At 45.9% G+C, this 288,358-nt stretch overlaps 1 protein-coding gene across 4 annotated transcripts; it reads right to left on the reverse strand.

The window, feature by feature from the left end:
- Window positions 1-36,832: 36,832 nt before the first annotated feature.
- On the reverse strand, window positions 36,833-226,323 carry MED13L (mediator complex subunit 13L). 4 transcript variants are annotated; one of them, XM_080941131.1, is made up of 31 exons: window positions 226,113-226,323; window positions 191,122-191,359; window positions 125,176-125,260; window positions 115,833-115,916; window positions 81,019-81,164; window positions 78,840-79,034; window positions 78,417-78,605; window positions 75,703-75,865; window positions 73,556-73,660; window positions 70,307-71,038; window positions 69,255-69,480; window positions 68,301-68,406; window positions 67,815-67,939; window positions 65,320-65,419; window positions 61,962-62,179; window positions 61,502-61,707; window positions 57,849-58,798; window positions 55,757-55,936; window positions 55,175-55,398; window positions 53,470-53,662; window positions 52,304-52,721; window positions 51,488-51,707; window positions 50,329-50,517; window positions 49,644-49,867; window positions 49,388-49,530; window positions 46,888-47,046; window positions 45,614-45,790; window positions 44,187-44,344; window positions 42,617-42,778; window positions 41,088-41,200; window positions 36,833-39,610 (listed from the first exon to the last, which is right to left on the reverse strand). In XM_080941131.1, the coding sequence occupies exons 1-31, from the start codon at window positions 226,182-226,184 to the stop codon at window positions 39,478-39,480; spliced, it is 6,633 nt and encodes a 2,210-aa protein (XP_080797257.1). In that variant the 5' UTR covers window positions 226,185-226,323; the 3' UTR covers window positions 36,833-39,477. The 4 variants fall into 4 exon arrangements, with proteins under 4 accessions (XP_080797257.1, XP_080797255.1, XP_080797256.1 ...); XM_080941129.1 differs by having other exon boundaries at window positions 49,388-49,557; XM_080941130.1 differs by having other exon boundaries at window positions 61,962-62,182.
- Window positions 226,324-288,358: the final 62,035 nt, after the last annotated feature.

Here is a 288,358-nt window from a genome sequence, read left to right on the forward strand (position 1 = left end):
CATGCACCCAGCATGGATGATTCTCCCCCCGGCTGTGTAGATGGATCCAAGCTCTTCCAGTTTCCCTAGCCTATAGGCTCTAGCCACAAGCTGGGCCCCAAGGCCACGTGAAGTTAGGGCAGAGTTAGACACCATCAGCTACGTGAATGGCTGGTTACTGCAGTGAGGGTCCTATGACCCTTCCCACACACTCCTGCTATTTGGGAATGTCAACCAGGCCAGCTGTTAGGCCCTTTGGCAAGCAGGCACAGGTGAACCGAAGACGGTGGCAGTTTGGTTCTGAGGGCAGTCCTGTATGACAGCAAGTGCTTCCAGGTGCGTGGGTGTCAGGCTAGAGGGCAGGGCAGGGCAGTGGTGCTGCTCATCGAACATGCGCAAAGACCCAGGTTCGAATCCCAGACCTGTAGTCAAGTAATTAATTAAATCAGTAAATAAAGGTGTGCTGCAAGAGGTTCGGTAGAACTCAGAACACCCCTGAGCCCAAGGGAGTCCTCACTTAGCCCGCTTCCCACCAAAAATCTACTTAAAATCTACTTAAGACCAAGCTTGAGTCACTGAGGGACATTCAGGAAAACAAATAGGTAACATTTTCTGCAACATAAACAATGTGGTTCAGGTGGCTCCAGCCTATATTTAAATATCAAATTCAAATTCCACGGTTTATTCCCAAATAGAATTATATTTTAAATGTTTATCGACAGTTCCAGTAACCATGGTCCCAATGGAGCTGGAGATGTCCAGATTGAAATTAATTCGTTTTACACTATGAATATCTCGGGGCTGAGGAGATGGCTCCGTGCCTGTAAGTGTACCACTGGGGAGTCAGAGACAGGCAGGTCTCTGGAGCTCACTGGCCTGACAGCCTCCCCTAGTCAGTGAGCCCCAGATCAGTGAGAGACTTCTGTTGCCCTCTGGCTTCCATGGGTACCAGACAACGCGTGTGCACCAGGACATGCACACACAGGCACACACATCCATACACTTGATTTTTAAAGTTTAGGTTTTTTTTTTGTTTTTTTGTTTTTTTTTTTTTGTTTTGTTTTTTTTTTTTTTTTTTTACTTTTTAAATCCGGGCACAGTGGCATGAACCTGGGATGCTTCCCTGGGAGGAAGGGTTCCGAGGATCCTGGGGGTGGCTGGCCATCCATTCTAACTGAATCAGTGTGCTCTAGATTCTGTGGGAGATCCTGCCTTAAAACACCGGGGTGGGTACACAGAGATAGTCCCACCACATGGGCGGCTGAGAGAGGAGAAACAGGAATGTAAGGACACCACTGGCAACAGAAGGAGGCACCCACGTCGCCCTGCGGCCTCCACATACAGAGGTGTACATGTGTCATACGGGCATGTGCACGAAATCAAATGATTAAATGAGAAGATTCCATTCTTTGAGGACCCAGGTTTTCTGTTTGGCTTGAAGCATCACTTCCAGTGACATGAATAGCAAGTGGTGGCCAGGGCAGCTAGGACAGGTGACTGGACATTGATTGTCCCTTCAGTGTGTTCCCACAATGCCCTGCCTTGTTCCCACCCGAGAATCCTCCATTCCTCTCAACCTTCCCATTCGTGCTTGACCAGCAGCTGTGTACACTTCCTCCAGGCAGCTGCCTTGTTTTGCTGTTTCTTCCAAGAAACAACAACCTGCCCCTCTCTGCATTTTAACACTCAGCCTTGGGGGCGTGGCTTGGATGTTAGCCTGGCAGGGGTTAACTGTATTTGTGTTTAGACAGTAAGCTTTGCGGGCATGGAAACTTCATCTGCATGCCCAGAAGCCAGCACAGAGTGTTGAAGAGGCATGGATAAAAGATAGTGTCTTCATTAGGATTTCTGTGATTGCTATACAACACTATGGTGGAAAATCAACTATGGGAGGAAAAGGTTTATTCAGCTCACACTTCCATATCCTCGCTTGTCACCAAAGGAAATCGGGACAGGAACTCAAGCAGGACAGGAACCTGGAGGCAGGAGCTGATGCAAAGGCCATGGAGGGGTGCTGCTTACTGGCTTGCTCTCCATGCCTTGCTCAGCCTGCTTTCTTACAGAACCCAGGACAGCAGCCCAGGGATGGCTCCGCCCACAGTGGGCGGGGCCCCTCCCATCAATCACTAGTTGAGAAAATGCCTCTTAAAAGGGTTTTCCCTCCCAGGACCTGCCATATTATGGGTCTTCACACAATTGTACCATAGAAGAGACAAAGGGATTCCCTGCCTCCCCCATAACAAAGATGGCAGCATTTCTCACTAACTCCTGGACTCAACCTCGGAGCCCTTACCACAGGCTTCTCAATCACACAGTCAGACAGGATGGGATGAAGAGCCATGACCCTAAAGATGTCTGTCCCAAGAGAGGCATGTTCTCAGGTTCCAGGGCACAGGTAGACAGCCCCCTCTACCTTCCTGTGCCTCAGTTTCCCCATATAAAAAGAACTGGCAAGCCCTGGGGCTGTTGTGAAGACAGGCTGAGAGGTAAGAACTGGGATCATCTTGTACCCTCTACAGACAAATTATATGATTATTGTGGCCAGGGTCATCAACGTCACCACATCTCTGCCCTTCTGTGCAATTACTCCTGCTAATGGAGCCCTGTTTCTCTTCAGAGAGTGGAGAGCCGCCTCTGCCCCCAAGCATCCCCAGCTTGGTATCTCAGCAGCCCACAGACCTTGCCTCCCTTGAACTCGAATGAAGCCCGAGTTTCAAGAGAGCAGTTACGGGTCCATTTCCTTCGGTTATCTGCAAAAGGTTAAGTGCCTTGGCCCTCAGCCCCAGATGCCACCCGGCCCAGCCCATTGGTCTCCATTATGAAGGAGGCAGGAGCTGGATCTGTGGGTGCGTTCTCTGGCCCTGGCCTTCCAGCTAATAGGACAAAAAAAAATAAAAATAAAAAAATAAAGCTCTCTCCAGGCAGAACCAACCAATTTAAATGGCACTTATGGCTCCTGCCCCTGAAACATGGGCTTCTGGGTATTGTAAAGAGTTGAGGCAATAAAATCTATTAGACTCCCTTTGTCCTGTCTTGTCATGAACTTCTAAGAAAAAGGGCTCTAAGAGGATCAGTGCCCAGAAACCCTTCGTAATTGTGGCTTCTGCGAGGAGAATGGGCACCATTACCAAGGCAACCAGCCCATCCTTCTGGTTAAGAACAGAAGGAGTTTAGTCAAAAGGAGGCTGTTGTGAGCCTGCATTGCGCAGTAATCAGAGTCACCAACATTTTAAAAGGCTCTTGTGTAAAAACAGGAGGATGGCAGGGGAGGGTCGGAGAAGAGGAGGGAAAAAATAATTTCCTCTCATTTCCTGCCTGAGGCATTGATTGCGGCCTGGAGGTAAGAGGGTGGGTCGGCCCCTTGCACCTGGGGCCACACAGGGGCAGCTCAGTGGGTGCTGTGCCCCAGTGCTGCTGATTTTGGTTCCCCTCCAAGCCCACATCGGTAGGACGGGTCTCCGGAAAGAGTGGAAAAGGTCTCGGTAAGAGTCAAAGTCTTGTAGGTCAGCTCGGAGCCTCTTCCATAGCCTGTTCACTGACTATTACAGCACAACCTTCCTTAAGGAGTGCTCACCCTCCCTCAAATGGCTGGGCCTCCTTACTGACTTTGTGACCAAAGACATTTGGCTCATCAGAGACCCCTGTGCTGGCTGGTTTTGTGTCAACTTGACACAGGCTAGGATTGTCAATAAGGAGGGAGCCTCAGTTGAGAAAATGCCTCCTTAAAAACCAGCTGCGGGCAAGCCTGTAGACCAGCAGTTCACTAGCACTTCCTAGCACTGAGACTCTTTAATATAGTTCATGCTGTGGTGACCTCCAACCATAAAATGATTCCATTGCTACTCCATAACTGCAATTTTGCTACTGTTATGAACCTTAAAGTAAATATTGGTTATGCAACCCCTGTGAGAAAGGATGGTTGCCCCCTCACACACACACACCTGCATGTGCATGCAAAGAGCTCTCAACCCACAGGTTGAGAAACGTGGCTATAGATAACTTTTCTTAACTAGCTATCAATGGGGGAGGACCCCGCCCATTGTGGGTGGAGCCATCCCTGGGCTGGTGGTCCTGGATTCTGTAAGAAAGCAGGCTGAGCAAGCCATGGGAAGCAAGCCAGTATGCAGCACCCCTCCATGGCCTCTGCATCAGCTCCTGCCTCTGGGTTCCTGCCCTGCTTGAGTTCCTGTCCTGACTTTCTTCAGTGATGAACAGCAATGTGGAAATATAAGTCAGATAAACCCTTTGCTCGGGCTGGGGTGGGAGACAGCTCGATGGGAAGACCCAAGTTCTGCCACCCAAAGTAGCAAAAAGCAAGAAAAAAAAGTGCTAGTTATGGTGGTGCATGCCTTTAGTCCTAGCACTCTGGAGGCAGGGGCAGGTGGATCTCTTTGAGTTAATGGTCCTGCCCCCGCCCCACCCCCACACACAAAGAAGCACAGTACACACCTGTAATGCCAGCTCTGAGGAGGAAGAATTCTTGGGGGACACCACACACATGCACACAAGCACACATTAACCAATTAGTTTATAAACTAACGGGAGGCATTGGCTACGAGTAAGAAACTGTCAGCAATACACAGTAAATAAATAAACCAGGAGGGCTTGAGCTTTTCTTCTGCCCTGCACTGTAGGCTGCCTTATTTCAATATCCGGTGGAGAGGTTGTTAACTTGACACCTGACTGTGCACATACAGGGCAGATGTCATAAATGGGTGGGAGAGCCCAAGTACCTGCCCCCTGGCACCTCTCCCTGCCGGATGGTCATGCAGCTCAGATGCACCCTCCCCTAATAAACTCAACCCAGAGTTCCCCAGAAGACGCCATTCCAAGGGCTTGCACTTTCATGACAGAATTTGCCACTGAGCGTCATCGGGATCTGGGTTTGCTCAGGAAATTGGTTCTTTGGAGGATAGCACTGACCTCCAGAGGACTCAGCTCTTTGCCTGCCCATGTTTTCTTGTAATTCTGCATGTATGTTTGCAAAGGCATGAAGAGAGGCAGGGGGAAAACTCAGTTATCACAACGTTCACATGTGCAAAGCCTGAGGCTGTGGCTGTGATGAGACAGTATGAGCAAAGCATTGTCTGGAGGAAAGGGTTAATTTCACTCACACTTCCATATCACTGTTCATCAGCAAAGGAAGTCAGGGCAGGAACTCACACAGGGCAGGAACCCGGAGGCAGGAGCTGATGCAGAGGCCATGGAGGGGTGCTGCTTGCTGGCTTGCTCCCATGGCTTGATCAGCTTGCTTGCTTATAGAACCTAGGAGCACCAGCCCAAGAATGACTCCACCCACAATGGGCTAGCCCTACCCACAGTAGGCTGGGCTCTCCCCATCAATCACCAATCAAGAATATGCCCTACAGGCTTGGCTTGCCTACAGCCTAATATAGAGGCATTTTCTCAAAGTTACCTCCTCTCCGATGATTTTAGCTTGTGTCAAGTTGACAGAAAACTATCCAGCACCCAGGATCCCATAGACTGGTGTGGTACACGGGCCCAACCTCCCACCATGTGACAGGTTGAGGTAGGAGAAATAGAAGCTGAAGGTCATCCTCATCTACACAGTGATCTCAGGGCTAGCCTGGGCTATATGCGATCTGCATTGAGAGGGACAAAGAAGGAGAAGGGAAATGGAGGGAGAATTAAAAACAGAAGGAAGACAGCAGATCTGATGAAGGGGGATGGAAATTCTGTTACTGAGACCCTCTAAGGACAACAGCATCCTGTGATTCCTTACACATCAGGCCTGTAGGCAAAAGCGGTTGTCGTTTAAAGCCACTATCTTATTAACAGAAAAAATGGAAATGAACCACTTGGTGCTGGGAAGATGGCTCCGTGGATGGACTTTGTCAGAGGAGCATGAGGACCTGAGTTCTGATCCCCAGAACCTACATAAACCAGATTGAGTCTCTCCTCTGTAACCCCAGTGCTCCTGTGGCCAGATGGAAAAAGCCCAAGAGTCCTCCAAAGCTCCCAGGCCAGCAGCCAACAAAGACCTGGTCTCCAACAAGGTGGAAGGCTTTGTGCTTGCTAGACAAGACTTTGCCAACTGAGTGCTCTCCCTTATCCACTAGAGACATTTATTATTATCATCATCATCATAAATGAGGGAAACCCACTAGAGACATTTATTATTATTATTATTATTATTATTATTATTATTATTATTATTATTATTATCATAAATGAGGGAAATACACTAGAGACATTTTATTTTTATATTATTATTATTATTATTATTATTATCATAAATGAGGGAAATACACTAGAGACATTTTATTTTTATATTATTGTTATTATTATTATTATTATTATTATTATTATTATTATTATTATTATTATTATTATTATTATAAACAAAGGAGATGCTGTTAGGATCTAACAAATAGAGACCAGAAATGTTGCTTGCTATTGTCTAAAACACACAGCACGGTGTCCACAGGGATTCGGCAGCCAACCTTCTTGCTAACCCAGACTCCTCCAGCCTCATCAGAGGCCAGGGTGTCCCCCTAAACTGTAGAGTCTTCAGAGTCCACTACACCCCACCCTTCTTGCTGGTCAGGTTTGGAAATGGGCAATCCTGATCCTTTGTTGACACCCACAGTTCACAAGAGGGGAAAAAAGAAATCAAAACAAAACCATCCAAGTCAAGTGCCAGGAGACATAATAATAATCATAATAATAATGATAATAATAATAATGATAATAATAATAATAATAAAAGCGTCCTTCTGATGTTTTTCTAAGCTTTTCATCCCCTTTTCAAAAAAGGCAGGGAAGAGGGTCAAGTGGCTACCGAGGAAATGAAAGCAGACATTCAGAAGGGCAGAGGCCCGAATCCACGGGAAATCAAAACAAGCTCTCAGCGCGTGGAATTACAGCTGCAATCGAGTAATGAAAGAGTTATTAGCTTAATGTGATTCCATCAAGTACCGAAAAGCGGGAAGGGACGGGAGAGAGAAAATGGCCATGAGGGGGGAGGAGGGGCATGTGTTGGGGGGAAACATGAAAGAAGAAGAGAGAGAGGGATGGCAAAATTAAGATGCATCTTTAATTGTGTTTGCTGTGGGGGTGGTGAGGTGAAGGTCGGCCTTCCTCGGTGGGTGTTTTGGACCCAGTGGCCTGACCTTCACGGGTCCTTGAACAGCCAGCAAGCAACAGAATCGTTGCCTTACACTTTTCATGTCTAGGTAAGGGAGGACAGACTTGAAATGAGATGAATAGTCAAGCACGTGGTGTATTATATGGACAAAGATAAAGCCAGGAGGAGAACTAGAAGGGTTAGGGACAGGATGGCGTGGGCGTGGCAAGGGGACGTGTTATACGACAGTTTGATCGAGGACCAGGAGGGGCTGTCGTGAGCACCTGGGGAGGTGCCTTTCAAACCGAAGTGGTCCACAGGTCCTGTGCCTCAAGGTATTCCTGAGAGACCAGTGAGGAGACTGAGGCTGGGCAGGGGAGATGGTGAGACAGACCCTGTGGGGACTCAAAAGGATCAGAAGGGGCTTCAAGTGAGAGGGGAATCTTAGGAGAGCTGTGGACAGAGAAGCAAGGCAGGGTGGGGCTGGTTGATGGGTGGACAAGAGAGGGGCTTGAAGCTTTGAGTAGGGTGAGACAGGAGGGCAAGGTATGTCAAAATCTAAACCAAGGGAGCTCCCCAGTGCCTGAGAACTGCAGCCTACGCACTGTCCAGACCCAGAGTGGCCAGATGCCTTCCCCCGGTGGAGGCTGGATTTTGTTATGTCTTAGTGCTTTCTATTTTTTATTTTGAGACAGGATCTCACGTAACCCAAGATGATCTTCAACTTCCTATCCTCCTGCCTCTACTTTCTGGTGGTGAGGTGTTATGGTTTGTATATGCTCAGCCCAGGGAGTGGCACTATTAGGAGGTGTGGCCCTATTGAAGTAGGTGTGTCACTGTGGGCGTGATATTTAAGACCCTCATCCTAGCTACCTGAAAGCCAGTCTTCCACTAGCAGCCTTCAGATGACAATGTAGAACTCTCAGCTCCTCCTGTATCATATCTTCTGGATGCTGCAGTGTTCCTGCCTTGATGATAATGGACTGAACCTGTGAGCCAGCCCCAAGTAAACGTTGTCCTTATAAGAGTTGTCTTGGTCATGGTGTCTGTTCACAGCAGTAACCCCTAACTAAGACATGGGGTGTACACTACTAAGCCTGCTTTACGCTCAGCTGGACCGAGCCCACAGCTTCCCTCACTCGATCCCTTGATAAACCCATTATGTCCCCAACCCCAAATGTAAGTTTTGCTGTTCAGAGTTGGCAAGGCCAGTAGGTCATGGCAGTGCCATTAAGATGACAGGGGGTTACACACAGTGCCCAATGAAGGAAGCCTGCTTACCCACAGAGCCACACCTAGAAGCCTCAGGCTGGCTGGAGGCAGAGGAAGACATACCCAAGTGCCCAGCAAAGGTGAACAAGGCTGCAGCTGGTTTGCTTGTTCACTTTGCAGGCCTGGGGGAGTTGTGCATTGGGTTTCACACACTGTGGAAACATTCTCTCAGTAAACTCTGTCCCCTGGACAACCTTTGGCTTTTTGCTTTACGACAGGGCCTCACTAAGTTGCCCAGCCAGGCCTTGAATTTGTGTCCCTCCTTCCTCAGCCTCTCCGGGAGCCAGGATAACAGGCCTGGGCCACGTTGCCAGGTGGAGGATGTCTATTTTAAATGGCTGTCGCAGGAGCACGGGTGGTCACCCAGTCCCAGTGGTTGAGGGTGGGGATGGTGGCTGAGGCTTCAGCTCTGGTTGTTTTGCATAGGAAAATGCCCCAGAACTCACCTCCTTTACTATCTCTGGAAATCCATGGCCTCTGAAGACGCCCCTTACCCATTCATTAATGGAAACGTCCCAGATGTCAACTCTCAAAAATCTGAAAGTGCAGTTGATCCCCAAGACCCAGACTCAAAGACCAGTTTATGCAGAACAGGAGACCAGACCCCCACTCTCCAGCCATCATGGGGCAGCTGCACGGAGCTGTCCAGCCCCATGCCCCCACTGGGCTGACACCGGGCCTCCATCGAAGCCTAGCTTTTTCCCTTCCCGGTCTCCTGAGCATAGCTCAGCTCTCCATATAAACACCCTGCCAAGCAAGCTCCAGAGCTGGCCTCTTCCAGGAAACCAGGCGAGGTAACCTGGAGAGAGGTGTGAGCCTTAACCCACACAGAAGAGACAAAGAGGGGACCCCAGCCTTAACCTGCCTCCGGGGGCTCCTCCCTGGCTACAGAGCTGGATCTCTTTCTCTCCCTCCATCTTGTCTCTTGTGAAATATAATGTAAGCAGGAAAAAAAAAAAAAAAAGAACAAATCACCATGTTTTGGACACTAAACTTTGGCATGGCAAATAGCCAGGACAAGAAAGGGCATAGACAACTCCCCAGCGTGCCCCACCCCAGGGCTCTGAACACCCGGGAACTGTTGCTTTTAGCTAGCATTTTATCTGAATTGCAACCCTGACTTAGTTTGGCCTGTTTCTGGATTTTACATACATTTTCTCTAAACTATACATAATATCTGCCTTATCTTAAGCATTAAATATGACAAGGAGGGAGTGTATGTTATGTACATGTGAGATTTATCCAAGTTGTAACTATAGAAAGTTCATTTTTCATTGCTGTATTGTATTCCACAACATTCCACATTTCAATGGATGATTTGAGTCAACAGACATCCTACAGTGGATGTCTCTAAAGGGGCAACAAGTGCTTGAAACCATGCCCACTGGCATGGTTACAATGAAAACACCAAACAGCACACTAATTGGTAAAATTGGGCACAAATGTGTTTCTCGATCACAGGGCTCAGCAGGAACCAGTAACTAGGGGCAGCATCAATGGTGTTCACCCAAACCAAAGGAAGCCCGGGGCAGTGGCCATTGTACGGGGGACACCAGGCCAGTTGCTCTAACCCACCTCTGGCTCCAGCACCTTGTCCTGCTCGACTTTCTCGGCTAAATCACTGAAGCCATGTGCAGTTGCCCAGCGTCTTCCAGGCTGCTGAGCACGAACTCGGGGTCTGTAGGAGGGTATGCTCTCTGCACCAGGGCTTCCCTTCAGATCCTGAGACCCAGCAGGCTTGGAGCACCCCACCTCTTTAACGGATTGCCCAAGTCAAGGTTTGCTCTATCTACTGGTTTTGATGGACGCTGAGTGGCTTTCAAATGATGAAAACAGCGAAGCTGCTCCAAGAAAGACACCAAACCCATGTGCTGAAACCTTCTGGACTCCAACCTATGGTCAAGGTGTCTCTAGATTGTTTCTTCTTCTCCTCCTGCTCCTTCTGCTCCTCTTCCTCCTCCTCCATCATCTCCTCCACCTCCTCCTCCCCCTCCATTTCCCTCTCCTTCCTACCCCTTACCTCCTTCCCTCTCCGCCTCCCCTCCTCCTTCTTTCTCCTTCCTCCTCCTCCAAGTCAAGGCAGCCCAGACGGGCACGAATTCACTCCCACACTATCTCTTCTGTACTTTTCTTTGTCTGAGATGGTTGGACAGGACTCCTTCAGCCACTGTTGGTATCTTTCAGCCAGCAACATCGGGATCCTTGCAGTTAAAGGCTCCCGGGGTCTGCTGTGCTCTCTGTTGCTCTTGGGAGAAAATGTTCACAGCACCTGGTCCTCTGCCAGCAGCTGCCACATGTAATGGGAGACCCCCAGCTTCTCCGCTCAGATCATCAAAGATGATGTGGCCCTGCGCTGAGCTGACCTGACCCTACCACACCACCTCCCACCCCACCCCCCAGACACTTGTGTTTCTGAGTGGTTTGAATGCTTTTCCGGCACACCTTCTTTCTTCCCCCCCTCAAACAAAGTTGAAATAAAGCTGCCAAAGGGGGTCCTGGGAAAGATCATTGTCTCTTGGTTCTCAGAAGAACTCAGCACCTTTTCCGAAACATATGCATGGTGCCAGGCAGATGCTAGGAGACAGCTGTGTAGACTATGCTTACAGGCAGAAGTGTTTGGAGAAACCAAGGCTAGCTCCTGGTGAGTTTTGTTTTCTTCTCCCCCCTCCCACCTTTTTTAGGTTTTTTTTTTTTTTTTTTTAATTAAATTTTAGACTTACTTATTTGCGGGCAGGAGGAATGTGGAGGATGTGCGAGGACCCTTGTGGAAGTCAGTTCTCTCCTTCCATCGTGTGGGCCCCAGGGATGAACACAGGTCCTCAGGCTTGGCACCAAGCACCTTGGCCTGCAGTGCCATCTCGCCAGCCCCTTCTTTGGAATTTCCGGTTCCCCGTGATAAATAGATCTAACTCTGTCATCAGAAAAACAAACTGAAGGGCATCTTGTTATTCCTCAACCTCACCCTAGAAGCCTCTGTCCAGTTTCTGGATCTCCATAAGAGCTTGCTGGAGGCTTTGCGAGGCCAGGCGCTGTTTGTGGCAACAAACTGTATGAAGGAGGGGCTGGAGAGGAGCTGAGCTCAGACCTCAAGAGTAGGGGTGTGGCTCTGCCCAACTCCCAGGAACCCCTGCAGCTCAGCTCCCTAACCCGAGTGTCTGGTAGTCCCAGGACTTGGAAGGAGAACAGATACAGACCCACTAGAATGGGTTAAATTGGAAATCTAACAAGTGTCGACAAGAACACAGAACAACTAAAACTCTCCTCCACCGTTGGTGGGTAAAGAAAGGAGCATCCGCTTGGAGAATTTCGGGCTGTTCCAAATGACTGCCGCAGGGCACCACAGCACTCCACTCAGGATGGTGTCCTGTCCACAGCCACTGAACAATTTGTGCCACTTGGCCAAAAGGCACAGATGAAGTCCTTCTTGCCCTAGCAAAGGTTAAGTTCCAGGGGCATCACAAGGACACAAAGCTACAGCTGTACCAAGAAGTCCCTGTTGAATGAGCTGGAGTTTTCTCTGGGAAACAAACACCATGGCTAGGAATCGTCCTAAATGCCTCACGCCACCAGGCCAGCTGTGTGGACTATCAGACTGGAAGGGGAACCCGGAAGAGAGGCCAAAGCAGCCACAGAGCGTCTGCCAGTGGGCACACCAGAGCTTCCTTCTGCTTGTCTCCCAACAGAACGGCCAAACATTGTTCAGCTCAGGAGACTGGATGTCTCAGCTGTCCCAATCCACTGATGGGAGGAAAGACTCCTGAGCTGCTGCTCTTCCATCTCTGAGAGAATCCTGAAGAAGCAGGTTCTAGCACCAGTGAGGGACCAACTCACCAGCAAGGGTGAGGGCAAGCAGGCAGAGAGCAAAAGCCTCCTTCTTCCAAATCCTTTTACAGGAGCTGTCACCAGAAGGTGCCTTCCCACCTCAAATGATCTGATCAAGAAAATCCTTCACAGGCAAGCCCAGAGGCTGGGGTTTTAATTGATTCCGGATGTTGTTGAGTTGATGATCAAGCCAGGCACACATGGGTGGGGGGGAAGACAGCTTGTGTCTCTTTTTCCATCATGTGGGTCTGGGGTCATCAGTCTTGGCCACAAGTACCTTTACCTGCTGATCCATCTCTCTGGACCACTGTTGTCTGGTTTTGAGCATTGTGTATGCCTGATGGTGCGGTACAGGACCTTTTGTATATAGCTCCTCTCACCCAGCACTGACTTTCGGACGTGTCTGTTTTACGGGTCAGGTAACTTGCTCTCTGCAGCTGAGTAGTGTCAGGACATCACACACAGCCACCTCTTCATCCTTTGTTGCTGAAAACTTGAATTGTGTCTGGTTCGTAGTTCTTACTGGGAATAAAAACCGAGGCTAAAATCCTTGTAGGCGGTTTAATCGTGACTGCATGTCATTCCTCTTGGGTCAGAGCTGCAATGGAAATGGGTGGCCATGAAGTTGAAGGTCTCCCTGTGCTTTTCAGTACTGAGCATGCTCCTTTACTCCGGTAAGAGAGCAGAGGTCTAGCTGCCTATACTTGCCAGCATTTGATGCTAGATTCGTCAATTTACCTGCTCCAGTGGCTGTAAAATGTTGCCTCCCAGTGAGCTTTGCTGTTGACGGTGGTGGTGGTGGTGGTGGTGTGTGTGTGTGTGTGTGTGTGTGTGTGCGTGCGTGCATGTGCACACGTACTCTCATGTGTGTATGTGGGTAGGTGCATAGACCAGAGGCCACATCAAGTGTCTTTCTCAAACACTATCCATCTTACCTTTTGAGGCAATGCCTCTCACTAAACCTAGAGCCCACATATGCAGCTAAGCTGACAGATCAGTGAGCCCCAGGGCTTCATTTGTCTCCATTATCCCCAGCATTGAGATTACAGGCATATCTTATCACACTTACTTTTAAACATGGGTTCTAGGGTTCAAATTCAGGTCCTCAGACTTGTATAACAAACCCTTTACCCACTAATCTGTCCTCCAACCCTCAGTCTGGCTGTAATTTGTATTTCCTTGTGGCTATCCAGGGTAAGCGCCTTTCCACAAACTTACAGATCACTCATGGAACTTTCTTTTTAAAAAAAATATTGACTTGTGAATGCTTTTTATATATTATGGCTACAACTCAAGGCATACAGGCATTGAGAGTTCTTCTCATCTCTGGGCCATGTTTTTCTTTTCTTGAAGAAGTCTTTGGGGGGAACAGACACCTTTAATCTTGATGAAGTTGGGTCTACTTCATTTTGGGATGCTGTGTGTATTTTAAGCAGGCTGTTTTCATTGTTCTAGGTTGTTCACAAGAACTAGATGGTAAGACCATTGTTTGTAGGTGCCATACACTGTGATCTCCAGACACAGAGAAATCAAGCTGGTTCTGGGCTGGAAATGTTTCTCCCAAAGATGGATAGTTTTATAGTGCTGGAAGGTGCTGTCCAGGCTGCTGAGGAGAAATGCTAGCATCAATCTTTACCCCGTGAGCTACAGCAATGACAGTGCTTACATGATATGGCCACTGGAATAACGTCATGAATGTTTTGGGAATAACCACCCACTTTCTGATGGGATTTTAGGTTCGCTCCATAGGACAGAACTCATGTCTGGTACTGTAAACCCAGCCCAAGAGCCTGTGTCTAGCAGGGCCATTGTCAGTATTAGTTATTTTGCTACTGCTGTGATGACCATGGCCAAGGTAACTTACAGAAGGTTTATCTGGGCTCTTGGTACCTGGGGAATGAACATCCGTCACCCTTACGGGAAAGTAACAATGTGAGAGTTCGCATCCGGAACCACAGGCATGAAGCAGAGAGAGAGGGGGAAAGTTTAAATGTTTAATCTTTAAGACCTTGAAGCCCATTTGCCACAAGGACACAAACCCTGGGCTACACCCCACCCCACCCCCAAAAAAAAACAGTGCCACCAACTTAGAACTGAGCGTTCAAATGCCAGGACCGTGGATGAGTATCTCATTTGAACCTGCACACAGGTCCTAGCATGGAACCTGTGATGATTATTTTGTTTAATGGGTACAGTATCGAGGTAGCTTCTGAACACCAATCTTCAGAAGCGCAGTGTTTAACACTCGTCAAAGAAATTTCTTTTTGTAGAAGACGCAATCAGCCACAACTGGCCGCAGAGACCCACAACTGGCCAGAGTTCTGAGGAGGAGCTATGGCGGTCATCCATTGGTGAGGCCTGCGTTGCGCAACCCCTCCCCACATGGCTCAGTGCCGAGGAAAGAGGGGACAGAAGGATTGTGATGAGCCGGAGGCTGGGGATACAAGACAGTGAAATACTATTTTCTAGATGTTCCAGAGCGGTTGTCGCACTGGTGAGCTCACAGCAATTGTGGCTGCCAGCACAGAATTTCCTGGAAGATCAGGCTGGAACATCCCAGCTCACTGGGGAGGAGCTCGTGGGGCCCCACTCCCTAGCAGAGGACCTCTGGCTTCAGGGAGGTGGTGGAAAAAACATCAGTTTTCTTCAGGGAAGTGGTCCCAGGTAGGTTGCCCCTGCTGGTGACCCCACCTCCACTGGACAGAGTGAGCTATGAAAAGAGGAGATCAAGTTGCTGGGAGGGGACATGGCAGGAAGCAGGAGGTGTTTGAGGTGGCTGTGGTGACAGGCATAATCAAAATACAATGCCCACATGCCCGCATCTCTTACAAACGAGCAACTATATACAGTAAAGAAAGAAAGAATATCTGTGTGAGAAACATCTGATCTGTTGTCAACAAACAAGTCTCCTTACACTTAAGTTTTCCATGATACCCTCCAGCAGTTTTTTCTACAAGCTGCGTGGTGTAGGTTTGTGGTCCCACTCAGGATCTCTCCTGTAAGGCGGGGTGGAGTGGTCGTATGGTCAGACACTGGGTCACTTAGTGCCGTGGGCTGAGAGGACCTCCCCTCCCACGGAGGACGCCAGGCTTGTTGACTGCACATGGGTGAGTCTATTTCCAGACTCTGGATCCTGTTCCGTGGATCCGTTTCCTCTGAAGATCATATTCTTGCTTACTTCTCCTTTCCCTGTTGCTTGCATTCCCCTCACATGCCCCCTTGAGGAGCAGCCCCAGCTGAGCTCTGTCTTCAGAGACACAGAACAGAGATGGCACAGAATGGAACTGTAGGTTCAAGGAGTGAGGCTCATTGTGAGGAAGGACAGAGAGGAGGGGAAGAGGGGACAGTGGGGGCACGTGATTAAAGTCCATTGTACATGCTATAAAATGGTGAAGATAAAAAAAGTTCTAACTTTGACCAGAGTGAGAGCAAACTAGCAAACTGAGGATACTAACTAGCAAACTGGAGATACTAACTAGTAAACTGGGATACTAACTAGCAAACTGAGGATACTAACTAGCAAACTGGAGATACTAACTAGTAAACTGGGATACTAACTAGCAAACTGAGGATACTAACTAGCAAACTGGAGATACTAACTAGTAAACTGGGATACTAACTAGCAAACTGAGGATACTAACTAGCAAACTGGAGATACTAACTAGCAAACTGAGGATACTAACTAGCAAACCGGGATAATAACTAGTAAACTGGGATACTAACTAGCAAACTGAGGATACTAACTAGCAAACTGGGATACTAACTAGCAAACTGGGAGTGCTAACTAGTTCAGAGCTGTCTTATTAGGGTTACTACTGATGAGATGAAACACCCTGACCAAAGCAATCTTGGGAAGAGATGGGTTTCCAGCTTAAGCTTCCACATCACCATGTTCATCACTGAAGGGAGTCAGGACAGGAACTCAAGCAGGGAGGAACCTAGAAGCAGGAGCTGATGCAGATGCCATGGAGGGATGTTGCTTACTGGCTTGCTCCCCATTGCTTGCTCTTATAGATCTCATTCTGCTTTCTTATAGAACCTAGGACCAGGGATGGCACCACCCACAGTGGCTGGGCCCTCTCCCATCAATCACTAATTAAGAAAATGCCCTATAACTGGATCTTATGGAGACATTTTCTCAAGTGAGGTTCCCTTCTCTCAGATGACTTTAGCTTGTGTCAAGTTGACATAAAACACTGAACACAGAAACCTCCATAATCTTGGTTGTGAATTTGACTAGCGTCACCTCTTGAAGGTAAGCCACCACTTTCCTCACTGGGTTATCTGAGGCAGAAAGAGTCCCACTGTGAACAGCTTCGCCTTTTGCCTGCTCACTCTCCTCATCTTACCAGCCAGTTCATCTAACCTTCCACAGCTGCTGCATTCCTTCACTGATGTCAGGACCCAGTTCTTCAGCTTCCAACAAGAAGGCAGCAGCTCACCGGGAATGCTCCAGAGTGGGACAGCCGAGACATCGACCTCCTGGACAGAACGGCTAGAGGGTCTCTGTCCCTTCAGGGTGAGGGCAGCCACGGTTCAACTACCTGGACTGCGTTACATACATGGTTTGTGCAATGGTTTGCGTTAGAAAGGTCCCGGAGGTGCATATATTTGAGTGCTTTGTTATCATGGAGTAATGTTACTTGAGAGGGATTAGAAGGTGTGGCTTTGCTGGAGGAAGTGTGTCACTGGGACTAGCTTCGGACTTTCAGATGTTCAAGCCATCCCCAGTGTCTCTCTTTCCCGGCTGCCTGTGGATTAGAATGGAGAACTCTCAGCTTCATCTCCAACACCATGTCTGCCTGCTCCCTGCCATGAAAGGGACTAGACTCTGAAACCATAAGCCAGGCTCAATTAAATGCTTTCTTTTCTTTAAGAGTTGCTGAGAATACCAACTAAGACACACTCTAGAACATCCATCCTTTTAAGAAACTTGCTCTGTGGTTTCTGTCCCTCTGGTGAGCTCTGAACTATTCAACCTCATCAGAATGAAGGTGAACTCTCTCCTCAGAGAAGAACCATCCCCAGGGTGGGCAGGAACAAAGGGTGGCACTTTTATTTTATTGAAATGCAGAAACCCACATTTGTTTTGCAGAATGACTAAACCCTTGCCTGGGGGGTCTGATGGGTGGCAGTGGACAGTCTGCCATTATCCAGCTCTGCCTGGCCAGACGTGGTGCTGCATATCTACAACCCAGCACTCAGGATGTAACCTGAGCTAAAGGCTAGCCTGGGCTACACCAAGACTCTGTCTCAAAACAAATAGATAATTATGTAAACAAAACAAAACACTTTTTCCTTAATGTGTGGGTTGGGGGACCAAGGAACTCACTGATTTCCAGTGTTGACTTTTCCAGGCAAAGCTAGGAGAATTCAGGATTCAAATCTATCATCTCTAGCTACCCTCTGCTGTCTCCTTGTAAGGCCTCTAAGAACAGTGTGCTTAAATTAGTAGTGATTTCTCAAATTAATCTATTACAAAAATACTGAGACCAGCTAGTACTACAATCTCAGGGCCAAGGAGATAGAGGAAGGAGAAGAAGAAGTTGAAATACAGCCTTGGTTATATAGAGAATCGGAGGCTAGCCTGGGCTAAAGGGGTGGTGGAAGAAGAGGAGAGAGATGAGAAGGGGGAATGAATGGAAGAGAGGAGAAGGGAGAAACAAAAACAGAAAGAACATGCCAGGACTCTAACAGCCTTTGGAGTCGCTATATGGAGCAGACACTACGAGGCTCACTTCACCAAGGAAGGAAACCGAGGCTCACACTAGTTAAATGACTTTGACCGGGGACACACAGCACTGAGGAGCAAAGCGACACTTGAAGCCTGGCTTGGCCGCCCAGCCATGCCCACTCCCAAGGAGCCTGGCACTTGCCCAGCTGGGTCCTCACACCGTGTGGATTCTCAGTTCCCATTTCCACTCCCAAGGGCCTCTGCGGTGGTTCTTCCCTCTGGTGAGGGGAGCCGAGCTGGAGCACAGCGCTGGGGCTGACAGTGGGGATGCCTGGGCTGTGTTGCAGTTTGAGCAGCTTCCAGCAAACAGTCCCAGGCTGCTAGTGTGAAATCCATCATCCTCGAAAAATACAGAGAAGTGACTAAGGTTGTCAGCGCCCTTCAAATCGAAGCAGGGTCAGGCCTTCCAGGGCCTGAACCCAGTTCTTCTATGGCCACGGTCCCTGTTTAGCCAGGAGATGAGGCAGGGGCGGCACGGTCCATCTCTCAGAGAGAAGACCACCATGGAAGCACCCAGTTGGAGGAGAGAGCAGCAATAGAGGCATCCTTGCCACTAGCTGGATCTCCCCGGCAACCCAGACCCATACCGTGGAAAGAATGCACACTCTCCAGCCGTGGAGTCCAGGAGTACGGACAAGAGAGAGCCAGGTGGCCAGACTCCCTTCAAAGATGCCAAGTCTCCATGGGGCAGCAGCAGGGAACATTAGAGTGCCCCATGGTACCCACAGGCGTTGGCCCTCCACATAGTACAGGTCCAAGTCTATTACCATCCAAATGGAACCTGCATGTGGCTTTCTGAGTTCTTAACTCCCGTCCGTGGCTGCCGCAACGGAGAGGAACATGGTCTGTGTACAGTGTGCTCGAAGATTTTTTTTCCCATTAATTAATTTATTCACTTTACATCACAGTATCAGCCCCCTCCTCCTCTAAGCCCCCTCTTCACAGAGCTCCTCCCCCTTACTCCCTCCCCTCCTCCTCCTCTGAGAAAGGGGAGAGCCCCCCCAGGTATCCCCCCACCCTGGCACACCAAGTCACTGCAAGACTAGGTACATCCTCTCCCACTGAGGTAAGACAAGGCTAGGGGAATGGGAGCCACAGGCAGGTAAGAGATTCAGGAACAGCCCCCATTCCAGTTGCTGGAAGGCCTGCAAGGAGACCACCAAGCTGCACATCTACGTGGCGGGGGGAGGGGGGCCTCTAGGTCCAGCCCACACTTGCTCTTTGGTTGGAGGTTCAGTCTCTGGGGGGCCTGCAAGGATCCCGATTAGTTGACTCTGTTGGTTTTCCTGTGGAGTTCTTATTCTCTCTATATACTCAGTCCTTCCCCCAGCTCTTCCACAAGGCTCCCCGGACTCCATCTAATGCTTGTTTGCCTGTGGGTCTCTGCACCCGTCAGGGGACAGCTATGCTGGGCTCCTGTCTGCAAGCATACCAGTATCATTAATAGTGCCAGGGATTAGTTCTTGCCTGTGGGATGGGTCTCCATGGGGGCTAGCCAGTAGTAGTTTTTAACTTTCTATTTCTAACCCACAGTTCTTGCACCTACAGACACAGAAACCATAAATGCAGAGGACTGGCGCTCCAACCCCTTACTGCAATGGTTACTGTCCACGCCAGCCCTAGCTGTGGAGTTAATAGCGAGCAAATGGGCATTCGTTCCCTCAGAAGCTGGTGTGGGACACAGCCAGGGCTGGGTGCAGGGTTGACGACTCCCGTGGGTGGTAAATAACAGGTGACATTAGTGGCAATGGGCATACACAGGTGTCAGGCTGTCCCGAGAGATCTCATGTGTCCCCACACCTATGCGAGAGAGGCGCAGCTGCCCAGAAGCCTCGGGAGCTCCAGGGAGTGTGCAAGTTTCTGACGTTTACTATTCGGCCTTTGTTTCCCCATCTGCAAAAGTGAAGCCAGGCCAAGTCTGACACCTACATAGTTAGATCGCAGGTGATGTTTTCCTTCTAGAAGAATCTGTGGATCTGGGGCTCCCTGGGGCAACATCTTCCAGATAGTGATGTCATTCCACGACCTCCGCCATCTCCTTCAGGATGTTTCTGTAGTCGGTACCTTCCTGGACAGTAACTCCAGTTCCAGCAGATCTGATGCCCTTCTCTGATGTCCTAGGACACCAGGTTACACACACGAAACCCAGAAACACATTCCAGCAGAATGTTTCGACATGTAAAATGAGAGAAATATGAATCTCTGAATAAATAATAAAATACATCTGCGTGCAGTCTGAATTAAGAATGAATTACGGAGCCAGTTCTGTCACTGCTAGAATACTAGGAACTCGGTGTCACAGGGCAGAGCAACACAGCAAGAACCTGTCCCACAGGAAGCCCGCTGCTGACCCAATATCCCATGCAAGGCACAGCTGTGTTTTTGAAGACAAGTCCCATTTACACACACACACACACACACACACACACACACATACACACACACATACACACACACATACACACACATACACACACACACATACATACACACATACATACACACACACACACACACACACACACACACACACACGCGCGCGCTCGCGCGCGCGCGGTATTGAAAAGAAGCCAGGGAGTGTGCAGCATGAATTAGCTAGTGAGTATCCAGAAGGTGGGAGGCCATAAAAGGTGAGCCCAACCAGAGGTCCCCTGGGTGCTCAGAGACACACAGCATCTCCCCGTGCAAGCACAGGACACTGGGAGAAGGAATGGGAATGACGCAGGAGTCCAGACCTGAACGGAGACGGTTTGCGGAGGGTGAGAGAGAGAAAGAGGGTCTGCCTTCCAGAAACAAGACTAGTTACGGACCCTCCCTCCACAGCCTCGGTTTACAAAGTCCCCAGGGGACAGTGACGGACTGAGACTGGTAAAGCACTGCCCACAGGCAGCCTTGGCGCTAGCAAGGAAACACTATCAGGGCTTGTGTCTCCACAAGCAGATACAGCTGTGAGCTGTCAATCAAAACTAGTAATACAGTCAGAACAGCGTCATCCTATTACTTGGGACAGAGGCAGGAGGATCTACAGAGGTTTTAGGCCAACCTGAGCTCCAGAGTAGGTTCCAGGCTAACCAGGACTATCAGTGAGACCCTGTCTCTAAAGTAATTGAACAAACAGTAATACAAACCCAGACTGTGTTCGGCCTTGGCTTGGTCACAGTCAGACAGTGTGACCCTGGTAAAGTTTCGTTCCCTCTCATGGCATCAGCTCCTCCACCCTGCCTCTTGCTTGCTGAGTGTTATGTGGCCTCTCTGATCCTCTCAAAAGTCATTTCTGTAGCAGGTCCTTGGGGACGCATACCAGGGTCCTTACAACACCAATAAAGCAGAGGAGGGCCTTGCACACCACACTGGCCCCAGTTGGTCTCACCTGGGCTGCCTCAGCCTGCCCCTCTCATCACCATCCCGAGCTCCAGCTGCCCAGGTGACACCAGAGCTCCTCACCAGAATACGGCGCTACCCGGTCTATAGTGACATCTGCTGGCCATATGTGGAAGGGCATGAGCTAGGAGTCCGGGGTGGGACTCACAGACTTCAGGTTGCATTGCCCCTAAGAATTCCGGGTTATTGTGCAGGCACATAGGAGCTAAGAGCCCAGAATCAGAAGGAAGAAGGATATTCACAAGGAAATAAGCTGAGAAACTGGAGGACAGTGGACACCTACGGAGAGACTAGAAGAGAAAGATGCCTTCCGTGGTGACTGCTACCATGGAAACTGGCTCAGAGGGAGTGGGATCCGCACCCCCTCTTCAGCTCCAGTGAGGTGCTGAAAAATCTAGAAGTTACAGAGCCCATTTAGTGCCTGGTGCCTGCCATTAGTGTCCAAGAATCCATTATTTAGTAAAAACCATGCTGGGCCTGTGACCCTGTGACCCATGTTAGCAAGAGACAAAGTGCTGGGGTGCTCTGATCCTTTGATGCGGATCCGAGAAGGTCCTTCTCCCTAGAGTTCAGACTCACATCACTGCCTAAGACCTACACAGAGGGATGAGTCTCCTAATGGGGGAAATTTGGGACCAGCACAGGAAGTAACCAAACATTGCAAAGCAGAAAAATGGAAGTTCAGCCCTGACTCAGGAAGGTCAAGTTGGGGGGGAGGGAATGGGTCACTCAGAGTTGATTAGAGATGAGGATAGGGAGAGACACTGGAGAGGAGAGGGAAGGGGAGAAGAGGGAACGGAAGGGAGGAAGAGAGGTAGGGGCCAGAGAAGGGTATGAAAGGAGGAAAAGACAGTTTCTTGTAGCCCAGGCTAGCCTGGGACTCTCCTATGGTTTGTATATGCTCAGCCTAGAGAGTGGTACTCTTAGAAGGTGTGGCCCTGTTGAAGTGGGTGTGGCCTGTTGGAGTAGGTATGGCCTTGTTAAAGTAAGCATGACCCTGTTGGAGTGGGTGTGTCACTGTGGGTTTGGGCTTTAAGACCCTCCTCCTAGCTGCCTGGAAGCCAATTTTCCACTAGCAGCCTTCAGATGAGGATGTAGAACTCTCAGCTCCTCCTGCACCATGCCTGCCTGGATGCTGCTATGTTTTCACCTTGATGATAATGGACTCTGAACCTGTAAACCAGCCCCAATCAAATGTTGTTCTTATAAGAGCTGCCTTGGTCATGGTGTCTGCTCACAGTAGTAAAACCCTAAGACAGACTGCAAACTTGCAATGTAGTAGAGAATGGCCTTAAATGTCTGACCTTGAGTCACACAGGCCTTCACCAGTGAGCATGTGACAGTATCTCGGGGTTTGCTGTGTGTGGCCTCAGTGGGAGCTGCCGGGTGGACGATGGCAGACCCACTTCTTGTGAGATGTGTTAGGATTTATGTCACCGGGGAGATACGCAGATTATATGGGGATGGGTACACACCTGTCAGAACCCCACAGATGTTGGTAAGGTTGTGGAGCCACGGAGATACTTGACCATTTCGGGTAGTTTCTAAATGGCACAGCCTCTTTGAGAGACGCCTGGGTGGTTTCTGTAAAGCTCAGCGAAGCCCTCCCATACAGCCTGCCATGTACTACCTCTGCTATTTGACCAGATTAAATACTTCCCAGGACTCAGCTAGTACAGGCTTGCCCAGCACTGGAGGCAGAGGCAAGAGTGGGAGGATTTCACGGTCACCCTTGCATATCTATACGGGGAGCTGGAGACGAGCCTGGGAGACACGAGATTCTGTGTCATAAACAAGCAAGTAGCTCCACGTTTAAATTTATACTGGGGGGGGGGACACATGCTTCTGCACTCATGTGGGGGGTCAGAGGGCAACTTTTGGAACTCAGCTCCTTCCTTCCTTTATATGGGTTCCTGGATCAAACTCATGTCGTCAGGCTTAAATGCAATCGCCCTTGCTCTGGGCCGTTTTGCCAGCCCGTAAATATAGAAGAGCTTATATTTGTGTCCACTGCATTAAAAGCCTTCATGTGGATGCTTATAACAGCTTTATTCATAACTGGCAAACGCCTAAAACAAAGTGTTCTCTAGGAAGTAAGCCTTCCAATAAGCAGGACAATCTAGCAGGGGCTGTCGTCACTCAGGACTAAGAAGAAAGGAGCTGCTGGGGTCTGAAAAGCTGCGCACAAGCATGTGAAGCCACTGAGGAAGGCTGTACCGCCACACAGTTCCAACTCTTGAATGTTCTAGAACAGGCAGATGCATGAAAAGGAAAGACCCCTGCGTGGTGGTCTTGGTTGTGAACGGGATCTCGGCTCACACAGAGACACGTGGCTGGGCGCACCCGTGAGGGAGTTTTTAACTTAGATAAACTGAGGAAGGAAAAACTACCCTAAGTGGACAGCATCGTCCCTGAGGATGGGGCCCTGAACGGGATAGGAAAGGAAAAGCGAGCGGCGCACAGGTGTCCCTCTCTCTGCTTCCTGACAGTGGATGCCCAGCGACCCGCCGTCTCACACTCTTGTTACCCTGGCTTCTCCCCCATGATGAGCTGTTCCCTCAAACTGTGAGCCAACACAAGCCTTTCCCACAGCGGGAAGGCCCGGTGTGTGGACTTGTCAGGAAGGGCTTGTCACTGGTGACCGACCCCAGGTCAGTGGCTAGTGTCGGCAGAGGCACGGTGTTGGTGGGAAATCTCTCATTTTCTTATGAACCTTCAAGTTCTGTTTTTAAAAATCCAAAACCACACACACACACACACACACACACAAATAGGTGATGGGCTAGATTTGGTCCCATAGAGATATGACTTACTCTCCCCCCCACACACACAACACACACACATGTGCGCATGCCTGCATGTGCCGTGTGGGTTCTGATTGCCTCACAAACATACTGGGCTCCATGGTTCAATCTTCTGATTCTCAGAGCATCCTCGTGCTGATGGGCAGGAAACTCTCAGCCCTGACACCCATCAGCCTATCCCCAAATCAGGTTGACAGCCCATGGGGAGGCTCTCTGGATCTAAGCATGACCTTTTGCCCCCACTCCTTGTCTCTGTTCACCACTGGCTGCTTAGCCCAAGGAAAACAATGCCACCCATCTGCCGGTTTAATGGGTTCCAGCCGAGGCTGAGACCTGGGCCACACCCACTCACGTTAGGTCCACCAATTGATAGGAAAGGCAAAGAACTTGGGAGTAGAGAGTCCAGGGGTGGAGAACCGCCTGGCAGCCATGTTCCCAGAATCCTCTGCTCTTTATTCGGCCCTCAGCAGTCAGTGCCTTGGTAACGGGTGAGGCTGACTGTGCAGCCCCAGGGCTGTGATTATATTTTCCGAGTCCTGAGAAGGCCCCGGTTGTCTCTAATTGTGGCTTCTCGGCATGTCCATTAGATCTCGGCTGTTAATTATCTGTCCCCATCTTTCTCTTTTCTTCGTTACTTTTTCAGTGTGTTTCAGCTCTCAATTACCCAGAGAGGCATGTTAAAATACCCCACTGTAATTGTGGGTTTGGGTATGTGTTAAGTGCATACAAGTTTAAAATTATTCTAGCTCCCCTGTGAATTGAATCTTTTAACATTGTGGTATGCGCCTCTTTCTTTCTAAAAGTACCATTTGCTTTAAAGTCTCTCTCCCACCCCATCCCCACCCCACCCCATAATAATATAGTCATCTGTACTTTTAGTTTTTGCCTGGAGTGGGGGGGGGCTGTGTTCGAGGGTGCACGCATGATCTTGTGTGAATGTATTCCTGTGTGTGTGTGCTCATACCTATGGTGTGTGTATGAGAGCTCGTGTGAAAATGTGTTCCTGTGTGTGTGTGTGTGTGTGTGTGTGCACATGCGTGTGCATGTCACATGTTACACTGTCATGTGGGTTCTGTAGTCACTTGTTTCTCTGAGGACCGATGTACATCTCAAGCCCAAAGATTCATATCTTTCATTAACTACAAAAAAATACCCTGCTTAGTGTCTCCAACCAAGGACCTAGCCCATTCCTGATAAAATGCCTACTGTGCGCCTGCTGTCCCTCCCAAAGCTCTCTTAGCCTTTCTGCATGTCTCCTGTCTCCTGGGTAGCATTCTGGGACCTTCTCACATCTGCCTTGTAGTTCAACACCTCTGGCTATCTTGGTCACTCCAAAGTCACAGTTGTTACCACATTTACTACTAACTCTTGTTTTATGTCTGAATGGTCTATTACATTTATTATCACGTGTGTGCTGGGGTTATATGTGCCATGATGCCATTGTGAGGTCAGAGGACAACCTCCAGGAACTGGCTCTCTTCTTCTACCAAGCAAACTCCAGGAACCGGATGTGGCCAAATGCAACAGAGGAGCCCGTGTGGGTTGGGGGTTGGGTGGAGATTATCAGCCAAAGAGAAAACTTATGGCAGCTTTAAACACTGCTCAGTGTGTTTCTGGTTATTACATCCACGAAAGTAAAGCTCATCGTGGTGCCTACGGCCGATGCTTTTTCACCCAGTGGCTTGGTCACATCCTCCCATACCTATTTATCCAGAGACCCTTCTTCCACTCTATCCACTGCGTGCTGATGAACTTCTCAGAGCGCATTTCAAGCACATCGCAGCCCTTTGATTTATAGACAGGATACCTGGGAGTTAATTGGGAATCGCCTCCTGGGTGGACCCACACTAAGTGATTGACAGTTGGTTGGGTGAGGCCACTCCACCAGTACATCCCAGATAGGTTTAGCAACAAATTGTCCCTCCTACTGATGACATTGCAAAAACGGTCCCTGCTAGCTCCAGGCTTCAATCCCCTAAACATGCTAGAACATTCCTTTTGTTTCTCTTGGCTGTAGCAGCTGTTAACAGTTTTGACTTTTATTATCCTTCCGGTCTGTATTGGACACTGCAACAGACTGAATGGGATCCACCCAGATGTCTAAGAAATAAAAAGGATGGTGATGAGGGGCAGAGGGATAGCAGAGCCTGCCTCTGGTCCACATGTGGATGCTTACAGAGTGTGCAGAAAATGTCCACCATGGCTTTCTTCCCTATGTCTACAGACTGAAGCCTGCTCCCCTACAAGGACTGCTCCTACCTAGATTAGCTAAGCCTGATTCCTGATTCAGCTGTCTGCAATAACCCCGCCCCCTTGTTCAGCTGTACGCAATGACTCCGCCTCCCTGTTCAATTCCATATGATAAAAACCCGGCTCTCCCACAGTGCTGCAACTTTTTTCTCGGTCCTTTCTTTATTTCCCTCACCACCCTGAGTCAGGTCCATCACCGGAGCCACATAGGACACCACAACCCTTCAATACAAAATTCCTTGTAGGGGGCCAGGGCCTCTAAGTGAGTGCCCAGGACTCTGTCCCTGTAGTATATATCCCGGGATTGATATCTGGAAAGTGGGTCTGCTACAATGATCAGCTAGTTTAGCTAGTGTCTTACCTGCACCCCCCTTTACTACGAAAGGACATCAGCAGAAGCAACCTCGAGACCTTGACCGGAGCAGCAACACCACCATCTTCTCCCAGCGTCGCACGTGGTTTCGGTGTCTTAGGGGACAGACCAAGGGCGCAGGCAAGAGGAATAACCAGAAGCAGCAGTTGAAAGGAACCGAGTCCGTTTTCTCCATGACCGAGATGAGCAAAGAAAGCTCAGGGTCTGGCCAGTGGTCACATGCCTGGGACAGTCGTGTGCTGAGCAGTGGCATTTACAAAGCTTCCCGAGGAGAGCTCACACCCTAACAGGGAGAGAACCATCTTGTGACGTGTCTCTCTCTTTATTGTGGGCAGCAGCACAATACAGCACACTTGTGGCTGGTAAAGGACAACTTGCAGGAGTCTCTTCTCTCCTTCCCCCACAGGGCTCCCAGGGATGGAACGCAGCTCATCGGGCTTGGCTGCAAGGACTTTATCCACTGAGCCATCTCGCCAGCCTAGGAGAGGGTCATTTCCACTTGTGCCCACAAGTGTCTAGACTTCAACACAGGGAAGCTGCTTTCTTGTTTGCAAACTGTATTTTATCCTCACAGCAAATTAGTGATGTCCCCTTTAAATATGGGGGACCTGGTCTGCTTCAGAGAAACACAGCGGTGAACACTGTTAACTACGTGCAGCCTGTGTCCCCCAAAGCATCCACATTCTGGGACCACATATACTTACTGCTCCTGACACACTACTTGGTTCCCAGCGCTATGACTGACTTCTGAGACAGCAGGGAAGGTCTTTGTAGGCAGAAACTAAATTACTTATGAGTCCCCAGATGGCACTGCCACACACGTGGAGGGTGTACACATGACAAGATTAATAAACTCATGAATAAGAGTACGGGGGCAGAGCAAGGCATGGTGGCACACGCCTTTAATCTCAGTACTCAGGAGGCAGAGGCAGGAGGATCTCTGTGAGTTTCAGATCAGCCTGGTCTACAGAGTGAGTCCAGGTCAGCCAGGTCTCTGTTACACAGAGAAACCCTGTCTCAAAACAAACAATACACAATAAAGTAAGTACCAGGGCAGATGCCAACTATAACATGAAAGGTTGAAATAGGTTTGTTTCAATTAGACTTTTTAATGTTAATGTATCTAAAAATGGGACAGGAAGCTTACACAAAACCCACACATCTGAAATTCAAGCTCCTGGGGCATTCTGGGTATTTGTTCCCTGCACCTGGCAACCTGAGGGAGAGGCTTCCATGGAATAGACAAGAAGTGTGTGTGAGGAGACAGAGAGGCAGACAACAGCCCAGAGAGTGGTCTGCTGAGGAGATGGGCTGGAAAGGTGGGATCTTGCCTGTGGTCCTGAAGGGTCTGATGCAGAAGACTCAATGAAGGTTAACCCCTCTGTCACTGACCTCATGAAAGAGAGCCAGGAAGAACAATATGAAAGTGAGGCTTGGGGAGCGAGGAGAAAGAGGGGAGAGGGAAGGACGGCATCTGTGCCAGCACATACTGGCACACGCCTGCAATCATACACAGGCACACGATACATACACTTCCAGAAATCATTAAGATGGTAAGCCTCACATGCTGTGTGCTTTTACCAGAAGCAAAAGCGAGCTTTAGGACACTGGAGAGATGACTCGGTCCATAAGGTACCTGCCACACAAACATGGGGACCTCAGTGTGATTACTGGGCTGTGGTTTTACCCGCATAACCCCAGAATTAGGGGAGCAGAGAAAAGCAGAATTCTGAGTTTATCAGTCAGCTAGCCTCGCTTACTTAAGTGAGCTTCAGGCCAAAATGAGAGACTGTCTCCTAAAACAAGCTGATGACCTCTAGGATGACCCTGAGGTTGACTCTGGACCCGTGTGTACCCACACATACACACATAATTGAAATTTTGAAGCATGTTCACTTTCAATGTGGAGTTCCCTGTGCTTTGATACATACAGCCCAGTGCCAACCAGACAGGAGGATTATCTGTGTGTCCCCTCATACTCACTTGTGTGGACGCAATTTTAACAGTGCCTGAATTACACTTCAGTCAAACAGAGAGCCTACTCTCTCTGCCTAGTTCAGCCCAAGCCTGCAATTTCTATGACCACCAAGTATTGCTGGCACTCCTTCTTACTGCGTGCCTTAGCACAGGCCTTTTCCAAGGCAGCTAGTGGTAGGTGGCAGGTCACCACAGGAAGGATTTCTGTTTCTGCTTCCTAAATTCTGAGCAGACTGCCAGGTATTAAAACAGCAGTAGAAACCTTCAACCCCCCCCCCCACCACACATACGTACAGCCCCCCTCACCCTCCACCTCTACACCACCAGCCTGCTTACTAAGTCTACTGTAGGCCATAGACTTACCAAGCCAGGTTGCTCTTCCAAGCTACCCATTCAGGAGTCTGTCCCTCTGTCCATCCAAGCCAGAGCTCCCCTGGTGGCTTTCTGCCAGTCTTAGTTTCCAAGACTTTACCCATGAAGATTTGGTGGTGAAGGCTGCCATCTGGTGGACAGTCTGGGGAAGTGCCTGCTTTCTCCAGGTAGATTCTATTCATTTCGAAGTATACGGGAAGAAAGTCAATCGGGGAGGGAGAAGGGGGGTGTGGGAAGATGGAGGGGAGGGTCAGAAAACGCCATCTTAACCAACAGATCAAGGTGACTGTCACCCACGGCAATTCAGGTACACCATCCACCACGCTGGCACTTCGAGAACGGTCACGCCATTTTTGCACAAGATTTGCTCTGAAATGCAGTCTAACCACAAGAAAACATCAGGCAGCCAACGCAAATGGAGGGAACAAATCACACACAACTGGCTGGGACTAAGGACAAGAAACAAAGATAAGGCTGAGAAAGGAGACAAGAGTGTGGGTCACATGGTGTTCTGAACTGGATCCGGGTCATAGGAAACGCCAGGAGCTTTGGGGAACTCCAAGCAATGTAAAAGATGGGTTAGCCCCTGAGCAGGGTTAACACTGGGGTAGGGTGAGAACATGTTACTTGTGTGGCTTTTCTGTAAATCTACAACTCTTTTAGAAGAAATAAGGTTTTTAAATACTTGCATGCTTTCTCCCACCATTGTGAACGCCGGGGACACAGCTGCCACCCCTACAGGTCTGAGTTCCAGGTGAGGGCACACAGACCAAGCCAAGAAGCTGCATCTGCACTGGGTGAAGTGGCTGTGACGTAGAATTAGGGGGAGACATGAATAGGGAGGCTGAAGAATCACAGCCCCGAAGCAGAGATAAAGATGCACCCGGACTCAAGGAGAGAGACAAGAATATGTGTCTGGGCCCAGGGATGGCTCAGTGGTTAGGAGACGATTCTGCTCTTACGGAGGACAAGAGTTCAGTTCCCAGCTCCCATGTGGGCAGTTCATATCGGCTGTAACTCCAGCGCCAAGGCATTCGATGCCTCAGTGGGTAGCAAGCAGGATGGAAAGGTGGACTGGCAGCTTGGGAAGGGCTCTGGCTCCTCCAGCCCTGTTCTCTTTTCTGATGACCCCACCTCCCCCTCTTCACAGGTGAGAAGGGCCACAACTCTGGTGATCAGTGCCAGGATGGGCCAGGGGTCCACTCCTAGAGAATCCAGACAGAAGGGTGCCACCTAATGTCACCTGTGCTCTCCAGAGGCCCGGAAGGTCAAGGTTTGACTTTAGTCCAAGATGTTCAAGCAGGAAGAACTTTCTAGATGTGAGCCAACTTCAAGATGGAGGAGTTAGGTGCTCCCTAGACACAAGAGGGGCAGGTCCAAGAGCCTCCACGGATTGTCTCTCCTCCACCTGGTCAGGAACGTGACAGTTGCTGTCCATGGAGACCTCTGGGACAGGTCACATGGGTGCAGGTGCCACACAGAGGCCCAAGGAGGATAAGCAAAAGCAGAATCATACCCAGAAGACAACTGACCATCAGGGCTCCGCGGCCAGGAACCTGAAACCTCAAGAGGCAATAGGGAAGGAGAAGCCATTACAAGATTTAGGGAGTGGGAGGGAGCCAGGGCAGTGTCCTGATGCCTGGAGGAACACCTTGCTGTCTAGGAGACCCACTACCTTGAGGTTCAAAAGGCCTAGTTGCAGCCAGTTTGTGGGAAGCTGAGGCTATCCCCAGAGCAAGGTAAGAGGTCAGGGAATGGCAGCTGCTGGGCTTGTTGCTGAAGTCTTGAGTACTGAATACATGTCCTCCTGCAGGGTCTAGCCTTCTCCCATTACAGGCATACCAACAATAGGAAAGATCAAGCCTCTTCTCTCCAAAGCCTGCCAGTCCCGCAGAAATGCTTGCCAGTGAGGTTACCTCCATGGACTCCAGGGTACAGAAACCAAGTTGCAAGTTCCTGCAGGGGCTGCATGACCATACCAGAGTCCCAGGACAGGGACTTTGCAGGCCCAGGTAGATCCAGAAGGATCCAGGTTCAAGACAGAGGCAAGATCTTGGGACACTTCAGAAGAGCCACAAGTCAAAGCTGCAACATTGCGCCTGTAACCTGCTTCCTGCTTCCCACAGCATCTTACAAGCCCTGGGGACAGGAACCTACTGTGCAGAAGCTTCTCTTGGGAGCAAGGCTAAGGATGGACCAGCTAACTCAGAGCCAAGGGATCTGCAGGTGTTCTCTCACACTGGGGTGGGACAGAGGACCTGTCAGGGTCTTTCCATTCACCCCCCTCCTCGAAGCCAGTCTCCTCATGGTGCAGATTGGTGCCATCGGCCATTCACCATCCTGGGTCCTTACCCCATCCATATCAAGGGAGCTGCTCTCCTCTGCCCCGAGTACTTGTGGGCAATTCCTTCACATGACAATGGAGCCATCAGCCAGAGCTCTGGTCCTCTTCTCCCGGGGTCGTTCCTTTCTCATGCTCACCCACTCCCTAATCTGATCTGCTCAAGACCTTCCTTAATCACACTGAAGAGCCAGGCCACCCAGCTTCTCGTGCCCTTGTCTTCTGGCAACCTGCCGTCTGTGGTTCCACCCACTCTGGGGCTTAGCCTCTGTGCCCACCCTGTCCTCTGAAGCCAAAGCTCAGCCAGCACCAACATTTCCTTGTCTCTAGCCACATACATCTTCGACACCTGTACCCAACCAGCTGAGTCCATCTCTACACTGTTGGTGCCACCATGGTGGCCCTAAGGCTTGCCCTGCCTGGCCTGCAATGTGCTGGAGCTTCTCCAATGGAACCCTCCTCTCATCATTTTTCTCCCAGAGTCACACACTTGGGAAGCTTGTCCCTTGCTTACACAAACCACTTGCTCCTTCAGCTCCATCCCACCTTACTGGCCATCTGAACTGGATATTGGTAGCCCCTTCTGGCCTCCATGTGCTGTGCTCCTGACCTAGAAGGGACCCTGCACCCCACTTCTGACAACTGCTTACTAAGGTTCTGCAGATGTGAAAACCTCACACCAACAGAAGGCTTTTTCCATATGGTGTGCCAGCCACATCTGCTGTTACAATGGGACTACATGATCTCACCTCCTAAACTCTCAGGGCTGAAGCCACATTAGGCTTAGGGTAGGGTGTGGCTATTTCTGCAACATCCCAGTGGCTGGCCAGAGGCCCAATGATCTTCTGAATGTAGCAGGATATGGGGATGAGGAAGGTGACAGGGGGCTGAGCTTCAGATACCACACTTGCAGAGTATGGACAAGGTTTGAAGGGAAGGTGGGCTCAGGGCTGTCTGGACCTACTGCAGGACTCTGGCAGGAACTGTTCTTAGATAGTGCAGCTACAGACCTGGGAGTCCCTGGGAGGATGCATCCCGGGGTGAAGACATGTCCCTCCACCCTCCCCAGTTCACGTGACCATGGAGATTTTATGTGGTAGGGTCCCTGTACTGCCCACCTACCTAAAGAGTTCTAGAAGTTTCTCAAGGTGGGAGTCACCTGTGGGGAGACGAGAGAGGGGATGAGCATTTACTACAGATTCTCAGGCCTCCCCCCACTGTTTGAGTGCAAGTCTGGGGGGGTAGTCTCTGTGACCCCCCTGTGGTCAGCCCCAGGAGATCAAGGAGTGACTTTGCCAGGGGCGCGGAGTGAAGGATGACTGACAGATGAGAAGCTTCAGGAGATGGGAAGAGGTGAGTGGGTAAGGCCAGATAGATAGGGACACCACCCAATTAGACTGCTGGTCACAGCGAGTCCCTGCCTCAAGGGTGGGGTCAGAACAGGAACTGGCATATGAACTGGGTGAGAAGAAATGCCTGCAACTGGCATGGAGTCTCCACGTGACACCTCCTTTCTGCCTTCCTTTGGGGCGGCCTGCAAGCCAGTGTAGGTCCAAGGAAAAGGGTAATGGCAGAGCCCAGCCCTCACTAGCACATCCCTAGGCACAACAGTGTTTGAGCTCCCACCCATTAGATCCCAGGGTTGGGGAACAGAGCTTGGACCAGCGGAGGAACATGGATTTTTTTCAGAATGCTCACACAGGAAGGGAAGCCGGCAGGCACACATATTGATGAACCAAATGAGCACGGCCATAACAATCCTGTTCAACAGAAGCATTAAAAAATAAAATCCAGGGATGGAGAGATGGCTCAGTGGTTAGGAGCACTGACTGCTCTTCCAGAGGTCCTGAGTTCAATTCCCAGCAACCACATGGTGGCTCACAACCATCTGTAATGGGATCCAATGCCCTCTTCTGGTGTGTCTGGAGACGGCGATAGTGCACTCCTGTGCATAAAACAGATGCATAAATAAAGCTAAAATCCAGTGAGCTGCACAGTGCAACACATGAGACAACACAGAGCCCAGAGGCCGTATATAGAGTTGTCACAGCAGAATGTCGTGTCTTCTAAGTCAAGGCTGAGAGGGCCCACAGTCACCAAGGCATTCTGCAGAACAAAGGGCCCTTGTGCAGTTATAACGGACAGACACATCATTAAACCTGCACGCACCAATAAGCAAGCGCAAAGAAGGCGGCAGAGATGGGGTCACAGTGGGAGATGCCTCCTACCGTCAGCTGCCTGAGGGAGCTGGATGTCTACGGCTCTGCCCCAGGACGCACTGGCCCAGAGTGGGTATTGAGTCTTTTGAAATGGGCATACAACCAACGACTACTTAGTTATACTTTAAATTAAAAAAAGAAAAACAATATAACATGTGTGTCATCTCCCACTCCCAGCCCCAACTGACCCAAATCGGCAGCCATACCTAAGATGGTTAAGGGGGCAGAGCCCTTTGACTGCAAAAGGAAGAATCCTAGTAAAATGTTGCTGAGCTTTTCACTGACTCCATGTTGGAAGAGAAAAACGTCTGGCTTCACTGGGTAAAATAAAAAATATATTGTTAAATGGAACAAGTCCTCAACTATTCCTCTACTTTTTAAAGGTGGCTTCTTGAAACTGTAGAGTCGTATGGGACATGCATCACATCTCTTCTGACAACTGTCCCCAAATAAGGACATGGCAAGCCTGAGAGAGAATGCTTGTAAAAACCCAGGGTGGTGAGAGGACACCCCAGCGGGACAGGCTTTCTGGTTTAAAGCTGAAGAGAACTTTCTGTAGTAAAGGTTATCAAATGAGGAGCCTGACTGGCAAGATCAACTCAAACAAGGGTCTAATTTTCACCTCTTACTTTTAACACCTCTGGGGATCCAACTCAAAGAAGGTCATGTGCAGGGTCTCCTGGAAAGCTCACAGTACTGAATTTAGTTGGAAGAGCCCTCCCTGAAGCCTAGGGCTACAGATTCCTGTATATCAAGTTCGGCAATAAATTAAGCACGAAATTAAGATTCAAGACCCGAGAGACAAAACTCTCAAGGATGAAGCTGGGGAGGAAAGCAGGACAGAAGCCGAGACAGTGTAGAGAAGCCATGTGTCTCAGCACTGAAGAACCCATTGTATCAGACAATGAACTGCTAGAAGAAAAAAAAAAAAATCAACGATAAAGGGAAAATTCATGTCAGATTAAGTGTGGGTAAGTGTGCCCTCCACCAAAAGGAGCAGGCTCAAAAAGACACAGGACAAACCCACCCCCTCATAAATCCTAAGTAAAACCGACGAAACAGAAAACACACAAAGAAATCTCCTTTTCCCAGTCACTGCTAATCTGAGGTGCTATGAGGTCTATGTTGTTCCCAATGCTCAAATATTTGGTGGCACTTAAATCTCAGCTCAGTTTGGTCCAGGCCCAGGGAAAAGGCAGCCTCTCCTGTCATGGCCGGACAGTCACAAGTTGCTGCTGCAGGCAAGGAACCTGTCTCTCTATACTTGATGAGATGCAAGGATCATGACGTGGCAGGCCAGATACAGTGTACCTATCTGTCTCAAACACGTGGACACCACCTCCACAGTCAGGCCTTGTACCCAAGAGGGCCAGACAGAACATTAATACAGTCAATGCACCAAAGAGCCCTGGGTGAACAAAGTCAGGGGACTTGGAATAAGGAAACTAGACGCTTTTACATCAAACTGTTACCATGCCTTTGCCCAGGTGGCCAGAGCAGGCCTGTACTCTTCTAGTCTTAGTGTGGTGTGGCTAATGTTCCCGAGTGTCATCTGGGTTCTTGGAACAGCTATATCAATGGTAGGGCCAGGAGGGCATAAAAGCAGCGTGGTAGCCAATCAGCTGAGAGACTGGTCACTTTAGATGCTCAGAAGCTCACGTTGGTATTGGTTCTAAAGCAGGAAAAGTTAGCCAATCACAAGGACCTAGTGTGCTTTTCTCTTTCCTTTTATCTAAGGATATGAGGCCATTGAGGGTATCTGGGATTCCTGTTACCTAGTAACCGCAGGTGTCTGCATCTGGAACCCAATCCCTGAGTAATGTACAAACCATCAGGTAGTTCTCCTTCTCCTCCTCTAGCACTCCTTATGTCTGACTTTGTAGCCAGCCGCTGAGTATGCATCTCTATCATTAGTATAATTAGTAACAAGAAATAGTAACTAGTAGTGACTTTCTGTAGAGTAGGTGTAAACGATCCTCACAACACCAGGAGCACAAGGTGACATTGGAAATCACACCTTGGTAGGACTCCAGTGTGGAGAATCAAGCTACTTCTCACAGTGACTAGTGTCATGGCTGCAGTAGGCTGAGCTCAGTACGCAGCTTGTTTCGGTAGCTGGTCTTCTGAGCCATTTCAATCCTTTTACTGAGGAGAAGCAGTTCCCGGTGGGGGGGGGGGGGTCATACTTTTTGATACCAAATGGCATGAAATCCCTTTTGTGATGTCCTGAAGGAGGGAACATAAAACCATTCAGCCTCACAGGAGGAGTGGAAAGGCTCTGGGGATCAGAAACTGGCTGGAGAAGGCTGGCTCCCCGTGTCAATGCCTTCAACAAACCCTTCCACCGCCTGGGGTTGAGCCAGGAGCTACATGAAGTCCTGTTTCCCATAGGAGTAAGGTGGGCAGTGATGGAATCCCGTGGGTACTGGTTGAATGTGTGAGCTGAGGAAGGTGTACATGAATGCCTGAGAACCCACCCAGTTCTGTTTAGCGTGCTGGTAGTGGAGTTCAGAGATGGGGAGGAGCTGGTACCACAGAAACACGACAGCAACCACGCTGAGCAGAACTCTGGCCGTGATTCCCTCTGCCTGCCTTTTAGGCACAGCAGCGTTCTGCTCTGCAGAGCTCCTCTCGTGGGCCAACCCAGCAAATGTATGTCTAAATTCAGAGACACTGAGAGTAGAGTTCGAAGCTAAGGGAGGGCAATGAAAGAGCAAATCCCTTCAAATTATCCTGATTTTTACTGTAAAAGTTCCCAAGTCTCAAGGCGTGCCCATTTTGAGTAAAGTTTCAAATGGGACAGGAGAGTGAACCAAAGACTCTTCAGAGTGAGCGGGTTCTCTACTGGAGAAAAACAAAAGTCATCACAGTGGTTGGTGTGCTCAGCAGGACTTGCTTGTGTGTGGCGTGACAGATGGCAAGCTATTGTCACTGGCCTGTATGTCAGGAGAGCAAGAGGGAGAATGCAGGTCACATCTACCCTGTTCCAGAAAGCTAAGGACCCAAACACTAGAGCATCTGGGTCGGTCTCAGCTGGTGGCATCTGGAACCTGATCTGGGAACAAGGTACCACTGGTTAGGGACAGCTGCTGGGGTGGTGGGTAATACAGCCCCAAGTGCACTTCATCGGCCAGCTCTTCAGTCTATGACACAGGCGCATACACCAGAGCAGTGTGATCTTAGTACCAAGACAGGGTGGGAGGGAAAAAAGCCACTCAAGGTTTCAGTAATTCAATAATTTATTCCTCTAAAAAAGTGTGTAAAAGTATATAGCTCTCATCCACAAGGTATATATGAATGACATTTAAAATGGAGGCCTTTGTCATTGTTCTCTTTATCAAAGTCTTTAGTGTACTGAACCAGCACTGTGCTGTAGTTCTTATATGGACGTCACAGAGTTTCATATTCTCTCCAATTGTCTGCTCTATATAAAAGAAGCTCACTGCAAAATGCTTGAAGGAAAAAGGAAACAAAAAAAGAAAATCAGAACATCCCAGAAATGTACAGCTTTCCATTTAAAAAGGCTCTGAGAGACACACACAGGCATGCCGGACAAGCCCTCCCGCCTCCCCTCCCTCCGCCCTTTTCAAACCATGGTAGGAGTTCTGATTTCTGCAGAGTTTTCAAAATTAAAAATAAAAAAAAAAAATAAAATAACTTCTCACTCTGTAGCAAATCCAGGGCTTGTACATTTCAGATTAATTCTGTAAAAAACTCACAAGTAAAATAATGCATATTTAAGGGAAATATTATACAGATTTTTTCACACAGAAGTACATAAGATTTTTTAAATCTATTGCCATTCATTTATTTTTGCACAAAAACGTATAAATATGTCACCAGCTTTTCTTAACTTAAAAAACTTAAATAAAAGACACCAGATGAAAACTACCCTTTGCTGCCTTCTTTTAAAACTTTTTATAGCTTTTTTTTTTTTTTTGTGGTTTTTTTTTTTTTTTTGTGTGTGTGTTTTTTTTTTTTCCTTTTTTCTTTTTCTGCGTAGAGATGGGTTTCTAGGGAAGAAAAGCCCCTGCAGTAAAAACAGCCTGCTTATAAAAGAGAGAGAGAGAGAGAGAGAGAGAGAGAGAGAGAGAGAGAGAGAGAGATATGGATCTTGATTCAAAGTTCTGGTGAACTGAGAAGAAGCAATCCCAAGTGGTAAAGATTGCAAATGTCTAGTTTACAGCCCGTCCTCCGGGGTGACTTTATACAAGTTTACATCTCCATCATCTTACGTTCTTCAAAAGGCCTTGAGGGTTTCCTCTCTGATAAGAAAAAATAGCACTGCGATATTTTAGGTCAACTTTACACTGTACACGTTAGATACAAATGGTTTGATATATCAGGTTTTCTTAAGCTATACATTGGAAAGCCTCCCCCCCGTTGGTGAGACAGAGAAGAATCCCCATTTACAAGTTATTTCTCTGCTTTCACATTCCCACCACATGTTAATACAATGTTTTAAACGTTAGATTATCTCAAGAAAAATACTTTTACAAAATCATATCAATTATTACACTTTTCCTTCTCTTTGTTAATAACCAGGACATGGAAGTCTCTCGGAAGAACTTAGTTTGCAGGACTCTCCCACGGGAGCCAGGCTCAGTGCCGGGCCTGTCAGGAGGCTCCGGGAAGTCAGTCCACACCCACCACCCACAGAAACATACAACATAAGGGCTACAAACAGGGTTTCAAAGTCAACCCTAAGGTCTGGGACAGGGAGTCAAAAATACTTGAATCAGCTGTTAATGCTTTAAAAAGGTTTGTTTGTTTGTTAAAGTCCCACACAGAGGCTCAGCTTCAAGTACTGATTTAACGGTTGAGTTGTATTATTTCTTTGAAACAATATTCCTATGGTCCAGAAAAAATTCACTGTGTTTGTAACTGGTTTTGTGAGCAAACACTTAGGGTTGTGATATGTACTCGAGTCCCTTTTGATCTAATAAAAGGAGAGACCTGGCTTTCTGTAAGAATTCTCTAGAAAAGGTATTTCCATGTGACTGTATAGAGAAGTAATTAAGGTCCTTGCCTCCAGCTCGGGGCTGAGCCTGACCACCTTTGTATACACTGTGACCCACACGAGATGTGGCCACACACACTGTTTCCCAGAGTCCACTGCTGAGTGGTTATTACTGTATTACTTTTCAGGCATGCTCTCCCCATTTGTTCTCACTCCTTTTCTGGCTTCTAGGACAGAGGTATGTACTCAGAGAATCCTATGGTGGGTCTCAGTGGGTTTCAGCTACTGTACCTGGTCCTCAAGATTAGAAAAAACAAAGTCGCAAAAAACTTAAAACAAAACTAAAAATAAATAAAAAGAATGCAGCTGTCTCCAGACCTCCTGTGTCTACACAGGGGTGCCATCAACCAAAGCCGTCCTGACAGGCTGGGGAGGCGGAGGCCCCAGCACTAGATCCTGCACTGCAGCTGGCTCCTAGTTGTGACACATCCCAGGTTATGAAGTACGGTGACCCACAGGCATCCACCATTGGCTAGAGAATTACATCCAGAGGGCTGGACAGCCTGGTACTAAACAGAGGCTGAGAGCGGGCTCTTGTGCAAAAGGATGGTGTCTCTTCTCTTTCCTTCTTAGGCCACCAACAGCCGCCACTTCCTGGGGACAGCAGGCTGCACACATCACACATTGCTCAAGTCACTCTTATGGAAATTTGCAGGTCCTCATGAGACACGTCAAGGAGTCACTGTGGCAATGAACACTTCAGAATGAGCATGTGCCTGCTCAGAAGGCTTCACAGTGCAGGGCTGTAGGGAGTGCTCTGAAAAGGGCCTGGCATTTGCAGAGTGGAGCAGGATCCCCGGCCAAGGCTGCAGGAGGAGCTGAGGCAGAGGGACAAGCGCTTCCCGGTTAGAGCATGTTCATGACGGCATTGTACAACTGCGTGAGCACCACAAAGTGGACGGGAAGGCAGGAAGTGCGGTCCTGGGTGGCCGGATTGCACGTGAGCCAGGACAGGGCGTTGTACTGCTCCAGCACAAACCTGCCAGGGAGAGCACAGAGGTCAGCTTCTGGGCCACAGGCTTGGGGTGTGAGGTCATGCAGCCCGCCTTGCACCTCTTCACACCAGCACGCCCACCTCAAGGCCCCCAGGATCATGAACCCACTGAGTGGAAACTATTTCATGTTGGTCAGATGCCAAAATGAATACTGACCATACTGAGTTGTTCAGAATGCACCAAATATTTTACCAACACTTGGCCTTCCAAGTTTTTCAGTGTCGCTCTGTTGTGGTCACTGGAGAACAATGGGTGAACAGGGCCATGCTACCCGTCCCAGGTTAGCCTGAAACTCTCGACCACAGCCTTAGCTGCTTGCCTAGGCACCGAGGTGCTGGGTGTGCACTTGCTGTGCTTAAGTTGCTACAGGCCTTTGTTCTGTGTCCCATCAGATGTTGATGAGGCATCTGTACAGCTCCCATTTCCAAAGCAGTACATCAGAGACTACTCAGAAAAGCTTATTTCTTAAGGCATCTGACAGTTTTTGTTTGCTTGTTGTTTTGTTTTTAAGATCCATTTTTGGATCCAGGGAGATGGCTTAATCAGTGACACAAAGGTTGAGTGTGTGCCCCAGAGCCCATGTAAAGCACTGTGCAGTAGTGCACAACTACAATCCACTGCCAGGGTGGAGGGAAGGGGAGAGGAGGTGGGCACAGGTCCATCTCAGGAGCTCACTGGACAGACTGCCCATCCAGCTGCTGAGTGAAAGACCCTGTCTCAGCGAGCGAGTGAGGGAGACACTGACTGACCTCTGGCATGCACACACATACACACCCACAGGCACACACATACACACCCACAGGCACATACATGCACATCCACAGGCACACACATGCACACCCACAGGCACATACATGCACATCCACAGGCACACACATGCACACCCACAGGCACATACATGCCCATCCACAGACAGCATCTCCTGAGCTCAGGCAGGATTCTGAACTTGAACTCAGTAAGTAGCTAAGGGTGACTTTGAACTCCTGGTTCTTTTGCCTTCTCTTTCAAGTTCTGGGATTATAGGCATGCACCATTATACCAGACCAAGAGGACAAAATTGTATGCTCTCCTGAAAACAGTGAGAGAAAATCCATGCTTTGGGATGCATAACAGAATTTATACTGATGCTAATCACATATACCTATCTGAGGCAGGGGAAGGTTAAAATCTGTTTTCAATGCAGAGCCATTCCCAGGCACTATTCTCTAACCATCCTTCCGCCAAGGGTTGACACCTGCATCACCTCTTTGGAATAGGAAATGAACTGTCCCTGCACTTACTGCCTAGTGAACTAGTACACACGCCGCACATCCCAGCAAAAGTGGGAGGAGTGGACGCCACTGCTCTGCACAAGCAGCAGTGTGTGTGAGCACCACCCTGTACCAGCACTTTACTCCACAGGGCAAGGAGGAAGGAGCATCACTCAGGAAGGACAGCAGTGTTGCCTTGATGAGAAACTACCTTAGAACGTCAGATGTGGTCTTGGAGTCCAGAGGGTGTGGAGCCCGCTGAGAGTTCCTGGTGGGAAGGAGCTCGTCTGTCTGTGCTACAGAGATGTGGTGGTGGAGTGAAGCCTGGGGAAAACACAGAGTTTTTGTTTCCAGCTGCAAAGCAATGAGCGAGGCTCCAGCTCCTCCGCTGTGCAGAGCCAGGCTGCTGTGTGCCCACATTTCAAATGCTCAGTCACCTCCTGGGACATGGTACCATGTCCTAGAGTTAAGCTCAAAGCCAGATTCAGGGGCCTCTTTCTGGTCTAACCCACTTCATTTAGCTTCCTGAGAAACAGAATTCACTGGTGTGTGCACACTGAACAGCACACATGTGAGGGTCCCTGACCTCCTGGGCCATCTCACCAGCACATCTTACTTCTTTAACGCAAAAGTCAAGCACACAGAACAGCTATTCCTATGTAACACTGTGTGCCCTGACACCAAAGCTGGGACAGTGGCCACTATCTGTCACTCTGTTTTTAGTATTTCAACCTTTGGAATATGTTAAAACAAACCAAATACCATAGCATCTGCCTTGTAAATTTAGGACGTAACGATTACAGATGAGAACCTTAGGAACAGAGTCACACACTGAAAATGTGTGATTCCTTTGTATCAACTAATCAACTATGGCCAAGCTTCACTGATGATCTCAAAACTTTTCTTCCTTCCTCCACGTACATGCCAAGCTGGTGTGAAGGTCACAGAGGACTGAGTGTCAGGGCTCTGTGGTCTGGATGTGGCTGCTTTGTACTGTGGGGCTTCTCAACCCTTCTTTCTCCCCTTCAGATTCTCACAAACTGCTTGATCCAGAGGTTCAATTACAGGTGCACCTCCAGGGTGGGCAGGCAAGCATTCCACACAAAGGCAGGGCACATCAGTCAGAGCAGAGCAGAAGGCCCTGGTGGTTAAAAGACCCTAACCCCTGCGAGAGGGACATTCATTTCCTTTATGCTCAGTCACAGGGGAGCTCAGGGCTTTTATCACTCAGTTCGCTCCCTTACCAAGAGTCCTTCCCACGGCTCTGCCACCATGGTGCACTGTCAAACTTGTGTCTCTGCTATCCGAGGATCCTTTACACTCTGCATATGTGGGCCTTGTTTAATGCCTTAAGATCTGATGGCTAGAAGCCATGCAAGAAGGAAAACACATACATGTGAAAGGCTTGATGACCCGTCTCTGTGGAGGACAGTGCCAGGCGCAGCCAGGCAGGACTGCTGTAGCTTACTACCAGCCGCCTGTACTGAGCGGGGCAGTCAGCTGAGCCACAGGAACTCCCCACTTACATCAGGACCCTGATGGCCTCCCAAGGTTAATGTGGACTCGCTTAACAGCAAGTTTGGGTCCCTCTTCTGAACTCCACTCTCCTGTAACTAAAACCTCCTCAGACTATAAGTGAGAAAGGAATAAAAAGAGCCTGTGGCAGCTAACAGGAGATTTCTAGCTCTGACCAAATGAAAACACAAGACAGTGTTAAACTCTGGAGCACATCAAACCAACCTTCAAGAAGAGTGGGCACTGGTTCCGGGCCTGGGGGCATGATGACCAAAACCACTGGGGGAGGTTCTCAGCTTTGGCAGTTGATACAAAATACCCAAGGGCCAATGGCTGCTGCTTGAGCTCCTCTGGAGCCTCCCGAGACAGAAGCCGTTCTCCCTGGCTCTGAAAAACAAGGCCCAAAGCACAGTGAGCATCACCAGGAGCTACCCGCAGCTTTCATCCTGACCATGCATACTTCTTAGCGTTTTCTCTTTCTGAAGTGTTTACCTCTAGTTACATCATTACACAGCGCCACGCAGTCAATGTGGCAGCAAAGGCTTTCTCTTTGTTTTACAGCAGGCCTCAAGTCGGCTGGCCTTCAGGTCTGATCCTTCTACCTTAACCTCCTTACCTCCTGAGTGTGAGGGTTGTGGTATACATATATTTGTGTACATGGTCTACTGTGTCCTAACTTTGCTTTTGTCCTTTGGCCAGAATAATTTCACTTTTTCCCCCTCTGTCCAGAATCAGAGTTGATAGGATTTGATGTAGTAAATTAATAAGGATCACTTTCTTGTTCTAAAAAGGAGGCATTAAAAACCTGATTACTTACTATTACTTGTACTAAAGGCACGTTGTCCCTCCAGCTGCTCCATAAGTAGAATGGCTTACTCTAACCCTTCCTTCTCCTCATCACCCTAAGTGACAGCCGCACTGGCAGCCGTCCCCTCCACAAGTCAGTGCACTCAGGGCGGATGACACTTGCTCAGGGTGAGACACCACACAGCAACTCCTCAGTGATTTATCCCTTTCCAGAATCTTAATCACAGGTACAATATAGCTGTGAGGCCTGAGTCACTGGCTGGGACAAAGCTGACATGAGTTATAGGGCAGCCTTTGTCTTTAACCCTTCCATTAATCCAAGGCATTTAAAGACAGGGCTGGCACTGGGCTCTGGCTCCTTCAATGGCCTGTAGCAGTGACCCGGACGCATCTGAAAACTGCACCTGGTGGCTCTTGATACCCCTGCAGGCTGACATCGGCATGATCAGCATTGTAAATGAGAGTGTGTGAACACAGGCTGAAGACCAGCCACACAAAGCAGGAACTTCCTCAGCACCAGCCACTGCACATGTGAGCCATAGGTCTCCCCCACATCCCACCAGCCTCACAATTAAAAGTCGCCATCTGGGAAAATGTCTAAGAAAAAGACTAAGAAAAAAAATGTCTTAGCATTTTAGCTCAGGGGGGGGGGGAAAGCCTTCAAATCCTCTGGGGAGGCCAGGATGAGGAGCATGCCCCTGCAGCTTCTCAACCCTCTAACCTCCCCTGCCTTCCAACACAAAGCAGCAGGCAGGAGCACCACCAAAAGCCTTGCACACAGGAGGACTAACTTCCTAATAAATGGAGCACTAGGAATGCCTGAATGTTTCTTTCCAAATCCCTGCTCTCCAAGATAGGTTGGAGAGCAGTTCCCGAGACCTAGACCTCTAGGGAGAGAGTCTCGTGCAGTCAAAGTATGGTTGGCGGGGAGGACGGTTTTCCTTTGGGTTGTGGTTGTTCTCAGCAACCTCCTCCCAACAGTCCTTACCCGACTGTGCTGGAAGTGAGAGCCCACACCAATTCCAGAGGGAGAGCCCGGGGAGGGAACTGGAGAGGAGTTGGGAGAGGAATGGAGGTTCCCGGTCATGAGGATGCCAATGTCATTGTCCATGTCGTCTGGGAATGGAAGGTCTACAAACATGTCATCTAGAGGGAAGCACAGCAAAGTTAAAAAGTAATCACGCTCCACATTGTCATCCCATGTACTGTTAAGCTTCAACTGCCATAGGCATGCTGTGGGTACCTAACAGGTGCCTACTATACGCAAGTGCTAAAAACTGCCATCGGTTTTCTCTCCAGTGACCTTGTAACCAAGTAAACATACAGTGGAGAAATGGCAGTAATGAAAGAAAGCCCCAGATTCCTGTCACCTCCAAAGGCAGAGAAAAAGGTGAGCGGCAGCTCAGCTGTTACAAGGCCAGTGCTGCACTGTCCAGCAGCAGACCGGGCCACACCGTCGGTCCCGACAGGGCTGGAAGGCTGATGTCGGGAACAGGGAGAAGTCTGCCCTGCGTGGGAGAAGCCCACTTCATAGCAGATCAAAAGCAATGCTCCCTTTCACACTGCAGAAGGGCAGACTCGCAGGAAATTTGGAAAGAAAAACTGTGAAGGTAAAGCTATCAAAAACCCAGTTAGCATGTACAGTAGCCACAAGCTCATCTGTCCCCACATGACTGGAACTGTAGTAGGGCTGTGCCACAGGCACATTCTGGAATTCTTTCCCCTCCTCGCGTGGTAGGCGTAAAGACTGGTAGATGTTAAAAGTTCAACAACAGCACACACAAATGCATTTTATGGTCTATGACTCTTTCTGCAATCCTATAAAATTATTTAAACAATTCCATTAAGAATAATCAGATATGGAACTGCTCTCCAGCAAACTGCATTGAGCCAGTAGGTGGCATCTTCCCATGACCACACCACTGAGGTCAACACAGGGCAGGTGGAGGATATCAGCAAACAGCTGCTGTCCTGTCTCTGATAGACAGTGGGCTACATTAATTGCCCATGTTTAACTGCCAACTTAACCGAGTTAGTAAGCAACAGAGTGGAGCAGGCTGGTGTGTGTCCAGTGAGCATTAGTAAAAGCTTACTGAGGGAGGTCTACCCTGCAAACAGCTGTGCCAGCTGTGGGCAGAGGCCAAGGTGCAGACGGTGGGAAAGGAGAATGCACAGCTCGGGCGCCCTGCTCCCCGAAGCCTCATAGGCTACCGAGCACTGCCACAGATCCTTTGATGTAGTCTGAAGCCAGAGGTGACAATGCAGCTCCTTCCTCCCCATGGTTCCTATGATACTGCTAAGAGACATACACAAACCACACACACACACACACACACACACACACACACACACACACACACACACACGACCACCACCCCACACTCCATTCTACCTCCTATCCTGCCTTCCACTCACCGTTGTTGGGACTAAACCCATCTTCATTGGGGTAGTTGGCTGGAGCCACTTGAATGGTTGATGACGTCGGGAACACCAAGATGTGGGTGCAGGAGGCGTCCTGAGGCGTGTTCAGTTGGGAAGACTGCATGTTCAATGCGGTGCTTCGGCCAAACACAGAGCCCATTGTGACAGCATCTAAAAAAGCAGAGCTTCGTCAAGAGGCCTCTGTGCTGTTGGCTCCAGTAGGTGTCACATGATATAAACACCTCAAGGGGCCGGGCCCAGCTGCTTAAATGTCTTTAAAGAACCCAACCGAGAGCACCAGTGACAATTGCCTGACCCTTACTTCACATTGCAACTGTGAAGATAAACCTGGACAAAGTCAGCACACTTTCTGTAAGTGGCTTACCCACTAAGTGACCTAGAACCCCCTTACACCTCATGTTTTCCATCTGTGCTCATGATTTATAAACAATCTACTCTGAGTGACAGCAGCCCATGCTCTACTTAACCCTACTCAGTGCTTGTCAGATGCTGTCCTGTGCTAAGCTCCAGGCTCGAACCTCACAGGCTCAGCACACCCACCCTGAGGTAGCAGCAAGTGTCTCTACTTTACAAATGAGGGTAGAAGCCTCTAAAAGGCGTGCTGGCAATCAAGGTGATCTGAGGTCTAAGGAGCAGATAGTGCAGCACTGTCCTTCCTGCTCTGAAGCCTGTCCTTACACACTCTCCTGACTTCACACAGGAAGGGAATCGACAGGGTTCAAAACCACATTGTATTTGAAATGTGAACAGATCCTAACAGTAGAGCAGCTTAGTAGCAGTCAGAGTGGCCCTGCTGCAGCTTCTGCAGTCACAAAGCTTCTGCAGCCCAAGTCCCAACAGCCCCCAGAGCTCACTCATGTCTGGTTCTATGCTAAATGCTCTTCTCTTTGCTCCACTTCTCAACAACAGCAGAGACCAAAACCCTTCCCGAGGTGCCACACTGGTATCTAGAGGTTTTCTGGAGGGTGAGCTCCTATGACAATGAGAGACTAGGGTTAGACACATGGCAGCCATGGCTTTCTTAGCATTCACCTGTACCCAGGACTTCATCTTCCTCCCAGGCTGTGGTCAACAAAGACAGTTAAATCCTCCCCTGGGAAGATATCAGATGGTCTCTTTTTCTAGGTCAAAACATAAGCTTCTGTAGAAACACAATACTTACATCTTGTATTTATCCATGGATGGAAGTTTGAATGTACTGGGCTTATAAAATACCTAATTAATGTAACTGACAAGAGACAATTTACCTGGCATCACTACAAAGGACCCCTGGGGCTCCATGGCAACCAGGCAGGCACTAAGGATAGAAGGAGAGTCTGCAGCAGAGATCCCACACATGCGGCACACATCCTTGAGCTGTTTGCTGATTGTCTGCAGTGAACATTCTCCAAGGAGGATACTCCAATCTAAAGTCAGACATCACAAACAGTGTTACAAGTTTACACGGTGCCTCACACATCTGTCAGTTTTGCTTGGAAATGTAACTGTTGTGACCCAGTCCTAAAGGAAATAGAGTTTTCTGTTTAGCCCCTGCTATATATCCTATATCTCACTGCATTGACACAGAAACAAAAGCCTGCTCTTCCGGAGGCGGCCATCCTGCCTACAGTACCTGCAACAGACCCTGGCAGATCCAGGTTCTAGAATCCTTTCAGTGCTGAGGTCTGTCTTGGCTGGGCTACCCTGGGCTAGCTATTTTCCCCAGGGTCTAATTTTTCACTTCCCTCTGACACTGTTCACTGTGTCTAAGAGAAGCACTGGATTTAAGCAATACTGATGGGTCAGTGGCACTGTGTCTAAGTGTCAAGTCCTAGTATAAGCTTGTCCTCTGATGTCACATCACACCTACCAAGCACACAGTGCTCAGCTGCAGGCTTTCCTAGTCACACAGTTCTTCCCAGGGCAAGGACAGGGCAGTGTACTTATATTTCTAATGGTAGTCATTGTAGAATGGGAGAGGAAAAAGTGGCTGAGAACAGGAAGAAAACATCTTCAAATGGCAGAAGACAGGTGTGAGCACCATAGCAGTAACAAGGCCAAGCTCGTCCAGGCAAACAGTGGCAGCTAATCAGCAGACAGGAGGGCTGCCCAGAAGCTGGGGGCCTCTCCATGACCTCACTCAGCCCATGGCTCCACAGGAGCCCCAGGTCAGCTGGAAGGTGCACACGTGCTTCCGCCGTCTGTTTGGTTCCTTCAGCCAGTCAGGCTTTCTCTCCCCTTAAGGGGCAAGAAAAGAGAGTTCACCCCTTCCCACAATCTTACAAGGAGGAGGCCTTAATCATTTTCTAAAGTGCCAAGTGACAGACAACACGTTCACCGTGCTTCTTGTCTATTATTCCCCCACTGTCCCAAGGGTTATTTATGAATAGCTGAAAGCCTTTAAGAGGGAAGACTGACTGAAACGCAGAGTGAGGAGGAAGAGAGCCAATCTGACAGAAGTGATGGGAGGAACCCTGACGTGTCAGCCTCCAGGCTACTGATAAAGACTCATTATTAGTGCAGTGCTGTTTAAAACATAAAAGGTCCCATTTTCTCCCAGTCCACATCAGGTGTGACTAGAAGAAATGCCCTCTGTCTGGCAAACACTGCAGTGTGCACACATGGCTCTAAGTCTGAAACTCGAGTACAGATCTGTCCTACCAGTAGCAGCTTGCATGTGGGCTCTGCCTCTCTCAATGGTTTAATTCCAGGGATTCCAGTGCCCGGCTTGCACTTCCTGTAGTCAAACAGCACACTCACTCTAACACAGGCGCCAGAATGAACTACAGTCTGCTGCCTGTGTCAGTCACACAGACACAACCATTCATTAGTTCTTCTGCTTGTTCTGACTTCACACGGGAAGAACTCAACAAGTTCAAACTGAGCAACTGCTCTGTAAGAGAAAACTGTACTCTCGGGCCTCAGCAAGGACACTGTCCACTCTGTGATGTATGCCTTCTTTCTCGTTAATGCTTCTATTGAACTTATAATATTTGATTATCCCCCCAACCCTTCCACATACATCTCCTTACTGTCTTTCACTCAGTCTTTTTCCTCTTAGTTGCTCCATGCGCCTGTGTACACTATGTACATATGTAATCCTAAATCCAATGTGCTCGGTCTAGATGTTACGCATGTGTTACTCAAGTGTAGTGGACAGTCAATTGCTACACTCTTATCCCTTAGTCGCCTGTGGTCCTGTGCACGTGGATGTTAACATGTCTACTGCCCAAGCCATGTCCAGGCAGTCATGGTGGTGAGACTGTAACCTATATGACGATTCCTGCACCTAAGGTTCAGGGAACCCTGTGAACCCTGTGGAAGGTAGGTAGGAAGACTGCAGGAGCCGGAGGATCAGCGGGTGTGCTGTGAGACCTCAGGGAACCTGCTGAAGATCTGACCCAGGCCGTCATGCTTACACAGCAAGCACTTACACACCCAGCCATCTCTCCAGCCTTGGATGCTGTTCTTCCATAGGACTTTGACAATCACAATCTCTGATAGATGTTGTCTTAATCCTAACTTTTTTACTGCCTTAATATGTAACGTTATAAAATCTAACTATCACTTTATACTAATGAAACATGCTTTCCATTTTCCATTTACAATTGTTTGTTTAAGTGACTGGGGAAGGGTGGAACCACAGAGTTTTTAAACTTCTGGTTTATCCCCTCACATGTATGACAGTCACGGTCCTGAGTTTTGGCCTTCAGGGCAACTTTCGAGTCCTTGCTCCGCTCAGTCTCCTCTGCTCCTACGTCTGCTCACCTTTCAGCTCCCCGTGGCCGAGCCGCCCCAAGCGGCCAATGACGACTCTCCAGGGCAGAGATGTCATCTGGACAATCCCCAGGCACCATTCCCATAGCTTCTGAAGCCCAATCTTACGTGCAGACACTTTGCTCTTCCGTGACCTGACAGAGAGAGGAACAGAAAGAGTCCTACCCAAGTCAGTGGTCACATGGCAGGGCACACATTTCTAAGCCCAAATTTAACAGAAGCCAACCCAATCAGCAAGGGATCTCACCTGCTTGGTAAAGCAATGTTTACAACACAGGTCTCCAGTAACTCCCCATGCAGGTCAGTGCAGGATGCCAAGAGCCAGCGCTGGTCATGAGACAGACAATAGCCCACAAAGAGCACATTGTATTTCTGGCTCGCCTCACCAAAGGTCTCTCCGGGCTCTGTCTGCTTGTCTTTGATTGGGGCCAATATAAAGGGAGGGGAATAAAGCTGGATTGGACAGGGCCGCTGAAATAAGAATCAAGTTTATTATCAGCACAAGGCCAACTGAAACAGCATTACAATAACCCAGAGCAGCAGCAAGGGAAGAAAACGGGGAGTGATGACAACAGACTGTCTCACCACCTCCTCTCCAAGACTAAACACTCAGCTAGCAATGAAGACACAGTGAAGTAGGCTTTAAAATGCATCAACTATGGGGCCCTGTGGCTTAGTTGTTTAAAACACCTGTCTAGTAAATGATATAAGCCATCAATGTTTGATTAAAAGAAACTACTGTATTAGAAAGTAAAAAAGAACAGAAACCGAGGCCACAATAATGTCCATTATGTGCAGCCTCAGGAGGATCTGGAGTCACAGGCAGCAAACTTGAGACTGGCAAGGTACAGAGACATAGCTTTAGGATGACAGGCAGGAGAGGTGCCCTGGTTTACACTGTGGCAGAAAATGACTCTCTTTCCAAAACTCACCTCTGGGTTCTTGAGGGTCATCTCAATGCTGGCTGCGGGCCCAAAGCCCGTGAGGGATTTGATGTGGATCTGTGTAGGCAGAGGCCGCCTGCACTGGCAGTACACTGAAAACGCCATGGACTTCAAGTATTGAATATAGAAAACATGTTCATCCTTCATTGTCTGCAGCATGTACTGGCAAGGCACAATCTACAAGACACAAGTGGAAGTCAGCTCAAAACCTTACAAGCCAGACAGCTGGAAAATGAGAAGGCACGGGCTTACGGCTACAGTGGAAAGAAGGAACCTTAACTCCATAATGTAAGTGTCAAATATGACTACACCCTAATTTCTCTCAGTGACATAAAAGCTGTTTGTCAAATGTCCATGAGAAGAGTAGTACAGGCATGTCAGTCTCCTTGAGGACGGGACAATCCCATCCCACGGGCCTCCTACTTTAAAGCTTGCATCTTAGGGCATGCCCATTTGTACATTTGACACAGCACGCTACAGTTCACTGTAACTTCAATCCTTCACTCTACAGCACAGCTCTCAATAAAGCGATGAGGAGCCATCACCACTGTACGGAACAGTTAACTGTACTTCATTTTAAATCTAGTGCAAGTGCAGGGGAATAGGTGTGATCACACCCTGCTCAGGAAGCAACGGTGAGCATTTTGGAAAATGACATTTCCATGTCTACATTTGAGAATCCACTTTTAAAGATTGGACTGAAGAACAATGCACCAGTATGCTAGGCTTCTTTTACACCAGTGGGAAAAGTGAGCACACACCAAATGTAGACCTGCATGAGCATGGCCAACATATAATGTCCACTGTGCTATCTGGAGCAGGCCCAGTCTCAGCACTGCAGAGGTTGGGCCATCAGAAGCTGGAGGCCAGCCTCAGTACCACAGTGGGACCCTCAGGACAACAGAGCCTTCTTATGACAAGTCGCCCAGGAAAAATGTTCCCATGTTAACCAGAAAATGAGAACCCTGACCTTGCAAAGAGACAAGTGTAGAAATGCACTAGGATGGAAATGATGGCTGGATCTGAACTAGAGCCCTGAAGGAGACTGCTCTATGCAGGCTCACAGATCTGCAGCTCAAAGGACTCAGAAGCCCATCTCACAGAAGCAGAAAGCAGCAGAAAGTAAAGCAAGCTAGTCAACAGCAACCTGGAGAATGAACGAGCTTCTCATGTGCTCGGGTAAGTGATCCAGCATCTCCGTGTAGCAGCGCATCAAGCTCAACAGCCAGAAGTTTCCAGAGCTGGAGTCCTCCTCTGCAGTGTATGTGAAGGGGTCCACCATGTAAATGACAACGGCTGGAGGGTAGGCATGACTGTCTGCAGAGTCGGGCTCCGTGGGGATTCCTATTCTCTCCCTCTCTGTGACACTGGAGAGAGAATCAGGTGTGAGGCTCTCACGGCAAAGACAAACTCTATGGAACAAATCAATCACAGAGCCCGCTGAGCCCCCAGGCAATGACCCAGTGCATCAGCACATGCCACACACCAGGACCAACGTTTAAAGATGAGACAGGAAACAGACAGCAGTACAGAAGCCAAAAGCTGCTATGTGATACCCACAACTCTGGGGTCTCGGATTTCAAACTGTCAGGTGAAGGACTCTGGCTAGTAGGGCCTATGCATATATCCCCAAGTTCCAAACTCTGCAAACATGTCTAGTCCTGAGTGTGTTAGAACAGGACACTCGTATCCATGTTAGTCTGAACCATATTTTTCTGATCTCTTTATTCTCTGTTAACAGTGCACACAAAGGTTTTAAACACTACTACTTAATGAACCCAGTAATGAGCATGCTGACTACTGGTTCCATCTCTAGTGCACGCTTAGAGCAGCACTTGTCAGTTCGTATTGGCAAGAATGGAAGAAGCGTTCGACTAGGCTCTGAGAGAAAGTGTGTGTGTGAGGTGGGGTGAAGGGTTGCGACCAAGATGAAAGTTCACTTGGTTGTAAGACACAAACACACCTGTCTTGTCCATCCTGTGAGGGCTGGGTGCAGCTCTGCCCAGGCTCAGTGTCTCCGCAAGCCACATTCCCTGGGGTTCGATCAGTGGAGCTGCCCCCAGCACTGGCGTTCTGCCCTCCAACACCACCACTGAATCCTGAAGAAGAGGTAGTGTTCATCTGAGTGATGCCTGGGGCAGAGGCAGCTGAGGAGCCTGGCGGCCCAGAGGAGGCAGATGAACTACTTGCTGCAGGGTTTGCAGAGCTGCTGGAGGTCGGGTTGAATGCACTGCCAGCCAGAGGTGCTCCTGAGCCTGAATTTGAAGGTAAAGTCCCAGCATTCCCAGGCGTGGTTTGTCCCTGTGCTTCTGCTGGTGGGCTCTGGTGCTTAGGTGGCATCAGCAGGCCACTGTCGAGCTGCAGAGTGGCTAAATAAGGTGCTGAAGAAAGACAAAAATGACCTTAGTGTCGCTAGCAGTCATCTTGGATACTGCCATCACATATGAATATAAACTCCTATGCAAATGGCTGAATGCACACAAAACAATTTGTCGATTCTACACTTGGTTTTACAGCCAGAGACAGAAAAGAAATTGTTCCTAACAAGTCTCCTTTTCTGATGTCACTGAGAAATGGACCCTTTAGCTGTGTATATGCAGCTTTGCAAGCTCTCAAAGTTTTCTTCAAGCTTAAGCAGCTAATGTCAAGAAACGCTGCTGTTTTCAAAATGGCTGTCAGCACATATAATTCCAATGAGCAAACTTGTAAGAACATACATCACATAAAAATCAGGATTTAGCCAGGCATGGTGGTAGACACCTCAGTGCCAACACTTAGAAAGCAGAGGCAGGTCTACCCACATAGTAAGTTCCAGGTCAGCTACAATAAAAATAAATAAATAAATAAAATAAAAGGAGGAGGAGAAAGAAAGAGGTAGGAGGAAGAAGGAGAGAGAAGGGAGGAGAAGGAAGAGGAGGAAGAAAAGAGCAGGAGGAAAAGGAGGAGGAAGGGAGGAAGAGTAGAAGAAAGAGGAAGAAGAGGAGGAGGAAAAAGAGGAAGAGGAACCCTCCCAGAATACAAACAGCAAAGGTGGGAGACAAAGAACCGTAATGCTGCAACTGCCAGGGAGGGAAAAGACTTTGCCACTGTACTTCACCAACTCTCCAATCCCATCATTTTCCCGGTTACCTAGGTGATGGCGGCAAACTTGAGCATAAAGTTTGAGTCTGGAATGATTGTCACTCTCCTCATTGCTCCATGGCTGGTTAAACCACTCGCTCACAAGCTCCTCAGTCAGCTTCTGCGCCACACTCTTGCCCACACGCATGATCCCGTCACGGAGCACTTTGCAGATGGGCTTGTGCTGTCCCAGCCGACACATCTGACAACACATGAGAGGGTCACTGACAGCAGCCACCCTCCACAGAAGCATGCAAGCACACTGGCATCAGCAACTGGCCTTCCCTGGCAGACACTGAGTCCCTGAAACTGCTCTGTCCTTCCAACCCTGGGTGTGGTCCTCTAAAGAGGCAGTGTGCTGACCACTCTCTAAGAGTCAGAAGCTACTAGCATACTCACAGGAGAGTGGGCAGAGAGTTCATGAAATCAGCTCTAACAAGGGGACTTTCTGCCTGGCCAGGAAGGGACTATATTCCCCTTACTGTAGCTGCAGAGGGGGCAGCTCCCTGTGTTGCTTAACTTTGGTCAACCTGACACAAACCTAGACTAATCTGGTAAGTGGGGATCTCAATAAAGGAATACCTCCATCAGATTGGCCTGAGGGGCATTTTCCAGATTAATGATGGATGCATGAGGGCACAACCCACTTCAGGGAATGCATAAAAAGACAACTGAACAAGACAGAGAAAGCAAGCCAGCAAGCAGTGTTCTCCCATGGCCTCTGCTTCAGTTCTTGCTTCCAGCTTCCTGTCCGACTTCCCTCCACCATGGGCTGTAACCTGTAAGCTGAAACCTTTCCTCTTCTTCATAGTGTTGTTCTTTACCAGTGTGTCTTACCACAGCCACAGAAAACCCAATACTCCCAGGGGACAGTCATGAGCAGGAGACTACTGCCTGCAGCTCCTTCAGAGCAGGGATGGTATACCTAAACAGACCCAGCAAGCCACAAAACCTTAGATCAGGCCAGTGGTTCATTCAGAAGGGAGACAAGTTGTCTTTGATAGCTAATTGTGACTTAACAGTGTCTTGTACCCACAGAGCAGACAATGGTCAGAAGTGACAGCATCCAAAGGTTCACTTTGTGCTGAACACATGCCACTCACTGTCAGCATCCCCTCACCTCCTTCTTCAGCCAGAGGGTGAGCTCTGTCCTAGAGGACAGTTGATACGCCGCTAGGTCTTATTTTCAAACGCTTCTGCGGCACTCACAGGAGCTAGCCAGCATCCGAAATGCTTTAGCAAATACCCGTTTTGTTTCATGCTGTCAGCACTCTGGTACTAATTTACACGAGCCAGGCCTTGGCACTTCAGCACAAGACATCAAGGAGTCAGGCCTGTCACAACTGAAGGGGCTTATTCACTAAAGATGCAAAACCACCTTCCTGCTTTTCATATCAGTATGGCTACCAGATTTCTAATCTACCAGATTTTAGTATTAAGATGAACTTAGTGTTATGTTAAAGCACAACAGAGCATAACCCATTAAATTTATCCTCCAATTCTGACATTTTCAAGGTAAATGTTTCTAGTACACTTTCTGGATCTCTTATAGTCAAAATGGAAACACGAAGTTCATGTGCCTCCTAGGTCTACAGGCCCATGATTCATCCTTATTTACAACAAATTCTCTTTCAGATGGAGCTCCAGGTTCGTTCCTCCAGTTACAGTCAGATGCAGGCCCCATGGAGCAGAAGGAGCCGCACAACATGCTCACCTCATACACAGCACTCAAGTCCCTGAAGAAAGTTTTGGCTCCTTCGAGCAAGGCCTCATTTTCTGGACACACCACAATATAAGCAACATCACGGTGGCCCCCATAGGGCTCCAAGAGCAGCCTCTCCCAGAAGGGCAAGGAGAAGGGTGAGATGGTCAAGAACTCCTTGTCGTAGCCCACCAGCAGAGTAGGGATGGGCAGGGGCTCAGGAGACTCTTCTGAACCTGGAAGACAGTGCTGTTTAGGAAGGAACATGAGTCTCTTCCCATGCTGGACAGCTTGGCAGCCCCTGACCCAGTGTCTGAGCCATGGGAGCCTCGTACATGTTCTAAGGGCCTCCTGCTATCAGCTCACTGAAGGCAGAAGGCAGCAAGCCAGGTTTAGTTAACAGGCACACTGCTTCAGTGTGCTTGAATACAACAGAGATCCTGGCCATGGAGCAGGAGGCCAAGCAAACCCAGAAGCCGGATGACAGGCACCATGGGCTGAGGCAGAGGCCCCCCATGACCAGGGAGGCCAGACCTTGCAGCACCCAGAGCATGGAAGCATAAAGAAAGTTCAGAAACACCCAGGCTCACTCACCGTACGTCCCACGCCCTGCCATCTTATGGAACTGCTGCCAAGTGAGCGGCCCCTGCACGTGCTGGATGTTCTCCCAGGTCCTGCCTGTGCGCTTCTTCTGGATAGCATCCTGTAGGAAGGGCTGCAGGGAAAGCAGCATGCGCACCACATCTTGGGATGAGAGCATGCTCGTGTCCAGCACTGTGAGAGGAGAAAAGAGCAGAGGGCAAGGACGTCAGGGATGTGTGTCCCCTGCTAGATGCCATCCTGGGTCTGCATTCTAGGAGATAGGTAATCTGGGAATCAAGAGAAAAGCTCTTCCAAACTAAAGAAAAGAACAGGCCACTTGCTAACAGGAGTTCAGAGAGAAGTAGTTACTCTACTTGGAAGCATTAAATTGAAAACACTGTGTAAAAGAAGTAAAGAGATCTTATTTTTTTCCTATCATATAAACCTGTTTCCAAGATTTTTCAGAAGACAGAGGAGCACAAAGCTTCCTTAGTTTCCACATTCCTTTCATTTACACATCACTGTTGGGGACAAGGGGACATAAAGGAAGAGACCTAGAAAACCTTGCAAAATATCCTTGGAAATCCTGACTGCTTTATAGAGAAAGAGGCCTATTCTACTTTCCAGACAGCTCTGAAATGTACCTACTTCTTTCCACCCTACAGCAAGCTAGTATTTATCTTCGCTATGTAACGATTCCTTTTATTAAGACTGTAAATTGGGGCTGGAGAGATGGCTCAGCAGTCAAGAGCACTTGCTCCTGCAGAGGACTGGGGTTCAAGTACCTGCACTGACAGGGTGGCTCACAGCCACTTGTAGTTACAGCTCTGCAGGATCCTCTGACCTCTGCCGACCTCTGCAGGAACCAGGCATGCACACGGTGCACAGACATATATGCAGGCAAAGCATTCATACACAAAAATCTAAATAAAAAGTTTTATCACACAGGAGTGTATGTGCCCACAGAGGCCAGATGAGGTCATCAAATCCCCTGTTTTGTGGGTACTTTGATGTGGATGCTGCGGACTTAACTCGGGTCCTTTACTTGGGAGTACAGGCACTTTTTTGTCCTGAGGCAAAGTCCCCAGATCTGTCCTTGGTACTTCCTCTCCTCATCCTACAGTCTGGAGAGAATGCAGACTTCTGTCTGTCCTTCATTTACCTTCATAAATGTGATGTTGCTATCATTTTAAAATGCCTCCCATGACTGATGACTTTCCTGTTCTTTGGATGAAGCCTCTGTCCCACAGTGGCCCTTATTTCTCAGCCCTCTCTGTTCTCTGTGGGAACCTGAGCACCACAGAGCTCAGTGCCACTGTGCAACCTCAGTGTAATTGCTGCTGCCTGCTCAGGGGCAGCCCTGACCTCCCAAGGGGAGGGGGAAGGGATGGGGGAAGGGGAGGGGTCCCCTGCCTCGTGTTTCCCTCACTCACAACTTGCTTCCACATGATTCCTGTGTGCTTATTTAATATGTAATAGTCCCTCTCCCAAACAGACTTTGTCCCTTTGCCACCATTTATGCCCATATGTATCCTAGAGCAGCAGGGGAGCTGCCTACTCAGCATTTGTAACGTCCAATTCCAAACATGGGTGTCAGCTGGAGGTAGGTTTCCCCTTCTCCCCACAGTGCTAGGCACTGAACCATGGGCTTTGAACACGCAAACCATGAGCTCTATTACTAAACTAGACTGTGGCTGATTGGCAATTTTAAATAGCACACACCCCTGGGATGTGCCCCTGTAGCCACAGCAAAGTCATATGTGGTCACTGATCTGCAGCATACTGAGAAACCAGAAGGAGAAAATACTCGGGACATGTGTGGTTGGTTTCAGGAAGAAACATCATGGCAACTGCATACTGCAGGATGGCTGGATCCCCATAGGTAGGAATGTTAACCATCAGTTTTACACACTTGGCCACAAGCTGCCAGGATGCACCACCTGTCTGTAGTGTAATGGAATGGTTAAGTCTCCAAAAGCTTTAGCAGAAGGCAGCCCACCCTCTATGCAGAGGACACAGCCCAGCCCTCACTTCCAGTCCTTTGGTTATCATGTACAGCAAGATAATGGAAGTCTGATGGAAGTCTGCCCTCTGGGACACCTACCGTTGCTGTGCGGCCAACAGTGTATGGTGGCACTTCTCACCAGAGCCTCGTCCACTTTCCCGCCTGTGGGATTATCCACGTACTGCCTCCCCTGTTCCAGTGCGTTGACACACTCTGTCCAGTAGTCGTTGTTGTCTGCCTGCACTCGGTCATAAGTCCAGCTCACACAGGGGAGAGCATGGCGACTGCTGGAGGAGATGTAATCCAGGAAACTGAGAGAAGCGAAGGGCTGTGTGTGCTGATTCTGAAGGAGGAGGAGGAGGCTTATGGGGGGTTCTGGGGCTTTCCGGGAGCCCTCCACCTGAGGAAGCAAGGTGGACTGGCAGGAGGACTGGCACATCATCAGGCGTCTCTCTGCAGCTTGGCCAATGTCAGAATTCTTCCCAAAAATATCTAGCTCATCTTCGAGGAAGAGCCCCGAGTTGTAACCCAGTCTCCGGTTCACGATCGCACTGAACCCACAGGTGCAACGATACTGGTCCTCCTTGGAGGAGTCGGGGATGTACAGCCCGACATCTGCCCCTTTGACGTTCATGTTGCAGGCGCAAATGCAGCAGCTGTCAAAGTTCCTGTCCTTGAAGACATTCATCACGGAATCTGACAGAATCAGGGTGACATAGAGACTGTGGGCCTCAGGAATTGGCTGCATGGTGGCAGGCTCCACAGAGTTAAGGGGCCTTGTGGTAGAGGGTGTGGAAGCTGGTGACCCCTGATCCGTGCTGTCGTATTTCACAGACCCCTGGCCACTAGCAGTGCCCCCGCCTCTGGGAGTTCTTGGAGTCCTGGGGGTTCGTGGTGTGGGGACAGAGAATCGAGGGGTAGCTGGAGATGGGAGAACTCCGGCTCCACTGTTGCTGGCAGGGGCAGCACTGTTGAGCGTCACAGGCGTGTTCATCTGTGGTGTGTTCAGATAGTCTGGGTCTGCGAGGCTCCCGACACTAGGCACATTACTGCAATAGACACGAGGTAGCAGTGAGGGAGGTGCACAGGCAGAAGCCACCCCACACACCCCACACCACAGCCTTGCACTGAGCATCTGTAATTTTCTCTTCGAAAACAAAAGAAAAAAGGAGGGAGAGAGGGAAGGAAGGGGAGAAGGGCAGAGCACGAGAAAACACACACACACACACACACACACACACACACACACACACATCTTTCCACACAATCCACACTACACAGTCCTCACCTGACCTGCTGGGAAGCATGCGTGGCAGTGGCATGGAGAAAGCTGTGGGGGTTTTATAAGGACTAATGCTGCAGGGCTGGGCTTGCAGCTGCTCTGCAGCTATGTCTCTGCGGGCTTTGGAACTGAGAGCCTGCCTATGCACTTTATGGAGGCTGTAATTCTGTAATGGTATGGAAGTAGCTGTAAGCAAGTACACATTCAAATGTGGTGCTTTCCTAATTTAGAGGGCAGCCCTGGTAAGGATTTCGTGCCCCCACACTGTATGACTGCTGTGCCCATCTGTCTGTCTGCCCAGTACGGAGTTTAGTGTCACCCAGCAGTCTGGACCAAGGTCCTCTTTCGCTCAGTCCCCTTCATCCTTCAATGTCATATATTACACACAATCACATGCATTCCAGAGTTGGACATCCTTGGGAAGAGTAGCCAGGCAGGAAAGGAGACCACCTATGCAGTGTTTGCATGTTCCACCACTAGAAACACATGCTCAACACACTCCCACAGGCCTGGAGATAGTGCACACAGAGGCTTACTCACCGTGCACTCGCAAGGCCTCAGGCACAGCAAGTATTTCAGTCCTAATGACTTGACACATGAAGCCCCTGCTCCTCAGTGAGCTACACGTCAATTTGCTTCCACAGTCTGTGCCCTTCAGAGCCTGGGTCATGGGCCCAGGTATCTAAATCAGGTGGTATTCATATAAACCCTGACATAAAATGACATACATGACATTTCTTAGGTTCTGACAAAAGCTGATAGAGAAACTGAATGGTGCAATAAATAACTATCTGCACACTTATCACGTTCCTTTAAAATTTCTCGGTCAAAAAATTCTAAAATGATTCTGCAGTTTGAATCAAAACAGAGCCATGATTGCTAACTGAAATCTAAACATGTTGCTTGTTCCCTGAGTAGAAAGCACTTCATCTTACTTAGCAGCCTCATTCTTCCCTGTTCATTAAGGATGAACTGAAGACCAATCCTGTGTGAAAAGTGGGGTGGTCAGCAGAGAGACAGAAGTTGACATGACCTGCAGCAGACCTGAAGCAGGCACCAGCAAGTGTGGCAAGTGTGACAGGTGACCCCAGCATGGTGGGCACTGGAGAGCACATCAGGACCCTGACAGTGCAGAGCTGTGCTGCTTGGTAAAACAGCCCCTGGACCCCAGAGCACATCAGATAATGTGGACAGAAGCACCTTCCTGTCCCACAGGCTCCGCAGCGCTACCAGTCTAATCTCTGCTGCAGAGGGCACAGGGTGAGGATAATGGGTGGGAGTGACAACTCAGAGTGTGAAGACTATCAGAACCTGTCCAGAGAGTCTGGGGTTGAGGCTTCAGGATCTCACTCAGCAGCTAGAGCCCACATGGAGCTTGGCAGCAGCTAGGCCAAGTACTCACAGGGCAGCTGGCCGCGCAGCCCTCTCCCCTCCCCACTGCAGTCTGTAGCCATTGGCTGCTGGAGTCTTCCCAAAGTTATAATCCCACTATAAGAAGCAGAAGATCCAGGCCCAGGGTCCCTCAAGCCCACAGTCTTTTCAGAAGGCAGAACTGTCACATGGCATGGGCTTCCAAGTCTGGGGTTTTTCTGTCACCTTTCTGCCCACCCCCTCATCCTAACACTGACCATGTAAACTGCTGGTGTCTATCACAGACGTGACCAGAAAACTGTTTTACTTGCTCCTAAGGCTTATCATTCAGTTAGCTGCTAATGTTTTAATGTCTGACAACAGTCCCTGAGAAGGGGCATGTGCCAGAGCCCACTCATCTCCACAGTTCCTGCAGCGAGCCTGGGTAAAGCACAGGCCTCTTACTCAGCTGCACTTACTTGTTTATCCATCCACACATGCATGTGGCCCCACACACATTTGCATTTGTAAATTTTTGCTTTATTTAGTAAAAAGATCTCTTTCAAAGAAAGCAGAGTCAACACTGCTGATACAAGTACTGTTTCTCCAGGCAGTATGGGATGTCCAAGTCACCAGCCATTTCTCCCTTTCCCTACCATACCTCAATCTGTTACTGCGTTACCCAATTTTACAGTCCCACACTGAAACCATTACCTTACACAAAGCAAAGCTCCTCCTCCTACTGACAAACAGCAGCAACTCCAATCAAATGCAGATTCTATGGCAAACACCAGGTTAGACTTACACAGAGCTCTCTGAAATAATCTTAATTTATCTACACACACACACGAGAGAGAGAGAGAGAGAGAGAGAGAGAGAGAGAGAGAGAGAGAGAGAAGGGGGGAAGAGGGAGGGAGGGAGGGAGGGAGGGAGGGAGGGAGAAAATTTCAGGAAATTTCATTAAAAAATAAACACACAGTCCTACAAAAGACAACATGGTCAAAAGCAAGAGTAAGCAAGAAACCAGTGTCAGAGACTGAGCTACTGTGACCCTGTGACAAGTACTCAGAAAACAGTAAGGTGGCATCACATATGGTAAGTGGTAGAGTCTTGCACGTACTTATAACCGTCTCTAATGGAAGAGGCTGCAGGGGGCATGGGCAGCTGTTCCATTTTAGGAGGAACTGCCCATGAGGGCCGGAACAGACAGGCGTCAGGTGTCTTCAGAGGCAGCAGGCAATGGCTTGGCAGAGTCTTCAGTGGAGCAAACATGGAAGAGCCCACAAAAGGCTGGAACTGCGGCACTTGGTGCACATAGGAGAAGTCCTGTGACAATGAAATGGGGCTGGTTTAATGCTGGCAAACTGGAGCCAGTCATGGTTGCTCGGTGCTTCATAAAACCCAGGCACAGAATCTACTGCAATTCAATAGTTCTCTCCAAGGTCTAAGTAAAAAGATCTAATTTCAACACTGGTGATGAAGCAGCCATCATGAAGTGACAGATGTGCTCCTGGTGCACTCATATGGAAGCCCACTGAGAAACTACCCAGCCTTGGAGAAGCCCACACACTGACTATTACCTTTATCTCCTCTGGCTTGGGACTTCCTAAGCCATCTTCCACTTCCATCCTGAACTCTGTGAGGTGTGTGGGGACCATGCTGACCACAGGACTCTCCATCATGCCCAATGCAGTTACTGTCTCTGAACTTACTCCATCCTTATAATTCATCACAGGAGAAAATGCAGGATGCTGTTCCAATGACGGAGGGGTGGGGAACATCCTTTGCAAGTCTGCAACTGCTAAAAACAAAATTAAAAGTGCATCTGAACAGCAAGATTCCTAAAAGCTGTGACAAGCAGCCAGGCACAGCAGTACCCACACAAGGCTAACAGGATTTCAAGACCCCTGGGACTCCCTCTTTTCCCAGTGCTGCATTACATGGTGTGATGCTAGTGCAGTGAACAGGATCAGCAGAAGGTGTGATTTTCTTTCAATAACTGACTCAAAAAAAAAAAAAAAAACTGAAGGAAAAGAGTCAAGAAGAAAGTGAAAGCAATCCAACTACATTATGAAAGTCTGTCTTCATTTCCAAATGTTTATAAAATAGTACAGAAAAGTTATTTAGAATAAGGCTGGGGAGTTGGTATGACTGAATCACAGTCCTGCTCTTTGGGGAATGATCTCACACTGTCTTCCTAGACTTATAGTTTTAGAGTTAGGATTAATACTACCACCCAGATTCTAATAGTACTGTCAACAGGGCAGTGACCAGAAGTTTACAGTCAGTGCTTAGCAAGCCTGTGCACATTCCTGGATTCCATCCCCAGCAAGGAAGGGGAAACTTACAGTACCGTTTCCACTGTCTTCACAGAATCAATATATCCAAAAACAGTTCATGAACTGGTTAAAGGTTCTGATTCTCAAAAGCAGGCTGTGCCTATTACGATGCAAGTTGTGGTTATACAGCATGACCACTAGGTGGTGCCCTGTGTTTGAACTAGGAGTTTGTGATTGTTACTGTTGATGTTCCCATCTCCATGGCTATGGCCTTTCTTGAAGACCCAACATTTAACTAAGCTCCTAGCCCTTAAGCAATGAACAATGAACTAGATTATGCCGATGATGCCCTTGCTACTGCTTCTGGCTTCACAGTCTCCAGGGTCCACACCCTCTAGGCAGAGCTCAGCTATGGTTAGAATAGATCTTTCCTCCGACTTCATCCCCCATAGCAGCAAGGCTCCCTCAGATAAATAAGGCTTGCTTGCTTTCCACTGGGACAAAAGAGCTTCCAACAGCTCACTACAGGGAAGGAGCAAATGAACAACTTGGAGCTTGAGTCAAGGTGGTGGTGAGCGACCTTTCAGAGCCTTCACCTCTGCTTGCTGTCTATGTGGTAGGATTTACAACTTGAAAATGCCTGCAACTATGGTGGCCAGGCAAGCCAACTATTAGAGACTCTACATACAAGTGACTGACTCTAAAGCAGAAGGAAGGTCTCCAATCAGATCAATGCATTGCATTTCAAACAAAGGATAAGATTACTATAGGGCAAAGGCTGAACTGAGAAATGCACACCATACCTCTAACATTTCCCCAAGCTAAAGAGCAACTCCAGGTTTAACATGAATGAAAGCATAATTCTCTTAGAGAATACATCAGAATAATAAGCTTCTAACTATAGCAAAAGCTTTACCCAAACAAGGCTTTGAAGAAGGAGTCTCTATGGGGGTAACAGGGCCGGTGAGAGAACAGCACAGTGGATGGGAAGGGCTGGGAAAGAAAGTTCAACAGGGAACAGTAAAACAGCTTAAGTGTGTTTCCAGAATGGAACCCCTCACTCTAAAGAGTAACTTTTAACTTAATGGTGGCAAAGTGTTTAATCCCAGCCATACAGTAGAGGGCTGAGCCCTGCTATTCCTCTCAGCTGCCGCACACCCTCTGCCCCATCTCAAACCACTGGTTTCATAGGATCCTTCTGCCTCAGTCTAGAGCAGAAGCCCAAGCACAGAATTAAGCAAAATGAAACTCTAAGATTCATTCTTCAGAAAAATATAATTTCAAAGAAATCCATAGGCAACCGGTGTGTTCAGTGTATTGATTCTTCATTATTACATACACAAATCAGTAACATGGGATCGTTTCCCTTCACATGTATGCAGTAGCTCCAAGTTGCTCCTGGGAACTGAGAGCACAGAGAAGTGGAACAAACTGACCAGTTGTACATGTAGAGTACACAGCTCTAGAGGGCCCTCCGCTGCCGCCCCAGCTCGCAGCTTCTCTGTATTCTTTGGGGCAGTGCCCTTGCAGACATTAGCTTTCAAGCTCAGCAGCAGTCAGGAAAGCAGAGCAGAGATGAAACATGCCATACTGCTTGCACTGCTACTGCTGAGAAGGGACCACTGTGTCTGTCTCTGTCCCTCCCTCCCAGATTCACTTAGGTCTTGCATTGGACCACGCTGGCTCTTTATTTCAGTCCTATCTTTAACTCGTTCTTACAGCCTGCACTTTAGCATCAGATGCTGAGTCCACTCTAAAGCAATTGCCTTTTACATAAAAATGAAACGCTAGCACACCATCTAAGGACCACACTGCAGGACAGATGCGGTGAGTGGCCAGCCTTGGTGATGTCTCCAGCTGTATGCCCTCATAAGGAAACAGTAAGGCTAACTGGCACAAGTAAAATCCTCACCTGACCTACCCTATAAGTACGCCTCTTTCAAGTTAATTAAAAGCCCTACCTTAACTGGCTGGCTATCATTATTCATTTCCTCCTATGTCATGCTTGAGACGAAGCTGTGGATCTACTTAAACTGTCACGATCCAATCTCTGCACACAGCCCACTTCGTCTGAGCAAGTCAGACTGCATTTATAGGGTCATAAAACTTTCTGACTCGTCCTGTGACATGGTGGTTTTCCCCTCAATTTGTTCTCATTACCAGCTGAAGTGAATGAGCAGGAATCACAGGGTGATTTGCAATGGGGTGCATCTCCCTCAGGGTCTGCAGGGCCCCCCGACTTTCCTCTCACTAAGGGCCCATGTTTCCTTTAGGTAAAGACTACACTACTGCTATCCTCCGTGTGCAAAGCATTAACACCAGGGGCCTCAATGAGAAACCTAGCATGACGTATCCTGACATTCATTATCTATATGTCAATTAAACTGTCTAGGAGTCAATTCAATTTTTGAAAGCAGAGTGTTTTCTGTAACTTCTTTGAGTACAATCTCTGAAATAAATGTGTAACTTGTTACCCACTGGGAAAGTGACCTCCAACAAAACCTCCTGCCCTCTAAGGTGTGGCTTCCCTTAGTTTGAAAAGAAGAATGGCAGATGAGGATGGTTTGTCTCTGACCAGCTTCCTGCCTTCTCAGAAGCACTGACTTCTTCAATTTGAATTCTCAATGGTAACCATGTCAGCTCAGGCTCCTGCACTTACTTGGAGGGTAAGAGCCAGCAGCTCTTCCGTCCTTCCCAGGGGGCCGCTCCTCAGTTCCAACAGTAGGCATCTTGGATGAGCGGAGAGCAGGGGACACGGCCTGAGAACAAAGTTGTACTGTTAGAACACTTTGAAGCACACACTGACTGACACTTTAAAATAAAGTAGTACGTCCTCATGAAACTCCCAGATCCACCTCCAGGCAGCAATGTCAGGGACACGCTAACAAGCACCTCCAGTAAGAGAAGGCAGGAGAGTCTGCTTTCAGGGCCTGGTGGGAAGACCGCATAGGCCTTCAGGTATGCTGCCTCCAGGTCAGTACTGGGGCAGCTCTGCCAGCATGGCAGCTGGCTGGGTATTCCAGCAGTTGCGGCTGTTGGCCTGGCTCCTCCTCCTTAGGTGGAGGAAACTAAAACAAGGGTCCCGAGCTCTCCAAAGCTCTAGGTTTGTGTTCTATCATTCCCATTTAAAAATTAACCTCTGTCTTCACAAAGGTAGCTTCCACCTCCGAATGCAGACAACTGACCGGTTATTCAGAACAAGGCGATTTCCTTACGAGGAAAGAGTACCTTTGAGAACTCAAACAGGCGGGTCGCAGAAAAAAGTATATCCAGTAACATAAGATAATAGATCTTGGGGCAGGTAAGAGAACTGACTGCTCATCCAGAAGTCCTAAGTTCAACTTACCACATGGTGACTGCTGTGTGTCTGAAGACAGCTACAGTATACTCATATATATGTGTACACACACACACACACACACACACACACATTTAATAAATTTTAAAAAGAATATATCTCACAGATCTATTTATTTGCACCTTTTATTTACAGTTACATAATATATAGTTGAAATGTACATGTAAATTCAAACATCTGACTGCTCAGCCAGCTGCCACCCTCCCTCTTCCACTCACTAGGTAAATTATTTTTTATCAATAAATGCTGAAGGAGAAATCAAAGAAGAACCTCTTATTTCAAAGAGATAAAAATCCAATTGAAAGCACCTCCTTTGTGTTTTAATATTACTTAAAATATATCCCTCAAAGAGCCCTTTCTTCATTAAGCCAAACAGTAATTTATAACCTGTACAGGGAATGAAGTCACAGTGCCCGCCCTTCCTGCTCCTTCTGTCTGACTGATGGAGCTACCTCCCTTCCATGCTTTGCTCTCATCAGCACCAGGAGCTCCCAGCAGGTTCTCCTGCCCCTCCATCCCAGCTCAGCCTGTGCTCACCTTTCTGGTAGCCAAAATAAAAGTGGAACTCTCCAAGGCCCAGACCAACAGCAAGGGAGAGAGTTGCATCTCCTAGTCAGTGGTCACGGGTTGCCCTTCCCTGTCAGGCAGCAGGCATTTAAGTTAAGGTGCCTGTATTCCAATGCAAACAAACACACAGAACTCTTGTTCTCTGCAATTCGGACTTAAAGGCGAGAGTGCTCGAGTCTCCCTAGTTCTACACTCAGCAGAGACCAGAAACCCGGAAGTGCTGAAGGCAGACAAGATCCTCAGGAGCCCACCCCAGTGCTGGCCAGTTCACAGTGACTAGCAGCTTCTATCTGCTGCCCAATCAGGACTCATTCCACACACACACACCCAATGTCCCGCCCCTCGTGACCCTCGGTAGCTCTATGCAACACTGAAGGGCATGAGGTCTGTTGATTGGCCATGTTTGAGTTTAAAGTTAGAAATCAATCCCTACTTAACCCAGGGCCTTAGAGGCCGCCCTGCCTCTGAACTGTAATGGTCAGCATCCTTAGATCCTGGTGTGAGGCTGAATTCAGCCATAACATTTATAGGCTATTTTACCTGGTTTGTGTTTTTAGCATAAAGCCAGTAATTTAATCAAATATGTAAACTTGTTAATTGTGTCTGTTTACCTGTTGAAAAAGAACTGATCATCAAATTGTCTGAGAAGTTTATATAAAATAGATGGAGGGGAAGATTAAGTAAATAGATGAATAGAATAAGCTAAGTTCTTTGAAGAGTGTGCCTTATTTAGCTGCAGCATCCCCAGAGCGGGTGAGTGCTAACGTTAGCCCAAGGGACAGAGATGACAGAAGACCAAGCGCACGAACTTCCTGATTCTTAGCTCAGGTCACTTCCCCAAGAATTCTGATTTGTTTTCAGCCCTGTATTCATGTGTCTACTTCCCAGCACGGCACTGTGACTGCACACTTGCTGCTCGGTTATTAGGTGAAGAAAGGTTGAAATTATTGATAAAAAAATGTCTCTAAAAATATATACATAATGTTTTTCTATAGCCACATAATATTCAGGAGGGTTTATTAAATGTAAAAGGTTTTAATATTTACAACTATGGAGAAAAATGATGTACAACACACAAGAGCACCAATAAATGAAGTATTCAAAGGTTCAAAAAGCCTTTTAGTTCTCATTTAGTTCTCAGGAGTCCTGAGCCAGTGCAGCAAGCTGCAGGGAACCCCTGAAATGCTCCCACATGGTGGGTCTCATGTGTGCAGCTACAGCAGACTCACCCCAAGCTCGTCGTCATCAGAGTTATCAAAGATGTTGTCTAAGTCATGCAGGGAAGGTGCCAGATCAGTCACCTGGGTAAGGCTCCCGGAGCCAGCTCTGCCAGCAGCATTGTCCTGCCGGATATCTGTGGGAAAGGAGGCAAGGACAGAGTGAGCAGGTCCTCAGCCGAGGGAGACAGGGAAGGACACGGACTGGACCTCAGTGAACAAGGTCTGCTGGCAATACCCTCCCTATATCCTACTTAAATTTAGACATAATTATTTCCAAATGTGCTTTTCAGTTTTGAAACTAACCAAAGAACAATCCACACACACACAAACACACACACACAAAAAAAACAAAAAAAACAAAAAAAAAAAACAACAACAAACACATTAAAGTCCTGATCAAATTACTGCTATAGCAATAGGAATATAATTAATTGAGAATTCCCTTTGCATGTTACGCTAGCAACCATCCAAGTGAGTGAATAACAATGTACACACCTGTTTTAGTAGCTGAACTGAAAATAGACATGGCATTTTTCCCATCAGGCACCGGCGTGGAATGACCTGGTGTAGTGACATCCTTGGTACCAAATCCATCCTCTGACTGTGTAATAAATTCAGCCAAACAAAACACATGAACAGCAACCCAAAGTGTGGGATATGAGGGAGAACACAAAGAATTAGCGTCGAATGGAACCTGTTATGAGCAGTGTGGGAAACCATGGTCTACAAAACCAAAGGGAATCAAAGACAGGCCCCTGCTCTGCATTGCACAGAATCAAGACCGCCCATTTCTCAGAAACTTGGTGGTGCTGGTAGGTCTCATTAAGGACCTATCCTGGCATCCAATGAAGTCTTTAGTAATTGTACTGATGTTCAATGACAGACCAAGCCTCTGGATCTACACAGACCCTGTACATGGTCCCCTCGACTCTATTAGCCTTGTAACTGCCATCCTTTCCTACTCTCTCCGGAACACTTCCTTAGATGGCTGACGCTGGCAGGCACACCCAGCACTCACTCTCATGGCAATGGAACCAGGCTACCAGCAGTGCTAATGTGCAGTCAGAGAACACACAGGCACAGCTCTCAGCACAGTGAGCACGAGAAGAAATGCTGCCCTCAACACTTTTTTGCTTTACATCTTAAATACTTTGGAAACTATTTTAGAAGAATAAGTAGGGAGCACAGGCCAACAGTAACTAGCACGGAGGAGACATGCATGGCAGAAGCTACAGCCTGAAGAACACGGAGCTTCTTTTATGCTCAGCTGACTTTGGAACAAAGGTGAGCCATGACAGCGCTGCTACGTACACCAGTACCGAGAGCACGAGTCTGAGGACAGAGCAGTCAGGCAGGGCTACCTCCGACCGTCTGCATCAGGACTCTCCCGTGTACACCGTAATCACCCAAACCCACAGGCTGCTGGACTTGCGCTGTGGTAAATAGTACCTTGTTCTTCTTCAGGGAGTCCTTGTCTGTCCCCTGCTTGCATTTCTTATTTGCTGTGAAGATGTACTTTATGTCACCATCCTCAAAGGTGTACGGGTCATTGACTTCTCCCAGAGTGTCTCCAGGCTGCTGCGACAGAGGTGACGGGTCGAGGAAGGGGAGCGGCTGCACCTGAGGCTGCTCATCCTGCCAGATTTTGAACCGCTTGTTAGGTTGTGCTAAGAGTCTAAAAGGGAAAACAGGTGACAATGTAATAAGGTAAGGTGAAACTGTCGTTTTCAAAGTAGTATTTATGATTTTCACATTCATTTATTTTGCGAGTGTGCATGTGCATGGAACATGTGAAGATCAGAGAGCTGCCTCTCTCCTTTCTGGGGCTTAAACTCAGGGACAAGCAGGGGCAGTGCTGATGTGGACTCAGTATGGGGAACAGAGAAAGTCTGTTTGCAGTGCTGGTTTTCTGTGTGTGCCTGCTGAGCCTTCTTACCAGACCAGTACTTATCATTTAAAGGAAAGTTGGAACTGAACACTGAAAACACCCGTCTATTTCCAGTATCGTGTTTTTGTTTTTCAAGATCTTAAGCGTGATTTGGCAAATTAAGGCATCTTTGTTAGGCCATGTCCAGATTCTTCAGAAAATATAGGTCATGGGCACACACTTCCAAGTACACCAGGTCTGGCTACCCAGTCAGCAAATCAGCACAAAGATGAGGCTGCAAGAACGCTTATAGGAGGTCTCCTGCACCAAGGTTCAGAAGAGTGAGTGGCTCAAAGGCACAGAGAGCACACCTTCCAGACAGAGCTGGGTGTGCTATATGGAAAGTCAATGAATTCATACTGTGTGTCCTAAACACCACAGCAAAACCTTTACATGCCAAGTATTTAAATACCACCACACTGCTAAGGCTCATGGAGAGCCGGGAGTTTGATTTCGAGACACTCCCTGGTTGCAGAGTCTGCAGAGAGTAAAGACAGCAAAGGCAGAAGACAGTGTGGATGTGCATCCCCATCCACAGGAGAGAACGTGGGTGTCCATCCCAGGATCAGCTCACCTTTGCAGGGCAGTGCTCTCTGGGTTCACATCCAGTACAGTGTCAAACCTCTCCCCCTGCAGCTCTGGAGGCCGGAACTCAGCATCCTCACTGGATGGGAGGCGAAAACTCTGCCACCACCTGTCTGTTGACTCGGTGTATGAAGGCCTGAGCCCACTGTACAAGGCTGTCTCACTGGCCTCTGCCAACAGAGGCAGTCTTTGGCCTACGAGAACAGTTCTGTCCTCTAGAGTGGACAGCTGCTGAAGGTCTAGCCCGTTTCCATAGAGGGCAGGGTTCACAGGGACAGAAGGTGGGTCCAAACTCTCTGTCTCCTGACCTCGTGGCTGAGGGCTGAGTGTTGGGGGCAGAGGGGAAATGGGGGAATGAGGTGAATCCATAGGATTCAGATTCATTTGCTTGCTTGTATTTCTGGAAGGCACAGCCATTTGCTTATCATATTTCCTACTGTTTGACACCTCTAAGGAGGCATCTATCCCTGCCAGCCCTAGCTTCTGTCCAGGCGCATCCTGCTCCATGCATAACTCTTCAGCCACAGAAGGCCTGTGGTGAAAGGGCACCAAGGGTCTCTTTTGCAACTTGTCTCCTTTTTCTTGTCTTTCTGTGGTTTTGTGCTTGGAAGAAGCAGGAGGTGGTAAGGATGAAGATGATGGCAGTCCTGCACTGAAGCCTGGCTGAGAGATCGTGGGAGGTCGACTAGGTCCTACTGCACACCGTTTTAAAAGTTTATGCCTGCAAGGAGAATTAAAGTCAAGTCACAAAACAAGAGTTGCTGCTAAGGGGATGACTGACATCCCTGACAGGCTCCAGAGTTCAATATGCACAAGCACTGAGACACAGGTGCCTGACAGGAAGTCAGGAGGCACTCACATTGAAGGTCAAGCAGACAAACATAAAGCTGACTATCCTGCTGATCTTAAACCTTGCTAGTCAGACAGGAGCTACAAATACCCATCCTTACTGCATCTGAAGACTGCCAGACTAAGAGACCAGAAAAGGCAAAAAGTAGAGATTCATGTCTCTGTCTCAGCTCTCTAATGGCAACACACAATGGTTTAAATGATGTGTAACACTGCACACTGGGAATAAAATCACTGTGCTCCACCCTCCGAAGAATGTGAAACCAAGACAAACAAAAACACCTGACAGGACCCAAGGCCTACTAAGCTCTGCCTCTGACTGTGTCTGGGAAGGAATACGAGACAATTGTGAACTTCAGATACACGAGAAGATGGGCTAGAGCTCAGAGGCTGGAAATCACGACACATGCACATGAGAGCCCCATCGCATCTCAATGAGGATGCACATCTGACAAGCTTCTTGGCAAACACAGGCCTGAGGAACGATTTGGTCAGGACCACTGACTGATGCCAAGTGTACTCTGTGCAGCCAAGTTGCACAACAGGTCAGCCAGCTTCTCCATCTGTAAATCACTCCGGTGGTGCAGTGGTGACTCTGAGGCCACATGAGTGGTATTAAATTACTGCTGCACTGAGCTAAATGATGCCCTCATGGGCAGTAAAATGGATTTGTGTGGCATGATGGGACGGTTAGTAGGACAGTAGAACAGTCGCCCTGTTCCATTCAGTGAGAGGAATAGGCCTTCCATATGACTGGCAATAATCTGCAAACACTCCACTAAAACTATTTAAAAACTAAATCTTAAAAAGAGAAAAAAAGCAAAACCAAAACTGTGAAAAGGCTATCAAGAAGAGTACAGGCAGAGGTGTGCTCCATGCACCAGGAGCACGCCATCAGTGAGCACCTCACCAGTCTCGTTTCTAACTCTTACACACACCAGGACTGTCCCCAGGAAGTTGGCTGCACTCATCTTCTGGCAGGGTTCTTATGTGACTCTTCAAAGGATTTGTTGTAACATGTGAAAGCTTCTGAAGCTGCCTCTTTTCAACTTCACAATGTTTAAGAGCAAAACTGCGCCCTACACTGAGAAAGCATGTGCCAAACCTCTAGTTACTACAGAGCTTGGCCTGAACAACTTGGGCGAGGTCAACCGTGAGAGGAGGAAACCTAAGGCAGAGCCACACAGTCAAGGAACCAGGAGCCTGGGGAATAAGAATTCGGCTATGAACTACAGCAGCAGCCCCAGATCACAGAAAGTAAAACATCATTTACTACATATACGGTCATTTTTAAAATGAGACACTAATTAGTAAAACAGTGTTTTAAGGAAAATCTAGATTGTAGAAAGATTAAGGAAAAGAAAAAAAAATGCACAAGTCAAACTGACCACAGTTTATACCTCACATCCTTGCTAAAGGTGTACACCCACCTCCAGCCTCAGTAATAGATAGATAAAGAAAGAAAAGAAAGAAAAAGAGAAAGAAAGGATGGAGGAAGGAAGGAAGAGAGAGAGAAAGATATTCAGCTACTGCAAACTATACCCGCCCTAAGACAGGAGGGGAGCTGAATCTGCTCAGAGAGGACACTGAGTAAGCAAACAACTCCTTCACAAAGTTCCACAGCAAGCCAAGCATGACTATGACTGACTAAAGGAACAGGGGCTTCCTACTAAGACAACACTTGGTAAGCGCATGGGGGCCAGGGAGATGGGAACACAGGCCCACATTCCTTTCTTCAAGTCAATGGAAAGAGTTTGCATTCCCTTCCCCAAGTCAGTCCACCAACACCTCAGTAACACCTGACCTGAAAAGTGAACAGTCAGTCACCTTCTCAACAGACAATCCTTATTCCTAGAAGACCCAAGGAAGCAATAGATGCTTCTAGAAGCTCTAGACCCATAAGTAAAAAAAGCAAGGCCTGCCAAGTATCAGCTGAATTGAGAGGTAGGTCTACCTCCCTTAAAATACTTTAAAAGCTGTGAAAGCCCATGTCACTGAAATAGTTCCTGTACTACCACACCATGGTGTTAAATCAAGGGGTGAAAGAGGAGGTTAGGGCCATGCAGACACTCCAGAGACAAGCAACTGAGACATCACTAAGGCAGCGGCTCTTGGGGTGTTAGCAAACACCCCATCTCTAACAGTAACAAAGATCCTCAAAACAAAGGATCTCAAGAGTCAAAGTTCTGTTGACTTCATTGAGCCAGTGTTCAGCATTGAACCCTGAATCCTGGCAATAAAACACCACTGCACAGAAGACAAGACAGATTCCTTCCTTCCATACTGGAGGATGTTTAGAGGGAAGACTGAGATGAAGGCGTCTGTGTGGTCGTGGCGGTCAACATGAATGGTACTGTCTCTGCCACTGTCTAAGCTTCTCCACACCCACCTGGAGCAGGAACAGCTGACTCTTTGGGTTGGATCCACAAAATCCCAGGCAGCAGGACTGTGAGCAGGCTCTTCTTCCCGAGTGGGTGTTGACATCTGGCTTCTCCTAGAAAGGGCGAAAAAGTGACTTTGTAATCACATGTAATCCCTATAGACAAAAAGTCCTTTCCCCCTTAAGGTGTGAATCCTTTTTTTTTTTTTTAAAAAACAAAGGAATGGATCCTGCTGATAACAGAGTTCAGAGTAACTGAGGAGGTAAATAGTGTCTGCTGTACACACAGAGGCAGGTTCAAATGTTCCTGCTTAAGCTCATCTTACACTTACATGGACAGCTTACACATAGACAGCAACGGACAACACACACTCTGTCGCTGCCTTTCAGAAAGCCACTTCTGCCTGCATGAGCAAGGCCTGGGTTTAGTACCACATTCACATGCACACTTGCCCACCACCACCCTTCCCCAAACACACACACACACACACACTGATATATACAAAGTCACTTAACATCATGTAAGAATTTTTAAATATTGAAGGTGACGTTCTAGCATGTTCTTAAGTCATCAGTAACAAGCCATTGGAAACAAAAGAGGCAGTGCTCTGGCTCCTCATTCCCAGCAGCCGATGTCACACATTCATCGGGTGGTCCGGTGGGAATCCTTGAGACAGCCTTTTCTATTTTCCTGGGCCAGTAAGGGAAGGAAGTGATCTGTCAGAAGCAGCAGAGTGGAATAAGGCTGCTTTTGCGTAAAAGCAGAGGATGGTGAAAAAGAAATACTAGCTGAAAATTTAACTAGGCATTGAAGATAGAAGTAAAAACATTTGTACTAATTATTCTGAAGGAAACAATCTTTTCCAAGTGACTGGGGACAGTTTTCAAGTCTTAGATTTTCTATACAATTATTTTAGAGTTTGTCTATCATATCTTCAGTGGCCTATTCTAGAATCAATTCATCTGAAAGTAAATATTTAACATCAATTTTTTAAAATTTTAAAAGCTTGACCCAAAGGGCAGCTACTGAACCCACTCACAGAACTCTGAACAGTGCTCTCGTAGAAGGGTTTATGTCACGTCTACGTGGAAGGTTATTAGTGACAAGAGCACCCATATGACAAGCTGGAGAGGCGACTCAGTGCTTAAGAGTGCTTGCTTGGTCCCAGAGGACTGAGTCTGGGTCCCAGCACTCACATCTGGCAGCTCCCAGTTGTTTCTGATTCCATGGCCTCCAAAGACTCTGCTTTTAAGATAACATGAGGGGCTAGAGAGACGGTTGGCAGTGGGGTTAAGAACACCGGCTGCTCTTGCAGAGCCCCTCAGGGAGCTTGGTTCTCAGAACAGTAGTTCACAACCATCCATTCCAGTTCCAAGGGATCTAACATTCTCTTCTGACCTCTGGAAGTATCAGGCATACAAACGGTGCAGACATACATGTAGACAAAATACCCATACACATAAATGTAAAAATAGTAAGTATATGTACACAGACACACACACACACACATGCACACAGACACACATACATGTACAGATACACACATGTACACATATAGGCACACATACATATATGTCACAGAGACACACAGACCCACATGCACACACATGCAAACACACACAGATACACATACAGACCTATATGCACATACGCAGATATACATACATGCTCACACAGAAAGACACATACATGTGTACACACACAGACACAGTATCTAATAAAGCAGGAACACAGCATCATCCAGGTGTGCACTGCTGGTGAAAACCCAAGGCCAACTCAACAACTGTCCAAGAAATTTGTTTCCCTCTGTAACTGGAAACCACTCAGAAATCTGCACAAAAAGAAGGGCAGCCCCTGACTGCCACCTGACAACCAGAGCAAAGCTCTGAGCTGTCCCTGTTGGCAGATGTCACATCAACACCATGTCAATTTTCTTATCATCAAGAACCTGAAAATTATCCATAATATATGAATCAGGTTAAGCAAATGTTCTGCTTATTAGCATCTTAGTTTTCTAACATGTTCTACTGATTTTAAATCATAAAACACTTTGGAGACCTTTGGGTTTGGTCACAGGTGTACATGTGACTGCCTGACTCGCCCTTGTCATCCTGCATTCGAGGAGGAGTGACTAACCAGAACACACAACACGTACTTAGACTGGGCTCTGCTGAGGATGCACTCCTTCCAGACTCGATGGACCATGTGATTGTGAAGTTTGGGAGGGATCTTCCTTGATCTCTTTGGACTGTGCATAGTTATCATCCCCCCGTCTTGGGACCCGAGGTGACAAGCAGCACTCTGCACACTGCTCTCACCTGGAAAGCAAGCACAATCAGAACATCAGGACTGCACACCATAGGCTGTTGGATATGTTACCTTCTAAACTTGCTTCTGTTAAGCTTAGTCTCCTACCCCCAGCAATCACACTATCTGCAGGATGATAACTCTCTACCCACACCCACACACCACTAACCAACCACCAACCCACCTAGGTCTGTAGGATTCTTTGTGTTTTCCCTAAAGCAATAGACATGATGAACATGTGCACAGCATCTGGAACACATGCACAGACATGCACAGCACCATCTCACCCCAAATGTTTAGATGCAATTTAACTTCTAAGGAAGGTATCACAATTGCAATATTAAAGATGCAAGCATTCATTATTTGTGCTTAGTTTAGGAACTAAACACAACCAGTGTATTTTGGAGCAGATAGAGCAGCAGAGGCAGCTCTGTGTTCATTCAGCTAAACAGCTGTGTAATAAAAGCACACAGTATGAGCAAGAGAGAAAACTGATTAGCACACTGGTGTCTGGAACTGCTTGCCTTACTCCCAGTGTGAGTTACCCGAGCATGGCACTAAAACCTGGAAAGGGATTGTCTCCAAGTTATATTTCCAGAGCGAGGCTCACTGGCTCCCCTCAAGTGTGTCCAGTTAGTCTGTCCACCTGTTGGTTGGTGGCCTATTCCTTCTGGCCACACCCACTGTGATGGGACAGGTGATGGAAGCTCTGACCATTCCCATTTCAAATGTGGCCAGTCTAAAGGCAACGTCCAGTCAACTCTATGGCTCTCTCTTATTTGACATAGTAAATGTACTATGGGCTCTGTTCTCAACCAAACAAAAATGCAAAACATCTTGACCAAAAAAATGTAAACGTAGCGTCTCTGGATAATCTGCACTGCTACCATGAAAATCTCTCAAATGTCCCTTATAGAACAAATTACTCCCCATGATGGCTGCATCAAGACCATTGCTTTGTAGGATGTTTAGGTTTATCCCCATTGAAAACATCAAACTATGGGGCTAGAGAGATGGCTCAGTGGTTAGAGCACTGACTGCTCTTCCAGAGGTCCTGAGTTCAAATCCCAGAAACCACATGGTGGCTCACAACCATCTGTAATGGATCTGATGCCCTCTTCTGGTGTGTCTGAAGAGAGCGGCAGTGTATTCACATACATAAAATAAACAATTCTTTTTAAAAAGTTAACACAAATCTCACTAAGTATCTGGGGGAAGAAACTGATATATAAACTAAAACTAATAAAAATTAAAGTAGTGCAAGTGTTAAGAATACAAAATTTTAAGTAAAATGTAAACTATTGAAATTACTGACAGATGGGGCCTTTGGGAATCACTACAAAAGACAATGAAGCATTTTCTTTTTCAATTTAGTTATAATAAAAATCGATTAATGGCTAACCATTTCCAGAAGAGTCACACTAATGCTCTGCTCCCTGAGTCCTGTGAGTCTAACCCGAGACTGGGGAAGGACAAGTTCATCCATAAGAGATGCACATAAAATGCACATTTAGTCTACGAACATCTTCCTGATAGTGTAAGCCATCTCTGAACTATGGACAACACATGACACATGTGCCAGTGGATTCCCAATGAAGACAAGCTGACTCTAGCCAGGAGTTAATACAGGAGTCTGTCACTCAAAGTGGACACAACTGTTTTCAATTCAAGCAATCTCTCCATTATCAGGGGGAGGGAGGGAGAGGGAGAGAAAAAAAAGAGTATAACTGTGGAATGTTTACTTCAGAGAGCAGCAGATATGTACAGGACTCAGTACCCACTTAGGCTCCTCATGCTATTCTAACACTGTCTTATAATGGAGAAAGAATTGTTGCATAGTCGTCCTGTGGGAGCAACTGTAGGGTGGCAAAAGTTCCAACTATCCCTGGTCCAGTGCTTGTGATGGTTAACAGTGACTGTCCATGAGACTGAACTAGGAAACACCCTGGGACATCATGTCTCTAAGGCACTTCCAGAGACAGCTCCGACCCTTCCTAGTTCCCTGAGCAGCTGAAAGGGCAGGTTGGACCTGCTGGAGGAAGCAGGGTCCTGGGGACATGTCCTTGGGACTGCAGCTGGGCCCTGACTCCATGCTCTGTGTTCTCTTTACTCTATATCCAACAAGAGACTAAGAACTGCCTCCATGTCTTCTCACTCCCACACTGCTCTGTCGGATGCACGCAGCCCAGCATCAGTGAAACTGTGAGACAGACAAATCCTTTTCCCCTAAGGGCATCTCTCTCAGGCACCTAGCCACCAAAACACAGCAAAGTTGACACAGTATTTGCCATTGTTTAAAAGCAAACAGGAGCAGGTTACCCACATACAGTTTCCTATCCATGGCAGAAACATGGTCAGAGTGTGCCCGGGGGCCTGCCTGTGCAGAACTAAGGCGGCACCAATACTTCCTGTAGAACAGAGACTAAGGTAGCACAGGCACGATTCTGAGACTTGGCCTTCTTACCCTCTACCCCTCGCCTGTCCTACCACTTCCATCAGGAAATCTGCCATGCTGATGGCGGTCTGGAAAACCTTCCCAGGAACACACTGGATTGCACTCACCTAGAACCACCTGCTCCGGGGAGGTGGGAGGCGTCAGAGGCATCCCACAGTTACTGGGGTCTTTCACACTACCAAGTCCCTGCTGCACAACTGTGACATGCCCTCCAGCACTGGCAGCACTCTGAGGAACCGGGATATCATTCTGAGACACCAACACGAAAGCCGAAGGGTAGACCATCCGGACACCACCTGTGAGCAAAGACAGCAAGGAGCAGGCTTGAGTAACCGTCTCAGTGAGCAGGTCAATGGGAAAAAGTCCTGCCACAAGCACACCTGCTTGAACATGCTTCCCAGAGTCACCATGACAGCAAAGGGGACAGGAAGAAAGCAGGGGTCACAGCTGTGGAGAATTTGAGTGGTCATCTCTTTAAATGATCAATGGAGCTACAATACAGTTAGTTATCCAGGCAAACACTTTCTTACCAACAATGACTTCAACTGCCACTGGGAAGTCGTCATCGTATCCCAGCTCAGCCTCCTCTCGAGGCTCCTCCTTCTTCCTCAGCACCATTGGGTAGAAACACTGCCATTCCTCAATGAGCTTGCGGGCGGCCGGGTCGGACATCTTGTATGCATGCCCTGTTAGTGTGCCGTTTAAGCCGTAAGGACTCACCAGTACTACAGAAAAGAGACACGAGTATCACATATAATCCTATATATTTGGTCATTTTAGGTTAAAACAAAGCACTACTTCATGCCCTTTGATTTATATCCTAGAGTCTTTCACTGTATGGTTTTTAAGTATACTTTAGAATTATTTACGTGTATTTTAATTACATCAATTTTTTTTTAAAAAATCAAGTTGGGATACTATTACTTTCAATTCTATCAAGGTATACTATATAACTCATCTATACATTAAAATGCATGCCTATCTATGGATGATGGCTGTGCACCATGAATACCACATCTGGCATGGAGACCCAGGCCCACCTGGCACTTAACACTAATGTGGCCCCTGAGAACCCTTACATATGTAATAATCAAAGAACAAGAGGTAACGTAATATTTATAACACAGTAACAACAGTAAGCCTCCTACTAGCAGGTTGTAGTGCCTAGAGGGTGAAGTGCACAGCTTACTTGTGCATCCCGTGTGTCTCTGCAGGGGCTCGTGATAAGAATTCTCATGTGCTGTGAACTCTCGTTGGAGCTGACACTGGTTCTCTTTCCACTCAGTCTTTGAAGCCAACCATGTTTTAATGGAGTTAGAAACAAACTGGGCTACCGTGGCACTTACACTGTTGCCCTGTGTACAGTCTTCAGAATAATCCTTTCTAGGGGTCTAGACAGCTCTAGAGTGGGAAGCACCCCATTTTCCTTTGGCTTTGTGTGTGCACTGCATGTATGTGTGCAGTCCATTGTGTGCCCGTGAGTCTGGGAACCAGGAACCAATATAGAGGTCTTCCTCTCTCTATCTTTGTGTTTTAAATTAATTCCTGTGTCCAAATATGGAGGTGACAGGACAATCTACAGAAGTCCGTCCTCTCCTTCTTCCGCCTGGGTGCCAGGGGAACCTTATCGGCTGGGCCACTCTCCTGGATCTCCACTGGTGTTGAGGAGACAAAGTGTCTCACTGAATATGAAGCCCACAGATCTCGTTAAGACTGCCTGCTGGCCAGCAAACCCCAGGAATTTGTCAGTCTCAGTGCCCCAGAGCCGAGGATAGAGGTGCTTCACATCCAGCTCTGACCTGATGCTGGGAAGCAAACTCAGGCTCCGATGAGCACTAACTGATGAGCACCCCCTCAGTTAATCTTAGAAAGTTGTCTCAAAAAGCCTCCCCTTTGGCTTTCTGAGACAAATCTCAGATAGCCAAAGTTGTCTTTAATCCAATATGGACCTAAGCCTGACCTGGAATTCTCTATCCTCCTAAAACTGGGATTACTGGTATGTGTCCCCACACCTGGCTTGAAGTGCCTTTTTCTTCTTCTTTTTTTTGGTCAACTTTACAAACATTTAAAGAACGTCTCTCCTGGTGTTTACTCATTTCCCACATTACTGACTTGTATAAAGATACTTATGTGCTGCCGGTTTCTAAAGCAGTTGGGTAATGCATTACATGAGGAGAGAGAGGCAGAGCTGAGTTAAGATATGTGGTCTCTAGGGACCTTTATTCCCAATACAATCTCTTCCAACTTCTAAAGTTAAAAGCTACTTACCTTCTCTTGTGACCTTCATATCTTCATAAATGCTTTAAGTGATAACACTGAAGATGAGGTCAAGTGCTCCTCCACATTTTCAAACTCCAACACAGTATTAGACACATCTGACAAGTGCAACTGCACATGATGTGCAGCACCTCAGGTTTGTTTTTGAGAATCAGGTTGTTTTAAATTTTATAGGAGTTTTATAGCTGTTTGTTTGGGGGGAGGGGGCTGTTTCAAGACAGGGTTTCTCTGTGTAGTTCAGTCCTGGAACTCAGGAATCCACTGTCCTCTGCCTCCTGAGTGCTGGGGTTAATGGCGTGCCACCCCACTTCTGCAAGACCCCACTCCAGTCTACAACAACCTACACCCATCCTCAACATCCCATCCTCCCACAACACCCCACTGGGAGAGGCAGCTATGCCCTCACTTGCTGGTGCAGGCTAAAGCACTGACCTTGAAATGGTGCAGGTGAAGACTGGGCCATGTGTAAGTGTTCCTCGCTGATCAAATAGATTGGCTGGTGCTGAGCAATCTCCACACTTGTGCACACGTTACTCTCTCCATGAAGGAAGAATGTGAAAGCACAGGACAAATGCTCACTGAAAGAAAAAAAAAAAAAAAAAACAGGGACACTTGGTTTCATGCTTGGCAGGAAACAGTATTGGGCAACACCTGGATGCTACTCTGTACTTCTGGCCACCCAGTCAAGATGCTTCTCATCTGTTGGGGACAGACAGCAGTCTCCAGTCGATGGTGTTTCAAAACAAGGCAGGTGTTAGTTCTTAACACTACAAGATGTCCCCTATTCACACATGAAGCTCCCTTCTCAGCTAGAGACAGGAGAGCCCAAGGGCCCCCTACACAGTGAGCACTTGACCCGTTAGCTTAATAAAAGAGGAAACAGAACTTCTAAGAATTACTTTTAAAGTGGATTATGGACAAGATCAAAAACAATGGAGCGGAGGTTCTACCCCATTATAGAAATAACAATGGCTTTGCTTATTTGGGGTACAGTGTAGCAAAAATGTCTCACCGCTTAAGAGCATCATAGTATATATTAGAGGTTAAAGTTATTGGCTTGAATGTTAGGAGCAAGGTGGCACAAGCCTGTCATCTGAGCACACGGGAGTCTGAGGCAGATCTACCCAGGCGCTGAGGTCAGCCTGAACTACTCTGGGAGATCCTACTTCAAAACAAGAGAACTGAAAGAGAGCGGTGCTCAGTGTGGTGATGCCGTCTCAACTCGAGGTAAGGACTCTATCGTATCATCTATTTTTACAATTTACATTTTCATTCATTCACTCATTCATTTATTCTATATAAGTACACTGTAGCTGTCTTCAGGCACACCAGAAAAGGGCACCAGATCTCATTACAGATGGTTGTGAGGCACCATATGATTGCTGGGATTTAAACTTAGGACCTCTGGAAGAGCAGTCAGTGCTCCTAACCACTGAGCCATCTCTCCAGCCCCTACATTTGCATTTATTACTGATTTACTGAGGTGTCATGGGGAAAGTTACCACAATGGCATAGCCTTTCAAAGTCGTTAGCTTTGGTCCTGAGCCAGCAGTGATGGCCCTCATGCCTGTAAGTGTCCTCCAGAACACTTGCCTACATACCAAAACCACATCACTACCACAAAGGGACGCACACATGCTCTGGTCTGATGAGGGTGTCCTGGTGGTTTGTGCTTTTACTAACAACATGAAGTTCTGTCAACAGAACGCACTTGCTCTTGGAAGTAGATATTCATAAAACACAGCAAAGGGGTGGTACATTTTCACAGAGTTTTTCCTTTTTCAAAAACTTAAAAAGACTTGTTAATATCCATACATTTAAATTTCAAGTTCACAAAAAAAGGGACATATTTAAAGCTATGCATTAGAAAACTGGCTGCCCTTGCAAAGACAGTAACTAGAAACACAGACTGTATCTCGCACACAGCAGACAAAGCAGCCTTCCTGACCTGGACCACTGGCTATCTTTCAGCCCACAGGCTGGTGCGACTCATCCTATGTACACCCCATCCTCAGTGCACCACACCTTTTAAGAACTAGTGGGAGTCACAGTGCACAGCACAACCTACTATCAACCGTGCAGAAACGGAAGCAGCCAACTAGTAAGCATGAAGCATGCGCAGAGAGCTGCAGAGGCTGGTGAGTGGTGGTTCCCCAGAAGGAAGCACAGGAACGATGCTGTAGGAGGGGAGCAGCGAAGGAAGCTGTGCAGACACAACACCAGGGCAGGATCCAGAACGATACAAGGAGCGGGTGTGTGTTCAGAGAGCAGAGTGAAGTTTGTTTTAAAAGGCAAAGCTCAGCTTGACTCAACAAAAAGATTAGTTAGTGCAAAACAGCAGAGTAGACGTATTTGTTTTAACAAGTCAACTGAGTAGCAGGACCGTGAGGTGATGTCACATAACATCCACTTGCACCTCTCACACACCACTCAAAGAACAGAGAAGCAGGAGTGGGAAAAAGTCTTGAATCAATCGCTTATTTTTACTACTAATTACTTAAAAAGTAAAATGCCTTTGTTAAAGGGGTAATTAAAGTAAGGCAAGGAAAGTACAAGAAAAAGAACATGATTCAGAGGAAGCAGCCAGAGGGTGTGGTGCCTGCCCGATGCCAGTTTACTGCCTCTCTGAGGATGCCTCTGTCATGTGCAAAGCAGCTGTAGGCAGACTGCTGCACTTACATGATCAGACTGGTGTGGGCACACTGCAGTGGAAACTACTGAGGGAGAGAGAGGTTCTGAAATAGTGCAGACAGTGTATCTGCTTCTACCCGGGGGAAGTGCATGCACACAGTTTGCTATACTGGCACAGAACTGCTAGGGAACAATATACTTTAAAAGCCTAACCACTCCCCCGAAAGCCCTGAGGTGAGTGAAGATTATTCACAACATCCTCTTCTATCTTTCCATACCTGCCATTTGCCACAGAACACACGGAGTAAGATCAGACAGGTACTGCCTCCTGCTGCTGCTCTGTGTGACCACCGCCCACCGTCCTTCCTTCTGCCCCATTTGGCTCTGATGCTGTCTGTATACAACCCTCTGAGTGTGTGCTCAGCAAACCACAAGTACCCTTAGCTATGGCACTGTAGCAATGGCAGGAAAGGCCGCACTCACAAACATCTGTGTCATCTCAGTAAGCAGCCGAGCCACGGTTTACCGGTGCGCTTGTCCCACTCAGCCCTCGTCAGCAGTGTTGGTGCCGACTGGCCGACTGCTGCAGGCTCACTAGTGCCATCCAGGCTGCTTCCTACACGGGCCTCCCTCCCTTACGGAGGACAGGTGAAAACTATCTACGTTCTAAGGCATTTTCGAGGGCACAGCAGCAACGAAGCTCGGAATTCAACGTTGTTCCCATTAGCTAGCTCCAAACCATGGGTGTTCACTTAGACCCCTCCCATCTGGTGTGTCGTGTACATAACATGGCATCTGTGACAGTGAAACACAGAACTGTACCAACACAACTAGTACTCGCATGATGCTATATGCACGCTCTAGGGTTGGGCAGTGTCTTTATTCATTTTATGTTTGCCTTCGTGAGTTTATGCATCTACACGGGTATCTACATGAGTGTGAGGAGGCCTGAAAAGACCACTGGATACCTGGGGTAGGGGCTGCAGGGTTGGGAGCCTCCATGTGAGTGCTTGGAACCAAACAGGAGCAGCAAAATTAACTTTGGGGCCACCTCTGCCCCTCACAGGGTTTGTACGCATAACAAGCTCCAAGATGGTGAGAGAAAAGGGAGGAGAAATAAAAGCAAGAAGGCAGCAGATGACAGAAGGGTAGTGGTGTAGGGGGTTCTGAGTCTGAGGGTCAACCGAGCTGGTGGTTTCAGTTCCTTTACTTTAGAAACTGCCTCCTTCTCCCCTCCTCTGTACACACATGCACAGCTGTGTGCACTCCTGTGTGCAGAGTGCAGAAACGGTGCTCATCCTCTATCACACTCCACTCCCTGCCTTCAGAGCTGACAGCCCCGCCTCCCAACACATACCTTGGTGTTACACGTGACTATAAGGTCACAGCAGCTTCTGCTGCTGCTGCTGCTAATGGTAAGATCACAACTCAGGTATACAAGGTTGTGCAGAAAGCACTTTGGACCACTGAGCCCCACTTTGAGCCCCAAGTTTTGTTTTTCAAAAGTCACATTCAAGAAAAACAATGGCCACTGGGAAGTACCCAGACCAGTCTTTTGTGTTTTCCGTCTTGTTTTAGGAAAGTGTGTAATGTTTGAAACGTATAAGCAAAAAATGTTGAAATAACCAAATTACCTGGAGTTTGTTCATAAAATGTCATTTTAAGTGCCTTGATGTTATTGATGAGAAAATTTATTGAACGATTTTCAAAGAAGTAAATTCTTACTTAAGGTGCATCCAGACCAGAGGCTGCTGTGAGCTTCAGCCAGGCTGCTGAGGGCACTTCACTAAGCATGGTACAGAGCACACCCTTAAAGTGTCTTTATTCGAAGCTACAAAGAAGCCATCCTAACAGTTTGTTTCAAAGGAATCCAGGTAAATCCAGCATTGTGGTCTGCAGGCAGTGGAAGCCTTCACCTCCTCTTTAGACTGTGGTGTGTCCCTAGATAGCAGTGTTTTAAATAGCTTGTTCCTGCGTGTCTAGAAGAAGCAGTGTTTGGGTGTGTAATATGAAGGGTGTGGCATCAGGAAAGCCTCAGGAGCTCAGCAGCGCCCTCTGGCTGGACACCTGCCCGCTCCTGGGCTGCACACAGCACTGGTCCAGAACTGCACCACACTGCTGTTCTTTGGGTAGAATAACCTGCCTTTCCAGTCCTCATCTTTTCTGTTTAAAGTGAGGTAAAGGTCAAATGTGGCCCAGTGCTTCTGTGTGCCCCAGCCATCGTGATATGTCCCACTGATTGACTTTTGAGCCAGGGACCACACTCGTCACAAGCTGCACTTGGATGAGCTTGATGGGAGCAGAGAATTAATTGATATTTAATTTTGTTTGTAACACTTTCCTCTTCAGTTTTTGTCTTTCTTCTACAACTTTCTATCATTTTTCTAAGATACTAAAAAAGCATCTAGAGTTCTGGGTTAAAACACAACTCTCCTGTGACTACACCCCAGTGCTTGTAGCCCAGCTGGGTTCTGAACTGACAATCCTACTGCTTTAGCTTCCAAAGTAGCTGGGATCATAGGTCTGTGCTACCCTGTCCACTTCCAGTTTCAGTGTTCAGACCTGGATTGACTTCACTGATCTCTCTAACATTTGACAAATAATAAGAAAAATACCCACCCTTATTCCACTATACCTCCCCACCCCCATTTCACCGCCTATTACTTAGATGGGGGGGAGAGGGAGAGGGAAAAGGAGGGGGGGGGAGAGAGAGAGGAGAGAGAGAGGAGAGGGGGAGAGAGAGAGAGAGAGAGAGAGAGAGAGAGAGAGAGAGAGAGAGAGAGAGAGAGAGAGAGAGAGAGAGAAAGAGTGATAGGGGTTGGGGTGGTGGAAGAGATCTGTGAGCATAACTACCAACAAACTGCAACCAATCCCCTGAATGACCAACAACCACTTCTCAGGGCCCTAGCATTTATAGGTCTTCTGAAAAATTCCCAGAATTCCAAAGGTCACAGAATTGTAGAAACTATCTGCTGCTGGCAAAACTACACCTCTGCCAGAACATGAGGCAAATCCTACTCAGCTGCCGTTGACTGTCTGCAGCAGCCTCATATCCTACACCTGGGATTAAGTTGAAACCATTCTTATAATGTTCCTGTGGTTTTTAAAGAAACAAAAATTCCAAAATTCTCAACTTCATGGGTCTTTGTCCCCATGGAAAAGGCTGCTCAGAGGCAGAACTCGTGGGTGACACCTGGGGCTACGGCAGGAGGCTAAGAGCTGAAGTCAGACAGCTGGGAAGTGGTTCATTGAGGAAAGGAAGCTGCCACCAAGCCCGATGACTTGAGTTGGATCCCAGAACCCACATGGTAGGAGGAGAAAACCAAATCCTGTAAGCTGTCCTCTGACTTCTGCAGAGCTGTGCATACAAGCACACACAATAAATAAAATAAGTAAATGACGGTGAGGAGGGGTGAGGTCAGCGTGAGCTCTGGTGAGTTTCAGACCAGCCTCAACCTACTTGGTGGGAAACCGGTTTTTAAATACAACACAACACAGGTCAGGCTGCTTGATTACATCGAGGTGTGAGATGGCACATTCTACCTTGAAAGCTTGTTTTTCTTTAAAATGTCCTAATAGAGTAAATGGTTTTTTACCAGGAAGTCACTTTTGAAGGCGGTTTGACTGGCCTCCTGCCTTACAATAGGGGCGTCTAGGGAAAGCCGTGCGAGACCGCAATGGAGAAAGCCCCACTCTCCTGCAGTATTTTTAAAAGGTATTTTACACCTTGAGCTGAGTTTTCAGAATGCAGCTATTATATGTGCTTTCAAAATGCACTGTGAATATTAATAAACTCCTCTTCTTTTCAAGGTGTAAAGTGTTTTGATAACAGGTGCACAATGCAGAATGCATGAAGATAATTTTACCTAAATGTTTTCAATGTGACCAAGTTATCACTCTGAATTTCCTGAGCTGTCATTAACTAACTAACCCTCTTGCCTCTGTCCATGGCCTCTCTGATATTTGGTCCCCTTTCTGAAGAATGTGCTTCCCTCTGGCAGCTCAAACTTTCCTCACAGTATCTCTTGTTCAGAGGGCAGCATCTGGGCACAGTATTCTACAGAAGCCTTGATGGGATCTTAGTAATTCTCATCTTTTCCTGTAATGAATTAACTATCACTACAAGGCAATACAAATATTGTCATGAGTATTTATTTTCTTAAAATTTGAAGTTACTTGTATTTGTCTGAGTGCCTGCAGGAACACAGTGCACATGGGAGGATTGCAAGCAGAAGCCAATCGTCTCTCACCACAGGGCCCTTGGCAGATCCCAGCTTGGCAGCAAGAGTTACAGAGCCACCTCAGAGGCCCTAACTGCAAATACCTTTGTTATGAGAGGTGACTTAAATAAAATTAAGTACTTATAATTAATAAATAAAATTACCATCAGAGTTCTTGAAGAATCACTCCACTGAAAAGTTACCCAGTGCATTGTTCTAATGCAGCAAGGTCTTACTGAACATTGTTAACACAACACACACACACACACACACACACACACACACACACACACACACGTGCAAGATTAGGGGTTTTTTTCCTACCATCCTATCCTTAGTACTAGCTGTTCCCTGGCAATGAAAGCATCTCTAGTGGCACATTACTTCTCTGAGTTTTCCGGGCTCCTGGGCTAGCACTAGAGCATCAGGCATCTGTGTCAAAGCAAGAGCAGTGTCATAGTGACCTAAAGGACTAATGTTCCTCTGGAACCTCACTTAACAGGGGCTGTAACTCAGTTACAAATCAGATCCAAAGGCTGTGAGCATTTGTGGTTAACTTTGATGGGCAAAGCACTACAGGACTGTTTTTAAAACAGCAAAATGGCTACAAGGTCTGCTCTCTTTCACACTGTGCTCAGCAGACATCAGCACATGATCTGAGAAGGCTCCTCTAAGTCTTGTATTCAAATTTCTCCTGGGGTTACAACTTGTCCAGATTGCTGCCACAGTCTCTAGCAGCTCAGTCTAATACTCAGTGGGGAAACACGGGGATCAAAGTGACAGCTGTCCTGGATCACCTGCAGCCACTGAAGCACACCTTTAATCCCAGTACCAAGGAGGGAAAGGCAGGCGGATCTCTCTGATTAGAGGCCAGTCTGGTGTACAGAGTAAGTTCCAGGTCAGGCAGAGCTTCAAAATGACACCTTGTATAAAGAGCAAACAAGTAAACGCACAAGCTTAACCCCCACCCCAAGAAGTACAAAGTGAGGACTCTCAGAAGATTTTTTGGGTTAGTCTGAAAAGAAAAGGGTAGGAAAGAGACAGTATCACAAAGCTCCAAACAAAACTTCCCATCACTGTTCTTTATTTAACACCAATGCCTTCCTCACGTGTTATTAAGGACCAACAGGTAAGACTGCAGGTCTCCTGTCTGCACAGAACCCACTGCTAAACTGCAATGCTGGGGATCTATTTTATCGTGTGTTTTAAATCATAAGATGTTTGCTTATGTTTTTAAAAACGCCCAACCATCATAACAGGCTCTGATACCCATAGGTCTCAGTGGCAGGCACAGTGGAGTTCTTGCCAGTTTGAAAGAAACGTGGCTCAGGCTTCTGACAGCTGCCTGGCTTCAGGCACCCAGCAAGCAGCACACGTGGCCTGCCAAGAAAGCCAAAGCAGATGGGAGCGGCAATGTGCTGCCATCGCTCAGGTGAGCAACAGCAAGCAGGAAGCCACCTTGCAGCCAAACGCTACACAAAAGAGACCTGACAGGAACCTGACATGGGACCTCTGCCTCCTTAGCTGGGCACCTCACCACACTGCTTTTTATGTCAGCCTCACTGCCCGCCCCTTCGGCTCTGATGACCTCACCTGTTTCTTCAGGGTATGGATTGGCTGAGGGCACTCTGAGACCAACAGGAAGCATGAACATGGCAAGGAAAAAAAGCCAGCATGCCCCTCCCATTTGATTACTATTATATTAAACTGTTTAGTTAGTGGAAAATAATGTATACACCAATCAATACAATATGAGATTCTTCTCTGTCCCTATTATGATCCTCTGTTTTTAAACAGTACTTACAAAGCAGAGAAAGGAAGTAACCATGCTAGGCTGCACTTTTTCTGCCTTCTGAGATATCAGAGAGAGAGCAGCTGACACTCAGTGTGGTGTGGCAAGTCCTTTAAAGTCATTCCAACATCCAGCATTTGCCTGCCAGATAACAGCACTGCGGCAAAGTCTCTCACTCACCAGCACTCAAAGGAGGCCACGGTTTTCCCAACCAGAGGAAAGTAAAACAGGCACAGACGTCCATTTAGTAGGTGCTCCCATCAGCAAGCACTTATCTCCCATGCTCTTCCAGTGCCAGACGGCTGTGCCCGGCACATGGCTTCCTCCGCCTTCTGTGGGCGGCCCCACTGTAACGTAGGTGTAATGCTAGAACCTTTCCTCAGCAGAGTAAGTGTCAGGAGGTCAGAAGGCCAAAAGGGGCTACACAATGCAACCAACACGCTCAACACCAAAATGGTGACTTGAGTCACAGCTTGTGAAGCTTTTCAAAGAGTGGGAAAATTGAACTGAGAGAATATAAAGGGGGGAAGAGGGAGAGGGGGAAAGGGGAAGAGGGGGAGAATGAGAGAATGAATGAATGAAAGAATGAATGAATATATGTTGGGATAGAGCTGCCTGAAAGAAATCATCACTGAGTAAAGGAATCAGCAGAAATCATGGAATGCTTTGGGCACACCACAATTACAAAGTAAATGTGTGCTCCAATAAATGGTAGTATTTATTTACACACACACACACACACACACACACACACACACATACTCACTCACTCAGTATATAGGTATATAGTTGCTACAAAAGGGGAGGGAATGCTTACTTACCATTATGAACAATTAAATTTGAGAGTACTGTCTTCCAAATGTTTGGTATTGTTTTTAAGGTTCTAACCAAGGGTTTCCAGTAGCTTAGGCAACTACCATATACAGCCTGAGTGCCAGTGCACAGGCACTGCCCAAGGGCCTACACTGCCAAAAGCCCACAGTCCTGGCTCACAGAAGTTGCAGGCCAAGGAGGAAGAGTCGGGGTAAAACCATTCAAAAACTCAGTGCATATGTGCAGTGGAGGGTGAGGGCAGGTTATGCAGTAAATCAAACAAGACGACACGCTCAAGAGTTCATAGAAGGGAGCAGCAGCAAGAGAGCACGAGGAAAGAGGGAGGGGTGGGCAGGCGAAGTTCAGAGCCATATGGAATGTCTGGGGAAGAAAATGCCTGGTGTGCTCATCTCATAAACTGTCAGGAGAGGGTACAGAGAGTGCGGAGAGCAGAGCAGAGCAGAGCAGACACTCTGAGCCTGTGAACTGTAACCAAAGGCATGGGCCGACTTGTACTCTTAAAGCACCGACTCAAAGCCGAGGACTGCCATCCTCTGCATGGCTGTCCTCCAGTGCTGTGCACAGTGAGACAAGGCAGCCAGAAGAAGAGGCAGGCAGCATGGCTGTGTAACATCCAGTAAAGTTAGCCATGAATAAGGAATTCAGGAATGAGGGCAGGGCAAGAAACCAGCATTAAGTCTGAGCCACACTGTAAGCCAGGTAAGATACATGGGCCTTGTGGCTCAGCAGTTCCCCAACTGTGGGCAGAGAGAAAAAAGAAGTCAGGTAAATTTTTCTCTTAATTTGTTATTGTAGAAGATGATTTCTCCATCCCTGTGTACACAACTTCATTTAAAATATACTAAACTTTAAGGCAAGTCAGACTAATTCACTCAGATATCTGTCTTTAAAGATTTTCTATAAAATAAAATTTACTAAGATTAATAATTAAAAACCACTCTAAGCAATGAAAGTTTATAATCATAAACTATGTTGAAATCAAATTATCTGAATAAACATCATTTTTCTAATTAGCAATCACACCTACCAACGTTATCAGTAGTAGCAGTACATGAAAGAATCCCCCCATTCCCTTTACACTGAGTTCAGACACTCCCTCTTGACTGCCTTCTCCCTCCACTGTGCTGAGAATGCTAAGTCTGTGGTGCCACCTAGCTATTTTCTAAAGACTAGATGTCAGCAGCACCCAAATTCCATCACTCTAGTGAGCAAAACATCAGCAAAGGAACTGCTCAGAAAAGGAGAGAAGACCATTCATTAACAGTTAAAAGCACAGCCAAGGGGCTCAATGGGTGGCCACAACAGCTATCACATGGCATTCCATTAGAGCCACACTGATGGCAATGCTGCCATCGTCAGAAATGGACAGATGGCCACTGAAATTTCCAAAGCACAAAGCACCTGAAGCAAGTGATCATGCACACCTATATGTGCATTCGAGTATAAGCACTTGTGTCTGACTCTGCACATGTATGTGGGACATACAGACAGCTGGAGAGGTGTTGGAGGGCCTCAGAAGACTGCATGTAGTCACTAAGGAGCGTGCACCCTACACATCAGACAGGATGGGCAGAAAGTGGTAGAAATCACCACCAGGCAATCTACCTGTTCCAACTCTACCTTGGTATGTCCAATTTGATTTTGCATGCCACAGGCTGAAGTGTATGGAGTAATCTAGAAGATGATTTTTTTACAATGACCAAAGAGTTTAAAACCAACAACTGTTTACCAGAAGTTGAGACAGCTATGGAGAACAACTATACACTCTAAAGCCTAACTGTTCTTATCACTAGAATATTATCCACGCTGCCCGTGGTTTTACATACTCTGTGCTATACTGCTCAACACCTCCTAGGGTACCAGAGAGTTCAGGCACACCAGCTGAGAACTGAGGATACAAACACACAGAAAATGCACAGCCAGGTCTAACCCACCACCAGGGTTCTTTCCAGGAAAAAGAAGCTCACTGTGAAAGGCAGAAGACAGGGTGACCTTTGACCTTTCAGTCCAGCTCTCTTTCTACTGGGCTCTTCATATATGCTGTGCTTGGTTGAACACAGAACATCAGGACCGATGGCAGAGTAACAGGCAGAGTAACTGACAGCTATAGCCTAGCAACGATGAGGAACAGTGTTGTGAGGCAGGGCAAAGGGAACTGAATTAAGACTCCATTCTGAAACTTGAAAGCCATGTTATTGGAGAACTCACACGAGACGTGGGTGGCAAATGCACCTGAACCAACCACTGACTGGTGTCACCTACTTTGTAACAACGAGGTATACAAGGACCCCCAACATAAACAATATGAGTGAACACACTTCCTCTTCCTGTAAAGGACAAATGAGCACCATACCTCAGAAAGCAGCACATGCCTGGCTCAAGGGCAAGAATCAGAAAAAGCAACACTGCTTAGAAACAATCGAGTAACAGTTTCTCTCTGGCTATGGGTGTTCTTACACCATTTATCCTCAGGAGCTCGGCCGGCCTTCGATGTAGCTGCACAGGAGAGAAAGGGCTCCATTCACCCACTGTTCCTCTTTGCCAGTGTCCCACAGACTGAGAACTATACATTCCCACTCAGTAACAACTGACATCTATTCTCAGTGGCTTGACAGGTGGGAGTTGCTGGAAAATCCAGTCTGTGGGCACTGTTCCAGCTCCCTTGGTCTCAGTGATGCTCTCTCCGCCCCACATCCTATTCCGTCAAAACCACACCTAGTCCCCCCTGAACCACCAAGCATGCAATGGAGTGTAGCCCATAAAAACCACAGAAAGCAATCCGAGGGAAAGGGTTAAAGCCATAAAATGTATTAATTCATTCTATGCAATGCATTTGTAATTCTCCTACTTTCAGTCAAGATCACAGTCCAGTTTAATAGTCTAGTTTGGGGACCAATTAATCCTTTTATGTTTAAATCAATCTCTGAGCCTCTCCAAATAATTTAGCTTCTACATGCAGCCTCCCATTTGATGTCTTTGGGGAGAGAACACAGTTAACACTGTGTGGCACATTAATCACATTTGGTAATAGAAGAAGAATGGTATTACAGAGCAATCTCACACAAAACTAGAGTATGCACTAAACCATGTTAGCATACAGTGTCTGTTTCTCCATCTCCTTAATTAAAACAAGCCAACTCAACATGGGGCCATCAGCACACCCATCTCATGAGGTGTGTGTGTGTGTATGTATGTGAGCATTTATTCTGGCTTTGGATAAAATACATATCCAGGAACGAAACTATAGTCCTGGCTTGGTGTTCATATTTGTAGACTTATCTCTCCCGTCCTACCTGACAGAAGGAGCTGATATGCCGACAGTGGAGAGGAAGAATAGCAGAAAGGCACATATCTGATTCAAAGTGGCATGTGTTTGGCACTCTGCCACAAGGCTGTGTCCTTTCACTTGAACAACTCTAAAGTCTAATTAGTAGGGTTAATTCCACACGATATTCACGGGTAGTCTGAAGAGCTTTACCACTGCATGCAAAACAGATGCACACATTTAAGACAGTTTTGCCTAGACAAACTTGCCAAGTACTGCACTGAGCTCAGGAGACTCAGAATAACAATGCTCTCAAAAATGCCATGTCTTCGAGTGAGGAGCTACAAAGGTGGCAGCTTTCTACTTTGAGCCCTGGATCTTCACCAGCACAAGAGCAGAAGACTGCATTGTGGTGGCTACATCGTGGCTTACCAATGCCTGATTTAGGGTCAGAGATTTCAAAGCTAAAATATGTTACTTTTTAGTGGTCCATGAATAAGTAAATTTCTCAGTAGAGTCTGTACATGAAATCCTACAGGGCTGAGCAGCTCTGTGAAACCAAGGACAGTGACTGCAAAGCAGGAGAGGTGTGAGGTGATTTCTCTATAGCATCAGTGAAGCCAAAGACTGACAAAACGAGCTGTCACAGAGAGACTATTTCTCTGAGTATGTGGCGTATGACAATGTGAAAATCTGGCCAACATCTATGATCACGGTAGAAACACTGTCAGGTGCTCCTCACTAATTCTCCAAGATCAAGGAAATATCTGTCTGTTTCAAATCTCAATAAAACCAAACACCACTAATCAAGATCAAACAAGTGAAGCAAATTTCATTATGGAAATCATGATCTCATCCTAGATATGATGTCATCACAACCAACAAACTCCCAGCCACAAAACTTATGGTTTCCTGGTGGCTGGGCTAAGTGTATGTGGTTAGCATGGGTTTACTCTCCTGTCTGGTTCTCCCTTTAGAAGAATCTGTCAAATGCTATGCAAGATTTACAGAGACTAAGTGTGGAAGAATCCCTGCAAATCACTACAAGACTCCCATGTAAACCTCTAAAGAGTGAAATGCACAACAGTGGATAAACCATGTGGGTCAGCTGAGATACAAGAAACTCATGCACTGGGACTCCTTCAGACAGTGAGTGCCCAAGAGGGAAGCATGCTGCTCTGAGCTCAGTGAGAGGCAGGCTTGCAGAGCCCAGCAGTGCTGGCAGTCAGACATACGGCTCAATAGCAAGAGAGGGCATGTTAGTGTCTGTGTGGCCCTGGGATCGGTCCCTGACAGCATAGCCACAGTGGGTCAGTGAGATAGCTGGGGTAAAGACTACAGAGCGGCAAAGCCTGTCTCCTCCAGAACCTGTGTGATGGGAGACAAGAAATAACTCTTGCTAGCTAACCTCTGACTTCCACACATAAGCTGCAGCATGTAAGCAGGTACACACACTCACAGAGAATGAATGAATGAATGAATGAATGAATGAATGAATGAATGAATGAATGAATGAGTAAGTTTTTAAACTGTCCAGAGGTCCTTTTGTATACAGGCTTACATTTTCTTTTCATATAGGGTATGCTATAAAATGCACGGTTGCTTATGAAAGCAAATACTCTTATTTAATATACCTTGGTGACCATCAAGGTATCAACTTTACAAAGAAAAACAAAGCAAAATGGCAGCGTAAGCCTTACAAAAGAGAAGACTGCAGCACGCTGCTACTGTGCCAATACCCTTTAGGGGCAAGTCAAACTATGATACACTGTCTTATTTTCACTCAGAGAAAAGAATTAACAACTTGTTGCTTTGTGTTTTAAAATTAAGTATGGAAAAAACAGGGTCTGGAGAAATGGCTCAGAGCGTAAGAGCAGTGGCTCATCTTGCTGAGGACCCAGGTTTGATTCTCAGCACCCATACTGTAGCCCATACTGGCTGTTAACACCAGTCCTGGGTGATATGACGCCTTCTTCTGGCCTCTGAGAGTACTGCATGCAGGTGGTCACAGATGCAGGCAAAACACTGACATACATACAATTAATAAAAAGTAAAAATATGCAAAAAATAAAGAAAACAGGCATAAAGGCCTTGAGAATCATTACAAGAACTAGTGAGACACCAGTCCGTCAAGCCATCGAACAAAGTTACTGAGGGGACCCATAGCCAAGTGGGTGTGATGACTGTACAAACAGAGGCTCACAAAGACGGGTCACCTCAGCACATTCATTCAATTACTGTCTGTGTTCATGAGACTCATCTGACACTCATCAAGCACCATTGAGCCTTAAACACGCAGAACCCTTTAGCAATGTATGCATGCAGTGCACAAGACAATCACTGACTAAACACTCCTGCTCCGACTCAGAAGGAACATGTCCTGCTGCAGAATTCTAACACTGGGACAATACTCCTTTTACTTCCTCCTATGCATCAGGCATCTGAAAGCTTTCAAATGAAAAGGGAGGGAAGCCTCCTTCTATCCAGCACCACAAGAGGACACGCATGCAAGAAACTATTTGAGGGGACATACATTAAGTACAGTTGTCAAGGCAGCTCTTTTACAGCCTGTGTGCCAACTCAGGGAAGGGGGTGGAGGAGGGGAGACTGCCATGTGCTGCTACACTCCAGCTCTCCTCACCCAGCATGCCTGCCATTTAAACAGTACTAGCAACTTGATACCTTCATAGCCAACAAATTATGTCAGTGATTAAAAACCCCAAATTAAAGAAAACAGATCAACACAATGAGGAAATAAAAATACTGACACACCATTCCCTGCCCTCCCTCCACCCCACATCTACCAGGCTGCCTCAGCAAACCTTCTAGCTCCCCATGGAACTCCTGCCTCCACTCTTCCACCACATAACTTAAGCAACACACCAGAGGCAGCAGGAAACTGAGAGAACATAAGGATGGCTAGGGTGAGTGGAGCAGCAGAAATGGGGCTGGGAGGGGGTGTGGCATATGAAATGCCTCAAGTACAAGTGAGGCTGTTAGGATGCTCTCTCCTCCTCTAAACACTGTAGAACAAAATCTGGACAAAAATAGATAAATGCACAACCATCAGCAGGCACAAGAATGGGCTTGGTGGTGGCTCTGCTTGAGCTAAAGTGGGGAGCAGAGGTGCCCAGCCTGCATCCAGCTCGATACTTTATCAGTGAGTCTTTAAGCTGTAGAAATGGGAGCCCATATCACTGAGCTCTGAATATGATGACCTTAAAACACAATGCACAGGGAGCAGAGAGTCTAAATACTGCGTCTCTGCAGAGGCTCAGGGGAAGGAACAGATCCCCTTCCACAGAATACCACCGAGGCCGCAGAGATGGCCTGGAGGAGACAAAACATACATCTTTACAATTTTTTTTTTTAAAGAACACAATTGTAAATGTGAAGAAAAACTCATTTTACAAATAACTGACCAAGGAAGCACAACTCATGCCATCACAGACAGCTCTTCAAATGACAAGGCACTAGTAAATAAATCAGGAAGCAGTTCTTAAAACATCCAGAAAGCCTTTTCTTTAAATATGGGCAAAATGGGCCAAGTGCCCACATCTGTGATCTCTGGCACCAGTTAGCTAGAAGGTGAGGAAGGGCCTAAGTCACACAGCTGCCGCCTTGAACGATGTTCTTAAGGTCCGTTTGTTTGTTTATTTTAGGACTTGGGAGTGAGGATAGACACTGTAGCATTCCTGTGCTGTTCCCAAGGCAACAATCCTAATACCAGGCCCTGCGTGGTTACTGACTACAAAGGAAGCAGGCCAGTGATGCTGCGGGTCAACAGGACGGAAATGACCAGTTTGTCCTTCACTGGGACACCAAGAACAAGTCTCAGGTTTTCACCCAGGATGGGCACTTGGCAGCACCTCGCTGACTGGAGGGCCAAGTCATTACCATGCTTTTCCTGCATAGAAAACAGCTGGTCAGCAGAGGACAGGACTGAAAGCATCTGCTTCTGGACAGCAGCAGTAGCCTCCTTCAGAAGAGCTCAGTGTGAAGTCACTGTTGTTAGAGTTCTACGTGGAGAATTACAGATGGGCGGAATTCCCATGACCAAATGGCTTGAAATTTAAATTACAATTTTTTTGGGCCAACATTTAAAACCAAATAGAAGAGATAATTCTTTAAAAATCAAATTTCTTTTACTAGAGAAATACCCAAAATAAATACGTGGGTCTCAGATACATTCCTTTGAAAATCAAATGCAGTTAAGAAAAAATTATTTAAGTTCTTTGAAAGACAAATATTGTGGTAAACCTCAATTTAATGAACTGAGAATTTTCATTACATTGGCCTTTTAAAATGATTGGTTTTAAACAATTAGCAGGCCATACATAACTAGATTCTTCAGGATACAGCTTCATGGAAACTTGAAGCTGGGGTGCTGAGGGGAAATGAGGTCCTTGGTGTGAGAGAGCAGCACAGTGTGGCTGTGGTGGAGCTGCACTCTAACAAGCAGGGACAGCAAGCCATGCGGCAGCCACAGCAGCAGTGGGACAGTTCACCTTCTCCTCTTCCACTAAGAGCCGTGCTGTGGAGGTCGGACAGCACACAGGCTCCATCCTTTAAACCAAGAGGCACTCACACCCACCAAGAGTTCTTCATTCATAGGACAGAGAAGTGCTTCCTTCCCACTCCTCCAACAATGTACTTTTAAATGTACACTGCCGATGACATAAAGCATGCACACCACCATGGTGAAACGATGAGAGCTGCCTTCCAGCATCCACAGCTCACAGCCGTCTCAAACTCCAGCTCCAAGGAACCTCACGCCCACTTCTGGCTCCCTCTGTCACCTAACACACACACACACACACACACACACACACACACACACACACACACACACACACACACACACCTAGAAACAAATCTCCTTCAAAAGTCTATATTGAAAGGCCAAAGTTATTTTATGAATAAATCAAATCTTAAAAAGGGTGATTTTAAAGATGTTATCCTAGACAATTAACAATTCTCAGAGAATTAAAATATTAAAGAACACTATATATTTTAAAGAGACATACTTTCTAGAATAGATAAAAACTTTGGTTAATTAGCATTTCTAAGATCAGCAGTGCAGTCTGTTTTTATGCCGAGGAGCCATAAACTCAAGCTGGAACTTTTTTCTAATCAATCTGACATCAACTCCAAGGACAGAAAGCTGACCACCAGAACCTGTAAAGATAATGACATACAGCAGCCAAGAACACGAACAGAGCCACCTGGAAACTCAGTTCACCCAGGTACAGGCAAGAGAGATGCTGCAACACCAAATCCCCACCCAGGGTGCTCACCAAGAGCCCCCCAGCTCTGGTCTGTCTCCTCCTTAACAAGTGCAGTGGCGCCTGGGCCACTTCTGTTTATCACATGCTTAGCTGATGACTAGAAACCCAAGGATGAAATGAGATGGCTTCCTAGGGTCAAAGATGTATGATGTGAAGAAACCATCTGAGATGAAGGACCAGAACTCAAAGCCAGGATTGTTCCACCTTTGTTAGCTCTTAACCTTTCTAATGCTGTGACCCTTCAGTACAGCTCCTCATGCTGTGGTGACCCCACCATAACACTATTTTCATTGCTATTTCATAGCTGAAATTCTGCTACTGTTACGAGTCATCATGTAAGTATCTGTGTTTTCTGATGGTTTTTAAACAACCCTGTGAAAGGGATGTGAACTAAAGAGTGAGAAAGAACCACTGCTCTGGGCCAAAAGTTTAAGCACTCCTTTAGAGATCTGGTCCTGTGAGATCTGGACCTAAAAGCTTAACTAATAGGGAAACCACACCAGTGTTTCACTAAGCAAGGTTTTACAAATTAATTATCCCTAACCCAAAAGGAACAGGAGTCACTATCATCTAACATGGACTTTAATACCCTGTGATTTTTAAGAAAGAAAGCTGGGAGTCATCAGTAGCCACACATGTCAGCAGGTGAAAACCAAGGCCTTTAAGTTACCTGATGAGTTTCCATCACCATCCCAGCCCACTGTGTTTAGCCTATAAAGTGTACTGAGAGGCAGAAGGAGGACTGAAAACCAAAGCATTGGGTAACTCAATAGGCTAACTAGATATGAAAAATAAAGTAGGAAGAATGTTCTAGAAAAATGCAGACAGAAAGAGCTGAGTATTTACTGTGTTCTAGTAGATCAGGATCAAATATCAACAGCAAGGGACAGTGTAGAATCAGTGCAGGGCAAACCATCTGCATCCTTCCAAATCACTGAATACAAACAAGTCTCTAGAAATAAGATAGAACCACTGTCCGTGTATTATGTGACTGACTTTCTGAAGATTCACAGACCATGTTTTCTCTGTGTATACACACTGTATGAGCATCAGGGTAGCTTCAGGCTGTGTACTGTGTATGGATTGAGGCAGTCAGACTACAAACCACAGTTTGTTACTAAAAGGGAAATTTCCTGTTTTACCAGGTGACTTTTAGGTTCTTGAAAACATGAGTTACACAAAATCTACCTTCAAGGATTTTGTGTTCTGTGGAACATATAAAACACAACACAGATAATGTCAGAGACAAGTTTAGACTTCTAACAAGTGTGAGGATCAGGTTTTATGGAGGGGTTGGGATTAAAGTGGGTCTGGGGGATTTTTAGAATTCCAGTTGTGAGGCTAGAAGCAGAGGTAGGAGGAAGCATCATGTGCCTGGAGGCACAGAGCCAGGGTGACAGTCACTCAATGCTCCCTCTGCTGGACTTTTCGAACTGCCTTTAACACTGGGCCTAAATAGTTTCACAGAACCTTAAAGGGGCATTTAATAGTAAAGCAAGGAGGGAAGGGGAGGTGGGAGGAGTGGGGAGGGCAGAGGGAGAGAAGAAGAGGAAGGGGGAGGAGAGCACAAGGACAGAGGGAGGAAAAGAAAGCTTGCTTACTCTCACACACTGTGTGAGGAGCCAACCCCAGAGCTGTCAGAGCACAGTCTCTCAGAGCATTAAGCAGCACTGCCTCAGTGGTCTAGTAAGATGGACACAACTCACTCCTGAGATTAGAGGTTCTCCTCCTACACTGTCTCTAGCGAGTGCTTCCTCTCTACCAAGCTGAGTCAAACTTGGTATTCCAGGTTCACATAACGACATAAGCTGGACAAGGCAAACAGCTTGCAGGTCACAGAGCAAGAGAACAACAAGAATCAGTTCCAGCTCCAGCAAGGCGGGCACTACCTCACACCAGCCCTGCCTTCCCATCAGACAATGCTTGAATGTGCCGTGCAGCCTACCATAGTCCACCACAGGAAGTTTCCCATCTTGTCCTTCTACACAGCTGAATAGTACAGTGCATTGCATTTGGGGACACTCAAACAAACACTTTCTTTAAGTTGTGCCACTGAGAGTCACCCAAGAATGTTGTACACAGTCTTACATGCAAGCTCAGTCTAGCTGACTTTCTGTCACCTGCTACTGTGTGACTGAAGTTCCACACTTTGAGGTCCACGCCCTTGCTTCATTGTGTAAGACAACAAGGTGTATCCAAAAGAGAACCTAGATAGCGGTCTGTGGCAGTCTTCTTCCCTCTGCCACTCCATTTGTTGGCCCTGTGAGCCACTTCCCTGTCACTAGCTCACAGACCTGAAAGGAGGAGGATCTGGGGAGCAGACTCCAGGACTCTAGGCAGCTGCTTGGCTCAGTGCTTGGGGACTGTGGTGGTTGTATTCATCTGGATTCTCTAAGGGAACAGAGCTGGTAGAATAAAATAGAGAGCAGTTTTTATCAGAATGGCTTCCAGACTGTGACCTAACAATGGGTATCTCCCATCAGAACGGCCAAGCATTGTTCAGCTCAGGAGACTGGATGTCTCAGCTGTCCCAATCCACTATGGGAGGAAAGACTCCTGAGCTGCTGCTCTTCCATCTCTGAGAGAATCCTGAAGAAGCAGGTTCTAGCACCAGTGAGGGACCAACTCACCAGCAAGGGTGAGGGCAAGCAGGCAGAGAGCAAAAGCCTCCTTCTTCCAAGTCCTTTTACGGGAGCTGCCACCAGAAGGTGCCTTCCCACCTCAAATGATCTGAACAAGAAAATCCTTCACAGGCAAGCCCAGAGGCTGGGGTTTTAATTGATTCCGGATGTTGTTGATGATCAAGCCTGGCCATTACAGTGGTCCAGTACAACAGGTGAGAACATAATATGGTGCTGCGAATGCATACATGACATGGAAGGCAGGAAGGGAAGGTGCAGGCCCCAGCATCCTCTGAAAGACAATGTCCCCAAGTCCCCAAGCAGCCTAGCTTCCTCTCACTCCACACCTCCTCTCAAGGGTTCCTCTCTGTGCAATGGCAGCTCAGGCTGCAGACAAGCCTCTAAGACGTTCGGGAGCTCCTGCAAACATCCCCATCTGGGGATGCTGTCAGTTAAGTGCTGTTCTTGCTCCCATGGTTCTCTAAATGCCTCACTCTCAAGCATGACCAGAGCACTGTGCATGTAAACATTAATAATTTTATATCACTTTATAATTATTCCAACAATCATGCTGGAATCTTCTTAACCTGAACCCATTCTGGGGAAACACTGCATACCAGAATGGCTAGGACTGGTCATTACAGGAGCTGCCAAGAGGGAAACACAACAAATCCAGCACATACTGCTGCTGGAGAGAGCACCAGTTTGCAAAGCTGCTTAACTGTGACTACTATAGACCCCGTGTCTATGCTTCGTAGTGTAATCCTGGGTGTAAACCCCACACGCCACATGCACAAGGGAGAAACTGCACACAGCACATGGTCTCAGGGAAAGAAGCAGACAGAGAACCCTATCAACTGCATGGTTCTGCCTCAGTAAAGTTGTAACCCTGCCCCATTACAGTGTTATCAGGACAACAGTGACCAGGAGCAGGAGACATGAGGATGTGTTCATGTTTCAATATTTGAATTAAAAGTCTTAAAGATAATCCCAGTTAGTAACTTGGGAACTCTCACTTCAAGCAGGATCTTAGAAATGGCTGCTCTGGAGAGTGAGCACACTCACATGCAAGTGTGTAAGTGGGAAGAAGTGGGGTCAACCTCAAGGAGGTTAGTTTCCCCCACAGTAAACATCCCTTTCTGTGAAGACAGTATGAAGACCGATCCCAGATGGCCCTTCCAATTAGAATCACAAACTAATGAACCTTATAGGTGAGAGGAGATTTGGAAAATGCCAGGGCCAGTCTAAAATGAGATAAGCCACCAACTCGTTAAGTTCCCAGGTATTGGAGGCCAACCACAAGATCTACATACAGCCAGCAGTGGGCAGACACAGTTACCATTGGTACTATCGTAGCATTAGGAGTATGCACTCTTACCTCTTTCACTTGGGTCATCAGGCTTGGTGACAAGACCTTTCTCACCCACAGAGACAGTTCGCTACTGGCTCTAAACACAAGGAGTCTATGGGCAGTTTTATGAGGTACTGGCAGCCCAACGGCACGTTCATTAAGGCTAGACCCTGAGCCCAGGAGCAACACGACTTCTGAACGCACTCCTTTGCACAAATCTCTTGACCTGTGTCCACTGCTACACTCACACACAGTGAGGTGCACCTGGGCATTTAAACCCATGCAATTATTTAGTGTTGTATACACCAGCCCATGAAGAGGACAGTGAAGATGGAAAAAGCCTGCTAACGGGGCTGATATGAGACACAGCCCAAAGGTAAGATTTGCTCATGGAGCCTGTCTTCACTATCAGGCATGAGTTAAGTGACCATCAAGAACAAGAATCTATTTCAACCTGTGGCAATGGTAAATTTAGCCAGTACTCATCAATTCACTGCGAGTCTGAGTCCCAGTGAGAGGGGGTGAGGAGCACCACCAGACAAGAGTAGCTAGGTCAAGTCCTTGGTTCACCCGGGCTGAGAACACAGCCTGTAGGTGCGAGCTCACACCCCATCACTCAGCTTCAAGCCCAGCAGGGAAGCGTTTTACCTTAGCAGACTGCACTTGGAAAACAAGTGACTGTCCTGAGCACTACTTCAAAAACTCTACACAAATAAACTACTAGAAAGAAAACATAATTTTTGCTTTGGTTTGTGAACTTGAATTTCTTGCTTTAAAATTTAGCACACTTCTTTAATGTATTCTTTTAACTCAATCAAAGCTGTCTTTTGTTTCTTCCTCAAATTTAAAACCTGTAACTGTACAATATAGAGTTAGCTCCCAAACAAGGTGGCCAGAGACAGAACTGTAAGAAAAAACAATGAAATTGTTTACTTTGATGTTGCCCAACACCTGAAGAAATAGCGAAGGAGATTATTCAAGTCGCTCAAACACATATGCATGGACTGATGCTTCAAAGGCAGGAATCCCCACTCAAAGCTAATCATCCTTGGAGGGCAGAGACTTGCCATACGAAGGCATAAAAGGACCAATGGCGAGCAGGACTGAGTGGAGATGCCATGCTCCAAAACTCTGGACCTCATCACCCAGGATATAAATATGGCGGCTCTGACCACTAATTTCCCAAACACACATCATCAGCGTTCACTAGAGAGAACTTCCTAGCAAGCTCTGTGAAGTAAGACCAAAGGAAGTTGGAGGCAGCTGGAAAATACTAAAATACCATTCCTTCAACTACCAAAGTTGAGCTTCAGAGGTCAGGACCATGGCTTAGGATTTCCCTCTTTCACAGTGCTATGAAAGTAAACTTTTGGTCTTCTTTTAAATCACTGGACCATCTGTGCACTCATAAGGTGTGTGTGTGTGTGTGTGTGTGTGTGTGTGTGTGTGTGAGTGAGTGAGAGGGGGGGATCTAAAAGAAACACTTATATTTAAAGTATGTATCCATTTATCATCTCTGATCTGTCTGCAGCTATGCCTATGCATACACAGAGTAGCTGAGGCCAGAAAGGGATGTCAGACCCGCTAGAAGTGGCGCCACATCAAGTTGAGAGCCATCATGTAGATGCTGTAAACTAACTCAAAGGAGCCCAGCAGACCACCTTCTACATCACAGTACTGAGTGAATGGACATTTGGCTTGAGGGAAGCAAAGAGAGGAGACCGTTTAACTCCATACTGGTCCTTGGTTGTGTTCCAGTTACTTCCAAACTCTCACTGACTGAACATGTGGCCATCCTGGGGCCTGACACTAATCATGTTAATGTCTTTTTTTTTTTTTAACCCCACCTCTCTTTAAAAAACAAAAAACAAAAAACAATTACCACTAACCACTGCACTATTAAGACAACATAGAAGTCACATACAGGGAGGTCTTTTGTTAAGGAAAGAGTTCCCTTATAATTTGGAACTCTGATGTCCTGGGGAAAGGAGAGGCTCTGGAAATGCTTGGTGGCACCTTAGATGTAAAAGGGCACCCAGGGTCACATATTACTAAAGCACATCTCTCACAGACTGCTCAGGCGCACAGGCAAGGCAAAACGCTTGATGCCAAGCAAAGTGAGCCCCTCAGGGTCAGGCTCCCAAAAGAGCACCTTTCCTCTTCAGAACCATTCCTGAGAGGGCACCGAACTCACAACACTCATGTCTACTTACAGCCCAGCACCAAGCAGCATGCAATACACCAGGCTTTTCACACTGAACCTATATACATGCAGAAATGCATGAATAAAAGAGTCCTAAGCACACTTACTGTGTGGTAGGCTCTCAACTTGCAGGCTTAATGGATGGTGTGACCATGCCTATGCCATTCCACTCAAGTCTCACTACGTCATGCTGATTTTTATAATATGGCCTCAAGATAAAGTTCAAAGCTTATGTTAAGCTGAGGTATTGTATCAATAAATTTCCCATTGAGCAAGATTTCATACAGAACATCTGCTATCACTTCTGACCAGATCTGAGGCTTGCTGTAAAGAGTCCACAGAGCCCTAGGAAAGGAGGGTTACAATATGGCACACTGTGCTCCCACAGCCTGGCAGGGAGCACATCCCGCCAGGCCGATGCTTCGAAGGGGAAGTGACGACGCCTGCACTGTCACTGTGATGGAGCCTTGGACAGAGGCCTGGGGAACTGAAAAAGACACACACACACACACACACACACACACACACACACACACACACACACACGAGTTACTCAATAATCGGTGAATGCCAACCAGGCTTTACTCGGGACTTCTTTTATATGGGGTGAACAACAAAGCCTGGGGAGGTCAAGTGTAGTCACGAGTGTACAAAACAGGATGTAGCTGGGATGGATCGTTCTAGGGCATGGTTAAGAACCACAATGGATACAAGGAAGAAGTTCTTTAGCAAAACAAGTGGGGGAAGAAAAATTAAGGCCAGGCTCCAATGGCGGGTTACAACAGGGAAGAGTCAGAGGTGGCTTTGACTTTGCTACTTCTCTAAAGAGCACTCCGGGCACGCTCCTCTACTATTTGCCAGCCCTAGACTGGCAAAGTATAAATGCAAGGTGTCACTGGCAGTTATGGGGGAAGACAGAACTGTGCACAGACAATAGCAGCTGTTCTGTCCTGCAGTGTACAGATGTGCAGCTGCAGATCTCTCTCTTGCCTGAGCAGCAGCTGTCCCAACACAGGGCTCTGCAGGCTGGGCGGGGGTGGCTAGAGCATGGGTGCATCTGTAAAAGCCACCTCATGCTGGGCTCAGTCAATACAACACCACCCACATGCCACTAAGTGGCCCACTGATATTTCCCAAGGACATGCTGGGGTAAACACCATTCTTTCAATGACCTGTGATCTGAGAGAGAACTCAGACTCGCTGTGCAAGAAAAAGGCATTTCACACCTTGCACAAGGAGAAGGCACTAAGCTGTGATGTCAGTGGGAGTATCATCAGTGAGCTGCTCTGTCTGAGGAGGTGCAGCAAGCCTCCTCACCAGGGGTCACTGTGCACCTTGAGAGGCAGCAAATCTTTTCCACTCATTCCTATACTGCCATGCTTTTAAAGAAAATGTAAGAACAATGTAACAGCATTTTCTTTTAATTGAATGCCCAGTTTCTGTACAAAATCCTGTAACAGGTGGTAAGCATTTGCACAGGCATGCAGACAAAGCAGCCATATACATAAGTAAATGCATTTAAAACATACTTAGAATGGTGCTGACTCTTGTAGGCCATGTTCTTGACTCTAATTACGTCTACTTCAATAAAGCCCACCAGTCTTCAGGCCTGATGCCATATAAGAGATGGACAGGTGAAGTGACTGCTGACCCTCTCATGGAGTCAGGCAATTACAATCCCAGTTTCTATCAGATGGTCTAAATTTCCAACTCCAGATCCATGTAACTAGCAACAGGGCCTTAAGCCAGTTACTTTAGTTTTAATATCTGCAAACTGAGGTGTAATCACTGACTGCTGAAGGCCTTACAAGGCTTAAGCGAGATGTTTACTTAGTTAGCAGACAGGTAAAGCCGCTGCGCATTTCCAGAGCATTATTACTCATTTCTCCCCCAGCCCCCTGCCGTGAGTCTGTGAGGTGAGAAAATGACTGTCTGGTTTATTTACTTGGTTTGTTTAAGTTACTTATTTACACGTTGTCTGCAGCTATGTCAACTATACTTAAGCCTGGGGCCCAAGGAAGTCCAAGACGGTGCTAGACCCCGAGACTGGAGTTGTGATGGCTGTGAGTACCACATGGGGGCTGAGGATTGAATGCTCATTCTGTGGCAAGAGTACCTGGGACCGGGAATCCAAGCAGCCTGGCCTCAAAGCTCATGCTATTTAAACATCACTGGCCTCAAATGCACTTTCATATAAAATCTCACAGGATAATTCACAACTCGTTTATCTCCTTTATGATCACTTAGAAAATTAGTGGACCCAGGTTTGTAATGGAACTGGAGCACATACACAGGGAGTAAACAACAGGACCTTGAGTCTATCTGAGAATACTCAGTGTTTGAGGCATTTCATTTTTAAGTGATGACAGTTCTTTTAATTCAGAAAACAAATGCAGTTTCATGAACCAAAGTAATTACTCTCAAGATGCTTCAAGCCTTAAGGCCCCTTCCTCTGTGATTCCCACACTCCAGAGCTCCAGCCCCACACCCACCAGCCTGGGCTACAGAGAGCCTTAACCACATCACAAGCGAAAAGAACTCTCAACAAAGATGTGTGCTTCAAGGAGCTGAGACACAGTAACCCAATGAAAATGTCTTTAGGAAGAATTGTTCTACTTCTAAGGTTTCAGTAATTAAGCCCAATCTGTCACAACAGATGTGTTTTAAAATAATTTAAACAATTTCAGTGACTGACACTAATATGTTTGGAAATAGATAAGTAGTTAATGGCGAGGCTAATTCCTAACCCAAAAAGCATCTCCGAGCTTAGCTTGATTCTAGAGGTATCCAATAAACACAAACACAAAGATTTTCTAAATCACTGTCCTACAATTAAACTGTCAAAGACCTTCAACAACTACCAGGTAAAGGCAGGAGAGAAGCAGGTCCCAGGCACAAGCACGAGCACTTGTGACCTCAGCAATAAATGTGAAGCCTGAGTGACCGTAAAATCAATCCAACACTCAGGAAAAAACAGCACTAACCAAATGACTGTCCAGAGGACTTCAAATTAGCACGGTCCCCCTCCCAAAGACCAAAGTCAAAGGTCAGCACCGGCCAGCGAAGGGCAGGACAGTACAAGCTGCTCCTCCCTCCTCTCCACTCATTTATGTCAGCACTGGCACAGCTGGGACACTTTCCTCTCGTTTTCGATTACTTGATTTTACCCCGCACAGCAGCTGCACACTGAGTCCTCTGAAAAGTATGTGTGCCAGACCAAGGGAAACTGGGGTGAAAGGGGGTATAGGCTGTGTTGTGAACAGGCAATACTGTGAACTGAAGGGACAGAGGCTTTCTGGGCTGGCTGAATTCACATTCATTACTTTCCATTGCTGCGATAAACACTGTGACCAAGACGGCTTACAGAAGGAGGCGTTTGGGCCGATGGTTTCCGTGTATTAAGAACCCATAATGGCAGAGCAAAGAGGGGAGGCAGGAACAGCTGAGAGCTTGAGTCCTGATTCACAAGCAGGAGGCAAGGAGAGCTAACTCAAAGAGGTCTTTTGAAACCTCAGTCTGCCCCCTGTGACATACCTCCTCCAACAAGGACACACCCCATCACTGGGGAGCAAGCATTCAAACATACAAGCCTACTTAAACCATTCTCAGTCCAACCTCCACTGCCTCCCTTCTTTGACCCTGAGCTGTCCACTTGAGCATGAACTCCAACACTAGCTTTCTTTCTTGTGTCTTTGCTCCACTTAACACAAGGCCTTGCTACAAAGGCCAGGCTGACCTAGAACTCAACATCCTTCCAAATATCCTGGCCAGTGTGGTTTTCTTTAAAAAGTAAGTGTAAAACTCCCTAGGACTGACTTTCAGTTAGATGGTGCTGGTTACTGCTGTCCCTCAGTGCATCCAAACACAGAACAGCAGAAACTACACAAATGGAAAAGAAACTAACAAGCTGATAATTATGAGAGCAAACCTGTTTAATTTGTTGTAAAGACGATTTATACAAGCTAACGACAACCTATCCCTAGGAAGGCGAGCAGCCCTGCCTCAGCCCTGGACTGCTCCTCACCACACTGGCATCCCAGCAGGAACCAAGACAGTGTCATCTTTCTAAAGTGTCAATCAAGCCAGTGCTTGATCCCTTGCTGACAGATCTAGTCTTCAGGTTCATCTGAGAGCAGAGAGAAGCAAGGTGTCAGAACAGTTTCCTCCCCAAATTTATATCTGGGAACAGGGTCAGGTTGGCTATCAGGGTTTGGTTTTTTTCATGATTTATTATTAATATGTATTCTCTTCTCAATCCACAGCTTTTAAATAAATCATATTATTAAATATTAATATATAAAGTCCTCTTTAGCATTGAAAGTATGCCCAAGTCTGTGTCTTGAAAAGCAGTCTTTTTGGATACCTCAAGTATAATAGGTAAAATTGGTAAAGAGGAAAAACAGTGTTGCTCCCTAACTATCTGGCTAAATGAACTAATCTGTCCTCCAAAGCCATTCATGCATTTTAATTTGCTGTTTCTGTCAGCCCAGAACACAGAGAGCCTGGTGTCTCTGCACCCCTGGTCTCTCTTCCTTTGACCAGAAGATTCAAACTGAGAGACCTGACCACAGGGAGGAGCTCATTTGATTGCTCTGAAGAAAGACACAGGCCCTGTGGCCCCATGGGAGCCCTGGGGGAGCAGCAAATCCACAAGCTCCTCAGACCGGAAAGCCAGTTGCCTACTGAGAGGCTTAGTGAGGGTGGGAGCCTCCTCCCTCCTCCTAAGTGTGCATTTAACTGCTTGCTTGCAGTGAGTCAGGAAGCAGGCTCATAGGGAGAGGCATGGCTGGGGCTCTGCGGGGCTACTCTCTGCACGCTGTTCTCTGGGTGTCTGGAGTCCCCAGCACTGTCCATGTCCCAAGTTCAATTATCTATCCTAGAGCCAAAGATAAGCTGCCACCGTTCAAATCACACACTTCTTAACTGGGGTGTCATCCTTTCTTTTTTAGGAGGAAGACAAGGCATTTATAATGTTTGGTGGCGGTGTGCTCTGGGGTGCTCTTTGCCCTCATCTCACTTCTGACAGTTATTTTACTGCCAGTGAAAAGAGCCAGTTCAAGCCAAGTTAGATTATATTAAAGGCAGGTTTATTGAGAAGCTGCTCTTGAGCAAGTTCAATGGCCCCAAGGATTGAGGCCAGGGGAGTTGCCATGGGTAGGGAGGGAAAAGGAAAGGGAGCTCACTCAGAGAGAAAGGGAAGGAAAATAAGAAAGAAAGAAAAGGGGAAAACACCAAAATGTTTGGATGGTATAGGAAAGAGCCTCTGGGGTAAGGCCAGTCCAACTCCAAAAGTTCAGGGTTAAGGGCAGGGTATGGCAGGTAGGGACCTAAGGGATGCTGGGAGAACCTGGAGGCCAGATCTTCTTTGATATGTAAAATATTCACCTCAGTCACTTTTCCAAGGGTCTGAAACCAAACAAGTTTCTCTAACAAGATTAGGAACCTATTACAGTTCAGCTACCTGGGAAAGAGACACAAAGTCCTGCAAACTTGGCTGCACAGTCCTCCCCCTCTAACTTACAGCTTGTGTGACAATTCCAGTACAATATTTCCTCAGCAGCAATAAAACCAGACTATACAGCACAGGTCCAGGAACGGCAGTAAGGATGGGGAGTAACTGTGTGTGTGTGCATGCGCTGAGAGCCAGTTGTCTGTGTCCTGGCCACCCTCACGGTTGCCCTTTGGCACTCATGCAAACCCGGGCTGTGGGCTCCAGGACTGGGCTCCATTCTCAGCTGCACACAAAGCACCTGAGGAGAAGCTAAGTAATTACACCTTGATGTCTGTAAGAGTTTAAGTGTTGCTCAAGTGCCTGAGTTATGCCCTAACCTCAAAAGATTAACAAATGACATGGCAAACTGAAGACCTTGAGAGCAGACAAAGCCAGACAGTACAAAAGGTGCCCACCAACAATGGGCTACGGCGGTGTGAACGACAACAGTGCACAGCAGCTTAGACATCTGACGCTTGGTTCCCCAGCTGGACCTGTTTGGGATGTGACATTAGTGAGGTTTCAAAAGACCATTTAGTCAGCTCTCTGCCTCCTGCTCAGCTGCCTCATCCCTCATGTCACTGCTCCACCATCATGGACTCTAACCCTCAAAAACCTGAGCCTAACTCTACCTTGGCTGCCTTGGCCACGGTGTGTTTTCACAGCAATAGAAACCCTAACTAAGAGATAGGCTGAGGGAGAGAGAGAGGGAGAAAGGGAGGGAGGGAGGCTAGTGAAGCATCTTAACACACCCTTTTTACCTAAAGCTAACTCTGCAGCTGCACACTTCAGTCTTTACTACCACTGGGCTTCAAGCCTCATCAACTACACAATTATTCGATGAGCCAAGTTTTACGCTTGAACAAGATTCTAAACTTGCTATATAGGCTACACACTTTAATTCAGTGGGGGAGGTAGAGGACCCAAGACATCTGTAGGAAAGTGAAGCAGCTTACAAGTGGCCTGCTCTTAAAGATAGAGACACAGGCCTCTGTGGCCTCTGGCACTGTGCACGGGCCAAGCCTCCCTTCTTAATCAGGCATCCGCCACACGAAAGACTATGACAGTAATTTTTAATAGGAAACAAAGGTAAGGAGACAGACTTTGCTCTGAGACAGACTTCCAAGTTCTCTAGTAAAACCAGTTTCCTGAACATGCTCATCTTTAAAATCTCAGCTAACAGGAATATTTAGCCCACTGTCTCCAACTATACAGTTATAAATCTCCATGCTCTTGCATGCAAATATCCAAGTGTCAATGGAGCAGCATTAACCAGTTTCCATCACACAACCCTTCAAGCACTGCACACAATGGGCCCTCTTCAGAAGGCTTCCTCCCTTGTGCTTAGAGATCTTAAGATCCTGCAATCTGTTCTCTTTTCCTAACCAGCTACAGCACAGGACCCAGAAATACAGGGAGCCACCATGTGGTGTGCAGTCCCCAAAGAAACATGCCTGAACCAAGTAAACTACTAAAATCCCAGCTGCTCAGACTTCAACACCTACTCAGTTATAAATCCTAATATAGAAAGACGCTGGGCAAATATAAACTGTTACAAGACTCAAAGGACTTCTACACACTTATAAAACCTAAGTATTCTCTCTTAACATCAAAAAAGGACAGGGAGCTGCGTCTCTGTCGGCCAACACAGCTCTATGTTCCGCTCTATGTAGGTGACTCTGCAAACTTGTCTACGGGCCTATGAAAGGAGTGTAAAGGTATTCCACTCATTTAAATCAACCTTCAGGGGACTTTGGACTCTGTGTTGAATAAAGAAAAGAAATGATGCTGCACACCGGAAACCTACAGCTCAGACTCTGTTCTAAACCCTACTCAGGAATACTGTAAGAATCGGGAGGGCACAAAGGACCCCAAATTCTTAACTTCTGTAGTACAAACTGAAAACTAAATATACACATGGCACCCAAATCATGCTGAGGGAAACAGAGAAAAAAAGTAGCTGACACAACCTAAAAAGCTGCCTTAAGAAAGCAACTGGGAAAAGAACTCAACATTAACTTGAAATGAAGAGTGTGGTGTATGACAGAAGAACATGGGCCAACAAGCCGCTTGGACCCTCGCCCGCAACTCTGCAGCCTGACAGGCACCATCCAGGACAGAAACGCACCATGTACAATGGAAGCACACACAGGTCACACGGGTCAGCCCTAGCCTGGGGACTCCCGGCATTTCTGTGCTCATGATGTGTGCACAGCAGTGTGGAAATCATGAACCAACTTTATGGAATCAAGCAGCTTTACCTAAAGGCCAACAACAGGACCAATGGTTCAGTCTACTGGAGTGAACATTCTAGAGCTGTCCTGACACCCAGCACTTTGCTGCTTTCCCAGCTGCCACTTTCTGAGGACACTGAAAACAGAGCCAGCTCCTCAGACCAAAGAGGCTACCTCAGTGCCACCTCCCTGCCCTCTGAACACCAGTCAGTCTGTACCACCAGAATCCTCTCTTCTAACTGTTCTCTCATAGAAAGGCTAGGAACATCCACAGCAAAATCTGAAAGTGCCTTAGAGGAAGGTGACACACAGCACTTCACTGACTACAAGCTGACACCTTCCAAAAAAAAAGAGGGCACAAAACAGTAAGCTGGAAAACCTACATCTTCACTTGAATGCCCAAATTACTCAGAAAACAGATGTCATTACTCTAATCAGGTAAAGCACTCCTTTACCAGGGTGGCTCAGCCCAAGGCCAGCCTCTGAGAGGGGTGTAAGCCACCAAAGAGCAATCCCATGCTGTTTGTGTCTATTCTCAACAATGACAAGGAGAGCCTTCCAGAGTACCCTGTCTCTAAAACACCGACAGTCTAAAGAAAACATCTGCATCTGTCAAGAGCTGAACTACTGGAGGGCAAGTGAGTGGAGTGATGTATCCCATCGGTGCCCTGAAACCTTTTCACTTCTTACACAGCACACAGGGTGACAAACAGCCACACCAACCAAACTCCCTGAGGTTTGGCACTATTCTTTTCAAGCGCTTAAAGAACCAGACAACTGAAATGAGGAAGAGCAGATGTGCTGAAGTCAGAAGGAGAATCCTAGAAAAACGGAAACAGAAACATCACCCAGCCTCTTCGGCCTCTGTGGCCTCTCGCACTGTGCACAGGCCAAGCCTCCCTTCTTAATCAGGGCATCTGCCACCCAGGAGACTATGAGAGTACCCACAGCACCCAAGGCTGTTGTGAGTGGTGGAAGAGGGTGCTACTGGAACCATGCAGAGAGAAGCCAAAGGTGCAGTTAATCATCCCTCAATATCCAACAGCAAACAGTCAACCCACGGCTAGACTAAAAAATGATGAGACTGGTCAGTTACCTGTTTACTGGAAGAAGAAAAAAAAAAAGATGAGAAGGAGTTGGGAAGGGACAGAGACCAACCCTGAGAGAATGGAGTTTACACCATTGATACTTCCCATAATTGAGAGTGACTCAGAATGAAGAAGCCGCCCACTCCAAAGAGAAAGATCAGCCAATGGAGATGGGGTGCTCATTGTACATGATAACTAGTTATCACAATAACTCTTAACTATGCTTAAGGACATAAAGAAACACGTGCTCATAAAAGATAAATGGGAAATAACAGAAATGTAAATGATTTTACACACACACACATACAAACTTTAATACCTTAGTTCTTCTGCACTAAGTACTTCTTGTATGCCAACGCTGCAATGGTCTTAATTAAGCTTTTGCTATAATTGTACAAATAAAAAATATGTAATCTTATTTTTTCTAGGCAAAAGTTTTATATAGCTGATACTAGAAACTGATTCACTGTGAATGTGTCAGAATGAAGTTGTTCCATTTGAAATTAATAATCTAGGTTGCAGAGACATGTGGTCCTTGTAACTAGAAATTACAAATGTAAGTGACAACCTTTGCTTTCATTTTCTACCTATACTGGAAAATTAATTTAAATATACCTAATTTTCAACTTAAAATGAAAACCATGTTATTTCTCTTTTGACAGATAGACTCTGGGTGTCATTTTGTAAAAAGCACCCATTAAATACATGTGTAAGTGAAAAGAGAAATGTCTAAAACACAAGACTTATTTCCTTAGTCACACCGATGTCTAACTTGTAGGAAGCCCATGGGTACTGAGACTCTGAGAGGTGATGAGTAGAAATGACCTTAAAGGCAAATATATTTTTGATTTTTTTTAAATGTTCACCTACTTCAGTACAAACAACTGTATTAAGTTAGATCTAAACAGTAATGGTGTATGAACATTTAAGTGTGACTACACTACACACTGAGTAGCCAACAAAGCACCACGAGTGGTCACCGACCCTTAGGAAACATGCTTCATCTATGCCTCCATCTTCCAGCCAACCTTTCCCCAAGGGGCTGGACTCACTGTGATGAAAACCAGCAAAGCACAGTGGGTATCACCTGTGTTGTGAGCACAGCTCCCTAAAGTTTCCCCTTTACAATCTGATGGTAGGCACCACTGCTGATTTCAACCTTGGTCCTCTCTCCAGATAAGGCCTTGAGAAGAGCCATCAAACCCCAGGGTGGTGAGTGAGAGCCCCTGCCACATTATCTATCTGGTGCTGGGGCCTGACATCCCCTCAGAGTCCTGCCAGGCTGCTGTTCAAGCCCTTAACCCTTGAATGAACGATATCCCCCAGCAACTGATGTTCTTCTGACCCCCACTCTGGGCCCTTCCAAAAACCACTTCACTGAATTGAGATATGCTGGGAGAAGCTACTGATGGAGTCTCTAACACCAAGACTCAAGGGCTGCCAGCAAAACTGGTGACAGTAGCTTCATCCTAAGACAGGCCCCTACCCAAAGCTAGCAGCTAAATCCCTGCCCTAGGACACCTAGACAGAACTGAGGTGCTGTGGATGGAGCTCAGTGGGAATGGGCAAGAGGTTCTGTGCTTCTTATCTAGCATACGAAAAGAAAAGGAACAATTTGGAGGGGAGAGAAATGCTACGTACAGTGATTTGTGAAAATTAAACACTCTATCAATCTACTCTAACTAGACTATGGTTAGAGGTAAGGAATGTTAAATTCAGCCAGTTTGTTTTGGCTTCAATGATCTAAAAATCCATGCCTATGTAGCAGCAAAGCACACACCCACTGCCAATGTGGGCCATGGCAGCCACCCATCTTCACTTAGACCACAGCCTGATTTGACAATCACCAGGCTGTGTGCGCTCATCTATAAAAAGGAGCACCTGGGTGGCACTATAAATATTGTCACCATTTAATTCAATTTAAGTATTTCTAAGTTGTGCCAAAAAACAGTGTTAGGAAGAACAATCAGGGAGAATAACAGAAAGGCCATGCTAGTGTGTCTCAACTCCAAACTATGTAGTGAAGAGTACTTTCCACACAGCCTGATGGTCACATGGCTCTCTCGTCTTGTTACTCAGGCATAAGCACACAGTATGTGATGGCCCAGTGGTCCTAGACCAACAGAAACAGATAATAAACACACCAACCCCTTCCACCTAAGTCCAAACAAAAACAGGCGTGGTCATGGCTGAGAAAGCGAAATACCAAGAGCATCCTGAAAACTGACCTTTTGTTGACTGGCTTTTCATCCTTGTCATAGGGCCGCACAAACCACTTCCCGATCCTCACGAAGTTCTTATCCATTAGGCACCTACAATAAGCACATCAGGAATTACCTTCACAGACTCAGTAACAAATTAACCTAGTACTGGTCACAAACCCAGATGCAAGGCACTGAAGGAATCACAAGCAGCAGTCCAACTGTCACGATGTTTCCTTATACTCAAAGAACTCAGAACTCTGGACACTTTAATGCCCCTGAGGTGGGGGCTCATAAGCCAGCAAACAAGTTGTTTCCAAAACTCTGGGATCTGAGTCACAGGTCTGCATTACAAAAGTTCCTGTACCATCAAGGTCAGAGTGCGGGGAACATAGGACTCTTCTTCCTGCAAGCTGGGTTTGGAGTTTTCTTGTGATAAGTGATCAAGTCTTTAGCAAGGACGCCAAAAACAAAACTTTAGCACAGTTCGTCATCTGCCTTAATGCTTTCCTTCTGGGGGTACAGAAGCACCATCTAGGAAAATGAAGACGCCACATTAGTAAGAAGTACGTGCTGTGCTTGGTTCTGTCTCCAGGGTGTTTATGCTTGTGTACTTTGCTGTCAAGTAAGTTCCGGGTGTGTTCTCTTAAGTGAACCCATCACACAGAACACCAACGGTGAAGACACTGAGCTAAAGTGACAACACAATCATGACCAAGCTCATTCATGTGCAGGCGGGTGAGGACTCTTCCAAAGCACCACCTACACAATGGGTGAGAGGCCGCAGAGCACTAACAAGTACCCTTGATCTTAAATAACACGAAATGTAAAAGAAAATGGACATTCTGAATGTGACGGAACACAATGGTCTCTCAATGTCAGTCAATGAAATGATCCATGTACTGAAGGAAAGCTGTCAGAATGTGCCATGGAATTCTTTTGTACAAGGACCTGTGAGAGCTAGACAGGATTCTTATCTCAATATTCAGGCAGGTCGGCACACACAGTTTTGTCTCTGCCATTCCCTCTCCATCAAAGACTATGGAAACAATTCAAGCCCTCACCCATTTCATTACAGGTTAAGCGAGTCAGTAAATGTCAGGCAATAGTTTCTCCTCACAGTATAACTCCCTCTGTGCAGTCAATTTGGAACAGGGTTACATCAAATACCACTGGATTTATTTGGAAAGTGAATGGTCTTCCTTGTTCACAGTAAAGAAAATATTTCCAAAGTAATTCAATCTGACTCCATGCTTCTAAGTGATAGGGGCTCTGAATATATTAAATTTTGAATAGAAAATATGGAGCAGCCACCTAAGGAAAAGTCACAAGAACTGAAACCATAAAGCTTCGCCAGGTCCTTCCCCAATCAGACTCTATCCATCCCTAGCAGATGCTGCAGCACAGAATGCAGCCCAGTGAGAGCCAACAGCTGCTAGTGTCACAGTGGCGGTCCCTAGCACCAGTGTGAATGGACATGAGGTCAATGTCCATAGCTAAGGCACAGACAAGATCAGACACCAGAGCGAAGGGAGCTGCCAGATATATCTGTGCACAGGGCCAGGACATAACTGACAGCTTCATAATATTCCTTAACCCCCCTTTTTTCCTTTTATTTGTTTTTTTGAAACAGGGTTTCTCTGTGTCATCCTGGCAAGCCTGGAACTTGCTCTGTAGACCAGGCTGACCTTGAACTTAAAGAATGTCCACCAGCAAGCTCCACCTCGAAGAGAACTGCATCGAATAAAGTTGTGCTAGGTTTAGGGTGAAGTTCCATATGCAACTCCTCTGACTGAACATAAGAAAGTGAACAGGATGCTGTCAACTTTAAGCCTTGGGAGGAAATAGAAGAGATGTGACTACACTGTGGAAAGCAGTTCTGTGGACAGACTAGCATCTGGAGAGTCCTGATTCTGCAACAGACTACAGTGGAACAGACATGCAATCTAAAGAGAAACTAAGAGGAAACATACAAGCTCTTAGTCTTACATACTAGTGTGCAAAGTAATGCAGCATGGAGCAGAGCAGCCGAGTGAACAGCTCAAGGGTACACACATCAGGTACACACATCAGGTACACACATCAGGTACACACATCGCTCTCTGACATAGCCGGTTCCCAAGAGACAGCATCACAGCTAGGGAGCAGGACTCCCCTTACTGCTCTATGCCTCCTCTCCCGTTTCAAACTGTGAAGACCCTTCTGTCTCTGATGCCACCTGGGGTCTCTCTTGTGTTTAGAGCAGGTTTTAGTACTCAGTGCTCAGTGAGGATGACAGTGACTATTTAACAGGTGGTCACATGCCTGTGCTAGGGCACATTCTGCGTTCTACTCTGTAATGCTTAATGCTTGACCGACAGCTGTCATGGGTGTTGTGCACATTAAAAATTATTTTCCTGTTCACAATGAAATGTTGGGTGTTCTTACCATGAGGCACTCAGTGAACAGGAAGGAAATGTACTAAATTTGTTTCTTCATAGCCTGTCTGTCAACCGCTTATACAGCCTAAAATCACACTACCTCAGCACTGAAGGGATCGTGTGGCTGCTGAGACACGGTCAGGAAGACAAACACTATTACAAACTGCATTGCTTATATTCAAAGAACAAAACTAGGCAAATGCTTTATAAAAGGTAGGTTTAAATTATAAAAATATCAGAAATAAAATGCACACTTTTGCTATTCTTTGATATTTTGGGGGTTGGGGAGGGTCAAAATTTGTATTTAACTTTACAACTCAACCTTGCAGACAATCCTATCTGCCAAGAACTGTTTCAGAACACTTCCCAGTCAGTCAGGTGTGTATTACAGTCAACCTAGGAATCACCAACATTTTCAAAATCCGTTTCCTATGAAGATGGCATCTTTCTGTAAGGCAACTGTGTGAGTCTAGAGGCTGACAACGTTAAGCAACTGCCGAGATTCTCCCTTCTAAGTGCAGGCACCTTCAGGGTCACCATTTCAAGAGAAATGCTGGCAATGAAGGCAAGTTCCACATGTGTGCCCATGGGTTCCTGTGACGTGCATTCTGTGGTGTACCACATGGTTCTGAGTAATTACCCACAATGTGCCAGCTCGCATCTCTACTCCCGAAGCCTGGGCAGACCTGAGGCAGGTAACAAGTGCCGGGGAACAACAGCCCAGACTAACCCAGCAAGTCACTCCCCAGGTGGTGGGTACCTGGCTAGCACTTCTGACCACCCTCTGCTCACTAGCTGCCCACAGACTACATCCCACCACCTGCATGCTAAGCATGGCCAACGCCATCTTCCTCTGCCAAATTCAGGAAATTGGCTTCGGTCAAGCTTATTACAACATGTACTGCTGATCAGATGAGGGGCCCCTTTCCAGCTGACCCCATCCCCTCTCACTCAGTGGCCTGGCTTCTCCTGTGTCCTAGTGGGTGGTAATTCTTGCAGCAAGATGTAGCGAAGCAAGGCCTGTCTACTTTACATCTCACTAAAATGAGTATAACCTTAAGTTCTTGTACAGGACTGGCCTTCCCTGAAATGACCACTCTGCCTCATGCAATTCCAAAGGCTTGCATCTTTCTTTACTGCCCATTCAGTGTCTAATGCCATTCTCTCATTACAAACAAAAAAGCCGAAACCAACTGTCAACATCCTCACCCTTTCTCTGTGTTGTAGTAGTAGTAGTAGTAGTAGTAGTAGTAGTAGTAGTAGTAGTAGTAGTAGTAGTAGTAGTAGTAGTAGTAGTAATTATAATAATAATAATAAACAGCTTGATTGAGGCTTTTAGAAGACACAGGTTCCTTTCCATGCATTTATAATTAGATATACATCTAGGTTTTTAGACTTATGTCCTCCCATTACAGATTATACCCCATAAATCTAAAGACTCATTCTCTGATGTGACATCTCCATAAAATGGGAACTGACTTGTTTCTTGCACTCTTACTAGGTGATTCCCAAGGGCGCCAGATGTTTCCACATCATATAACCATGCCTTCCACTGCAGTAGCATCTGTCACTGAGCTCCAGGACTGCAAAGCTATGCTGCAGTCTCTAGCCCACCATAAGACACTAACTAAAGCCAGAGTGTCCAATCCCCATGATAATCCCCAAGCACTATGGGAGGCACAAGAAAGTTTGGTGGCCACCAGTCAGCAGCACCAGTGCAGCGCCAGGTAGGGCACCATACTTCCCAGATGTCAGATCCACACTGCTGTGTTTCCCTGTGTGCACAATGGCAAGACCGAGCACACAGCCTCAAAACATTCCTGTCACCTTCCACTGCGTGCCAAGCAGTGGTGACCTGACCTCTGGGGACAGCAATAAACCCCCATGAAAACCAGGACATTTATTTTATTCCAAAGCCTCAGGCAGTTACAAATTCAAGTCAGAGTAACAAATCTAATGCCAACCTGGCAGTGTACCAGATGTTTGGGGTTTTCTAGAATGTCACAAAGGCAAGCTGCTTTAGTACACAAAACACTCTGCAGTTTCTGAACTACACACGCTTTGGTTTGTTTTTTCTCCCTCAAGAATTTTTATTCCATACTCATAGACAGGTAACAGAATTTGATACATCATGAAAATCCATATAGACTACAATAAGAGAAATAGTCAAGATGTCTGAAGTGCTAAATTATACAGAACAAGCTCCCAAAGAGTAACTGCACACACTTTTTCCAGGATAAGGAAGACGAAGCCTCAGTATGACACCTAGCATAGCCACAGCAGGGTGAGCATGGGGTGGAGTCACTTAGATGGAGACTTCAGAACAATCTGTGCTCATGCATTCTTACATGGTGGGGAGAGGAAAGGGATGTGTAAAGGAGGGGATTGGGGCTAAGGTCAATCACAAGGGATTCTAAATAAATAAAAACCAAATTAATGGTATTTTATCATCCTGGGCATTTAGCCAAAAAGATAATTGGCCTCAAAATAAACTAGGAAGCATGCTTACTTTCTCAAAAGACATGAAAAATAAGGGTATAGACAGGTCTGAGACAGGATACTCTAGCACTGTCCACTTCTCAACATTTTACGAAGTCACAAAGATAAACCCTAAAACAGCAAAGAGCTCAAAATTCCTTCGCCCCCTCTGTCCAGAAACCTGTCTGTCCCCAAGTGAACTGAAAGACGCACTGTTACCCCACTGACCATCCAGCATGGTCATGTGACTTCGGCTTCCATACCTCCCCTTCATAGACTCTACTGTGTCCATTTAAGTCTGTGGTCAGTGTCTTAGCTAATAAAATAAATATGAGCGGACACGGTGTGTATTACTTCAGGGCAGATGCACCACAGGCTGAGTTACCAGCAGCCTTTGCTCTTTATCAGGAAGCCAACAAGGAGAGGCAGCGGCTGCCTCCTCAGTTCTTGGGCCGGGGGCAGGTAGGCTGAGCGCTCCGAAAGTACACAATCAGCCTCTACTATGAAGGGGAGCATGCTCTGACTTCCAGTAGTGTGGCATCCTTGAGCCTACCTTGACTGCTGAGAGAGGCAACAGCAATACAGTAAATCAGGCCAGTGGCCACCGGGAGAAAGTTGAAGGGAGGAGGGGAGGGGAGAATGAAACTTTGTAAGAACTACAAACACAGGGCAGGCACTTGTGTCTGATTATCAGACAAGAAACTACATGCAAAGAACAGCACAGTGACCATGTGAGGCCAGAGAGATGGCTCACAGTAAGAGCAGTTGCTGGACTTCCAGAGGTCTTTGGTTCTGTTCCTTGCACTCACAGCTGTCTTTGATTCCAGTTCAAGGAGATCTGATGCCCTCTTCTGGCTTCTGAAGGCACCAGGCATGCACTTGGCACACAGACACACATACCAGTAAAACGCTCATACAAATAAATAAATCTAAAAACAAAAAACACCAAAACCGTGAATACTTGAATCGCCACTATAATATTTTTTTTTAAGATGGCTGAATGTGACCCCAGAAGATTATTTTAAAATAACACTATGAAAGTAACAGGAGAGGAGATCTCCCTGCTCAGGGTAAATCACATTCCAATACTAGGTGCTCTCTGAAGATGAACTCTGTCAGAACCGGCTCAGATAACAGGAAGTCCTCAAGGAAGGAGGAACCACAGAAGAAGGATGTTATAGACCAGAATCCTTGGAGCGAGCAAGGAACTCTCAATGTCGAAGCCACTCTAAAAATAGCAATCCTTACTGTCCTTCTCTAGGCTGTGAGGGCAGTCAGCCAAACACAGCTCTCATAATGAGAAAGGGGGTGTGCTGGGCCAAGGCCCACGTCTCAGTTGGTTAGGTGATGGACCTGAGATCCAAAGCACTCCTGTCTCTGCAGGTAATAAGGAAAGGATTTCAAGAAATAACTCTCTGGAAAAAACAAAACTATCAGCAGAGCTGCTCTCTGCCTGACGCCGGTATGCAAACGTCTGCATGAGTAGCTTGTTCATTTGTTTCTAATGGATCAATGCCTCCAGCTGGAAGTGCACGCTGCAGGCAGGCAAACACTGAACAGTGACAGAAGAAATGAGTGTCTGAAGTCACACTGCTCACAATTTAAAATCGCTACACAACATCAATAGAGTGGTGCTTCGTACCAATCAATAGTAGTCAGTCCAGAATGCAATGCTCTTCTGTGTGAAAATGGCAGGATCGCTTAGCTCTGGCAGTGAAGTTGTCCTTAATGAGTCACTGCAGTGACATCACTCTGTTAGCCTTTCACAGAGATCAATTTATACAGCTCCTTCTCAGACCCAAGTGAGAGTCTTTCAAGGTAGTGAATGGAACTGCCTTTTAATTAAGGATCTTTGCACCTTAAAAAAGGCAGAATAAATCACTTATTCAAGCTTTGTTCATATATCAACCAAACAGTAATCTAGAAAGCACACTAGCCCTCTGCTGTTTTTATGACAAGAATTCAGAACTCACACTGGAAAGCCAGGCTGACCTTCCATGAGTTCAACCAAGCCGGCAGGAGGCCTGAGAGCTCAGAGGAAGGATAGAAACAGCACACACAGGAGCTTTCACAGCGCGCAGACGCTCAGGACCGGAGTCAGTGACTACTGCACAGAGCCACAGAGCACATTTCTTTCTCACAGGGACCTTCAATTACCCAGAAACCCGCCTGCCCACAAGAAAAAAAAGAGCCTGGTCGTCCAGTGCTTGCTCAGTTGAAGGCTGCTCTGCTCACCATCGCAGAACTGACTCCCACAAGAGGTCCACATGGGACAAAATAGTGAAATTTATATGGAAATAACAATTGACAGAGTATGTAAATACACTGCACACGTTAACTGGAGGTGCCTGAACCCATCCCCATCCCCCCACTAGCAGGCTGCTCGTCTCAAGCTGAGTGCTGACATACGATCACCAAACTGAGACCCCAAGTTTACTGTACATCACAATTAATTTTCTTAAAAATAATGGTTCAATTTGACCCAGGCTTAATTCTCATCATAAATTCTAAACATACGCACGTTGAATAAGGAACTCAGATGCAGGTTCAAGCTGGCCCGCGGGTTTTAGTTCCCATGGTGAATCCTAATGCATAAGCCCTGAATAGGGAACTGGGTGCACATCCTTTCCCTAAGTTTCCCATTCTAATTTTCTAACAAAAAAAGAAAGAAAGAAAAAAAAAAAAAGCTAACACACAGGGCTAAGAAGACATTGTTTTTCTGGGAGGAACTAGTCATTTTCTAAGAACACAGTGAGTTACAGTATTTAAACGATGCTTTGTTTACATCCCCTAGAACTCAGTTTAAAAGAGCATGCTTAATGAGCCCTTATAAGACATGTGATTATACAAATGTGTTTTGGGTGTATTTTTGTTCTTGTTTACTTGGCAGGGGTACAAAGAATTGCCAAATATTCCATCGATGATTATCTGATTTACAAATCAATGCTTCTTTAGACAAGTGAAAACTTTATGGAAAAAATGCAGAGCAAAGTAACATTAGCCCTCCCCCACCTTGAACCGAAGCAGAGCAGTTTGATAATTAGGTCTTTTTAAGTGACTCAGACTGTGTTACCTAGTGAGTTCTAGCTATCCCTAGCCAGCAGATGGGGCATGAATTTTGCAGTACTGTAAGGTCCTTCCGGTTTTGATGACCTCAGAGCATTATCTGCAGACTCCAAAGAATTGAACATTGATCCCAACTGAGGCTATTAACTGGGCCATTCTTAGTCATCTGTGTCTCCCCCAAAATACCACCAAAACCTGAAAAAAGCCCTGCAACAGGCAGTAAGTAGGTTCCCACACTGTGTTGGAGAACTCAGGGCAACACTTTTAGTCAACTCTGCAAGAACATGGCATCAACCTAAATGACAGCAGTGAGTTGTAACTCATGAATAAAGCATGACCCCATGAATGTGAACGGCTGTTTTAAAAACATATCTCTAAAATCCCTAAGGACCCCAGGTTGGCCTTGAGCTCCTGATCCTCTGGCTTCTACTTCTGGAGCCATATAGTTTGTGCTACCGAAGAGCAACTATGCTTGTGTATGTGAGTAGGTCTGAGGGGCAGGGGAACGAGGAGGACAGTGTAGGGGTAGGTCAGAGAAGAGGAAGAGGATAACTGCCAATTAGTGAGAAAAGAAATGGTGGCTTTTCAAATCCATACAATAGCGATAATGGTGATGGTGATTCCAACAAGGACCATCAGCAGGCACTAAAGGATGGTGGGTGGGATTTAGAGGCAGGGGAGATCCCACAATCCCACTATGTCTGCCACAACTTACAACAGGAATGGGGCTGATCAGGATCTCAGTTGGCAAAATTCTAATTTAGAAGGATGAGAGCTGACAGAGAACACCACTCCAACCATGTGACTGCAGCCTCTGACATGTGGCTCTCAGAGGAGGAACAGCCTCAGTTCCATGCCATTCCTATTAGAAAGAATCAGCCTAATCAAGTCACAAGAAACTGCCTCACACTGAGGAGCCTAGTTAAGGCCACACTCATCAAAAAACAGCAGCATCGTCAAGAACGGTTAGGAGAAAGGTCTGTCCCAGATTTGAGGAGCTGTAAAGCTAAACAATGGATTACTGTGGGTTATCATGGATTAATCTCGACCTTGTTGCAAGAAACATAACAGTCAAACCCCACAGCATCTTGATTACAGAGAGGGTCACAGGAGATTGTTCTGTCACTTGTGTGATCCAGTGCGAATGTAAGAGGGCTGACTCAACCTTAGGGATGCACCCTTCATTTTCCGAGAGTAAAGAACACTGAAACTAAAGCTGAAAAGAAACACACACAGACTGGGAGGGGAAGCAGGGGATCTCTATACAGCCCCTGAACTTCTCTAGCAATAGAACACAAAAGGAGATATAAAAGCACAGCTCTCACATTGCAGATGACCCCATGTCTAAAGCCCGAGTGGACTCTGGGCACCCTGAGCCCAGAGTCACACCACAGCCCTTTTCTTACCTTTCTAACAGATTGTGGATTGCTTTGAAGAGCAGCGTCCTACATTCATAGGAAAGGCCATTTTCCCAGAGTCCTTCTTCCACAACTGAAAAAAAACAAGAAAAAAGAAAAAAAAAAAGAACCAGTAAAAAGGACATCCAAATAAAAAGAAACTTTGACACATTTTTCGAATGCAAAGCTAATAAACTAATCCAAAGGATTTCATCTCAGTCTCACAATGAACAGAAAGGGAGCAGTAAATGCTGTCCTCAGCCACAGGTGGGAATGCAGGAGAGACCAGGGGGCCATGCAGGCCCATCAGCCTCTCCAGCCTTCAAAGTCGGAGTCATTTCTAATACTCTTGGGGCAACTTTCCCAAGTCTCAAAGATTAATTCTGAGCAATTTTTATTAAAAAATAACAAAGATAACATAAAGTAACACCTAAGGGAGTCCCCAAAATATATGCATTAAACAGTTGTTTAACTGGTAGTCTATCTGAATGTTTGAGGTTTTTTTTTTTTTTTAAGATTTTATTTATTTGTTTTATATATATGTAAGTACCCCACCACTGTCCTCAGACACACCAGAAGAGGGCATCAGATCTCATTACAGATGGTTTTGAGCCACCATGTGGTTGCTGGGAATTGAACTCTGGACCTCTGGAAAAGCAACTGATGCTCTTAGCCTCTGAACCATCTCTCCAGTCCTAGATAGAGTTTTTAAAGAATTTAGATATTGCTAAAAGTTAACTATTGATACAATATTAAATTGTTTCCTAGATTTGTAATTTTATAAGTGCTAAACATTTGTTTTTCCTTTGAAGTAAGCTATGCCATGGACTAACAAGTAAGTAACTCCAAAAGAATCCAATGCCAGTGCAGTACTAAGGTTCTCTTTCTTTTCATAATTATATAAGGGGGGTCCAAAATAGATCATTTCCTTTTAAATTAAATTAGCTTGACTCAAGTTAAGGGGACACTGGGAGGCGGAGGGAGGTGGAGCCTCCGAGACTCAAGGCAGAGAGGCAGAGCTTCCTCGGACTTCACACAAGGATCTGGGACTGGGGTGGTGATGCAGCTATGCTACTGAGTGGATTTAGGTTCTGCTGAGTAAAAAGGAAACCTAGAGCCTGAGGACAAAGGTTGGGAACCTACAGGAACAGGGCATTTTATTCAGGAAACCCACAAGTCATTCACCTGGTGATAAATACATTTTAAATTTAGACTACAAGTTTACAAATTAAATATTAATTCTGTATGAATAAAAAAAAAGTAAGCAAACTTTTATAGGCTGTATTTATCAATTTAAATGTTTTTGGTACCAGAGGAAAAAAACACAAGAAATCAAATAGCTCTGTATACATATGAGTGGAAAGTGTCAATGAAGACAAAGAATCCGTGAGTGCAGACACTGCCCTCCAGCTCCTGCGACCAGTACCAGGGTGAATCAAGAATGGCAAATAGAGGTGAGCTCCCTGCAGTGTTCCCTTGCTGAGGTGGCAAAGTTGTGCTCAGGATCTGTTCAAAGTGCTGTCACTTAGCTTTTAAAATACCATCCTCATTCAGATAAAGTGTAAAAGTGCTAAATTTTTCCAGAAGATACTGTTTTATTAAAACAAAATTAAATACCAGTAATCACTACTTAGTCCAAATATTCAAAACCTTCACAATTTATAACTTTTTCCACCTGTTAAAGCATGTGTCTTACAGAATTAGTATGCCTCTTTAAGAGAAAGGCCATGTAAAAGGTTCCGAGTGCTCAGGTGTCAATGTGGAGTTTCCCAACAGAAACCACCCTGCTCCATTAGGGAGAATGATGAGAAAGAGATGCCCAGGAGGGTGGGGAAGGGCGACAACACTCACTCCTGTACCATCCACACTGTGTGCACAGTCTACACTGGAACTGCATTAGAGGAGCAGGCTCCTCTGAGCGGTGATACATATTCCCCTTAATGTATCACGCTGCAGCACAGGCTGAAATGGACACCTTCAGGTGCTTTCAACCTCAGGCAACAGGAAGAACTGCTGAAACCTATTATCTACACCAAGGAGCTTAGCAGCCTCTGCAGAGGCCAGAGCTGGAGGGTCGCTAGTGGGAAACAGAATTTCTCATTCAGCCACTGAAACTAATAAAAGGAAATTTTGTTTGAACCCTACAAACACAAACAGACTTTTAAAAAGCAAGAAGCAGGAAAGGAAGTCCCTTGTTAGATTCGCTCTGACACATGACTAAGGAACAGGAATCTAAAGGGAGACTGGGGCTCTATCTGTTCCTTGCCTTTAGTTTTCAACTCTGCTGTCCAATGCATAAAACGGTCTTACAAACTAAACTCACCAATTCTTACATCTACTTCCTGAGAACTATAAAATAAACGGGCACTGCACTAAGACAACATTTATCAACTTCACCTATGGACTGTGCCAAATAATACTTAGAGATCTCAATTTTTGATATACCTGATTTCTAAAAAAAAATGAGTAACAATGTAGCATAATGTCACATTAACTCTGAAATATAGCATCATACTCGTAAAAAATCCAATTACACACAGTATCATTGACTGATCACCATTTTGCTGTCATTGATTGCCTTGTAAAATCTATTTGAAGTCATTAATAACTAAATAGACTTATTTATATCAAATCAAACCTACTCACTATGCCACTCTCTTGAACTTGTCCTGGATGTTGCACACTTGGTGTCACTTAACAAATCTGTATCAAAAACTCATTTAGCTTGTCCCATCAATTCATCAGTCAAATAGTGAACCAAGGATAAAATGGTGGGGACAGAAGACACATGTACACGCGCTGTTTGTTCTGACCCATCTGTAATGCTGAAGCAGAACAGCCCTGATAATGCTCAGCAGACAGAAGCATGGCTGTGACTCGCCATCTCACCAGCCTAATATCTTCCTCAGGAACCTCTAACAGCATGGGTCCTCAGCCAGTTGCAGAACAACCAGAATTTTAATGAAGGTTTCTGCTCAGCGCTGTGGCAGCTCAGACATGACCCACGTTAGCATTTCAATGGATCACAGGACTTGTGTAAAGCCAGTAAATTTTCAACTAAAGGAGGTCAAAGAATTAGATTTCTGGATACACTGAGCAAGACCTTCAGAAGATGGCTGTGCAGAAAACAGCCCCATGTCCCTGTGATAACTCACACTGAAAGAGAAATTGTCAAGTGTAGGTGGCACGGACTTCCAAATCCCAGAGCGCCCCCCACCATCTTTTCAAGCTAGAACGAGCATTACCATTTATTTTATCTTATGCTCTTAATGTAAAAATGGACACGTGTCTGGAAGGCAAGCCCCCACCTGGCAGAGACCTATGGCTCCTGGGAGGGCAGTCTGTCTGTACCTTGTAGTTGACTCCAGTCTTCCTTTGTGGGCACAGACCACTTAAACTTCTTAAGTGAGGCTGGTGTTTATTAAACAGCTACGTGTTCAGAAATCACAAAGGATCAGCGTGAGATATAAACTAAATGAGGGGATAGGTTTTTTTTCTTTGTGCAGAATATCACAGTATAGCACAACCTAGCCTCGATCTCATTACAATCCTGCTTCAGCTTCCAGACTTCAGGATTGCAGGTATGAACTACCATTCTGGGCATCAAAAGTGTTCAATGTTAATAAAGAGCATGCATGTAGTTGGTATACAGGATGCACACATATATGATCTACACACATGTATATGATACACACATGATTCAGTTAGGGCAATTTCACTTCAATCCATCAATGCTGTGTTAGTTAAGAAGACTCAACCCCTGGGTTTCAATGTTGCTCTCAATTAAACAGTAAAAATTAAAACCATTTCTTTCCCTCGCTTCAGAGGAGACCTGCTTTGAAACATAACACACACTCCAGCTTGCTACTAAAATTCTGACAGGATAGGTCCCGACTTGCCTTTTACACTGAAGCTCCCACAGTCACTGTGAGAGCCGTCACTGTGAGTGACGCCCACTCTGTCACTGAAACACAGCTGTCTTTTTTGCACCACCACCCCCCCCCCCCGGGCTCAGCCAGCGTTTCTGTTCTTGCGGCAATCATCTTACGGAGCATTTTACAGGAGGCTGAGCTGGCGGAGGGCACTGTCTGGCGTGACCAGCAGAACACGGAAACACGATTCATTAGACACGCCTGGAGAGAGAACAATGCTGCTGCTTCTTGCTGCCTTTCAATCCGAACATCAGCCTGAGACTAATGCTTTCTCGTTACTCAACAAGCACATTCACAGACAGGAAAAACTGTAATCACCTCTGATTAAGAGACGGCAGATTTCTCCTATATGAGCCGCCAGCCATGGTGACATAGTAATTATTTAGTAACTGACAGGTTAAAACAGCAAATGTAGCAAAAATAACATGGAAGAGGAAAGGGAGGAGAGAGAGGAGAGGGGAGAAGGAAAGCGAGAGCAAACAGAAGGTTAAGAGAGCACAGTCCTGCATGTCCTGCTCCCTGAGGGGTGGCACAGTGGCAGTCCACAGCACAGGATGAGAGCCTCCTGAGGTAAACACACCCACACGCTCACTCTTTTCTTGGAAACAGTGGAGACTCTTTGGTCATGCTTTAGCTCATTACTATTGGCCTTTCTTTTCGGCGGTTCCTCTCTCCAAAACTCTGTGAGACTGACAGTTGACAGCAGTGTTAATCTCCTTCATCTTCCTCTGAGGACACCTCTCGCTCTCTCTCACCTAACAAACAGTTGGTTTTCATTTACACAAACACTGTTCCAAGCTTTCTTTTTTAATGTGGATTTTAAAAACACTCCTTTGAAGAAAAACCACAGTGCAGATCAATTATACCCGCCCCTCACTTGGCCCAGCATGCAATCAGGAGCATAGGTTCCTGCTGAGAGAGGAGAGAGAGGCCCTGACAGCAAACACAACCATTCCGCTACTTCCATAAGTGAACAGTCCTTCCTCACCCCTGGGGCTGCACCCTCTGTGCGAGCAAGCGTGTGTGCTGCCTGCTAGCTATCGTCTGTGCAGACACTGGTACTTAACAGAAAAACACTTGCTAGGTGTGGAAATGAGTACAGTCAAAATAGTACAGAGTACATTTTGAAGATAATATTGTATATAATTAGCTTTAAAAAACTATTTTAGGCTTTCCATAACATTACTGTACTACACATTACGAATGTGCTATAAAGCAAAAAAAAAAAAAAAAAAGAATTCATACACACTTAGAGTGCAGTAGACACAAAACAGCTTCTGGAAAATAAAGAGAAAACAAGCAAACAGAAACTCTGAACCAGGAAACAACTCTAGGGACTACAGAGTCTGCTTGGTAATTGGGAGTGTTTGCAGCTCTTGCAGAGGATCCATGTTGGGTTCCCAGAACCACACAGCAGCTCATAACTCCCTGACACTCATGTGGTGTATAGTCATACACATAAATAAATCTAAAGCACAATAATTAACAACAGCTTTAAAATGCATCTTTTAAAAACTGTGACTGACCCAGCAGGCCTGGGGCCCTAGTTGAACCCCAGTGTTTGGCCTCCTCCTCCTCCCCAGTACAAACACTAGAGTTTCATGAGGGTGATGAGGTGGGGGAACCAAACACACCTGTCTTATCCAATCCAGCAAAACTTCAACCATTTTACACTGCCACATGTTTTGGGACAAGATACTCCACCAGGTCAGAAACTACAATACCTGCGGCCTACCTCTAATGTGCCGTTAAATAGACAGAATCACTGCTGAGGGGCTCGAAGTACTATTATTATCTAGAATCAGCCAAGGCAATAATTTCTACCCTCTACACATCCACAGCTCCTCTATTTTGTCTCTTTGTACTATGTACAATAATGAACATCAACACCCCCCAAAAAACTAATCAAATTATTTTCATAGGCTTCCTGTCTTTTTAGAAAAATATAAAATTATCAGTAATCAAATGATAAATACTACTGTGCGTATGCATGTGCACGCGCGCGCGCACACACACACACACACTTTTTGGTTTAAATGTATTCTAGCAATCTGAACACTGCTACTTGGCTTCAAATCTTTCAAACTTGCAGTTGGGCTATAATCAAGACTCTGAGCAGAATCAAATTATTACTCTTTACCTTCAAAAGGAAGAATGTGTAACTCTCCCATTGAGTCAGTTTATTTTGTTATTAGAACAAAATACCTTAGGTTCAATACTTAATGAAGAAGGTGGGCTTCCTTAACTCATGTTGTTGTAGGCAGAAAGTCTCCCTGACTTCATCATGTCAAGAGGATAGAGACAAGAGTGGGGAAAACACAGCAGCCAGATCTGAGTCTTGCACCCTTCCAAGAGCTGAGGCCATGAACTCTGCTCTGATGCAAGGGGGATGCTCACAGAACCCCTCTCACTGGGCCCCAGCACACCTACCACACTGAGGACCAACATCCCACCCAGGGTTGCTTGGAGTCCACTTAGCAGAGTCAAGCCTCATGGTGCACATAGCTTCAAAACTAGCTTATGTTTTCTCTTCTCCTTTTTCCTTTCTCTGTTGCTAGGGCTGGCCCAAACTCAAAATCCTGCCTTGGCCTCCATAGTGCTGGGATTCCAGGTTACATGTAGCAAAGTGTAGCCTCATCACAGCTACATCCATTTTAAATCATGAAGTTCTAAGAGAGTTTATGAAACTGACCCCTGCTGACAGCCCTGAAGCGGAAACTTAAGGGTTCTTTGGAAAGTCAGTTTGATGGTGTTCTGCTGGGGCAAACATGTGAACGAACATTTCATTAAAGTAGACACAGGTTAAAGAGTATGGCAGACTTATGAGGGAATGTTTAGCTAAGGAGACACAGGAGAAAGGATGCTCTGCTAAAGCAAATATATGAAAGGACATGTGATGAGGGGCTCTTCACTAACAACACCCATCTACTGGTTCACCCTACACTGAGTAGTTGAGCTGCATTTGTTAGGGACTCCGGAGAGAAAAATGCACCAAAAAACTTCTGTTGGTGTGCTGCAGTTTCTTGCCACTTCTGCAGACTGCAGCTGATTGGTAGAGTGATGTCAGCTGAGAAAGATGCACATGCTGAGGCAAGACCCATGAAAGAGATGTGATGTTTGAGAGGTATAAATAGGACAGTGATGGAGAAGCAGCTTGGCTTACTTGTAACTAGCTGTAGGATGCTTGTGGGTCTCAAGTCTGCGGATCTTTGTTTCCCTGAGGCACAGCTGACCACTGCTGGTCCCTCCTGCTGCCCCATGCTGAAGGTGAGCCCTGGCTGTCTCTGCTAGGTTGTGTCACTGCTGCTGACTCATGTTTGCCATCCTGACTCTAGCGAACTGGACTGCTAGTGTATCCATGAGGTGTTTGCGAGTGGGCTGAGCTACTGCTGCTGACCTCAGAACTGAACTGCAAATTTCCAGACAGCACAGATGGGAGTTGCTCCAAAGAACCTTTCTAAACAGGTCCTCCCCTCCCCCCATATCCTTTCTTTTCCACCACCTCTGGTGGGTGGTGGGCTACAAGGGAGGTTAAACTGTTTAAGAACCATCATTAAAAATACATTCTGAAAAACTTAAAAGTTACACAGCCCTAACAAGGCACCCACAGAAGCTTTACTTCCAAAGATAAGAAGAGTATACAAAGAGAATGAATACAACGCACTGAGATAGCACAGGAAGAGCCAGGTCCAGAAAACTAGGAAGGCGCTGCTGACCCTGGCTCTACTGCCTGGCTAGAGTCATGCACACTGGAGTTCTTTCCAGCTCTGACCCCACAGAACAAGGTGCACTGTGGTGTCAGCCTCTGGGACAGTGTTTCAGACCTAGCCCTCTACAACCCCATAAAACCCACAACACAAACTAATACCGCAGTTAAGTTGGCATTTGATGAGCTAACTTTGAATCTATGCATTATTTAAAATGGTTTCTTCATGCAGAAAAAAAGCATGTTTGCCAAAGAATTAGCTTATATTACTTTGCTAATCACATGGTAAATTTTTCTGTCAACTGATGTATGATACTAATTCTTCATCCCATGATTTAAAAACCAGCTATGCTATTATAAAGTACACCAATCAAGAAGTACTTCATACTGCTCACTATTTAACCTGAACCAATCAGGAAACTTTTTGGATTTTCTATAGCATTAGAGAACAGGTTAAGTTACTGAATAATTTGTTTATTTTGCATACAATTTTATGCATATCACATACCAAAATTTTTAAACTCTAGTCAAGTGTGCTTCAAAAAGAAAAGAGACACATACAGAAGAATCAAACCTGCAAGCGCAGTCCTGCAGCAATGACGATGCCCTAACTGTCCTGAGCATCAGCCACAGGATAAACACAGCTACAACGGCTCTCAACTCTTAACTGCACATTTACAGTAAAACACACTGTGTCCACAGCATTCACTCACGCCGAAAGTACCTGAAGGAGTGCAGTAAGCAGCAGGTGCTGCACACTAAACTGGGAGCAGAAGTGCTGCTCGGCCAGCTACACCAAGGCAAAAGGCAGTCCTGAGTGTACTTGTGACTGGGGCCTGCCCCTTGGGCGACATCTGACTTCTACTTGAACTACACTAGCCTTCTGTCTCCACCTTCACACAGTGGGGACTTCACCTGCTGTTCTCTTGGGCTGTTCACTGCTCCTCCTCAGCCAGCCACCCTGGCCCTAACCTAAACCCCTTGAACAGCCCTTTCACTCCCCTCCCTTTGATCAGCCACAACAACAGTAAGAACTATGGGTCTTCTCACCAACTGAAAAGGGATGAGTAAGCCTGCACGGACACAAAATCTTCCACTAAGAAAAAACTGCAGCCCAGAAAAACATTCAACATGGAACAAAAAGCAAGAAGATCTGATTCCATGTTACTCAGCCTGTAAGCAGGGGTGTGCGTGTCCCTGTGCTGGGCCATATAGAGTTCAACACATGCTCAATCACAAAGTTACACCCCATAAAGTAAATCTTGTCAAGTCTACTGTGGTAAAAACAGCTTTAAGTTAGGAGATCCTGCCCCAGAAAGATGCATCTGTTCACCTTCTGTACACAGCACTGAGTCTGGGTCCTCACCCAAAGCTCAAACCCAACTAAGCACCACAGTAATGCTTTCTCCACAAGACTGATGAAATGCGAGATGCTGGGATCATGGGCAATGCTGTTTTTCTAGGGCAACAATCACGTCTCTTTCTAAAGTCACTAAAACAGCCTGAACACTTTAATTATAAAACTCAGTCTCCTTTGAAAGTGACCATACCTGTATGATTTTAAGGAAAAAACAAACAAACAAAAACATCTTGGCCACAATAAAATAAAGTCTGTGCTGCTTTGCTTTGCTTCAGACGAAGAACATTCTTAAAATAAAGTCCTCCAGATTGCATACTTTCAATTTTCTACTTTCTGTATCAATCTGACCAAAAATGTCCGGATGGTAGGATGTTCTGATGCTCTGAAACCTCATTCTCCAGAAATAAGTGCTCCTGATAACACATGGACTTTTTCTGAAATTATCAATGAGCAGGTAAGGCCATTAAAACTGAAAGGTTGTCTTAAAGACAAGCTTGTCAAAGGTCAGAAGAATTTTCCTGAAGAGAATGAGGGCATCTGGGAAGCCCGAGTCCCACACACTGAGCTCCAGGTGCAGCCTGTCCCTCTAAGCCAGAGCACTGGGTGGCCGAGGCAGCAGACAGAGTGAGGGTGAGAGACGGGATAAAATAAAAGAGTGCACACGTCCTACAGCAGACAACACAACAACAGGGCCATTGAGAAGCAGCATGTGCTGATCTCTCCATGCTGATTCAGCTGACATCCAGGTAAGTTTCTCTGACCACTAACCCTTCCAAGGAAGCCAGACCAAACTATGGAATCTGTGTGGTGGAGCTGAGATGGTCTGCTATGTTGTAATGCTATCTGGAGGGGTTATGTGCATAGCAGAGCAACTATGCATACTAATCACTGTGCACACCAGCTGACCTTCATCTAGCATAAGAATTTATCTCTGGTGACAAATCACTGAGAAAGAAGTAGCATATGACAGTCAGGTAGCTGCACTTTTTTAAAGATATAGAGTTCTATTACTGAGCATACTGTAAACAAAAAGACAAGCACTCGGTAAAATAAATGCTAAATTATTATATACAATATGACACAAGGTATTTTCCTGAGAGACCCGGCAATGAACAGAATACTGGGGTGCCAGCTCTGATATTAACTGGGTATGGGCCTCAATTCACACAGCTCTACTCCAAGGACTAAAATAGCAGCAAGGAACAAGAAACACCTTTACATAAAACAACCTACTTTTACCTACATAAAACACTGCATCCGTATGAGATGCTAGGATGATGAGTGGTAACAGGGCAGAGACACTACTTCCTTTAAAGTAGGACCCAAATTCCTTGACACCCCTCCTACTGATCAAAAGGCTTCTGTTTCTTTCACTAGAAACAGAATCCTTCCACCAAGGAGCGGGGTAAAAGTGACATCATGTCAATTCTAGGCTGGGTCACAAGGCCATCCTTGAGTCCTGACAATAAGTATGTCACTCTGGGGCCAATATTCAGAGATGGAGTCCAAGCATATGAAGAAGCCACTTATAGAATGCCTGGCCACAGTGTTAGTGCACTCTAGCCCTCACAAGTTGGCCAGTGACTAAAGGTATCTCCGGTTACTTTCAGCACTGGGCAATTCAACAACCTTTATTTGCCCAGCCAGGGCCTCAGACATCCTGCTGCAGAGACAAGAATATCTACTATATCCTTTCCACAGCTGTGATCTAAGGGAACCTACAAATATTATCAAACAGTTGTGACTTGTGCCACTACATTTGAAGTAATGTGTAACTGGAGCAATCACACAGAGGAAAGTCACTATGGAGAGGCAGCTCTGGTTCTGAGACCCAATGCTACCAATGAGCTAGGTCAGAAAGATTGTGTAGAAAAGGCCACCCAGAGGGGAGAGCATCAAGAGTGAGGTCCAATGCAGAAAGAAACTCTGAGGTTGAATTAATGACATGCATACTGGTGGCTACAAATTCAGAAGTCTTATGAGCTATTTAAAAACTATTTCACTCTACAGAAAGCAAATGGCTATGCTTAGGTCAGGTTTTCAAAGCTGTCCAACTGCTGGGGTTCCTGGACAGTAAGTGAGGCTGTAGCAGTAGGTGTGCTATGACTCCTGCTGGCACACAAGCCGGCACATGCATTTTGTATTGCTACAGCATGAGCTCATCAGACTGACTTCCTCACAACGAAATACCACCATGAGCTTCAGGATGCACAATGACCAAGGCAATTCCCCCTCAAGCATTTGTACTCTGCCCTTGTATGTATGTGTACTAGTGTATGTATAGGAAGAGGGAAAGAGAAAGGAAGAGAGATGACGACAGAGGTATAATCATAGCAACTGAAGGTCACGTGATGCTGCAGGACTCTTTGTTGAGGAAACAGTGAGAGAATTGAGTTGCCACACTAGCCACAGTACAGCAGCCAGCACAAAAGGAAGCACACTTGCTTTTAGGCAGACTGCCCCAAATCCTTCCTAGGAGCATTTAAGTGTATACATGCAATAAAGGCAGGGCGATGCTCTCAGTTTAGTGTATTCACCATGCCGTCTCTCTAGTCAAGGGGTCCTGACTGTTCACCTTGTAAAACAGTGCTTCATAACTACATAAGAGCTATGAACAACCGACACTGACTCCAAGTTACTGGTGGTTAAGTCCCTCTCTACAACCCGAGCACAGAAAGATGCTTTTAAGTAATAGTGAATGTAACTTGGGGCCTTACATCATCACAGAGCACAGTAAGCACACATTTTCATGTACATTTACTTCCTGAGCAAAGTTCAGATCAGGTAGGTGAGGTGTGAGCATCACTTAAAGTCAGAAGACAACCAAGGTGAATGTCATTGAATGTACTAAGGGCATCCTTCAAACAACTGTGTTAGGGAACTGTGTAAGGCTTTCCTTCCAGACTCTGGACAGCTCAAGCCATCCAGCCCACACTCCTCTGAGAATGTCAACTCCAGCCATTGTCCCACACCCTACCCACACTGTTGCGCAGTCCGTGCAGTAAAGCCAGGGGCACAGAGCAGCACTGAGCACTGGTCACTTATATCCAGCAACAGAACCTATTCTTCTAGAAGGGAGACAAAGAATCTTCACCTTATGGTAAGGAATGTAAGGCAATAAACTGTGTGGCCATCAAGGTCATGCGGTTAACAGATGCTTTAGAATCACAAACCTATCCATTTGAGGACTCTGATGTTAATAGAATTATAAACCTTTGAATGTTCCAATCAGAACCTCAGGGTCTACAAAAACTAGGAAAAGGTTCTTAGGAACCCCAAATTGCAGTAAAATCCCAAGGAGAAGGACTTGAAGATCTATTAGCAAACCTCCAATCTTACTATCGAGTGCACTGGAGATGAAGTGACTAGCCTGCATCCAGTAGGACTACTCTGCCTTCATTTAGGTCAGGGGACTTCAACTATGGACAACTCACATAGGCTTCCTTGTGCACATCAAAATGACCTTTACATAGTAAAAGCTTGAAGAATGCTGGAGGTGGCAGGAATGCAAACAGACTATTATTTAAATTCTGAATGTGTTCAAAGACAGAACAATCTGACTCACCAAACAAATGTTCTGAAACTCCGAAGCTCTCTAGCTACTTACAGCCTAGTCTTGGAAACACTACTTCTCTGGAGCTGATGCAGTCAGCGCACAAGAGACAGTGGGTGGTAAAGTCTGCTAGAACTGGAAGGACCCAAGAATCTTCTGGGTGGTCCCTGGGATTCCCACTCCAAGCTCTGGTCCAGGAGAAGCTGACAGAGCTGGAAAACTGTTTTTATCCAGCTCTGGGGTTTTCTGACTCAGAGCGGCTGACTTCCTATAGACATTGTTTGTGGACACCAGGTTAGCTCTGGGGAAGATCAAATGAATGTTAAATATGACTTAGTAACCTGTAAATCCTCAGAAATCTTTGCTAGACTGTGACCTATGTGCTGAGGTGGCAGAGAGCAGTGGGAATGGCACTTGCTCTACTCTGTCTTACTAAAACAGCAATTCTCAGCCAGAGACGAAGAGGCTCGGCCCTGAATCAAATCTCTGACCTAATATGTTCTTTAGTATTTAAAGGGGCAAGGGAAGTATTAAAATCAGATTAAATAACTTATGTACAATTATCCTGAAAGGTTATTTTGAAAAATAGTTCCCAACTGACATCGAACTCCTTCAGAATAGGAAGCATGTCCTTCATTTGTTTACTTCATGCAGTACGAGGAAAGAGTAGAAAGCCTAATGGGTGCACTCTGCTATCTGCCTTAACCCTGACAGCCTTCACGGCAAAGAGAATAACTACGCTTAATCTACATACGTTTCTGAGTGTCTTCTTGATGGTTTTGTTTTCTGCTTTTTGAGACTGGTTCTCTCTATGTAGTCCTGGCTGTCCTGGAGCTCACAATGTAAACCAAACTAGCTTGACTTCAAACTCATTGAGAGATCCTCTGTCTCTGCCTCCATAATGCTGGAAGTACATATCACCATGACTGGCAAAAGTATACCTTACAATTCACCTAGAAACCAAATGTGCCTCAACAGGAAATTCCGCACGCCATGAGCAAAGCTGCCTGCTTCCAAGCTGTTCTGTCTTTACTGCCCTTGACTGTCCTAAAGCACCGACCACAGGCTGGCCCCTCAAATCGCTGCTCACTGTCCAATTTAGATGACCACTCACTGAAATCCAGAGTTTCCCATTTTGTTTCAAAGCTGCATACCCAACACCCAGAACATTACTTGAGGCACACAGAGTATCTGACAAATGTCTGCTATGCCCTTCTGTTGGCTTGGACTGTTACACAAGTGACTTCTTGCTTCTTACACAAGTGACTCTTAGTACTCTAGCTAGAGTGACACCTCACTGGCAGGCATCTGACACCACAGCAGGTAGAATCAAACTGCTCTGTCCTTCTAAACTGTGGCTCTCAGCAATATTAATTACAGGAGCTTCCTGGAAAAGAGTATGTCTTGAGGTGAACCAACCTATTCGGTTCTAACCCACAGAAAATAGAACAAACGGTCCAGAACAGCAGCCGTCTTCCCTAAAGATACATATGTCCCATGCTGGGCAGTGGGACCTACCCCATGACTCCACAGCCCTCCTGTGCAGCAGGAGCAGTAGCCGCCGTGGCACAGGCTCACGCGCCGCATCACCTCACTCGCTGTTCTGCTGTCTCTGCCACAGCTCCATTTCTACAACAGCACTGCCCACGGCCCTGTTTGCTTCCCTCGTCTAACTGTTTTTCTGTTTGTTTACTGTGTTGTTTTAAATGTGTCCTCTACCCATCAGAACATAATAACCGTGAGAACAGACAGACGACAGGGCTGATCAAAACAAATACATATCCACTGAATTAAATTTAATAGAGATCAAGATGTCAATAAAATTAATCTTCAACTCACAACCTTATTTCTATACAATTCAATTAACATGCTAAGTATCCATACAGGAGCCTAATATGAGGGCAATTAAATAAACCTCAATTAATCTGCTAACACTCTGTATTCAAACCACTATTGGGGCTGGATGGCAGCTGTGACCACACACGGAAGGCCTGCAGCAAACATCAGGTGGCAGCAGCACACTGTATTATAAGCCTCCTTTTTCATTTGTAGAAACCTGACCTATACAAACAGGACACACAAATAGCTTTACATGTAAAAATACAAATGGTATAATACAGAAAACATATAAATAAAAATTATTCCTTAGTAACCAGGTTTTCACATGATTATTTCCATAAAAAAGGAAAACAAGACAGAACAACCCGACTGACCAGTACCAGTTAAATGTGGCAAATTTTCTGTAACTACCTACATCTAAGCAACCAGCTCCACCTTCAAGATGGAAGAACATGTCTGCTTCTCACCATTCTTGACAGGCACCTTTTGGAGGCCACATGTCCCTCACCAGCATCACCTGGCCTGCTCCCCTTGCTCCACTACCAGTCCTGTCGATCTCTGCATGGTGATTGAGGTTCCCAATTCCTCTGCTCAGAGCCCTTCCGTCATTCCAGCTCTGCACAGCTCACTGAACTGTCTCTGACACACGGCTCGTCCCTCTTCTGTACTCTTTAAGTTAGACAGGCGAGTCTCTGTGGCTGTCATCCTCTCTTCCTGAAGCACACTGAGTGTGTCTACCTTGCAGGGGACTCTCCGATTACTGGAAAGTTCAGAACAGCAGCCGCACCCCTGCGCTTTGCTCTCTACACCAGCATACAACATATGTTATGCCCCGTGACTGACTTCTTTATTATCTCCTCTACTACAGCTTAAAATCCACAAATCAGGTAGGTTCTGGTTTCCACTTGGCTTCATTCCCAGTGCTTTAAACAGTGGCACTCAAATACTTGTGAGCAAATGTCTCCTCTTATCAAACAAGAACACAGAACCAGGGCTGTAGTAGATGCATGGCTATAGGAGTTCGAGAGCACCCAAGTTTCAGTGCAAGACCCAACTTCAAAGAGAAAACAGCAAAGGTTCCAACTACTATTATCACTAGTTTTTGCAGTTGAGCATGCACAATCCATATATCCATGCACATAAAAACAAATGACACTTTCAAAGCAGTGTTTTAATCATGCTTGTCATCGTGTTCATCATATGCTGGAATATTCTGTTTCTTCCAGTAAGAACTATCTTTACTGTATCTTTACTGCAAGTACAAACATCTAAACTGGTTCTTCGAATTCACACAAATGGGCCTTTATCTGCCTTCCAACACAGTATCTCATCTGGGGGCAGGCAGGCTTTGTGGGTTCAGACTACTTCAGAATTCTACTTTAGAATGAACAGGTCTGTTCTTAGCCAAATGAGTCTAAGATCAGCACTGACGGCTAAACTCAGGACACACATTGCTAATAGCTAAGCACTGATTACACCCTGCCCACACTCAGTCTATTCTCTGTTCTATCTGAGGTTAATAGAGTAAGCACTTGACAAGAGATGGCAATGATGATGTGCTCAGCATACAGTACCTCTCTAAATGCCCACAGTCCCACTGGGCTATGATCACCACAAGCTCCCGAGAGGATGATGAAGAAAGAATCTCTTGAGGACATGAAGGGACGGCTTGCCCTAGGGCCATACACTTAAGTGTCTGCTTTCTCATATTGTGCAACAGAACACTATTCAAAGAGAATCTTACAAAAACGTTTCTGCAAGGAGAAGGGCTTAGGGTCTGCTTGCTTGCTTGCTTGCTTGCCTGCAGATCAAAGAGTCCTCACAATGCCCAGGCTGGTTTCAAACTCCATATAATACTGAAAATGACACTCTACCTCCTGATCCTACTCTATCTCCAGAGTGCTGGGCTGACTACAGGCACGCACCACCATGCTTGATTCTGTGAAGCTAAACATAGATCCTAGGATGTTGTACATGGCAGGTAAGCACTCTTCCAACTTAACTACACTCCAAGCCCAGAGAAAGTTTATTTTCTGGTTGGTTTGGTTTTTGGCAAATGACTGAAGACTGATTTAATGAATACTGCCTCCCTCGCTCACTTCCTCCTTCTATCCTTCCCTCCCTCCCCCTCCCCTCCCTACCTTCCCTCCCTCCATCCTTACCAGAGTGAGTAAGGCAACATGAGTAAGTGCCGAATCAGTGCTCACTGAAAATAAAGCCAACAAGCTTCCCTTTGTGAACTGGGTGCACAGATCTATTCCACAACTGTGCTGGTCCTGAGGGCCAGAAGAGCAGAGGACTCGGGCATGCTGCTTTCCTGGGTGTCTCTGTGGACAGCTGTGGATGGTCTCAGTCCAGGGCCCGTTACAGTCACCAACTGGGAATTGTAAACGGTGCTATGCCTCAGAAGCAATGCTCTAAGTCAGCCCATTTAGGAGTGCAATGTGCCCTCGGAGCTATGGATGCTAACAGATTTACACTTCCCCCTCGGGACAGATTCATGAGCATGATTCTCTGGGACAAGTTTTCTCTAAAATACTTCAACCACTTTGTGGCTTGCATTAGATTTATAAACATCATTACACACAGGGGAAAGGGCTGGGCATGGGAAGAGGATGAAAACAAACCATAGGGCAGATACAGTAATGACAAAGCAACACACTCTGGTTTGTTGTCTGTCTTGAGGACTGGTCACAAATGGTTTGTAAAAGTCACAAACACTAAACTGTGTGCCTACACACAGACTGTTTCCAAACAAGAAAAAAACCAGAGTGACTGGTTCCTTTATAAAAGCAGGTTGTTGACTGACTCTCAGAGACCACACACATATACCTCCTTTCAAATCCCAATTGCTCAGCCAACGCTGCTGAAGTGAATAGAAGGAAGCCATGTGGCTCCATAGGGCGGTGGCGCCTGCACAACACAAGGTTACCTTTGCCCACTCTACTGGGTTCCAAGCACATGAAGATGCCTGACTGGTGATTTTTGTGGCCCATTGCCACAAGGGCTCCATGTTCTGCTCAGATGTGCTCACACTAACACCCTGGGGTTCTCAAAGACAGCCTGGCACTATCCTTCCTAATGCCTAAATCAGAGTCATAGCACCAGGGACAGCACAGTCTTATCTGCTGAAAATGTAGACTCAGTGGCCCAGTGGTTTTCCTTAACTGTTACAGAAACCGTGGCAGCAACTTCAGCAGCCTTTTCTGGAATTCTGAGTGATTATTCTTGTCCTAAAATGAAAACACCTATGAAACACCTATCCCCAAACATGGAAGTTTGTCCAAAGCATCTTCAGCTAACCACTCAACAAGGTCACTGTCCCCAACAACAAATAATGCAGTAGTGCTCTTATGTGGAGAGGATACAAACCACCTAAGAGGTGGTTCACAGTGCAGGTATCTTCATAGACTGTGTGTGTGTGTGTGTGTGTGTGTGAGTGAGAGAGAGAGAGAGAGAGAGAGATTGAGAGAGAGAGAGAGAGAGGGAGAGAGAGAGAGAGAGAGAGAGAGAGAGAGAGAGAGAGAGAGAGAGAGAGAGAGAGAGAGAGAGAACAATCAATCTATCACACAAGGTGGCCTATCCTCTATCAGGTGTCTGATTCGGGGCTGTATAGACATGTGCGTGGACTTTGCATGCTGAACAGCTCTGGGACTTCTCATATTAGGGCTGCTCACACTATGATGAAACAGAACAACCACAACACCTTTGAGTTCTTTACTAAATAGAGTGTGAGGATTTCAACACCTCCTAAGCCACTCATGGCAACAAGGGATCTTACCACAGTACTCAGGACAACATGCAGTTTAAAGCTGGCCAAAGGTGACTGGAAAGACAGGAATGTGCAGTAAAGAGAGGACAGCTGTGTGGTCTCTAAAGCCCTAGCTGCTTCCTGAAGAATTTTCAAGGACTTAACAAAGGCAGAGAGCAGAGGTGCTTCAAGACAGTGTCCCTGGCAGAGACAAGCGTTCCAAAAAAGTCTGTGAGCTTCACTTTCCTAAATGGTCTTCACACTGAGCCTGCAGCAGTCTCTCTGCAGATGTTAACACAGCCAGTGTTTAATAACTCACTCCCCTGATCCATTGGCTTTCAGCAGCACTCCAGCACTGCTGCAGCCTTCCTGCCCCACATACTCCACTCCCTTCACCCACTTCCCTATCATGGGTCCATCCCTTCCTAATGCAACTCCAACAAGGCAGCCAGACCTCTAAGAGACACAGCGCCACCAAGAGGAGACAGAGGGTTCAGCTCAGCTACCCGTGATAGTAAATCACTGACACTGTCAACCAGACACATGGTACATGGGGACCTTGAACACAGTTTGATGTTAATCTCTATGTGCACTGTGCACTGCTGTACACACACGTTTGCATATATGCACACAGTGATTTCCTCATCACAGACTGGAAGGCAACTTACAACAGATTTCTTTGAAGATATTTATTTGTTTGTTTATTTGTTACTTTATGTATAAAGTGCACTGTAGCTCTCTTCAGACACACCAGAAGAGGGCACTGGATCCCATTACAGATGGTTGTGAGCCACCATGTGGTTGCTGGGATTTGAACTCAGGACCTCTGGAAGAGCAGCCAGTGCCGTCTCTCCAGACCAGTAGTTTTACATTTTATTGTTATTGATAAGTTCTCTGAAGACTGTGATAACATGGAACTATTTGGTTATTTCTCTATGTTTCAGACTCAGTATTATATTTATCTGGCACAGAACAGAAGATTCTCAGTTTGGATGTAATCATGCCTACTAAGTTGCCAAGTATAACAAGCCAAATATATAGATATAGTATTAAAAAATGCTATCAATGTTTTACAATGTGGCTTTTCTGCTTGGAACAGTCCGGGTTTTCACCATTACCTGACTGACTCATATACTGGTCTAGTCACTCTTAGATGCTATGTAGTCCCTACCTTCTGCCTGTCAACACCGGACAGCAGCAATAGATGTTTATTGTCCTTTCTCTACTAAAGTGTAACTGTAAACATCCGAACTATAAGGCTGCCCCTTTACAGAAACAATGAAGAACTTACATTTCTTATGTGAATTCTTACAATGTCCAAGTGTTTTTTTTACAGTGAGTGTGCTAATTTTTGTAATCATAAAGAAATAAAAAGTTGATTCCTTGATAGAAGAAACTACCTAATTATTAGTAGTAGTTTGAGAAAAATGAATTATTAAACATACCATTAAAAGATGGGCTTTATTCCAAGCAGCTAACAATGATTTGAATGTTAGTCCCTCATTTTCATTCATTCATAAACACCACAATGTATGCACATATTCATTCATTTACACAAAAGTTCAGAACAAAACTTTAATGAAATACAGTTAATTCTTGAATTTCTCCTTGTATGCAAACAATTGCTAAACACTACGATTATGATTCTATTTTATACATCATTATGGGAGCACAGCAAATCACGTATTAAAACCAATTATATAACTGGTGCTGGTGGTCTTCACAAATTTTACTGCTGCTATAAAATGTAGAGAGCAGTTGGCTCAGAAGAGAAGAGTTTGGAAAGACACAATTTACACAGTAACCACCGTGAACAAAAAGTAGAGAGATGTGTCAGAAGTGTTGCACAGACTGGTTTGCTAACTTGTTTGTGTCTGAAGGGATAACACCTTTTGGTTTTAGACTTTTGAAAGAAGAATGATGAGTGGTTTCCACACCAGCACTCTTTGCCCCAGCTGTATGCCCAGTGTGAATGCTTGTCTTTTCTTTCTCCTCCCACCCAGCAAACTTTGCTGGTGAACTGTGCGGCATGTGTGGAAGAGCTGCCCCGCCCCATCCAGTGTCCACTCTACATGTTTTCCAGAACTCTCCATATAGTCTTTGGTTACAGGTGAGCTAACCCTCACTGCCTGACTCAAATTTGACTACAGGGTTCTAGAATTTCTGTCTGCTTTAAATCATCAATAAGTGTGTGACTAACTTTCCTTCACACAGTGGGGAGGGGGGTTGTTCACTTTTACTTTCTAATCCTCATTTACAATGAGCACTGGCCCCATAATCACATTGGGCCCCAAAGGTCAGTTTGTGACTCAACAAGCAAGTAACATAGAGGTGTCAGTCGGAGTCTGTGAGATCGTTAGCAGCTCGCTCCAAAGTCCTCTAGCATGAATCAGGCCATGAGAAGTCCCTAGGCATTAGGGACAGGAAAGGGGAACTGAGAAATGCTGAAGGACACAGGTGACTCAAAGAAGACCAACAACAGTAACAGAGACACCAAGGAAGCCACAACAGACACTGAGCTTGGCTTCACAAGAGTGCACATGCTACATACACTTCCTTGTCCCATGGCCCCAAGGTCTCTAAAGCTAGGTGGCAAGCAAATGCATCTCATATATGAGTGATCAAACCACAAAATCAGAGGGCTGGGAAGCAGGGTGCACAGGTCTGAAGAGGAAAGAGAGAGCCAGCCCTCACACACTGTTCTCTGGTCTCCACATCATGTGTGGCATATGTGCAAACACAGACACAGGTAATCATTTAAAAGTTATAAAACCATATTGACGACAGAAGTGTCCGAGATGGATGGATTAATTTCCCGTGCATTAAGCTGGAGGAAGTGAGCCCCAAGTGCATGTGCTTAAGAAAGGCACACATGTCAGAAGGGCTGCTCTAACTGCAAGAAACTCTGCAAAGCCCTAATTGGAATCCAAGCAGACGTGGAGATCGCTGCAATAGCACGATGGCCCCGAGCCAAATCTCTTTTCTGGCTGACCGGTGCAGGCCATGTCACTGGACATTAACTTCACATGTGAGCAACAAGCCACAGTGTCTAGTCCTCTTCTGTCTGCCTAAGGCCAGAATGTACCTTCCCTTGCAGTAAGCCAGTGTATCAACATACTCACATTTAATTACAACAGAGTCTTGGAAAGCAAATCCAAGATGGCAGAAAACACACCATTTCTACCCTTCCTTCCAGTTAACATCTACATCTTGTCATCATTGTGGAAAGCCACATTTCTAGAACGCAATGGGTAAGGAAGCCTTAAATCATCCAAACTAGCATTCCCAATCTCCCCATAAGCAGGCCTGAACTTCCTCAGGCCTCCCCTGCTAACAGCTAGATGCTACCTGCTGCTCCACCAGGATCCTGTGGCACTTGGCCATGATCTCTACAACTCAGGTATACATCTCTAAATCTGGATATTCCTGTCCTGACCTGTGAGGTCTTCTCCTTGTGCCACTACCTGAAATCTCTGTGGATTCCATCCTTCCTGCTGAAGCTCTGCAAATGGAGAGAAATAATCCACTCTGAACTGGCTGAGTCTAGACTGCATGTAGAGGCCTCCTGCTTCCCAGTTGCATGGCCTCAATAAGCTGCCCCACACCCAACTATCTGTAATACGCTGTTCCTTCTTTCCAATGTGAATTATTAGATCTCAATTCTGTGGGTCACAGTGAGTGCACAGAAGTCTCCCCTAGTGGGAACTCAGCACTGTGTACCCCTGTCTCCCTGAGGGTTATCACCTAACTACTATAAGAAAACTAGAACTATGGAGAAATCTCAAGTAGATCTCAGCTTAAACTTCATCTTAACTAGGTTTGCAACAACCAAAGTCGGTGAAGGGAGATTTAGCTACTGAAGACGAGTGTGTTTAAGGTCCTCATGAAGAAGTCTATTTTCAAAGATAATTGGTCCAGACCAACGATGTTTTAAACATACACATAGAAGATCTCTTAAATGCTATAGACACAAATATTTCTTAACATACTTACTATCTTTCCATTGCTTCTTCCATGAGACAGTATTACAAAAGGTATTATGAACCCAGGCGTGGCAGCACACACTTTAGTCCCTGAGTTCTAGGACTGCCTAAGCTACACAGCAAGGACTACATAGAGAAATCTTGGAGGAGAGAAGAAAAGAGACATGAAAAAATTCTATCAGCAAAGGTCAAAATATATAGTAACAGATCTAATGATGAGCATTTGTACCGAAACTCCTTTGTCTTCCTGACTAGAATTATACTCTTTGGTCAACTTTTATGCACAGCCTTCAGAAAAATAAATACTATGAATTCTTCTGACACAGAGCAACAGAAATCCACGATACAACCAACCTTAGTGCAGGAAAAGCCAGAAGGAAGCACTCATTATTCTCAGGGATAGAATGGTAGCTGCACTGGCTGCAGAAATCCTGGGAATGTAGGTGAGCCTTGTCAGGAACAGCCCAAGGTGACCATGGCCATGAGAGAGGGAGCGCAGGTGACTAGCACTGTGGCAGTCTGGCTCCCAGGACTGACAATGCACCTCCACTCTGCCCTGCCTCAGCTTCCCACTCTAGCTTTAATTTGTCCAAGACACCCCATCTTACTCTCTGGCACTCAACTGCTGCCCCCTCTAGCTACCCTATCAATCGGTCAGCACTGACCCTCTCCTTCCCAGGCCCTACACACATCTGCACTGCCAGCGGCCTGGAGGGCTGGCTGCTTCCACATTATGTAAGTATGTATTTGCTTCACACAGGAGCTGCCTCTTTTTTTTCCTCTCCTTGCCTTATCCCCTTCCCTCCATCTCCCTTGCTCTTTCTATTTACTGAATTTAAAATTCTCTGTGGACAGAACTGCTGTATAAAGACTCAAAACACTTTTGTGAAAAGTGAATACTCACAAAACTCCTTATCAAATAAAAGGATATATAATTTTGGTACAGTCTGAAATTATTTTTATCATATTTATGCTATAGTACAATTATGTTATTGTTTCTATTTCTAAACAAATTTTCATAGCAGCAACATCTCATAGCCTGCTAACAAAATATTATAAAAAGATACTATTCCTAGATTTTGCTTAGAGATAGGAAGAATGCACGTAGTCTCCTAAAGGGCGCAACATGCAAAACACATAGGTGGCTTACCACCTACCTCTGCTGACCTCCTACACTGGCTCCCCAGAGCAGAGGACCTGCTACACACACACACACACACACACACACACACGTACGTACGTACTACGTACATACGTACATATAGTGGGCATGCCTCTAATCACAGTACTTAGATCACATGGGCAAGAGAGGATCAAGAGTCCAAGGTCATCCTTGGCTGTACAAGTGAGTGTGGACAAGCAAAGAAATGACCTTTGTCAAGCATGTGTGCATGCGCACATACACACTTTTTTTTCTTAAGCTAAAAGCCCAATTGAAATGAAAACCTGGGGGAGAGGAAGAAAATAAAGACAGCTCAACAAATTCAAAAGAAGTTACCAAACGAAAGTATGAAGATTGGACTGGGAAGCGTCCAGTAGTCAACCAACAGAATAAAGCAGAGAACATAGGTTTTTTTTTTTTTAGCCTATTTTTTTCTAAAGATATGGTGGGTGAGTGTGCAAGTGTGTGCACTCACACAAGCACACACGCTCAAGCACATATCAAATTCCTGGAGGCGGAGCTGCAAGTAGCTGTAAAGACCTTCCCAGACTGCTTCTCCCTCTGAGCCCTATGCCCAGCCCCATCTTCTTTATACTAAGAAAGCAGTTTGCAGGCTTTGCTTTAAAACTATCCAGAGAAAAATAGAGAACGGAAGCACAGTGCAATGCTCATTATGCAGGTGAAACTAGCACAGGGTGGAGTTTTTCAGGAATTAATGTTTTCCATCAAGGAAATTTAAGAGAACAGTGAGGATTTTGGTTCTGTGGCATCTGCATGTTGAGGGGATAGGTAAGCCTTGCTCTTCTTCAGTTTGGTTTGGGTAGCTGTTTATAAATTATTTTTAATAAATTGTATCATAAATGTTGTAAATCATTTTGTTTAAGCTGACAACAAACAGTATAGGCTCTATACCTCTAGTGACATTAGTCTTCGATGTGTTGAGAACAGTGATATCACACAGCAATAATAACAGATATAACTATCATTAACAGTCTGCTAGAGAAGGTGAGGCAACTGGATCGAAGTGCCCGCCTTTGTCCTGTTCACAGTGAAAAGCAAGCAAGCTGTCTGTCCGGCTGGATGCGCACAACACTGGCCTTCCTACAGCAGTGCGTGCCCGTGTGCCCAGAGTGCACCTGTGCAGCACACGCTGCCACGCAGATCCCGACCATTAGTGTCACTGCCACCATCACCAGAGCAAGCCACTCACAAAGCATGCCACCAAACAGGAACTGCTGCCACAGAGTAAAGGCCAAAGCAAGCGGGCCACTCATCCTCCCAAAAGTGACAGCTAATTTTCAGAGCACCTCCCACAGGACACAGGTGACAGTGCACACATCTATTCTGAGCTTGCACACTGCCTTATAGCAAGAGACTTGGGGACCAAAGAGAAAAAAACTCTCCTACCTGGAACATGCAAAAAGCGCACCTGGTCTAATTTTTTTCTTTGAACTTAGAAAGTTTCCTCGAAAGCATAATAATGGTTTATTTACACTGGGACTTTAGAGTTTCTTTTCATCACAAGTTGACAACATTTGGATAAAAGGCACAAATACTTCTTCCATTAACTCTGTAGGACACTGTGACACACTATAGTGTGCACAATGAGGCATGGGTTTTCTGTGCTTTGTATTATTAGTGTGTTTTTTTATTATTTTTTTTCGGGGAAAGGTTGCAAGGGCACAGGGCGGACACAAGGAACGTGACTGGGGCACATGATAGGAAATTCACAAAGAATAAACTGTTACACAGAACAGGAAGTAAAGAAGTCCTTCAGGCTTTTACACACAGCAATGTGGTGGTGCTGGGGGAGACACTCCTACAGGGGAGATTTAGCAACCAAGGCCATGGCTATTCTTGTAGCAGGGGCAAAACCACTAAACATAAACAACAGCTTATACACATTGAACTATCTAGGAGCTAAGCGCTGTGCCAAGCAACGTGTGTTCCAAGTGTGAACTCAAGGAGCCCTCACACACTCCATGCAGTATTGGGAATCTAATTCCCCACCTGGGAAATGAACAGAGTAGCGACTACAGCTACATACTAGGAACAGGACTAACCCTCGTGTGGCTCCAAAGCCCATGATGTGACCCTCTTACCAGTGGAGCCTTATACCTGCAATATGCTTGGGACTACAATGCTGTTATTACCAAGATCAATTCAGACAATCAGATTATACGGCCCACTGCTAAACAATGTTTTTAAACCTAATAAAACTGTGTGCTCAATACTTTGAAGTATCTTTATATTATTTATACAATGAATACAAGGGAAACACTATAAGTGCTATCATCCTTAGAAGGAACACAGTGAGGAAGAGGGACTGCACATGCTCAGTATAGACAATATATTTGTAACAATGTTTCCCTCATACTTGAATCCAGGGAAGCAGAACCCAAAAGGAAAAATAGAGGAGCAAGTGTTTCTAGCGTGCTCATGGCCCTTCTCTTGGTACAGGAGCATCCCTACCTTTACTAGCACAAGCCAGTGGGTCCGGAATCAAACACCATTCCCGTGCCATCATTCATGACATCCTCACTCCAGTCTGTTCTCACAAAGCTCAATAGATGAGAAACGTCTGAACTTAGTTCACTATCTCTATGGACCATTCCTCCTACCAGTCCTCTTAACCTTTATGTCTCATAAAACTCATCCTATTATAAATAGCATGATTTTATTCTCCAAAAACTGCCATATTCTTTAACTCTGTGTCACTCTTAGCAACATGGTACCATTCAGTTACCAACTTCTTGTAAGAGTATGCAAGCAGACTAAGAATTTCCCACCCAGCTGAGGACTGTCTCCAGCAAGAATAAACTATGACGAGCAGTTTGTCACTGAGGCACGTAAGGCATGAGCACATCCTTCAAGGTATCCTCTCAATTCCACAGTAACTAAGAGAAGGAAATGGGAGCAGCAAAGGGTAAACACAGGAACTCAAGTTCCAAATGAAAGCTGGCACATCTAAGAGGAAGCTGTGTCTGTTAAGAGTGGTGTTTACCCCAAAGTCAAGGGTTAGGGTCAAGGTTTAAGGACCTTCCAGTTTTTTAAGCATCACAGCATTAAGTGGACTATTTAAAAAAAAAAAAGTTTAAAAAGAAATGCTTATGTTGGGCATATGAGAACACACGTGCAATCTCAGCACTTGGAAGGATGAAGCAGGAGAATTGTCACAAGCTTAAAGTTAGCCTGGGCTTCAACAAAGCAAGACCTCAGTCTCCTGAAAATAATAAATGAAGAGGTTCTGAAAAAGCCCAGACTTCAAACGTAATACACGGGGTCCTCTCCAGCACCCGCTCTCTAACTGCCTTCACTGTCCGTCTATTCTCTTTCAATACAAAAGTTAAACACAGGCATCCCTTACATGCCTCAAGTGTTTATAGGCAGCTGTGTGGGTTGGTTGGCTGGTTGCCTGGTGGTGCCATCATACGTGGTAGGCAGCGCTCTACAGTGGCTACAGCATGCCCAGGGAAAGTTCTGTGCTTATTTTGTATGAACTCTTTAGTAAATATCATGAGCATATCTTATTTCAAATGTTCCCTCAGGCTGCAATATAAACGACCAGCAAGTGTCCTTCACTATCTGATACATCTACATGCAGCAGTGAAAAGGAAGTAGCCCTCATCCCTGCTGAAGTGGCTGAAACGAGGACACGTGGAGTGGCTCCAAGACTGGGGACACCAAGAAGCCTTGTCAGTCTGGGTCAGAAACAGAGTTCCATCAGCTTGGGGCTTGTATCACAACACAAAAGATGCAGCCTAAGAACCCAGGCTGCCTCCACACCCTCCCCAACATACATCAGATGGACACGCTTTTCTTCCCTACCTCCACCTGCCTTCCTAAGTGCTCCCTTCGTTCGCAGCCTGGGCTGTGCATCTTACATACTCCGAAGCACTGACTGGACGAGAGAGGTGCAGCCATCCATCGCAGACCGTCCAGCTACCCACTGCACACCAGAGGGAAGCGAGCCCAGTGAGAAGGCCCCACCAGCACTCTCACCCCTGCTAACCTGCTCAGTTCTCGACTCCTCGATGATCTGTGTTCCGTCCTCAAACCAGCTCAGAAGGGGATAGGGTCTTCCCTCTGCAGTGTAAACAAACCCCTGAGCACAGGAGTGTGGGCATGTGACAGTGAGCATCCAAGCAACGCTCTCAGCCAGAACTGATGCCTGGCCTTCAGTGCAGGCAGAGAACAATGCTCCTCTTCAGACCCACATCTTCAGACATCAAACTGTGTTCTTCTCACAGAGCACAGTGAAACACTCACTGCTTTGAAAGACACAGTCCCCAAGCACGAAGTATGCATAAAGCAGACCCCCTGGGTAGAGAGAGCTATGACATGGGACAGCAAAGAAACTGTTACAGAGTGAGGGATGGGGAACCTTTGAGTGCAAGTGGCAGACACTAAAACCACAGGACACATCACAAGCCAGAGCTACAGAAGCAAGGATGAAATCTGAGAGATGGACCATGGCCATCTATATTCTATACACTATACACTATTCACTAGACACTATTCACTATATACATACACTCTTTGCTACAGACCTTGTGCAGGTGAGAGCCCTCTGCCACTTGGCTACACCGCAGCCTCTACCTGATTACCTTATGCATACAATTTCTTCTTACTTATACTTTTGAATTATTTTTTGCTTTTTCCTCAACTATATCTATTAACTCTGTGATGGCAGAAAGTCAGTTCACCAGGCTATTAAGAAGAGACTGGAGGCTGGGAAGATGACTCAGTGGTTGAAAGCACTGTTGTTCTTCCAGAGGACTCAGGGTCAGTTCCCAGCACCCACATAACAGCTCACCAATGTCTGTAACTCCAGCTCTAAGAGTTCCAACACCTTCATATAGACACACAGGCAGGTAAAACATCAATGCACATGAAATAAAAAGTAAATACATAATTTTAAGAACAAAGAAGTAAGGACCATTTTAGCACAACACTTCAGCATTTCTTAGTGACTTGGGACCACAGCAGCCCTGGACCATCTCATCCTCAGGTAGGGGTAGGAGGGAAGCAAAGCACCTCCCATTCTTATCCAAGCATCTGCAGTGTAAAGGGAGGCAGGAAGGCAGGCATCAAATGCAAAAAGTCCACTTGTCCTTAGTAATGAAGAAGGACAGTGGGAGACACTTGCTCCTTGTATCTTCACACAGTAAAGGCTCGGGATGGCACTCCCTCTGCAGCAGTGTTCTGGAAATCGTGCTACAGAAGCAGCTACAGCATGATTCTCCAGCTACAGCACAGAGTACCCTGCTGGGTGGGGAGGCCTCAGATCCAGGCTGGAGCTGCCCTCCCAATAACCAAACTCACAGCAGCACTGTTTCATATATTTCTTCCTTCCTTCTCTCCTTCTTTCCTTTCCTGATTGATTCATGTTTCTTTTGCTTTTGTTTTGAGACATGGCCTCACAATTGAACCCTGGCTGGCATGAAATTCACAGAACACACTAGTGAATCTTGTAGTGATCGTCTGCCTCTGCTTTCCAAGTGCAGATTGCAGGTTCACATCACTGTTTGAGATGACAATAAGACTATCAACATTGTAATATCTAAAGACATAACGACTGAATTAGTCATTAGCAGTATCATGTCAGGAAAGGCATGAGAAGCTTGTCTCCAAGAACAGACACGGTTCAATCCATGTACACACCTCACTCCAACTTCACTCTGCTCACACCGACACATGCATGCCAAGACTGACCGTGTACTTCCCAAAACAAGAGTGTTCCCACACCGCTCCACTTTTACTACTGCACAGATGAGCATGAAAGTGCCATCATTAACTTCTGAGCTGAGCCCCACTTGCCAGGAAGGAGTTTGTTTTCCTGCATGTAGGAAAGGACAAGGCCAATAACCAAGAGAAACTTAGGAATATACAGCAAGGAAAGTGAAAAGACATGCTTTGGTTGGCTGCTGATGCAAACAAAGGCAACTTCAGTTTGCACAAGTCTCTTCTAGCTAGTGTGACAAGAGCTCTATGTTGAAATCAGGAGCTACTCAGTGTGAGACTCCAGGTAGTACCTCTCACGCCTGCTAACACGGCCACAAAAGCTAGCACTTGTCTGCTGGAGCTTCAACAGAGGCGACTGACAGGCAGTAGCTATACAAGGGAGGAAGCACTAATCAGTTACCTGTCTGCCAGCCATGAAGCACCTTTGCAAACACAGTGCTACTGACAGCAGGTTGAGAACAGGGTACAGAGGCTGAGCCAGACCGCCTGCAATGAAGGCCATAGTAAATACAAAAACCTGGAACTTCTCTGCACTAATAAATATTCCCAGTTGTGTTTGCTCTGAGACACCTGTTGTATCAGAGTGTTGCAACAGCTAAAGGCCATCTATGTCCCTAATTAAAGCAGTCATCAAGAAGCACCCCTAATGCATGGTTGGGAACATTAGACGTCCGGTGCCTGTTTGTGTCTGTGAACAAATGTCAACCATAGGAAGGTGGCAGTGATTCCAGGGAGACCTGCCTTCAACATGACAGCACTGAAACCTGTCCTCAAGACAGGACAGGGACCCATTGTGAGGCCTTCACAAGACTGAGGAAGGGTTTAAGAGCTGTCTGACCAGAGAGCCTGTGTGTACTCAGCCATTCATGATGGCTCCTTCTGCAGAGTACACTGCCACCTCGTCTCCAATCTCTGCTTTCCTGGAGGCAATCTTTGTTCTGATAGTGAAGGCCGTTCCAGTTTCTCAGCTTGCTGATGCTGACCCACACTCTCTGCCCTTGGGCTGGGCTCTCTTGACTCCATAGCCCCACACACTCTTCCTCTAGAGCCAGGCTGGCCCTCAGTCCTGAAAGAAACATTCTGCATCACCCACCGACAAAACCCACTGTCCTTTCTGTCACCAATCCTGTCACTTTGTCCACTTCAGGTCTAGAGTATGCTTAACATGTGAGGTCCTTGTAGTCAATCTACAAAGCAACAACAAGGCTAAACCCCTAACTAACTCTCAGTCCAGAACAGCGCTTCCTCAGACAAGCCCACACAGTCTCTCAGCTCTGGTCCCTGCAGCTTTTGTCTGTGAGTTTACTAATGCTCACACCTCCCTTTCACAATAACCTAAAACTCTGAGTGAACAAACCAGCTTGTTGCTGACCATTACTAGCTATATTCTGTGTGCTGTGCTGTGTGGTGGCTGCACACACTGGGGCTTGCTAAACTAATACGCCTCACCCAGTGCAAAGATACCCAGCATGGTTCAGGGGAACCCTCCTCGCCAATGAACTAGAAACCTATGAGAGGAACTCTGACAGGATCAGGTTTTATATCCAGTTACTTCAAGAATGAAGACAAAATTCTTTGTACCTGAACCCAGTGGATTTATGTCAAGAAAAATAATACCATACCCTAGAATCCAATGTTTAAAACTAGACTACTCTCTAAACACACAACAGATTAAAGATCAGTTTATAAAAGCAAAGAAATGGCTCAGAAAGAAAGGTCAGACAACAGAGAAACTTCCTGAAAGGAATAGATGGTTGTTGGACAGGACAGCACCTGAACTGACCATTTTTCTAATGAGTAAAGTCAGCTGAGCTTCTTAAGCCAAGGCCTGGTGTGCACCTCTCAGTGAGTGAGTGTGCTTACTACTCATGATGCACAGAACACAAACTTAGCATCACCTACCTCAGAACCAAGTATGTACATGTTAATGTTTTAACAGCCTCCTTCCCTGTCAAGTATCTCCCAGCATAATTAATCTTATTAATACAAACAAAAGGTAAGTTTTTTCCTGAGAAAAAACAACATCAGTGTTTTGACTTTTGTAAGTCAGTATAAGGGAAAGCCCTTCTAACGGCCATAAAAGTCCCCAAGTCAGTTTCTGCAATGCGGTTCTCAAGACACTTCTTAATACAAGTCATGGCTTCCAGGTCTAAAACTCAGCTGAAGACTGGGAAAAAAGCATTTTATACTGAAAATCTTGCCAAAATTTCTGTTTGCACAGTTTGATAAATTACTCCAATTTTTGCATGGATAGAATGAACTAAAGACAAAAGATTTGCAAAGCAAATTGTTCTCTGAGACTGAACTACAAAAGCTCTAGATCACTGTGAAATGTACAATCAAACTCCTCTAAGCTCAGCTATGTAACTACAAAGACAGGCAATCATCTGGGAGGGACATGTCAGCCTCTGAGCTAATGTAATGGTGCAGGGCCCGGCAAGGAGGGCATGGGCATGTCCTTAGAGAAAGCAGCGTGAACACACAGACCCTGACTTCAGTCACAGTACAATGCTGCCTAACTCTCCCACTGTCCTGTGGCAAAGGTCAACTGTAGTCAACTTAGCGCTATCCAGTCCACATTAAGAAGTCCAGGTTTTGCTGGATGGAATGGGACTCTCACGTTGAGAACACTGTGACTGTTAAGGCTTTGGAGACACTGACTATCTTTCTGGTAAGTTGGCTCTGACTTGCTAATCAATGACCCATCAGCAAGAAAATCCTATCAGAACCAACTCCTGTGCCATGAATTCATGTTCTCGATTCCTATTCAATAATGTGTTAATCAACTTCTTCACAGAAGCCCACATATTTCAACTGTACTAACAAACACAATCACCAATAAAAACAAAACTGAAAGAAACATGCTTGACAGCAGATATTTCATTTCCTGGAATGGCTTGGCAGCCATGTTTGTTTGCCCTTCAATTTGTTTGGTTTTGCTACTGTCTTACTTGTTTGCCTGTTGTTGTTACTGTTGCTTGTTTTGAGAAACTGTGTCCTCTGAATAGCCTGGAACATCTGGCAATCTTCCTGCATGTCCTCTGGAATGCTGGGATACAAATGGGTACCACAGAGTCCAGCTTTGGCTATGTCTTTTACATCTAAGCAAAGTTGTTCATGGTGCTCTTCCAGGATCAACAATAAGTGTGCACTGCTTTAGCAGAAGACCTAAATTTCAAGCACTACAACTTGAGGTTCACCCTCCATTCATCCAGCCATCTATCCATCTATCCACTCATCTGTCCATCCAGCCATCTATCCATCTATCCACTCATCTGTCCATCCATCTATCTATCCATCTATCTACTCATCTGTCCATCCATCTATCTATCCATCTATCCACTCATCTGTCCATCCATCTATCTATCCATCTATCCATTCATCTACTCATCCACGCACCCACCCACCCACTCATCCATCCATCCATCCATCCACCCACCCACCCACCCACCTACCTATGGCTAATCCTTTGTAGGAATGTAACTAGAACTAAAATGCACATCTAAGCAAGCAGACCTTTACCTCAGCCCTATCAATATGACCCAAGTGGATCCTTGTGCTGAGACTAGAATCACATCACATCGGAAAATTCCCTTCACCCAGTTGATCCCACATAAACGTCTCAAGCCCTCTTCCCCTCTTTGCTCACTACTAACAGCCCTACTTCCTGTTCCTCTCCACACCTACCCTCATCCTATCTTAGGACAGATCCTTCTCTCCCACTCATTCCCTAAGGCTTACTTAAAAGCAATGTTCCCTAAGTTCTCCTCAGTCTCTGGCAATGTCTACTTATTGCTCTTTGTAATATGTACGTTCTCAATATGAACACAGATGGGTTAAACTAGAGGCCACAGCTGTAACCTGGAAGCCAAGGGACTTCAGTAAACACGTACACATTTACTCTTCCACTCCTCCCCACCATAGTCCAGTGAACACTTTTAGCACCTTGGCATCACCCATAGCATGTTTCTCTCCTACCTGAGGCTGAAGACAGTGTCAGTAACTCATCCTGTCTCACAGCAGATAAATCCTATATAGTGAGTGGTCAGCAAAAGAAAACAACATACTTTGACCCTTATTTCCTGGAGTTGATGACTATATTCTTGCTGAGAAACGCTGGTTAGAAGGCTTTATTTTTTCAGGAAAATCACAAAGATTTGAAAACATTAGTCCAAAACTCAGTGACTAAAGCTACTGTGCAGGTCACACTAGTTCACCCAAGTTTCTATGAACTATAGCACAGGCAGCTGAGCAGTCTAGGATAGTTTGTGGATGCAGAAGTGCTTTTGTGACAATGGTTCCACTCCCTGCCACCCAATGACACCGTCTATATCTTACATCAGTCAGTAAAGCTGACAACACCGAAACAACACTTTACCATCTCAGGAGGAGTGGGAACGAGGCAGCTCCCTGGGAAACTCTCCAACTTTAAATCAACTGTCCCCTTACAAACCCCTTGAACTGTGGGCTCCCACCATCTACAAACAAATGTGTGCTCTGGAAATGAGTGTTCTGACCCACTCTGAGACACAAGCACAACACCCATTAGAGAGAAGTCACTTTCCACAGTAAGAACAGTATCTCAAAGTGTTCATAACTTCTGAAGCTTGCTAACATTTACTAGATTCAATGAAAGGACCACAAGTTCTCATGTAGCTAGAAGAACATGCATCCTTGTGTTGAGCTGGCAACAATGTCAAAGCAAGAGAAACGCTGTATGGTAGATTCTCTGGCAAAGAGCCATCTCTGCCATACCTAGGGTAGAAATTCTCACATCTGTAACAGTGAGCTGAGTGCAAGCCATTGAAACACCAACTCCAGCTTACGTGACACATGGGAGCTTCGCTCGAGCCTCATGAGGAGCATTACGACCTACCATTTAACTTCATTGGCCACTGCCTCAGTGTTGAGCCCAGTGAATTGATTAAACAAATATGAAGTTAACAAATGCACTCTTCACCAGCCAAGGAGAGCACACTGAGGAAGGCTAGTCAGTGTTCCAAGGCAGACTGTTGGGAAGACTGCTAGGATTTGTAGTTAAGCCTTTTTGGATAATTATCACTGGACAGAGCACTTCTTTAGAGTATTACCTAAGAAACCTAATGAATTAATGACTGCAAGAGCCGGAAGCCAAAAAGGCAGTCTGCAGAAGTACACAATGAAGCTGCACTTGTAAGAAATGTAGGTTTCCTAATGATAAAGAAGGGAATTTTCCCCATGTAGCAACTAGCCAATGCCTCACTCTAAATCAAATCTGTCACTGAAATGCAACTTCTTGGGAAACAATAAAATTTTAGTCCTCAAAAAACATAACTTAATAAAAATAAATTTGTGGCAAATACTAAAAAGAAAAAAATCAGTAAAGTGCCAATACATCATTTATCCAACCTAGAATCTGAACATTTTCAAGCTGTCGATTATAGCAGAACTCTATATAAACCACAGGTTTGGACTATTTTCTGATGTCAAATATTCACCAACACACACACTAAAATCAATGGAAACTATTATTTTGATTTAAATCATATATCTAAAATCCATTAGCTATTTATCACCTGAATTGGCATTCCCAAAGTGACTCAAAGTAAAGTCACGCCTATTGGAAGTCTAGAGGCAGTGCAAGGTTTATCTGACAATCAGTACTACATATTTAGAATCCATGTCTGTCAAAAGTTGTGCACGGTGCTGGGATTGCTCACATGGATGAAGCATTTGAATTTAAGAGGAAGCATTCAGATATGTCTCTTGAGTCTCCTGCATCAGTAAATTACAAAGGACAACACATCTCCAGCATCTGTCTCAAAAACTCTGCATAAACCCATCAAAATGGCACACTAACAGGGAGGCACACATGTGTCTATCTAAGAAGAAAACAAGCACAGCAAGAAATTTTAACAAACCACCTTTACTCTCGAAGAAAACCATTAATAAACATTCCCAACTGAAGATGATTAGAACTTAATCTAATCATGGAAAACTATACAATCCTTATTTCCCAATCAGCAATGGCACAGGTAAGTAGAGGGACAACAGCACCTTTGTTCTCTGAGAACATGGCTACTGCACTCTCTCCTGGCCACTGCGGTACACTTTACCCCTTAGGCTGAAATGAGATTGTGTTACATCTGCAGTGACGTGTAATCTCCCATACAAAGTTTATGGTTGCTACAGAGTCCACTGTACATTTAATTGCTATTAGGCAATACTTTATGAAAAGCAACGAGAGTGTTCATCACATTAGTTAACTTTTCTGTTGCTATGGTAATAAACGTCATAAGCCAAAAACACCTTGGGAGGGAAGGACTTTGGCCTGCATCTCCAATCATAGTCCATTACTGAGGGAAGTTGGGGCAGGAACTCAAGCAAGAATCCATAAGGAAGCGCTGCTAGCTCTAGGGCTCCTGCCCAGTTACCTAGCCGTCATCGGTTTCATCGTCTTCCTCCTCCTCCTCTTCTTTTTCTTCTTCCTCTTCTTCCCCCTCCTCCTTCTCCTTTTTCTCCTCTTTCTTTTAAGACAGGGTCTCTTTCTTCATAGCCTTGGTTGCTCTGGAATTCATTATGTAGACCAGGCTGGCCTGGAACTCAAAGGAGATGTACTTGCCACTGCCTCCCAAGTGCTGGGGATTAAAAGTGTGTACCACCAGGCCTGGTCCCAGCTTTCTTATACAGCCCAGGACCATCTGAGTAGGGATGACACTGCCCACAATGGGCTGGACCCTCCTGCACCAGTCAGCACTTAAGAAAATGCCCAACAGACATGCCCACAGGCTCATCTGATGGATGTAATTCCTTAATAGGAGATTTCTGTTCTTGGGTGACTCCAATTCGTGTCAAGTGGACAAAATCTGAAATTTTTTAGCACAGCAATCACAGCCCTGAATGATCTGGCCTTATCCTATCTTACTCATCTACTGTCTCTTGCTTCTGTCCAGGCACATTTATTACAAAAACAACATCAACTTTCCATCCTCTTTTCCTTCTCCTTAGAATCAATTACTCATTCTACTCCTCTCCTGGGGTAACACTCTCTCTAGCACCTATCACTGTTCTTTTAAGCTCATCGCTTTCAAACTCTGCCCTCTTCACAAAGCCAGCCCACTTTCCAAAGCAACATGAGATACGTCTGGTTTTCTACAGCGTGGCTATAACTATTTAATGAAGTATAATTTTCTATGTGACATTTTATTTAGTTACATATCTTACAGCTTTCTTTTACCCCTGCTTGACTGAGCCCAGTGATGGCTTGTGCCTGCTGAATCAAAACAATCACTGAGCCAGAGAACCTGAAGCCAGAATGGATTAGAAATGAAACTTACAGAAAGAAGCCCACAGTGGTAAGAAGAGAAGAAATCCATTTCTGTTTAGGGACCCATCACACAGTAAACTGTTCACTTCCAACTTCTCAGATATTATTTATATGAATCTTATATAGTAAAAGCCTTAAAGTATAGTTAATTGGCATCCAAATCCAGAGTGAAGTCTGTAAAGACAAGTTATTCTACCCAAGAACTCAAATCAGTCATCATAGGAGGAAGCAGAGGGCTTTTCCTTGGGCAGGGACTGACCAATCTGGGTTTTGCTTGTTTCTCTACACTGCCCTCTCTGTGCACTCAGTGTCAAAATATCAAAGCCTATAATAAAATCTCAGGTAGGGCAGATCAAGAGTCAAGGTACAAACAAAAACATTTATAGTGTCTTCTAGGTCAAGGGATGAGGAGAATGGAACATGCCAGATCTTCACCACCCTCTAAAAAAACCACACAGGCAATGAATGCATCCATCCCTGGCCTGCACTTTCAATCCCAGAGTTTCTCAGGCAGCTTGTCTATTGCTGTCTCAAGCAAGCACTCAGACCCAGCAGCTCCAAAGTGCTGGGCAACAAGCAGCATGTGTTGAATACAGGGTATGGGGCTGTTCTGAGCTGTGCCAGACTTCAGCACATCAGAGCTGAGTGGGCCACAGCCACTAATGCCACGGTACCGCTTAATCAAACAGAACACTGAAGGACAAGCTTTTAAAATCAAGATATTCACAGAAAGCAGTAACGGGGGCCCAGATCACCTATACAGGCCCATTAACAGAACCTGTAGGCTTATATTTTTCACAGCCTACTTTAATAAGGGGTCAACCTCTCCTGTAGCCCATCGCCCGGCAGAGGTAGTTGAAAAGAAAGGTTATTAGCATACAGGAAAGTGGACCTGTTTAGAAATAGTTCTTTGGGGTGATTCCAATCCCCGTTGTTCTCAGTCCCGTCCACCAGCAAACACCAAACACAGATGCAGCTGCAGTCCAGTCCACTTGAAGGACACCACACAGAAATCAACAGGAGCAGTTCGATCCAGAAGAAACTGTGAGGCTCACCATTGGTCCAAGCATGCAGAAGTAGCAACAAACTGCAGGAACCTCATGGCGAGTTTTATGAAGTCACCACAGGAAAACTCAGCAATGCAATGTAAGATGAACCAATACATGCATATGGTCAGCAAAGACTAGCGATACGGGGCAAAGCAAACCAATGCTCCAGCTCCCCATGTCTGTGGGCTCATATTTATATTCCTTCTAATCATTATGTGTCCTTTCACGTGTCTGTTATAGCAAAACATCCCCTGTGGGCCCCAGCAAAACATCATTTGACATAACTGACTTTCCAAAGAAGCCAGAAGTTTCCACTTCAGCCCTCTATTTTACCCTGTAACCAGTCAGCTCTCTGCTTTCCCAGCCTTTTCCCCCACCAAAAAATCCATCTCCCTACTTAACTCAATGGGAACATTCACCTCCATCTGTGGAGACTCTGCGATGGCAAGTAAGTCAACCATCGCAAGTCTCTCCCCGCTCTGTCTGTCTGTCTGTCTGTGCTGTGCTGTGCTCAGGAGCTGCCGCCTGCACCTTACTAACTTACTGACCCAGCTCACGCTCTCTGACTAGGACAGCTGAGGGTGATCTGACTTGTCTGTAGGAGTCAACACAGGCATTGCTAAGTCCTCAGCCACTGGAGCCTAGAATGTATCTGGCACTGTCAGGTGTCCTTTGCTTTGGAAGGTAACTTACATGGTCATGCTTCAACAGCCTCCTCAAACACACACGCACCCAGTGATGATAAAAAGCACATTGGCTCATATACAACACAAAAATCACTCCAAAGTTAGTGGCTGTCCCTGTCACTTCTTCCAGGGTCACAGTTAATCTGATCTCCTCAGAATAAACTATTCACAATGTTAAGCACAGATTATTTCTAAATTGTATTTAATTTCAGATGCTTTTAAGTCTTTCAAAAACTATTCAGTTTATCAGCTTTCTCTAGTGTGCTGCTTTCATTTTATAATGCATACATGTGTCCTAAAATTATATTTCTATTATACAGAAAAATACTTATGCTAATCATGATCCATCTAGAGAGGAAACCATGTGCCCATTAAATCTGGGTTCTGTGCTAATCCAACCGTGCCATTTAATCAGCACCATGTGCACTCTTAGGAGTTCCCTCTGACTGTAACAGCCAATTTCTCAGAGAAAGGGCAACTTGCTGCTCAAAGATCTTAATAATCCACAGGGCCTGGTGAGCACTGCCCTTTCTTCTTTTTCTTTTTTAAGTTAAGAAAAGCCTTTCCTCTCACCAGAAACCACTGAAAAGCCTCTCGAACACAGCAAGAATGCAGGGCTGGCTTTAGCTACAATGCCGTCCCTGTAGACTTCCAGAGTGCCGACAATGGTGTCAGTTTTCTTCTCAGTCCCTGCGTGTGCTCATGTCTTTCCAGGACTACAATAACCTGTGGGGCCCTGGCCTCCCCAGTGCTACACTTTATACAACATTTAACAAATTACAAAACCATTGTCATGTCACAGAGGCTATTATTAGCCACAGAAAGAAACTGTAAACATGAGGTGCTGCATTCCATCAGGAATCTCAAGCACAGGGGAGGCTGCTGCTTCCCACTTGTTTCTGCCATGATGAGAACCGTTCAGGAGGCAGAGAAAACAGCAGCAAGAGCAGCCGTGCGACAGACCCCTGGAGCCCCAGCACTCGGGAGGCTGCGGCAGGAAGAAATAAATTCAGGGCCATCCTGGTCAACCTTGTGATAAGTGAGAGGGGCTAGAGGACAGGGAAAGGGAGCTGCTAAACTAGAATTAAAAGCTACACTGTTCAAAGATTCCCAAATTTCAACAACTAGTCAAAGAACAGATAGTGATCTGAGTTCCAAGTTCATACAGAAAACAAAAAACAAAAAACAAAAAACAAAAAAAAAAAAAAAAAAAGACACCCTTGATGCCAGTAAATGAAATAGAAAATGATCCTCGACCTAGTAAGAGGCAGTTGTTCACTTTTATTGATTTTAATAATCTACAAAATCATTGATGCACGTACATGTGCACAGAAGTGACCAATCCAGCTCCTCTCTGCTGCCTGCAGAATCAGCGCCAATGCCATAGCCGGGGCAGTAGCCCTGATCCAGTGCGCATGTGTCCAGTGCCACACCAATTTCCTTCCTGTGTCCACTTCCTCCTAAAGCCTCACCTCAATGGTCTCTTCCCTGTGTCTGCATTTTGTCATTTCAAGAATGTCCCTTAAATGGAATCCACAGCACAGAGCCTTTGGGACTCACTTTTCATTCCTCCCAGACTCCTGGAGATAATGCACTTAACCTATGGTGCACCTGAAGAGCTTATTCCTCTGTTTAAAACCTCGAATCCCACTGTAAGTAGACACACTTGGTTTTGCTTTGTCCTGCTAAAGATCAAGATTCACTGGTGGTCGGTTTTATTCTGCTGTTGGACACAAAGTGTAGACTTTAGAGTGAACAGGCCCATTTTCATTGTTCTGGTATAAATGACCACATTACTGTTGCTGGACTGCACTGTGGATAAATATTTACCCTAAGGAACTGAACAGCTATTAGGGGAGGGACTGCAGCGCTTTATAGGCCGACACAGTGAGCCAGCCCTACGCGTTCCTCGGCACCTGCTGCTGCTGCGAGGTGAGGCTGCAGTGCTCCCTATAGGTTTAAGCTGGGTTCCTTGTGGCTAAGAAAGGAAAGAAATCTCTTCCTGTGTTTAGAGCCCAGTCTGAAGCTCTCTCTGTTTCCACTCTCCTAACTGGGCTGCTGGCTCTCTTCCTTCTGACCTTTGAGAAATTTTCTGTTTTCTCTGCACTGGCTCTTTGCCAGATACTTCACTGCAGCGATTTTTCCCACATTGTACTGTTTTTTTACTTTGTTATTCGGGGTTTTTCAAGGTCTTAAAAGGTTTTGGATTCTGTTGTTAGCATGGGTCTCCTATACCCCAAGGCAGCCCTGAACTCCTCATATACTTGAGGCTCTTGAACGCTGATTTGCACCCCTATATCCAGCTTCTCAGTTGACTGCCTCAGAGAGTAACTGGCTTCACTTGACAGGCACACCCACATTCTTACAGATCAGGTCCTGGACATGAAGAGTTCAGTCCTGACAATTCCCTTTTTTGTGTCTGTTGTGTTAATTTGGAAATGGGGTGCCACAACCCATGAAGACTAGAGACAATTCTATGTGTCTGTCCTCTCCTTCTACCTCTAGTGTAGATTGCCAGGCTTTTTCAGCAAGTGTCTTTACCAGCTAAGTCACCTCACCAGCCCTGGTTTTATTTTTCTAAATAAATTCTAGGTTTAGGGGCTACTTGGCAGGTGAAGTACTTGGCTCTCGCACAGGACTGTGGTTCCATTCCCAGCAACCACAAGGTAGCTCACAACTGCCTGTGACTCCTGCTTCAGGAGATCCAGTGTCCTCTCTGGCCTCCTGCACACCTGGTACACTTATAGACACTTGTGGACATACAAATATACCTAAAACTAAAACTTAAAAAAAAAAAAAGTTTTACATTTCACACCCAAAATTTGAGGTTTGCTTTCTATTTGGGTTTTGTTTTTCTCAGATTGCTTTTGGTTTTTTTTTTTTTGAGATAGGGTCTCATTTAGCTCAACTCAGCTAATGAGCACTGAACTCATCATGTAGCCAAGCATATAAATTTCTGATCCTCCTTCCTCTACCGCCCACATGCCAGGACTGCAGGCTTGTCAGTGCCTGGCTCTGTGGTTTGCTCTGAATTAACTGTGTATAAGGAGTAAACGCTGGAAGGCAACCCACGGTCAGTCAGTCACGCTGAGCATGAGTGTGAAAGTCTCAGACCCTATGGATCACATGCTTTACTAAACTTATACCTACATCCTTTTGAGCAGTCTTGGATGGTATAGTATTTCCAATTCTGCTGTCCGTGTGTTCACAGCTAGTATAGAGAAATTCTTCTGTTAATGGTTTTTTTTTTTTTTTTTTTTTTTTTTAGGCTGGCCTGGAACTCCTATATAGGTGAGAATGGTTCTGCCTTCACCTCCAAGCGCTGGGATAAGAGGTGTATATCACGTGTCTAAGCTGTATAAACTTTTGTGTGGATATTTTGTACCTGTTAGTGCTACTGAACTCAGTTATTCTAAGAAGGTTTGTGAGTGTGTTTTAAAAACCAAACTCTAGAGGTTTCCATCTTAATTATCACATTACCTGGAGGCTGGCTTAGCTTTTTGACCTCTGACTCTGGGTCTGCTTCCTGCCTCACTGTGTTCGAGGCCTCCTACACTGTACAAACAGGAACGGTAAAGGCCACGCTCCAGCTCCCGCAGCCATCCACCTGCTCTTCTGCATGGACGCAGAGAAACGGTCACTACACCAGCTCTCAAGTCCACGCTTCATAAGTGAGCACAGGCTGGCATCAGCAAAGCGAGCTCTATCTCTTCAGGAGATAGTCCAGGCCACTGGTCAGGCCATCTGATAACCTTTGCTAAATCAGCTTCTCTTTTGCATTCCAGGATGCTTGAGGTTCCTCTGTCCTAATTACAGCATAAATTAGGAGGTATCACACTGTTTTGAGCATTTGATAACACAAATTGACCTTGTCAACAAAAAACACATATGACTGTCCACTTCTGGGATGTTTCTGTTGCTGCAGCCCTGAAAACCACACCTTGCTCCATGCAACGAAGTCATGTCCTGCCAGTCCCCTGTGCAGGACTCTACCCTCCATAGTTCATAAATCAGCAATGAGGCTGGGAAATGAAGGCGGGTGAAATGCTTGCCGCACATCCTGGAGACTCTTGGCCAGCCAGGGTTCAATGAGAGAGCTCGGTCTCAAAACTAAGGTAGTGAGTGATAAAATAGGATATCCAGCCAGCCTCTGGCTTCCCAGGTCCCGGGCAAATGCAACACCTAGGCCCAAGCACACATGCACACACACGCACATACACCTCTCTCTCTTTAAAGTCAGTGGTATAACACTAAGGAAGCATTCAACTGACACTTGTGAGTTTCAAACTGAGAGCACGCACACACACACACACACACACACACACACACACACACAAAACACCTAAGGTTAATTAAAAAGTATTACAGCATCAAAAAGACAAATTATTTCAAAGCACCTAAGGACCACCACAAAGAAAACAAAGGAGATAAAATGCATCCTATTAACTTTTGTCTTAAATCATGTTCATTTTCTTAGTAAGGACAACAATTAGAAAAGATAGTTTAAATGGGAATGCCAAAATAGTTATATTCATATTGTTAGTAAACGGCTACTTTTTCAAAAGTTTATACTCACTAGCACGCTTCTACTAATGGAAGTAACAGTGGGGCTAGAGAGATGGCTCAGTGGTTAAGAGAACTAGCTGCTCTTACAGAGAACCTGGGTTCAATTCCCAGCACCCACATGATGATAGAGTCAAAACCACCTGTCAATCCAGCTCCAATGGCTCCAACACCCTTGTCTGGCCACCACAGGCACTGCACATACAAAGTGAACACCAATTCACACCGACAGACATGCAGACACATAAATAAAAAACATTAAAATCTTAGAAAGAAAGGCAAACACTCAACTCACAGGAATATGAGAAGGCAGCTGCAACTCCTCTGTGTGCCAACAACATCTCAGAAGCAATACCACCCCGACCTTATACAGACAGACAGGCACTTGACTCCCAAAAGGCAGGCAGAGAAAAATGAAAGAGTTCTTAAGCTAATATGCCAAAGCCTGCAAAGTGTTGCCAGAGCTGAGAAACTTCAACTTTTCTGGTAATTTTGTCAGCCATGTTTTAAAGATAAATGTGTCAAAATTAACATGTACCAGGTAAATTTTTTAAATAATCAAAAGGAAGTTCAAAATCAAATGTATGTACAAACATAGAAAAGGCAGAAATGAAACTCTGAAGTTTGGTTAGTCCTATTATACATATGTCAAAAGAGGGACACAGAACAGGCCACTTTCTCCATGCACAGCTCCTGTCTCTGACCCTGGAGACCTTATCTAGAAATGTGGGGCTACTCTTCCCAGTCACCTGGGATGTGGAAGGGACAGGAGTTCTTCAAAGGACACGCCTGGCTTAGAGAGGTACAAAGTTTTAGACTCTGTATCTCCAGGGGCCATGACAACAACTTAAGAGACCTCAGCCTTCATACAAATAAACAAATTACGTATGTCAGTGCTAAAAGTCTGCTTTTACTTAATTATTTAAAACAATGCCACTTCTCTGCACTGAGGGCATTCCATCTGCAGTCTTGGCTTTAAGCATAAACACCATAGGTCTTCACAGTATTTTGTTGTTTTAAAAGTCACTTAAAATGCAACACCTAATTATTCTCAGTATTTCTACCAAGAGGTTCTCAAGAATGCTACCTAGTCAGATCTAGTCCCACTAAAGATGTAAGAGCAAGAGAGGACGGCTGGAGAGATGGCTCAGCAGTGCTCGTCCAGAGCACCTGAGTTCAGTCCCCAGCACCACATGGCAGCTTGTAACTGTGACTCTGGTTCCAGAGAATCTGACACACACACACACACACACACACACACACACACACATTCACAGGTAAAACATCAGTTGTTCCTAAAACCCAGTTCCTTACAGTCTCCTAACAACAACCCTCTTCCCTGGGGGTGAAAGTCAGGAAGCCCTGGGAAAGGTCTGGATATCACAGCTGAGGCTCCTAAGGGGGAAGAATGAGGGCCAGGAGCGCACAGCCCACAGCAGAAAGGCGGAAAGTGAGGAGCGCAGGGCAAGCCACTCACGGTTGAGGACAGATGTCACTTGGAGCCACTAGAAGCAGACTGCAGTTAGCTCCTTTTCATTTCTAGACATCAACAACCTTTTTAGCCTCCTAAGTATTTTAAAACCTCAAACACCCAGAACAAAGTAGGAGTACTGCAAGGTCTTCCTTCCCATCGAGCTCAAAGAAAGACAATTGACAAACAAGAAATGGAAAGTCTCAAAGGTACCTGAAAATAGCATGTTTAGTAATCCTAAAATATAAAATCAACTGGTTTAGGCTGTCTGCAAAGTACTTAATACATAACCACCTGCTCAGCAATCCAAATAGCCACTGCAGTGTCTAAATCTTAGGGCAGAATGTCAGCCCAGTGCCCTGTCAGAAGAGACTGCAGTGGCATGCCCAGGCTCCCTCCCTCACACTGAGCTGCAGTGGGCAGAGGCAGGGCAGCACACAGGTTTTGGGCAGGCAGGAGGAGACAACTCTGAAGCCTCTCTCTGACAGGAGTACCGTGTGATCCCTCAGCTATCTGTGGCTACCACAGCCTCGGGCTCCTTGCCATAAAGACCCCATCTCTTTGTCCATTCTTCAGCCCTTAGCACAGGCCTTGCTCCATTCCCACCAGCAGGATGCTCTTCTGAGACCAAAAAAAAAAAAAAAAAGAAAAAAGAAAAAAAGGGAAAAAAAAAAAAAACAACCCAGGAGCTTTAACTGCCTCCAAAGCAGCTCTTAGTAGCTGCTGGCTGAAACCATGGAGTTAGAGAGCAACCCTTAGGGATTTTTAAGGTAAGGAGTCTAAAGCTTTAAATTGGCATTTACCACCCAGAATTCACCCTCTTTTACAAAAAGCCTAAAAACATTAACATGCTCACATAAAAATACTCACAAACATCTCTAAAAGCACAAGTCACAAACAATAACAAACAGCCTGGTACCTGACCTACAGCCTGGCAGGAGCCAAAACAGGACCAAGTTTTACTAACTTTAGAGCAGGATAGCATCTCACCTTTCTTCTCCTCAGGTCTGTACTGTAGCATCACAGCCTGATTTCACCCTCACACATTTACAACACACCCCAGGACCACATGCCTGCCTCCCTGGGCCCAGATTCTCTTTGAAGGTGCCAAGTTCATCTGCACTCACAGACCTTCTGTGACCCAGGACAAACTGCTCCTCTTCTCTGGGTCTATCACTGCACACAGAGACTACTTGCAGGATAGAGGGGAATGTTTCAATTAGGAAGTTTCAAGAATGTCACATATTGTTGACATATCATGGCTTAAAAGTTATCCCTTGGTTTCCACCAACTTGCCCAACCACTCTGCCACACCAAAAGTGCTTTAAAGGGCAGGACTCAAGGAGTGTCACTTACAGGCATGGCTCCTACCTCTCCTCCTACATACAACAAGCAAGGAAAGCCTGATGAGTGCTGAAGTGGAGGGCTGGCTCAGGAAGTAAGCAATGAGTCACAGTGTGGCTTTGGATAAGGGTGGAGGCAGGAAGGAGCCTGAGAAAGAGTAAGTCACACAAAGCTAAAGCTTAGTTTTAGTTTTAAGGTCTACATCCCCACCCATGCCACAGTGCCACACCTAGAAACACAAAAACCTTGTCTAAACTCTGATTAGAAACTACAGTCTGGAGGTGAGTCTACTGCTTGGTCTGACATTATTTTTGCCTGTGTTCCTTCTCTCTGCTAAAGGATCCAGGGACTACCAGGTGAGTCCTGAGCATCCATCCCTTGCTCCTTACAGCAGTGGACTGGTCCCTGTTCTACAGCACTAGTCAGAGAATCCCAATACTCTGGGCAGTAAAGGCAACTTTTAATTTTAATACAACAAGCCTACTCTCAGCCATTTCTTCTCAAGAAAATGGACGGAAGGGTTGCTATATGAGTGAGAACAGCAGACACCCTCCTTATGTCTGCATGCTCATCTGCAAGAAGCAGCAAATACCCTGTTGTGCTTGAAGTAACAGGGAAGCCCCAGCTCACAGACAACCCATTATGAAGAGATAGCTCAGGTGCTAAAAGTACTTGATGCTCTTGCAGAGGACCTGGGTCCAGTTCCCAGCACCCACATCGTAGGTCACTGCCATCTATAGTACAGCTTCATTGAAGCCAATGCCTTCTTCTGACCTCCGAGGGCACCAGGCATGGGCATGGTATACAGACATACAATAGAATGGCACCTGCCCTTTTCCTTCTTTTGTCTTTCTTTTTCCTTTCATTTCCTTCTTAGACCAAGAAAAGGGCATACTGGCTGACTCAGTATTTCTAAAGCACTTTTGCACTTTTTTAGTTAAAAACAATCTAGGGGTTAAATACAGGTAGCAGATGCTTTTAAGTAGTTCCAACAATTCCGAGATGGGGCAGGAGGATCAGGAGTTCAAGGCCAGTCTCAGCTACCGAGTAAGTTCCAAACCAGTCTGGACTACATAATTCTCTGTCTTAAAAAGTAGACAGGGGGCTGGAGAGATGGCTCAGGGGTTAGAGCACTGACTGCTCTTCCGGGGTCCTGAGTTCAATTCCCAGCAACTACATGGTGGTTCACAACCATCTGTAATGAGATCAGATGCCCTCTTCTGGTGTGTCTGAAGACAGTGACAGTGTACTTATATATAATACATAAATAAATCTTAAAGAAAAGGGGAAAAAGTGGACAGGACACAAAATGCCTTAGCCAGTAAAGATGCTGGCCATCAAGTAGGTCTGCCACTTGACTTGGGTCCCTAGGAATCACACGGTTGAAGGAGAAAACTGACTCTGCAGATTGTCCTTTGAAGTATGTGGGCACAAACATATACACAGATGAATAAATAAATGCAATTAAATGTTTTAATTAGTATTCTGTAACCACTTTCTCACATTGTATAAATTATACATCAAATATTCATTATAGTATCACATTTGTGTTCAAAATAATTGGAAACATCAAAAAAGAAAAGGTGAAAAAAAAAGTCCTGTTGGTGGAAATGGAGAACCTCGAGGGAACTCTCTGGGGCTGCACTTGTTCCCTCCTGCAGCATCCTGGGGCAGCCCCACCGCCAAGGGAAGAGCACTTCTGCAGGCCTCCGTGACAGTAACAGCCAACACACATGGTGAGTCTGCGTGAATCACACTTGAAAGAAAGCAACCACCACCACCACAGCCTGAGTTGCTTTAAGCACCACAGAAATGCTAAGGTAGGTGAGCAGAGTTACTCTTTATCTTAAAGAAAAAGTGTAGGAAGATAGGATGTGTCATCTTGACAGCTGGTACCACTAGGGTACAGGGATGCAAACAGGCTCTGGTTCTGCATCACCAGCTTGGCAAATACAGACTGGCTTGCAGAGACCTAAACCGAAGAGCCATCTCACTGCTATTAAGAAAACAGCAAAGCTGGCCTCAAGCCACAAGCAAGCCTCCAAGACCTAGAAGCGCAATGAAAAGGGGCCTGGAGAGACGGCTCGAGAGAGTGCACTGAACATGTGAGCCCTGCCCCATACCCACTGCCATGCAGAAGTCTCCAGACTGCAAGACAACAAAATCATTATATACATTTTAGTGATCAGATGTATCAAATAAAAAAAACTGGCAGTAAGCCAAGGACCCCTAAAATGAATACATCTCCTTGGTTGGGGAAAAAAAAAAAGTTGATGAGGGGAAACTAATTAAATTAGATATAGTAACAGAAAAATTAAGTGCTTCATATATGGACCACCAATAAAAGAGTTTTTCCAGTGACCCACTGGTCTGTGTGCGTGTGAAGGGGAAAGACCGTGTTGGGGGCTGAGTGCAGTCATCGGCACACACAGCAGCGGAAGCAGCACCCATGCCTGGATCTGTCTTCTGGGCAGCAGCCAGTGCTTTCATCTTAAATAAATGAATGGTGTAAAAAGAGACGGTTATCTATACTACTTGGGAAATAAACCATGTGATAAGAAAATGAATTGCAAAAGTAATTATGTAAAGGGAAAAAAGGCTTGCACTATTATTAAACTGCATAAAAGTTGATGGCATCAAAATAATGTATCTTACCCTATTTATATATAAGACATAAATTCTTAACATCCAAAGTTTGAGAAACGGAGCAGATGCTGCTGCCTGCATCGTCTAATCAATTCTGTTGTAGTCCTAGAGGACAATGCAGCCATCTGATGGGTTCAGCACCAACTGAGTGAGCCAACAACACACACAACAGCATTCTACAGAAATAATCAGTGGTTTAAAGCAGGGCATGTGCAAAATTCCTGAAATAACACATCCATAATTCACTGCCAAACTCAGATCAATTCACAATCTGCAGAGGCAAAAGCATTATTACAGCTCTAAAATCCATATTCAGTGAGGCTGTGTTCAGAAAGTTTCATTTCAATTCCAAGAAAATGAATTACCAGGAAGGCTCAGCACTGACTTTGGCAGATGTAAGACCCCTTCACTCTGAGTAGAACCTTAACAGGCAGGGCTCAAGAGCATCTAAAATCTAACAAAGTCATTCATTCACTGGACCTAGGTCTTGAATACTGGGTGAGGCATCCTCTACTGTGAAACATAATCTCTGTCCTAAAGTATGACAGCTCTGTGGACAACACAAAAAGGCGATTTTGAAAGGCTGAGGTACAGAGTACAGTGGCATCCTGACACGAGACACACACCTCATCTCCCTTATGAAATCCCTAATAATGGAAAGATGGTCAGGTCCTCTTTAGTAATGCAATGCCAACGCTTCAGGAGGACCCAAACTTTCCTCTGTCAAAAGGGTTGGGAAGTAAATGTCAAGCGAGAGACTTCCCCAAATTGTGGAGACATGTAGCTCCAAGAAAACAGAAGTGAAGTGTTAAGCTTGCCCACAGTGCTCTGCTCTGGTGCAGGCCCAGTGCTGAGCCAGTGGATAATGCAGCCAGAAGCTTTGCTCAAATGAAGTGTTTTCCGTCTACTTCACGGTTCTTCTCTATAAAGCTCTACAGTTTCCTCACCTGCAAAGCATGGAGGGACTGAACTAGACATGTGCTTCCAAACGCCCTCTGAACTGCAATCTACACATGTGCTCTGCCTCGGGCCAGCACCTACATGGCATCATCACACAGGACATGCAAGGGACTGCTCTCTGTGTGCCCAGGTTTCCTGCAGGACCGAGTCTCACTCGGTTTCAAAGTTCTATTTTTGAGATGCTTGCAAATGAGACTGGGGAACTTGCCTAGCATGCACAGGCCCCAGTTCCATCCTCAGTGCTCCCAAACAGTACCCATATTTTTGATGAGTAAGACATCCTGAGCAAAAATGTTACTTTGTGAAGGAAAATAGCACGTGGTAATAGTGCTTGCAAGGTGGGACTTGGAAGGCTTCAGACCACATCTTCCACATGTCAATCTCAGTCCACCCTTCAGCACACAGATTAAGAGTTTATGAAACAGGATCATCTAAATCTGTTTACTCTAAGAGAGAAGAGAACCTCCCACAACCTTATGTGCCATAAAGCATCAGTAATTCCTAGCTGATCAAGAGTCCTGCAAGACCAAGTAGGGAAGAAGATGCAAACTCCAACTGCTATCATCTAGAAGTTATTGGCTCTGAACTCCCTAGGCTAAGCATGAGTAGACTGAAGCTCCAGGCCATGTAATGAGCTGGAGCCTGCTCTCTGTACAGTCTCTTTCGGCATCTAACGTCCCTTGCTTCTAAGCATGTGTTCTGGGCCTTAACTGCTGCCCTGGCTTTTACTATGGCTCAGTCTGTATCAGCAGCTCCTTCAGCAGCCACTGTCTACTCTTAAGTCACCTTTTCCACAGGTCCTTGTCTACCCTCTCCTGGTCTGGCCTGTGTGTCTACTCCTGCTCAATATGTCATTCTCATAGGATAACCAGCCTGGCACACTATCGCTGCAATGAGTATGCAGCAGAGTGCCTTCTTTGCTGCCTCCCCTCAGCCCACTTGGGGCCCTGATCAGAGTGGAGGCATACACAGTACACAGGGAACACTGACTTCTGGCACCACAGCCATCTACAAGCTATTAGCCAAGCACCCCAGCACACAGGGTTATCTTCACACTGCTGCCAAAGAAAAATAGAAACTTTGAAATTAGTAATCAAACATCAAATGTATAGCATTCCGTGAAAAAAGCCAGGTTTTTAGCTTTAGCTATTCATTGTAGAGTTCTGACTCAGGCTCACCCCAAAAACACCCTACCAAACATATGTTTCCAGAATGTGGTAGATTATAAATGCTTCTTTTAACTTCTTCTTCTAATTTTTTTTTTAAGGTAGAATCTCAAAATGTCTTTCAGGCTGGCCTCTAACTCACAGAGACCCACCTGTCTCTGCCTCCCGAGTATTGAAATTAAAGGGGTGTGCTACCACATTCAACCGTAACGGGGCTGGAGAGGTAACTCAGAGGTTAGAAACACTGGCTGCTCTTGCAAGGGCTCCCAGCACCCACATGAAGGCTCACTACAGTCTGTAACTGGAGTTACAGGGGCATCTGATGTTTTTCTGTGGCTTCTGTGGGCACCAGGTATAAACACAATACACATAAACACACACAGGCAAAACCCTCACACATATGAAGTAAGACATTTAAAAGAAATTTATATTTTTAAAGATAAACTCTTAAAAAGAAGTCTTCAAGCCAGGCACATGCCTTTAATCCCAACGCTTGAGAGTCAGAGGCAAGTGGATCTCTTGTCAATTTGAGGTCAGCCTGATCTACAGAGTGAGTTCTAGGACATAGAGGCCTACACAGTGAGACCCTGCATCAGAAACCAAAGTGGAGGAGGAAAGTCTCCAAATTACTTTGCTCTCCTTTTTGTCTGCCTTCTGTCCCCTTGGCACTCAAACTGAACTTAAGCTGCTGCAAGTTTTACCATCAGTACAGACTTCCCTGTATACTTTACTGTCTCTCACTGACATGTGTCTCCATCTTCCTTTGTGCTGATGACAATGCTACATTGTACCTTGTGAGATTAAAGTTAGTAAAAACTTCTGGAGAGCCAGTTCTTTTGCATGAACTAAGATACAAACATAAGAGGATGCTAGAAGAGTAAAAGCCCATGGTCCTAAACTAGGAAGTGCTGTGTAGCTTAGTGGGGTGGCTCGCCAAAAGCTCTGCCACTGTATAACAAATCCCAACTTTAGCCCATAAAACTCTTCCTAAATCCAGTCACTGGAGTCTTACCACAACTACACAGCAACAAGCATCCCACACCCAGACCATGGTCCTAAACCCCCAATTAGAGACTCCCAAAATCCTTGGCAAAATGGCTGATTCTAGATCTGGAACATAAAAAGTTAAAAGATTCCATCACACCACAGAGTTCATCAGGGGCAGCACCAACTACTAAGGAACCATGTCAGCAGAATCAGAAATCCTTCTCTAGCAGAAAAAAGCAGGGTCATTCCAGCAGCAACAGCAAAAGGCACAGCCATACTTGGATCCATGAGCTCACGACAGTATTTAAATATGAAACCCAGTCATCTGGAGAAATGGCTATAACCCAGCTCCACAGAACTGGCAGATACATCTCTGCGGAAAGCTATCTTTAAATGTTACTCATGTGACACCTGTCATTTTGGGAACAAGATTCAATTGCTCTAATCATAGGTAAGAGAACAACACTAACCCAAATATTGTAGATAAAGAATAAAGCATCCAAAAAAAAAAAAAAAACTGTTAAGTGTGACCTGGTTGAAATGCAGTAACAACTGGACACATTAAAGCTCCTACAGCAAGAGCCACCACATTCCTATTAAAGCCCGAGTGGACTTCTTGGTCCATTAAAGTGAACCTGCAGATGAATTTGCAATGACTCAAAACTGCTCTGAGCCTAATGGTTCTAAATTGCCAGCACGGCAGGTACCCATTATCAGTGCACATATAAGAGCTTGATTTTCTAGGTGACCACAAACTGATAGAATACGCCTCATGTCCAACTTCTTTTAAGAAATTCTATTTTGAATTAAATGAAATATCTATGGTCACATTAAGAAACCTTTTCAAGTTAATGCATTATAAGAAGGGGGGGCAGGAGCGATGGCTCAGCAGTTAAGAGCACTGACTGCTCTTCCAGAGGTCCTGAGTTCAATTCCCAGCAACCACATGGTGGCTCACAACCATCTGTAATGAGATCTGATGCCCGCTTCTGAGGTGTGTCTGAAGACAGCTACAGTGTACTCACATACATGAAATAAATAAATAACTCTTTAAAAAAAGAAAAAAAAGGGGGAAGGGGTCTTAAGTTTATCATATACGGTTTCAAGTTTGGCCTGGGGCTTTTGTTTGACTGGATTTGAAGACTTAGCCTCCTGGCCCTTCCCACTGTCTGTCAGGTCACCATCAGCATCCCGCCCTGCTCAGCAATGACAGAAGCTACACAACTCAGTCAGTGTGCTCAGCCACACCAAGCTTTCCTTCCTAACTGCTTTTCTTGCTCTTCCTCCTGTCTGCCAACTACTAAGTGAGGGCCACACTGCTGTCAGTGCTCGGAGCTGCTCACACAGCCCTGAAATGGCCCTTCCCAGATGGCATGCAATGGCTTAAGTCTCCTTTCCAAGTGAGCCTCCTCTGAGCCAGGGTTTCAATTCTAATAGGATTTAACCCCAGTTTAACCAAACCGAGGCTCTCCCCTGAGGTAAAATACTCCTAATAAGTTAATCACTTCCTCCTGACTTTTTCTAAGGTTCTGAGCAATCAATTACCACAGACTGTACTCAACCAACTGAAGTGGAAACAACTCAACAGCATTTCAAAGCATGGCACGTGAAGATTCCAGTCACACAACAGCACACAGGGCCTCTGGCCAGCCTCAGAGGAGGAGTCCTCAGTGGAATCAGTCCAGGCTCTGACAGGAGCTGACAGCTCCCTCACTACACTCAAGGAGCGTAAGGACTGAGTGTGGCACCACTGTGTTGCTGAAGAGCATGGCTGAGGAGACGCATGGCACCTCCCCAGACCTCTCAGAGTATTAACACTGACAATCTGCCTAATGTCGAGGACTACACACTACTGTCCTGAAAACCTCTTTAAAACACTAGCCTAATATAAAACCCCAAGGCAAACAAACAAACTTCAGAAGTAACCCAGGTAATGTTTGGGAAAACTGTTCATACTGTGCTAAACAACTGTGTGAGCATACTACATGACAGCTGTCCTGGTCCCCTTTCCTGCTACTGTGAGAAAATGCCCTGGCAAAAGCAACTTCATGACAGGGAGATCATTGGCTCCCAATCCCAGGCTATAGGCTATCTGTCACTGCAGAGCAGGAACTGCAGCAGGAGCTCGTGGTTAAGTAACGGTGGTGGCTATCGAGAATGATGGCTGCTACTGTTTCTCCACCCTTACACAACCCAGGATCCCCTCCCCGAATCGAGGCGCGCTGCTGCCCAGGCTGGCGGACTTCCTACCTCTGCTAGCCTACCCATGTCCACAGACAGCCAGCCTCGACCATCCCTCGCTGAGATCTGTCCTGTTGACAATTAAAGTGAGCCATCATGTCTACCAAGGACTCTGAGATCGTAAAGCTGGCCCAGTTTGTCTGCTGCAGTTTCTTTGGCACATAGACTTAACTGAACAAAAATAAGCCACAAATCCTGCCTGAGTTTAAGAAAAATGTACACAGTAAAGTGTTTTCACGAGAAATAAAGAAGTTTCCCAATGCCGCCAACAGCAGTGGCAGCATTTGGAAATGGCAGGCTGTTGAGATGGCTCACCATCTGAGCTGTCCATGAGATGCCTTCAAAAATCACTAAAAAATTAGGTCTCTGCCATCATAAGTAAATTTACAACCATCTCAGAAAGAAAGGAGGAGAAAGAAACCTCTGACACTTTCAACAACCCTGGGCAGACGACACGTTCCCAGCACACCTTGCTGGGTCCTTCTGTTCAGAAGACACCTCTAATGCCTATTCCTTAGGATGGAGCCCAATCTGGACCAATACTGCCAACAGAACTGTCACAGCAATAGAAAGGATTTTATTTACACTGTCCAGTAGGATGTCACCAAGCACATGTGGCTTCTGAGCAACTGAATTGAGTCATATCTGAAGATATGAACTTTACCAGTCTGAACTATATATTTAATTATAATGTACATTAACTTGAATAGCCACATGTAACTATCATATTGAACAGAGTTTCAAGTCAGAATGCCCTGGACAGTTAAGTGCTGCAGACAGCCTGGCTGACAAAGCTCCTTCCCTTTTTTGAGACGAAATGCTGGCTGTCCACTCAGGGCAAAAGAGCCTTTCTTGAAGCTCACCACCAACACCAGCTCCTCTGGTTTCTAAGCCAACACATGGGCCACCATAGCCTCACTGATACTTAAAAGCAGCCAAACTTAGGAATTCATAATAAGTTTAATGAAACAAAAGATTAATGTACATCATTAAAGAATACATCAGGAAAAAAAAATCTAAAACATCCCAAGCTTTGCTTAACAAGCCTAGCCACTTGTCCCAAGCACCAAATGATTTCTCTTCCACTATTCATGTTATAATATTCCCTTCTCAATTACTGCCTACCTTACATTTTAATCTTTCATCATTAACTTTAAAACCTGCTCCTGGGGGTTGAAGATGTGGCTCAGCAATCAGAGCAGTTGATGCTCTTGCACAGGACAAGTTAAGTCCCCAGCACCCACATGGCAGCTCTCGGCCATCTGTAGCTCCAGTTCCAAGAGATCTGGTGCCCTCTTCTGGCTTCTACAGACACCAGGCACACACATAGCAAACAAATACATAAGCAGGCAAAACACACATACAATTTTTTTTTTAATTGCTGGGAAGCATTCCTGGGACAGTGAGACTGAGCTGCAAGAGTCAGGAGCATAAGAGCAGCTCAGTATCTGCTGAAGTAACTACAAATGTCTTAAAGCCAAATACACACAGAGCACTGTCCGGTCTGTCATTAGAGCTCAGTCTGTACAAAGTATCCTTTCAAAGGGTTCAAAGCAATTATCAATAGTAACAAATAAGTTAACTTCTATAAATGATGGGAGTGCTACTTCATTTGAATAGAAGTAACTGAGGAAAAAAATTCAAAGGTTCTGAGCATCAGAAATGTAAAGCCTTTTTGCCTGAGTACACTGCCACTTAAAAACTTTCTAATAGAAGGGTCTGTTTTTAAGCCCAAACAATTGGACAGAGATACAAAGTTAATCTGTATGAAACATAACCCCACCCCACCCCCACCCTCCTATCCCCCACCCCCACCAAAGAAAATCCCCCCCCCCCCAAAAAAACTTCAGCTTATTATGAAGGAAACAAAATTAAGTATATTCAGTCCTAATAATCAAATTATACAAAACGGTAGGCTTAACACCTACCAGTATCTCAAGCAATTCCTAAGTACACACAGTTCTTATGTGTGGGCCTAAAGGAGAAAGGTCACAGGGAGCTGTAACACACCATCAGCTTTTCTCTGAAGCTGAAGATAACACTGCAGTCTTAGCGACCAGGTAACTTCCAACACACTGCCATTCGTTCCTCAGCTGTCTTCTGGGATGCTGCTACAGCAATCAGAGACTGTTATTATGAAAAGGAGGAAAATCACCTACGACTGTCTATTACAATTCCAATACTAGCATCTGAAACAAATCTGGGCTGGAAGACACTGCTTGCAAACTCCAAGGACTCATGAGCTTCCGAGACTTCAGTTATTACTGATCTCCAATGACGTGAAACACTGTGGACCTCTCCACCCACGCACTCCCACGGGGGTGGGGTGGGGGAGGGAATGAAAGAACTTTCTGGTGCTGTGTGACTGATCCTCTCATGCAGTCATAACTCAATGACTAGATTCAAGAGCCAGTTAATGAAACTCAAATCACTTATCAACAAGTCTCCTCTCTTCCTCCAGACTATGAAAGGAAGGAGTAAGCTATAAACCAGCCATTCAGAATGTATAGCTCAAAGGAAAAACCAGAAGAAATATTTTCAAACAAACCACACCTGATGGACTTGCTGTCATATATAAAATATATAATAAATATATAATATCATATATTTCCATCCTCAATTTAAATGAAATATATCTATATCCAAACTTTCCTCCAGTTTGGGCACCAGCAGTTTCTATCATCTTAACTAACTGCTTTTCCTCTTCTTGCTTCTTCTACAGGACATTCAGGGTGACAGGTCAAAAATCACTTCATCCCAAGAACTGAAGGCCAGGAAAGATGGCAGTGTCCTCACTGGGACCACACCTGCTTTCTAATTGCCTATCTACCTAGTGACCAGCAAAGATGTCTGGTGAGACCCACCCTGCTTTATTGTCATGCGCACTCTCGTCTGACTGCTGAGTTACAAGGGATGCTTCTTTTAACTTAAGCCCATCAACATCCCCTGTGAGTGCAGCAACATCTCCATGCCGCCTGTGATTTAAAGACCAAAGTGCTACTTACACTCATGCACATAGAATAAACACACCTTTAAAGGTTAAAAGTAGGAGAAGATAAGGGTCATGATCCACTTAGAAGTCAAGAACCCCTGCTCTAGGTGGCCGCCTGCACATCTTTGCTCAGTTAATCCTAGAAGTGTTCCATCATCAAGTTGTCTTTTGAGTGATATTGTTTTAAAGCCAAAATATTGACTAGAAAATAAATAGCAGCTTAGTTTCCTTAACAGTTAGTAGCTTCACTCTAGTTATGTAATTCAAATTCTCCTTACAGTATTTAGCATACTGGTAACTATAACCCACTCCTCCTAAATGTACCAAAGGCGAGGTTAGTTTTCTGTCTTCTCAAAACAATGGGCACTCTAACTTAAAGAGAGAACAGTTCTGTGGATCCCAGCCACTTGACAAGTCAATGGCATCTTTGTCCTTTGTGCAAAGTTAATGGCGGGAGGTCGGTAGGTGAGTCTGTGGGCCAGATCTCATCTCGGCTGCCCCTCACAGCCTCTCTCCTGGTTCCTCAGATTACCTCTGGTGTCTCTGCCTGGAATTCCCCTTCAATATGCAATGACACGACCAGCTGATTTTTTCCTGCTGGACTATCTGCTCAAGATTCAAAACGTTTGATCCAGGGGCAGGAAGAAGAACATTTAAGTAAAGCTGTTCCTTTAGCTTTTTCGATCTTTCCTTTTCTAATAAAGCTTCTCTGAGTTCAAGGCCAGCCTAGTGTATACAATGAGTTCCAGGACAAACGGGGTTACACAGGGATACCCTGTCTCAAAAAGCAAACAAAACAGTTTCACACTTAACTCACCAATTTTAAAAAGACTTACAGACTCTGAGGGAAAAAAAGTAAAGAAACTAGAAAATGCTTCTGATGTCTTTGTTCTGGTTTGTTTTGTTTATGACAAATCTTGAGATGTAATACTGGCTGGCCTTGAACTCAAATTTAATGGCAATCCCCTGCCTCTTCCTACTAATGCTGGAATTACAGGAATCCAGCATGCTTTGGAAACAATCAACCTTTGAGTGCTTAGGGCCTGGATTCTAAATACCCTCAGCATTAAGTTAGACTGCCTACACAACAAGAGCACAGTGGCCACAGATGAGCGTCACATTCATGGACTAAACAGCGCTCAGCTTGACTCTAGCGGCACACACCGCACACACTGTATAAATGCCCATCGCAGGAGCACAGGGTCAGCTGAAACTGCCGTGAACAATCAATCATGAGAGTAAGACTTTCAGTCAATATTTGCTTCTTCCAGCTCAATTACCCTATACTCAGACTTCTACATGGAAACTACACGACAAAACCAGCTTCTTCTAGATCCCTAATTCTCAAGCTGAGGTACTGAGCACTTGCCTAGAAAGCTCAAGGTCCTAGGATTGAGCAACAGAAGGAAGAAATGGGTTCTGATGTATCTTAAGAAGCCATCAACAACTGCAAGCAAACAAGCAAGTGAATCATCCGTGAGTCATCAGGTAAAGGTGCTTGCACAAAGCTGGGTTCCAACCTGCATCCCAGAAAGACAGAGCAGAGTCCCACAATATGTCTTCTGACCTGCCTATGTGCACACAGATATATATATATATAAATATATATCTATATAGATATATAGATATATATATATATATTCTGAAAGAATGAATGAAACTGAAAACATCTTAAAAACTGACAAAAAGTACATGCTCTATTCTTTAAAGAAAGCGACTCAACCAAGACAGTGCCAAGGTAAAAAGTTAGAGACTAATTCACACAGTTCCACTAAGGGCTCATGTCAAGTTGCACCACAGCAAAAGCCACCACCATTTATTCTGTATATACTAAATCCATCCCATATTATTTAATCAACACCAGAGGTAACAGCAAAGCAGCAGAACCTGGACTATTTCCTCTAAGTCATTCAAAGTAAGACAGAAAAAGTAAAGGCAAAACTACTTTCTACTGAAAGATTGATGAAAATACCTGGCACATAAGATGCTAACTATAAATATCTGATCACTGTCTGGTTTCAAGGCCATTATCTATCCTAGTTTACTGCTATAGTAAAATCAGGTGCAATAAGTACAAATAAAAATGATTCTACCAATAAAATATATGAAAAAGAAACATTCATTATGGCACACAGCATGAACGTGGAGTTATAATCCTTGCTAATCACACAGCCTTGGTAGTTCTACACGAACAGTGCTTGTTAGAAGTTCGGCCAGCTCCTGCGCAGGACAAGCTGCAGCTTCCCAGACACATAGTTTAAAACAGCAGGGTCCAACCTGTGATTCCCACACAAAATGTTCAGGACCTCACCTTGCACAGCCAAAGCCAGCAATGCTGTGAGGGCACTTTTCTCAACACCTAACCCCATGCAATTCATTGTGGTGGCCAAGAGTGCAGGTACACATCTGCAATCTTGGCACTTGGAAGGGAGAGCCTGGGCTGAGTTCAAGGCTTTCCAATAGAAAGCAGGGGTGAGTAGAGCAACCACTTTAGACAACCACTCTGTGTAACAAAGGTCACCTTCAGGACTGCATTAGCATCTGTAACGTGTGACAGACAAGGTCATTCAATGCAGCAGAGATGGCTTCTACAACATAAGCACCATCAAACACCCTTGACCTTTGCACATAGACATCCTGTAGTCTGAGGATGCCACTGCAGGCATGCTTTTCATTATAAATATCAGCCAGGCTACTTTCTAAAACTAGCTAAAAATACATACAGTACCTGAAACTCAGCATAGATATCTGAATTTGTCTGCTTTTATGCTAAATATATCTGTGTGAATAGCATACTTCCTTATGAATAGCAAACACCAAAATAGCTCACATTTAAACAAGTTCAAGATCAACTGTGAAAAAGAAAGTCATCTTAGTGTAGAGACGGCACCTTTACAATGTTCACGACTGACTTCTCAGACAGGTACTTATAGATGCATCCCTCCAGGACACCGCTATGTCAGGGAGCCTGCCTGCCAAACACAGCCCTTCATATTTAACTCAGAAAGGCATCTTACCTCCCCAAGCCCAGAAATCTGAAAAATAAAAGTAACTTTTTAAAATGAGGTATTCTGTGTGTACAGGAAAGAGGCTACTGAAAGGCAGCTGGGGCTTTCCCACTGTGCACACACAGTCTGCGGCAACACAAGAATACTTGCCTTCATCCCTCATATTCCTTGTTCAGTCAGGCCGGCTGTGCTGTGTGATTAACTCCGGACTGGAAGGTGCTCCTCCACCATAGGTCCTGGCAGCCTTCACACTCAGCCCCAGTACTGTAACAGCACAAACAGCTGCCCCATTATGTGGGCAGTGGAGAAGGCCTTTAGTTCAGCCCTGATGGACCTTGAGGACAATGTGCGCTGGCTGAACTCACTGCCAGGGTCAGAACAAGACCCAATGAAAAAGATGATGCACTGAGTTTGTAAGAGGGTGTATGGGATATCTAAAGAAAGTCACTGAACACTGACCAGCTGTAATGGGTCCAAGAGAGTCTCTTCAGGTCACACTAGGGCGTCAGCTCAGTCAGGGAGTGCCAGAGATTTCATCTGCAGGGAAGTTTGGCTGTGTGTCCTGCCTTCTATATGTCCCTTATGGTCCCCATACTTGAGACCAGTTTAAAATCCTTACCTGCTAATAATACTCATGGCTGAGTAGATAAAGTCCTCATTTCCAGCTATAGTAACATAAAACAAAATCAAATAGAAACTGTACTTATAAACATTTTTCTAACCATTACTGACAATCAACCCAGCATAGAGATCTCCTGTACTTTCAGCAAAGAAACCATAGAGCAACTCAAGGCAGCCTAAGCACTCCCTGCTGCCTCATCTGAGCTTTTGCCACAGGCCTGGCGGTTTCCAATATGACAATGGATGGTAAGTAGAAATGGAGCAGCCTCCTCCAACCACCACAGAGCCCAGCACTTGAGCAAGACGCTGTAGACAAGCAGACAGTAATACTTATCTAGCGTTTCATTTATCTTCCAGTCCTATTGTCGATGTGGACTTTGCTCGGTTCTGGAAACTATTCTAACTAACTGGGTGTTGCAAAGTTAAGCTCCAGAACTATCAGAGATGTGACAGAAGCAGAAATTTCTTCTATACTTTGGTTTGCAGCTGGGTCAGCTACACTTAATGCCAAAATAGATGGTGACAAAAATGAGGGGACCCTGTGTTCAGACCTTGCTCTCCAACAAAACTCTAACCTCCTTCTGCAAACCTCAGTTTATGTCAGGGACACATGCCCTTTCCTATATAAAAGAACAGTGAGAGCATAATGTCACTTGACTATGGAAGGAAAAAAAGTGTTAACAAAGCCAAGACCAGTTCTCTACATATGCCTATGTCTCTAAAGCTTTTTAAAGCCAATACTCAAATATGCAATTATTTATTGAATTAGGCCTTTAGCTCTAACAACAGTTATGAAGTCTCCTGATTTCCTAGTCATACTCTTAAACTGGCCTCCCTGAACAGGGCTACAATTTTATCCTTTTAATGTACAAAAACCCCAACTACACCTTAAAGAGTTTGCTATATGCAAAGAGAAGCTTTTGAAAGAAAAAGAAACCAGTGGTCAGGAGAGATGACCAAACATGGCAATACTCAGAAGTGTCATGCAACGACCACACCACACACAACACACCTCTCACCAAAAGTATTCCCATTCATGCATAAAATACAGTTTGCCTCCTGTCAACTGCCATCCAATCTGCTCCAAAGATAACTAATAATGCTTAAGAGACCTTACAGGCTCGCTGCTCTGCTCTTACAGAGGTTCCCTGAGCCCACATCAGGCAGCTCACCAACACCTACAACTCCATCTCTAAGTGACCCAAAGGCTCTGACCCAGGTGCTCATACCCACATGCACAAATCCACACACAAACACATGCACATACATAATTAAAAATCATAGAAATCATTTTTAAAAGATTTTTTACTTGGGTTCACTGTAAAGTTTTCATGTTGGCTTAAAAAAAAAGAAAAAAAGAAAAAGAAAAAAATTAGACCACAATGTCTCTGCTTCCCAATAATAACCCCCAAATCGAAACTTTATTTGACTTTTCCCTAAAGCAATAATCTTTATAATTTTGCCAATTGCTTAATTTTCATATCAGCAGAACACGAGCCTTCCCTTCACATTCTATCTCACTACAATCTTGGTATAAATGTCTCATTTTTCTTTAAAAAAAAAAAAAAAAACTAATTACATGGTTCAGTAAGTTGCCTGCGGTAACACACTGGTGTTATTTACAGTAGAAAGTTAAGACCAGCTTGCTCTCTCAATTTCAAGCATGTTTAGCTTAATAATTCTAGTTCACTGAATCTCTTTCTATTCTTCATATGAAAGAACTTGAGTGGATATCTTTCTATAATTTCACAATAAGACATTGTTCAAGTCTTAATTAATGTCATATCTCTTCAGTATATATAACTCATTAAGTCAAATATTTAAGTGAGCATATATGTTCACACAGTCATGCAATGAAAACTACTATTTTATAGCTTTGGCAAACTAATTCGGAACAAAACATAAGAAAATAGAAACACGATAACATTTTAGGCCAGCTGTGGTGACACACATCTTTAATGGCTGTGAGGCCAAGGCTATCCTGGTCTACCCTCACATATATTCTTAGTGCTCTGTGCACAGCCCAGTGTGTGCTCCTGTCCTACACCCGTTAAGACCTCTGTCACCTCCCATCTTCCTTCAGCTTTCCTCCTTCCCTGACTTACAAATAGAAGCACTCATACAACCAAATACATTCAAGAGGTTCCCTGCTTTGACATGCGGCAGCAACCTCAATTATCTTAAGAGTGTACAACAAGCTTAGACTACTGTCCTCTTCATACAACAATCTGGGCTTGCTGGGAAACACAGAGAAGGGACCAGCAAGATGGCTCAATAGGTGCCTGAAAACCTGCATTCAAGACGCAGAATCCGGGTAAGAAGAGAGGACTCCCAAAAGCTGTCCTCCAATCTCTACTGAATGTCCATATAGCACATGCACACCCACAACATGTACACACATACACACATGTCCAGAGTACCACATATACACATATATATACACATACAGAAAAACGTATGGAAAATGCAAATAAATTTTCTATGAACATGTTACCTTTGCTACTGTGACATTTTTATTATTCCCCACTCAAACATTAAAACTAGAAAATAATTATTTAGCTTGAAAGTAGGCATTAATACGAGGTAGTACCTGCTCCACAGAACAGAATCAATTGCTTAGAAAATGCCAACATGTAATTCTCATCTGCGAGCTCCCGGTTGTCAGTGCAGTAGCAATGGCAGACAGCTGCCTTCGGTTACAAAATAACTGCCCTGTGTTAGCTCAGGTCTTTATTAACTTTAGCCTCTTAATCCAATTTATAGTGAGGGAACTAAGACAATGGTGGGTTAAATAAACTGAGCAAAGGCTCACAGCTGTTAAGTAACTCTGCAGGCATCCCAGCAAGCCAAGCCTCTGGAGCCTCACAATGCCTGTCACCTTCCCACCTTCCCTCACAGGGCTCCAGACACTTCAAGCATTCCAAGTACACAGCTGAGGAATCAAGGCTGTCCTGGAGCCGCACTCTTACTCCATGAGGCGACTTTACCACAGTGAACACGTGGATACCATGTGCTGAGGCAGCAGCCTGCAGTTTACTGTGTCTACCAGTAGTACCATACAAAGGATACACCAGGACAAGGTGCAAAACAGAAGCAAAACGCGCGAGCAGCACTTCAGCATCCCTGCTAATGCTGCACTCAGGCTGCCTGCCCTGTGCCTAACACTCACGTCTGCTAGCAGCTAACACTGATACTGCCCAAAATAAAGTAACTCTTCAACAGACTGGGACAGGAAGTGTGGCACTTTCCAGTCTGTGGCACTCCACAAGAAGCCCTCCTCCCCCTTCCTTACTGCTCTAGTCACTCTGCCACTCACTTCTCTAATTAGATTGCAAATATCTCCTAATGCTTGAGCCATAAAATTTACTCTTCAGCCACTTTTACAGGCAAAAGTGGACAATCTGTGTGACTGGCTCTAACTTTCCCAACAATCAGCACACTGAGAGGAGGAGGCACTCAAGGATGCCATGTCTGCTCAGCAAGCATACACACTTCACAGTTCTCAAAAGGAAAGAGCATAAACAAGACGCCATTCTCCTGGGCCAGCACACCAGTCAGTGGACAGCGTCAGGCAAAGCTGAGGTAAGCAGAGCATTGGTTCACAGCCATGCTCAAACAGCAGCTGTCCACACTGCCTCCTCTTTCACACGGCCATCCCGGTGTCCTGTCTAATTAAAATGGAGTACATCTGCAGGAAGTGGTTCGCGCCTTTAGCCCCTTCACTTGGGAGGTAAAGGCAGGCAGACTTCTCTGAGTTCCAGGCCAGCCTGGTCTATAGAGCAAGTTCTGGGTCAGCCAGACCTATAAAGTGAGACCTTGATTTTAAAAAATAATAATGTTTTTATGATTTAAAACAAAACAAAAGCTATTTTTTAAAAAGTCAATCTTCGCTTAACTCTTTGTTAATATATTCTCAAACTAACGAACTGAGTGTCTGACGTGAAGAGGCTAGGGAAGAGCCACCCAAGCCTACATGCGTTTCAGCTCTGTGACAAGCTGGTCTCCAAGAACAGCACTCACTCCTCAGTCAAGGAATACCGTTTATGTTCTGACTTGTCACAATTAAGACACCAATAAGGAGAAACAACCCAAAATCAGAAGAGCTGGGAGAGCTCAGCAGGTAAAGTACTTGTCACTAAGCTACCTGAGCCTAACTAAGCCTTACAACATACGGTAGAAGGAGGCAGAGAACTCCTGAAAGTTGCCCTGTGATCTCCACAGCTATGCCATGGTACACATGTCCTCCCACGATAGATCAGTGTTAGTCTAAAATACTTTTAAAGATTAAAACCTAAAGGAGAAAAATGTTTTAAAATCCACACATAAAAAAAAATAAGAGAATGCAATACTTTTATATTCAAACAAGCACAAATATAGTAAGGACCAGCTATCATCTAGAAGCTCTCTGAGGACTCTGAAAACCAAAACATAAGTGATGTAAAGCTCTAATTATATCTACATCACCTACTAATTACAAGAGGTTTGGAAACAGACATAAATTCTGAGATCTGCTGATAGCCCACTAGTAAGCAACCTCACCTAGACAAAGTGAACAACCACTAAAGCACCAGGGAAGAGTTGCAGCCCAGAGTTAACTCAATTAGTCCACTGTGCTGTACTGCCCCCTAGCTGCTATAGCAAGAAATACCACCAAGTGGGGGAAAAAACAAAAAAACAAAAAAACAAACAGGACTGCCAACAAGTTTCAAGAATTTGGCAGGAAATCCTTTAGGCAAATTTAGAACCTTTAAAGCAGACCCACAAGAATACACTAAAGTTTGTTTTATGTCTTCCCATAATAAATAATAAGAACATAAACTAACAAAACATCTCAGCAATGCCTGTAACATTTCAACCACAAATTAACTAGAGCAGGTTAAGTTCTAAAGCCAGGGAAGAAGGGCCAGCATTCCCCATGGAGATGTGGGCCAGCCAAGCAAGGTGCACTGTCACACAGCTCCACACAGCTCGGACTCAGCACAGCAGCGTGGAAAGGCCTGCCTCCAACTCTCAGAATCAACACTGGAACAGCTCCTGACTTAGAGAATTCTGTAGAATATGAACGCAAAACTTGGCTAGAGGAATGTATAACTACTAATGATATTTTCTACTACTATAAATGTATGGTAAATATAAAATAGTTTAGACTAACAAATACCTTGCATTAATTCAAAGTTTCCAGGTGTCAGATGCAAACTGAAGTCAAAATTTAGTTAGTTAAAAATTAGGACTTCTGGGATCAGTAAGAGAAATAAGCTGAGGTACTTTATAGAAACTTATCTTTCTCCAAAAACAATATTCAACGTCAATTTGAGATCCAGTAAAGGGTGAATTAGATTTCTATATTTTCAATTTGCCAACAGAGAGTTGGGCGGGCAAAGTCCAAAGAGAAAAACCGTTTCTGTTCATACAGCTATCTCACTAGTTACTCACAGTTCACTGTTAATTTAAGAATGGGACCAGAGAGCCTTGTCTCCACCCAGACACACATACTGGGTACACAAGACTCTAACAGTAATGATTTCAGAGGCCAGAAGAACAGGGTGGTGAACCCCTATATCCCAACTTACAAGAGGCTGAGCCAGAAGAAGTGCTTCAAGTTTAAGGCTACATGGTGACCCTCTGTCTGCAAATAATAGTAAAATAGACTTTAAAGTGATTTTACAAAATTCTAATTTTCAGCATGACTGGGGAAGAACAGAGTTTAAGGAAAGGGAGATGTGGGGGCAGAAGGGGAGAAGGGAAGATACTCTTTAGACTAACATATTTATTACTAAATGTTTGGGATCTCTGTGTTATGCAACTCTTAGATATAAATTCCAAAATTTACAGTTGTACAAAAAAACACATTGAAATGATTTTTAAGGAAAAACAAAACCCTTACCCTGCAGTTCATGATGTATTACTCCCACTAGGTTGGGCTCATCTCCCCACCAGAATATCCAGAGCTCTTTGCAGTCTGGTCTGACATCACGACGCCATACACACAGCAGGTTGGCTTGCAGGCAGCGGATGAAACTTAGCAGGATTGGATCATCTTGGGCTGGGGCTGAAATTATGGGTCCACAGTCCCCGTGCCCTCCAAAATTGTACCTACGCCATTTGATTCCTGTGAGTTCGGCCTGGAAAACAAGAAATTTGCAATAGTTTTGATTTTTCTTTTTTACTTATAGACCACTAAAAGCAAGTTCCTGTGGGAAAGCTGATAAACAGGCAATTATATGCCACTTCACACCAGTCTCTTCAAAAGAAGAGCACACACATCAGCCCTTCTCAGTTTCGGGACAAGAGTGTCAGAACAAACTAAGCATAGTAAATACCAAAATAAAACAAGCTGGTAATCATTATGTGCTGTTGAAACATTTTTATTTGCCTGATCATTTACTAGGTACTCATATTTTTAGATACAATGTTCAATCATTACTTCCTATTCAATTCACAAATCATACTTATTTTAAGACCAAATTAGGGGCTGGAGAGATTCACTACTCAGCAGTTAAGCTGCTCTTGGAGAGAACCACAGTTGGATTCCCAGCACCACACAGTGACTCACAACCCTTAACTCTGATCCCAGGAGAACCAGTGCCGCCTTCTTCATGTCTGTGGGCACAAGACACAACAGGCAAACACACATGCATGCAGGCAAAACTCTGATATATTTTTTTAAACTTTTAAATATTTGTATAAATAAATAAAACAAGTAAGATTTTAAAATAACTATTGAGGCATGGTGGCCCATGTCTTTTATTCCAGCTCTCAGGAGGCAGGAACAGTGGATCTCCTGTGAGTTTGAGGCCAGCCTGGTCTATAAACCAAGTTTCGGGACATCTAGGACTATGTACAGGGACGACCTCAACAACAACAAAAGTCCAAGATGACTGTTCTTAACACAAAAACTTGACACTGAAACTATTTCTAAATCCATACTTGGAAGCACTTAAGATTCACTTCACACTAGGAATGGCAAGCCAGCCCCAAATCTGAAAATCTACATCTGAAACACATAGTTCTAAGGACTTGGAACAAGGGGTTCTCTGCTTGTAGAAGACATCCCAAGAAATTCCCACTCCCCCACCTCTCTTCCCCACCTCAGCAGCCAGGTTCAGGAGGTGAGAGTTTTCAGCAGGGCAGCAGGGCATGCTGAACAGCTCCTCAGGAAGTAGCTGCAAACAAAGCTAAGGCACTTGGGGCAGCTGAAGCATGTTACTTAGCATGCAGCACAAAGCTTGCCTCCTAAGCAAGCCTCTGCTGTAGTTGGGTCTTTGTTTTTTAAACACATTTTAAACCATGGAACTTTAAACAAGCAAGCAGAGGCTTCGTTCCACACACTTCTACTTTCAGATTTCCTGAAGCTTAGGTCTGATGAGCTGAACAGAACATCAAAGACACTTCAACACAAAGGGAGTGTGGCTCCTTACTTACTGGCTACAAACTGGAACCATGCACTGGACCAGAGAGAGAAGCTGACCCACCACAACCCTGTATCAAACAGCCCATGTGCCCCTCCCTTCATTCCTCTCTCGAAAAGCCAATCATTTTTATGGACAAATTCTTTTTTTAAAACAGAAGCACCATAGGGAAGAAAAGTAACCATCTGCAACCCAACAAGGACTAACTCCAGGTGCTTGAACAGCTGACACACGGCACACCTGTGAGAGTGTATTTAAGAGTCTCACTATGTAGCCCTAGCTGGCCTTGAACTCACTATGAAAGCTAAGCTGGTCTCCAATTAAACAAGACCCACTTGCCTCCACAGCACTGGGACTTAAGGTGCAGGACACCGTGCCTGGCACATTTTCCTTACGTAATATGGTATCCCCAGAATTTATAAAGCATTTCTATTGCATCAGGCAAATGGAATCTGAAAGACCATCTTAGATATGTGCAAATACGGCATTTCTATAAGGCCTGGGGATCTGAGGCAAGGCAGGCAAGCAATACTGACGCAAGGAAGGGACTCCGTGCCCATGGCGGCTCACCTCTTCTCACTGCCACGCCCATACCCTTTTCTAGTTTTCTGATCAAGCCAATGCTTCTTTTAATGAAAGTAATACGTCAATGCTTTAATCAGAAAGTCTAACACTAATTTCTAAATGTCAAAGGAGAGAAACTAAAAACAGATTAGTTCAAATTGGTGAAGATAAGGAAAAGACTCATTTTAAGCAAGATCCCTGGGCAGGAGGGGAAGGGAAAGTGGCCACCAAACACACAGTACAAGTCACTATGGTGACAGTGACCATGTTTCAAGAGCTAGAAAATGAGGGCACACTAGCTGAGTCTGTCCCCAGGAAAGCTGCGCACTAAAGCGCTTCCACCTGTAACACCCTCAAAGTCCAGTGGGCAAATATCTGGCTGATCCCAGATGGTTCTCTAGCACTGGCTCTCAGTGGCAGAGGGAGGGAGGCCACTGTCACTGTTGTGCTCTTACAAAGCTGTCCATGCAGCAGTGTGCTGTAAGCTCCACACAGCACTGCCACAGGAACCGGGAAACTTCAAATTACTTCAAAACATTCAGTTCCCTTGCTTTAAAGCTAAAATTAAGTATTCGAAAAGTCTACCTTGATAAGCCTTGACACCTAACAGATGACTATGATAAAGCCAACACTGCGGGGTGGGTACTTTCAATCTTGGCTCAGCGTCTAGTACGAGAAAAACCGACAGCGCCCGGTCCCATCATTGATGCTGTTATCTCCCAGGAGCAGGAGTGTCCAGCTCTGCTCCCTGAGCCCTGCAGGCAGGTGTTCTGCCTCTTCTCAGCCACAGAGCAATAGAGCAAAATGGCCTTAGAAGAAACCTCAGAAATGAAACTAAGCAGCTTGGGTCCTCTAAAGTCCTCACAGACTACTGAGACAACTCTCCGGCCCTACTGATCTCTCTGATCTCTCACTTACTGTGGTACGGAAGTGCTATGAGGGATGGAACTAGGCTCCCCCTCAGCAGCAGCCCTTTACCTGATGAGCCATCTCACTGGCCATTTTGACAAAAGCCTAACTCTAATACTCAAATTTTCTTTTCAAAGTCTTGAATCAGCACTGAACCTAGTGGCACAAAGCAGCTCTGGAGAGGCAGCCACTGAGCAGAGGCCTGGGAATAGTGTCTGAGTACACTGGGCACGGGAGCTCTCCCCACCTGCCCCAGACCTTCCAGCCACATAGCTCAAGAAGTTAAACTCCTAACAGTTAAATAACTCATCCATAACCATAAACCTGGCAAATGACAGGTCCCAAACATAAATTCTTTCCATTCTGCCAAGCTCCTTCATGGGGTTAATGCTAAAAATTAGCCCTGGAGGATTAGAAAATCAGACAAAGAAAGCATCATGGGCTCAATTTAGCAATGACTAGAGCTCATGGCCACACTCTCTCATCTAAGAATGCTTGTGGCTTTCCCCGTAGTCTTCCTGGGGCAATAAAGAACGGTCATACTATCTCAAGAATCAAGAGATGCAGGTACTTACTGCCAAAGGCACCTACACACAATCACTGGAGGATAGTATACTCCTTGGGGGATGTGTATTTTCCAAAAAAAACTACCTATCCAACAGCACAAGGGGATGGAGGAAGGGGTGTTCAACAGTGAAGGTTTCCTGAAAGAGGAGCTGAGCTGGTGGGACAGCTGACATAAGCGAAGGCCACTGCAGTGAGCTCACAAGGATGTTAAAAAATAGACTCAAACAGACCATACCCTTCCCAACACCCTCCATGCGATTTGGAGACTTTGTATTGATTCTCAGTCTTATTCATTAGGTACAGTGTGCTCAAATAGCTCTTGCTTTTCACACTAGATGTTTCACCACCAACATTATATATTTGCAACATGGGCCCAGAGTTAAAACCACCTTCAGTGATCCTAAAACAGAATAAAACCAACAAATATGTTGTTGGTAAGAACAAACCAAGGTTTACCACCCCAGATCGAACACTGCAGGAGATAAGAAATACAGGTTGCGGGCCTGCTCTCTTCACAACGTGTCTCCACGATGTCAGGAAGCCTACTCCACCCCAGGGTGCTTCAGCTTTAGGAGCTATAAAGTGCTACAGCTGACCTACATACAAGAAATGAGCTCATCTCCTGCCCCAAACTAATTACAGCTCACTGGCAAAGGCAACTTGTAAATGACACCAACCCTTATCAGACATCTCAGAACCATCAGTGTTAAAATTTACAGAAGATATTCAGATTTAAGAAACCTACTGGGCTGAAAAGTAGGAAGGAACTCAGTGGTCCAGCATTCGCCTAGCATGTGCAAGGCCATGGGAGGCAGACGGCATGCATCTCTTACTGCCAACATAAGTGCCCTAGAAAATCTCAAGTGTGCCTTTGCCCTCTCCCTACTGTGACAGAATTACTACTCTCCAAGATTAGGAAAATACAATAAACACATTAACTCACCTCAGATCAAAGCCAGGAAAGGAACACAAATGTTGCAGATGAATAGCTGAGTAAACACAAACACACACACACACACACAAGCACAGGCACACACTTCTGCTCTTTTTAACCACACTAAGCATCAGTGAAGAAACGTGTGTCTTTGAGCCATTCTCTCCTGTAACTACAGACATAACAGCAGGTTAGACAAGAAAGCATCTGCATTTCAAAAAGACATGAAGCTGGTGCTCAGAAGGAGAGATGTGGCCCTGAGTAACCAACCCCAGAGACATAAAAGGTGGGATGCAAGCCACTGGCAAAAGTGCTCTTCAGCCTTAGGAGCTGTGGACACCAACACCTCTGAGAGGGGTGAGAAGAGGAGAGACACACAGTAAGAAAACAGGTTGAAGCCTGCTGATCAGGCCTGAGAGATTTAGACATTCTCCCACTGCATCCCAGCAAAGAACACAAGAAATTTCTCCAAAGACAGAGGCTATGGAGAGGCAGAGGCCATGCTATGGAAGGCACTGCGATCAGAATGAAAGGAGACCTCTACACACAGATGAGGTGACAGCCAGGAATGGTCCCAGTCAACCCTGAAGTACCAGACGGTTGCTAGCCAGCCTAGAAGGGACCCCAAAGCAGTCTGGAATCTCACAAGCTACAGAGAAAGACCCCAAGATACAAACTCAAGTTCTGCAAACAAAAGCAGCCTGCCTCCGTGTGCGTAGGCACAGTAACAGACAGCACTCGTGCACTGGACACTACCTGTAGCTTTGCCATCAGCACCTCTATGATCAAGGGTTACTAATGAGCTGAGGAAACCCAGGTCCAGACACAGAGCTAATAAAGGGTTAGAGGAAAAGCCTAAACTGTGAGAAGAAAACATCTAGAACATTAATCACTGATTCTCTCAGAAACTGGAAAGGTGGCTGAGTAGTTAAGAGCTCTGGGTGCTCTTGCAGAGAACCAGGATTCAGTTCCCAGCATCAGCAGAGTGGCTCATAACCATCCCTAACTCCAATTCCAGGGCATCTGATACCCTCTTCTAAATTCTGCAGGCACCCAACAAACACATATTACATTTATAGGCAAACCACTCTTATATACAAAATAAATCTTTAAAAAAAAAAAAAAAAGCTTACAGGGCAGTGTAGTCATTTAAAACTGAAAAGGAACAGAATGCTCAAAGGAAGTAGAATGAGACAAAAACTCAGTGAAATACTGGAAAATAAAGTTCAGGAACTCACACACACAGAACATTGACAAAATCAAAACAGAGCAGGTAGGGAAGAGTGAGAAGTAAATGGAAGATAAACCAAGAGAGTTAAAAGCTAAAGTCAGACTCCTAGAGCTGGGCTCCAGATCCTTGGTTAGAGCACAGACCTAAGGATGCAGCTCACTGCAGAGCATGTTCCACTATGGAAGTAAAAACTCTCAGAAAAAGAAAACAATGAAGAATTCATTACCTAATGTAATAATTCATGGAAACATCTTCTCTCTTACAAAAAAAAAAAAATCCTGTGAAACACTGGGTGAAAAGACCTCTCTGGATATCTAAAAGTAGCAATGCGAAGAGCCGCACAAAAGGCCCTACTCCACCATGACATGTTACAAGACAAGACCCTCCAGCTTCCACAGAGGAAGACATCACATGAGCAAGAAAGCAACGTGCAGTGACTTTCCCATGATCTTAAGAACAATTCTGGAGACCCTCAGCCAAAGCAGACAGATAGAGCTACCAAATGCAGAGCAGGAGGAGCAAGCCCACTCAAATCCTCATGGTAAAAAAGCCTCTTTTCTCCAGGACTGCAGAGTGTGAGCCACAAGCAAGAGCATCTAGGAGACTGGGGGAAAGCCAAGGAAGGTCTACAACTGATGACAACCATGGGCCAAGCTTAACCAAGTGACCGTGGCGGGACACACAGTCCCAGTAAAGAAACCTTAGGAAGCTGCTGCTGGTGAAATGCCGGTCTAACTGAGGACTCCAAGGTTTCTGACAATAGGGCAAAGGGGAAGGATGGTCAGGTAAGATAGCTTCTTATTGTGGGACCTCATGTAGGGGAGAGAAAAAGTTGTCAACAGTAAAGTTTCTAAACAAACAGTTTTCAAAACTTAAAACAATGTTGTATGAATCCAAGGTCTTTCAGGCACTTTGACCATATTGTATCTCACGACTTCACCACAGCCTTGGTTCTGAATATAACACAGCATGCGTACAATACAACTCACGCACCGTCAAACCACACTCAACACTGCCTATACCACTTCAGCTCTACTACTATATAACTACACACTCACCTACTGTGCACACAAAGCTTTCTCTCATAGACACATGATGGGTGAAACAAATATTTCCAGTAACATCAGCATGCTTAAATCAGCTATCTCTGGTTGGAGGTTTATATAGGAATGGCCCCATAGACACACAGGTTTAAGTACTTGGAGTGGCATATTAGGAGATTTGGCATTGTAGGAGGAAGAAAGTCACTGGAAGTGAGCTTTCAGGTTTCAAATGCTCAAGCAAGCTAAGCCCAGTGTCTCTATCTCTTCCTGCTGCCCACTGAACCCAACGCAGAACCCCTTCTCCAGCACCATGTCTGCCTGCGTGTGCGCCTCCATGCTTCCTGCCATGACCTGCAAGCCAGCCCCAATTAAACACTTTCCTCTCTAAGAGTGGCTGTGGTCAGTGTCTCTCCACAGCAATAGAAACCCTAAAACACTCCCTGTTTTACTCAATTATAGTGTTTGCCTTTGAAATTTGCTGTCTGAATCCTTGAGTTTCTTTTGTTTTGCTTTGGTTTTATTTCTAACTGTGTATGTGTCTGTGTGGGTAGGAGGAAGCCGAGTACAGGTGCCCTCCATGGCTGAGCAAATCAGAACCCCTGGGATGCTGAGCTGGAGTCAGAGCTGGAATTAAGAGGTCAGTAGCTGCCTGGTAGGTACCGGGAACGGAACCTCAGCCCTCTGTGAGAGCAGCATTCACTCTTCACAGCTGCGCCATCTGTCCAGTCCTGCTCATGTCACTTTCATAAAGAATTGCTCAATCAAATTTTGGCTTGGGATTAAGGATAGAATTCCCAACAATTTATGAAATGGTCCTAAATATACTTCTGCCATTTTGCACCACATATTTATGCAGAGTGGCATGCTCAGCACTGACAAGTATAAAATAAAGATGTATCAGCTCTACCTCCTACACTTCATGGTTCTGCCAAGACTTAATTCTTTGTGTAAAAAAGAAAAAAGTAACTATACCCACTTCATTAGTATGAAAATCTGCTTTCATCTTTAATAAGCAGTATAATTATAAGCATACCAAATAATTATTTTTAAAGTAAATATATAGCTTGGTTTGGGGTTTTCTTGGAGGGGACATTGGCTTTGGTTTTTAGGGGGTTGTTTGTTTGGTTGGTTTTTAGGACTTCTTAGTTATTAGTAAATGCTTGGCTTATACACCCATCTTACATATCTATGTGCCCAGGATTGCATACAAGTTTCTCCAGCAAAATATAATTGAGAGGAGAAAAGGTTTAAGAAAATATAGGGATGCACCTTAAGAAGGAAAAAATGCCACACATAGTGGCATATGTGGAAGGCAGAGGCAGGCACCCTGGTCTACAGAGTGAATCTCGGGACAGCAGGACAGCCAGAGCTACACCAGCCTTGTGTTTAAAGAAAAGACGACAAAGAACAGGAGGACAAGAAGGGAAGAGAGGGAGAGGGAGAGGGAGAGAGAATATGTCCAACTCCAAATGATACTAAAAAAGGAGAAGCCATCAGAACTTAGCAAATAGTTCTGACACCTATTAACATGAACACAATGTTAATCCAGAATCTAAACTAACTCAAATTACCGTTTGGTACCAATTTTGTGGGTAAAGTGCAAATGAAAGGGGTGTGTCTCTCTGTGCGTGGTAGAAAGGACACACTAAAACATGTGAGACTCCTCAGGGTTTAGAAATGATAAGGAAGAGAAGAAGGGCAGCCACAGATCTAAGTCCACAGCTCGCTAGCTGACCAGCAGCTATGCACTCTACAAGTCCTCGCTAAGCTGCTAGGGCTGACCTCCGGCCATTCTGCAGCTCACACAAACCTAGAACTTTCAATCCTCTACCTTCAGTCTCTGGCACCTCCATACCCACCCAGTCTGACCTTCACATAAAAACTTAACTCTGCTTGAAAACAAGGAAAATTAAAATTTAAACAAAAATTATCCAAATGTAATAAATAATAAAATATAGCTACTGCAACGTTATCCCTCACAAATTTCTAAACCTCAGAATAATTTAGTACCCCATAAATTGTAATGCAAAACCAAAATTGTACTAATTATCACTATCATTTTAAGATTTATTTATTTGTACGGATGTTTTGCCAGCATGTATGTCTGTGCACTATTCGCATGACTAGTACCTTCATAAGCCAGAAGATATCAGATCCCTGGAAATAGAGTTACATATGGTTGTGAGTAACATGAGCCATGTAAATGCTGGGACCTGAACAAATCCCAAGTCCTCTGCAAGAGCTGAGAGTGTTCCCAACCACTCAGTCATCTCTCCAACCCTCCTTATTTTTAATACAAGAACCCTTTCTGTAGCCCAGGCTGACCTGGACTCACAATGCAGCTAAGGAAGACTTTCAATCTCAGCCATCCTCCTGCCTCAGCTTCTGGAATGCCAAGTTTAAAGGCATGTGCTCCCGCTATCTACTTTCTTCTCCATTTTAGCTTACTGAAAACCCAGCTAGGCAAGCAGACACTTGTAGCTCAAGCTTCTCCTAGCTGCACCTTCTTCAGAGCATCTGATGACAAGATAGCTAGATCCCATCAGACTGATAATTTCCATAACCTGAGAAATACAATATAATACTATCTATTGATCCATACAATGGAGAATTCAGTACAAAAAAAAAAAAAGGTGACTTTTTCAAACTTTATTTTATGTTTGAGTGTTTTGACTGTATGTATGTTTATGCACCATGGGCATGCTCATGCTGCAAAAGTGTCTGCCAAGGCCCAAATAGGACAGCAGATGCCCTAAAACCGGAGGTGTGAATCCTCATGGATGCTAGGAATCAAAAAATTCTCCTTAACCAATGAGCCATCTCTTCGGCCTAAAAAAGTGATCTATAACATACACATTTGCTGATTCAAAGCTCTTTATTAAATATTTTTTGAATCATTTAGTTTGCCAATACTAATTCAAAGTGAACAATAAAGACGGAGAAGGTGGCCAAGCAGGTGAAGGTAATGGTCACCAAACCTGATGACCCAAGTTTAGCCCCCAGAATCAACACATGGAAGGATAGAACTGAATCCTACAAGTTGTCCCCACATCTAGAAATACACACATGAATGCCATGTACACACACAGGTGCACACATGCACATGCAAATAAACTGAAATGTTTAATATAAAAATAAATTATAAACTTAGTGTGAACAAATTCTTAAGCTTAAGAACTATTTGGTGTCCCATAAATTGTGTTTAGATGCCAAAAGGCTATTTTTCTGCTTTTGGTTTATGTATGTATGGCCAAATGCTGATACATATGCAGGTATGTGTGGGCATGCCCACATATGTGTGCACATGTGTTCAGAGGCCAGAGGTCAGCCTCAGGTGCCACCCACCTTTCTCTCCCCTGAAACTTGACAGGGTACCAGTTAGACTAAGCTGGTCCGCCTCCCCAGCTCTGGGATTGCGCATGTGCATCATGCCCAGGCTTTTTACATGAGTTACTGGGATCAAACTAAGGCTCCTCATGTTTGTAAAGCAAACATTTCACCCACTGAACCATGAAGCAAGGCTGGCCTTGGATTTGCATCGGCATAACAGTAAAGTGGGTTCAGAAGTGTAGTTTGTCAATAAAAGTTTCAACACAGTTAAATCTGGTGGTTTCATTTCTAGTCATATGCATATGTATGTATGCACACTGAGTGCAGTGCTCAGAGGCCAGGAGAGGGCGTCTGCTCTATGAAACTGGAGTCACAGGCAGTCCTAAACTTCACAAGGAAGATGTTCAGAACTAAACTCAGGCCTATGAAAAAGCAATGTGTGTTCTTAAAATACTGAGCAAACAAGATTTTGTTATCTAAATGCTTTCTTTTAAAAAAAAAATTATTTGGGGATACGGGTTCTCACTGTGTAGTCCTGGCTGTCCCAGAGATCAGCCGGCTTCTGCTTCCCAAGTACTGGGATTAAGTGTGGGCACCACCTAGCCTGGTGTGTTAAATTACATCAATAAAATGTAATGTCTAGGTTCTACACAACAGTTCTAACTTACCAGACACTAATGTTTCACTTCTAACTACTAGTGTCACACTTTGAAAAGAATACAGCAAAGCAGAACTAAGGTCCAGGCAAAGGCTCTGTGAGTGAGGAATACAAGCACTTCCTTGCTAGAGGCCACCTGGCTTCATGTGCAATGCTCTCAGCAGACTGACAGCAGCAAAGATAGAGTAAAGAACAAATCACAAGGTCAGAAAGAGTTGAGTGAAGCTGACATGGAGCTGAGTGGCTTTGGGGTACACTAGATCTGCTCACTGCCGCCGCCGCCACGCCTGCGTGCCTGTGTGGCTGCTGTGTTTGGAAGGTTGTATTAGCATACAGCTATGCTCATTGTTCACATGGTGCTAGGCCACTACAGCTATGCTCTAACTCTGACCAGATGGACCACATCCTGAAGTAAGTCCTCTGTACTAACGATGACTTCCACAAAGAAATGAGACATTTAAAATATAGATGAGGCGGAGGAGACTCAGCAACTAAGAGCACTGGCTGCTCTCACAGAGGACCCAGGTTCAGTTGCCAGCATCCACACAGCAGTGTATAACTGTCTGTAATGACAGTTCTAGGCACATACAACATCCTCTTTCGGCCCCCAAAGGTATTATTCACACATGGTGCATAGACATGTATGCAAGCAAAACACACATAAACATATTACTAATAAATTAATTCATTAATACTTAATATTCTTTGTGGATGTCATCCTAATTCAAAAAATTAACTAATAATTAATTAAAATTAAAGAAAGGTTCACCTAAATTTTTCTCCTACCATAAATAAGCAGAAAACTGGGCAAAAAAAATAAAATTTTCATATTCAGGCCTTGGCCAATTGGCAGTACAAAATTAGGCTCTCCAAGAGAAGACAAGTGAGAAAGAGTTTCAAAAGTTGAAGCCCCTGGAATCTAGAGTACATACCAGAAAGAAGACAATTATGTAGGAAATCTATGTTATAGGGATTCTCTGGAAACTTCCTGAGCACCACACTGTGCACTGAACAGAGTCAATAAGGCCAAAGACTAACTAGAAAAGCCACTCTGGGCTGTAACAATTAGCCATGCTACACACTGACTGAAGACCCAGGAGGGCAGTGTTCATAAGCAAGAAGTTCTAACATGAAGACGACACTAACAGACAAGCCTCAAAACACAGAAAGGCAGATACCTTAGCTGCCAGTGTGTGACTACCACCAACAAAAGTGTAATCACCAAAGAAAGGGCAGCACAAGCTCACAAGAGCTGAACATCACACAGCAGCACTCAGAGCAAGGAGGGAGGGAGAGAGGGAGGGAGGGGAGGGAGGGAAGGGAAAGGAAGGGAGGGACGGACAGATGGGTGGACAGACAGATCCACTACTAGGACAAAATCAATGAACAGAGCCAAAGATTAAAAGAATAATATAATTAATAGACAGCACTTTAAAAACAGCTGTTATAAATACAGCCAAGAATTTAAAGAAAAATACAAATATGCACCACAGAAAACTTGCTATTTAAAAGTCAAATACACAAAGTGTGAAATGAGAAGCTCACAGAGTATGCTTACCCACAGATGGTAGGGGGAGTGGGCTGGGAACATGAATGTAGGTCAGTGTGGACTCCAGTCTGGATGCAGGAGGCACTGACAGAAAGCACACTATGGAGCTACCTAAGCTCAAAGGGATCTACAGGAAGGTAAAGCTAAGATCAGAAGCCAGCATTCTGACACACCACAAGACCAACATCCCAGATTGTGGGATAGTAGGTACTGCACAGAAAACTGAACAACAGCCAAATTATCTACAAATTTTATGAGAACAATTCATCTCTAATTCAAGGAGGTCAGTAAGCCATCAGCAGCATAAACAGAAAAAACAATATCAAAATAAAACTCTTGAGAACAATGATGAATGTAAATTCTTAAAAGCTGTCCAAGAAAGAGAGTATGCATAGGAAAAAGACAGAAATAATACTAAATGCAGACTGATGAGGAGACTCGGAAGCTGGAGGCTAGGATATGGCTCAGTTACGAAAGCACTTGGACTGGGTAAGGCCCTGGATTCCATCACCAGAAGAAAGGGGAAGGAAGATATGAAAACCAGAAAAATTTGCAAAAGACCTACAGGTCTGTTATAAAAGAAGGTGGGTGTGTGTGTGTGTGTGCGTGTGTGTGTAGTCGTATATTTAAATTTTTATTTCCTTTCAAAGGGTACATGGAGCTAGTGTGGTGGCACATGCCCTTAGTCAGAGCACCTGTGAGGCAGGCAACTCTCCAGCCAGCACTATACAATGAGACTTATTTTCAAACAAAGTGAAGGAAAATGGGCCTCAATAGTTAGAGTATATACTGCTCCTACCAGGGACCTAGCACAAACATCAGGCAACTCAAACTCTCCAGTAACTACAGCCCCAGGAGATCTGATGCCCTCCCCCCAACCCCACTAGTCTCCTTGGGCACCTATACTCACATGTACATACCCCTCCCCTCACAGATGTGTATACACATATACATGTAATTAAAAAACATTTTAATGAAGGGATAATTAATACAGAGTAATTTTTTGGATGAACAGAATTTAATACACCTATGCTAAACAAGGTTTTCAAAAGTTCTTCAGATAAAAGGAGGAAAAAGTACCAGAAAAAAAAATCCAATGTCAGAGAAAGATATATAACATATAAATTTAAAAACTAAACCAAAAAAAAAAACAAAAAACAGTAAAACGGTAGAAAAATGAATATTCACTATAAGAGAGTATTAGTTCCTTACATAACATTAAAGCCAGCTCCAAGAGGGTGACCATTACTAGAGTAAAGAAGGAAATTTTACAATTAAAAAAAGTCAGATCTGCTGAGAGTCTTGTTGGCACCTCCTTGTTGGCACTGGCAGAGAAAAGGGAAAAAAAGGAGCCCATGTCCAAAGTCATCCTGGGCCACACGTGAGATCAAGCCAAGCCTGGTCTACTTAGAAATTCCTTGTCTTAAAACAACAAAGTTACTTCTTCAAAAAGAAACAAAAACTCGAGCTAGCACCTTGCAGAGCTTCAAGGCAGGGAGTAGAAGGCCAAGAGAGGGGGAGACACATTGAGGAGACTGTAATGGTCTTCACAGCACCAGGAGACAGAAAGTCACTATGGCAAGAGATGTGAGCAGCCACTGTTAACCAATGAGCCCAGGGCAGTTATAAAACATTTCACAACAGCAGCAAAGCACACTAGTTTTCAAATGATATGGAAAACTCACCCATAAGAACCATGTGTTGAGCCAAACACACACTAATATGTTATTAATGATTTAAAACTCTGAACAAAATTGTTAGAAATTAATACCAACAACAACAAAATCTGGAATTCCTTTATTCCCTATAAAATCTGGAATTGAAACTTCCAAATAATACATGGGTAAAGAACAAAGTACTTCTGAGCTGATGACTGAGTCTGATACACCAAAATGTGTACAATGTAATTAAAGAGAATTCAAATACTAACACCAGAAAGGCACAGACAGAAGGTTCATGACTCTGCTGTCAGGGAAATAACAAAAGGTAAGAAATACAAAGAGACTAACAAGAAAATGATCAAAACCTAAAGCTGGTTCTTAAAAAGATTCATAAACCTGACAGATTTCTCTAGACAAAATCCTGAGCATAAACAGACATAGTCCTGCCCAGAAGTGAAGGCGTGTCACTGTGTGCCCTAAAACACTGAAAAGGACACACCGATCACAAACAACTTTTAGTTTAGTAAAGAAAGCCAGTTAAGCGAATAAGAATTTGAAAAAAAAAATGAAACAACATCTACCTACCTACCTATCCCCCAACAGAATTCAAACTTTCAAACTTTCCCACGGGTGCCAGTAGATGAAGGCGCTTGCTGGCAACCAGAGTTTGATCCTGGGACAAATTTGAGAAAAGAAAAAGAACAATTCTACAATTTGTGCTTCTGCTGCCACACATGCACCATGGTACACACATGGGCCTCCTACACACACACACACACACACACACACAGAGAGAGAGGGGGGGGTGGGAGAAAATAAATGTTTATTTGTTTACAAAATTAACAAAATTACTGCAAATATGTCCTAAACAAACTCAGCAAACAGCCAGGTATGCACACCTTTAATCCCAACATTTAGGAGGCAGAGACAGATGGAACTCTATGAGTTCCATGCCAGCCAGGGCAACGATATAGTGAGATCCTGTCTCAAAAATAGAGAAGGAAGGCTATTCAAAAATCACAAGACTAATGATAATCCTGTGGCACCAGGACCATACAGAAGCTTCATAAGAAGTCCACATGCCAGCACTCTTTATGGGAATGAGTATAAAAGCTGTGAAGATACTAGCAAATCCAAACTAACACACACAGAAAGGTAATGTACCATGAACTAAATTTATCTGGATTAAGTCTGAAAAACATCAACAGAGCCAAATCTGTCTCTCAACAGATGTGCACACCCATGCACTCACACATGCATAGATGAACATGCTAATAAACAAATGTAAGAAGAAAATAAACTTAATGTAGGGACACAGAAACAGTTAAGAGTGTTTACTGCTCCTGTAAAGGATGGAGTTCTGTTCCCAGCGTCCACAGCAGGCCACTCACAAGTGCCTATAACTCCAGCTCCAAGGGATCTGATGCCCTCTTCTGGCCTCCTCAGACACTAGCACACATATGCACATATACACACATAGGCACATAAAAGCAAAATAAATCTTATGGGATAAAAGCTAATTTAATTGGGAAATGTTCAGAAACCCAGAGTGAACAACATGGTGACAGAGGACTCTGCCTAAAATCAAGAGCCAGGGTAGGTCACATGCTGGGCACCTTCACTCAAAACTGTACCAGAGGTCCCAAGTAGTACAATACATCAAGAAAAAAAAATGCAGCTCAAAAATTTTTGAAATAACTTATCTACAAATAACACTGTACTTTGCTGTTACAAAACCAAAGACCTCTATAAAATAGTTACAACATATTACAGAGTTTAGCAAAGTCAGTACACACAGTAAATGCACTTCTCTATATCAGCAGTAAATAAGTAGAAACATTTAAACCATTCTTTTAAAATAGCATTAAAAAGCATACACAATTTAAAGACAAATTTAAATGCATGTTTCAAATCTACACACAAAACCTACCTTAAAAAAGTGAAAGCTATAAAGACAGACATGGTAGCATCCACCCACAACCCCACATAAGCCCAGCAGAAGGGCTTGGGGTGGAAAGAGCACATCAGGTACCAGACCACCTGAGCTACTCAGGAGACCATACTGCAGAATACACACAACCTGGAGACGAACTGGGTGGTGAAAGGAAAGCTGGAAAGTATAGCTCTGGCAAAACACTCACCTACCCCCAAACCCTGTTTTGGATCACTAGCAACACACGCACGCATGCACAAAACAAAATCATATGCATGAACTAGAAGCCTTAATTATTATCAATACAATCTGCCAATTTGACCTATATATTCAATATAATCCCAATCAAATCTACACTGCACTTTTACAAATTACCAGATTAATTTTAAGGTACAATGGATTCTAAAACTGTATCTCGACAGTGGAGTGCTTACCTAACACACAACACCCAAGGTTCAATCCCAGATACCAATTTTTTAAAAATAATTCATCAAATGTTATATTGAGGCCAGGCATGGTAGTGAACACCTTTAATCCCAGCATTTGGGAAGCAGGGGCAGACAGATCTCTGTCAGTTCAAAGCCAGCCTGTTCTACATAGTGAGGTTTTTTTATATCTTATTATTTCACCTGTAAAGATGGATGTCTAGGCATCCCCACAATGGGATTTTATTCTACTATAAAGGAAACACACCTTTCTTTACTCCCATCAATCAGAAGGCAGAGACAATGGATCTCTCTCAATACAAGGTCAGCCTGGTCTACATAATGAGTTCCAGGACAGCCATGGCTACACAGAGAAACCCTGCCTTGAAAAACCTAAAAGGAAAATGAAATTTGCAGAAAACTGGGAAGAACAGGAAGTCAATATACCAAACAAGGTACCCAAGGTTTAGAAATACAAACACTGCCTGTTCTCTCTAATGTGATCTGATCTTCAAAGAACACAGATGAGAACAGAAAGAAAGGTAAAGCTGAGCTGGGGAGCATATGCACAGCGCACACGAGGGACAGGGACACAGGTCACAGCTCTGGAACCCATTGACCCAGGAAAACAACTTCATTTTCAAATTGGGAGGAAAATTGCCAGTAAGCAATCCCAAGAAATATGTAAATGACATAATATGCAAACGAGAAAGACATTGTGGTTCAGCAATCATTAGTGAGTTATAAACTGAAATCAATTATGACTACCACCCTCTACAGAGGCTAATTTTAAAATAATATTACTATGAGCGTCTGTGTGCATGTGATGGGGTAACACGGACATAGAGGGCAACTTTGGAGTCAGCTGCAGCCTTCCACCTTTGTGTGGTTCCAGGAATCGAACTCAAGTCATTGTTCCCCTGAGGCATGTTGCTGGCCCAGAGAGTGGCTAGTAGTTTTAAAAACTATTTAACCAAACATGCAGAACCAGCAGGACATGCACAACTGGTGAGATACCAAATAACATAAGTTTTTAGGCTTGGCAGTCATTACCAGATGAAACTTCTACTTACTTACAGAAATAAAAACACTAGAATTAGTGCATTAATTTTAATAACCCTCAATAAATGAATGCATACAACAAAATGTGGTTTATCCATTCTAGGAACTGTTTAAAAGAATAAAAACAAAAACAAAGAATGATAGTCTGAAGACTATGTATTATTCCAGTTTCAAGAAAATCCAGAAAAGGCAAAATAATTATCCTGTGACAACCATCAGACTGAGCACAAGGACCCCAGTGAGGGTGCTGGGGGGACGCTGAAGGAGTTGAAGGGGGTTGCGGCCTCATGGGAAGAACAACCAAAGTCTCCACAGCTCTCATGGACTAGAACACCAACCATTGAGCCCACATTGAGAGGCCCATGGCTCCAGTTGCATATGCAGCGGAGAACAGCAGTGTCTGGCATCAATCTTAGAAGAGGCCTGGTCCAGGGAGGGCACGTTTTACCAATGTAGGGGAATACCAAGGTTCTGAAGTGGAGAGGGGGATTGGGAGCTAGTGCACCTTTGTGAAGACAAGTAGAGGGGGAGGGGAGAATGGAATCTGTGTGGGCAAAGGGGTAACATTTCAAATGTAAATACAGAGAGTATCTAATAAAAAATTTTAAAAAGCAAACAAAAATCTACCTTAATAAACACACTGAAAAATTAAGGAGGCTGGGGAGATGGCTCAGTGGTTAAGAGCACTGGCTGCTCTTCCAGAGGTCCTGAGTTCAATTCCCAGCAACCACATGGTGGCTCACAACCATCTGTAATGGAATCTGGTGCTCTCTTCTGGTGTGTCTGAAGACAGTTACAGTGCACTCATACAAATAAGAATAAATAAATCTTAAGTGCTGGTACAATAATTCAAATAGACAATCTCAAAGACTGTGCATGCCTCTAAGTGACTGTGAGTCTTGTGTTATTTCTAGGTCTGGCACAAGGCAACACTGGTTTCCCATGTAACCTCAGCACTTGGGAAGAAGACAGGACCAAGAGCCTTGGGCTAGCCTAGGCTCTACAGTAAAGTCAATGCAGCACCGGGTGTTTTCCTTTGTTCCCATGAGACAAGGTCTCCCTACACACAAGAGGAACATGGGGACTAAGCCTGCAGTGTTTCCTCATGATGTCCCCTTCTCATTCACATCATGTGTACATGCATTTTTTTTCCTGACAGCACACAGGGTTCCCACACATGAACTGCTGTTTCCTGCACAGGTCTGTCTACACTGCTCAGGATGACAGTGTGCACTCACTATCCATGTTCAGACGTTTTCTACAGGGACCATCCTTGACACAGACCCACAGTGAAGAAGAGTCGGAGCCATAAGGCCGTAGACCTTATCACCTAGTGAGGGTCAAAGGACACTAGTGTGGTAAAATAGAGACCAGCTCCAAACTTCTGCTGAGGGCCTGGATTATAAAAAAAGCAATTTGCTCTGGTCATTTTAGGCTATTCCTGTATGTGTAAGTAAGCACATGAGTGTGCCACTGGAACAGCTCATCTCTGACAGGAGGAGATGACTGACGGTCTTTGTTGCACAGACTAAAATACTGCCTGTGAGATGTTTCCAGACTATGCCGCTGCATGGTCTAATCTTCCTCACCAGGAATAAAAACAATTGGCTATCCTCATTTTCCCCTTTCTAGATGATTCTGTTCGGAATAAAAGTCTAAGAGAAAGAGACGGTTGCCCATCTGTATGAAGCAATCACAAACTGCATTATTACTCCATTAATCTCTGATGAAACTTTACAAAAGCGTAAACTATATTATTATTCCATTAATCTCAAGCAAACCTACATGCCCCAGTGATTCCCACTTTCATGCATGCACTGAATTATGTGGTCTACATGGTTAATTTTTAAGGGCTCAGAAAAGAAAGCATCCAGTAAAGACTATGAGCTAGCTAGGAGTCCTGGACACCCCAGAAGTCCTGGCAGGACTAGGTCTGGAAGGGACAGGAGGAACTCAGACCTGCCTTGTAGCCTCCAACACTTGAGGTTCTTGCCTAGGTTTTCTCCTCTAGAAAGCAATGAGATGAGGAGACCGTATGCTCTCAAGCAGCTGCCGCAGTAGCTTCTGTTCAGAAGAACTCAGGCTGGGGAGAAGCAGCAGCACAGGATGGTGGCCTTGGAATAAAGGTCCTACCTAATGCAAGCCAGAAACAAGGGAGGGGCCTTTGTAGAGATTAAACATTTTAAAAAGAAAACTCAAAAAAAAAAAAATCTATATACCTGCGTAATATTTACAAGAGCTTCATAATCTCACTGAGAATCAAAAGTTCAAAAAGTAATATTGAGATGCATTTGCTCAAAGAAGCAAAACACAAATTGAGCAATTTCCAGGATAGGTAAGAACAGAGAAATGGGAGTTCTGCATTGTCTGTAGAAATGTAAACTGACATATGTTCTCAGAGGGCTCATAGTTGTCTCTAGCAAAATGTAGTGCTTAACTATCATTGCAGAAAAAGGTGAAAGTGTCTTAACATTGCTCATAATTGGTGGTTAAGCAAGCAACAGTACATTATCTTAGGAGAAAATATGTTATTGTTAACAAAAAATTAACAGAAAAAGGTATGTCTAAATTTATACTCTTTCTCTCACACACAGCAGAAAAGTCATGCTACAGGAAAAGCTGAGAATCACTGTGTCCTCCCAAACCTGCATCTCTAATCTCTGCAGCTACAGACCATCCCAGCAGGCGAGCCTGTGGAGACTGGCACAGACTGAGGCACAGCTGCATCTGTGTGCAGATGTGAAGCTGGTGGGCCTGTTGTCAGAGAACACAGTGAAGCTCTACCTACAGACACCATGTGGAGCAAGCCACAGTGAATACAAGTGGTGACAACCTAGGGCTCAAGGTCAGGCTCCTCTGAGGGCAGTAAGAGAGAGACAGGGTAGAGCTGGGTGCTCATGCTGAAATGAGCTGCTCACTGCACGCTCTAGGTCATGTGTAACTTATATGTGCTATTTTAGAAATCTAGTAAGATAACCTGTGTATGCAGACACACAGAGATGTACGTAAGAACTAGGAGAAAATCTGGAATAATACAAATTAAAATCTTGGTTGGTATCTTCCTCAGGGAGAGGAGGGCCTTTATGGTTTATGTTAGACACTTCCATATTGCTCGAATCTGAGAGTAATTAAGTGATATTTTATTTAATTTATAAAAGAAATTACTTTCCATTAAAATCATAATTATGAAGACTGTAACCACATGGAAGTGTTGGTAATCACAGCTGAATAAGGACTGTGTGGCTATGTGCACTGTGTGTTCCAGCACGGGAGACACGCACACTTGACGAGAACACGGGGCTGGGGAAGCTCAGCTATCGCAGTGACTCAAACACACATTGGTTTTATCGGTTCAGTTTCCTGGAAGTTTCATTTCATGAAAATATTTTGTATTTCATTAGTACTACCTCACTTGGAGAGAAATTAAAGAAACATGACAACGGCAGGAGAGCCAACTCTAGCTTCAGGGTAGCCAAGGGAAATGTCTACCCACCTGGGAAGGCTGAACGAATTCCCAGCCAATCGAAAACAGCTAGCACATGCTGTGCCAGTAAGTGTTCTCGAAACAACTGGAGAGGCCCGCCACACCACGCGATTCCATCAGAGCTTCTCAAGTGCACACGTACACTTTAGTGCTTCACTGAGACATGGAGCTGCCGAGTCACAGCACAGTAGTAGCACAGAGGGCTACAGAGCACAAGGAGGCAGGAGTGTGCAGAGAAAGGAAGGAGGTAGGGGCCGGAGGGCAAAAGGGGAGGGGCAGAGGGAGCAGAGAAGTAGGAAGTGAAATCCCAAGCATGAGACAGAATTGACATGTAAAGTGACACTCCAAATAACTACACGGAACCTGTCCAGTCAAGCAGCCAAGTGCTAAGCTAGACAAGGATACTAGGAGTGAAGGTGCAAAGGAATCAGAGCTAGGAACAGGCAGGCGCATGTGTGCATACATACACGCACACATATACAGATACATACACACATACACATGCACGCACACTCATACACTCATCCAGATACATATGCTGTTTGTAGGCTACCAACATGCCCCCTCTGCCACCTACTGAGCCCTCAAAGCTCTCAGGATGATCTCTATGAGTTCTAGGCTAGCCTGTTTTCAGAGTGGGTTTCAGGACAGGCAGGGCTACACAGTAAAAAGCTATCTCAAAAAAATGAAGGGAAAAAGGAAAAGGAATCATCCTATAGCAGTTCCCAAGTTTCCAAGGTGGAACGATGGACCTGTTTGCCCAGTTTAAGCCCTGCTCCCAGCAGAGGACTGGATCCTTACCTCCCCACCCCCACCCCCCACCCCCCGCTGAGAAAGGACTGGTAAGCTTGCCTACCCCCTATTTCCTTTCTTCCTGTTAGGGCTACTCTGTGCCCATTTCTGATAACTTGATTTCCTGAGTTCTTTTGCCAAAACAGTCTGACTCACACCTCCACACTCTCCCCTCCCCGACACCCTCCCTGCCCAAGCCCCATTCACACACTCCACCCATCCAGCAATCTCCTTCTCTCCTACCTCCCCTTCCGTCTTTTCCCTCGCCTCATAAATCTCACAGTTTCTGGGAATAGGCAGCTCATAAACCCTGATGTTACACATGCTCACTATCCCTTCGTCAAGGGCTTGGGAATGCAGGGTCAGTAGATGCTTCCTACACCTGGGATCAAAGTATCAGTCTCCCGCCAATCTGGATGCTGTCACCCACCACACACACACACACACACACACACACACACACACACACTGAATACACAAGAATGCAAATGGCATAACCCACAATCTGTTCATCACTTGACACTATAAAACTGGTCACCTTGTCCTGTCCCTTCTACCTCCAGAAAGATTACTTAATCCATTCCTTTTCTTCATTCCCGCTGGCCCTGCAGTTTTCTCATACCTAGAATCCTCTTAAGAGCTGTATCTAGGCTGGGGGCACAGCCCTGTAAGAGAGTGCTTATGTAGCATGTGAGGTCCTAGATTTAATGCCACCCACCGCAGCCACCATCACAAAAAGGGGCGGGGGAATGTAAGCCCTTGTGATGGTTTGTATATGCTTGGCCCAGGAAGTGGCACTATTAAGAGGTGTGGCCTTGTTGAAGGAGGTGTGTCATTGTGGGTGTGGGCTTTAAGACCCTCATCCTAGCTGCCTGAAGTCAATCTTCTACTAGCCCCCTTCCAGTGAAGATGTAGAACTCTCAGCTCCTCCTCCTCCTCCTGCACATGTCTAATGCTGCCATGCTTCCACCTTGATGACAATGGACTGAACCTCTGAACCTGTAAAGCCAACCCCAGTTAAATGTTGTCGTTCTAAGAGACGCTGTGGCCATGATGTCTGTTCACAGCAGTAAATCTTAAAACAGCCCTTTCCCTCATCTTTTATGTCTCTTTTATTATACCCTCTATGAAGTTCTCTTTAAAACGTAAGTCTGACCACGTTGCTGTATCTCTAAAACTCTTTATTTAGACTTCCTCCCAAAACACAGAATGTATATTTCAAGGTCTTCCCTGTGAGCTAATCCTCAACTGTTAGTCCTGTCTGCCATCAAATCAAAAGCAAACTTTACTTACTTAAATAAAGGTAAGTAAATTATGTCCAGTGAGGTCAGAAATGCCACTTTATAGGTGTACTATTTATATACGTGTGTAACTGACAAGTTCACTTATCAAAACCATGCAGTATTATCACCAAACTTACATTGTTACACAGCAGAATAAAGCTACACCCAGAACACTGACCCTCAATTGGGCTGCTTCAAATATGTACACTCAGTGTCGATACTAAAATCTAAGGCATTTTTAAATAGGCTTTAACATTTATCATTCAGAGCTCGCACCTGGAAATTTTCAAGTCAGCTCTTTTGGATCTTAACAGTGCAGCATACCTACCGTGTGAGAAAATCTGACAGCACAATTCAGTTACTTTAAAATACAAATATACATCAGAGTGAGTCCGTTTGGACTGTAACTGGAGCTCTCCACATAAACACCAATACAAGCCATTTATCTTAATGTCATTAGAAAAGTCTCCAAACACACAGAAACACGTCCACCTCAAATCAAATGTATAAAATTAAAAAGCAGTGTATTAGCTTTCACTGTCCAGAGCATGGTGCTCGTGACAAGTATCTCCAATGTAACTAAGTGTTAAAGGGTTCTACAGACAGATGCAGAACAGGACCATCTGTCAGGATGGCACAGCCCAGCTCCACCACCAAAGCACCAAAATTAACAAAATATATTTTAAATATATACCTCAGGCACTTCATGCACAACACACACAACTAATTGAGTCTGTCTCTGTTTCGCTCTGTCTCTCTGTCTGTGACACACACACACACACACACACACACACACACACACACACACACACACACACGTCAGAGAATAACTTTCGGGTCCAGAGGCTGGAACTCAAGTCATCAGGTGTGTGGCAAGTCTCCTGAGCACCTGGGTCATCTCACAGGCATGAACTGAGCCCTGGAACCTGATACTAAGTGTGTAGATGGCACTACCTGACTGTTTTAAATGCCTTAAACATTAAGAACCTGCAGTTTGGTAGTAGAATAAATATGTTGTTTAGCTATGTGCTTTGGAATAAATTCTAAATGATGAACTGCTCAGGTGTTACGAGAATTTAACTTTTTTAGATACTGCCATAGGTTAGTAAGATGGCTCTGTGCATAAAGGCACTTGCTGGCAAGTCTGAGGACCTAAATTCAATCTCCAAAACCATGGTAAAAGGAGAGAACTAACTCCCAGTTCTTCACATTTCCACTCACATATGCAAGCACACACACAAAAGGGATAAATGTGTTTATTTTTATTTTAAAGAGCCTATACCCTTGTTTAGAGTAATTATTATATAACTAAATTTCCTTAAAATATCTATTATTCTAGGATTAAATCACATCTTTATAAGACTTCAATGCCATGTTTTGATAGGAAAAGTACTTTCAAAAGAGAATTACACATATACACACACAACCACCTATATCTTCTAAAGCTGAAACAATGTTCAATTTGGAGGCTGGAGGTTGTTTTGTCTTGTTTCTAACAGGGTCTCAGCATGCCAGGCTGGCTGACCTGGAACTCACAGAAACCCTCTAAACATCTGCTTCCCAGTGGTAAGATTAAAGCCATGCACCACCACGTCCATGCTTTATTTCTGAGAAGTATTTTATGGTCCTTGTATGCCCTCCACATTCACTCAGTATAAAGGCCAACTACAATCCACCTCCACTGAAAACAAAGGTCACTATAACACTTACTCAGGGCTTGAGAGAGCACAAAGTCCAGCAGGCCTACAATTCATTCATTGTGCATATGTGCATGCATGTGTTCGTATGCATGTGCACGCTCACACACAGAGAGAAGTAAGGATAGCACGTAGGAGCCCATCTTCTCTTTTCAAGTCCCCATTTCATGGCAGGAATCCCTCACTACTAATACCCACCGGTGCATGCCAATGCCAGAGCCAGGTCCCCCTGGTGCTGTGTTCAAGCCCAAGACACTTATCGGAGAAAACTCTTGTTACACTGGGTGTAGTGGTGCACACTTAAGCACTTGAAAGACAGAGGCAGGCATATCTTGGTGAGTTTGAAGCCAGCCTGGTCTACCTAGTTAGTTTCAGGACAGTAAAACCCTGTCTCAAAAAAAAAAAAAAAAAAAAGAAAGAAAGGAAGGAAGGAAGGAAGGTAGGAAGGAAGGAAGGAAGGAGAAGAAAAGAAAAAGGGGAAGAAAAAAATTGTTACACTGAGCCACTGTAACATGAAATGCAGAAGCTTTTAATGACAATAAGACATGAAAGTTGTTCTGTGTTCTCCACATACATACCTGTGGCAACCCTCCTTTTATCCCCTTCCAACAAATAAATGAAAATATTTGTAAGACAGAATTTTATTTTAAGATTTTTGTAAGTCCAAAATAAACTCCAGTATCTAACCCTTGGACTCCCAGGAGAGCTGCAGGGATCCTGCCCTCCTGACCCTCCTTCACACTAGGGCTCTCTCACTCTCTGCCATCCTTAATCTCTAAGAGGCCCCTTCACAGCCAGGCCAGTGGGGATTTGGCTAAACTACCAGATTATGTCTCTGCCTTTCCAGTCTCTCTGCTGCTCTCAAATCTACAAAAGCAACCCTTGCTTGGAAGCTTGCTCTTTCCACTCCCTCAGGAACCCCAGGCTGGCTCATAGCCATCTATCCATCAGCTCACCAGTCCCAGCCTCCACCCACACGCTCACTGACCACTGAGACAGACAGCAAGCCTCCTGTGCCACTGAAAGTCCATGAATGCCTTAAAAACTGTGATTACCCCATTGTTTACTTTCTTGTCAGAGGAAACAAATCTCACTGTCTACCTAAAGTACACACCTGCACACACTGACTTAAGTGCACCCACAGCAGCAGGGTCACTTCATGAGAAGTGATTGGCACCCAGAAACTACCATGTAAAATGCGCAGAATCTGAAGGACAGTGGCTCACTGGGCTCAAGAAGTCTGATTTGCCTGTGAGAGAGAGCAGTCCTAGAAAGGCTCTTTAACACATAATCAACCCAATACCATTTAACACAGCACTTCTCAATCCATTCTCTTAATAGTTTCTATATCGTCTTGGATCATCTCCCACTCTCATTTCGTGTGCCATCTGCTCGTTTAAGACTTCACGTCTGTCCAGTCTCTGAAATATTTGTCACTTTAGTCATTAGCGCTTTGCACAATGCAGCTCTGTCTCCTTAAAGTTCAGAGCTGGATTATTTTAGAAAGCTCAAGATTATTTTAACATCACCGTTTCTTAATCTAAACTGGCCTGCCTACACTTCACATTTTCCACCTAATGAAAATTCCACCTCAGTAAGTTTCTATGCTGTGTTTTAAAAGGAAGCCAAGAAGCAGGGTCATAAACTAGAGGGTTCCACAGGCCACCTCAGCAAAGTCTCCCAAGCAAACTCAAGAGCTGTGACCTGAGCCCCACAGAACTCCCTTCTCACCAACAGGCCCAGCCTCCACTCTCCCCCACCCCTGGGGGCCAGCAGAAGTTTTCCTTGGTCTTTTCAGCTTCGAGGCTCCACACAGCCCATGCAGCTCCCTCTGGGTCTGACACACAGCATCTCAGAAATTAAATTGTACATGGAGGTCTTCTCCCCACCCGTCAGACCCTTAGCCCTTTGGTAAGTGCAAGCTAGATTTTAATCATTTCTGATGTACATTATTCCTAAATGAATTATACATGTCCTAAATTTCTCAAACACAGCATACAAAAAAATTAACATTTCTACATATTAGTTTATTGGCTATTCTATCCAATCTCACCCCTAATCCCTTATATCTTGGGTCTCAGAAGTCTTTGCTTTCCACATAAAACAACAAGCAAACAGCCTGTCTCTCGGACGGTCTAAGAACAGAAGAGCTAGAAGTAAAGAAACCAAATCTTTTCTCCTAACATCATAGAACCTGCCAATGTTCTGTACATGTTAATAAGGGTGCAAGTGGGGAGAACAGAATATAGGAGGGGAAGGTGCTGCACCCTCCCTGCAGAACTGCTGCTCTTTGTACAAGCAGCACCAAGGCCTCTCCGCACCCTCCAAGCATCCTCCAGGCCCCCTACTGGGGACACACACTCCCAATGCTGGAGCTTCGCCCCGCACCGGAGGTCAGGACTGCCTCTCTGCCTCTCTGAGCTAAGAGAGAGCACTTTGAGGTAGTCCCAAGGGAGTACCAGGAAAGCCAATGTTCTCTGTCCTTAACACTCATTAAGTGCAGCACAAGGCAGTGGGCAACCAACGCCATCACTGAGGCAATCCCAGGCAGGGAGGCCTTTTTTTCTAAGACAAACTTACAAATAAATTCCTAATATTTTAGACTACTGAACACACCTGCAGGGTAATTTCTAGTTCTGATGGTAAAGTTATGGCCCTATTCATATTCAGCATGCCTAACAGAAAGATTACAGATCTATGGGGTCCTTCCTTCAGTGATAACGGAATGCTCTGAGACACTTGCCACACTGTTAAATGAAAATCAGAAAGTAAGCAGACCTTAGCTCCCCTTTCCAAAACAGAACAGGGAAATCGGTATAGCAGGCTAAACATGATTTGGTAGTGTTAAGAAAAATAGTTTTTATCAGGTAGTATTTTTGACATTCGCTCAGAACAACCTCCAAATGTTAACATAGTTACTATTAAAGGTCAAAGGGCACCCTAGAGCTGCCAAGGAAGTAATCCATCAACTGCCAAGTAAGAGCCAGGGTTCTATTCCTAGTCTCAGCAGTTACAGCTCAGAGCAACTACAAACTCTTCCAGCACTTAAAGCACATTCACAGGGAAATCACAGAGAAGAAAAGAAATAGAAAGATAGAGTCCAAGTCTCTCTTCTCACTGCTCACTTGTGAGGGAAGACCCAAGAACAGGATGGGTGAGAGCAATTCCATCTCCTTTTCTCTCAGAAACTGTCAAAGCTGAGGCTTCCCCAGCCTCCCAGGTGCCTGCCTGCCAAATCCTCTCAAGCCCACCTAGTCATATGCTTGAGGTCTCATGTGTGCACTCACCCAGAGGCCGGAGGAGCTCTTCAAGTTACATAGTGAGTTCTAGACCATCCAGGATTATGGTGTCTAAAACAAAATGTACTCAAAATGATTTTCTCACATACCCCAGCCTCTGCTCACCTCATTTGCCTAATTACTAGAAAAACTTAAAATTTCACTCAAGCTTCTCCATCCCTATTGTACTGAGCTCAGGAAAAGTGACCTTGTGACTAAAGGCTAAGAAAAAGCCCCCTGCACAGCCTGGAGAACAAAAGCAAAAGGACTCTGGGTCAAAGCCCAGACTTAATTCCCAAAGGGTCACAAAACTACAGTTCAGCAAGCATAGACAGTCCAGAATATGGACAAGCCAGGGTGTATTCAGCCTTACTAACAAAATTCAGACAACAGAGCTAAACATCTAAGTTATGTTATAGCTGTGTGTGTGCATCTGAAAAGGGGAGATTCTACTTAGCCTTGACCATCCTAGAACTCTATATAGACCAGGCTCACCTCAAGCTCGAACAAATCTGCCCACTTCTCACTCAAAGCTTTGTAGTACCATGTTTCCAATCAGAACCCAAGCTAGCGCTGAGGATGACTTCAGGATGAAGGGACTTGATCAACAGCAGGGAATGAATGCCTAAGTGTGGAGAGAACCAAAGCAGGGTCACTGCCCTAAAAAACCTCAGAGTCTATCAAAACTCTGAACAACTAGTTCTACCTGTGGCAATCCTGGAAACCTTCAGAGAGGAGGTGATCCTGGAACAGATTTTGAAAATGAGTAAGCCTGGTTTGGGGGTTGGGGGACAACTGTAGCCCTAGCACTCTTGGGCAGAAGTAGAAGCAGAAAGCCTACCCAGAGCCCCCAAGCGAGCTCCAGCTACAGTGTAGCCCTGTCTCAAACACTCATCTTCTAAAGTTTAATAAACTGTTTGAATGTCCTTTTAAAACATTTCCTCCAGCACACATTCAGGCACATATCTCTATGAGTTGGTTTTCTCCTTCTATTTTGTGTATTCTGGATGTGGAACTTGGGTCAAGTACCTTTGCCAAGACCTCTAATAAAGATTCAGTAACCTCAGCACTCATAGGGTCCAGGCAACTGGATTACCTTAGGTTTGAGGCCAGCCTAGGTTCTCTAACTAGTTCCTGGCCAGCCTGGGCTACAAAATGAAACTGTCTTAAAACTAACAAAAAGAAGAGAAGTGAGAGGGGAGGGAGGACAAAGAGAGAAATGAATATATGGATGAAAAAATGATCTACAAGTTACTTGTTTACCAAGTTAAAGCTGCAATATGGAATTTTATGTAATAAGCCAGGAAACTCCTTTAACACTGCTGGAATGTCATTGCATTGTAAAATACAGAAAGCTGTATGCTTTACTGTGAGGTAATGAAAATACAGCTTTAGGACTATCCTACCACAATTTCCCCAGAATGAGAAGATAAACATTGAGAAACAAAGTACACAGGACTAGGAGAGACATCAGCAAAGAAACATTTGCCCTAAGGAAACTTTCTCCCAGTTTTCCTGTGGAAAGAGAGCAGTCATGGTTTCAGCAGAGAATCCAAACACACTCTAAAAGATACTTCACTGGCTTCAAGATGACTTGTGCAGCAAACATCACCAACACACACACACACAGGGCTTCCCAGTGACAGCCACTCCAGCAAGTCCTCCTCACCGCTGCCTTACATACAGCACCTCACAGGAGTACATAAAAATTCCCCAAAGCAACAGACGTCAGCTTTTTAAGATGATTTCACAACTATTTTTAATCAACTAAAGCAAAGATAGAAAACTATGCTAATGTACGTAAGTACCTAGAACTAAAAAAATGAGCAAGCATGAGCATTTCATTCATGCAAATGAGTGTGAATTTACAATTCCTCGTTTATGTTAATATTTACCAAGATTAATGGAATATCACCTTCCCTATGTAATGAAGTCAGTTCTCTCAACAGAACAAAGCTAACACCTTCAAATCTTTCAAATAAACACTGAAAGCATATAGCATAAAAGGGAATTATCTGAATGTGATCAGAAGGATGTGATCCAGCACTCAATAAGGGAAAATCAGACATTCCAATAACATAAATATTGAGTCTAATTCTAAAAGTCTAAGCGGGTCCTAAGAGGCAAATGTGTGTTGACTTGTTTTATAGTTTTTGTTTTGTTGTGTGGGGGGGGAGCTATGCACTCCCACGGGCTATCTAATTTACACTATCTGATTAACTCCCCTTGCAATGCACTGAATGTTATTTCTTCGCAACAATAAAATTATCTCTAAATGACCAAACAGAGATCCTAGTATACGGCACCATATGCAATCTATCCAGTGCACTGTGAACCCGGTGCAGCTTAAAGCACACTCGAGGCAGTGCTGGAGAGTCGCTGCTCGGTGCTTCTAATAAATGGAGATAAAGCACTGTCACCAGTCACACCTACCATCCAACCACATTCCAATTTCATAAGCTTTATCTAATCTCTCTCACTGGCCAGCTCCTGTGAAATAAACATATCATCCTTTTCACAGGAATGCAAATCAGTACCTGTACTAGCTTAAATAACATTATTATTATCTTCTCTTGAAAAATAAGTCAAAGGCTTCAAAAATATCTAGTCTGAGTCAAACTTTGATAGCTGAATTAACTATTCATTAAAAAGCCGTTCAGATAATCTGCAGCACCCTGTGCACACTAAGACAGAGTTCCATCTCAAGTCTTTCTTTATTCATCTCAGAGTATAGATCCTCAACATATCAGCCCACAATTAACTAGGCTAGATTGGCTAGTGAACAAAAAAGATCAATTTTCCATGCTAATTAACATAAGCCACAACTATGAGTTAACTGTATTTAAAGAAATACCTTGAGAGACTTTTCAGTATAAATTATCTACCATGTCCATGACAAAACAACCAGAGTGCCTGCACACACTCAGCAAACACTTCCTGTCTAGAACACAAAGAGAGAGGACCGGCCAGGCCGGCTTCCCAACGAGCACAGCAAAGCCTTTGGCACATATGGATCTCAGGTATGTTATTTCTCTTTAAATTATGAACTCATCACACGTACAAATGGCTCTTTAAAACGGTCCAGTAACCTGCTACACTATGCCTTAAATTGCTGTCTATTATGTACTTAAAAATATTTACTAGCAATTGGAGGTTAATATGGCAACCATTACCGGGTAGCAATTATTGCCATTAAAAAAATATAAATACTATAATGCCATGTGCTACTAACAACAAATGCTAAACGGAAAACACATTGACATATTACAAATATTTTCACTAAAGAAAATGAACCATCATGAAAAAGATACTTTAAATGTACGCTTACTTTAAACATTAAAACTGCAAACTGGGGGGGGGGGGGAGCAGATTGTGTACAATATATTATTCAGGCACTCTGAAACCTTGGCAAATCTTCTTCCCCCTCTCCATCCACACTCCTCCCCATTAACTTGTAAGTTCCCAGCAGCTCAGGTTTTCAACATTACAACCACCTTCTTTTTCTTGGGGGTGGGGGGTAAAGAATGCCCATAAGACAAAAGGAAATTCTGTCTACAAAAAATTACCCTAAAAGCTTCAGATGCAAAATTAATGGTCTTAGGTAAGACATTAAGTACTAAAGGGTGTACATGTGTTTTAATTCAGTGAGGATTTGACAGCATTGTTCAATTATAGCCAGGGAGATTTTAAGCAAACCAGACATAAGTGTGGAACAAACATTTAAAACTTACAAGTGTCTCCTCAAGTCCCAGTACTCAGCATGCATAAGTCTAGCCTAAAGGGCAGAAGTCACTTTCTCCACATTATCTCAAAAGAAACACAAAGATAAACTGGACATCTGGAAACTATAATGTTTCTTCCCTCAGGGGTGAGTTCAGGGCCACAAGGTACACTGTTACATTTTCCAAAAATGAAGACTTAGAACACTTAACTTGACGGACAGCATGAGAAAAGTTTTGTGTCACAAAGGCTAGCCAGGCATGAATTTCCTGCAGTGGCTACAAATCTCACAGGAGGAAGAGTGAGAAACAGCACAACATATACATCCAATGGTCTTTCACAGGTTAAGATGGGGGTGGAGACAGAAAAGAAAGGCTAGGAAATAGGACTCCAGGCAGTATCAGAAAACAAACTCAGTAAAAGACTAGGAACAGAAATCGAAGAGGCCTGATTGCTCAGTCAGCCCTTGTTAAGCCCTGGTATGGCCTCAGGATCTCAGGAAGTAGTGGCTCTCAGCTCCCTTGAGGCTCTGCTCCAGCTTACACCTCCATCCACGCTAACATGAGCATGTGGGTGAGCAGTGTTCTAGAACTGACTATTCTCCACTCAGAAACAAAACTGCAAGCCAAACTGTCCAAAAACACAAAATACTGGGTACCTAGAGCTCTTCTGACACAAAAGTGATTTTGAAAAGATGGTAACTGTCTCTCCTTCAGAATCAATTACATATACAACATTCTTTAGGCAATGTATTCTCAGTAAGATAGGTTGTTGCTTTGTGTATAAGCTCTTCAGGGAAAAAGAAATGTCAAATTAAGAATTGGAAAAAAGACCGCTGGCAGTTTGTTCTTGGTTTTGGCTTACTGTGGGTCCCTTTATTTAGTTTGGTTTTCTAAGATATTTTAAGGCTGGAAAGATGGCTCAAGGGTTAAGAGCACTAGCTGATCTCCAGAGGACCTAGGTCCAATTCCCATCACCTACATGCCAGATTGGTCTCTAATTCCAATTGCAAGGGACCCAACACCCTTACACAAGCAGGCCAAACATCAATCAGTGCTTATAAAATAGAGATTAAATTTCTTAAAAAATAAACAGCATTTATCCACCTTCAGGTATCAGAAAATATAAACATTCTACATTTTTTAAGTCAATCTAAGCATTTCTGTATTTCAAATGAGTCACCCAAAAAGTTAATTGTACTTTATATTCAAAAGTCAACTTTTTGGTTTAAAGATGTTAGGGGAGAAATACCCAGAATGCAGTCAAAAACAAAGTCCAGAATCTTCAACAAAGAATCTGGAATGTCTCATCTCTACCCCATCACTGGCTAAAGCTGAGAGAGATGGGGAAGGATCCTAGAGTTGAGCTGTGCAGCCAGCAGGCTTGCATTTGCCTGCACAACACATTGTATAAAATTAGCCACATGCACAATGCATTGCTACAGTGATGCATAGTAATGTGGGAGCTCTCCCTAACTAACAAGGACTGACTTGGTTATTTTAATTACCTGTAAAAGTGTCATTGTGGTCATCCAGTGGCCAAATGGGAGGAGGGGGGGTTAAATACCCCCTAGTCAATACATTTGTTGATCTCTAAAGGTCCCTGAACCTAATACTAACTGACAGACAGGGGAAGCTCAGGGTGGAGGTGGAAAAAGGCAGTAGTTCTGCCCTCATACCAAAGGATCAAGGATAAATTGCCACAGCAGTAAAAGGAAGAACCCCAACTTCTAACTGAATCTGGAAACTCAGTCTCTGGATAAAATTCGGGCTGAGCAGGAATCGACCTGATTACAAGAGTGGAAGCACGGGTACTGTGTCGCTCTGTCTTTGTAGGCCAAAATCATGCTTGATTTCTGTATCGGCATGAAAACAGAATGACACTTCCAAAGTTGGCAACAATTCCTATTTCTCCACTAGTCTCTAAGGGGAGAAAAAGCATCTATGCCACCCATAATTAAATGTAACTAATTACAATTTGAACACTAAATTATTTATCCAGTGTAAACAAGGACTAAGAGGAAATAAAGCTTCTATCTACAGCAGGGGTTCCAAAAAATAATTTGCAATAAATGCATGCTCTCCAAAAGGCAGCACCCCTCAACGCCCCCCCCCCAACAAAACTGGGCACACAACTTAAAATAAGTTCAGTTTTTAAGGCTAAATTAAATAGGCCGTTCAACCAATTTTCCAATTATAGTCTACACTTGAAACATAATTGCCTTACATCTGTTTACAAATCTTTGCTCAATATTTAAACAAATTCGTACTCTCTCGGGCACATAGCTCCACATACAGTAACTCAGGCACAAAGCGCGTATTTAAAGACCACGCACTCCCATTATCAGTCTGAGCGCCAGGTTTAACAACGCGAATGTTTTCAGAGCTAGGTAATACGACCCAATAAAAAGCAAAGATGGCATTTACCACCAAATGTCACTGCCACCGCCAGGAAAGAGTTGCTGGGGCCCTATACATTTTTAATTTCGATGAATTGAGCCGCCGTCGCCCGGTACCAGGCTTCCAGAAGAACAATTGACACCCTAAACGGTTCGAGATTAAGGCAGGCAAAGCACTTCCAAAGCAAAAGTTGTCAATTATCAGAGGCGAGAGCGGGAGAGAGGACAGGCGAAAGCGGATAAAAATGATGTTATCAAACCGCCCAGCTTGTTGCTCCCGAGTGTGTGTGTGTGTGTGTGTGTGTGTGTGTGTTCCTTATTAAGGCAGAGAAAACAGTTTTTAAAGGCAGCGGAGGAGATCGAGGAGCAGAAGCTTCCTCCACCTTCCGTGGGCTCCGAGCAATGGCTCTCCCGCTCTCCGGCGTAGTAAGCCCCGAGAGGCGGGCGGCTGTCCGTGTTTACAACCGCGAGAGCTCCGGCTGCCAGAGTCCTTTCCCTAACACCATCGGCTTCCATCAACTGTTTTCGGGTGAAAACGCAGGTGTCAATGTGGAATGTAAGAAAGAGAGAGAAAGAGAGAGGGAGAAAGAAAGAAAAATTCAGAAGGCAGACGCGGGCGAGCGGCCGATCCGATCGGGGAAGAGAGAGAGGACGAGCCTGCAGATCACCGGCGCCGGCGGCTGCACAAGGCAGAGAAGCCTTCCACGTTTCGGGAAGGAGGAGGGGAGGGGGAAAAAAAAAAAAAAAGAGGGGGAAGGGGAGGGGAGGGGGTGTGATTGCCACGGAGGTGGGCGCTCCGAGCGCGCCCCGGCGTCCGCAGCGCCCCGACTTCCACACGCACATCCACGCCGGGCGCCGCGCTCGCCGACGCCGCCAGGGCTCCGGGAGGAGAAAGTTGCGCGGCGGGGAGGTCGCGCCCCCCACCCGGGCCCCCGCCCCGCCACTCACCAGCGAGAAGAGGTTGGAGTGACAATCCTCCAGGCTCGCCCCGTTCGCCACCCAGTTCGCCGCGGCGGTCATGGTCCTCCGCGAGCCCGGCCGCCAGAGCGGGGCATGTCGGAGCGGGCCGGGCCGGGCGGCGGCTCGCGGGCACCGGGGCGCGAGGCCCGCGCGGGAGGCCCGAGGGCGGCGGCGGCGGCGGCGGGGGGCGCGGCGCGGCAACGCCGCCCGCCTCTGTCGCGCAGGGCCGCCGCCTCCGCCTCCGCCTCGCCGCCTCGTCGGCCGCCTTGTTTATCTCCAGCCGGCGGGCGACTCGCCCTCGGCCGCGCCGGCGCGTGAGGCACGCGAGCCCCGCAGCCGCCCCGAGCCGCCGCCGCCGCCGCCGCCGCGCGAGCCCGCGAAGGGGGGGGTGCGGACGAAGCCAGCGGGCGACCCCGGCAGCCGAGCGCCGTCCCCTCCTTCCTCTTCCTCCCCACCCCCCCCTCCTCCCCAGTCGGCCGCGCTTCTCCTCCCTCCCCGGGCTCGCTCGCTCTGACAGCAATGGCGGCCGCCGACCGCGGCTCGGCCCGCCATTGGCTGCGGCGCGTCACGTGACGGGCGCCGGCCGCGCGGGGGGGCGGGGGAGGGGCCGCGGCGGCGGCGCTGGCTCGCGGGAGGCGCTGCTGAGCCGAGCGCGGCCCTCTCGGAGCGGGGACCAAGCCAGGGAGGGAGAGAAAGAGGTGCGGGCGGCCGTGGGACGCCGGGGCTGCGTGGACGCCCCGCCCTGGGCGCGGGCGCGCGTCTGTCGCGGGCCGAGGAGGCCGCGGCTTCCCCGGCGCGGCCTCCGAGCCTTGGCTTAGCGGCTGGGGCCTGAGGCGCGGCGTGGGCCGGCCCGGCCTGTCCGAGCGAGCTGAGGAGCGTCTCCTCGAAACCTCGCGCCCGCCGGCCGCAGCGCACCGGGCGGAGGAGTAGGACTCGGAGACACAAAGGCAGCGAGGCGCTTGCCCGGGGCCGCGGGATTCGAACCCTGGCATCGGGAAGCCAGGGCTCGGGGTTAGCTGCCTACCGAGCGCTGAGCTCCTAAAGCACCCATGCTTCTGATGCCCTGCGCGCCCACTTTGGGCATGCACGCAGGCAGGCATTCCTTGCATAGATGATCCCCGCGCTCTTAGGTGCCACATTCACACTGTGTGTGGGGAGCAGGCCCTTCCTCCAGCTCCAAGCGGTCAATAACCAGCATTCCTTCTGTAGAGTAATGGGGCTGGGAGAAGTGCTGATACAGAAGACTGCCTTCCAGGAGTTTTTGGCCCCAAAAGAGAGAAAAGGAGAAAGTTGACTTGAAAAGAGGTAGCATTAGCGGGGTGCGGTGGGGCATGACTATATCCTCAGCACTTAGAGGAAAGAGCTCTGAGTTCCAGGCCAGCCTGGTCTACACTGTCTCAAAGAAACAAAGGAAGAATAAAACGCTGGAGAGAGTGGTGGGAACGAAATAAAGGAGACAAATCCGACCCGACAAATGGAGCTTTGAAACTACCACAAACCTTAAACCCTGGAATGAAGGTGGTTCGTACACAGTGAGCTAGCTAAGACGGGCGCAGTAGCATCCCCAAGGTCCCAGTTACTGAGTAGCTCAACACCGGAACTTTCTGAATTCAGAAGGCTCTGGAAAGGATGCCAGGGGCTGGCTTTGCTACACCTAGCTGTGACCCTGCCCAACAAAGTTTAACTATGCCTCATTTTCTAATCTGTCCAAAGCAAAGCCTAATTGCTGACCTGCTGACCTCAAGCCAAGGTCACACATTTCGGGTAAGATGCTATTGAGTAAATCATTACAAGGGCGATGCCTGATACTTGCACACAGGTGTTGCTGAGACCTGAGCAATCAGATGGGTCCAGAACGCCCAGAGTCCACGCATGCTCGCACGTAGTCTACAGCCTACTGGCTGGTCACAGACTAAGCAAGTTAGGAAAGGAAAAGGGAGGTGAGGGGGTGCAGCACGGGAGCAAAACCAAACAGACGGACAAGAAACAGCTTACAGACTAGGAATGCTAGCCTTTTATTAAAGAAAAACGCTCAACTTTATTGCTAGGACCAAACATTTGTGTCCCACTCACAATGTTTTCCTGTTGAAACCCTACATGGGGCAGTTTTTCAACATGGTAATTAGCACGTGGATGGAGTCCCTAGTCTCTAGAGCAGTGCCCTCAGAAGAGACATAGGAAAACTTGAATTCCCCCTTTGCCATCGGAAGACATTACCAGGAAGGAGGCTGTAACTGGACCAAAATAGGTCAGTACCTTGGCCTTGATCTTCCCAGCTTCCAAAACTGTAGGAATAAATTTTTGTTCTTTGTGCCGTTAAGTCTACAGAAATTCTGTCAACATGAGCAGTTCAGACAGACTCGGGTATGCCAGAAAGAAATCAGAAATGAAAACCATACAGCCAATGTCATGTTTTATGCAAAAGAAAACAGAGCCGTTGAGCAGTCAGAACAAGGTATATAAAGTAGCCTCCTGGCTTTGGATGTTCAGGTAAGACATTTCCACTGAGAGTGGTTAAGACTACTTGTTCCTCTTGCAGGGTACCCGGGTTCAGTTCCCAGCACCTAGAACCATCTGGAACTCCAGTTCCAGGGGGTCCAAGCTCTTTCTGCCCTCCACAAACACACACATGCATGCTGACTAGATAGATAGACAGACAGACAGATAGGCAAAACACACACAAAATTAATTTGTAAGATTTTTTAATACATAACAAAGAATTACTCCCTGGCCCAGTAACCCTCTTCAGAGCAGTTCGGACACGCGTGCAGATGTATGAAGGCTCGGAATGTAACTAGTATGAGCTGCCGTGTCGTCTGTAGGGCAGAGACTGGAATCAACTATGTGTGCAGCCATCAGGGGACAGCCAACAAAATCATTTAATATGTGCAGCCGTTAAAAGTAATGAGTTGGTGCTATGCTCTGTCAGTGAGAACGACCCCAAGTGTGGATTAGCCGAGATGGACATTGATTACCATGACGGTGCATGTAACTTCAGATGCCTCTAGGGAGCAGAACCGGGCCACTGAGGGATGGGATGGAGAGGGGCATCACCTTTCACTTTTCCTTTCCGTTTTCCTTCTTTTGAAATGCAGAATGTGCATATCACCTATCCGTTCCATCATAAACTGTAATAAACAGCAGAAGTCAATCCATAAAGAAAATTGAAAACAGCCATTGAAGGCCCTGCCGCAGCAACTTGGAAAGCAAGATAAAGCTGAGCGTGGTGGGAGAGCCGAAGGGGAAGGGGCCAGCCTGGGCTACACTGTAAGACTTTATCTCAAAACTATGAGAGTGAGGGGGGTGGAGGGGAGACAAGGAGAGACTGGGAGAAGTGAGGCGAATAAAAACACGACCAAAATAAGCAAAACGCAGAGGTTTTCTTGTCTGCCATGTTCAGGACTGGAAAAGGGAAAACCCTAGCAGCCCTCCCTGCCAGTGAGCTTCCTGGCAATGGGTAAAACTGGAAACCTTTTCCTCAGACCAGCCACTCAGCATCTCTAAGCCTCAGTTTCTCCATGGCAGTGGGCAGCCGGGGTAACCTTCAGGTCAGTCCTACCTGGGAACTCCTTGGCCTCTCTGCACAGCTGAGGTTGCTGATAAGGATCCTTGCAGTTCTTACTCAATAGAGAAAGCAAGCACTGGGAATTGGTGGCTAAGCTCTGGAGATAAGATAAACACAAAGCAAAACAAAAGCCGGAGTCAGGCCCCCTGGGAAGTCCCAGGGAAGTTCCTTAGGTGCAAGGGCCTCTTCCGTGCCCAGTGACATAGTTTACTCACAAGTCCTGCTGCACAGGCAAGAAATACTAGTCCCACTGTGTGCAGAGACCTCAGGTCTCGTTCTGAGAAGGTCAGATAGTTCCCTTTCGCGGTTACGAAATGTAGTAGCAGAGAAAATGGAAGCAAACCCAGGACCAGAGGAGGAAGCTTCTGTTAGAAAGAAGGAAAGGAAGCTGCCACTGCTTCTGCCTCTGGCACCTGGGCTCCAATCCCCAGTCCTGCCGGTCCCTAGCTGTGCAGCCCTGCAAGGGTCACTTAACCCTGTGACCTGCCTCTCTTCCCAAGTGCTCCGTGTCCCAGAATGATAACTCCGGGAAAACCACTTCTCACAGCTCGAGCTCCCCAGGCAGTAATCAATAAGTCACAATCACCAGCCACTTGTCCATCCTTGGACAAGAGAAGGTGTCATCCAGTCACTTCCTGTGGAGATTATTGGTTGGCTCTTGTTTTGTGTGGAATCTCTCCCTTCACCTGGCTTTGCTTAGATTACTTGGCAAACTATGGGGGAAGCAGAACCGCCACTCGGGGGAAGATGGCTCAAGGTATAAAGTGTATGGCAGCACAGATAACCTGAATCAGGAGCCACAGCATCCCCAGAAAGGCCAGATCGCCCAACCCCCTCTGCCTATCTGCTAACAGGTGAGGGTAGGGCAGGTGTGTCCCCAAAGCATGATGGCCAGCCAGTTTAGCCAATTAGGGAGGTTTAGATTCAATGAGAAACTATCTCAAAAATAAAAACAAACAAACAAACAAAACTCCAAGCAGTAGGAGAGGGCATACAATGTGTGGCCTCTGCAAGCATGTGCATGCAAGCCCAAAGTCACATCTGCACAGACACACACATGCGCATCTACATGCACACGCCATATACATCCGGAAAGTCAGAATCTGAAAGCATGCGCCTAGGCTGGAGAGATGGCTCTGCAGTGAAGAGCACTTGCTGCTCCGGCAGAGGACACCAGTCCAGTTCCCGGCATCTACACGGAAGCCCACAACTGCCTGTGACTCGGCTCCAGAGCGATCTGACACCCTCTTCTGGTCTCTATGGGCAACTGCACTCACTCACACATACATACATACACACACACACACACACACACACACACACACACACACACACACACACAAATGAAAACAAGCCTTTGGAAGATCAAACCCAGAAAGAAAAGCCAACCTCTGCATCCCACTGAGAAGTCCAAGGCTCCAGCCCTGCTAGGAATCTGAGCCTCTCTCTCTTACTGCCGAACCCAACCAACCAACCCAACGTCAAGAAACATTTCTTCCCTTTTTTCCTAAGGTTTAGAGTTTGGTTTTGTTCTGTTTTTTCCCTTTGTGAAAATATGATCATGGGACATATACTATTTGACAATCTGCTTTTTCCTCCCATTTGATCATGTATTACAAATACATCTCCAGGCCTATTCATCCGAATCTAACTCCCCGTTTTGTTAGTTATGTGATGTCTCACAGAATACCTGGGGCATAACTTATCCAATTATTCCCCTGTTCCTGAACATTCAGTGAGGTTTCCAGTCTTTCTTCCTCTCCCACTTTAAATAAAAGGGCACCGTAAATATCCTTATCTATATATTCTTACATACTGACATTTTTATTTCCTCAGAATCAAGTTCCCCAAACACAACTGCTTTTTTATTGTTAATAAATATATGTTTTTATTTTTCATAACTACAACCAGGAAGGAGGAACGTGGCTCAGAAACAGAGTGTTTGCCAAGAACATGAAAGGTCCTGGGTTCAATCCCCAATAGTGCAAGAAAAGAAAGCTGACAAGATGTGCATACACACACACACACACACACACACACACACACCAGGGAATGGATAATAATATCAAACAAATAAGATATAGTTTAAGAATAAATAAATGCATCAGGAAGCTAGGGACATGGCTCCGTCGGCAAAGGGCCTATTTGTTGTCTAGCATGCAGGAAGCCTTGGGTTCATTTCCCAGCATCCCATAAACCAGTAATGACGGTGCATGTGCACAGTCTCAGTACTCCTCAACAGTAGAGGTGGGTAGCGGGAGCTACAGATTAAGGACATCCTCAGCTACATTGTGAGTTTGTGGCCAGCCCAGGCTACATGACACCCTGCCTCCACGGATGATAAACAAGGCCAGGAGACTTTCCCACAGAGGTTGTAGCAGTTGATGCTGCCTGCAGCTATGGGGGGTGGGGTGAACCTACATCTCCTCAAAGCTCTGCCAGTCATTCTGTGTGGTGCCAAGTCTTCTCATTTTTGCCAACCCGATGAAAACTGGCACCAGTGTTTGATTGTGCTCTCCCAGAACTGAAATGAGGCTGATCTCTCTCAACCTCTCCTGGCCACCATGGCTGCTCTCAGTTCCTTGAGAGTCGCCGGCCATTGGGGGTAGCAGCTCAGAGCAGCAGAGGCTCCAAGGAGCCTCATGATGGGACCTCTATGGTGGCCATGGCTGCTCTTTAGCATTGAAGTCTGATATGGACAAGGCAATTTGTTGACACCACCCCATAAAAGTCACTGACCTGCCCACATCACATGAAGCACTTTCTTTTTTTTTTTTTTTTTTTTTTTTTTTTTTGGCCTTCACTTCCATAATTGGATTTTTAGGCCATGGCATTGAATTACAAGTCCCAGCTATGCCACCTTGAACTCTGACATCTCTGTGCTTCTGTTTCCTCACCACTAAAGTGAGGGTATACACCTGTGCACTTATCAGACCTACTGTGCACATTCAGTCAGCTGTGGCACATAGTAGGTGCTCAATAAATGCCAGCTAGTAACATGAAGTCTTGGGGCTCCCTTTTAGGTTCGAATTAAATGTTGGGCAATAAGTCAGCTCCAATGAACTCTGCCAAAGATATAATTTAGTAACAATTTGAGTTGTTAAGGATTGCCCAGAGCCAGTGGAGCAATAGATCCGAGGCTAAGAGCACTTGCTGCTCTTGCACAGGAACCGGATTTAGTTCCCAATACCCATATCAGGCATCTCTCAGATATCTATAATACTAGTTACTCCAGGAACACTGCGTCCATATGGTGCAATGCATACACTCAGGCACACACACATACACATATTAAAATAAATCAGTGTGTGGGTTTTTTTTTTTTTTTTAATCGCAATGGCAGTAACTGAATGTTATGGTATCCTACCTGTTCTGGCCAATTTTATGTCAACTTGACATAAGCTAGAGTCACCTGAGAGAAGGGAGCCTCAACTCAAAAACTATCTCCATAAGATCAGGCTGTAAGGCCTGGAGAGATGGCTCAGTGGTTAAGAGCACTGGTTGCTCTTCCAGGGGATCTGGGTTCAATTCCCAGCAACCACATGCCAGCTCACAACTGTCTGTAACTCCTGTTGCAGGGGATCTGACACCTTTGCACAGACATACATGCAGTCAAAACACCAATGTATATAAACTAAAAATCATCCTTTTTAAGAAAATCAGGTTAAAGGCAAGCCTGTGGGACATTTTCTTAATTAGTGATTAGGAAGAGGAGCACCACATTGTGATGGAGCCATCCCTAGGCAGGTGATCCTGGCTCCATAAGAAAGCAAGCTGATCTGCAGTTACAGATTATCATAATCTACTGATAGAAATTATTTATATAAATGTCGATGATAATGTAAAAATAGCCCCATAATAGTACTTATCTGAAGTTGTTGAGATTAAATAAGATAAAACATATAAAATAATAAAGAATCTGGTTCGCACACACACACACACACACACACAAACACACACACACACATATGAAAGAAATAAAAAGAAAGTAAGCTGAGAAAACCATGAGGAGCAAGCCAGTAAGCAGCACCCCTCCATGGCCTCTGCATCAGCTCCTGCCTCCAGGTTCCCGCCCTGCTTGAGTTCCTGATCTGACTTCCTTCAGTGATCGAGCAATGATATGGAAGTGTGAGCCGAATTAACCCTTTCCTCCCCAAGTTGCTTTTGGCCATGGTGTTTAGCACAACACTAGCGACCTTAAACAATACATTACCTTTACTTTCTTTGAGATAGGGTCTCATTGTGTAGTCCTGGCTGGCCCAGAACTCATTGAGTCAATCAGGCTAATCTTAAACTCACAGAAACCCACTTGCCTCTACTTCCCAAGAGAGCAGCCCAGCATACATATATGTACACACACACACACAATACAATATATAAATATTCACATATATAGCTAATTGTACACATTTACTACACATTGAAGCACAACACACACACACATATGACAAAGGAGCCTCATATAAACAGCTTGAGGTTTTTGTTGTTGTTTTTGAGACAGGATTTCTCTGCGTAGACCTGACTGTCCTGGAACTCACTTTGTAAACCAGGCTGGCCTCGAACTCACAGAGATCCACCTGCCTCTGCCTCCCAAGTGTTAGGATTAAAGAATCTTTTTTTAAGTGTATTAAGATTCTGGGGAGATGGCTCAGGAGTTAAAAGCACTGACTGCTCAGTGGAGGAGGCCTTAATTTGGTACCAAGCTCTCACATGGTGACTCACAACTGCCTGTAACTCCAGTTCCAGGGGATGCAACACCTTCTCCTCACTTAACAGGTAGTACATCCACAGACACTCAGGCAACACACAAATACATACATACATACATACATACATACATACATACATATTCTAAAGTGTTAAACTGGGCATGGTGGTACATACCTCTAATCTCAACACTCAAGAGGTAGAGACAGTAGGTTCAGAAGTTTAAGGTTATCCTTGGCTACATAGTGAGTTCTAGGCCAGCCTGGGCTACATGAAGCAAGCAAACAAACAACAAAAACAGAGAGGGGGAGGGGGAGGGAGGGAGAGAGGGAAGGAGAGAGAGAGAGAGAGAATTCACTAGTCACTCAAAAGCGTTTCCTGTCCAGGTTACACAAGTGTGAACTTGACGCTCATGAAGGAACCCAGGGCCTGCCCAGGTGGCCCAGAGCCAGGCTGTACTCTGGAGGGAGGGATGCCAACTGCTCCCACGGCCCTGCCAGCACATCTTGCCTGCTACGCTTTCTGTGTTGCAGGCCAGGCCCCAGTGAAAACAGCCAGGCTCCTGGAAGTTGCTATAAAACAGACAGACATCTTTGTCTCTGTTGCCCTGAACTGGGGACTTCAGGAGAGGTCCAGACAGGTGGGCAGGTAAACTGATCTTCCACGCTGCACCTGCCGATCCTGCCTTGGAGCGCTCACATCCAGGTCTTAGCATGTTAGACAAAAATCAAAGGCCACCACACACTCCCCCAACCCCATCAGGTCTCTCCCAGCAATCTGGCAGTTTGGGGGCCCGAGACTGAAAAGGTGTTTCCTGTTCTGTAGCTCAGGTGTGCTGTCTCCCTGCCAGCTGCGTCCCTACCCTGAGGCGATGAGTAACTTTCTGTGACCCAATCATTGAAAAGCAACCCTTGCACTGAGCCTAGGCTTTTCCAAGGCAACAATGTGGTGGCAATAAAACCAGGACATGTGAATCTCAGGTCCTTCTCCACTTGGCCAGAGTAACAGCTTCACTGGGTTTCAGGGGTCACCTGGGTTATGGCAGTCTTAGCCAGTGTGAAGCAAGAACACCTCTCTCTTGCTCATGTCTTAGTTTTTTCTTCCTGAAACGGGCTGCCCATCTCTGAGGCCATGGGCCAGTTATACTAATCAAATAGTTGTCAGTCAAGTCAACTGATTTGTCCATCCTGAAATAGGCCCTGGGCTGACTGCACTAGGCTACCTCAGGAAGGGATGGAGTCTGTGAACAGAGCCACCGTGGCTGCTGTCGGCTTAGATGACTTCCCCCAGGAAATAAATTACATTTCGTTCTCTATAGATTGTTTACTTTATAGTCTCTTGATCTCACTTGGCTGACTTTTTCCGTGTAGAGTTTTCAGTAGCTTGCTTCCCACTTAATCACAACTGCTTCTGTAAATGTTAGCAACTTGCGTTATGGGGATCGGCTGTGCATTTCACAATGGTTACTGCATAGACAAACCCCTTTTTTTATTCCACACACACATACAACCCTCAGTAAACATCCCCCCCTCATTTTAAAAAGTATACTCTTAAGATGGTTTTCCACCAAGAAGACTATATTTCACGTTAACCGTGCAATAACTCAGACATTTTTAGCAGAGTTTCCTGTGGGCATGTGTGGATATGCATGTGTATGTGTGTGTGTGTGTGTGTGTGTGTGTGTGTGTGTGTGTGTATGCATATGTAGGTTACAGGCCAACCTTGGGTGCTGTTCCTTAGGTGTCAATCATCTTTGCCTTAAAACAGGGACTCTTACTGGCCTGGGGCTCACCACGTAGCATAAGCTAGCTGGCCAGCAGACCTCAAGGATCAGGCCAGGCTTTGACGCTCTAAAGCAGGGCTTACAAGAATGCACTGCCACTTAGCTTTTTCTATGGTGTCTTAGACATTGCTTGAAATCAAATACCCTGACAAGAGCAACTTAAAGGAGCAAGGGTACTTCAACTACTGCTTGAGGGTGGCATCTGTGATGACAGCGCAGTGAAGACAGCAGGAGCTCGGAGTGGCTGATCACAGGGCACACAGTCAGGAAGCAGGGATTGATGAATGCACCTACTCGGCAAACTTTTTCTCCTCTTCATACAGTTTCGGATGCTTAGCCAAGGGAATTGCATCACCTTCAATGGTGGGATGCATTTCCTCCCTGCCTCAGCTGACCTAATCAAGGTAATCCCTCCACTGGTATGCCCAGAGGTCCTTCTTGCAGAGAGTTCTAGGTTCTGTCAGGCTGGCAAGTAACAGCAGCCATCTCACATGGGAGCCAGAGATCAGTCCCATCCTCAAGCTTCTATGGCAAAGGCACCACCCACCTCCCCTGCTCCCCCTACAGCCTCATAAGGGATCATTGCTCAGGGAATAGGCACACTCTCCAGGGGCCAGTTCATCTGAACCTGATAGGCTACTCCTCAAAACTCCTACAGATAGAAAACTTTCTTCTCCAGTCTCACAGCAGATCTGGCCAGACAGACCCCCCCCCCCCGACCCTGAAAACTTGGCCTTCTGGGAGGTGGAGAGATAGCTTGACTATCAAATTCTTGTAGAGGACTTGGATTTATTTCTCACACTTCACAGCTACCTGTGACATTCAGAAAATAGAGGGGGGAGACACAGGCCTTCTCCTGGTCTGTGTGGGTGCTTGTATTTGTGGCACACACAGGCATATGTATAAATAAAAACAAAGTGTTAGCCAAATGGTGGTGCCACACACCTTTAGTCCCAGCACTTGGGAGGCTGAAGCAGGTAGAGTTCAAGGCCAACCTGGTCTTCAAAATGAGTTCCAGGACAGCCAGAGCTATTGAGAGAAATTCTGTATTGAACAACAATAATAATAGTAATAATAAATCTTGGAAATAATTTTTTAAAACGGGGGAAGGATAGAGGCATATACCTTTAATCCCAGCTCTTGCGGGATAGGGCAACTGAGGCAGGTGTAATATCTCTGGGAGTTTGGGTCCAGTCTTGTAATCATTTAGGCTCTTTCCATGTCTGCCCCAGTTCCCAAATAATGACATGGAAACTATATTTATTAATAAATGCCATTGGTCTTATAGCTAGGCATTGTTTCCCACTGGCTCATAACTCAATTATCCCATTTATACTAATCTAAGTTCTTACCACATGGCTGGTGACCTTTCCTCATTTTCAATCACCTGACTTCCTCTGTGTCTCAGTGGTAAATCTCCTGCGCCTGACTCTTTCCCAGAGTTCTGATCTCTTCCCAGGAGTACTGCCTATCTCTCCTGCTTTGCTATTGGCCATTCAGCTCTTTATGACAGTGCACATCTCCCTACATCTTTTCCTTTTAGTCCAATAAAAGGTTCATTCTCTAATATCAATAAACTATATACAGTAAAAAAAACTCATAAAAACCATCAGGTAAGAATTACATTCACAATGTCCAGTCCATATGTATTTGGCCACTTTGGAAAAAGTACTATCTATCCAACCTTGGTGAGTTCAATGTTCCATCCCTAAATCATTATCTATCCTAACCTGCATTTACAAATGTAAGAATACCTTCTGAGACCTCAAAGCATTTTCTTAAATCCTAAACAGCTTACACTTCATTGCAAGGATATAACTGTTTAGTCTTCAACCACATTAGAGACCAAAGGAGGATAAATGCTACCTGAATGTGCAAGAAGTGCAGAGCAAGCAGCTTCCAGAAATACAGACATGGCAGAGACTGCTGGCTGCCTGGTCAGTCACCCGTGGCTCTTCTGTGCTGGTGAGGTACTATCTTCAGCCTTCTGGCCAAGAATATCTGACAGACTTTTCTGTGAAGCAGGAATGTTGAAGGACTTGCCTACCTTGTCCTGGCAAAGGTTGGCCGTCAACTTCCTTCATGGCCTGCTTGTCCCATAGCTTGAACAGCATTCTGTCAGCAGTTGAAGCCAGGGCAGTGTTTTGCCCTGTGGCTAGCTAGCTCTGCCACATAGAAGCAAGCTCCACAAGGAGGTTCTTCAATGCTCACCATCCTCCTTAAAGTGAAATGGGGTGCTGCCAGGAGCAGGCACATCCCGCTGTCATAAAGAGCCTTAGGTTAACACAACATTTTTTAATGCCACATTCTGTATATCTTTGGAGCTTTTCAAGACCATCTGTATATCTATAGTATATCTGTGATTCCTTCTAGCTATTTACTATCAATTCACCTAAGAAACATATTTCTGTAATCAACTATTCTAGTGTCTAACATGACCATAAGTTTGATTGACTAACTACTATCTTGCATTTCCTAACTATCTGAAACAGTTTTTAATAACACTTTTTGAAAGACGTTTGCAATTTTTAAAAGAGTTGCATAGGTACAATACCTTATACAAAGTTGGAACAGATAATGTATATTGTAGCAAAGATAACCTTAACTTTGTATCAGTATACAAGATCTGTACCATTGTAAAATAATTGACTTGTTGATGCTCTTTAGTTTAAAAGTAGATTCAATAATCTACACTTTTATCCTATCATTTCTCTATCCCTTCTTTTACCTTTTAATCCCTTCTTCCCACTTCTCCCCTGACAATAGATAAGGGAGAAAGGAAGATAAAGAAAAGAAAAAGAAAGAGAGGAATCGGTGAATCTGACCTCCGTTACTTTGTATCCTCTCTTACTGAGACCATTCACAACTACTGATTAACACCCCTTAAAACAACAACAAACATTCATCACCCACCAAATGACCAAAAACCATCTACCTCATTTTGGGAGAGGGAAAGGAAGCATTATTCTCTTGAAATTGCTTCCTACTGTCTAGGGGCAACATCTCCTTTGGAGTCCCTAAGAAAATTGGGATATTCGCTAGTCTTAAGAAAGCTCACTGTGTCATTTATTGCCCAGTCTCTGTGTGATGAGAAAGTACAGGGTTAAATGAAATCCTGATGGGAACAGTCTGAAAGGCTGGATCAGCTGGGGTCAGATGCTTTGAAGCTATCCTGAAAGAAGTTTTAATGGAACAGCACCGAGGCAGTCTGAGGTTGGGTCAAGCAGGATGTTGGAATAAATGTCTCAGCATCTCAGCATCTTCTGCAGCATCCTCCAGGGTGAATCTTGTCAGGGCCGCTTTGACTTCATTGATGTCTGGTTGTTTTTCTCTGTGCACAAGTAAACTTTTGAAATTAACATACATCTCGGCAGTAACACATGTCTGGGATGTGCAGCGTGCACAGATCGGCTAAAGGTGATTCTCTGCTCTTTGTTTGAGCAAGTAAGGCATTTGTCCTTTCCTGTAACTTAGTTGTATAATCAAACTTTAATATGAATGTTCATCCATGCCATTTGCAAGGATGGCATGATAAGTCATGTGGACTCTGTAGCCAACAACTGCTGTGCAGCAACATTTTTCCTGTCTCAGCCAGTCTCAGAGCTGTTCTCTGGCTGTTCTCATGTTACCTGTTTTGTTGCTCTTCTTGGTTTCTTCATGTCTGCTGCCAAGATTTTCAGGAGGTCTCCCCGAGTCAAATCTAATTTTTATTAATCTTGATAGAATTCTTACCTTTTCTTCTGTTGAAACAAACACAAAACCTCTCCCCCAATGCAACACATTTCCTGCATGCCATTCTGAAGTTCAGACATCCTTATAATACATAGGCTGGTTTTATTTCAGCAGAGTTTTTTTTTTTCTCTCTCCATAATCCAATGTGTAGTCATAAACTTTTTGCAACCTACTTTAATAAGGGTTCATCCTCTCCTGCCCACCACCCTCCAGAGGTAGTGGAAAAGGAGAGTAATTAGGACCTGGCGGAAGTGGACCTGTTCAGCAATAGTTCTTTGGTAGCAAGCTTGATCTTTTTTGGCAGCAGTTCAGTCCTGTGGCAAACACCAAATAAGACAGCAACTGCAGTCCAGCCCTCTTGGCAGGCAGACACCACACAAGAACCAGCAGAGGTAGTTCAATCCTAAAGAGACCACAAGGCTCACCAACCAGCCTGAGGTGAAGCTGCAAAAGCAGCAAGCTGCCACAGGAGCCTCACAAGCAGTTCTTTGGCAAGTTTCTTTCAATGTCTGAGTTCCCACAAGTTGAATTCAGCATTGTTGTGTAAGGCGAACCAATACAAGTGTCATTAGCGGAGAATAGCAACGCAGAGCAAACCAAACCAATGTTCCCTCTCCCACTGACTGGGAGGTCATATTTATACTCCTTCATCACGGGTCCTTTCACATGTTTGCTATAACAAAACATCCCTTGGCCTATGTCTGCTACAGCAAAACATCATTTGACACAAACTGACTTTCCAAAGAAACTATTCCTTTCTACTTCACCAATGTCTCTCAACAACTGTAGGGCTTGTTTTGTTTTGTTTTTTGTTTTCATGTTTTTGCACTAAAAATTTTTTAAGTCGATAGGATACCATACTATGTTATCTATCTCTGAGGGTCTTTATTACCCCTCTTTGCTATGTGACTCATTTAATGTCCAGTTAGATATCTCTACAGCTACTTATCCTATAGGATTGTGAGAAATGCCAATAATATGCTTTATATTATAATGTGCAAAAACTGCTTCATTGACTAGAATATATGTGCGTGAGCATCGTCAACCTTAACTTGTACACATAGCCATATGTGCAGTAGCCATAATATCTAATAAATGTGTAATTACAGAATCAGTCTTCTCAGAACTCTACACAAAAGCCCACTGAAATTCTTATCATGTGTCAATAGCATGATGTATCAAAATGTGTACACATTTTATATCTTCAAACTCTACAAAACAAAACATATAAGCTATTGCATGCCATTGCTCTAAGGAGGCATCAAACATATACATCTGCACCCTTAATATTGCATCTCTGTGGTCTGCCATTGTAATTCCTCGGGTCTTTGTGGATTTCTCTCATCCACCTTCTGGGCTGTCTCTGTAGGCTGCAGATCGGATTCCTCTGAAGATTTATTTTGATTTATTCTGATTTAAGGAATGTTCTAATCTCTGTTCTGTGGCCTGGCACCTGGCATTCCATCTTTTTGTCCTCTCCCTCTCTAACTCTGCTTTATCCTGATCTTTCTGAAAGAGGATATAAAAAATTACACTCATCACTGGACATATGATCATTTGTGTGATGATAAGCGAAACAAAATTATATGGGATCCAAGTGCCCTCCGTCAGTGTGCTTTTCTCCATTTTCAACATAGGAAATATTTTTCTTTTTTTAATCTCTCCCTCCTTCAGAGACACTATTTAATATTTCTCCCTATGACTATCTGTACTTAGATTCTTTTTCTCTTTTACTGTTTTTAATACATTAGCCTTTCAGTCTGTCATACCACAGCTCCAGGAAAAAAATGTTTATCCTCCCTTTTTGTGCATCTCCAGCTACTCAGGCTTCACATGTCTAGAACAGCAGGTTCTACATATTTGGCTCCATCTAGAAGGTGGCCCTTGCTGGTTTGGGGGCTGGAGCCACTGTTTGCCTTTCCATGGGAGCTCAGCCTCATATCCATAGTCATCACATTTGTGGGCACGGGTGTGTAGTCCCAGGTCCAAGTGCCCTGCCACATATGCTGGTCAGCACGTCTGACTTCTGCCCACTCTGGGAAGGTGGTGTCCGAGGCTGCAATGGGCACGGGAATGTGGCAAGTTCTGAGTGTGCCGCAGCTTTTGCCCATTTCTCGCCACAGCTTTGGGAAGTTTTGTTTTTGTCTTTTGTTTGTTTGTTTGTTGCTTGTGGAGAGTGCCTGAGGCTTCCATCTTCTTTTGACGGAACCACTTCCTTCCCCGCTAGGAAATTGTGTCTGGCTTTGGGAAGTGCTTGTTCCCTGCAGTTCTAGCCAGGGCTTTTTCTCAGGCTCTGAGTTTGGATATATATGAGCCCCATGTTGGGTGCCATTTATTTGGATTTTTTCTATGTCCATCCCTGTTCCCAAATAATAACACAGAGACTATATTAATTAATGTATTAGTCTTATAGTTATGCATAGTTAGGTTCATAGCTTAACTATCCCTTTATACTAATTAAGTTCTGGCACATAGTTAGCTCTCCTCAGTTTCACAAGTCTGACTTCTTCTGTGTCTCAGTGGTAAATCTCCTGCACCTGACTCCCAGAGTTCTTATCTCTTCCCAGGGGTCCTGCCTATCTCTCCTGCTTTGCTATTGGCCATTCAGCTCTTTATTGACAGGTGATGCTTTTACATGATACTCAAATTAAACAAACAAAATGAAGAGAAGAAAATGGTCTTGCCACTCTGACCCTGTGTTTGCATTCTTCATAGGAACAGCTATGAGATCACATAGAGGGAGGGTGTTGTAGCTTTTTCATTCTACTTGCTTGGCAGTGGCAGTAAGTTCCAAACTACCACCTCAATGTTGTGGACACACACACACACACACACACACACAGGGGGTGGGGGGAGGGGAGAGAGAGCCTTATTTTAATATGCCCTAAGCAGCTCAATGCTGGGGCCACTCCACACCATGGCTAGCACACTCTGCCCTCCAATATTCCTGAATTATTACTTACTAAAACCTATATTCCATCCTGGCTGCCCCGGGGGCTACGATCCCCAACTCTTACGTGTTGGCTAACACTTTGTCCTGCATTCCTAGGCCTGATCTTTTTGCTTCCCTGGCCTGGCATCTGTCTCCCTGCCCAGCCATTGGCTGCCGGCGACAACCAGGGTCTGACATGTAGGATTCTCGTGTAATTTGGGAACAAGTAATGCAAGCATTAAACCAAATCTACAACAAGAAGGGTCTGCCATCGTGGGTGGGGCCACCCCTGGGCAGGTAGTCCTGGGTTCTATAACGAAGCAAGCTGAGCAAGCTATGAGGAGCAAGCCAGTAGGCCACACCACCCCATGGCCTCTGCATCAGCTCCTGCCTCCGGGTCCCTGCATTGGGTTCCTGCCCTGACTTCCCTTCATAATGGAGGGTGACCTGAGAACATGAAGTTGAAACACATTCTTTCCTTCCCAAGATGCGTTAATCATGTTGCTTGTTTCTTTATTTACTTATTTATGAAAACACACTGTCACAGCCTTCACAGATACCAGAAGAAGGCACCGGATCCCATTACAGATGGTTGCGAGCCATCATGTGGTTGCTGGGATTTGAACTCAGGACCTCTGGAAGAGCAGCTAGGGCTCTGGGCCATCTCTCCAGGCCAATCGTGGTGGGTTTTTTTGTTTTTTGTTTTTAACAACATCCAATGCAAACTAAGACACTCTGTGACTTTCACAGCCATAGTCAGGTCTTCACGTAAGAAAGATTTTTAAGTCCACTGTACCTAAAGCACAATGGCCTTCCCCATTCTTCTCAATCAATTTAGTGTCCTTCAACACCCGAGTCTCCTACCTAAAAAGGCAAGGTCTGGGCTCTGCTCCCCATCCCCCAATCACACACGGGTCATCCAAGTAGGGTCTGGGCTGCCCCACTCCCCACACACATGTCACCCAGTGATTAGAATGCTGCTTCTATTTAAACAGACATTGGATGGGAGAAAGGAACACAAAATAGCATGAAGCAATAAGTCCCCAGCAAGAAACTGGCCCAAAGCAAGCATCAGTAAACACAAGCCTTGGCCATCAGAGTTGTTGGTGGCCTCAGGCCACGAGCAGTTTTTGCCTTTGGCAGAAAGACAAGGGCCCTGAGGCTGGAGCCTCACCTTGCCCCAGAAAAACTAGTCCCCTTAGACCTGGAGAGTCAGCTTCCCTCAGCATCAGCCAAGTGGGGCTGACAGGTAAATGGGCTATCACAAGCTGCTCTACAGAGTCTCTACTGGAGTCACACTGTATATTGACCAGACTGAAGGGACAAGGACTGACTTGAAGCCAGAATGACGGATCCCATAACCTGTGTGTCTCTCATAACTTGTGTCCTTCCGCAACAACCTGACCAACACCGGGGGTTAAATCTTGTACATAATCAGATTTCTCCATCTAAATTTGAAATCAGCACATCTTAGAGAATATTCAAACATCAAAGAAATGCATAATTTAGAAAACAGAGCTTCCCCTCTCTCCAACCTAGATAACTTCTGTCAGCAATTTGGCACGTGAGATCTTTATCTAGATTTTTCTAAGCATATGCTAGCATTATTTTTACTTTATATACCTTCTTATCTTCCTTGTTGGCCTTATTAAGATAAATTTTATAGGTGGTAAAACCTACCACTTTGACACACGTAAAGGTCTAGGAGTTACGTAATTTGTATCTCAATCAAGATTTGGTTCACTTCCACCGATATAACCTGCTGTGAAATTTCCCTTCCTGCCTTTCTGTCACCAATCCTTTCACCTCAGCTTCCTGCATGACTAATCTATTTTCCAGCCTTTTAACTTTCCTTTCCAGAATGTCATATAAAGGTACATAGCTCTTTCAGTTAGCATAATGCATGTCAGGGTCATCCAAGTTGTCAGTGGGAATCAGTTCCTTTTTATTGCTGTATAATATTCCATTGTATGGACATACCACAATTTGTTTATCCATCTACAAGATGAAGAATATTTGGAGGGGGGATTGTAAATAATTGTGTGTGTTGAAATCATTCAGGTACAGGTTTTAGTGTAGCTGTAAGTTGTCGTTAACTAAGGGGAGGGGATTGCCAGGTAAATATAATTACAGTATATTTATAGGAAAACCACTAAACCCTTTTCCAAAGTGGCTTTTCCATGTATCATGCTGCCTTTTTCTCTTGTTAACCTATGAAACAGATTACCCTGTAATGTGTCTTTGTATAATCCTTTCCTGCTAGAATGGTAGATTGTGTGGAAACCATTTTTGTTTTATTCTGCAGTGCTTAAGAGATATGTGGTAGGTGGATGAACTTCCCACATTTTTGCCCAAGAGAGGATATGTAGATTCATGCCATCGAGTGTAAAGAGGCCACATAGTACATTCAGTTTTCTGAACTATGTTTCCTTTTATTTCATTGTCTTATTTATGTATACTAGTGCTCTATGCATGTATGCCTGCCTGTATGACAGAAGAGGGCATCGGATCCCATTACAGATGGTTGTGAGCCATCATGTGGTTGCTGGGATTTGAACTCAGGACCTCTGGGAAAATAGCCGGTGCTCTAACCACTGAGTCACCTCCCCAGCTCCCTGTGTATTTACTTTCACTGTGCTCATCCTCACCAACCCGGATGGTCCGCACGTGGCAGCACCATGACTTGCCAATGCCTGTGACTGTTTTGACAACTCCCTGAAGGTTAGAGAGATCATTGACTTGTTAAGAGGACATGCTGCAGGCTGGAGAGATTGCTCAGTGGTTAGAGCACCGGCTGCTCTTCCAGGTCCTGAGTTCAAATCCCAGCAACCACATGGTGGCTCACAGCTATCTGTAATGGGATCTGACGCCCCCTTCTGGTGTGTCTGAAGACAGCAACAGTGGACTCACTCATATACATAAAGTAAATTTAAAAATTTGAAATACAGCAAAATCTTGAGAGAGAGAGAGAGAGAGAGAGAGAGAGAGAGAGAGAGAGAGAGAGAGTATTCGCTGCTCTTTCAGAGAACCTAAGTTAGGTTCCCAAGTCCAGGATATCCAACACCCTCTTTTGGCTTCAAAAGGGCACCTGCACTCACATGGGTACAGAACACATACACACATGCACACATATTTTTTTTAAAAAAACACTAAAATTAAACCTTTTTTAAAGAATGCCTGGCAGAAAACTAGCTGGGTCAAAGGATATAAAAGATGACAGCTTTGGTAGTTTTTTTTTTTTTTTTTTTTTAGACCAAAGTCAATAGTAGTTTATATTCTCATAAAGAGGAGAAAAATTCTGGCTTCAAGAGATTTCTGGTTTTGCCCGAAGTTATCAATAAAGTTTTTTAAAAAATGAAATGGGGTTTCATGTAGCAGGCTGGCCTTGAACTCATTGTATAATGGAGAATGGCCCTGAACTTCCCATCCCCCTTTTACCTCATTGCTGGGATTAGAAGCATGAGCCACCATGGATACATTGTGTCATGCTGGGGACTGGAACCAAGGGCTTTGAGTATGCTAGTTAAGCACCCAACCGCCTAGCCACAACCCCAGCCCTTGGGCATTACCCATGAGGATCAATGTCAACTCTAATCTGTGAAGGTTCTCAAGCTAAGTGAACCAGAGCTTCCTTGCTCTTCACTGACAGATACAACCTTCAGAGACAATTGCACAGACCTGCAAGGGATCACCACATTCTTTTTTTTTTTTTTTTTTTTTTTTTTGCACAAGGACCAATAAAACCCAGAGAAATCCCATAAATAACAGGACCTCTAATGCCACCAGACAACTAGAAAGGCAAACGGTGAGAATGAAGTGGACCCAGTGACAAAGCGTTTGGACTTCTAATATTCTTTCACAGTGGGTTGGGGTGGAATGCCGCACGAGCCCTGAGGTCCAACTTGGGTGGGAGCTTCGTTAACAGCAATGGGCCCGGGTAGCTGACCCAATGCAAGCTCCAAGTGAGAATAAAAGGTAGTGGGGAGAAAAAAAAATTGAAGCTGAATTGGGGGTGGAGGGAGAAATGCAAGTGTTACAATTAGCTAATTGGACCCAGCTCTTCTGGATACAGCCTTATCTCTCCCACTGTGCACAGCGCTCCTCTCTACATCAAAGACCACCACGTGCCTGGAGAATTGGAAACAATGTTTATAGGGTACTTTGAAGATGGAAAGTAAGGTTTAAATGCTAAGTTATTATTATTACTTTAAATTTGAGATACTTTTTGGGGGCGGGAGTTTTTAATGTGTTTGTTATTCTTGTGATGGGCAGGAGCAAGGCTGTATGGCCAGAAGCACCCCCATGTACCTTGGCAACCTCAAGGAACCTGGCTGAGTACCTTGTCCTTCCCGATTGTGTTTTCTGGGAAGAGGAGGGCTGTCAATCAGAGGCTGTCAGTTTATGTAAGAACATGTCTTGGGGATCTAATTGAAATACGGGATCTTTCCAGGCAGAGTTGATGGAGTTATCGCATTACAGATTTTATTTGACTCCGAGTCTCAATTCATTCCTTTGTATAGTTTCCAGTTTTCTTCATAAAACAGAAATTAGACAGAGTCTTGACATTAGAATTTCACGAAAAAGCAATCAAATCCAAATTACTCCGAAGAAGGAAAGGGCTATAAAAATGACTAAACAAAATGGAAGGAGGAAAGAGCCCCTTCTGGAAGCCCTGGTTCATGAATTAATTTTGCTGCTCGGTCCTTGGGACAAATCCAACTTAATTTAAAAGGTTGCCAGACAGAGAACACAATGAAAACTTTTGAGACTGTGGTTCAGAGAGAAATATAAAGTTTAAAAATTTTTATTTACTTTTCTCTCCTCCCTCCTCCCCTCTGCTTCCTCCTCCATTCCTGCCTTCTTCCCTTCTCCCTTTCCCTCCCTCCTCTCCCTCCTCCCCTCCACCTCCTTCCCTCCTCCCTTCCCCCTCCTTTCTTCCTTTGCATAGAACTCAGACAAGGGACTGGTTGGTGGTTGTTCCTTGGCTTTCCCCTGACCTAGCCAGTCATTTCTCTTTCATGTGTTCACCATGTTCTAACAGAAGCTTTTTTTCTCTCAAGCACTGGTGAGGGGATTTTTTAAATTAAAAAATCATCAAAGCTTAAATGACTTGCCTGACATAAAACTTGGACCCAACCTGGAACAGAGGCCTTGGGCCTTTTCAATTTCCTATGCTAACCAAAGCCCAGACTGTTTTTTTCTTTCCTTCTTTCTTTCTTTTCTCTCTCTCTCTCTCTTTTTTTTAAGGCTCTAATAATGAAAGGCACACAAAGTATCGAGTTACTAAATGGCTTTTAGCTTCTTGAAACTCAAGCGAAGGAAAATCTCATTAATCTGAACTCTGCTAATAATGGAATTTGTTATAATTCGACCTGGCTAAACTGCACTTTACCATGGGATTACCCAGGAAGGCAAGTTGACCAGAGAGCAGCCATGCTAGAGAGCTGCTCTGGACAGGGCTTAAATGGAAGCCCATCTAAGAAGTTGTCTTAAATCACTCAGTGTCTCACTTCCTAAATCACTCCTTGCTGAATCCAGAAGAAGTGTGCCTTCAACACTGACTTGATCGAAGGGGAGCCATTGTTACCCAGAAGCCCTTTCGTCGTCAAGTTCTCCTCCATCCCTGAGAGAAAGAAAAGTTCTTCCAGCACCTGGGAAAAGGCATCAGGAGAAACCAAGATGAGGAGATCAGGGGCATTCTCAGCTGCAGAGTGAGTTAGAGGTCAGAGGTCAGATGTCAGACTGGGTCACATGACATGCTGAAAAAAACAAAACCAAAAAAAAAACAACAGAAAGTAGGAAGGTAGGGAAGTGGAAAGAAGGAAGGAAGAAAGGAAGGAAGGAAGAAAGAAAGGAAGAAAGAAAATGAAGTGATGAGGGGTGGGGGGGGCAGGGTTCCTCTCGCAAGACTAGGGGGATAGTAAAACTAATTCCTATGCAAGCACGAGAACTTCAGTTCAATTTCTCCAAACTGTAAAAATCTGGGCCAGGGAGGTAGAAACAAAAGGGTCCCGGGAGCTTGCTGGCCAAGCAGTCCGGCTGAACTGGTATTCTCTCATTACAGCAAGAGACTCTGTCTCAAAAAAAAAAAAAAAAAAAAAAAAAAGGTGGAGAGAGACTGAGGAAGCCATCTCTTCCACCCCCAGACAGACCAGTCTTCTCCCAGCTACCCTTATGAATGAAGGAGGCTTCGCTAAAGCAGGAAGATCTGTAATTACAAGCATTAAGGAAGTCTCGAACCGTGGGCGACAACTTCTTCCCACTCAAAGGCAGTAGACTGCCCAACAAGCTCTTTCTGGTTTCTTCTCACTGCGCTTGGAACCAGTAAATTCTCAGGGCACAGCCCTATTGGCTGTTGTGGTAGTTTGTGTCTTTTAGATAGAGAAAGTCAGGAACAGCTCCCAACACTGCTGGCACCAGAAGCCAAGTTAAAGATGGTCAAGGGATGGTCTAGAGAGATGGCTCAGCGGTTAGGAGTGCTGACTGCTCTTCCAGAGGTCCTGCGTTCAATTCCCAGCAACCACAGGGTGGCTCACAACCATCTGTAACGGGATCTGATGCCCTCTTCTGGTGTGTCTGAAGACAGCTACAGTGTACTTATATATGATAAATAAATAAAAATCATGGGAATAAATGAGCTGATGATTTCTGCCCTCTCATTGTGGGTGTGAACCAGCCTTGAGGCAGGACCATTGCCCCAAGTTATAGACCAGCCTGGGCTACCAATTGAATTCAAGGCTATCTTAACCTATAGAGAAGGGCTTTATCACACACACACACACACATACACACACACACACAGAGAGAGAGAGAGAGAGACAGAGAGAGAGAGAGAGAGAGAGAGACAGAGAGAGAGAGAGAGAGAGACAGAGAGAGAGAGACAGAGAGAGAGACAGAGAGACAGAGAGAGACAGAGAGACAGAGAGAGACAGAGAGACAGAGAGAGACAGAGAGAGACAGAGAGAGACAGAGAGAGACAGAGAGAGACAGAGAGAGACAGAGAGAGAGACAGAGAGAGAGAGAGAGAGGAAATGGTAGATGAGTGGATAGTGTGCAATAAAAAATGTCTCACCTCTCAGCTGCAATCCTAGCCCTCAGTTTGTCTCCTGGATCAGTGAACAATCCCATTTCTAACCCACTGCCTTAGCCTCCTCCTTGGCCACAATTTTAACCTCTAGGCTGTCTCTGGTCCTTGTAGCATCTCTGAAGCTTGGTTGTCAGGGATGAATGATTAAAGCTGGACCTGGTGCTGGACCTGGTGGTACAGGTGAGTCATCCCAGCCATGTGGGGGTCTGAGGAAGGCAGATTGAAAGCTCAAGGCTTTCCTGGCTCACAGAGCAACTTCAAGACCAGTCTGGGCAACTTAAGACTCTGAGTCAAAATAAAGACTACCAAAACAACTGGGCACGTGGCTCATGATTTGTAAGCATGAGGTTCTAGGTCAGTCCCCGTATTGAAAAATATTAAAATCAAAACAAAGCTGGACAACCAGAGGCTCAGCTCAGCTCTGACCCTTTGCAACATTATGGTTGTGATAAGGAAATTCCTCTCTTTGGGCCACAGTGTTTCCATCTGTAAAATGGGAATTATGTACAGTGGCATGTTTGTGAGAACTGATGGAATAAAGTCATCATACATGTGGTACCCTGTGTGACACACCGTGAGCATCTAGGTTTGTTACTTGTTTTAAAGAGTTACTGACTTATTTATCTTTGTTTTCAAGGCAAGGTTTCTCCACGCAACAGCCTTGGCTGTCTTGGAACTTCTGTTGTAGACCAGGCTGGCTCCCTGCCTCTGCTGAGATTAAAAGCACAGGCCAGGAGGCCCAGTGAAGATTTATTTTTCTTTATATTTATTACATGTGTATGGGCGTTTTGCTTACACACATGTTTGTGTACCACATGCATGCCTGGGCCCAGAGGAGGCCAGAAAGGGGGTGTCGAATGCCCTGGAGCTGGAGTTAAAAATGAATGTGAGCCACCACATGGGTGCTGGGAACTAAACCAGGCTCCTCTGCAAGAGCAGCCAGGGTTCTCACCTGCTGAACCTTCTCTCCAGCCCCACAGTTTCACTATGTGGGGTCCAAAGCTCAATAAGATCAACGGCTATGGATTCCTTTTCATTCAGCTTTCCCTGCTTGGAGGGGAGTGGGTATCCTGACTGTCCACTCAGGGAAACTCCAAGGCTCTGAGCTGGGGAAGAGGGGGCGGGGAAGCCAAAGAAGTGGAGAGGCAGAGATGCCTGCCAACAGAGGCTGGATCCCAGGGAATAGCACCCCCATCCCACTCCCCCAAGTCATCAGTGAAACCATGTGGATTGAGACCCTCCCTGAGCAGCAAGCCCCAGTTACCCCAGAGTTCACCCTAGTCCTCGTTCTTGGGTTTGGTACCAGGCCAGCAAGGACCCACCCCACAGTGCTGGGAATGGAACCGCTGACCCCTCCATTCTGTGTTTACTCAGAGGAGACTTGGCTGCTGGGAGCACGGAGAGGTTGACTGTGGTTTTCTGCAGCAGCTGGGGGTGGAAGGGAGGCGAGAGGCAGAGCTGGAACAGATTAGAGCTCTGGGAAGCAAGAGACCCCTGAGAACCTAAGCCGAGGACAGCCTCTGCCTGCGTTCCCTCTGCCAAGGGGCTGTGGGTTTTAAAGCCCCAGTGGCATGTCCCGGGACCTCCTCCCTAGGAGGCTGTGCTTTGGGCTGCGCCCAAGCCAGGCTATGTGGAATGTGCCCTCCTTGGAGCCAGTGTAGGCACTCTCTTTTTTAAATTGGCCTGTAAATCTCTATGTAGTTTTCAGGGTTTGGGAATTTTATTTTATCTGGAGCTAAGGCTTGCTCTTCTTTGGCATCAGAAGGCGTTTATGACTGTTAAAACAAGAGATGAAAAATATAGGCCTGGAATCAGGGAGGCTGCCTCTTGCCAGGCGTATTGGGGTTCATCTGGGGGACGTGGGGGTTGTCGAAGCTTTCTGTCCCATCTCCCTAATTGCTCAGAGGTTCTTGATAAGGTTGGGGCAGCTAAATAGAAGCACCCTGCTCAGGAGAAGGGGGTAAATGGAGGATGCTCGGATCTCTGGAGGTTTCTACCTTCCCCAGTAAGGCTTTCTCCCTAAGCTACACCCTCAAGGGCAAGGTCCACAGGATTGGGTCCCATGGCTGTCCTTGCTGGTGATGCGGGCAGATGGCTGCTGGCTTTGGATGCAGCAGGAGCAACCGGGTTGGCTTTGAAGTTCCCAAACCGCAGTTATGGTCAGGATTTAAATAACTGAGATGTCAGCTTCCTGTGGTCTTGCTTGCCAAACTCTCTGTTCTTTCTCGTCTTAAAGCACACACGCTCACACTGAAGCACAATACGTGGCACATACATGACCCACATGCCATATGCATAGCACACACAACATGCGTAGCAGACGAGACTCATAGCAGATACACAGCACACATAACATATACGATACGCCAGACACATCGTACAATACACATGCAAAGCACATAAGGCAGCAAACATGACAGGCATGACGTATGTAAAACATGCTACACAAAGAAGACAATACATGTGATACAGAATGCATAACATATGCACAACACATAAAATAGACACGATACACATGACATTCCATATGCATGTCACATCTGTAGCTTCTACAGCACAAAAACAGCATACGGCACACAGTGTGCACCACACAGGACACACGCATATATGCGTATGTATATGTGTATATATGTATATAACATATATGACCGACGACATATAGTACATCCAGCACACACATACACACACAATAGACATAATAACAAACACACATGTGACAGAAACACACACATACACATTTATGTCCTTTTTTTTTTTTTTTGAGACAAAGTCAAAGTCGACCAAGCTAGCTTTAAACTTGCAATCCTCCTGTCTCAGCCTCCTTTGCTGGAATTACAAGCCACCATGCACCATGCTTAACTTACACCTTCCTCTCTATACCTCTCCTTCTTTCTCCCCCACCCCAGGATCCCCATAGTCCAGGCTTGCCCCAAACTCACTGTGTAGCTGAGGATGACTTTGAGTTCCTGATTCTCCTGCCTCCATACCCCGAGTACTGAGATTACAGATGTACAGTTCAGAGCTGAGCCTGGGTTCTGTGGTACTGGGGCTGGAATCCAGGGCTTTGTACACAATGGGCTAGCCTTCCACCCAAGGAGCCCTAATCTCTGTTTTACATTTCTTTTCTAATGTAAAAATTACAGATGCTTCATGAAGGACCACAGGAAGGGGCACCGGAGAAGAGCAGAGAAGTGAAAATCATTCAGCCTTTTGTCTGAGAATGTTCTCTCTCTTAAGACGTCATCAGAGATCACTTTTTGCTCTCATCACCAATGTTCCCAGTTAGTCACAGGTTGCAAATGCGTCCCCGTCTTTGCGACACTGCCTTGCATTCTATGAAGATAGTAATACAAGCCAAGACTTTCTAGCTTCGATGGTCAGAGGGCTCTGAGTTTGAATGTCAACCCGGTCCCCCATTAGTGGCTTCATTGGGCATGTCATTAAATCTCTCAGGAGCCAGAGTCCCCCCCCCCGCCCCCCCCCCCCGTCTATAAAATGGAGAATTTACATTGTGCCTTCTTCAGGAGAAGGGTTGTAGCAGAGAGGAAATAAAACTCCACCCAGAGAAAAGCCCGGGAAACATTCCTGCCAGCCCCAAGACCTGGGTCCACCAGGTTCAGGCTTTTGCAGGACGCCCACCTGAGAGATCTGTGGCAACCTTGTCTGACCCCCCTCTCCGCCCCTCCCCCACCCCACCAGCGAACACAGCTCTGTCCCTGCATCAGAACTTTGGGCTCCACTGCGTTTATTGCGCAGTGAGCAGAGAGTTGGGTTTTCAAGCTCTGTCTCCCCACCGCCGCCACCATGAACACCCGCCAGAGTTGGCAGTCTGTAATATGCAAAAATCCACCCAGAAATGGAAGAGAGGACATTTGCACAAGCTGGGTTGTGTCTACAGAATTAGAAGGCACAGTTGGACTAATTTTAGTGCCGAAAAATTGGAAACACTGGGAATAAGGCCCGGTGGGGAAATGTGGGTTCTTGAAGCCGTTCGGAGAAGAGCCAGTGGGGCGGGGGTGGGGGGAGTCTGGAGCCCCTGATTTGGCTGGAAGCTCAGGGTTGCAGGAGAAGGGTTAAATGTCCTGTAGGTCCCAGATTAAAGGCCTAGGGATGTGGGCTCCCTTGTCTGGCTTCCCGGCTATCTGCTTTCCTTTGTCCTGACATAGATGAGTCCGCAGACACCAAGCTCTCTGGCACTTGGTCCCTTGGGACCCCAGGGGCTCAGGCCTCTGTGATTGGCCTCCCGTGGGTAGACAGCACAAACTCACTTTGTATCAGGGGAGCCAAACAGCTCCCCCACCCCACCCCCAGTTCCCTCCTTCCTTACAGCCAATCGAACTGAGCCTGAGAATTTATGAGAGGCGAGCGAAGCACTTTGAAGAATGGTGCCCTTGTCTCCAGCCTGTTCATGGCCCCCGCGGTGCGCGTGGGGAGGTGGGGAGGGGTAGGCATGCGAGAGGGGCCAGCGCCCCGGGATGGGTGGCGAGAGAAAAGAATGCAAAAGGTCAGGGTCAAAAGTCTTTCTGGGAACCGAGGAGAAAGCTGAGAAGAGGGCTTGCTTCTCCACAGGTGTGTGGAAGCACAATGGGGGCCTTCCTCAGCCCTTCCCAGGGGTGGCAGGGGAGGCCCATCCCAGCCTCAGAATGGGAAGGTAGGTCCCCAGGCATCAAGCAAACTTACATCAGTATCATTACCAAGACTGAGAAGGCCGTGACCCTTGGCCGGTCTTGGCTCTGAGCCTTGGTTTCCTCTTCAGTGAAATTACTAAGAGTGTTAACACTCCGCTCGGGGCCTGCCATGAGATAAGTGCTCAATCAGTATAGGCTCTTAATTTTTTTTTTTTTTTTTTTGAGAACTTTATATATATCCACCATATTGTACCACCTTACCCCCACACAAAGTCTCTAACGCCTCCCCCCATTCCCAATGCACTGTTTTTCCAACACATTCCCCTTGGCCCTTCTTGTCTCTTGGTCCATTTTGTGCTAGTTTGCTGTTTTGGTTGATTGATTGGTTAGTTGATTGGCTTGATTTGGTTTGTCTTACTATGCAGAGCTGGCTGGCCCAGGACTTAGTATGTGGACCAGGCTGGCCTTGAACTCACAAAACTGCCTGCCTCTGCCTCCTAAGTGCTGGAATTAAAGGTGTGCACTTCCACACCAGCCACGTTGGCTTTTTGTTTGTTTGTTTGTTTGTTTGTTTAACCCAGTACACCTAATTAAGGTTGCTTCACAAGCACAGTGAAGATTATTTACTGGATGATGTGTTAGGCTCCAATTGAAGCCCATCACAAATGACATCTTCACAGACCAAAAGCACAGCCATCTCACACTGCAAATAAGACCTACAGTGGATTCAAACCCAGAACTGCCTGATTCTCCCATCTGCAAGTCCCAAAATAAGGAAAATGACATAAATTCTATTTATCCCCACTAGCGATGGCTAGTATAATGAGGTCTGGTGACTCGCACAATCCCAACCCTCGCTGCCAACATGGAGGTCACGGGTGGCCTCTGAGAACTTGAGATGCGCTTGGTATGGAAATAGAATTAAACTTGATAACCAATTGAACTTATGTTATTTCAAAATAGATTTAAGCTAGGAAGTCGTGGCTCATGTCTTTAAGTCCTAGTATCTGGGAACCTGAGGCAGGAGAACTGCCTGTAAGTTTTATGCTAGCCTGAGCTATGGAGTGAGACCTGTTTTAAACAAACACACAAACAGATTGAGGTACCTATAAGCTGAAGGCTCAGCTCTGACCCTTTTGTACACTGTGGTGATGGGGAGGTGGATTCACTATGGCCCTTAGTTTTCCCATCTATAAAATGGGAAAGTATTACCTATAGTGGAGTGTTTATGGAGATTTGCAGAAGGAAGAATACACAACCAACATGGCACACAGGCGGCACCTGCTGTTTCCAGCACACACTGCCACACCCGCTCTTCCACAGTGCAAATGGAAGACCCCACGCATGCTCAATGAGCATTCTAGCAACTGAGATATGCCCCAGATGGAGTCAAAGTGGCACACACAGAGGGCCACTGTTCCCTGGAACCCAGAATGTGGCAGAGAGGTGGTACCAGTCAGGCCATGGCTGAGCATAACAGAGGGGCAAACAGAGCCTCCCTGAGCTGCATCCGGAAAAGGGAAGAGGTTAGACTTCAAGGGAAAGTCATTATCCCCGAGGACGGAAGAAAGCATGTCAGCAGAAGGCAGAGATTTATATCAGTTTCTGCTGTCCTGGGGAACTGAACTTGGGACTCGCCCATGCTACGCAAGTCATTGCGCCAGGTCCCCATTCTCTGTCTTCAGTTTTTGTTTGTTTGTTTGAGACAGGCTCTCCATAGGTTGTCCAGCCTAGTTTTGAACTCACTGCCGCAGGCGGTGTGACTAGCACTCTCCCTGCCTCTGCCTTCAGGCTAGTGGGATTACGAGTCTGTACCGTGAGACCCAGCTAGAGATTTAAAAATACATCCAAATACGTTGGATTTCACCCCGGCGCCTGTGCCGAGCCAATATTTCTGAGGAGAATGAAACCCGTAATCAAGACTCGGGGGTTCCTCTGTGCTATGCAATAAACACAGCTCACCCGGAAGGACGGAACGGGGCTGGCTTCAGGAATGTGTTTGACGCAAAATGCTTTCTGGCTGTGGACAGCAGCCCGTACCTGGCTTTTACCCCATCCCTTCTCCAGGGATGTGAAATAAACTACAGAGAGAACATATATGACAGACTCCCACCAGCCGGTCGGACTGCTCAGTCAGGGCCACGTGGAGCCGGATGTCCGATCACCACGAACTGGCTCTCTGCAGACAAAGGCAGACGGAGGGTAACAAGGATGACAGGTCATAATGAGAAACAGTTACTGCTTATTAAGACACTCGCTTCACGCCAGCCCTGGTGTTAAGTGCTTTTGTGTATTGATCGGCCCCTACAGCCCCAATCATCCGTTCTCTGCCCAGCAGTCGGAGTGCCCTTTTTTTAAGACGTAAAAGTCAAAGTCAGATCATGCTGTCTCACAGCTGACCCCCACCCCCACCCCGGCAAGTGGCGGCTTCACACTGAATTTAGCATGAAATCAAGAGTTCCTGGCCCCAGCTTGCAAGGTTCAGCCCTCCCCGCCACCCCTACCACCCTCACCCTGTCCCTAAGTGCTGCAATCTCTACCTAAGCACCAACGAGTTGCAGGCACAGAAGCCCCCACCTTATTCATCGTCCCTTTACCTACTCCCAGGACCTTTGCATTTTTCTACCCCCAATCGGCCTCCATCTTTTATGCCCTAAGAATGCAGTTGTGGGGCACCACACTGTGTATCAAGCCCAGGGTCAATATGTGCTCGGGAAGCAAGCACTCTAACATCTGGACTACCGGTCCCCAGTTCAGTGGCCTCTCTACAAAGATCTGTTGCCTGATTGAAGATTTTCAGTGTCCCATAGATAGCAGAGGGATTCTGTGCGTCTGCTCCTTGTCAGCCAGAGCTGTACAGCCAGCCACCTGTAGATACGACCTTCAGGGCCTGGCAAGACGGTTCAGAGGGTAAGGATGCCGACCGCCAGGACTGCTGTCCTGGCCACTGACTTCAACCGGTTAGCATCCATACGGCACAAGGAGACAATGGCCGCCGTAAATCTCTAAGGGGGTCCTGTCGCTCCCAGGAGAATAAGCAATAATGAAGATTCTCATGTGGCTTCCATTTTTTTTTGCTTCGCCTTCCTGATCCCTGTTCACCCAGTCCTGTAGACCAAGCTGGCCTTGAACTCAGAGATCCTCCTGCCTCTGCCTCCCTAGCGCTGGGATTTAAGGCACCAGCCACTTGGCCCAGCCCTCCCTGGCTTTTCATTGTATGCCCTCTCCCTCACTACCTACATGGGATTGGGAATGTGGTCCCCTCAGTAGAGTGCTTGCCTAGGATGCTGGGGGTCCTAGGTTCAGATAAACTAGGCAGTGTGGAGCACACTTGAAATTCTAGCACTCTGGAAGTAGAGGTAGGAGGGCCAGAGGTTCAGGGTCATCCTCGGCTACATAGTAAGTTTGAGGCTAGCCTGAGCTATAAGAAACCCTATTTTATTATTTTTTTAAAGATACAGTTATTTAATGAACCTGAGTATACTGTTGCTCTCTTCAGACACACCAGAAGAGGGTGTCTGATCCCATCACAGATGGTTGTGAGCCACCACTGTGGTTGCTGGGAATTGGACTCAGGACCTCTGGAAGAACATTCAGTGTTTTTAACCCCTGAGCCATCTCTCCAGACCCAAGAAAGTCGGTTTTAAAACAACAAAACAAAACACAGCATAGAAAGACCAGGAAATTTAGAAGAAGAAAAAAATCCTCAAAGACACCAGAGAAAGCCCCATGGCGACTCCATTCCCCGAGGCAGTTTGTTTAGTAGGCATTGTGGCTTCCATACTGCTAATCTGTGTTACTGTGGTCCTTAAAACAGCTTTGCAGTGGTTTTTCACCTATAATTATCTTTTTTGCATCCCCCCCCCATGACATTGTATAAATGTGTTCTCAAACACAAGCATCAAGTACTGCCCATCAGCAGAGAAGCTAGGGGCTGATGACCTTTGGCTTGTGCACCGTGGAGGGATGCCTTCATAATCTGATTTACTGGAGTTAGCATCACCATAGAAACACTGGGTGTGTCACATGGACGTTTCCAAAAAAAAAAAAAAAAAAAAAGGTTTAACAGAGCAGGGGAGACCCACTCTGAATATGGACCGTGGCTTCCCACTGACTGGGATCCTGCATAGAATTAAAAGAAGAAAAGTGAGCTAACCACCCGCACTTGTCTCTCTCTGGTTCCTGGACTGGGGGGATGCCATGTGACCCACTGCCTTATGCTTCTGCCGCCATATCTTCCCCAGCATGATTGTATCCCCTCAAACTGTGAGCCAGAATAGGTTCTCCCTAAGTTGCTCTTGTCAGACCATCTCAGTGAGAAAAGCAGTGAATCCAGACTTGATCCAGCTTTCTCATGTGGGTCTTTTCTCCTTTTGCAAGTCGGTCAGTAAGGCCGAAGCCAGAGGGAAATTCAAGGAGGCACCTTCCTCGGGTTTCAACAGAACAGCGGTCCGGGAGAAACTTTTCCTCGTAAACGCAGAAGGACACACCTGTGCTTCATCACAATAATTGCTGCTATTATTCCATCATTTCCGGAGAGTTCACTGCAAAGTCAGGCATCACCGATGACGAAACATGTTCTGGAGACTGTATCGCTGGCCGATGCTGTCGCCAAGTGTCACGGAGTGACTTCCACAGACCTGTGACGCAGCTAGACAAGGCAGGATGTGCTGCCATCTATCCCTGGAGGATCGTCTGTAGCAAACGGCTGAATGTGGAAATTGTGGATCCCCTAATGAAAACCAGAAACTTTGCCCAGATGTGGCCACCCTAAGCATGCTTTTAAGGTCGTGTTTGCTCTCGGCAAAGTTTCTTTGGTTCCCTGGCCACCTGGGTCTTCTTAGCCACTGACAATTCCCATCCCACCGCTGACACACAGATCAACGAAGGCAGGAGGCCTGGCTCGGAGACAGCCTAGAATGGAGATCAGAAATCCAGGGTTCCAGCTAAAGGATGTAGCGAGCTTGGATGAGTGTTTTTCTAGCGCAATCAGGATGTTCTGGGTTCTATCCCCAGAATGCCGTAAACCAGCACAATGGTACACACATGTCATCCCCACACTTGGGAGGTAGATGAAAGAGATCAGAAATTCTAGGCCATTCTGAACTATATAGCAAATTCAAGGCCAGTGTGGGATACAAGAAATCTGCTTTAGGAAGAAAAAATGGGAAGAAAGAAAAGAAATAAAATCCAGGGCTTAATTACAGCCCTTGGACCGATCGATACTTCTCTTCTTCCTTGTTTCTGAGACTGGAAGGTGTAACTGAAACAGGAGGGTGTAAAGTGGACTCGGGGGTGTTATAACACTGTTTTGCGTTGGATTCTTACCATCCATGAGTGTCACAGCAAAGGTCAGCAGAGTTCCGGACTTCACAAGGCCAGCTCTTCCTACAAAGTGACACACATAAACTCAATCAGTGAGCATGCTGTTCGGGAAAGGTCGCGAGGATTGGAGATAGTTGACTGTAGCTTCCAATCGTGTGAAGTTCCTCTCCAGTTCACGTGATTCAAGGCCCGTGGCTCCGGCTCAGCCCTAGAAATGGTTTTGATTGGTTAGTCCTAGCTCCTCACCATGTTGAAGCTGCAGAGGACACGTGACCCATTTTGACCAATAAGACAGGTGGGCTCTGGTGAGCCAGGCGAACACAGACTGGGCGCTGCAAAGCCCTCCCTCCATCTTGCTGGCAGAGGTGAAGCCAATGTGGGCAACCAAGTTCAAGAGGGGTAAGGGCCTGGCTAATGGCATTGACCACAACTAAGGTCAGCCTTAGAGCTTGCCAGGCCTGGCTAGGTGTACAGCTCAGCTGGTGGCATCCTTGCCAAGCATGCACAAAACCTTGAGTTCGATTCTCCAGCACTGCATAAAAACCCAGGCATGGGACGCGTCTATAATCCCAGAATTCAGTACTGAACCTAGGCTGGGCTCCATGAGAGCGCTACACAAACAAACGAAAGAACTCACTAGCTACCATTTTCAGTGGGTTCCAGATTCTCGCTATACGAGAGGATCACACCCAGATAAACCCACTGGAAATCGACAGTATCTTTAAGTGGGAAACATGCGCAATAGCATTAACTTACCCATTTCCTCACCAATCAGACTTTAAATTGTTTGTTTGTTGCAACTAGGTTTGTCTATACAGCCCCGGGTGGCTTGGAACTTGCTTTGTAGCCCACGCTATCCATGAACACAGAGATCCGCCTGCTTCTGCCTCCCAAGTGCTGGGATTAAAGGCTTGACCCACCAAGGCCTCCTTAACGATTTGTTTTCTTTTTAATTACCTGTCTGTATGTGGGGATGCGCACATCAGAGGCACTGGGTCTCCTGGAGCTGGCGTTATAGGCAGTTGTGAGCCCACCAAGGTGGGCGCTGAGAACTGAGCATTGGTCCTTTGCATGAGAGGTGCAGGATCTAAACCACATAGTCATCTCTCCAGTCCCCTGTTCAACTTTAAACACACCTGAAGGGCTTGTCTTATTCGACAGCTGGGCCGAGTCCTCTGTTGTCTGTCTTCCAAAGTGAAGAGGAGAACCACTGTGGGGTTCAGGTACACACTCACCCATTGGTGGGGTCGAATGTCCTGAGTCCAAAGAAGAACAAGAAATTAGGGGGCATGGAGGTGCATGGCTGTGATCCCTGCACTGTGGGCATGGAGGCAGGAAGAATGGGTTCCAGGTCCCTCTGGGCTACATAATGAAGCCCTGTGTCAAAAATAAGCAAATAATTGTTAATTAATTATTAATTTAATTAATTAAAAATAAAGAAAGTCTAAGTGGTAAGCTGGTTTCAGGCTACTACAGCAGGAAAAGAAAGAAAGAAAGAAAGAAAGAAAGAAAGAAAGAAGAAAAAACTGTGCCGGAGGGGCTGGGAGATGGCTCAATGGTTAAGAGCACTTGTTGCTACTGTATGCAGGTTTATGTTAAGGTGATACATGATTGGACAGTGGAGAAGTAGGTAGGAAAAGAGTCGGGAGAAGCAGGAGGATTGAAAGAGGCAGAGATTCCAGAGGCAAGATGGAGGCAGATGTGTATGTTTCTCTTGGTGTATCTCTAGCTTGATAAGGTTGTTATCACTATTTCTAAGGATTTTTATGGGTCTATTTATCCCATATAGATGGGCAGTTTATATCTTTGTCCATTGGTTGTAAGCTTATTGTGTTTGTGGATTGAGAATTTAACATATAAACCTGTTTGATACGTTACTGGGCTATGGAGTCATGTTTGTACCAGGCAATGGAGGAAAGGAACACGCCGGGGCAGTTGTATCCACCTGAGGCAGAAGCAGCAGGGGCGGTAGAGTGAACCAAGTCTGAGTTCATTGAGGTGGCCTGGAGTGCCAGATGGTCCCTGAGGGAGCCAGCAAAGTGTGGGATAAAAGGTTAAACCGCTCTTTAATAGTTACCACTACACCTGTAGAGGACTCAGGTCCCAATATCATCAGCCCGAAGCTCACTCACACCTGTAACTCTAATTGCAGGAGATCAGAAACCGCCTTCTAGTTTCCGAAGGTGCAGGGGCACCCATACGGTGTTCATTATCCTCAGACCCCTCTGCCAAACACATAGAATAAAAGAAAATAAATCTTTTTAAAACAGAAATGATTTTTTTTTCTTTTTCTATGCATTGTTGCTGTGTCTGTGTAAAGGCGTCAGATTCCCTGCAACTGGAGTTATAGTGGTTGAACGCTGGTCCTATCGAAGAACAGCCAGTGCTTTTAACTGCTGAGCCATCTCTCCATCCCCATATGTCTTTAAAAGACAGTGGGCAAGAGAGTGGACGGCTTATAAAACTGAAAATATTTCACTAGCTCTTAATCGGAGAAGATGGCCTGCCTGCCCTTTTTCCCCCTCTTTCTTTCTCTTTTTTATCCCCATTGCAACTCTGGGTGAGCCTGAAGCTAGGGGATAAGTCCCTGGCATCCTCCTGTCTCTCCTTCCTAACTCTGAGATCCCAAATGCAGGCTCAGGTTATTCCAGGTGCTGGGGAGCTGAACTTGGGCCCTCAGGCGTGTACTTTCCCCACTGAGCCATCTTGCCGGCCCCTCCACTTATCTTGTTGCACTGGTTTTCTTCTTTCCAGTTTGGTCCCAGACATTGGACCCAGGGCTTCAGGCCCAGCTGCTGAATACCTCCTTCCACTTTTTGCTTTGAGTCACAGGCTCACAGAGTCACACAGGCATTCTTGAACTTTGTGCATGATCATCAGCCTCTGAGGCTGGGATGCCTGGTTCCTGTCTTCAGGTCTCACTGGGTGTACCTATATCATTCTCTTCCTCATTCATTTGGGGGCACAGAGAGGGTACGTGATTTCTTCAAAGTCACTCAGCTAGTAAGAAGTAGTTGAGATTCAGTCTCTGGAACTGATATGAAATGCTTTGGGACAGAAAGACCCTCTGTGACCGACAGACCCTCTGTTCTCAGTGTCATTGCTGAGCCCTGGGTGGAGCAGCCCTATACTCACCTTACCTTTAGGCTCACAAACTTAAGATGCCTTCAACATTGATCACTATTGAGGCTACCTGGATCCTGCATTTCTGTCTGTCTGTCTGTCTGTCTTATCAGTGTTCTAGCAGATGCCAGGAGAATGGTGCATCTTTAATGGGGTTAGGACAGAGGGTGGCAGATGCACAGGACAGTTGGATTCAATCCCCAGCACCATAGGAAGAAAAGAACAGCTGTGTACAGCGGTAGCTCTCTCTGCTTCCTTGGATAATAAAACCGTTCCTTCTCCAGATGCTTCAAGACTCCGCCTGGTCTTCGATTTTTAAAAGATTGGGAAGGAGGCAGGACTTCCCAACAGTTGACTTTGGTAGGCCAGAGAGCATTCAAGTCATATAAAAACAAACAAACAATCCCCCCCACACACACACACACCTTTAATCCCATCACTCAGGAGGCAGAGGCAGGTGAATCTCTGATTTTGAGGCTAGCCTGGTCTACAGAGCAAGTTGTAGGGCAGCCAGGGCTATACAGAGAAAACCAAAAAGAGACTAGGAAGGAAACCCTAGTTCACAGTCACTACTACTCTTGGCCGTCAGTAACTTTGGCCAGACGAGGAATTAGACCCACTAATGACATACCTCGAGCTGGGCTCAGTCTGGTCATAGCAAGTGCTTGTGGTAACAGCCTGCCTTGGGAACTCTGGGCCAGAGCATCTGTCTCTTGGCCACAGCCCATGTGGAAAATCAATTTCCCCTAAATGTTTGAAGAATGACACAGGAGAGGCTGATGTCTTTCCCCTCTGCTGGAGTCAATCTGGAGATGGCGGGCTTATACATGAATGGAAAAAGCTGGGGTCAGGGGTTGGGCAGAGCTAAGCAAAGGCCCAGCACAAATTTCTTAATTCTAGTAATCTCTCTCCCTCTCCCTCCCCCCATCTGTCTGTCCTAACACCAGAGACAATATACATTTGTGTCCCATAGTGATGTGTTATAAAAATGTCCCAGAACAGAAAACATTTGATTTGAACCCAGCAATTTCACTTCTCCCACAGAAAAGTCCCACGAGGACAGGAGAGTATGTGAGCGGCGTTTGTTTCCTCAGGGCCCTGTGTGCAAAACTGACAAGTTGGAGGCCGGATGGGGATCTGACGGGAAGGGGCTGGGTGAGCTAGTCTACTCATTAAAATAGATGCTCTTCCTTGCAGGCAGTGGAATGGAAAGGTCGCCCTGATACAGCAACCGGCCAGGCTGGCCAGCCGGCGACCTGGGGGTCTGCTGTCTCCTTCTTCCAGAAGCTGGGATTACAGACATTACCACACTTTTACAGTAGTGAATTTAGATCCTTGTGTGTCCAAGATGAGCATTTACCAACTGAGCCATCTCCTTAGATCTGTGCTTTCATTTTTACTTAAAAAAATTATTATTATTATTATTATTACTTGTGGGGTGCAGGTGTGTGTGTTGTGATGAGAAGATAATTATTCAGGGCTTGTTGCCTCCTTACACCATGATTTCCAGGGACTGCTCTCTGGTTGTCGAGCTTGTGAGAAGAGCATTTTTAGCCACTGATCCACCCTGACAGACCCCATGTCGTCATTTTTGAGGCTGTCAGGGATGAACCTCATTTCCACACAGTCTAGTCACAGATGTGAACAGGCTACACAGCTCAACCATCTCCTTCTAGGCGGTGGTCATGTTTTCCTCCACCTCCATCTTCCCCTCCCGCATTTAACCCTTTGCTAGCCTGTCCTTCACACCAAAGTCTCAGTATGTAGCTCTGGGTGGTCTGGAAGTTGTAGACCAGGCTATCCTCAGACAGATTCACCCACCTCTACCTCCTGAGTGCTGGGATTAAATGTGTGTGCCACCCCTGCCTGGCCTTCACTCCTTTTATGGCTGAACAATATTCCATTGTAAGGATGTGCCGTTGTTTATTGGTTGCCATGTGTTGGACGGAAGACATTTTGAATGGTGTCACCCTTCAGATATAATGATTAATATCACTGTATGTTCCATACTTTTCCTCCCCGATTCTTTGGGGTAGGTAAATACGTAAGAGTAGAAAATTATGGCTGTCCAGTAATTATGCGTTTAGTTTGTTTATAATTGCTTTGAGATAGGCTGGCCTTGAACTTGAAATCTTCTTGCTTCAGCCTCCCCAGGGCTAGAATAGCAGGTACCACCCCACTCAGCTAAGATCTGCTGTTTTAAGCCCCAGAAGACTGGGCTCCAGTTCTTCTGTGAGTGGGAGAAAACCCACCTAGGTGGCTGTCTGGCCCCTTAAATTGAGGCAGTTCACAAACAGATCGGGATTAGTGTGCAATTTTCTTATCTGTGCTTTTTTTTTTTTAAATCATCTGTTGAGATTCACTCTTTCAGAATATTTCAAATATTCCTAAGACCCGAGCACTTGGGAAATGGGATTCAAAACATATTAATTAAGTGATTAATGCTGATTTCTCATGTAGGTCTCTCCTTTCTGCACTTGTGGGAGTTTCTTAGTTCTGACTAATCCCAGCACAATAGGCACTAATCCTGATGGGTCAAGTGCAGACCGGGTGCTTCATTCTGCAGTGGGATTTGGCAGAGCTGTAAGGACTAGCATATCTTACCATGGGCTCAACTCATTACCAGTAAATTTAATGACTAAATTGTCTGGGAGTCTGGAAAACCTGAGCTGAAGTTCCAACTTTGCCATTAACTAACCCTAACTTACCTTGAAAAAACTACCCAGCCCTTCTGAGTTTCCTCCTGTATAATATAGAACTGGCTATATATAGGACACACTTCATAGGGTGTCCATGCATCTGTCAGTCCATCCACCAGTCCATTCATCCATTAGTTCATCCATCTTTTAGTCAGTCAGTTTATCCATCCATCCACCCACCCATCCATCCACCCACCCATCCATCCATCCATCCATCCATCCATCACCCACCCAATAAGCAGTATTTCTGTGTGTCATGGTACCTTCTGTTTTCAGATATGAGGCTAGATGAGCAATATACCCAACAAATAATCAAAGGAATAGTTAGGTGCTAATTTGTTATTGTTTGTTTTATTATTTTGTTTAATTTCCTTTCCTTCGAACAGGGTCTCATTATGTAGCTTCGGATGACCTGGAACTTGAAGTAGATACCAGGCTGGCCACAAACTCACAGCGATCTGCCTGCCTCCATCTACTGAGTGCTGAGATTTCAAACTAGAGCCTTTACTCCTGGGATAACAAAGGTCTTCTAAGGAAAAAAAAAATGTAACAGGAGTGCCAAAGAAAGGCTTGAATTTTAAAGTATGTCAGCTTAGATCCAGGAAGTGAATTTACATAGTCTTGAAGCAAAGGAGGGATAAATCCTGTCAATCTAGGGAGAGAGAAGGAATTGCAAAGGTCCTGAGGCAGGAATGCTGCAGGTTCTGAGGAGACTAAGGAGCACAAAGGGCCTGAACCGTGACGTGAGTGGGGAAAATGTGGATTTCAGCAATATGGGAAACCCGTGGAGGTTTGTGTCCTCTCCCGACATTCACATCAAAGGCACCATTCAGTCTGCTGAGTTGAAAATAGACCTAGACCGGGAAGGCTTCTGCTGTGCTGGAGGGAGGGACCACATTCAGGCAGGAGAGGAAAGACTGGGGTGGGGATAGAGGTGGGGGTTTCTGGCCTGGGGAGGTAGCCCAGGGGTGATGGTCCCGCCCCCATTCTGAATTGGTACTGCAGGTGGAACCCACACAGGTGCTCCTGGGGGGGAGTTCAGTGAGGTAACTCAGGTGACATTGTCAGCACAGAGCCTGAATCTGAGAACACGAAATAATAGCTCCTGTGATTATGATTATCTCCAAGCCAGCTAGAACCAGTTCCCCAGCAGGGAGTGAAAAAGGAAAGGAACGGAGTGAAGCTGTGAAGGTTCCCAAGGGGTTTGTGGAATTGGAAAAAGGGCCACTGATGGGACTGAGGAAGACGAGCTTTTCTGCCCCAGCCAGAGCCCTGGGAATCCAGAACAGGAAAGCCAGCCACTCCACTAAGCCCCAGATAGAGGCGTCAAGGTCTGGCCCTCCAGGTCCCTGCAAACACTGCCTTTTTAGTCTAGAAAGCAAAATCTACCAGGATAGCAGGGGTTTTTTACTTTTGTTTCTTTTTCTTTTCTTTTCTTTTCCTTTTCTCCTTTCCCTCCAGAAATCCCCTGGATTTTGGAAAATATTACCATTGCAAGTCAGGTCTTCATTTGAGAATTTTTTTTTCAGTTGAATTAACTCCGAAGCTAATGGTCAGAGATAATTTGCTTCCTTAGAATTCACCTTCTCTCTTTGAGCCCCATTAAAGAGGCAGGAGGTCTGCTGAAGCCGGGGAGGACAGGAACAAGGTGGGGTGGAGTGGGGTCTGGGGTGGGGATAGAGATGGTTTTTCTTAGGATATGTCCACTCCTCTCCTTCCCGGCAAGCTTCTGATTCTGCCCATTCTCTCTTTCTCAAGCATTGGGAAATACAGGTGTGCACAGCCAGGTATGCCCACTGGCTTAGTTAGGGTTTCACGACTGTGAACAGACACCACATCCACAGTGGCCAACCTACTCCAACAAGGCCACACCCACTCGAACAAAGCCACACCCACTCCAACAAGGCCACACCCACTCCAACAAAGCCACACCTCCAAATAGTGCCACTCCCTGGGCCAAGCATATACAAACCACCACGCCCACTTTGTTTTTGAAGGAGGAAGTGGCTTTCAGATGTGATGCCCCTCTCTCATAACTAACGACCGCAACAGCAAATAAAGGGAGGAAACTGGACGGGAAAAGAGTCAGAAACTTATCTACTACAGACTGTAGATCTAAGTCAGAAAGAACCTCCCTGGACAACTCCTGGCCCTGACTTCTCTTAGTCATAGGCAGAAACAGTCAACAATAACAACAACAACAAAAATACAAGGCCAGTCAAAGCCCTGGAGTCTGGGCATGTGACCTCATTACATTTTTCAAAAGTCTTATTTTGTGTGTGCATATGTATGTGAGTGGGCATGCCCAAGCCATGATGCACACGTAGAGGTCAGAGGTCAACCTGCGTGTAAGTTGGATGGGTGGGGCCGGTCGGTTTTCTCCCTCAAACCCAGGTCACTAGGCTTGTCGGCAAGCACCTTTCTCAAATAAGCTAACGAAGTCCAGCCCTGAAACATCAGAGTTTAATCGGGAAAGGGGGCCTTGCAGGTATAATTAAGTTAAAGATCTTGGGATAAGATCATTGATTAGCGTGGCTTCTTAACCCAAGGACCCCTACCCTTGTCAGAGATCTAAAGGACGAGAGACACACAAGAGGAGAAGACATGGTGGCAGGAAGGTCAGAACCCGTTGGAGTAAGGCTGAGAGGCGTTCCTGGAGCCTTTGGGAGATGAATGAATGAATCAGGAGATGAATCAGTGATTTGCTTCTTATCCCTAGCTCCTATGCCTTTCAGTCTTCGGCCCTCCAAAACAGTAGCCGGATACCTTGTTGCAAGATGCCCTGGTAGCAATGATTTGTTTGCAGCAGCCCAGGAGGCTAATTTACCCTTGACCTACCCACCCGGGGAATGTAATAACCTTGGAGGAGCCAGGGGAGTTCTGAGGCAAGGGAGGGTTCCTTAACATTTGCCCTTGGGGCTGTTTGGGTTAGGCACCATTAAGGCCTTCTGCTCCCAGAGCTGGGAGAGCCTAGATAAGTGGTTCTATCTCTCTGAGTCTTAGCTTCTCAATGTGTAAGAGCAAAGACAGCCCACGACCTCCCAGGCCCCGCCCACCTCCCCCATCCCTAGGCCCCGCCCACCTCCCCCACCTCTACCCCCATCCCGCGAGGGAGATAGCAGGATGCTTTAGAGATCTCAGAGACCATCTGCCAGCCCTGGAATGCAGAGTTGCCCAAGATCTCTCCGGTCCTTCCTGCCTGCCTATCACAGCAAGCTGCTGTGTGGTTAGGGCTGTTGATGGGGATCTGAAACGCTAACCGGCCAGCGTGGGTTGAACTGTGGCTGTGTCTTTTAGCACTGGGCTTTTCTTGGTGCAGTGAAGCCCCGAAGGGTGGTTAGGTGGCTCTGTGGATAAAGCACTTGCCCCCACAAGCAAAAAGGAACTCAAGTTCAATCCCCAATACACACCCCCCCCCCCCGGGGAAAGAAAGCCGGATATTGCTGTGATCTCGGTGATTCAGACCAGTGTAATCAGTGAGTTCCAGGTTCAGTGAGAGAGGCTAGTGAATGCCCTCCATCCCAGATTCCAGCACTCAGGAGGCAGACAGAGGCAGGTGGATTAGGCCCTGTTACTACATGGCGTTAATACATACCTACATATTATCCACATACGCACACACGCTAGTGCACACACATGCAAACACGTACACACCTATACAGCGCACACAAACCATAATAGATAAAGCAGAGGCCTGGCTCTCTCCTTAGGTGCCCTCAGAAACAACCAACTAACTGCTCTGCAAATCTCATTGTTCCTGGATGAGCTGTTGGCAGCAGAAAGCCTTAAAAGTCAGCCTCCGCTCCCAAGCAAGCACTGCACTGGGCTTGCATGAAACCACCTAGTAGTGCTGACTTTCAAGCCAGCAGTAAGGACCATGTGGTTGTTCCTTTTTCCTGTGTCTTTGCTCAGAACGTCGCCTCAATGACCTTCCTACTAACTGCCCCCACCCACCCACACACAGAAGGGGCACATCCTTTCTACTCAGTTAAAAGGATTTTTCCCCCCAATGAGCCCAGGTCATATTTCAAACTGCCTCGACAAACTGCTCTGTACCAGGAGCCAGTAAAAGGGAGGCCTTTAACACCGTATTTATTTTGACTGGTTAAACGGACTATGGCTGTAAAGGAAACAGCTCTCAGAAAGGAGACCGCCTGGCCGACTCGGGGCTCACTCTTTTCTCCCCACACACACACTGTTTAAAGCATTCCAGAAACCCTGCCAACTCTCCTGGCACGGCTCTTATTTCCTTACATGCATGTTGCATTCCAACTGGTTAATGTACACTGTGCGCCATTCTCGGATTTTGGCGAGCCCCAGCAAGGTGGCACGGTGTGCTCGGGCTTGTTCGATGCAAAGCAGGGTACCAGGCAGAGGGAGCTTGGGAGGGATGGGAGGTGTTCTCCCTTAGGCACAGGGGTGCCTGGAGTCCCAAAGACGGGAGGGGCAATCGCTTACCCAGCTCTCTCTGGATGTGGCCAAAGCACTTCCTTTGTTTTTCTCTTTGGGTGGTGTTGAGGATCAAAGCCAGGGCATTACACTGTACTGCGCTGCACACTGAGCCCTGCCCCCCCCCCCCCCCCCCCCCCCCCCGGCCCTTCAGCTTCAGCAAAGTCACAAGTGAGCCATCCTTGCGCTTGCTTCACTCTACCCGGAGAGTTTGGGGATTTACGGCCGCACCGCTTCTGGTGCACGGCCAGGAAAACCCAAGGAAACGAGTGAGGCTAACATCAGGAAGCCCGCAGCACCGTTTTCGAATGTGAGTTTGGTGCAGAGGCAATCCAAGGTCCGGGATGCCAACACCTGGAGAAAGGCCCGCCTTCCCCTTCATGTCCTCCTCCAGAACCACCGAGGATGTGCTGTGATTTGGAGCCAACATAATAATGCACGTGGAAGACAGGAAAGCCAGGTTTTAGATGCTCTCGGAACATCTGGCGAATTCAGCTTTAAAAAAATAATAATAAAATAAAATAACGGGCTCGGGGAGTGAGCCCTGCGGAAGCAGTTGCCAGGTACTGGGTATACAAAAACATTGTTCGGGTTGACCCAAGTGTTCTCACTTCCCTCCTTCCCAGTGGAATGGAACCCACGAGACTGGCGACATTAGGAATTCAGAGGAGAAAATTGGCTCTTGGCACCATGGAGCAAAAACATGGAGGTCTGTGCCTGGACAACGAGTCAAACACACGTCTTTCAGAGTCCCGCCTGTGGTGCAAATAGAATGTTCCTGTTCTGGGGTGGAATTACTCACCTGGATCCGACAAGGGTGACGTGGCACCGGGAGAGGGAAAAAAAAAAAAAAAAGATCCTGGTTCCTAATGAGAAACAGCCGCGTGCAGAATAAAATTAGTGAGAGTTGTGTAATCCCAGCTGGCCAGTTGCAAGAACTGGGAGGAGGCAGGAGCTGAGGGAACAGGCCCTGGAGCCCATCCTGACCCTCTGGGTTGGAATTTCTGAGTCTCTCCTTTGCCTTGAGTCAGAATAGGAAACCGAACCCTGACCGCGCGCTCGCTTCTTTTTATAGAACCGAACTTTCTTGCCAGCTTCCTCCGGAGCGCAAGATCGTCCCTCTTGGTCGCTAAACAATACGCCGATCATCAGATGTGAGTGAGGAGAGGGAGGAGGGGGTAGTGTTCTGGGAACACCAGACATAACCCAGGCCCAGGGCCCAAGACAAACACCAAGCCCCAAGTTTGGCTTCCGTACCAGACCTGGTAAATACAACATGTTTTTACAGGTTGGGAAATTGTCTGGCTAGTCTCTGAATTTTCTCAGTGTTCTGTCAGTGTTTTGCCTCGGTGGTGGCCAAATTCACGTTCGACAGTTGCCGAGTGGATAATAGACGGTTTGTAAGATCCGTAATCTGTTGGGGAGACGGAGGCACAGACAACCAAGGAGTCGTTGGCTGTGTGGTAAAAATGACTCTCATGAGATCCTGCTCGGCCCCCGGAGACCAGGCTCGCGCCGAAGGACAATGGGAACCAAGTGACTTAATGTTCAACCAGTCACTGCTCGAGCCACTGTGACCAGGCAGCCCACAGGACCCCCTGGTAATCAGTTTACAGCCAATTCTTGCTTGTAAGGAAAACTGGGGTCTGCTGGCCAAAAGGAGACCAAAAACCAGGGTGTGAAGTCACTGGTTTAAAATAAAAAAAAAAAAAAAGAAAAAAAAAAGAAAAGAAAAAGAATTCTCATTAAAAGTGGATTTTTGCTGATAGTGTTTTGAGGCCAGGAACAGTGAAGTTGGAGGAGTTGCCAGAAGCTCTCAGCTTTTCCAACTTTAGGTTCCCAGTTCCACTCTGGCTCCTTGTGATTGGGTCTCAGCGTTGCCAGGACATGTCACAAACTACAAAATTTGTACAAAAATATATCAACATAAACGACTCTGTGTAGCCTGAAGTTAAAGGGGGTGGGGGTGGGGTTATGGACTGTCCCCACTGGCATGGTTCCCTAGGGCCACCTGGGACAAGTACCATTCCTGACCTAGTCAGACCAGTTTGCTGACCTGCTTGGACCATGGAGTTGCACTGCTAAGGAAGCCAGCTTGCCTTCTCTACCTGCTTCCCTGTGGTTTCCCTACCTGCTCACCTCACATGGGGACTAAAGGGCCAACTCCATCAGAACATTCCAGCTGACACCGGAGCCCCATCCTGGGGGTGGTGGGGTTGGTGGGCTTCGTACCTCCAGTTATTTCTCACTCACAAGGGGTGGGGCAACCTCTTCTATGAGTTCTCCAGCCAGCAGATTTCCTCCTGCCAAAATGTGTGCGTGTGTGTGTGTGTGTGTGTGTGTGTGTACGTGTGTAGTCTATGTTTCTCTGTGTATGTGTCTATGTGCCTATATTTTGGTATATGTCTGTATGTGTGTCTCTTTCTATGAGTATCTATGTGTGTCTATTTGTGTGTATATGTCTGTGTATATGTGTATCTCTATGTGTGTACTGTGTATTTCTATGTGTGTCTTTGTATGTGTATCTCTGAATATGTGTCTTTCTCTGCATGTGTGTCTCTCTGTGTAGATCTGTGTGTGTGTCTCTCTATGTGTCTCTTTGTGTATATGTGTCTCTCTGTATACAGCGTGTGCATGTGTGTACTGTGTATATGTCTCTCTGTGTGTATGTATCTCTGTGTGTATGTCTCTGTGTGTGTAACTGTGTTTCTCTCTGTGTGTATCTCTATGTGTGTTTGTGCGTGTATATTTTGTGTGTGTGTGTGTGTGTGTGTGTGTGATACCAACAGTAAGTCCCATACACTCAAGGTAGCAATGGCTGCAACCTCTCTCCATTGGAGCTGTACAGAAGGAAAAAGCCCAGCAAGGAAAAACAAAAGTTGAGCCACTATTTTCTCAGCTTTCCTGGAGACACTGCTGCTTCCAAAGAAGGGTCAGCAGGAAGGTCTTCAGGTGCCCCACGCCTTGGGGCAAGGCTATTTACTGAACCTTCGGACCTTTGGGCTGCTCAGTTCACTTGGTGTCAGGCTGTTCTATGAAAGTGATGTTATCCGTGTCTCTGTGATTAGAGCAGCCAGCCCCTCAGTTGAAACACCCCAAAATGTCTCCAGGCCTTGTCCAAATCCCCTGGGGTGCAGCCTCACACCCTGTTGAGATTTCCTACCCTAAAGCACTAGAATAGCTTCTCCCTGAGGAGCTATGGGGTTCAGGATTGGGAAGACGGTGGATGTCTACATAGCCAGGCTCGGGCTGTCTGTCGGGCTGTAGCTCAGTGAGTAGAGCACGTATCCAGCACAGAATTCTGGGTTCTACTCCCAGCACCGCCTAAAACTGGACAAGCCTAGCACTTGGAGGTCAGGTCAGCAAGAGGATTAGGAGTTCAAGAACAGGTTTGGTTGGCTGCCTAATGAGTCCAGGACGAACCTGGGTTACATTAGATGCTGTTTTGTTTTTAAAAACATATTGCTGCTGACTCCAGTCCTGTTGCCTGCCTACTATAGCCCTGTATAGATGGCAGATCCTCAGAATGTTTGTTGATTAGGCAAGTGAGTAAATGAAAAACAAATTAAGAATTAGGTTTGGCTGGTGGGTAAGTAGAATTCTGCCATCTCCCCACATAGCTTCCGGATCCTCTGTCTCTCTCTGCCCCACTCCCCCCTTTTCCCCTACTCCCCCACAAAACCCAGCCACACTTACTGGGCCGGTTGTTACTAAGGCATCTTTTTTTTTTTCCTTTCTAAATGCAGCATTTTCTAGAGCAAATATCCCATTTGTGTGTATGTGCGGGGAGGGGGGAGATGAAGAGTGATTTTCACTTAAGATCTTTTTCTTAAATGTCTCCAATGACTAAAACATCTTACAATATCCAGAGGACTACATTTGCTTAAAGAGTTTTTTTTTTTTTTAAATGAAAGAAAAAAAAAAAACTACCACTTTTATCTTAGAGAGTATTTAGAGATTATATACCGCCACATATTTTACAGAGGAAAAATCATAAAATAGCAAAATTAAATTTTCAGACTTTTTAAAAAAATCTCTGCCTTGTAGATAAAGTACCAGGTCGTAAATTGGAAAAACAAAACAATTACAAACACAACCACCACCACCACCACCACCACAACAACAACAACAATAAAATCGATTACTCAAGTACACTGGGAATTCAAGGAGAAAACCTAAGGAGAAAGCAGTAACTGGGACAGTTGCTTCTTTGGTTTGTTGGAAGGAGTGAGGTTCAGGTTCTTCAGGGATTGAGTGGGGATTTAATTGCCACACAGTCAGTAAAGTGAGGGATTTTTTTTTTTTTTTTTTTTTTTTTTTTTTTTTTTTTGTACCTGCTATTTTGTTTGGTTTTTCAGACTGGCTCTCCTGGCAAAGAATGTCCTTGAACTCTGAATTTCCTTCCTTCTGTCTCCAACTTGATGGGATTTCAGGCATTCATCATCCTCCCCAGTCCAAGGTGGGACCTTTAAGAAGTGTTCAGACCAAAGAGTTCTGTCTTCGAGAAGGGGAGTCAACAACCTTCCTTTTGGACACAGTTTAGTTGCCACTAGACGAGCCTTTCTGCCCTGTGGGCTTATCCTTGCCCTGTGATGCCCCTGCCCTGCTGTGGCACAGGGTGGGGCCCTTACAGATGCTGGGTTCTTGCTGTTTGACTGCCTTGGCCACCCAGCCTCAGAGATATAAGAAGGACGGCTCCAATCTTGTGAATTGCTCAGGCTAGAGTATTCTGCTGTAAAACCGGGAAAACTCACAAATAAAGGAGCACAGCATCGGTCCGGGGAGATGCTCTCCTACCCACCAAGAGCTTGCCCCACATGCGTGGAGACTGAGTTTGGGTTCCCAGCACCCATTTAAAAAGTTGGCTGTGCCAATGGCACCTGTAAGAAGAGTGAGCAGAGAGAGAAGGCTCCCTGGTCAGTATAGCCAAAGGTGTGAATTCCAGGCCCAGGGAGAGACACTTGCTCAAAACAGAAGGTGGAAGCCAGGCAGGATGCCATATCCCTTTAATCCCAGAGCTCGAAGCCCAAGGCAGATCTGCCCAAGGCAGATCTCTGTCTGTTTGAGGCCAGCCTGGTCTACAGAGTGGGTTACAGGCTAGCCAGGGCAGCATAGTAGAACTTTGCCTCAAAACCCAAAATAAATAGCAAAAGTTCCCACCCAAATGAATCTGAACTTTGCTTTTAAAACTATGGAGTTGAGTTCTGTTATTAAGAGTGATGGATGTCAGGTTCCAAAGAAACCCAGGACAGGGCTCACACAGTTTCTGTGGCTCCTTCCGGCACTTCTAACCCCTCCCCCTTCCCTAAACCCCTTCAGCCCAGGGCTGAGCTTCACTTGTTCTGATCTCTATATAATCCAACCTTTCAGCATTTCAGCCATGCTTTGGCTCTTGGTCCTTGGCTCCCCTCTTGATCCACTTGCCTGCTCTCCGTCTCTGTCTCTCTGTCTCTCTGTCTCTCTGTCTCTCGCCCCCCACTTCTCTCTTCTCTCATGGCCATGTGTTACAGGATATTTGATCCCACTCTGTACCCCGAGATTATATTATTTACTGGAATAAAGCCTGTTTATAGTTGTGGTGTGGCTCAGCCTTAGCACACACCTTTAACCTAAGAGCTTCCTGCTTCATAGATGGTAGGGGGGAGTCAGGAGGAGGGATAGAGAGACCCATAGGAAGTAGAAGGGGGGGACATTCAGTTTGAAGAGAGGAGATTGTTTCTGGGACATAGGCTGATGAGGAAGGGGTTGACGTTTGAGCATCGTCTCCTGCCATCTCCCCCCGCAGACTCGTTGCTGATGAAAAGATGGTGTGAGACAGAAAGTGGCCATCTTAGGAAGACAGAAAACAGGTGGCTCTCCTCTGCTGCCTTCAAAAGCAAAGCAGGCATGGTAGAGCCAATTCCAAAAGATTTAACTTCAAGCATACAGGCGTTAATGGACAGCCTAGCTCCCAACAGGTCTCATGTCGAGGCTCTCCCTAAATAGGATGCAGTCTGATGGCATCATTTGTCCCTGGGGACGCCACAGTGACTACGAGCAGGACTTTACAACTCCATATGATTGGCACTTGGGGCTGGGTGATGCTGTCTCTGTCAATGGGTCCTGCAAAGAGCTGTCAGAGGCTCAATGGTGTGTCAGTCAGCCGATTGTCACCACGACAGAATTCTGGAGAGATTAAGTAGGAGCAGTTAACTTTGGATCAGTTTCAGCCTTTCACAGAGGCCAGTTGGCTCCATGGTGGCTCTGGGCCTGAGGTAAGAGGTAAGATGAAGGGCTGGTGGGTGCAGGACCATAAGATGGAGGAGGCTGCTCACACCATAGAAGATGGAGGCTTGAGAGGTTAAGGCAGGGGAAAAGACGGGGACAAGATAGATCTTCCAAAGGCCCACCCCCAGGGGCCCACCTCTTCTGTCAGATTCTGCCGGTCACAGTTCCCACGACCCCTCCCCCACTGGCCCATCTGATTGTGGAGCTGTCAGTGGGCATAGCCATTGATTGAGTCACCCACTCAGGAGCCAGTCACTTCTCAAGGACGGAGTGAATCCACCAGCCAGGGACAAAGCCTTTCACAGGAGAGCCTTACAGGGGACATTTCAAATCAAGATGACAGCAAGCAACAATCTGTCTGCTGGGTGCCAATAGCAGACATAACTCTAGTTATCGGACCGGAAAACGAGTCTCAAGTTGTCAAATGCCCTCTGTGGGGTTAAATTCTCCCGGCTGGATAATGACGCTAGATATAGGGTGTTAAGATGCACAGGCAGATAGATGCACAGCCTTTCTGAGTCTCTCATGTGGTCTGACTCTTCGGTGCTTGAACCTGAGGACTCTCTGAATAATATACTATTTGATGGGCAGGCAAATCTCCAGCATGACTTAGCCCCGCCCACTTTTGCTTCCCCTGTAGACTTGGAGCCGAGTCTGCCCTGGCCCTTCAATTTAACAGAACTGGGCGGCCCTGGTGTTCCACTGGTCATAGCAGTCATGGCTGACACCCTACCCAGGCTCTTCCGTGATGCCATTGGTGAAGAACACCAGTATCAAACATTTACCCTGGCATCAAGGCACCCGGGAAGCCTCCCCATGACTAAAGCTAGGACTGTACCATCTCCCAGATGACACTCTGAGCCTCAGAGAGATGAAGTCGCTTGCCTTGTCCTACACAGCTAAGAAAAGCATCCTTGGCTGCCAAGCTGTATAGCCTTTCAATAGAAAACATGAACAATTCTCACACAATAACTAGTAGCTGTTATTTACTAGTGGGAAACAAGTCTAATTTAATAACAAGTCTTTATCATAAACTATTTTCCTGGACCAAAACAACCAATGAATGAACTGTCAGAACAGATTGTTTGAGGGCTGTGGAGATGGTCTTCCAGAGGACCCAGGTTCGATTCCCAGCACCTACAGAGCAGCTCACAACCACCTAGAAGTCCAATCACAGGGGATCTGACCCTTTCTTCTGGCCTTTGAGGGCACCAGGCATACACGTGGTCACGTGGTGCACATTTAACATATAGAAACAACGCGCCCACAAAAAGAATAAACGTTTTAAAGTAAGGAAAACAATAGCGACGTTGTTCTGTGAGGCATGTCCACTGATTTATTAAAGCTCCACCGGACAGGTGCTATCATGATGATCTCCATTTCACAGATGAGGAAACTGAGGCGCAGAGAAATCAAAGGTTGGCTATAATGGACCAGGGCCTAGATAGCCTGATTTAAATATGGGTAGCATGAGCCCAATACACCTAGCAGCATCTTGATCACCACCACACAGGGACTCAGAGACTTGGATTAAGGTCTCCCACACTCTCGGCTTCTTAGACCTGGTTCTGTAGAGCACTGAGATCGGGTGAAGAGTTGTCTCACCTTGGATAAACCTCTTAGATAGTTGGAGTTTCGTCCATCCTTGTAGGATGGAGGCAAGGTCTCTTGTGGCCCAGGGTGGCCTGGAACTTGCCACCTAGCTGAGAATGACCTTTGACTTTTGCTTAAGTCCTTTAGTCCTCACAACTCAAGTACGGCGCCTACCAGTGTGTCTCAGCACTATTGTCGTATGGTATCAGAAGTCCAGTGCAGGGCCTCACCCATGTTAGATGCCCACTCTACTAAGTGAACTGCATTTCAGTCACCCTCGAAGGTTATCTCTCTCTCTGTGTCTCTCCTTCTCTCTCTATCTCTGACTCCCTCTGCCTCTGTCTCTGTCTCCATCACGCACACTCACACACTCACACACACACTCACACACACATTCACACACACTCACACACACATGCTCACACACACTCACACACACACACTCACACACACACTCGCACACACACTCACACACTCACACACATGCACACACTAGCCAGGTGCTAGAGGAGATATAGAACTTGTAAATACAAGTGAAACAGGCTGATGATTCAAACTGTAAAACCGCCTCCCTGATCTACATCAATTATTACACACGATGTACAACAGACCCTGGTCCCCCTCCGTCTCTAAAGTCATAACTCTTTGGCAAAGTTTTGTTTTCACTGTTGTGTCTGTTGACGTGAAAAGCTTACAGATAGGAAGTGAAAAGCCACAGGGGAAATCCTACGAACAGGGCCACCGGCTAGACGCTGGGTTTTATTTGTCCTAACTTGAGAGGCCCAGCTAGGAGGGGAGGTCTACTCCCAGGGACTGACCACCTTCCCACAAGCTCACAGCCACTTGGCCTGGCTTCCTTTAATGAGCTAATTACAAGAGGGCTCTTGGAAGGTCCCCAGAGCCCTTCCTGAATAGGCTCTGCTGAAGACGCCCTGAATGAATTCTTAGCTCCTGAGATTCTGCGGGTGCACTGACGCCCCAGCACGCAGCGGGTGAATAGCACTGCTCCTTTGTAAACCACGGGAAACCAGTCCAGCTCCGTCTCGGTGTACCAGGCCGTATCCAGGTGCCAGAGAACCGGCTCAGCCAGGAAGAGGTTGAGCCGGTTGAGCTGTCGCAGAGGATGTGGATCCCCACCATCGGTATCAACCGTCTGCAACTCTGAAGCCCTCTTCTGGCTTCCCAGAGAAGCTCCACATATGTGCAGACGCACATGCACATAAATTAAAAATAATATATATCTTTTTAAAGGGGCAGTAGGCTGGAGAGATAACTTGGTAGTTACAAGACCCAGGCTTTGCTCCCAGCACCCACATGACAGCTCACAACCGCCTGTAACCCAGGGATCTTCAGATATACACAAGGATTCACAAAGGGCACACACACACATTGGTTTAAAAAATTAACTGTAAAAAATTTTTTAAATCTTTTTTTTTTTTTAAGGTGTGTTAGCAGGAATGTGACTTTTCCTGCTTTGTGTTTGGTTCCTTCTCAAGCGGCCTAAACATTGTCTCAAAATCAGCCATTTTTGAGTTCTGGTCTACCCATGGAGACAGTCTACCTACTTTTCAATAGTTCTAACCCAGGTCTCAGAACTAAGCTTTGTGGGTTCTGATTAACTTAGCATGGGTCATGTGTCCACCCTGAATCATTTCTAGTGACCAAAATAGCTTGGCCCTCTTATTAGTCTGCAATGGATCACATATGTCCCCTAAGACATGGACAGACTCACTTGGTTCTAAGTAGAAGAAGACAGAATTTTCCAAAGAAATACTAGATTCTGACACCAGTTGAGGAAGGTAGATAGAGGCTGGGAAGGCTGACTCAATGCATGTTCCTGATTCTGTCTCTCAAAGCAATTTTCAGAAAGCCAAGTGCTCCTAACAGGACTTGGGGTGGGGGTGGGTGGTTCATAAGCCTGCTATTTGCTTAGACAGCTGAGGTTTTAAATGTGGCCTGTGTCGGCTGTGACAGTTTGAAAATCGTTGTCTGTAAGTGGCACTCACCCATGTGGCTTGAAGTATTATGGTTTCTTCTATTAATTTTTTTTTAAACTTCTTGGAACCAGTCCTTAAGAAGAGGAACCCAGAATGCCACAGGATGATTTGAAACAGACAGACAGCAAATTAGCACTCTGGTGGCCATCTCCCCTCCTCTGACTCCCCTTGTGTTGAGTAACACTCTCAGAGCTGTTCTCTAAACCCATCTGCCTTCTCTGACTTTGCTGATAATGAGTTTCTTCCTCTTAAGGAAAGCAATACCTGCTTGACTCAGAAAGAGCCGCCCCATCCCCTCCCCCACCCAGTTGCTATCACCCTAGTTCAGATTATGGGAAACTCAATTCAAGCTCCAAGTGTGGGGAGGGGGGAGGCCACCCATGGTGGACCTGGGAGCCAGTTCCTGCACTCCCCTGTGGAACCTCCCCCTCCCTACTCTGAGCTCAGAACAGACTAGTACTCTTCTGATCTACCATATCACTAACAATTTTCAAACGCAGGACTGGGGATGGCCCAGTGGCTAAGGGATGAATGAAGTTTGTTCCCCAGACACTTGTAAATGCTGGATGGGACTGATAGCTACTTATTATCCTGGCACTCAGGAGACCTACACCAGGGATCCTCAAGGGACACACTGGCTAGGGAGACTTTGAGCTCTAGGTTCAAGGGATAGAGGCTTTGCCTCTCTCTATCTGGTTGGGAGAGTTTTACTGACATCAATATTAGATCCCCCATGCGCATGCACACACTTGCACAGTACACACATGCACAGAACACATGTACGTATCGACACACACATTTACACACCCGAAACCCATGTCTGGATCCTAGGAGGGAGGCAAGAACTGGCTCCTAAAAGTTGTCCTTTGACTTCCACACACCCATGCTACAGCATGAGTGTGGCTGCACACACACACACACACACACACACACACACACATGCATGCATGTACAACTAAGCAAACAACAAAACAAATAAAAACCATATATTTAAAGATTTCCAAGATCAACCTTATAAAAATGTATGATCATGTTCCACAGTCCACCTTGTAATACGCCACCTCTCCTGACGCCCTGTAGTATGTTTTTGTGTATGTGGGGGGTTTTGTGGAGTGCTTATTAATCTTAGGACAAAATATTTCTGTGCGTTTTGTTTGGGGCCGGGGTGGCAGCAACGAGTCACGTGGACATGCATTATGTGCACATCCACTCCCCAATTGTTAGACCTTAGGTTGCTCTGGCTTTTCATCCTGAGTGGAGGCTCATTTTCCCACATACCTTTAGTGATGGGCTTTAGATGATCTGTTGGAATCCCCTGTTCAAAGGGATTGCTGAGGTTTCTAAATGATTTCATATGCATGCACACACGTGTGCACATGTAAACACGCCATAGTCCACACGAAGGTCAGTTGACAGCTTTGGGGAGTCCTTAGTCTGAGCGTCAAACCAGACTAAGTTTACGTTTGGTGGCGGGTACCATGTCCAGTGAGCTGTGTCCACAGCCTGGAGTGTGGGCTTTCAATAGTTCTGAAAGGTGGGCTCAAGTGGGGGAGTTTCAGGTTCCCCCCTCCGCTGTACCCTGTCTCTCCTCAGAGATGACTCGTCTTCACTGAGATCTGTCTCCTTTCCCCAGAGATGGGGACTTTTTAAAGCCATACGTCACTGAGTATTTAGATGGCTTCATGCAAATGCAGTAGTTAAAACAAACAAACAAAAAACCTTCGATCCAGATGTGTGTGAGTGTGTGGCACACACCTGTAATATCAGCCCTCGTGTACAGAGAAGGGAGGGTTTTAAATAAAAAAAGCCAAAACTACTGCCACCAAAATTCTTCAGCAATAATTTGTATCGGCACCATCAGAGACCTCCAGAATTCAGAGAGTTCTGAACTGGTTTCTCCTACCTATGAGACTGGCCAGGGACCCCGCCTTCATTATCCAGAACAAGGAAGTCTATCACTGGTGGGAATAATGTGCTGGTGTCCCTGGGACCGTGACACCAGGGATTGTAGCCAGGACCAGAAGTGGTTCTGTCACCATGGAGCCCAGCTTCCCTCTGTGTGGAAATGCCTTGCTGATGGCCTTGCTTTGGGGAGCCAGGTCTGTTGTTTGCGAACCAGGTTTCGTTCCAACCAGAAAGGGCCAATGGCCTGTAATGTCATTTGGGTTCCACACAACAGAATGAGTAAATCTAGAAATTTCAAACAGTGCGAAGCAAACAGAGGACCTGAGCCCCGTGCTTCGAGAGCAACCCCCAGGGAAGACCCTGGAAAGGGTGAGCCGAGCCTATTGAAATTGGGACATGACCTTGTTGATTATAACATCCGCCCAGGTGCGTTATTAACAAAATGCCACCGAATTCTCATAATGTTTGGTAGCCGTGCTTGGCTGCACGCAGCACTGGGGATGGGCAAGCCTGCCAGGGTACACTTGGCTGTAGAGAGACAGATAGAAAACCTCTTTAGACTTTGCCCATCTCTACGACACGTATGCACCTCAGCATTTTATCAGCTAATGGCGACAGGCTAGTCACAAGCAGGGGCCCTGTGTCAGGTGCAGGCCGGGCCTATGAGAGTTGCTCAGTGAATGTTTGCTGTCTACTGAATGACTATACAGGACTGCAGGGCCTCTTCCTTCCTATTTTCTTAAGCATATCTCCACTTTCTTGGGGCCTCAACCCATCCCCTCCTAAACCCTTTTATAATGTAATTCTAAATGGGCTAAGTGGGCAAACTGTTTCTTTTCCTTTTCTGTTTTGTTTTGTTGGATTTTTTTTTTTTTTTTTTTTTTTTTTTTTTTTTTTTTTTGAGACAGGGTTTCTCTGTGTAGCTCTGGTTACCTTGGAACTTGCTTTGTGGACCAGGCTGGCCTCAAACTCAGAGTTCCAGCTGCCTTTGCCTCCCAAGTGCTGGGGTTAAAGGTGTATGCCACCACATCTGTTTTTATCATCATCATTATTATTAAAACTATTAAGAACACCATTTATTCTTTGACAATTTTACACATACACGCACTGATTGAGTGATCTCGATCACATACTGCTTATGACACAAATGCAATGTGTTCTGATTCTCTTACCCAATACCTTCTGTTGTCTCCTCCACTCCCACTGAACTCATGCTTCCCCAGCTAGTTTCCCTGTCCTTGACTTTAGTGTGTAGCTGAGGATGACTTTGAACCCCTGATCCTCCTGCCTCAGCTTCCTGAATGCTTGAACTCCAGACTTGTATCTCCATGCCTGGTTTTAGGCTGTGCTTTTGGATGAAACTCTGGACTTTATGCTTGCTAAGCCAAGACCTTACCAATTGACCCAACCAGCCTCTCATTTTGTTTCTTTTGAAGCCCTGGTCCTCCATTGCCTCTCTTTGACCCCTTCCTTCATGAGGCTCTCTGACTTGATCTGTTTTACACCCTGGAGTTTGACCTGAAAGTGGGAATATACAGACCTGGGGGACGAGCCCCCATGGGGTGAGTCCCTGCAGCTGAGGTTGTCCTGGTTATGCACTTTCTCTGACCAGCATCCCCTCTCTTCTTAAATCCCAGGGCAGTCCCACCAGCTCCCACGGGACCCTTCTTGTATGTCAGTGGCTGTCAGCCCCTGCCGTTTGTTCTAAAGCCTCAATTAGTTACTGCGCTTCATAACAGACACTCATTCACACAAAGGAGACTGGAGGAGGATCAGGGGCTTGCTGGCTAGCCAGTCTAGCTGAGCTTGTGGGCTCCGGGTTCGGCAAGAGACCTTGACTCAAAATAAGTAATAAATAAACCCATAAGTAAAAAAAAATGGAGAGTAATAGAGAAAGGTATACAATGTCTATCTCTGGCCCTTCACACACACACACACACACACACACACACACAAACACACACACACACACACACACACACACACACACACACAGATGTGGGAGGGACAGTTCCATGTGGGAGGCATCTCCAGAGTGACAAAGTGTGGCAGAGGGAAATGTTGATGGGCCCGGAGAAACAGGGCTCCAGCTCTGCCACTTGGTAGCCTAGTGACCCTGGGTATGTTTATGTAACCTCAGTGTCCACCTTTAAAGGGCAGTGTCACGGTAAGATGGGAACAGGGGCAGTGGAACTTGCTGGGCACAGGTCAGAGGGGCTGGGGAGGGGGCTGCCTAGGAGGAGGCAGCTGTGAATAGTGGTTGTTTTGTCTGTGTGACTGGAGAGAGGGCCTTTCCTGGCTCCTTAGGGTCACTAAGCTGGTAAGGTGTGAATGTGGGAGCTTCTGGAAACTTCCATGGGAGGAACTGAGACAGAGCGGAGGTGGGCGGAAAGAGTTGTTGCTTTGTTTTGGAATGCAATGAAAGACAGGGACAGAGACTTAGAGAGTGCTGCACACATCCATAATCCCAGAACATGGGAGGTAGAGGCAGGAGGGCAGAGTTGGAAGCCAACTGGTCTTCTGGCAAGACTCTGCCTTGAAAAACCCAATCTAGTACAAACCTGTTCCTGTGGGATGCACGCAGGAGCGTGGTTAGCGTATGCAGATCCAGTTCTCTATGCCTTGATAACGAGGACATAATGTCCCCAGGGAGTCAAGGATTATGAAGAACCCTGGATGGCTACTCGTAAGGCAGCTAGGTTTGCCCCTCGGGGGCTTCTGTAGCTGTGACTGGCTCTTACCACGAGCCTCCTTTCTCTGAGGGAGGTTTCTCATCCCCTTAGGGGTTTACCAGGAACTCAATTGCAGTGTTCTTGGTAGACTGGCTCATCTGGATGCCCATTCTCCACCCCACCCCCACTTCTTCCCCATGGGAGATCTCTTGAGTGGGGGAAGGGGGTGCCTGACAACCCTGCACTACTCTCTGCCTTGAAAGGGGTTGTGCTTTCTGCAATCTCTCAGTTGCAGCACGGCTGAGCCCTTACTCATGTCTACCCATGGGACATCGTTCATTCACCCCATGAGAGATCACAGCCCCAGTCTTGGAATGCACACCCCAGCTGCGTGTCGAAGAGAGCCCAACCCCAAATCTAGCCCGCCATGCTTCCTCAGCAGCCTGTGGGTCCCCAGGGAGCACTTACAGGTAGGTGCTCTGCAGGCTCCCTTCTGGAAGCCACAAGCAGGTGTCCAAAGGCCATGTCCCTTCCTCTGCCATATATATATATATATATATATATATATATATAATTCCAGTGCACCTATGGGAGACAAAGGCAGAGACGGGGGAATTTCCAGAAGTTCCGGGGCCAGAGAGCCTGGCTTCTGATGTGGAAAAACAATAAAGAGACCTTGTCTCAAACAAGGTGGGAGGCAAGAATTGACACCCAAGGGTGGTTCTTTGATCTCCACACAACCACCCACGTCTGCCTGCACGCTCACACACAGAAAGCACTCATGAGTCTGAGGTGCTTTCAAAAAAATACCCCAAAAAACAAAAACCCAGAAAACCACAGTAGCCAGGTGTGTGATGGCTATGCATACAGGGTGACTGTGAGTTTCAGGACAGCCTGGGCAGAGATCTTGTCTCTGGGGGGAAGAAACTACATACATGATACATATATCTCATATACACATAGACACATCATAATCACATACACATATATTGAATGTATATTGAATATATATTGAACAAGGTGCTGAATTTGGGGATGACAAAGGACGTCCTGCTCCAGCACATGGTTAGGAAAGGAGCATCAGCCAGGATTCTGAAGTTTGAGTAACAGAACGCGTACAGGGCTCACGGGAGTAGGAAAGTAGAAAAGCAAGGAAGGGGGGTGGGAACCAGGGGAACACTAATGCCGTCTCTTTAACATCTCATGCTCAGGATGGGTCCCATCTGACCACCTCCTGTTCCTGGTCCGTTCAGGTCAAACATTCATTTCGCAGGGTAAGTTGACAGTTGGTTCGAGATGTCAGGAAATGGGGTCCTATAGCAAGACCCCCTCCACTGCACAAATAGTATGAACTTCCACCTCCTCCAACTGCGTCCTTTATCAAAGCTAAGACAGGCTAACTTCTTTCCCTGGAGCCCATGGGGCATTGGACTGGCCAGAGAGATAAAGTGCTGAGTGAAGGAAAGCATTCTGGGAAGGATTATAGCCTCCCTCCACAGACATTTACTTATTTGCCCGGTGTGGAGGCTCCTGAATTTACATCTAGCACTGAGGAGAGAAAGGCAGAGGGAGTTGTATGGTTTCAAGGCTTGGTCCATACAAAGAGTTTCAGGACAGCCTGGGTTACATGGAGACCCTGTCTCAAATCAGAAACAGAAGGTGTTCTCTGTTCTCCCTAGACCAATTCCTTTCCTCTGCCACATTCCAATTCCTCAGCCAGTGGGGCGGGCCTGTGTGCTACTGAAAAATCATACACATTCAACACACACACACACACACACACACACACACACACACACACACACACACACAATAACCGGTTAAAATGTGGTAGAGTAGGTGAGAATAGCTTCATCATGTCCAACTTCCCCATGGAGTGCCCACCTTCACTCTCTTTAGCACCAGAATTTGCGTGCACCGAGATGAAGGGTCCGTGTGCACCGGAAGAAAAAGGGTCCGTGTGCACCGAGATGAAGGGTCCCTGTGCACCAGAAGATGAAGGGTCCGTGTGCACCGAGATGAAGGGTCCGTGTGCACCGAGATGAAGGGTCCGTGTGCACCGAGATGAAGGGTCCGTGTGCACCAAGATGAAGGGTCCGTGTGCACCGAGATGAAGGGTCCCTGTGCACCGAGATGAAGGGTCCGTGTGCACCGAGATGAAGGGTCCGTGTGCACCTCTCATCATCTGCACCACTGTCAGGCGATCCGGAAACCTCAAGTTTCACAACTTTATTCAAAGGAAAGTCTCCGAAGAGGGACACCTTGGACACTGCCCTGGATGGACAGCAAACACTGGTCACCTCCTCCTGAGTCCAAAAGGACCGTTGGTCTCCACGTTCACCTTGATGGAACATGGAGTTTCCATAGAAATCAACCCTCAGGCGTGCCATTGAGGGATTTTTTTCTAGATGGAGTTCTAGACTGAGGTGGGAGGTCCCAGATGGGCGGCACCACCCTTACACTGGTGTCTCTGACAGAATGAAAAGGAGACAGCTGAGTTCTAGCCTCCCTCTCCTTCTGCTTCCCGACTGTGGATGCCGTTTAATCATAAACATAAACCCAAACAAACCTTTCCATTCTTTTGTCACAGCCATGAGAAAAGCCACTGTGATGGTGTGTATATACTTGGCCCAGGGAGTGGCACTATTAGGAAGTGAGACCTTGTTGGAGTAGGTGTGGCCTTGTTGGAGTGGGTGTGGCCTTGTTGGAGTGGGTGTGGCCTTGTTGGAGTGGGTGTGGCCTTGTTGGAGTAGGTATGGCCTTGCTGGAGTAGGTATGGCCTTGTTAGTAGAGGTGTGGCCCTGTTGGAGTAGGTGTGGCCTTGGTGGAGGTATGGCCTTGTTTGAGTAGGTGTGGTTTTGTTAGTGTAGAGTTGGCCTTGTTGGAGTAGGTGTGAGTGGGCTTTAAGACCCTCATCCTAGCTGTGTGGAAGTCATTCTTCCACTAGCAGCCTTCAGAGGAAGATGTAGACCTTTCAGTTCCTGCACCATGCCTGCCTGGATGCTGCCATGCTCCTACCTGATAATGGACTGAACCTGTAAGCCAGCCCCAATTAAATGTCCTTATTTTTTAAAAAAATGTTGTCCTTATAAGAGTCACTTTGGTGTGTGTTCACAGTAATAAAAGCCTAAGACAGGCACTAATATAACTAAGGTGGGAGTGGACCCTGTGGGCTCACTGTGGAAGCGTTTCTCAGGGGACCTTTCTGTGGCCAGGACCATCTGGTTTGAAGTGAGAGGACCAGCCTGGACCAACCTATGCAAGAAGCCATGGGAAAAGAGTGAGTGTTATCACTGCTTATGGGAGTCTCAGGTCAAGTGCTGAGTGGGGAGGAGACAGACCCCTGACATCCAGGGCACCGAGGAGAGAGTGCGGAGACTCTGGGGGAACAACTTCTGGCCATACCCTCTGCAGAATTAGTTCCTCCATCTACTTTCCAGGCCTTTCAGATGCCAAAGGAGCCATGTTGGTCCCACTGGGTCTCTTTGTCACAGTGGATGCAGTATAGCAGGGCAGGGGTCAGGGGAGAGAGCATGGCAGCTTGCTCTAGAACCAGAGGCATAGTTCACAGTCAAACGGTGGGGGGGGGGTCAGAGTCACATCTTTCTCACAGATTGCAAGATGGAGATTCTGTACAGAGCACTGGGACACAGCACAGTCCCCTGCTATGAGAATGCTCAGGGACCAAACTTCCTGTCCACTCAGTTAGCATCAAGTTGACACTGACACCACCATGTTCCAGAGGCTGAACCCGAGTCCAGAAGCAGGCG

This window comes from Micromys minutus (genome assembly GCF_963924665.1).
Source record: "Micromys minutus genome assembly, chromosome: 29".
NCBI lineage: Eukaryota > Metazoa > Chordata > Mammalia > Rodentia > Muridae > Micromys > Micromys minutus.

Excerpts from the sequence above, each read along its gene's own strand:
- MED13L (XM_080941128.1), bottom strand. The coding sequence starts at position 226,184 with ATGACCGCCGCGGCGAACTGGGTGGCGAACGGGGCGAGCCTGGAGGAT. Across the intron at positions 79,035-81,018 it reads TTCACCTGCACCATTTCAAG|TACTGGTGAGTCCTTACGGC; the intron begins GTCAGTGCTTTA and ends TCTTTTCTGTAG. Across the intron at positions 47,047-49,387 it reads CGGCCACGGGGAGCTGAAAG|ATTGGAGTATCCTCCTTGGA; the intron begins GTGAGCAGACGT and ends GTCTGACTTTAG.